The following is a 256,132-nucleotide window of genomic DNA, read 5'->3' as shown; positions in this document are numbered from 1 at the left end:
TCTAAGGATATATGCAAAGATAAACACCTACAATGGTGTTCATCATACTCTTCATATGTAACTGCAAAAAGCTAACAGCAGTAGGCTGAATCCAGTATTAAAAGTTACGTCTTTAAAACTGTCGTACACCCAGAAAATGAACTATTAACCTTTAACAACCGTTAATGTAGAATAATGGTTGTTTTGTTTTGTTTGGTTTGGTTTTGAGACAGAGTTTCTCTGTCGCCCAGGCTGGAATGCAGTGGTGTGATCTCGGCTCACTGCAATCTCCAACTCCCGGGTTCAAAGGATTCTCATGACTTAGCCTCCGTAGTAGCTGGAATTACAGGCGTGCACCACCATGCCCGGCTAATTTTTGTATTTTCAGTAGAGACAGGGTTTTGCTGTGTTGGTCAGGCTAGTCACAAACTCCTGGTCTCAAGTGACCTGCTCGCCTAGGCCTTCCAAAGTGCTGGGATTACAGGCGTGAGCCGCTGCACCCAGCCCCGAAGAATGTTAATTTGTAAAGTGTTAACTGAAAAATTTTTTTTAACAGTTCAGAAATGTAGGTACAAGTTGGAAGCATATTTACAAAAGTATTGAAAGTGATTGTTGCTGGTATTTCCTAATTATTTTTTGCTTGACTGCATGTTTTTCATTTGTATAAAATGAATTTGCCTTTTTTTTTTTTTTTTTTTTGACAGCAGCTTGCTCTGTCTCGTAGGCTGCAGTGCAGTGTCCCAATCATGAGTCACTGCAGCCTCAGCCTCCTGGTGTCCAGCAATTCTCCCACCTCAGCCTCCCAAGTAGCTGGGACTGCAGGTGCATGCCACCACACCCAGCGCATTTTTGTATTTATTGTGTGTAGACAGGGATCACCATGTTGCCTCTACTGGTCCTGAACAACAATTAGAGCTCAAGCCATCTACCTGCCTCAGTCTCTCAAAGTGATGGGATTACAGGTGACAGCCACTGTGACAGACTGCTGAATTTGCCTATTATTAAGAAAACTTTTTTTAAAAAATTTCAGCTTTGCTAAGGTATAATTGACAAAAATTGTGTATATTTAAGGCATGCAGTGTGATGTTTTGATATATAAACATGTTATGAAGTGATTACCACAATCAAGCTAATAAGCATATCCCTGCCAGCATGGTGAGAACATTTAAAATTTACTCTCATCAAATTTCAACTATGCAAACAGTATTATTAACAATAGTTACCATGCTGTACATTACATTTCCAGAAATTATTCATCCTGTATAACCAAAACTTTGTATCCTTTGACCAACATCTCCCCATTTTTAGAAAACTTATTTTTAATTTTAAAAAATGTTCTTTCACCGAAAAAAAAAAATATATGTGAAAGGGTAAGAAAGTAGCATCTAGGGTGGAACCTGACACATACTTAATAAATACTTGATGAATAATTTTTTGTATTTACATTAAATAGACTAAAACATTAATTTAGTATTCAAAATGTTTCTTCACTTTTTATAGTCTTAGGTAGAAATCTTGGGTCTTGGTCTGGAAACCCTGAAGTTATACGTAGGTATATAAATGGAAGGATCTTAAGTCTGATAACTATTTAAAGAAAGCAATGAATAGCAAGGAAAACAATGCACATAAATAAATAAAAATTGCATCCAAAATGGTGATTGTCTTTTAACATGTGCATTTATATGTGAGTTTCCCATATGATCATATGAAAGCTGTATTAGAATCATTTGGGGGGAAATTATAGAGAAAAGATGGAAACTAGAAAGGGGACACAGAATGTTCGGACTCAGTTATCTAGCATAAGTGATAGAGAAAAAGATTTTTGGCAGAGTTGAGAACCAGAAAGGAAAAGCAGAGAAGAGCTACGGAAAAGACAGGAAGCCTAGAAACAGCTACAGGGACATTAGCTGTGTTCCTCAGGCAGATAGCAGTACTAATATGGTGGCCAAATCACAAAATCCTGCTAAAAGGCTAAATCTAGCAGCTACTTGTTGAATTGATCACATAATATAGAATTCATGTGTTGGTAAAAGAGTGGGTTGGGGAGCAGGCAAGCCTAGTTTCCAGTGCAGGTTCTAAAACTTAGTAGCTGTGTGAATGCAGACAAGTTATCTAACCTCTTTGAAATCAGTTTTCTCATCTTTTTATTATTATATTATCCTAGCTTTATTTTGAGTTAATATTCTTATTATGATGTCATAAAAATGAAATGAGACAGTACAAGGTTCATGATACAGTGCCTGACATATAGTGAGCTCTCCGTTCAAGTGTCAGTCTTATCCTTGAGAATCATAAGCCTAAAGTTCAGAGTCTAATTGAAAGAAGAAGAACCAAAGAAGGAGGAGGGTAAGGGGTTTGGTAGCAAGAAAACACCAGAAAGGATTAGAGCTTTAGCTATGTTCCCAGCAACAGAATGCTACAGTGTAAAATAATGTTAGTGTTCTATCTTCAATATGTATATACACAGTTTACACCTAAAATTTCCTCTGTTAGATTTAATGTGCTAGAACAGCATGTACAGTACAGAAATACAATGGAACAAAGAGATGTTGCCAGAGGACAAAAATGTGCCAAAGAGCCAGGACGCTCTCAGCATTGTGTCCTTGAACGGTAACAGATAGGAGTTAATGTTTTCTCAAGGACAAAGAAGAAATGCAGCACCTCTCTTCTTTGCAACTCCTTTTGTCAAAGCCTAAGAAAAAAAGTCTGATTACTGCAAGACAATAAAACCATATTGAGTTTGTATCTAAGAATGGGTATTTCCAACACCGGATACCAATGATTACACCTTGGATGTATCTTTTTTAGAGTTCTCCCACGTAGGTCATTTGTCAGTGTACAGAGATTTCAGTTAAAGAGAAACAACAACTGTACTGTTAAATAGGTAAGGATATATTCCCTTAATTCCCCTCATATTTAGTCACCAACTAAATCGTGGGAGACTTTATAGCTGCTTGGTATGTACACATATGTTTATATAGTCAAAGTTTTTCAAGTTTTCTCTGCATTTCCTCCTGCTCATGAAAAAATAATTTCTTTTTTGTTGGACTGGTTATAGGTAAAGTATTCCTAGAAACTCAAATGTTATGATCCAAAGTTAAATTTTATCCACCATCTTTGAAACCTTTTTGAAAGAATAAACTACAAAACTTCAATTAAGAAATTAGAGATTTTTATTTAGTTCTTATCTCATTTATTAAAAGGAACTTCAGACAAAGGAAATTAGGCAGTCTTTTGCTCAAAATATTGAAAGTAAAATGATAGAAAAGATACATCATTAAAACATTAGTAAACGGAAAACAGGAGTGGCTATATCATCAGATAAAGTGGACTTCAAAGCAAAGAAAATTATGAGACAAAGAGGGACATTATATAATGATGAGAGTATCAAACCAGAAGACATAGCAATTTTAAATCTATATGTACCAAACAACAGCTGCAAAATATGTGAAGCAAAAACTGACAGAACTGAAATTAGAAATAACAAATCCACAATTATATGTGGAGACTGCAGCATCTCTCAACAACTGATACTACAACTAGGCAGAAAACCAGCAAGGGTATAGAAGAACTTAACAACAGCCAATAGGATCGAATTGACATTTATAGAACACTGCACACATTTTTTTTCTTCTACGAAAGTAGGACTATACACATTCTTTTCAAGAACCCACAGAAAATATAGCAAGATAGACCATAAACCTTAACAAATTTAAAAGATTTGAAATCATACAGAGTGTGTTTTTTAACCACATTGGAATCAAACCAGAAATCAATAACAAAATGTTACCAGGGATATATTCAAACTAAATGACATGCTTCTAAATAATCTATGGGTCAAAGGGAGGTCTCAAGAGAAATCAAAAAGTACATTGAACAGAAAAAAAACAATATATTAAAATTTGTGGAACACAGTTAAAAGAGTGCTTAGAGGGAAATTATACACTAAATGCTTACATTGAGAAAAAAGAGTAGTCTAAAATGCAAGCTTTCACCTCAAAAACCCAAAAAAAGCAGAGCAAGAATAAATCCGAAGTAAACAAAAGGAAGGAAACAATAAAGGTAAGAGCAGAAGTCAATGAAATTAAATATGGAAAATAAAAAGCAAAAACTGGTTCTTTGAAAAGATACATAAAATTGGCAAATCTCTAGGAAGTCTGACAAGAAAAGAAGAAAGGAAAAGAGAGTGGGAAAGAAGGAAGGAAGGAAGAAACAAGGCTCAAATCACTAATATCAGGAATAAAACAGGATCTATCATTGTAGACCCCGAAAACATCAAAAGAGTAGTTAGGGAATACGACACACATAAATTTGACAACTTAAACCACTTCCTTGAAAAATACAAGCCACTTTAACTCAAACAGTATAAAAATCATTTGAATAACACTATAACTATTTAGGACATTAAATTTAGAGATTAAAAACTCCCAAAAAAGAAATCTTCAGGCACAGATGGTTTCAATGAAAAATTCTACCAAATATTTAAAGATGAATTAATACCAATACTATGCCATCTCCTACAGATAATAGAAGAGGATGATACACTTTGTAATTAATTCTATGAAGGTACTATATCTCTAATAGCAAATCAGACAGACACTACAAAAAAAGAAAAGAAAATGACAGATAAGTATCACTGATGAATTCAGACAAATCCTTAACAAAATATTATCAGATACAATTAAACAATGTGTAAAAATAATTATGCAGCCTGACCAACTGTGATTTATTCCAGATATTCAACAATGATTCAATATTTCAGTATTAGTCAATGTTGTCTGCCATATTAACAGGCTAGAGAAGAAAACTCACGTGATTATATTGATTGATGAGGAAAAAGCATTTGACAAAATTCCAACACCCATTTATGACAAAACTCTCAGAAAAAAAAGAGAAAACAAATAGAGCAGAACTTCCTCCTCTTAATAAAGAGCATCTGCAAAATACCTACAGCAAACATTATGTTTAGTGAGATTGAATCCTCTCCCTCTAAGATCTGAAACAGGGAAGGTTTTCTGCTTATACCATTCAAATTCAACACAGTGCTGAAAAGGAAAAATAGAGATCACTGAAATTATCTTCAAACTGACAAAATAAGACTTTTGTTGAATATCAGAATAATGACTCAATTTGGCCAAATACAAATTTATATTTTTCATAATCTTTAACCATAAAGTGGAAGTAATGCTAGTTTATTTGATCAATAAACCAGTATTAATTTAGGAAAAACATTCCCAACTAAAATTAGTATAGGATTGCATTATACTTAACATCGATAAATTAGATAAGACATAGATGACTTTATTAAAACCAAAAAATTAGTATTGTTTGCCAAAGATTCACCTAAACTTTGTGAACATGGCCTCTCTACTTGTTAGTTTCAGTAAGAATCCTTTTCTTTTAGATTTTAGCACACTTAAATTGTTAGAAGTTTATTATTTTCTGGGAATTTTTGGATTACTCAATCTGTGTGTCTCTATTAGTCAATCAGAACAGGCCCCTTTAACAGTTTGTAATTGAACTTACTGATAACATCCTGAGATGGAAAACATTACACACTCACACAAGGAAAGTGAAATTCTTTCTGAATTATAGACACACAGACAGAGATAGATAGCACTTAGGGTTTTAATTCTAAAATTTCAGCCATTGGTCAAGAGTAAATACAATATCACAATAACTTTCCAGTTCAGATACTAAAGAGCTGTTCTTTCCTGATAGGAAATTCTTAGTTGATTTGAGCCCTAAATAGATAAATTGACAAACCAAAAGACTAACAAATCCAACACTTTGTTGTCTCGCACTCAGCAGAGAATAGATCTTTATTAGCCACAAATTCTTCTACAGAAATCAAATGGTCAGATCATAAAAACCGAATTGCCAGTTATTGCTGCCACTAATGGGAAATAACTTACCAGCTGCAAAAGAACAAAACACAAAACATAAAATTAGTAGAGAAGAAAACTAAAAATAGAAAAACATCATCAGCAAATTTCTGTTGCTGGTTTGGATTTACCTTTGGAAGCCAAGACATGCTGGGCTTAAACTACTTACGAGATGCACTTCTCTGGTGACAGTTTACCTGGTGATATGGTTTGGCTGTGTCTCCACCCAAATCTCTTGAATCGTAATCCCCATAATCCTCTCATGTCTAGTGAGAGACCTGGTGGGAGGTGACTGGAACATGGGGGCAGTTCCCCCATGCTGTTCTTGTGATAGCAAGTGAGTTCTCACAAGATCTGATGGTTTTTATAAGGGACTCTTCCCCCTTCGCTCCTTTCTCTCTCTCTCACCTGCTGCCATGTAAGATGTGCCTTTTCCCGTTCCACCATGATTGTAAGTTTCCTGAGGCCTCCCCAGCCATTCAGAACTGTGAGTCAATTAAACTTTTCCTTTATAAATTACCCAGTCTCCGATATTTCTTTATAGCAGTGTGAAACAGACTAATACACCTGGTCTTGTTAAGTGAGTCCACTGGACATGGTCTTGGAAAGCTCCCAAAACTGTTAAAAGAAATTTTTCAAAAAAGTAAAAGCATGATTCTCATACATATATAAAAAAGAACACTCATTAAAGATATTATTTAACCCACTAATAAGGAAGTTAGTGAGGTGTTACAACCAGTTTAAAGATTAAAAAAGGAAAATACAGATTTATATTGGGTAAAGAAAAGTTGAAATGAACGTGGAAGTGGAGGTAAAATTATCTTCTTCCACACGAGGGGAAGGAGGTCAATTTACTTTCTAATGCATAGGACAACACTCACATATGTACAGACAAGAATTATTTTGCACTTGTATAAATTATTTACAATTTACAGAGTTGTAAAATAGCTTCCTTAGAGTCAGAAAACCCAAAAGTTTGTCCTCTGGAGTCAAGACAATTCATGATTTTCTATTTAAGCAAATGTTTTCCCCTGTGTGCTGTTGTTTTAGTTTTATTGTAAATGATTCTCATTTGGACTCTTAAGTAACCCACTAGTTAATTTGCCTTTGTTTTACGTCAAGTGAAAGAACTGAAATTCCACCCATATGCAATCTTGTAACCACTGCAGCATGTATTTTTGTCATTCTGCATCTCTCCAGAATAGCTTTCTTTGTTTTCTCTTGGTTTCTCTGCTTCTAAGTAAGTGCATTGTGTTTAGTCTGTTCCAACTCCAATTGGCTGTGCATTATGGTACCTCATAGACAACAACCAGTGTTTCAATTACAAATCTCAAGGTCGGGAGACAGATTAGTTCAGTTTAGGTCGGGTGCCAATTCCAGATTCAACAGGTGTGAATAGAGATCAGGCCACTAGATATAAATATGGCTACCTAGGCCACCTCTTGAGCAGCAACCAAGAATGGTGGCTCTCTTAGAAGAGTAGATTAGTGTAAAGCATTGACTGGCATCTCTAGCATATGTTTATGATCTGTTTATGTTGCAGAAAAGTAAACTATCTGTGATAGAAAAATGTATTAATGTTCCCTTCCCATTCAAGTATTATGATCCTTTTAATTTTCATTTCATGGTTCAGTTTTCATCCAAGTTGCCAATTCTAAGCCCAGTTGCACTTGAAATTGAGGTACTCAGTTAAAATGTATTTGAAGTATGTTTTTGTGAGAGGTGGAGATTAATTTTGGCCTTTTGAAAATTTCATAACACTTGTAGGTATGTAATTATTATTCTATAATAACTCATCATGAAAGATAATATGGACTTAGTATCTTATAAGTTCAAAGAAACTTTTTTTAGTTTCTGATTCATCTCAAAGTACCTGTTCTTCACAACTGTTGAACTTAATCTTCTCTGAATGGTAAGTGCTCCAGAACGCATGTAAGGAGGAAGCCTTGTGACTCTGTTACTGGTCAGAAGACCCATTGAGTTGTGTTCTTAAAAAGAGTGCACTTTTGGTTTTGCCCTATCAAGACAGGCCACCTCAGGGTCTTAATTAGTGGAAAGAAGTGGAGATTTTGTAAGTCTTGCTTTCAGACACAAAAGAGAAGGATTTTGAGTCAATGGAATTTTCCACTTACTATTTTGTAAGAGAATCAGGAATTATAGAACAGAGACATTGACAGTAAGAACTGTGTAAGACTAACCTTTGCAGCTTGCTCTTGCTTGTCACTTTTGTTACAGCTTGTGCTGAACATTTCGAACCTAAATTCCTTATCATTGAATTTTATTTTATTACAGTTCTTTCAGAAATATGAGTTGATGAATAATGATATTTGGAAGTAGACTGAATTTTAATTCTAGATTTATAATTGAACTCAATGAAATATTTATGGAGCTGCAATTACCTTTATAAAATGAGTATATCTTATGCACTTTGATTCTAAACCAGAACCTATGGTATAGATTGCAATAGTATAATTTAGCTGTTTTGTGTTTTATTTACATATTGTGTTTGTGTCCCCACAGAAACAGACACCAAGACAGGGTCAAGCATGTGAGATATTTACTAGAGGGACTAACTGTTAAGAATAAAGGGGCTAGGAGTGGTGGCTCGGGCCTGAAATCCCAGCACTTTGGGAGGCGGAGGCGGGTGGATCATGAGGTCAGGAAATGGAGACCATCCTGGCTAACACGGTGAAACCCCATCTCTACTAAAAATACAAAAAATTAGCCGGGCGTTGTGGTAGGCACCTGTAGTCCCAGATACTCGGGAGGCTGAGGCAGGAGAATGGCATGAAGCCCTGAGGCGGAGCTTGCAGTGAGCTGAGATCGCACCACTGCACTCCAGTCTGGGCGACAGAGCGAGACTCCATCTCAAAAAAAAAAAAAAAGAAAAAAATACATGAATAAAAATAAAGGGAGGAAGCATGAGTAAGGAGGGAGCGACTTGAGACAGACAGGCAAAACTAACATTTGTAAAGACAAGGGAAGGATGGAGGATTGTGAAAGAAGAATTTCAGTTTGTAGCAGAGCTCTGAGAAAGTTTTGGCCAGGCAGATGGGGCATCTTTAAGCCAAAGTTGCTCATTACATGAGCAGTATGTTCCATGAGAATGTTCCTGCACTAGTACCACTGCCTGCTGGGTATAACCTGATAAAAGTGGGCCCTAAGCACAAACATGGAGTAAGTGGGGAGTAGGGATGAGAGGATGGAGGGATGAGAGGTGGATCCAGAGGGGCTACCGCTGGGACTGCCACAGTAGATCTGAGTGTCATAGTTTCATGGTCACCACAAGAATATATAGACATATTATAGAAAGAGACAGAAGTATACTTTCAACAAATTCATCATCTTTTAAATTTAATTAATTTCAGCTAATTTTACACACACACATACACACACTATACAATCTTCAGGGTGAAAACTAAAATGTGTATTTATAATTGAACCCTGATTTTGGACTCACAGAGATCCCAGGTACTCAAATACAATTTAGATGAAAGAAGATTTGTATTTTGATGATCACAGTGATGATAATGATAATGATACCTAAAGTTTATTTGCTGCATGTAGTGTTTGAAGTTTTTTATGTTTTGACTCATTGGCCCTCACATTAGCCCTTGTGAAGGGGATAATATTTGTCCCCATTTTGCAGACAGAGAAACAGACACAGAAGGTCGAGTGGCTTACATAGTATTATACAGCCAATGTATGATATGGCAGATTAATTAGACTAAATTGCATAAGAGTAAAAGATGAAACCTGTAGCTCAAGGATGGTAACTTACTGAGATCGTGGAAATAATTGAAGGTCACCCAGACAAGAACAAACAGATGCTATTTATTCAGAACTTGTTATATCAAGGGACTTAGCCACCATCACTTGCTCTCGGCAAAGTAGAACAGTGGTAGAGTGGGAACTGGAAAAGCTTTATAGTGTTGTGCTCTGAGTGGAGCTCATAGGCATGGAGGAACTGGAGGCAGGCTAAATACAAATAAGACATCTAGGATGACTGGTTTGGGAAGTATATTTGGCTTTCTCTAGTTGATCCTGAGTTGAAAGTTGTCCTGATGCAAAAAATAGGGAAGTAAGCAGTCATTGACCAAGTTGTGACCATACTGAGCTGTTGCTGCAGAGGTTGTGGTGTAACTCCTGCTGTGGTTTGAGTGTCTGTGTCTCCTCCAAATTCATATATTGAAATTCTCACTCTCAAGGTAATGGTTTTAGGAGGTAGGCCTTTTGGGAGGTGATTAGGTCATAACAACTCCACAGAATGGGATTAGTTTTCTAATAAAATAGGCCCAAGGGAGCTCGTTTTTCTACCATGTGAGGACATAGTGAGAAGGCTCCATTTGTGAACCAGGAAGCAGGCCCTCACCAGGCACTAAATCTGCCCGCACCTGGATCTTGGCCTTCCCAGTCTTCAACACTATGATAAATAAATTTCTAATTTTCTTTTTTTTTTCAGTCTACAGAGTTCATGGTATTTTGTTATAGCAGCCCAAAGGGACTAAGTTAGTTTCTCCAACTAGTTGCTACAGACGTTGTGTGTCACAATTTTGTGGTCGCATAGAGTCAGTTTGTATATTCAGTCCCTCAAGGGGAAAATCACCCAACTTATCTTAATAATTCTGCTAACAATAGTTTGCTTCTTTTTTTTTTTTTTTTTTTTTTTTGAGATGGAGTCTCGCTCTGTCGCCCGGGCTGGAGTGCAGTGGCCAGATCTCAGCTCACTGCAAGCTCCACTTCCTGGGTTTACGCCATTCTCCTGCCTCAGCCTCCCGAGTAGCTGGGACTACAGGCACCCGCCACCTTGCCCGGCTAGTTTTTTGTATTTTTTAGTAGAGACGGGGTTTCACCGTGTTAGCCAGGATGGTCTCGATCTCCTGACCTCGTGATCCGCCCGTCTCCGCCTCCCAAAGTGCTGGGATTACAGGCTTGAGCCACTGCGCCCGGCAGAATAGTTTGCTTCTATTTAATAGTAATATCAATAAAATGCTATTTAGGTTATCTTAAATGCCAATAAAATTTAACATATTAATGTTTAATTTTTAATAAAAAGTTTAATAAAATATTAAACATATAAATTATATACGTATATGTGTGTATGCTGTACCATTTGTACCTATGTATATATGTACTATATATACAATGTATAGACACACATATGTATACATACTATATATGTGTGTGTATGTATATATAGTGTATGTAAATACAACAGTGAAGAAACCTGATTCTATGAACACTCAAAAGGTTAGTGCCTCTGCTAGTTCCTATATTAAATTTTACCTGATAAAGTGTTTTACAATGTGTGGTTATGACCAACTGAGAGCTGTCCTTCAACACCCATTCTCCAGTACTCTCTCAGTTAACCAGGCATCTGTCTATCCTGAATAAAGTCTTCATTTCTCATCCTCCCGTGTTGCCAGAGGTGGTCATGTATATTAGTCTGTTCTCACACTGCTATAAAGAAATACCTGAGACTGGGTAATTTATAAAGGAAAGAGGTTTAATTGACTCACAGTTCCACATGGCTGGGGAGGCCACAGGAAACTTACAGTCATGGTGGAAGGTGAAGAGGAAGCAAGGACCTTCTTCACATGGTGGCAGGAGAGGGAAGTGTGAGTAGTGAAGAGGGAAGAGCCCCTTGTAAAACCATAGATCTTGTTAGAACTCACTCACTATCATGAGAACAGCATGAGAAAGCTACCCCCATGATCCAATCACCTCCTACCGGGTTCCTCCCTTGACACATGTGGATTATGGGGATTACAATTCCAGATGAGATTTGGGTGGGGACACAGAGCCAAACCATATTACCATGTGAGTGAAGGATGAGTGCAATTCCTCATGCAATTCCTCAGTAATACCATGTTTAATTTTTCTCCTTTGAATAATGCTAGCCTTTGAGACTATGATTTTCAAAACTAACTGAGAAAATACTATTTGGAAACAGAGACTAAAAAATGTTTTTGCACATACAGCAGGTGTCCTTTAATGGAAAACAAAAGGACATCATTGACACATAAAAGTCATACTTCTCAAGCATCCAACAATTTTATTTTTTAAAATAATGCTTTATAGATAAATGTGTCTATGTCACCTGTCCAGACACAACGGCAAATGTTTGTTTAAAATAAATTTAATGTATCATAATTAAAAGGTTCATCAATTCCAGAAGTGACCCACTGTTTTTATATATACTGAAATCAAACTGTATTGACACTATATCAAAATATTAGATAACTTGCTATTTCATATATAATTTTAAGTAAAGATTACTTTACCGGGCTGAGATAAGTAGGAGAAGCTAAGCACATGGCTGGAAATCACCAATTTTTTAAGTCTTGGAGGAAAAAAAAAACAGTATAATGGCTTATATTAGCTTGTGAGCTTGCCCTGTGTCTGTGGCTTCTGTGGACTTAGAGATGGGGAAAATGGAGTTGGGGATAGGTGGAATTTTGAGACTGTCCCTTCCTCTTCTTCAGTAAATGATGAAAAGGTGTTAAATGACCAGTATTATAGAGAGGAAAACAATTTTACCAGAAACCTGAAGGAGGAATGAGTCTCTGGAGCAAGCTTGTGCCTTCCTACTATGGGCTGGAGCTCCAAGCATGCTGTAGGGTTCCTTGCCCAGCTTCGTGCCACATAATTAGAAAGGACATGAATTAGAAGATGTGTTTCCAGGTTTTGGTGAGAGAAAAATTCAAGCACCAGAATGAGGAGGGTAAAAATACAGGCTCAGAAGAGAAATTGCTGAAAACAAGCACATTCACAAGGGCTTATCAACTGTGATCCAATGCAGAGTGAAGAGGGGACCCAGGAACCTGATCGCACCCTGGGAAATGTGAAGCTCTTTGTGAAATGACTATTAAAATGGCCTGAAAAGGTTGGGTGTAGTGGCTCAAACCTGTAATCCCAGGACTTTGAGAGGCTGAGGAGGGTGGATCCCTTGAGTCCAGGAGTTCTAGACTAGCCTGCACAACATAGGGAGATCTCCATCTCTACAACAACAACAAAAATTAAAAATTAACTGGGCATGGTGGCATGCACCTTTAGTCCCAGCTTTTTGGGAGGCTGAGGCGGGAGGATTGCTTGAGCCCAGGAGTTCAAGGTTGCAGTGAGCTATGATCCCTAGTGCACTCCAGCCTGCATGACAGAGCAAGACACTGTCTCAAGAAAGAAAGAAAGAAAAAGAAGGGAAGAGGAGGAGGAGGAGAAGAAAAGGAAAATTAATTGTAAGGGTATTGGGGCCTAACTAAATGTAGTGTAAATATTAAATTGCAACTGAAATATCCCATAATGAGTATGTATGGTTAACGTATCTTATGTTAATCCTTATGGAACCTAAGCAGTGTTCCAAAAACAGACCCACCACATTTGTTCTATTTAACTTTTTTAGATCAGGGTTTTTGAAAAGTCTTTGATGGCTCTTAATATCAATTAATACTTGATCTCAATTAGTTGTGTTTATGTATGCTAACTATTTAATTGACATTTAACAGTGGAGCCAGCAGAGTAATAAGATAATAGATATCTGGATTTAAAATAAAGGCCTTTTTAAAAACTTGGAATTCAACAACAATGCCACTAATAATAAAAGATAAACGAGAACATCAGTGTCCATTAAAGAGTTAAATAAGAACTTAAGGCAAAATTTCAAAGGCTTGTTGCCTTTTTGGCCATTTCATTTCTATTTTATGTTAGTTTTATGGATTTCTATGTAAAGTATTGCTATGGTCTGAATGTTTGTGCCCTCTGAAAATTCATATATTGAAACTTAATCACCAGTGTAGTGGTGTTGGGAGGTAGGGCATCTGTAAGGTGACTAGGTCACGAGGTCAGAGCTTTCATGAATGGAGTTAGTGCCCTTATAAAAGAGGCCAGAGAGATCTTGTTTGCCCCTTCCTTCATCTGAGGATAGACAGAAGGTGCCATCTATGAGGAATATGAAGATTCAGACACTGAATCTTCTGGCACCTTCATATTGAACTTCCCGGCCTCCCTAACTGTGAGAAATAAATTTCTGTTGTTTATAAATTACCCAGTCTAAGTTATTTCGTTATATTAGGTTGGTGGAAAAGGAATTGTGGTTTTGGCCATTGAAAGTAATGGCTTTGGCCGGGCGCGGTGGCTCAAGCCTGTAATCCCAGCACTTTGGGAGGCCGAGGCGGGCGGATCACAAGGTCAGGAGGTCGAGACCATCCTGGCTAACACAGTGAAATCCCGTCTCCACTTAAAAAAAAAAATACAAAAACTTAGCTGGGCGAGATGGCGGGCGCCTGTAGTCCCAGCTACTCGGGAGGCTGAGGCAGGAGAATGGCGTGGACCCGGGAGACGGAGCTTGCAGTGAGCTGAGATCCGGCCACTGCACTCCAGCCTGGGCGACAGAGCGAGACTCAGTCTCAAAAAAAAAAAAAAAAAAAAAAAATAAAGTAATGGCTTTACTTTACTTTACTTTCAATAGCCAAAACCATAATTACTTCTGCACCAACCTAATAGCAGCCTGAGTTGACTAAGACAAGTATTTTCTGTTTTTGAAATCTCCAGTGTGCTCTGTGGGGAGAGAAACACATTTTTCTATTTTAAAGTATGGGATGCTGTCTTTAGTTGCTAACAGAAAGCAAAACCTTGACCAATATGCTGAGAATCTGATTCCAGGATAATTGGGATTAAAAGATAAAAATGTAAAAAGCCTTGGCTGATTCAGGAACTAAGGCAGTAGCCTTTTTCTCCCTTCTCTCAACCTCCATTTCCTTGTTAAAAATAGTAACACAAAGAACAGGCAGTTGAAACATTAGCGAAATCCATATTAGTAAGGCCAAATCACATGCAATGTATGAGAATGACAGATGAATTGATCTTGTTGGTAACATTTTAAATAATACTCTTGATTACATTTATGTTTTATGCCGAGTAGCTCTTTCTTGCCACCACCTCTGCCTAAATACAGATGTCTTCAGCCAAGTGGTACTGCTCTGACTGCAAACAACCCTGGGTCCTTTTTTTTTTTTTTTTTTTTTTGAGATGGAGTCTGTTGCCCAGGCTGGAGTACAGTGGCACGACCTTGGCTCACTGCAACCTCCTGCCTCTCAGGTTCAAGCGATTCTCCCACCTCAACCTCTGGAGTGGCTGAGATTACAGACTCCTGCTACCACACCCAGCTAATTTGGGGGGTTTTGTTTTTTTGTTTTTGTTTTTTTTTTTAGTGGAGACGGGGTTTCACCATGTTAGCCAGGCTGTTCTCGCACTTTTGACCTTCAGTGATCCACCCGCCTCAGCCTCCCAAAGTGTGGGAATTTCAGTCATGAGCTACCACGCCCAGCCAACGCTGGGTCCTAAATATAGTGAAAAGGCCCTTGGCTTGGTCCAAAACTTGCCCCAAACAAGTGTTATTTCACACATCATATTTCCAGAGCTGAGTACTGGCTGGAATATTGCACTGCCCACTCTCTTGTTAAAAGCCTTATTCTCTTTTATTATTTTCTTCTTGAGTTAGTGCTCCAATACCTTACTAGGTGATTTTTTGTAAGTTAGGCAACTGAGTGTCCTGGCAACCACCTCTCATTGGGAAAATAATCTATTGCTTTGAATTAATAGGGTTTAATTTCACATTACAGACAATTTTTATTGGAAGAGTGAAAACTGTAAATAAAAAATACACTCAAAGATACAATTGCAACAAATCTTAAATTTCTATGAGTTTTCATGTTTTCCCTAACTCTGCTTTCAATTCAAGGGGAATAGGAAGACAACTTGTTTTATTTATTTTGTTTTATTTTAATCCTGACCTAGGCCACTATAACTTCATAAAACTAAATGAAATTCTGGATTTGTGCCCATGGTCTGGCTCATATGGATCAAGGCATGTTTCTTATCACTTCACTAGCCACATTCTAAGTCTGGGACCTAACTTCCTAGGTTTTCTAAGTATTTTGGTTTGTACTAAGCCACCCTTTTCTAAACAGTATGATATGACCTGTTATGAAGACTTTATTTTATAATTCAAGCCTCTAGATTTTCATCTCTAAATTAATTGTTTACATGTTAAATAGCATAATAGGAAAGACACTGTAGGAGTATTCCGCTTGCTTTTCAGCATGATTCCACAATGTTAGGACACTTAAGGTGACCTAGGTAGAGGCCCACTGGGTGAGGTACTGAAGCCTCCTGCCAACAGCCATGTGAAGGAGCCGTGCTAGAAGCAGATTCTCCAGCCCCAGTCAAGCCTTCAGATAACTAGAGCCTAGGCTGACATCTTGGCTACAATCTTAGGATTGTAGCCAAGAACTTGCCCTCTAAGAGACTTCCAACTGCTGATCCTGAGAATCTGTGTAAGATGCTAACCATGTTGTTGTTTAAGTTTGCTAAGTTGTCAGGTAGTTAAGGAACAATAGATGACTAATACAGATATCTTAATTATTTCAGATGATTTGTATAATTATAGTGATAATTTTCCAACAGGTGGTACTAATGTATCTTATTCTAACAAAATCAGTGTATTATAATTTTCTAACAGATGGAAGGGCCATTTTCTAATTTGATTGATATTTTGCTTGTAAAAGAGGAACAAATTTGATAAATGACAAATCTCACTGATTTAATATCTAAAATATCTAAAATAACCCATGCTTATAAACAAAGAGCTATTTTTCTGGCTGATGTAATGATTATCAAATGTCTTGGAAACTTAAAACAATCTCCTATTGGTACTGGTATACTGGCTAAATTTGACATTTTATATTGCAGCTCAGATTTTTTTCCATTTCTTTACTATACCAATATCCTATTGCTGGGTCCCAGCAGTAGTTTAAATCCATAAGTACTTCATGTAAAACAGATCATGTTATCATATTACTCAGGAGGCTGAGACAGGAGGTTCTCTCGAGCTTAGAAGTTCAAGGGCAAGCTTGGGCAACAAAAACCAGATCATCATAAATGAATCAAAATGTAACTATTATATCATTGATGGAACAGGTTAAGAATATATTTTCTGCTTTCATATCAACTGTAACAGAAGAATATAAAGAAAAACCTCATGGAGAAAAAAAGCCTCAGAGACTCTATTAATAATCTTTCTAGGTCATGGCCAATAATTTGAATGTTAAACAATGGTTCACTCTCTTTTTTTTTCTTTTTTTTTTTTGAAACAGAGTTTCGTTCTAGTTGCCCAGGCTGGAGTGCAGTGGCGCGATCTCGGCTCACCGCAACTTATGCCTCCTGGGTTCAAGCGATTCTTCTGCCTCGGCCTCCCAAGTAGCTGGGTTTACAGGCATGCACCACCATGCCCAGCTAATTTTGTATTTTTTAGTAGAGATGGGGTTTCTGCATGTTGGTCAGCCTGGTCTTGAACTCCCGACCTCAGGAGATTCATCCGCCTTGGCCTCCCAAAATGTGGGAATTGTAGGCATGAGCCACTGCGTCAGCCCTGGCCATTGCTGAAATGACACCAGCCCAGGCTCCATGTGGTTCATGACTCAAGATAGCCCCTGGAACATGGACACACAGACCTTGTATCTCACACCACTTACACATGCCTCCCATTCCACCTTCACCTTTTAAATCCCCTCTCCTCAGCCTAAAGTTTGGAATGGTCTTTTAAGGACATAAGCGTGGCCATTCCCCAAGCGCTGGCACTTGAATAAAGTTGCTCTTCTTTCACCAAAACTTGCTTCTCTTGTTTTTAGCCTCTGAGCAGCAAGTAGCCAGACTTGAGTCTGTTACAGTGTAAGCAATTTTAATTTTCAAAGGATAGCTCAGACTGGGATTTTTCAGAAACTTATTGTAGATAAATTCTTCCTATTGGTGAGGGGACCAAGCAAGGATAAAATCTTGTTCCAAACAGGTTGAGATATCATGGATATGACAATGCCAATGCCATGTGTATTTGTGGGAAACATAGATTTCTTTTTTCAAGTTTTAAAATGTACAATTAAGTTATTGACTATAGTCACCCTGTTGTGCTATCAAATAGTAGATATCCATTCTTTCTAAATTTTTTTGTACCTCTTAACCAGCCCCCACCTTCCCCAACCTCTCTCACTGCCCCAGTCTCCCACTACCCTTCCCAGCCTCTGGTAACCAATCTTCTACTCTCTATGTCCACCAGTTCAATTGTTTTGATTTTCAGATCCCACAAATATGTGATGTTTATCTTTCTGTGCCTGGCTTATTTCACTTAACAAAATAATCATCAGTTCCATCAGTGTTGTTGCAGATGACTGGATCTCATTCTTTACTTTTTTTTTCTTTTATTTGTTGAGACAGGGTCTCACTCTGTCACCCAGCCTGGAGTACGGTAACATGATCATGTCTGTCTGCAGCCTTGACTTCCTGGGCTCAGGTGATCCTCTCACATCAGCCTCCCAAGTAGCTCAGACTACAGGTGTGCACCACTTTGCATGGCTAATTTTTCCATTTTTTGTAGAAATGGGGTTTTGCTATGTTGCCCAGGCAGCCCTTGAACTCCTGGGCTTAAACAGTCTGCCCACCTCAGTCTCCCAAAGTGCTGGGATTACAGGCCTGAGTCTGTTCATACTTCTGAGCCGCACCCAGCCTCATTCTTTTTTATGCCTGAGTGGTAGTCCATTGTATCTTTGTACCACATTTTCTTTATCCATTCATCTGTTGATGGACACTTATGTTGCTTCTGGATCTTAGCTATTGTAAACAGTGCTGCACCCAACATAGAGTGCAGATGTCTCTTCGATATACTGATTTCCTTTCTTTTGGGCCTATAACCAACAGTGAGATTGCAGGATCAATATGGCAGCTCAAGTTTTAGTTTTTTAGGAACCTCCAACTGTTCTCTATCGTACTTGCACTAATTTGCATTCCTACCAACAATGTATAAGGAAGGGTTCTCTTTTCTCCACATCCTCGTCAATATTTGTTATTGTCTATCTTTTGGATATAAGTTATTTTAGCTGGGGTACGATGACATCTCTTTGTAGTTTTGATTTGCATTTCTTTGATGATCAGTGATATTGAGCACCTTTTCATATGACTGTTTGCTATTTGTATGTCTTCTTTTGAGAAAAGTCTATTCAAATCTTTTGCCCATTTTTTGATAGAATTATTAGTTTTTTTCCTATAGAGTTGTTTGAGCTCCTTGTATATTCTGGTTATTAATCCCTTTTTTAGATGAGTAGTATTTCCTCATTTTCCCATTCTGTGCATTATCTTTTCACTTTGTTGATTGTTTCCTTTGCTATGAAGAAGATTTTTAACTTGATGTGATCCCATTTGTCCATTTTTAATTTCGTTGTCTGTGCTTGTGGGGTATTGTTCAATAATTTTTTGCCCAGACCAATATCCTGAAGATTTTACCCAATGTTTTCTTGTAGTAGTTAAATGGTTTGAGGTCTTAGAGTTAAGTCTTTAATCCATTTTGATTTGATTTTTGTATATGGTGAGAGATAGGGGTCTAGTTTTGTTCTTCTCAATATGGATATTCAGTTTTCCCAGCACTCTTTATTGAAGAGACCATCTTTTCCCCAATGTAGGTTCTTGGCATCTTTGTCGAAAATGAGTTCACTGTAGGTCTGTGGATTTGATTCTGGATTCTCTATGCTGTTCCATTGGTCTATGTGTCTGTTTTTATGCAAGTACCATGCTGTTTTGGTTACTATACCTCTGTAGTATAATTTGAAGTAAGATAATGTGATTCCTCCAGTTTTGTTCTTTTTGCTGGGACAGCTTTGGCTATTTTGGGTCTTTTGTGGTTCCATATAAATTTTAGATTTTTTTTTATTTCTGTGAAGAGTGTCATTGGTGTTTAGATAGGGATTGCACTGAATCTGTAGATTACTTTGGGTAGTATAGACATTTAACAATATTTATTCTTCTAATCCGTGAACATGGAATATTTGTACATTTTTTGGTGTCCTCTTCAATTTCTTTCATCAGTGTTTTATAGTTTTCATTATAGGGATTTTTCACTTCTTTGGTTAATTTCTGGGTATTTAATTTTATGTGTGGCTATTGTAAATGGTATTACTTTTTTCACATTTTTTACTCTTGGCATATAGAACAGTACTATAATTGCTACTAATTTTTATATGTTGATTTCGTATTCTGCAACTTTACTGAATTTATCAGTTCTGTTTCTTATGGAGTCTTTAACTTTTTCTAAATGTAATATCATATCATCTGCAAACAAGGATAATTTGACTTCTTTCTTTCCAATTTGGTTGCCCTTTATATCTTTTTCTTGTCTGATTTACATCATTCTCTTGTCTTGTTCTCTTATACTATGTTGAATAAAAGTGATGGCAGTGGGCATCCTTGTCATGTTCCAGATTTTAGAGGAAAGATTTTCTTTCCTCTAAGCCTTCTAGCTGTGGGTCTGTTGTATATGGCTTTTGTTATGTTGAAGTATGTTCCTTCTATCCTCAGTTTTTTTAGGGTTTTCATCATAAAGGGATGTTGAATTTCATCAAATGCTTTTTCAGCACTAACTGAAATGATCATATGGCTTTTATCCCTCATTCTGTTGATACGATGTTTCACATTGATTGATTTGTATATGTTGTACCATCCTTGTGTTCCAGGGATAAATCCCAGTTGATCACAATGAGTGATTTTTCTATGTATTGTTGAATTAGCTTTGCTAGTGTTTTGTTGAGGATTTTTGCATCAGTATTCATCAGATATGTTGGCCTGCCATTTTCTTTTTTTTGATATGCCTTTGTCTGGTTTTGGTATTCGGTAACACTAGCCTTGTAGAATGAGTTTGTAGGTATTCCCTTCTCCTCTATTTTTCAGCATAGTTTGAGTAGGATTGATATTTGTTCTTCTTTAAATGTTGGATCAAAGTTAGCAGTGAAGCCGTGAGGTCCTGAGCTTTTTTTTACTGGGAGAGTTTTTATTACAGCCTCGATCTTGTTACTTGTTATTGGTCTGTTCAGGTTTAGGACTTTTTCCTATTTTGATTTTGGTAGATTGTATGTATCTAGGAATTTGTCATTTCTTCTAGATTTTCCAACTGGTTAACAGATAGTTGTTCATAGTAGCCACTAATGATATTTTTAATTTCTGCAGTATTCATGGTAGTGTCTCCTTTTTCATTTCTGATTTTATTTATTTGGATCCTCTCTCTTTTTTTCTTAGTTGGCTAGAGGTTTGTCAATTGTGATTTTGTCAAGTTGATTTTCAAAAAATCCATTTTTTTCATTGATCATTTGTATTTTTTTGTTTCAATTTCATTTATTTCTGCTGTGATTTTTATTATTTATTTTCTTCTACTGATTTTGGGTTTGATTTGCTCTTGCTTTTCTAGGTCTTTAAGATACATTGTTAGATTGTTTATTTGAAGTTTTCCCTCTTTTTTGATGTAGGCACTTATAGCTATAAAATTTGCTCTTAGTACTGCTTTTGCTGTACTCCATCAGTTTTGGTACATTGTGTTTTCGTTATCATTTGTTTCAAGAAATGTTTCAATTTTCTTCTTAATTTCTTCATTGACCCACTGGTTATTTAGGAGCACGTTGTTTAATTTCCATGTATTTGCATAGTTTCCAAAATTTCTCTTGTTATTAATTTCTAGTTTTTATTCCATTGTGGTAAGAGAAGGTGCCTGATATAATTTCAATTTTTTGAATGCTTTAGTGTGACCTAACATGTGGCATATTGTTGAGACTAATTCATGTGCTGAATAAAAGAATGTGTATTCTGCAGCTCTTGGATGTAATGTTCTGTGATTATCTATTTCATCCATTTGGTCTACAATGCAGATTAAGTCTGATGTTTCTTTGTTAATTTTCTGTCTGGAATATCTGTTCAATGCTGAAAGTAGGATGTTGAAGTCTCCAGCTATTTTTGTATTAGGGCCTATCTCTCTCTTTAGCTCTAATAATATTTCCTTTATATATCTGGATTCTCCAGTGTTGGGTGCATATATATATATATATATATATATATATATATACACACAATTATTATATCTTCTTGCTGAATTGACCCCTTTATCATTATATGGTGACCTTCTTTGTCTCTTCTTACAGTTTTTGTCTTGAAACCTATTTTGTCTGATATAAATATAGAGACTCCTGCTCTTTTTTGGTTTCCATTTACATGGAATATCTTTCTTCATCCCTTTATATTCAGTCTATGTGTCTTTATAGGTGAAACATGTTTCTTGTAGGCAGCAGATCAATGGGTCTTTTTTTTATTCATTCAGCCAGTCTGTGACTTTTCACTGAAGAGTTTAGTCCATTTATATTTAATGTTATTATTGATAATTATGGATGTATTCCTGCCATTTTATTATTTGTTTTCTGGTTGTTTTGTGGTCTTCTCTTCCTTCTTTCTTTTCTTCCTGTTTTCCTGTAGTGAAGGTAATTTTCTCTGGTGATATGATTTAGTTTCTTGCTTTTTATTTTTTGTGTACCCATTGTATGTGTTTTGGTTTGGGGTTACCATGAGTCTTGCAGATGTTATCTTATAACCTGTGATTCTAACCTGATAAGAACTTAACACTATTTGCATAAACAAACAAGCAAAAAGAAAACTAATAAAAACTCTATGCCTTAACTTTGTCCCCCTGCTTTTTAACTTTTTCTTGTTTCTATTTATATCTTATGGTATTGACTATGTCTTGAAAAGTTGTTTTAGTTATTATTTTTGATCAGTTCATTGTTTAGTCTTTCTACTTAGGTTAAGTGTAGTTTACACACTACAATTACAGTGTTGTAATAGTCTCTGTTTTCCTGTGTACTTAGGATTTTTTTTTTTTTTTTCTTGAGACAGAGTCTCACTCTATCACTCAAGCTTGAGCGCAGTAGCATGATGCCGGCTTACTTTGCCTCCTGGGTTCAAGCAATTCTCCTGCCTCAACCTCCTGAGTAGCTGGGACTACAGGTGCATGCCACCACTCCCAGCTAATTTTGCTATTTTTAGTAGAGATGAGATTTCACCATGTTGACCAGGAAGGTCTTGATCTCCTGACTTTGTGATCCTCTTGCATTGGCCTCCCGAAGTGCTAGGATTACAGGTGTAAGCCACCGTGCACAGCATAAAGTCAGTAACTGTTGGGGTCCGCATGTTTCCTAAACAAAGGAATGAACACACAAGACAACACAAGACAAGACAAACATGGCGGCCGCCCTGAATGGCGCACTCTGTTTTGTTTTATACAGTCGTTTGTGGAATGTTGCCAAGTCACAAGACACATTGTTGTTTTTCTGACCTTTCCCTGACTTTCTGGATTTTCAAGATGTTTACACATAAACAAGCCCCCAGGGTCTGCCGTTTGCAGCTGGCTCCTTTGTCCTCCCTGCAAACAGGGAAGGAACACCCTGCTTTGTTTGCAAGAGCAGGACTTGTCGGGAATGCCCTGCTTTGTTTGCAAGAGTGGGACTTATCCGGAACGTCTTGTTTGCGAGCACGTAGTCCTCTACGGTAACTCTTATGTTTGCCTTTTAGGGGCTATTTTCTAGATCCTGTAGGTGTGCTTCATTGTTTTTTTATTCTTTTTTCCTTTGTCTCTTCTGACCTGTATTTTCAAATACCCTGCCTTCAAGCTCACTTATTCTTTCTTCCCCTTGACCAAATTTGCCACTAAAAGACTCGATGCATTTATCTGCATGCCAATTGCAATTTTTAACCTCCAGAATTTCTGCTTGACTCTTTTATTTCAATCTGTTAAATTTATCTGATAGAATTCTGAATTCCCTCTCTGCATTATCTTGAATTTCTTTGAGTTTCCTTAACACAGCAATTTTGAGTTCTCTGTCTGAAAGGTCACATAGCTCTGTTTCTTCAGAATTGGTTACTGGTGACTTACTTAATTCATTTGGTGAGGTCATGTTTTCCTGGATGGCATTGATGTTATTAGATGTTCTTTGGTGTCTTGGCATTGAAGAGTTAGGTATATATTGTAATCTTCACTGTCTGGGCTTATTCATAGCCATCTTTCTTGGGAAGTCTTTCCAGATATTGAAAAGACTTGGTTGTTGTGATCTAAGCTATATCTGCTCTTTGGGTCATCCCAAGCCCAGTAACTCTGTGGTTCTTGCAGACTCATAATGGTACCGCCTTGATGGTCTTGGACAAGATCCAGCAGAATTTTCTGGATTACCAGGCAGTGACTCTTGTTCTCTTCCATTACTCTCTCCCAAGCATACAGAGTCAATCTCTCTCTGTTCTGAGCCACCTGAAGCTGGGGGTAGAGTAACACAAGCACCCATGTGACCAACCACTATGACTGTGTTGGGTCAGACCTGAAGGCATCATAGCACTGGATCTTGCACAAGGCCTGCTATAACTACTCCCTGGCCATGGCCCATGTTTGCTCAAGCCCTAGGGCTTTACAATCAGCAGGTGGCAAAGCCAACCAGGCTTCTGTTCTTTTCTTCAGGGCAGCGAGGTCCCCCAGGTGCTGGGTGGGTCCAGAACTGCTATCCAGGAGTCAGGGACTAGATTTAAAAACCTCAGAAGTCTACCAGGTGTTCTGTTATATTACAGCTGAGCAGGCACTCAAACCACAAGATGAAGTCCTTCCCACTCTTTCTTCCCCTTTCCAAAGACAGAGGAACCTCACCTCATAGCCACGGCTACCCTGGCCATGAGGAGTACTGCCAGACTACCACTGATGTTCCCTTAAGGCCCAAGGGCTCTTAAGCCAGCTTGTTGTGAATGCTGCCTGACCTGAGATGCATCCTTCAGGGCAGTGAGCTCTCCTGAAGCCCAGGGCAGGTCAGGAAATGCTGTCCAAGAGTTATGTCCTGGAACTAGGGACCCCAAGAGTCTGCTTGGTGCTCTACCCACCTATGGCCAAGCTGGTACCTAAAGTGCAAGACAAAGTCCCTTACATTTCCCTCTGCTTTTTGAAGGAGAAGTTCTGTCCCATAGCCACCAAGGCTGGGAATGTTCTGAATCTCACCTGAAACCAGGAAGTCTCAGAGGCTTACCCAAGGCCCTCAATGTAGTACCTGTTTATTGCTACTGATTATTCAGGGCCCAAGGTCTCTTCAGTTAGTGGGTGATGAATGCCGCCAGGACTGGATCCTTTTCTTCAAGGCAGCAGATTCCTTGTGGCCCAGGGTGTGTCTAGAAATGTTGTCTGAGAGCTAGGGCCTGGAACAGGGGCCTCAAGACTTTGCTTGGTACCCTTTCCTGCTGTGGTTGATTGAGCTGGTATCCAAGATGCAAGACAAAGTCTTCCCCACTTTTCCCACTCCTCTCCTCAAGTGAAAGGAAGAGGTCTCTTTTGAAGCCATGAGCTGTGCAGCCTGGAGTTAGGGGATGGGTGATGCCAGCACTCCCTTGGCTGCCCTAGCTGTTGTCTCAGTATGTCGTGTGCTCCCCTCACAGTCCACTGTTTCTGAACCTAGTTCAGCACTAGGACTTGCTCAGGGCTGCAGTCCTTATGGCCTAGACTGCCTTTCAAATGCACTTGGAGACACAGAGTGCCGTAGCCCTTGGCGTTGTAGTTTGCAGGAACTCAAGTTCAGACCACTGGGATGGGATTGGTGATTTCCCTCTGGCTAGGGCCTGGTTTAAATGCTCACTCCCTGTCAGCTGAGTTTGGTCTGGTTTTCCTTTCTGTTCTAACAGGACAGCACTGAGTTCAATGCCTCACAATTGCTGTATTCTCCCTCCTCCAGCACCCAGAGTTGCTGCTGCTGGGGGGTGGCGGAAGGGTGGTGTTGGCAACTCAGGACTGTTTTTTTCTGTCTCTTTGGTGCCTCTTTCTGTGATAGGAAATTGAAACCAGGTGCTACGAGTGCTCACCTGACTTTTGGTTCTTATGAAGGAGTTTTTTCTGTGTAGATGCTTGTTAGCTTGGAGTCCTTGTTGGGGGAATGATCTGTGGAGCTTTCTATTCTGCCATCTTGCTCTGCCTCCCTATCAAACACAACAGAGTTCAAAGCAGGATCCTCCAAAAAACATTCTAGAGATTCTATACTCTTTGTTCTATTCACTCTTTAAACTTGGTAATGGATGAAGCAGCAGAAGAATCTGTTTTGACACTAAATTTCTTTATTTTACCCAATAACTATGCAATTATTATAATAAATACATTTTTGTTTCAACATGTTGAAATATGTCAGAGAAAACATTTATTGAACATAAATTTGAAGCTATTGCCAATATCTATGGGAAAATTGAGATGATGCCATCAGGCCACTAAGAACTGAATTGTAGGTAGTATAAAAGCCTTTTGTGGAAAGTATTGATAATATTAATAAAGATGTAGAGTCTAGAAGTCAAGATATAGGCATAAATTGAAAATATCCACTTTAAACCTACTTTCTTAGGACTAATTTGGCATATTTTAAGTCAAAATACAGGTATAATGAACATGATGCAGGACTAAGTTCAATGTAAATAATGGCCTTGAAAGCATCAAAGAAACTAAGAAATTCTATAAAGATAAATAAAGTGATAAACTTACAAAAGCACACGTTATTGTGCTTGCTTTGGCAGCACATATACTAAAATAGGAGTGACAGAGATGTTGTTTAATGTGTATACAGTTGCAAGATGAAAAAGTTCTGGAGATCTGTTTCACAACAATGTGAATATACTTAATATTGAACTATACATTTTAAAATGGTTAAGATGGTTAATTTTATGTGTTTCTTACCACTTTAAAAAACATATGTTACAAATTCTAAATAAAGTCCCTTGATATTGATACTGCAAAGACAATCTAGAAGACTAAGAAGTCTCAATTTGACTCCAGATGTCAAAATCAAGCCCTCTTTGATCCAGCATCAAATAACATGCTCTTTTCTTTGTTTCTACATTAGCTAAAACAGTATTATATTTAAAAAGAAGATTGCAATGGTGATTTCCTAGACGTGTACATACATTGAAACTCATCAATTTATATGCTTTAAATACATGCAGTTTCATATTCATGAATTATATCTCAATAACATCATTTTATTTTTTCAAAATAAGAAAAAACAATACTGAGGCATCACGACTTTTCTATGTCAGTGCTTCTCAAACTTTAATGTACACATGAGTCATCGGGGGGGTCATGTTATAATAAGAAGTAGGTTCTGATTACATATATGTGATAGCTGTGGTTCATTGATGTATGAGTATCTGGAAACCTTATTTTCCAAAGACTAGTATTAATTCTATTTAATTATTGTGATACATTAATGGAGATAATTTACTGAACACATTCCAAAATACTTTGAAATTCTCAAAGATGTATTTTCATTTCTAGTATCATTTTGTGTGTGAAAATGTAGCCTCTCGAAATCAAAAATTTTTTAGAACCACTTAAAGTCTACAATATCACAAGAAAGACTGGCAAATCTGGTGATTATTTCTGAAGAAAACAAGATATTAGAGTAAGCACTGGAATGATCCTAAAGAACTTTACTTTTATAATTTTAACAAAGTTTTATTTTAAAAATTGATTCCTTCATAGTGACTTTGAGTTCCTGCTCATTATAATTCATTTTTATCAGTTTATGATGACTTTGAGTTCTCAATGATTTTGATAATTTTAAACTTCCTATAATTTCATGTTTACATCTGATACATATAATTTATTCAGATGCTATATTGACTTTACATATGACATTTTTTATCATTGTTATTGTTGAGAATTAAATAACATATTGACTTAAAATTTATTGTTACCCAGAGGTGCCTACCCAAAGGCACCCAGAGGTGCAGCTCTAAGTGTAGGGTTTGAGGAAAAAGTTAATGAATGAATTGGATTTTACTTTGAAGGCTGTGGGAGCCTCTGAAGGGTATTAGGCAAGTGAGTTATGAGATCAGATTTGTGATGGAGAAAGATTCATTTGGCAGTCATGAAGGTGAATAGAGATCGTGGATTCAGAAGGCACAGGAGACACTGGGTGGGGAAATAATTAGAGATGACAGCAGTCGGGAGGTTACCAGCAGTGATATATGTGATGAAAGAGGTAGGAGCAAACTAAGACAGTAACAGAAGAAAAGAGAGAAGAGAATGAGAATATTCATTATCTGAGGAGAAAGAAAAGACTGAGGGTCATAAACATTTATTAATAAGAAAACATGCACTGATAAGTATGAATGTGTCATTAATATATTTCTATTCTTGAATACTTTTCCATCTTCACCACCTCCCTGCCCATCAATCTTACCTCCCTCTGGGATCAGGCACCAGACTTGCTGTGTGCTGCCTAGCCTCCTTTCCAAGTTTTCTCCATCTTTTTGCTGGTGCAGCGTTTTTCAGCTACAAGAACAGAACGATCAGATCAGAAATGAATTGCACGTTCCTTAAAAGCTGTCGTGAAGATGAAGTAACACTATTCAACTAAAATGTCACAGGAAATTATCAAAAGCTATTAAATCTATTCCATCCAATGTGGAGTACAGTGGTAAGCTTTATTAATAGTAACAAATATTAAAGTATATTCTGCCAATTGTTCATTTCGTGAATTGGCCTGATTCCACAAGTTCTAGGGAAGAAACTTCACGGTGGCTGGCTGGCTGTAGTAGGTGGAGGAAAAGGTCATTGGAGTTCAAGGAACACGGAGAGGCTGGTGTGCTGTACACATTGCCCTGAAGGATGTTAAAGTTACCCAGAAAATTGCAAGAGATGTAGAAGAAGGGAAGGCATTGAGGCATGGGGAATGAGAGAGAGTGACCTCTGAATGAGAGGGAGTGAACAGACGTCACTAGAATATAGCGACAAGGATGGTGGTGTCTTAAGCTCCTCTAGTTACAGTTTGGGGATGAGGATTGAGAACTTGTTTGAAGTAGTGTTGGAAGAGCAGGAAGGGGACTCATGTCCTGCTCTTAGGGTCTAGGGTATGACAGGAAAATACTTGCACTTGAAGGAGATAGGAAGTGGTATCCTCAGGAGAGCTCACGTTTAGTGAAGTCAGTTTGGGAATAAAATTGAGATATAGCTCTTCCTTTAGAGAACCAGAGGAAAGGCTTAAGGCTTAGGAAGAGGTGGGAGACTGTGGCAAGTGATGGGATGGTCATTTTGGGGGTGAAGAATTAGAGATGATAGATGACAGGACTTAGGTGAATTGGAGATGTGGGGGATACCACTGTAGTTGGAGTGCTTTTGGTAATGGTGGTGGCGATGGGCAAAGTCGAGTCCTCTTTTTGTGAGCCTCTGATCATCTCAGCTCAGGAGAGTTCCATCTTTGCAGTTGAAAAAGGAGGACACGGTGGCTTACGTTTGTGATCCGAACACTTTGGGAGGCTAGGGTGGGAGGATCACCTGAGGCCAGGAGTTCGAGACTAGGCTAGTCAACGTGGTGAAACCCCATCTCCACTACAAATACAAAAATTAGCTGAGTGTGGTGGCTCGTGCCTGTAGTCCCAGCTACTTGGGAGGGTGGGGCAGGAAAATTACTTGAACCTGGAAGTGGAGGCTGCAGTGAGCCGAGATTGTGTCCCTCAACCCAGCCTGGGTGACAGAGCAAGGCTCTGTCTCAAAAAAAAAAAAAAAAAAAAAAAAAGGCCAGGCACAGTGGCTCACGCCTGTAATCTTGGGAGGCCGAGGCCGAGGCAGCTGCATCGCCTGAGGTCAGGAGTTTGTGACCAACCTGACCAACATGGTAAAACCCCATCTCTACTAAAAATACAAAATTAGCTGGGCGTGGTGGTGCATGCCTGTAATCCCAGCTACTCGGGAGGCTGAGGCAGGAGAATTGCTTGAACTTGGGAGATGGAGGTTGCAGTGAGCCGAGATCGTGCCATTGCACTCCAGCCTCGGTGACAGAGTGAGATGGAGTTCATATTTTAAATGTGCTATTTGTGCCTAAAATGTCTTAAAAAAATAAAATTAAAAGGGGGCCAAATATCTAGAGCAGCGTTTATTCATACTGCCTTGAAAGTGGAAACAATCCAAATGTCCATTAACTGATGAATGGATAATTAAAATGTAGCACAGCCATAAAATGGAATATTATTCAGCAATAAAAAGGAAAGCAGTACTGATACATGCTACAATATACATGAACCTTGTATACAGTATGCTAAAGAAAAGAAGCTAGTCGTAAACGGCTATGCCACATATTGTATGGGTTCTATTTTTATTAATTGTCCAGAAAAAGAAAATCTATAGAACCAGAAAATAGGTTCATGATTGCCTAGGGCTGGGGCAAGACTGGGGGAATTGGTAGTGATTGCTAATGGGTATGGAATTTCTTTTTGGACTGATGAAAATGCTCTAAATTAATTGTGGTGATGGTTGTACAAGGCTGCAAATACACTAAAAATCAGCTATATAGTTTAAATGGGTGAGTTGTGTGGTATGCGAATTATTTACATATCTCAGTGGAAAAGGGGGACAATAATTCAGGTTGTAATCAAACAAAATACTATGGATGTGAGAATGTTTTGGAGATCAAAAAACACAAAATATATGTGAAATTGGTAAGGCAAGTGTGGGGACACCTTCTTCTGAAGATTTAAAAGAAAATGACTAATACTTTAGGGCTGGCCATAACTGATTTATTGAAGGTAAGGGGGCAGACCATATGGCTTCAAGGAACTTTTTCAATTGTAATTCCGTGAGAGAATATTCATGTAATTTATTCTACTTTTTGTCAGAGTTCCCTTGAAAATTCAGTTCATGCACAAGAGGGTGCTGTCCACCAAATAACAACTTGTTCATGGCTGCTGGCAATGTGCATATATAATCTTAGGAGAAAAAACCAAAGAAAGGTCAAGAAGAACCTAAATTTAAAAGTCCCTTAATACATATGAACTAGTGTATATGAGTTTGCTTATGAGTGTACAGCATATCTCTGGAAGGACATATAACATAGGCATAGGAGAGAGGGGGACTTTTTTCTGTAAAATTTTTTATGCTTTTTATGTTTTGAACCCTATGATTGTATTATTTATTAAAAACATTGTAGAATAGAATGAAATATATACCTTATAAAAATTATTCTGTGATGTTATTTAGATTAACATGTGAAATTGAGAAAAAGGATGTGGAGAACATATGCAACATATGGAGATATTATTCGAATCAATTTTTTAAAATCATTGCCAATTCATATTAATGGCTTATTTTGTTTACTTATTCTTCTAATGAATCCAAGCATTTTCCCATGTATTATATGTGTATTCTTTCCTTCCTTTCTTCCTTCCTGATCGCCTGGCTTCTTGCCTGCCTTCCTCCCTTCCTTTTTTTTCTCTTCCTCTCATTTTTTTCCAGGTATAAAAAAGATAATTGAATTGTTCGACTACTTTTCAACTTTCTACTATAAAACTCTTCAATAGAAAATTTGAAAGAATAGTACAATAAACATTTACCACCTTGATGGAATAATTATTAATAATTTGATTTTAACTTATATCTTATTTTTTTAAAACACAGAGTCTCACTATGTTGCCCAGGCTGGTCTCAAAAACTTCTGGGCTCAAGCAATCCTTCTATCTCAGCCTCCCAAGTAGATGGGACTGCAGGCACATGCCAACTATTTTGCTTTATTTATCTCTGTACCTATATGTATATGTGTGTGCATTTTTTTCCAATATTATTTTCAGATGTTTTAACCCTACATAATTCAGCAGCCATCTATATAAGAAGGACATTCAATTACATTGCCATAATGTTATTACACCAGAAAAATTATAAGTAATTATTTAATGCCATTTATTATCTAGTTCATATTTTAAATGTGCTATTTGTGCCTAAAATGTCTTAAATCACTTTCTTCCCCCATGAAGTATTGTGGTTGCTATGCTTTTGTCTCTTTTGTTCTGGAGTGTTCCCTCACTTAAAAAAAAAAAAAAAAAAAAAAGACTTCATCTTTTTGTAGAGACCAGGCAAGTTGTCTTATATAGAATGTTCTATATTTTGTCTGTTTCCTGGTGGTGTCAATTAAATTGTCCCTCTGTCTTCTGGATGTTAGATTCAGGTCAAACATTTTTGGCAGTAGTTTATTTTTAATCTTTTCGTTATGAAATAAAACACACACAGAATTCACAAAACAAAAATACACAGCACAATGAATTATTACAAAGTGAACACACCTAGGCAACCACCACCCAAGTGAATAAATAAAACATTGCCCCCACTCCAAAAACCACACGCGCCCCTCCCAACCTTTTACCTGTCCTTCCCATCCAGTGTAATTACTATCCTCATTTTTAGGAAATTAACTCCTTACTTCCTTTATAGTTTTGCCATCTAAGCATGTGTTAAACACCATGGTTTAGTTTTTGCACTGTTTTTGAACTTTATTTGGGTAAAATCATGTGTTAAGTATTCTTTTTTATCTAGCATCTTTTAGTCAATCTTGTATTTGAGAAATTCATCTATATGCTTATGAGTGGCTGTAGTTTATCATTTAAATATCTGAATTATTAAAATAAAACAATTCACTTACCCTTTCTACAGTTGATGGGCATTTGGCTTATTTTGCTCATTTTGTTTTTATAAATAATACTACCATGAACATTCTTATGTCTGTCTCTTGGTACACAGGTTGCATGCATTTCAGTTGGGTCTAACTCGGTAGTACGATTTTTAGGCCATAAGGTATTCATGTCTAACTTTTGTAAATAATGAGTCTTTCAAAGTGATCGTATTTATTTGACCCCTACTAGCACTGCATGAGATTAACTCTCACATTCTTGGCAATGCTTGGTATTGACAGTCTTTTTAATCATTTGAGTGGATGTGCAGTAGTATAACGTGGGTTTTGTTTGCATTCTCTTGTCTCCTGCCCCTTTTTGAGTTACTGCATTTTTGTTACTGATCTATAGGAGTTCTAAATATAATTAGTTTATGAATCCTTTGTTAATTTTCCCACTGTGTGTTTTGCTTTTGGTTATTGTAACGGTATCTATTGATGAGTAGATGTTCTTAACTTTGATATAATTCAATTTGTCAATCTTTTATTTTTTGGTTAATTCCTTTTTTGTCCTCTTTAAGAAACCTTTTTTTTTTTTAATCATATGATTATCCTGTATAAGCTTTGTTATTGCTTTGCCTTTCACAGTTATATCTACGGTTCACTAGGAATTGATACTTGCTTATGATGTGAGTCACAGGTCAATTTTCTTCTTTTATTTATATGGATATCCATGTGGTCCACATTGCTTTTCCACTGCTCTGCAGCTACTATGTCATAAATCAGTGTCCATATATATGTAGTTCTGTTTCTGTGTTCCCTTTTGAGTTCCATTGGCGTACTTTTTCTTCCTGGTACCAATATTACTTGCTACATCTTTATAATAAGTTGTAAATCCTGTAGAATACTTCTTCCACATTGTTATTTTTCAAGAATATTTTGACTATACTTGGTCTTTTGCACTTCCGTGGACACTTAAGAATCAGCTTCTCAGGTTCATTTAAAACAAAAACAAAATAAAAACAAAAAACTAAAACCTTCTGGGGTTTTGAATGAGATTGCATTGAACTTAAAGATCAATTTTGGGGAAAACTGGTATCTTCACATCATTGAATTACCCCACCCATGCACATCATATACTCTTTTTTATTCCTCTGTTTTGACTTTATTCTTAATATTTTATAGCAGAGGTTTTGCATATACTATTTTAAATGTATTTCTGATCGATTCTTTGATGCTATCAAAATTTCATATTCAAATTGTTATGTACAAAAATTGATTTTTGTATGTTAACCTTATTTCTAACAACCTTTTACCTGTATATTTGTTTCAGCTTTCTACATACACAGTCATATTGTCTGTGGATAACAGCAGTTTTATTTTCTCCAATTCTTATAATTTTCCCTGCATAGGTCCTTCAGTACAATGCTGAATAGAAGTGGTGATAATGGACATATTTGTCTTGTTCCAGGTCTCAAAGAGAAAGGTGTCAATATTTCACTATTAAGTGTGAGGTTTGCTGATAAATGTTTAAATATTTTTTTCATAAATTTCCCTTTTATTTCATGTTGCTAAGAGTTGTTCTTTAAATCATGAATAGATGTTGAAGTTCATTAACAATTTTCTGCATCAATTGAGATCATGTGATTAATTCCCCTTTTTTTATTGATAAGAACCTTGCATTCTTGACTTATCAGGATTTATTTATTTCTTAAATATTTGGTAGAACTATTTGTTTTTTAAATGTTTGATAGAACCCATTGAGATGTTACCTAAGCTCAGAGTTTTCTTTGGAAAAAGGTTTTTAATTATAAAATTCATTTTAGCTGATACAGAACAATTCAATTTTTTTTTCAGTTTTAGTGAGTTGTCTTTTCTAGTGATTTGTTCATTTTATATAGTTTTCAAATACATTGGCCTAAGGTTGTCCATAATTTTTCTTGTTATCATTTTAATGTCTGCAGTATCTGTAGAGATATCCTGCTGTTTTAATCCTGTTAGTTATATGCAAAACCAGGATTATACTCAGGTTATATAGTCTTAATTTTTACACCAATAGTCTTGAAGAACCATTCATGACATCAAATATTCTTTTATTGCAAGAGTTAACATTTTTTTCAAGTAGTAAAACCTATTTTCCAAATAAAATCTTAAACTTATCTTCCAATGTACAAACAAAAATGTGAAGGTAGTGTAATTTAAACAAGGATAAGGTGGGACTGGATCTCTCAAATACTTGATCTACCTTTCCTTTTTGAGGTCTCCTCTGTTGGAAGGACATGCTTTTAAAAATTATTATTCTATATTATAAATTGCTATATACATGTGTATGTACAACGTAATTGCCTCTCCATTGTTGGATAAGCCCCTGATTCATTGGAGACAATTTTTTGTGATTAATTCTTTAATGCCAATTGCTTGAAATGTAATTGCTAAGTTAAAGGCTAACTACGGTTTCAAGACTAAAATCATGTGTATAAACTGCTCTTTGAAAAAGTTGAGGCTGGGCGTGGTGGCTCACGCTTGTAATCCCAGCACTTTAGGAGGCTGAGGTGGGTGGATCACCTGAGGTTAGGAGTTTGAGACCAGCCTGGCCAACATGGTGAAATCCCATCTCTACTCAAAATACAAAATTAGCCAGGTGTGGTGGTGCATGCCTGTAATCTCAGCTACTTGGGAGGCTGAGGCAGGAGAATGGCTTGAACTTGGGAGGTGGAGATTGCAATAAGCCAAGATCACACCACTGCACTCCAGCTTGGGCAACAGTTAAAGTTCCATCTCAAAAAAATAAAAATAAAAATAAAAAAATTAAAAAGTTTTACCAATTTATGCTCCTAGTGGTGTAGATGATAGTGTCCTATCACTCACATCTATATCAATATTGGATATTATCACTTAGTATTTCAAAATATTTGAAGGGATATTATGCAGTCTTTAAAAATAATTCAGATGCTTAACACCAGGAAAGCATTTATGATAATAGTTAATGCAAAAAGTAAAGTTCAACTGCACATTTAGGCAAAGGTAGGGAAGTAACACGGTTTGTGGGCATTTTTCTTGTTACTCTCCCAGATTGTCTTTAATTAGAGTTTTACAATGTGAAAGTAGAAAAAAAAATTCAGAATGCAACAAGCTTGGCTCAAGAGAATTAATCCACGCTAGTAATTTTTAAACAACAGATAATTTAATGCAGATTAAAATCACACCACTCACTGGTAGGTATGAAGGCTCTTTAGGAAAGAGTCTCAGAACAACGCTACAGAACTGCTAGACATGGGAACAATCAGGAATCTGGGTTTAGGAAACCACTGAACCAATGGTTGAAACCATAATACCTTCAGGGTACAGTAATCTACCATGGCAAGTATTGGCTTCAAGCATACACCACTGCAGGAATTCCTTAGCAGGAATCCATTACTTCACATCCTAAATGCAAACTGCGAGATTTAATATTGATGCCTCACAGACTTCTGTCTCTCCACTGAACTCAGTTTCTGAGTTTAAGCAAGTATCACTGGTGAAAAGTTAATTACAAGCAGTGCCCTAGTTGCAAGGAAGTCTGGGAAATGTAGTTTTTATCCTTACAGCTTAAGTACAGGAGGGTACTCCAGAGAGAGGTTGGATCAGCTGTTAAGCAACCCAATCTTCCACAGATGCTTTATTTCCATGAGGATGATCAATAGAAGATTAATTGACTTATTGGTTTGACATGATGACAGATATGAAGATTGTTAAGGATTTTCTCTGTTTGCTGTACCTGATGTGTCCTCCACCCTTCTCTGCCTTCCCATGTGCCCTGGGAGACAGACTTCTATGTATTACATATTCTGGGTTCCCAGGCTCTCTGGCTGCTGGTTGATTTTAGCCAATGGCAAGCTGTGAGAGAGGTACCCTGGTTTCTTCACTGCTGGTCAGCATTTGATAGTGTGTGTGTCCCTCTACCTAAGATTAAAGTGTCTGTTGGCAAACTGTCTCCACCTGCTACAGCTCTTGCTGGGTATAACAGCTTCCTCCACTTGCCTCCGTAGTTCTAGAAGTGGTAATGGCTTCTCACTGCTGCTAGTCACTTACCGTTGCTCAGGATTTTATTTTTTAAGAGCTGAGGTCATTTTTCTCTGTCACCAAGGCTAGAGTGCAGTGGTGTGATCATAGCTCACTGCAGCTTTGAACTCCTGGACTCTCACAATCCTTCTGCTTCAGCCTCCTGAGTAGCTGGGACTATAGGCATGCACCACCACATGCAGATTACTCAGGGTTTTTAACCACTCTTTGTTGGTTCCCTTAACCTTGCCAATGCAATAGTCCCTTCATTCAACTGTCCTCAATTACTCCTTTGAGTGTGCCATCTTTTCCTGCTGGGAAAAGTTAACATAGCCAGGTAGATGAGATATAAACATAGCCACAAGCTCAGAATGTGTCAGTTTTTTTGGAGATAGGGTCGTTAAAGAAGTAATTAAGGTAAAATTATTCATTTTACCTAATCTAGTATGACTGATGTCTTTATAATGAGAGCAGAACCAGGGGTGTCAACACAGAAAAAAAGACCATCTGAGGACACAGTGAGAAGATGGCTATCTACAAGTGAAGAGACCTCAGAAGAAATCAAATCAACCCAGCCTTGATGCTTGACCTCTAGCCACCTGACCTGTGATAAATTTGTAGTATGAGGACTACATATGTATTATATTGAACAGCAACTGTTCAATAGGTTAAAAGCACACACAGTGAAACTGCCTCCTGACTTCTTGTGGCCTACTCTTTCCATGCTTTGGGTTATTGTTCTGACATTTTCAAAGGCCTTCCATCCTTGGCCTCATCTCTCAACTCTTAATTCTGCCTTTGTGACAGCTAGCATCTTAAATGGCTCCCAGTGATCCTTGCTTCCTGGATTCATACCCTTGCAAGTCTCCTCCCACAGTGAATCAAGGAGTGAACTGTAAAACCCATTACTGCACAGCAGAGATGACAGTGTGTGACCTCTAAGGCTAGGTCATTTGTTTGGTCTCTGGGATCACTAGCTTTGGGGGAAGCCAGCCCCTGTGCTACAAGGATACTCAAGCAGCTCTGTGAAGCAGCCACATGAAGAGGAACAAAGCCTCCCAGCAACAGGCGGCACCAACTTGCCAGCCATGTGACTAAACCACCTGAGGCAGATCTTTCAGCCCTAGCTAACTCCAGTCACAGCTGACTTAACTGTAATTTCAGTAGAGACTCTGGACCAAAACTGTTTGGCCAAGACACTCCTAAATTTCTGACCATGGAAACTATGAGAATAGATGACTTTTTAAAGTCACTACATTCTGATTATACAGCGTAACTGATACAGTATTTCATAAGCCTCCACCCAATACATAGTTCTCCATATTCTGCTTTTGTCTTTTTACCTCTTCTCATGAAACAAACCAACAGCAAGCTAACCTTCTTGCAAATCCTCCAATGTCCAGCTCAATCTCCATCTTTATGAAGGTTTTCTTGACTATAGAACTTTTTCTTTGGTAGCTCATAGTTGGTACCTCAGAAATAATTACTTACTGTCGGGTATTATTTTTTCACACATATTTGTAAAGATAAAGATGAGGTAGATTTATTTCATGTTTCCCAAAGCACGTTGAATAATTCAACATGTGTAGCAGCTACCTTAGTGAAATGACTAAATTATTAATAAACCACCATCAAGTAGAAACAAAATTTGGGACAACAGTATTTTCTTCTTAGTGTGACTTCCAAAATTACTGTTTTGTCTAAGGACTGAAATAAGCAACTTTCAAATGCAGTGTTTTAACAAGGCTGACAAAAAAACAGCTTTAGAGGTACACAGGGTAATATATTTTACAAACAAAATGGAAATTTAAAGCAGGGAAAACTAAATGTGTAGGGTCATAGCATGTGACAAAGGTGAAGAGGTGAAGACTACATCCCAGTGTTACAAATGAAATTCTGTCCTTAATAGTATCCTGTACCCTATGTGACGAGAATCCAATAATCTGTGTTCTTCTTAGAATACTGTTTTCCATCATTGGAGGTGTTAATTTGATGGTTCCTAGAAGATAAAAAGTTATGGCCAGAAGTGGAAACAAGGTTCACTGTCGGTAAATGGCTTCAAAAGAAACTTTTGGAGCAGACTGCTAATACCTTGCAAATTAAACTTCAAAACCATTGCTTGGTATGAGAGGCACACAGATTAATGATTCAGTGTTTATCAGTCATGTTTCTCCAGAAAAACAGAACCAATAAGATACACTATCTGTAAGATATCTATATATTCTTACATACCTATATGTTTTATATGTGTGTTTGAAGATATATACATACACACAGACACACACACACACACACACACACACACACACGGGGGAGACAGAGACAGAGAGTGAATTAGTTTTAAGAAAGGCTCCAGGATTGTAGGAACTGGCAAGTCTGAAATTGGTAGGGTAGGCCAGCAGACTGGATCAGGTAAGAGGTGATGATGCAGTCTTCAGTTCAAAATGTACAAGGCAGGTAGGCCAGCAGGATGGAAACTCAGGCAGGATTAATTTGTTATGATCTTGAGGCTGAATTACTTCTTTTGGAAACCTTGGCTTTTGCTCTTAAGGCCTTTAGCTGATTGAATGAGGTTCAACAACATTATGGATGAGAATCTGCTTTACTTAAAATCAACTGATTGTAAATGTTAATCACATCTACAAAATATATTCACAGCAACATCTTGGCTAGTGTTTGACCAAACACATGGGTGCCATAGCCTCACCAAGTTGACACATAATATTAACCATCACAATACCATATCTGATAAAGTGGGATTTTTTGGGTATTATTTGAATTTTAAAATTTCCTATACCACTGTATGTCCCCCGCACAAAGTACTCCAAATGTTCCAAGCACCACATGGAACACAAAATCAGAGGAGATACGTTAAGTGTTAATCACCACCAATAACCGTAAGGAATAGTAATAAAATCTTTTCTAATGAAGTATAGAAACATCTTAGAAACTTAATTTTCTGTAGGTGTTCCTTTATTTTATCAAAAATAGTTATTTTGTGTAACTTTAAATCAGGAATCTAAAGGGACATGTTACCCAATCACAACAGTTAATAAAATGCCTCCCATTACAGACTCAGCTTTTTAAACATTCAATAATATTCACAGAATTGGCAAGTTAGTCTCCAAAAAATTCTAATAGAAACTGCAACTCAAAAAGTGTGTCTATATCAGAGATGGTGTTAACGTCCTCAAAGAAGTTACATGCAAATACCCAGAAGTCTCATGGTTTAGAAGGTGATAGACATATGAGAAAATAATCTTGAAGAAAGCCTCACCCTACCCCAACTTCCCAAATATGATTCAGTGACAGAGTTGCAAGTGGGCTGGGTGGGCTGAATGGACCAAAGTGCTGACTTACAGCAATTGTTGAGATTTTATAAAGTACTGGAGACGTTTGAAACTCTCACAGAAATGAAAAATCCCAGCCAGTATAAACAATCATTTCCCAAGTTATATTTTACATATAAAACCTAGTTTCTGAAGATAAAGGTTGCATGCAGGCCCTTATTTATTTGGCCTTTTACTCAATAACATGCTGGCAGCACTGGCTGGCTGGAGGAGTAACAGGGCATGTGCATGTGGCAACAGAGTTTTTCCAGGGAGCTTTTCCTATTTAGTTAGAGAGGATCATGACTTGTGTTTCAACATGATTTAGTGAGATCTTTGTTGCAGAAAATGAGTGACATATAGAGGTGGCACTGGGAAGCACAGTTAATGGCAGAATTGGGTTTTTGATGCAGACGAAGACTCTAAGGAAGGGTTGGAAATACAAATTTAAATGTCCTTATCAGTTCACAATCTTAGTATCCAAATTGTCTATTTAAGGTCTTGAAACCAAATTGTTTGAAAAGTTTTATTTGGTAGCAGAAAAGATCTACAATGGACCTTTACAAAAGATGATGAGCAAGAGGGGAGAAATATATTTATACATATGATTTTGTTGTCAAAATTTGGGATGATCATCAGTAATCAAGAACTTACATAAAACCACATCTTTTTAAGCAAAGGAAGTAGAAGTTATGTTAATACCTTGACCAATCAGTTTGCTGAAACTCTGTTAACAGAGATTACACTGAACCGGAATAAAATTAAGTCTATAGAAGACAAATTAAATTATTTTTAACTGTAGTAATGCATAAACTATTTAGACAGATTAAAAACAACTATCTGAACCTGACAATTGATTTCTATCATATCAAGTCCATGATGTCTACAATATTCATTTATACCATGGCTTCTCATAGTTCAGTTTTTAAAATTATATATATATAAATGTGCATGTAACATCAGATGTTATTGACAGTAGTTGTTACCACAGAATGTATGTATCTTTCTCACTGTGTGTATCCACTTAATTTGTTCCTATGTCCAATCCCTGTCACGGACCTGATTGCTTACCTGACAGTGGAGGAGAAGACCTACCAGAATGATCCGAAGACAGAAACAGGAAGGATCAGCCCACCTCAGCATTATTAGAGGGCCAAAGGCTCTGTAGTGAAAGTAGTAATACCAACACTTTCAACGGGCTAAAAAAGAGGCACTAGGAGTGTTTGTGAACACCCAAGAATTATGATCATTATCTACAGCATAGTGTGTAGGCATAAAGTAGTTAATATTTTAACAAAATATAAAAATACTGTTTTCTCTAAAGGGGGAAGCAGACAACGCCCCATAAGTAGAAAAAGAAAAACACTGGTGTTCAATTTCCGGTTTAAATGCATTTATGAAGGAAGACTATAATCCCCATTAATTAAATATAAAAGAGTCCAGCAGAAATTATGACCTTAATGTACAAGTAAAGTAATATTTCTATATCAAATTAAATTTAGTCTATGATTAAATACAATGCTATATATACACACACATACAGACACACTCATAGTACCTTTATGGAATTCTCTAAAATGCTCACAGTAACTTATATAGTATTGATAATGATAAAGATTAATGAAGTGTAGATTTAAAAAATCTTTTACATCTTACTAAATGATATCTTCCATGGGTTAAACAGCTTTTTCAAGTTTGAATTTTAATGTTTGAAAGCAGAACTGTGCTTTGGTATTCAAACCTTCATAAAATCTTACAATTTTTCAAAATAAGGAATTAAGGTAAAGAACTCGAATGTGGAAGAAAGTTTTCCAATCTCCAACATCATAACTGTCACATGGTGAACCAATGGTTTTTAGCCCATTCTTGGCCAAAGTGTAGCTTCTTGGAGGTGAGTTAAAAGGGTTTGATTCAAATTTAGTTTTTATACTTGCATATTTTAAAACTTAATAAAAATGCACATCCTGATGTGTTACATACCCTACTTTACCATACTGGAGACTGCTTATGTATTAACTTGCACTACCAGGATAATTTATCTTTGTATAGATCTTGAATAACTTTAGCTATCTCTAATTAAAAAGTTTCCTGAGATGTATGTTTAAAACCTATTATTTTTGCTTACATTTGTGTGAATCAAAATTTTCTTGATTAAGTATACATATAAAATAGGGCACAGCTATAAATTGGCTGCTGGTTTCATCAACTATGTATAACTCCACATTTGTGTTATTCAGAAATAATTCAGAATCTTATTATGCTTAGTAATGAGCCAAAATGAATAAGCATAATGTGAACCTAAAATACATTTATATTGATAAAATTGAGGTTTTCAGGCTTTATGTATTGGAGTTATACATAAAATTTCATCTAAAGAAGATTCTAGTGCTAAAAACTTTTGGAAAATACTGCTCTGTAAGAAACTTTTAATTTAATTCTTGAATACAATGTTCAATGCGATTTAGTTTTCTAAAGCAAACTGCCTTTCTAATACATCACCATTTAAAAATTATTCAGAATGAAAAATTTTCTGAAAATAGGAGTGCTACAGATCTTCAAATATGGTGACTTGTAAAAAGTCAATGATAAATTAGACTAAAAACATTCATAAGTGCTTTAGACCCTTCTGATAGGCAGCTGTAAAGATTTTTATTTTTGAATGAATCATGTACTTATTATTGTGTTTTAAGTCTTAAATATATTCATCCTCCAAGTAACAGAATTTAGTATCTTTACACATTAGCTGTATCGTGTGTTTTGATAGTTTAGGCACATTTCAGTGATTTTAGATTTTATTTTGTGGTTTCATTATAAAACAGCTTGCACACCAAACTCAATCAATCTTGTTTATTTAAAAATCCACCTGAAAATTCACTTCTGGGTTTTAGTTTTTGTTTAAAAAGAAGCAAATATTTAAAAAATTAATGTTAAAGCAAATATAACATTTGATGTTAAAACATCAAATGTTACTAGTCTACAATTCATCTTGTTATGAACATTTTTAGTTTGTGGATTGGGAAAATAAACCTATTACAGTGATTAGGCACAGTACTATGGCCAATGGGCCAGAAATCAGGGCACATCTGTGTACTCAGGCAACAGGGGTCTGAATGGAGGGAATCATGCCTTAACTGTGGGCACTCCTTTCTCTATGCCCCCTCCAAAAATTGTTGTAAGTCTCAAATCAGTACATGACATTGTATGTAACTTTGTTAAAAAACAACTATATGTGCTTTCTAAATTAGGTTGCAAAGCCAAGACACATGAATATAATTGTAGCCTCACTATAACTTGTGGTCTTAATATCTATGTCACAGGACCATGTTATAGGTGAGACAGAATTATACCATCCCTCTGGTGGTTTCAGAAATCTGGTTGGAAGGAGTCCATGGCTAATATTTCACATTGTAGCAAGGCTCCAATATTTCTTGAATTGGGGCAGTGAATATAAATCACAGTACAAAATCTGTAATTCTTTCAGTGGAAAAGCAACCGGTGCTACATATAAGAATCACTTATATAACATCTATTTTTTTTTTAAAAAAAAATGCAGATATAAAATATTAATTGCATAGGGATTTAAATATAAGGCCAAGAAGAATATTAAGTAAAAAAATCATAGAAAGGGCACTATGGTGTCAAGACAGAATTTCATAGAGTAATAAATCTGAATTACTATCTAATTAAAAATCACAGTATGTTGCTGTAACTAACAGTGAATGTCAACTGCTTTATTAATTCCAAACTGAAAACCAATATTAGGACTAACAAGAACACAACCAAAGCTCATTGTCTAAACCTGATCAGTGTATTAGCACATCACTGCCTGGTACGTACCTGATTAGTTACATAATCTACCTTTTGCAAATAACACTTAATACATGTTAACAAGTGTGAGAGCACATCATCACTGCATGCCATCAATGATTTGCAGGCTTCCTTGGTAGTGTAATTATTCAGTCTTTCAAAGGTGCAAGATCCCACCCGGCGGAATCTTCACTCAATGAACCAAAAACACTATAATTAACAAAATATAACAAAGTTCCACCATTAAAAACTAAACGTACATTAACCAGAGAACTAGGTCCTGACACCAGTACATACATTATCCTCAGCATTTTGGAAGGCAACAAATGATGAGTCCAAGTATAAGCTAAAGGTTATCACCTGAAGCTTCAGGTAGAAAACTAACTTGTGAGTCTACCTCTCATTTTAATGTTAGACTGTAGTTTAAACAGCAATTTCCAAATCTAAAAGTAGCTTAGTTGACTTAGTATTGTTATATAAAGTAGTGTGACAACAAACAAGAACTCCCAAAGGAATTATGGTAAGGTACATTGGGAATACCCGAAACAATGTTTTAGATGAAAAAGTGCATAAATACAGTAATACTACGAGTGTGTTAACTATGGAACAAACGTTTCTCTGGGAGCTAAACAATACTATTTTCCCACATTATTTACATGTTATGAATTGTTCAGATACCACAAAGCACCACTTAAGTCTAAATTGCTTGATTATGTCAGAAAGGTCCTTTGACTTCAACTCTACTCATTTGAGGATCTACCTACAGTAGAAGTGTCAAGTCATTCTTCAAAAGGGATTTATCTTTACAATTCAGTTTTCTTTTGTTCAGAAATGGCAAGCCAATATTTTCATTTCACACTCTTTGTTGGCGTTTCTGATTCTGTGGACTGTCTCCCGTCTGTCCAGGCTTCCCGGGTACTCTTTAGGGCCAAGGTCTTCTGTTGGTCAACAACAACATAATCCACTCTCTCATCTGCTACACTGCTGCCTGAGCCACTGCTCTTTTGCTAAAACACAAAGAAAAAACAAAAAGTCCAACATATAAAGGAGTGTTTCTGAGTACAACTCAGTCTTAAAACACAAACACACATGCACTGTGAATACTTTTTTTTTTGGAGAAGGAATTTTGATCTTATTGCCCAGGCTGGAGTGCAATGGCGCGATCTCAGCTCACTGCAACCTCCGCCTCCTGGGTTCAAGCAATTCTCCTGTGTCAGCCTCCTGAGTAGCTGGGATTACAAGCATGTGCCACCATGCCCGGCTAACTTTGCATTTTTAGTAGAGACAGGGTTTCACCATATTGGTCAGGCTGGTCTCGAACTCCTGACCTCATGATCCGCCTGCCTCAGCCTCCCAAAGTGCTGGGATTACAGGCGTGAGCCACCACGCCCAGCCATGAATACTCTTAAAATTCTTCTGGGTCATACACAAAAAAATAACATCAACTACCTCAACTTAAAAATGTCTCTCTCCTAACTATATACTATTTTTGCCTTAAATTTAAAATTATTGTATTTAAGAATTCAAACTAGGCCAGGTGCAGTGGCTCACGCCTGTAATCCCAGCACTTTGGGAAGGCAAGATGGTTGGATCACGAGGTCAGGAGTTTAAGACCAGCCTGGCCAAGATGCTGAAATCCCATCTCTACTAAAAATACAAAAATTAGCCTGGCACGGTGGCATGCGCCTGTAATCCCAGCTACTTGGGAGGCTGAGGCAGTAGAATCTCTTGAACCTGGGGCGGCAGAGGTTGCAGTGCGCTAAGATCGTGCCACTGCACTGCAGCCTGGGCAACAGAGCAAGACTCTGTCTCAAAAAAAAAAAAAAAAAAAAGAGGCCGGGCGCGGTGGCTCAAGCCTGTAATCCCAGCACTTTGGGAGGCCGAGACGGGCGGATCACGAGGTCAGGAGATCGAGACCATCCTGGCTAACACGGCGAAACCCCGTCTCTACTAAAAAATACAAAAATCTAGCTGGGCGAGGTGGTGGGCGCCTGTAGTCCCAGCTACTCGGGAGGCTGAGGCTGGAGAATGGCGTAAACCCGGGAGGCGGAGCTTGCAGTGAGCTGAGATGCGGCCACTGCACTCCAGCCTGGGCGACAGAGCAAGACTCTGTCTCAAAAAAAAAAAAAAAAAAAAATTCAAACTAATGCTTCCATGACAGATGAAATTCATATAAAATAGGGACAGCAAATGCCGTTTCATCTTAACATAGCTTGATTCTCCTGTCGACTTAAGCTTGACTTTCTCTCAAGCTCTGAGAACATGAATCAGTGTTTACTTTGAGAGCTAACAAGAAATGTTTTTTGAAAAGTTATACTTCAAGAATGACAAACTACATAAGCTGATGCCTTCTTATTCCTAAAATTCAACAAGATATAGATACTTAAATAAAATTATCAATGCACTGCTGCACTCACTAGAAAGTGAAATGTCTACAGTATAAGAGAAGGAGAAGGAGTGGTGAGCTTCTAAATGTAAACGTGGTGTTGGCTTTAGGATGAATGTCAGTCTCAAAAATGCAATCAGGATTGGAGGTGATGCTGAAACTGAGACTATCCCATCAAGCTAGGGACCCCTGAAGGGAAGTGATGTAGTCCTAGGGTGGTAGCACCTCCTGGTCCCTAGCAGAAGCAAATACAAATAGTTTATGGAGGAAATTTAGGTCCTCAGAAGATATGTTCAACAAAATGAGTTTGCAATAGAAATACATAAAACGCACAAAGAAACAAGCTGTAGAGAGTGTGAAGAGAAACAATATACGCAGACTCAGACCTCCAAGGCCTTCAGATATTAAAAGAGGAGCTATTAAATTGGCCAGACATATTTGAAAAAGACCCAAACCGAACTTCATTTTAGAAATGGAAAAGCAATATTTGATTAGTGACTGAGATTTTCCCAGAAATGATAAAAAATATGAATCCAAAAAGAAGGGAGCACTTCTAAGCAAGATAAATAAAAAGGAATCTATGTCTAGACATATTGTAGTGAACCTGTAGAATACCAAAGATATAGAAATGACCTTAAAATCATCCAGTCAGAAAAGACAATACCTACAAGGGAATTACAATTAGACTGACAACAATTTTTCCATAGGAATAGAAGCAAGACAGTAGTGGGACAGTATCTTCCATGGGCTGAGGGAAAATTATTGTTAAGAACTGTAAACTCAGGAAAACTGTGTTTCCAAGAGTGAAGGCAAAATAAAGACATTTAAGTTATACAAAAACTGAAAAAAATTATTACCAATAGACCTCCACTAAAGGCACTTCCAAAGGGAGGCTATGTGCTGCTCACCACGCTGCACTTGCCCACAGCACAGAGCTCTGTCACCCCAGTGCAAGAAGCACCTTTTAATAATTTGCAAAAAGGTTCCATACCAGCTATTAGCAGCCTTGCTACGAAATGAGGGAATAGTGTCAGTATTTCCCTAGAAGTGTCCTTTCACCTTCCTTTCAGGTGGAGGGAAAATTACTGCAGAAAGAAAGTCTGAGAAATAGGAAGGAATGATAAGCTGGTAAACGTAGGAAAATGTAAATAAACATTGTTATATAAGAGCAGTAATAATACTGTCTAATTTGTGGGTTTAACAAAAAAGATAACATTAAAATTTTGGACAAAAATAGCACATAATTTGAACATTTTAAGGAGAGTAAAGACACTATACCGGTTAACGTTAGAATTCATTAAATAATGGCTGGATGCAGTGGCTTCCGCCTGTAACCCAGCACTCTGGAGGGCTGAGGTGGGTGGATCACTTGAGGTCAGGAGTTCGAGACCATCCTGACCAACATGGTGAAACCGTGTCTCTACTGAAAATACAAAAATTAGCCAGGAGTGGTGGTGCACATCTGTAATCCCAGCTATTTGGGAGGCTGAGGCAGAAGAATCATTTGGACCTGCGAAGCAGAGGTTGCAGTGAGCCAAGATCACACTACTGCACTCCAGCCTAGGCAACAGAGCAAGACTCTGTCTCAGAAAAAAAAAAAAGAATTTGTTAAATAATTATTTCAATGGTAACCACTAAAAAAGAATAGAAAGTATAAAACTTCTAACCATCAAAAAGGAAAAAAAAAAAATCACTTTCCATAACTATGTTATTTGTGATTTATGAGACAGCATCAAGTAGCAGACCAGACTAAATTTATATTAAACATAACTTAATAAAATTATCCCAAAGGAGATAATTCTTCAGGTTTGAAGTGTGAACTGTGTACACAGAAGAGGCATGTCACATGTCACTCACCTTACGTGGTGGTGTGGATTTCCCAGAATCCAAGTCGAGATCTAGGTATTCCACCTGTTTGTCTCCTTTGGGCTTGATCATAGGGCTGCTTCCTCCATCAAGACTGTTACTGCCAAAGAGATTCTGAAAGTATTAGACAACAAAATCAACGGTCAGACATTCACCAGACATACCACTCATACTGTTGGACATCTATGGAAGCCTAAATCTTTGCTTTCAAGAGGACATAGCTTAAAAAGTTAAACAACCTTTTAGGATAGAAAGAAAATAAGTAATATTTAAAAAACTGATTAAAGCCTAGCTTAGAGCAAGCTAAACGTAGTTTCAAAAGTTAAACTTGGTTCACACTAAGATTGAGACATCAAGAGATAGTTCGCTATGATAACCCAACTTGAACATTATTAAAATTATATCTGTACTCAATTATGCGTTTACAGGATCTTTATATTCCTTGCTTTCAAATTAAATTTTTAAAAAACTTTCTGCATTTTATTTAAAGGCTTTCACACTAAAATTGTTTGACTCCATTGGCTAAGTCTATTGTGTTTCAATCATCTGGATTTTTTACCACTTAATTTCCTTAGCCTGATCTTTTCCTTCCTGAAAGGCATTCATTTTAAAGAACGTATTTAAGAGAGAAGGAAAATTATTACCTAAGGAAGGCCTGAGATACAAGAAGAAGTGATAAAGAAGCCACTAAACATGCAGAAAAACGTAAATAAGCATAGCTTATATAATAAGAGCACTAATAATACTAACTTGTGGGTTTAAAAAGAATTAAAATTTTGGACAAAAATAGTGCTAAGAGTTTAAAGAGAGTAGAGTGAAGACAACTCTGGAATTTGTAAATAACCATTTCAGATGATTTGTACAGTAGGACTACTCTCTAAAAAAAAAGGTAAAGAAGGTAGGAAGATAGATGACAGCAATAAACAACAAGAACAAAAAACTTGAGGCAGAAAAATGAAAAATAGGCACTTGAAGATCAATGCTAAATAGAAAGGAAAAGCTGGCATGAACCTAAGTCCCTATATATTCCCTCCACTCTAATTACAACAGGGTTCTATTATACATGTGCTCAAACAAGTGACTTGTTTCCATGCCTTACTCCTTTTAACCCAATCTAGAAATGTTCTTGGCTTCTCATATGCAAAACTGTATTTCTCATTAGGGATTTTCATCCTTGTGCACTGTTGGTATTAATGCTTATATATTATCTCATACTTTTGAAGAAAACCATAATGATTTAACAAAGTTAAAAATTTGTACATGTTATGATGAATAAAACAGTTTGAAAACTGCATACATCTGGTGGTTCTGTTGATTCTTTTTATGTTGCTACTTCATTTCCTTTTGCTTAGGTTAAGCAGAAAAAACTGTGCCTTAGGGAAAAGACACTTCTAGGGAAATATTGACACTATTCCCTCATTTTGTAGCAAGGCTGCTAATAGCTGGTATGGAACCTTTTTGCAAATTATTAAAAGGTGGTGTTTGCACTGGGGTGACACAGCTCTGTGCTGTGGGCGAGTGCAGCGTGGTGAGCAGCACATAGCCTGAATTTCATATAATCAGGTATGCAGTATGTTTATGCAGTAAACAACCTGCACAACTAAATGTAATGTTCTTATTTGAAGAAACAGATTTTTTAAACCAAATTTATCAATTACTGCAAATAAAACATTAAAAAAATATAGAAAACGGTTAAGTGCGGTGGCTCAGGCCTGTAATCCCAGTACTTTGGGAGGCTGAGGCGGGTGGACCACCTGAGGTCAGGAGTTCGAGACCAGCCTGGCCAACATGGTGAAACCCCATCTTTACTAAAAACTACAAAAATTAGCCAGGTGTGGTGGTGGGCGCCTGTAATCCCAGCTACTTGGGAGGTTGAGGCAGGATAATCACTTGAACCCAGGAGGCGGAGGTTGCAGTGAGCCAAGATCGCGCCACTGTACTCCAGCCTAGGCAACAGGGAAACTCTGTCTGAAAAAAATAAAAAATCAAAAATAACATGTAGAACACAAAAAATGTAAGCAAGTTTTGGTCCTCGATATAAATAGCAATCCCTCCCTTTTTTCTAATTCATGGAGAAACTGAAATCATCATGAAATTTTTTACCCAAATGACTCTATATATCATTGTCACATAAAATCAGCCATGAGTGTGTAAAAAATTCTATATTCAAATGTGATCAATGAAAGACCCATAACCTCCATTTCTCTGATTAGAAATATCTAGAAGTGTTCACAGTATTATAAGGCTACAAAAGAAATGCATAAATTCAAAAGACCTGCACGCATTATACCAGTAAGCTGCTCCTAAACAGAATTTCTCAGGGTGGCTAGTTAACCTATTTTATGTCTGCTATTACTAGAACTGAACATTTTTCCATCTTTAAGTATTGTTAACATTTGTGTGTCTACAAGGAAGTCTATTTGCTCTTGATTTAATCTCCAGTGGGAACAGCCTGTCACTTTCACCCAGTATTTTCCCAAAACAGTTTAGAGAAACTCTAAGATTCTATAAGGTATTATAAGTGCTCTTTGAATTAAATAACAAACCAGTAGTGCTAGATTTTTTTTTTTTTTTTTTTGAGGTGGAGTCTTTGTCGCCTGGGCTGGAGGGCAGTGGCTTGATCTTGGCTCACTGCAATCTCTGCCTCATGGGATCAAGCAATCCTCCTGCCTCAGCCTCCTGAGTAACTGGGATTACAGGCGTCTGCCACCACACCTGGCTAATTTTTGTATTTTTAGTAGAGACGGGGTTTCACCATGTTGGCCAGGCTGGTCTCACACTACTGACCTCAGGTGATCCGCCTCAGCCTCCTAAAGTGCTGGGATTACAGGTGTGAGCCACCACACCTGGCCTAGATTTTAAAAAAATTATATAAAATCATTTAACATATTTTTGTTGTTATTATCACATAACAATATGTATGCCTTTAGTTATGGTTTACCATCATTTGAATTTCAGGTGTCACATTCAGAATTTACTTGATAATGCATGAGTTTTGATGCAAAATTAAAGAAGTTTGTTAAATATTTGCTATAATTCTCATATTCTTTTCTAAGGGAGAGTTGAATGGACTATGATGAGTCCTTGTATTTGGCAGCATGAGGAAATGGAATTGGCACTGTTGACTTTTCTGTTGTACTTGGTAGATAGGTATGTCCTCCTGGGTCATTTGTGCTTTTTTCTAATACATAGGACCTACGTACTTCAGAAATTCATCACAGGCCAGGTGCAGTGGCTCACGCCTGTAATCCCAGCACTTTGGGAAGCCAAGGCAGGCAGATCATTTGAGGTCAGGAGTTTGAGACTATCCTGGGCAACATGATGAAACCCTATCTCTACCAAAAACACAAAAATTAGTCGCGAGTGGTGGCGCAAACCTGTAATCCCAGCTACTCAGGAGGCTGAGTCAGGAGAATTGTTTGAAACCCAGGAGGTGGAGGCTGCAGAGAGCTGAGATCACGCCACTGCATTCCAGCCTAGGTGACAGAACGAGAATCTGTCTCCAAAAAAAAAAAAAAAGAAAGAAATTCACTACATTGTGTTTATTTAGACACCTCTACTGGTGGCAAGTAAAAGTACCTTTGTGGCCGGTGGCTCAAGCCTGTAATCCCAGCACTTTAGGAGGCCGAGGCGGGCAGATCACGAGGTCATCCTGGCTAACCTGGTGAAACCCTGTCTCTACTAAAAAATACAAAAAACTAGCCGGGCGAGGTGGCAGGCGCCTGTAGTCCCAGCTACTCGGGAGGCTGAGGCAGGAGAGTGGCGTAAACCCGGGAAGCGGAGCTTGCAGTGAGCTGAGATCCGGCCACTGCACTCCAGCCTGGGCGACACAGCAAGACTCCATCTCAAAAAAAAAAAAAAAATTGTATTTTGATTTCCTTTGATTTCTGATTGTAATACTCTTCTTTTTCATCTTTTCCCTTCATCTAACACTTACCTATGACAAATCACATTTTTAAACTTTCCTATTATATGGGCCTTTCCAAATTTTTTATGGCTATTTACTATTTTGGGCAAAAAGAAACAGTCTTTAGTACCTCCGAAAATACTCTAACTACTTTACAATAAAAAACAGTTCACTTAACTACCCAAAGTTGGAAATAGGTGACAATATCTACTCTGACCGAGAATTTAGGATCTAGTTTTACTACAGTCAACTTACTATACTGAGGAAACTAATTAACTTAAATAATAAACTGAAAAGTAGTGAATACAAAAGCAAAAGTCAATAAAAATTACCTTGCCTTGAAAAATCAGTGAAAATATTATTGATATATTGATTATATTATTTTTGAATACTTTATAAATTTGATATTTAAAAAAGTTTTATAGACGAGGTCTCACTATGTTGCCCAGGCTAGGTGTGAACTCCTAGGCTCAACAGATCCTCCTGCTTCAGTCTCCTGGGTAGCTGGGACTACAGGCTCATGCCACTGTGCCTGGCTAAGATTTGGTAATATTTTAAAGTTAAGTAATTTAAGCACAAAATCAAGTTGTTCATATCACTTAATTATGTTTCCTGACAACATATAGTTGTAAGAAACCTGGTTCTGCCTAAAGTCTATAAAGGATGAAAAACCAATTCATTGATAGAATTGGGCTTTCTATTTTATACCTCTAAATAGGGCTATTTTAAATAATATAGGGCCACTAAAATGTTACTCATTCCAAATTCTGACATTAAGTATTTGCTTATCCTGGTAGATACGGCCTGACTGTCCCTCAATACCTGCTCTCCCTGCTCCCATATGCATGGGATTTTCAGGTGGGCTCACTGTTCCTCGGATCTAAGGCCATGTTTTCTAGCTCCTTTGTGTCTCAGTGTGGCCATACAGGCTAAGTTCTGGTTAATGGTTTGTATACAGCAGTTTTGAGGAACTGTCCTTATGAGGCAGTTGGGCTATACCCTTCTTTTTCTCCCTTTCCTCCACCTGGAGTTGGCATGTGACTCTGTTGGCTGGAGCGTCATCTTGTCCAATGAGCATATGTGCCACACCCAAGGAAAGCAGACCGGAGAGCTGGAAAAGGTCTGAATCCCTGAAGAGTCTATGGAACAGAGCTGCCACAACAGTCTTGGATTGACTATCTCAAGACTTTTCCATGAGAAAGAAAGAAAATTCTCTCTTGAGTCACGAATATTTATTTTCTTTTATTCAGAGGGGAATGTAATCCTAACAGATATACTTATCTACTAAAATACAAATAACAAAGCAAACATTAAATCTGACTTAAGGAAAAGCTAAAGCCTAATATTTTTTAAAATTAAAATTGGTTTGTATTCTTAAACATTTGAAGTATTTTCTGGCAACTACCTGATTTCTGAGGAACAAAATGCTCACTACCATTAGAAAATTCTCATGCTTTATGATAGTATAGCCAACCTGAAACATGTTACATTTGTAAGAGGTCTTCTTTAATCTTTACACCTATCTAAGGGTATATTACTTATTTATAAGACCATTTCACCATTAGAGTGCTGTCACATGGCCTTAGAGAACTGTATTATAAAATGCTGCCAGTGTATTTTCTTGAAGAGTATCAAAAATCAAGTATCTCTTAAATGACATATAACTGAAAACTTTATTTTTTTTCTAATTAGATATGGGCTGACATGTTGCCCAGGCTAGCCTCAAACCGCTGGATTCAAGGACTCAAGTGATCCTCCTACCTCAGCCTCCCAAATAGCTGAAACTACAGGGCTGTGCTGCTGTGCCAGGGAACTTTTTTTTTTTTTTAAACTCATTTACAGTTTACTTTCACCTTTTATTGTTTTTAGAGTTTATGACATTATTTTTAATAAGCTTTTAAAAAGTTGTCTTTTATTGCTTTTTCTTAAGTATATAAAGATATGAGGATAAAATTTATAGACAGAACAGTTCTAGCTTGAATTGACTGAAAAGGGCTGCTCAGAAAAGGAGAAGTTAAAACTTTACATACTGGGTCTTCACTGGACAGGTTTGGGTTCATGGGAACATAATTCTCTTCACTGTCATGTGAGTCACTGCTTGAAGTTGTGCTATGCACTGAATCTGGTCGGGGGGACATGGGAAACCTAGAAGAGCTAATTACAGAAACATGTTATCACAAACATAAGCCTTGACAACAACACCTAAAATTATTCCCCAAATAAAAATGATAGTCTGCATTCTTTCAGAAATATTCCCTTATGTTTACAATCATTCATTGTACAAATTTATAATGACATAATTTTTGTGCACAAACACATAACTAATATTTATAACTGTATTATAAAAGTGTATTTTGGACAGCAAAATATTTTGTGTAAAACAAGCCAAAAAAAAAAAAAAACCCACTACCAGTGACTTGGTGATAAGTAGAAAGTTACAGACATAAAACGGAAGACAAGAATTTCTATTTTTTAAAAAACTATATATATTTTAATATATATAATATAAATATATAATATATATTATATAATATATAATGTACATAATATATATACACACACACGTAAAACATGAACATATGTTCAACGTAGGTTTGTAACTTCATAAATTCCTCTCATTTCCCTATATACATTTAAATAAGTCTCGGTTAAATAATCTCCACAAGAGACGACCACATTTTCAAGATGAGTAATCCTCAGAAATGTTTGGTTTCACAAACCTTTACACTCTTAAAAATTATTGAGAATCCCAAGAAATTTTTGTTTACATGAGTTGTACCTATTCATTTTGCCGTATTAGAATACACACACAAGTGTACACACACACGTTTGTGTACTACTTGTGTTTTAAAACACAAGTAGTACACAAACACACACATTCTATTGGGTGTCACAATGATATCATCACTTATCATGTAACCTCTGGAAAACTCCACTGTACACTCAGTAGGAGAATAAATACAGCAAATAACATCTTAATATATTAATGAAAATGGTTTTGACTTCACAGAACCCCTAAAAAGGGGGCTCTTCAGATCATCCATTGAGAACCACTATTCTAGATGTTTTCCAGGATAATGAACAATTCTAGATAGTCACATTATTCATACAAACTACATATTTTAGACAAAGGACTTACTCTCGAGCAAAACTCCTAGTGATGGGAGATCTAACTGGGGCTTGTAATTCTTCCCATTCTGGCAAAGGTTTTATTTCTAAAGGTGCTGGCTTGACTGAAAAAAAAAAAAAGAGAGAAAAAGAGATTTTTAGTGTACAGAACTTTGGAAAACAAACAAGATTCTCTCTCTGTAACTCTATATTTGATAGAGCAAACCTAAGACCACCTCGTTTCATATATGAAATGAGGTTCATGAATGTTACATGATTTGCCCAAGGTTACATAGCTAAGTAATTAGTGGTAAAAGCTAAATCAAATGTTTCATGATTGTTACCTCAAAGCCTAAACCTCTATTACAACATGTTGCCTAAGTACATGTTTTATGAATATAAACTAAATGAGATGAAGAAAGAGTAATGTGACCCAGTTTCTCTATAGTTGCTTTATACATTTCATTTGATAAATTATTTCACCAATTTCATACTCAATAAGGAAATTTAATCATCTATGTAAAATCATTCCTATTCTTCAATACTGAAGTATATAACTATATATATATATATAAAATGATGCATAGAAACTATTAAAAACAAAACTTTGTTAAAACCCCAAACCAAAAAAATGTTCGAAATCTTTTAAAATAATTCATGCCCAGTCTGGAAACAAACAAAACGAAACAGTATTTATATCTTTAGATCCAAACTCTACTCTGAAAAAAGGCCACAATTATTTTACTTCAAATTGTTAGTGTAATTTAACCAACAAATCTCTTGCTAAATTATATACAATTAAGTAAATGCTAATAATAATTTTCATTTATAAGTGATCTTTATTTACCTCACATTGCAGTAGACAATTAAACCAGTATATACCAGAGTTCTTAGCCATTTTCGTAAAGTCAAAACTGAGATTTTTTCAGAAATTTGTGGAGTGAGCAAAAGAACTAAAACAATACTATTTAATACTAGATATTTTAGGAGACTACCTAAACATATTAGGTAAATATTTGTTATGTTTCATTCTGCCACTCTTAACAAAAAATTTCATCTTTCCAGATTTATTTATAGTCTTTGCCCATGTATGTTCAATTTTAATCAATTATGGCATAATTACCATTACACTATAAAATGAATGGTCATTTTAAAGGACCATACACATTGAGGCTCATAAGTATTTTGTCAACTCACATATAATGAAGACCAAATTAACTTATTAAATTTTAACTAAAACCATTTTGCTTGTCTATATTCTTAAAATAGACAGATACAGAATATTCCACTGACTGAAAGTATTTCTTTAACTGTTAATGTTTTACTTTTTGACACCCAAAGGCTAATAGCAGTTTAGCTGTCAGATTTTAAATAATGGCACAATTAATCCATGGAAATGATTCTTCTGTGTCAGAACAGAATACATATACATAAAGACAGAAGACAACAGAAAATCACAAACAGTTCACAAATTTAAAGGATAAAATGTTGTCTAAAAAGTTAAAAGAATAATGCAAAAGGACAAGTCTGAATATCACATATCAAATATTTAACATGCTGTTGTTAATGGCATACGTGGGAAGCATTCACTTTAGAAATAATGTGCTGGAAAGTTTCATTTACAACAGCAATAGTATTTAAAGTTCTTCTTTCTTTTAGAAAAAAAAAAGAACATTACAAAATAAATTCCCAGTGCCCCATACCACATGCGGTGCTAAAGTACATACCCTTTCTTCTTGTAGCAAAGTCACCTATGGTTTGTGAATCAGTTCGCTCTAAACCATGGGGTTTGAGTCTTAAAATTTTAGGACTTTGACCTAATTGGTAAAAAGAAGACTCTCTTAATATAATGTTATTTATTAATTGGAAAATGGATTCTGTATAAAAAGCAACAGAGCCCTGTGCAAAAATGTTACATCTAAAAGCATGAACAGAAGTTTGTTGTGGAGAATATTTCAGTCTTGCTACACATAAAATTCATGCTCATGCTCAGCACAATGGAAAAGAGGAATTTACATGCAATGATGTAAGCAGCAAGGAGGTATAAAAGATGGTAGGATTTTAGTGCGATAATCAGCCTGGTTAGTTGTTATCTTCATTTGGGGGAACAGAGGGAAAATATGTGCCATGTTAGTCTTTCTTCTAACATGTCTTAGAAAACTGGATCAAATAAAAAATTTGTAGAATACCCTAGTCAGATCTCAATTACATCTTTCTTTTCTTTGAAATCTGGTATCTCATATGAAAGCCTGAAGGCCTACGTCCTTGTAATATTACTTTTCTAATTTGGTAGAGATGTTTTTTTTTTTTTTTGAGACGGAGTCTCGCTCTGTCGCCCAGGCTGGAGTGCAGTGGCCGGATCTCAGCTCACTGCAAGCTCCGTCTCCCGGGGCCTACGCCATTCTCCTGCCTCAGCCTCCCAAGTAGCTGGGACTACAGGCACCCGCTACGTCGCCCGGCTAGTTTTTTGTATTTTTTAGTAGAGACGGGGTTTCACCGGGTTAGCCAGGATGGTCTCGATCTCCTGACCTTGTGATCCGCCCGTCTCGGCCTCCCAAAGTGCTGGGATTACAGGCTTGAGCCACCGCGCCCGGCCTAGATGTTTTTAAAACCTTAATCTTTTCCTGCACCTCCTAACCAAGACTCTTCTAGAGAAGCAAGTGGCCACTACTATATTTACTAATCTAAAACCAATACAAGACCAACATTTCTTTCCTCTGGATACTAACTCGTTGCCCAATGGCTTCATCTGCAAGAATTAGATGTTTAGATTCTGGTTATACTGATTGCCTAGATTCAGTTTAATTAAGTATATGAAAGCATAAATTCAGTTACCACTGTCTTCCTTTCATTTAATGTCTGCCACATAAAAGCACTGCTGAAAAGCCTATGAAAGGCATCTTTCCTATTAGAAGCCTGGATGCCAGAGTTGCAGTATCATTTGAATCAGTGATTTAAGCTACTCCATTATTAGTGGCACTAAATTTTCTTTTTTCTTGGAATTTACAAAGTTGAGTTGACATCTATTAGGTGGCAGAATCAGAATTTGCTGGTTAAATGCTGATATCTAGCACCTTACCTATCGAAATCTCAAAGCTTCTTAAAATATAATTCTGTAGAGGTTATAAAAAATAAAAATTTCCTAACCAATTTTCTAAGTGAGACAATACATTCAGTTTATTCAGAAATGAGGCAGCCTGATTTTAAAAGGTAAATACTAAAATTTTGGGCAAGATTCACTCCCTACCCCTAAAACTCCCTAACCCAGGGCCCACACTGGCAGGACCCTTTTCTAAAGCAAAGGAAGACGACAACTTTTTTTTTTTTTAGACAGAGTCTCGCTCTGTCTCCCGGGCTGGAGGGTAGTGGTGCGATCTCAGCTCACTGCAAGCTCTGCCTCCTGGGTTCACTCCATTCTCCTGCCTCAGCCTCCTGAGTAGCTGGGACTACAGGCGCCCGCCACCACGTCCGGCTAATTTTTTGTATTTTTAGTAGAGACGGGGTTTCACCGTGTCAGCCAGGATGGTCTCGATCTGCTGACCTCGTGATCTGCCTGCCTCAGCCTCCCAAAGTGCTGTGATTACAGGCGTGAGCCACTGCGTCCGGCTACGATGACTTTTTAAACTCCCCCAAATAGTGTGCTACCCTTCAAAAAAAAAAAAAAAAAAAAACAGAGGCAGAGGGTAAGTCTTAGTATTAAAATAATATGATTATTTTGGAGTGAAAGGCCCTTACAAATCTAGTTTCTTCATTTTATGAATGAGATTCACCCAAAGAAAGCGGTTAAGTGATTTGTTCAGGTTACGCTTTAACCGGAGGCAGAGTTAAGACTTCCTCTAGCCTGCCACTTGCTGGTGTGGCACTCCTGTTCTATACCACATTGTCTTACCTTTCCAGACCTTTAGGGATACAGAGAATTTTAGGAAATTCAGCTGGATACTATGTTGGAGCTGCTTGGAGTTCAGTTTTGAACTCTTCATTGTGGCTGGAGATCTTGCAGCACTCTGTGCTACACAGTCACAAACTAAGGAACCCAAGTAGAGGAAAGAAGAAATGTGCTCATTCCTACACTTATGTCTATAGTTGATACTACTCTGGATTTACAGATGTGGCTTGGGGGGATGTCAACGTGAATGCCATAGAGAGTTGACACATCAGTGATGTCAGGTTTAATTACAAAATGCTCTTAGAACTACTTTTGGTTTGCTGGTCTTGACCTAATGTGTGAGACACACTCCTCCTTTTCTGAAGGATCTGTTTTCATTAGCTCTGCAGCTCCCTCCTGATTTTTTTCACCAGTTATCTCCCAGTGGTCACTCTTTGCGTTTCTCAGCTTTGCACCCCCAGTATCTTATCTATGTTTGTGGTTAAATAATCAAGGTCACATGACTGCTACATCTTACCAAGTTATGGTTTCTCACCTTTTTCTCTAGTTCTACCTTCCAACTGCCTGACAGGTCATCTCCAATTATCCTTCTGAAGCTGAAACTAATTGTTTCTCCTCCAAACCAATGCCATTTTCCACCTCCAACGCCCTTAGTAATGACACCATTTCCTGGATCCTTAGGTACAAATTCTCAGTTATGTAGTCCATCCCCTTTGAGCATCTGCATTTGGTCTCAAAATGCTAATAATTTCCCAGTATGACAACAAAAAGAGCTTTTAAAATGGGAAGGACTGAAATGGAAGGAGCAGGGAGTCAAGGCCAATGAGAAAGTTACCCGAGCCTGTGTGAATGCTTGTGTGATGATATAATCCAGAATGCTCACGGCCTATGAAAAATTACATGGAGGGTCTTTTAAAAACCTATTCCTAGAGGAAGAGAAACAAGGCAAGAACAAACGTGTTTGGGAAGAAAAACTAATAATAGATTAAAAAAAAAAAGCAACAGAAACTCAACTCCTATCTTGCTTTAGTCTTCTCTAGCTAGGAGAATGATTTTCAAACTGAAAAGGACAGAAGAAAGATAGCAGCCATTAAAGGTCCATTATGTGAGAAAGGTGTGTGAAAGTTGATTATACAAATTGGGTCATTCTTGTTGTAGCCAACTAAATTAGGGTTGAGGGCCGGGGTGAAAAAGCACTCAGGGCACAGAGCAGCTGATCCAAGAATTAACATTTCCACAACCCCTGGTGCTGAAACGGCCTGCTGCAACCCTAAGACCGGTTTTATGTAGTCGCTGCTGAAATGACTTGCCATGACTCTAAAACTGGTTTCACCTACCACCATCATTCACCAGTCAGATCTTGCCAGTTCCCAAGAAATTCTCTAGTGCCAGTGAGCTTTCTTTTAAAATAATATGTAAGATTTCTCTTTCTAATAAAACTCCCAACCTCCTCCTTGTTCTTCAGACATAACAAAGACCACTTGGTCTGTGTATCTCAAATTGCAGTCTTGCTTCCCAAATAAAATGTTAAAGATTCATCTGTGTATTTCTATTCTGACTTCAACAAGTGCAACATAGTATCCAGCAACTTTCGAGTGTTCTATTCAATGAATTACATTTCAAGATAGCAATGATTTTACAGACAAGAACACAGAATACATATGACTTATTTGGAGAAGTCATGGAGATATGGAAATGCCACAAGAATAAACTACGGATGTGTTTACATCACATTCTTCCCTTGAATTGTGCTCTGCTCTGGCTAGACCATTCTCTATTTCTCATGTACATCTTTAAAATTTCAGCCCTTTTCTACATTCTTTTACTATTAATATCCATCACTGCTTTATCAATCAGTGACTTTAATTTCTACACAAAGCTCAAGTTAGAACACATTCTCTAAGACTGCCCAGAGAAATTCCATTACACTTAATTATCAATCATGAACATTTATTGAGAAGTTCTTAGGTATTAGACATGCTAACACCTCTCAACAACCATGTCAGGAAGGTACAATTTAAAAGAGATTTTAATAATTGTATCACCAAGCTGGTTGGGGTTTATAGAACTTAAGTAACTTGCCCAGAGTCACACAGATGATGACTGGTAGAGCCAGAATTTAAATCCTGTGCATCTAGAGAGAGGGTTCATGTTCTTCATCCCATATCCTTATTTCAAACCTACAGTCTTTACTATAGTTACTCTTAGAAGAGTATTTGTATTACTTTGCTTTTGTATATAGTAAGTTATCTCAACTAAATTTTAAGTACTTCCAACATCAGAGATGTAAAATCGTTACATTTCTCTGAAGGGTTTACCTTCATGACCAGTAATTTCCTCTTGGTAACAGTGAAAACATATATAAAATGTAAGTGATTGTAATGATGAAGATAATGTGGATTAAGTAATTTTTAAAGATGTCATATGTTCCAAGGAGACTCGTATGAACCAAAATCAGATGCATGAAATCAGTAAGCCTTTCACTCAAGTTCTTCCTCATCTCCATTACCTTTTTTTCTGGGGTGGGTACTAAAAGGATACTCCTTTTCTAGGGTATTCCTTGGTTTTCTTAATAGAACAATATGATATAATCATATTGAGATTTTTAAAAATGCATTTATAAAATTTACATGTATTTTCTACTCTGTGTAAAGCTTAAGGTTAATTTTAGGGCAGTAGCTACAATGTGGAAATGTTGCACTGAATTGTACTATGTCACTTAGGCATTTTGTTAGCTTGATTTCTCTATGCTTTCAAACTCAATTTGACATTTATGTTCCAGACAGACATGAAAATCATACCCAAAGAATAGCCCTATATTACTTGAGAGAAAGGAGAAAAAAAGTCCAAGGTGTAAGGAGGCCTGTCTTAGCCTTTTCTCCTCCTTTACTGCCTGTATAGGCCAATGTTTTACTGATTGCTGAAGAAAAGTATGAAAATAGATAATAAGAAATAAGAATATTAAAGCAAAGGCAAAAATAAAACAACTTTGGTGATTCTCAAATTCTGAGAGTAAACAGAGAACTCATGTGAACCTGAACCTTTAAGTCCAAGGCAGTTACAACTTGGCTTTTGCTAGACTTGGTTTGAACAAAGAGTGCAACATAATTTAGTGAAGAGCACTGACAACTGGGGAAATTTCTATCTGTGCTTTAATTCTTAGGAGGGTTGTTAATGTCAATCTCTTGATCATGTGATCTGCTCCCTAATTGGGAGTACGATTAGAGATGATCTAATTTTACATTTTAAAATAAGAAAATTTATGTGAAGAAAAGTCAATGGATTTGTCCAATGTCATTTAATGGGAAGGAGTGGTTGTTAATAGTATTACCAGAAATGAATTCTGGCTTTTTGTATTCTTGGTCTAACATTTTTCTAATATACTGCTATACACTGTAACCTCATCACTGTAAATTATTTTAATGGTTTTTAAAAGAAAAAACTGAAAACACGCTAACTAGAAAATATATGCCATCTAGAAGAGCATGCAGCATATGATTCATACCCTCCCTTTGCTCTGCTCTCTTGTATCACGTGAATTCTCATAGAGGAGGACACTTTTAAACCCTTAAAAGCTAAAGCCTTTCAAAAAAAAAAGAGACAATTTTGATTCTAAGGAATTGTCCCCAAGTATGCCAAAGAAAACAGCACTGCAGGCCAGGCACCGTGGCTCAAGCCTGTAATCCCAACACTGTGGGAGGCTGAGGCAGGAGGATCACTTCAGCCCAGGAGTTTGAGACCAGCCTGGGCAACATAGTGAGAACCCGTCTCTAAAAGAGAAAGAAAGAAAATAGCCTTGCAAACTGCATAAAATCTTTCTGTGCAAACACTGATGTCAAGGCCAAATGTAAAGCTAGTCTTAATGTAGCACCAACATTTCATACAACCCTAAGAAACAGAGCAGCAAAGAGCAGGGTGCTCTTTTAAAATGAAGGCCCTGACATGCATCAGACATTCACACCAGAAAATAAAAAATTGTTTGTCTGATATCTTTTTTAAAAAATGAGCACTTCATTTACCTGTTTTGTTTCTCTGAAAGTGATGAACTCGCACTGCATGGCTATATGAGTTCCGCTTATGCTCCAAGTGCCTCAAAACTTCCAAAAATCACTGTAAGTTCCCCAAGTTGAGGGAGCCAGACAGGGGGACTTTTGCTATGCCTTTCCTGTTTGATCCTGTCTTAACAAAGGCTTCAAGAACCCTGGATTTTGGAAAACTGGGCAAAGCACTCTCTGAGAAAGAAAAGTGATTTTTATAACATCTTACATTAAAGAATACAATTATTTTCTCTATTGTATTCTTAAATCAGAATGAGCTTTCTAGGGCCAACCTGATTATGTTATGTGCCTGCATAAAATACTTTAATGGTGCACTCAGAATAAAGTCCAAACTCATTACCATAAATTATAACTCCTTCAGGATCAGGCAACTACAAGGCATCTGGCATTCGTCCCTCCTTTGGTACTTTCCTCCCTCCTTTTTGCCCGCCCACCTACCTCCCCACGACTCTGGGCCTGTCTCATCTCCCCTCTTTTTAAAGGGCCTGGGCATGTTGTTTATTCTAAGGAGAAGATACTTTGCCAGGCTGCCCTCCCCTAGCATCATTTAATTGCCACTCACACTCTCAGAATTTCCTCAGGGGAGCTTCCCTAATAGTGCCAAGAGTTTACTTCAACCACAGCCCCTTCCATGGTAATTATGATAATGTGTTTACTTCTCCAAGTCCTCTCCTAGAGGGTGAGCTTCTTCAGGGGAGCAACCTTTTCCTTGTTTGGAGAATTTATATCCTGTAACCGATAGGTGCTTAAATCTGTGTTGTATGAATGTTAATGAACTGGCTCTCTCTTAAAGCTAGTGGTGTTTAATCTGATCAATCTCACACACACAAAAAAGACATTTTTGCTTGTCTTTTTTTTTTTTGAGATGGAGTCTTGCTCTGTTGCCCAGGCTGGAGTGCAGTAGCACGATCTCAGCTTACTGCAACCTCCAACTCCTAGGTTCAAACAATTCTCATGCCTTAGCCTCCCGAGTAGCTGGGATTACAGGCACGTGCCACCATGCCTGGATTTTTTTTTTTTTGTATTTTTACTAGAGACAGGTCTCGCCAGTGTTGGTCAGGCTGGTCTCAAACTCCTGACCTCAGGTGATCTGCCCACCTTGGTCTCCCCAAAGGCTGGGATTACAGGCTGAGCCACTGTGCCCAGTCATTTTTGCTTGTCATTTAAATGGAAAAAGGGAAGAACTAAATTCTAAGGGTATTTCAAGTCGGTCATCTCAAATACAGTCAAGGCAGTCATGCGAGGTCATATTTCAAATAAACAGATGTGATCTATTAATGCATTATTCTAATAGGTAACTACTTACATAAATCCCACACAAAGTAGACATTCTATTTTCTGTATTATTACAGGCTTTACAAAGACTAAACTTTTTTTAAGCCTAAATTTTTTACTCTTCCAAAAGTTTTGCAGATTATTCTACTACTTCCAGTAAGCATCTCCAAAATCAAGAAAGAGTAAAAGTAATTCACATTATCATTTGTTAATTCCAGAAAGTAATCAAGGCAGAGAAGTGAAAAATTGTTATACATTTTAATGGTCTCATGGTATAAAGAGAAATGTAATAATGATAATTATACTTTGAAGCCAAGAGAATATTGAGAGGAAGAAACCCCATGTTAAGGCTATCCTGTAAAAATGCACTCCATACTTATTTCCTTTAAATGGTAACAAATCTAACCCAAAGCTTGACTTAAGAGTTAAACTTTAATACTTGCTTATCAAAATTTAGTTACATGTACTGGTATTACTCATACATTCTCCAAACACTGATTATTGTATACATGTAGTTTTTAAAAAGCATGTTAATGATCAAGTAGGCTTTACTCCTAAGGTGCAAAGTGGTTCAACATATACAAATCAATAAATGTGATTCACCATGTAAACAATTAAAAACAAAAAATATATGATCATCTCGATATACACAGTAAAATCTTTCGATAAAATCCAACATCTCTTTCTGATAAAAACCCTCAAGAAACTAGACATTATGACCAAGTCTTCAAAAGCAATTGCAACAAACCAGAAATTGACAAGTGGGACCTAATTAAACTAAAGAGCTTTTGCACAGCAAAAGAGACTATCAACAGAGTAACCAGACAACCTACAGAATGGGAGAAAATATGCACAAACTATGCATCTGACTAAGGGGTAATATCCAGAATCTGCAAGAAACTCAACAAGCAAAAAACAAGTAACCCCATTAAAAAATGGATGAAAGACATGAACTGACACATCTAGAAATGAGACATACAAGTGGCCAACAAATATATTAAAAAAATACTCCATCACTAATCATCAGAGAAATGCAAATCAAAACTACAATGAGATACCATCTCACACTAGTCAAAACGGCTATTACTAGTCAAAACAACAGATGCTTGGGAGGCTGTGGAGAAAAGGGAATGCTTATATACTGTTGGTGGGAATGTAAATTAGTTCAGCCACTGTGGAAGGCAGTTTGGAGGCTTCTCAAAGAACTAAAACAGAACTACCATAAAACCCAGCAATCCCATTACTGGGTATACATCCAAAAGAAAAAAATCTTTCTACCAAAAAGACACATGCACTTGCATGTTCACTGCAGCAGTGTTTATAATAGCAAAGACATGGAATCAACCTAGGTGCCCATCAACAGTTGACTGGATAAAGAAAATGTGGTACATATACGCCATGGAATACTACACAGCCATAAAAAGAATGAAATCATGTCCTTTGCAGCAACACGGATGCAGGTGGAGGCCATTATCCTAAGCAAATAAACGGAGGACCAGAAAACCAAATATCACATGTTCTCACTTGTAAGTGAGAGCTAAACATGGACATAAAGATGGCAACAACAGACACTGGGTACCACCAGAGAGGGGAAGGAGGCAGGGGGAAAGGGTTGAAAAACTAACAATTGGGTGCTATGTTCGGTTCCTGAGTGACAGGATCACTCATACCCTAAATCTCAGCATCACATAATATACACAGGTTAACAAACCTGCACATGCACCCCCCTGAAACTAAAATAAAAATTACAATACAAAAGAATAAAAATGTTAAAAAGTGCATGTTAATTTTTAATCACATTCAGAAACTTTAAAGGATCTCTTTAAAAAACGTTTAGAGCAAATCCATCACTGTGCCAAAAGAGCCACCCAGGGAAGCTCTCAGGATTAGTCAGTCTTCTGTATGCTCCCCACACAGTATTAAGGATCTAAGCCTGAAGGTACTTTAACCAAACTGGTGTATAAAAACACCATACAAAACCTTGCACTGGCTTAAAAGTCAGTACAGAAATTAATGTTCAGACTGTTGCAGAAAGGAATGAATGGACAAGGCCAAACATAACAACACAAGACACCACGTGGGGCTCACACAGCTGCTGCATCATGCTGGACAGGGACTAGACAGAGATAGGGGGCCTTAGATAAGTTTAGCGATTAACTATAGTAGATTTATGTCATGACATAAAGAGAAGTTACAACAGATAGATAAATTTCCCAAACTTTACAAAATCCCCTTTCCATCAGAAATACAAACTTTTCAATTCAAGAGGTCAAAATATAATTTGTCCTGTATTTCCAGTGACTCATCTGCTTTCCCAATATTTAATACAGTATGCATAAAATACGCTTCTATTAATACAGACAACATGTAGCTCAAAACAAACACTACAGTGACAGAAACAGTATGATGAAAATATCACTATCATGAATTGGGTGATAGGCAAAGGGTCTAAGATAATTATGTTTAAGTGTTCAGAACATCTATGTATTTCTGCAGCTTCAATTACTCAGAAGTATTTGAAAAGTTCATCTGTACGCAAACTACAGCAGCTGACATCTATAATTGGGGATATAAAGAAGACCAGAATGTTACCGGTTTCTTATAGATCCTTCCAAAGACAATCTCAAAAACCAGACATACAGGGCAATGAACTAGTTATATGGAGCTCTGAAACTAATCAAGCCATATTTGATAGAATTAGATTTGCTTATTATGAGTTTTACATAAGAAATACTGAAATAATAGATTAAGTCATTTATCTGATGTCATGAAATTTGAAATGAAAATAGATTCACCTGATGCTATGAATACTGAGAAAAATTATAGGACCAAATGAGACATTATTTTCGTTTAAGTGTTTGTGGGTAAACTGCTTTGAGATCTGAATTTGGATTTTAAAATGTGTTTTTCTTGAAGTTATAGCTTTGTAAAGTGAGTTTATGAAGTCATAACTTTGTAAAGTGAGTTTACAAAGTTTGCCTTGTAATGTTAAATACATTCTCAAGCCTCCTCTCCTGTATCATAACTATTTAAAAAGTAGAATAGTACTAAAGAAAAGCAAATTTTTTTGAATACTATGACTTTAGGAACCTCTTTACTGTTTTGCTGAGTCTATTCTTGATTCTAGCAAAAATTATATGGGTATTTCAATCTGGGTGCTCTTTTTTAGTTCATTTTGTATCTAAGCAAACATGCCAAATAAATAATGTGGCCAATGAACTCACGATAGTCTCTGATCAGTTCAGTTAAATTTTAAAAGAATGAACACAATCTCTAGAAATAACTAAGAAGCTACTTTGTTCTGTTCTATTAAGTTCCTTTACATTAAAGAACTAGTGCGGTTAGTCTCTAGTGTACTAGAATAATAGTACTTTCACTAAATACACAGGGATGTATAATTATAAAATATGCAGTATACATGATATGTAGTATATATTGCGATATATACATAAAACGTATATCATAATAATGTGGGACACATGAGTGATATCAGACTTAGAGGATACTAAAAGCTAATCACTATGATCTCAGGTCTTTTCTAACTTATAAACAAGGATGTTTCCTGATTTCATATTATGCTTACCGCATGGAATCACAACTGTGAAATATACTGGAGTTTTCAAACTGTGTTCTACAGAGCTCAAGGGGAGAAAAGAGCAGCAGAGGAGCAAGGGAGGTAGGATTTAAGAGCTTTGCACCCTCACCCAAATCTTACTCCCTCCACATTTATGCGAGACCTCAAAATATAAAACTGTTAGGTTTGGAGTTGAAAAGTAGAGATCTGCCACTAACATGCACTCGTTACTGGAAAACAAGGAAAGCACCAGTTTAACATTAAAAAAGATATTCAATATTTCAAAGAGTTCATGACACTTGTATCTCAATCCTTCAGTGATCTGTGTGAACCAATTATAAAGCTATACATGTCCAAACATATTTTTGCAAATTATATGCAAAGAAAATGACCAGTAGTGTCTAAAATAGATTTAGAGACAAAGAAAAAGAAAAACAAAAGGAAGCATTATCCAATAGAGAGTTTCTGATGCTCACATCCTTTCTGAGATCCACATCACAATCACAGCCCTGCTGCCTGGGGCAGACTGGGTTGTCGTGGGTGTGACACACATAGACCAATCACATAATCTCTAAGCAATCTAAAGTGAGTAAATAATAAGTAAGGCAATGAGAAGCTGATGCAGAAGCTGCAAGGGCACCTAAAAAGGAGCTAGGAGGCAGAATTGAGGCCACAGAAGGGGAGCATTGGAGGCCAAAGCTCTTGGAAAGCAGAATCCATTTAAGTAGGGGATACAGAGTAAGAAACAGAAAAGAATCAGAAAAGAAAACAGAAAAGAAGGTAAGAATGCAAAAGAGAACAAACCAGATGCAAAGATTTCCTGTAAAACAGAAATGCACAGAGAGAGAAGGACATAGCAACAGTCCCCTGGAATTGCCTCAGTTCCTGATAATCTCCTTGTTGAAGGAGGTTAACCTCCTATTGAAACAAGGAGGTTATCTTTACTTACAAACAAAACCAAATCCTTTTTCTTAAGATACTCTGAGCCTCAGTCTCTTTTCCTCACAACCAGGACTTAATTAGAACTACTATTAATTATCTAAGCCCAGGTTAAGGAGAAACTGACACAAACATTATGCGGTCTTAAAAAGCTACATATAGCAGGAGAGTTTTCAAATGCGCTGAAACACCCTTAGGTAAGCCAGATATTGTATCATTCATCACGTTTACATTTACACGAATTTACTTGGTTGTCAGGATTAAGCCACACTAACAGCATAGTGCAACAAATCAAATTGTCTGTGTTTTAACCACTTAAACCCCAATTTTAAAAACCTGGGTAGATATTACCCAATTTGGCTGAACAGTTTCCTTTACAGACTTCTTAACAAACTATGTTACCTCAGAACTTAATGTTACTTATGCAGGCCAGCATGAAAAAAAAAAGATAGACTAGAAGCATTTATTACCCCAGCAAAGGCAAAGTAATTCTTAAGAAGTTGTTATAGGAACAGAATGGAAAGATTATACAGTCTCACTATTCTTAAATAATTATGACAAATACATTAATAATCTTAAGTCTGATTTGATATTATATACTCTAGAGAAGAGGTTACTCAATAGCGGCTGAAGGCCATTATCTAGCTTGCAGAAGTGTTTGGGTTGGCCTGCAATATTTGCTTAAAAATAATTAAATTAGTTGATAGAACTTTAAAAATCGAGAGATAATACATATAAAATCTGAAATCTCTGGCTTCTCCTGAAATACCAGAAGATTTGCCTGAATGGGTGCATCACTTCACAAGTCAACAAAGGATTGTAGCTGAGTAGGTTAGTTAATCCCATTAGATGGGGCCAGGGCAGTCCAGTTTCTTCTGATTCTCCCCAGTTGTCCGCTCACTCTATGAGTATTTTAGCTGTAACCTCTGCTCTAGAGATAGGAGACTTATAAATATCACCTCACATCAACATGTGATATAGTAACTATTAATTTATAAAAGGCAGTACTGCTTTGCTTAAATAAGTTGATGGCTATGGAACTATGAAATATTTCAGAATTTCTAGTCCAAATTCTGTTTTGGATTTAATGGCAGTTAAAAATAGATCTAACTTGGCACTCCCCAAGCCTTTTACTTTGCCATGCTCTCCTTACCTTTTCTGTCTGGCTTGAGGTTCCTATCCACGGGGGGTGGTTCACAGTCTGCAACAGGAACTGGCCTTCTGGGAGGGGTTTTTGGGCTGGATCTGAAGCCCATATGAGCAGGAGGAGGAACTTGCATTCCAAATGAGGAAAAATCAAATGTTCCTGGAGTCATTGGCACATAATTGGCTTCTTGAATTGGTTCTGTAAAACTGCTGGAATGTTGTCGTGGTGGTGAATTGGGATTCATTGGGACGTAATTTTCATCCAGTTCTTCACTTGAAACACTTCCCACTGTCAACACATTTTTGACTTTCTAAAACACATATATATTTAGTTTAATAAAAACTCTTGTTACACATGAAAACACAATTGTAAGTCAAACCCATTCATATGGATCTCAGCATACTTTTATTTCATGATATCACTTAGTCCCATGGCACTAATTATGAAGATTTAGACAATGAAATACACTTGATGATGCCAAGGTCAATTATACTTACAAAGTGGTTATGGAAGCCTTCAAGTGAACTAGATCTATCACTTGGAAATGTTCGTGGAATATCATAGCAGTCTTGAGAACTAGCATCTAAAATAAAGAACAAACTATCAACATTTCTTCCCATCTTTGCCAGCTGTCAGGGTCACTGGGATGACCTATTCTCTTTCTCTCATCATACATATGCAGACACACATGCACACACATAGATTTTAAAAAGGATGCTCATAGAATTGTATCTTGAATCGGCATATTAAACCACTAGAAAATGCAGACACTCACTCCTATGCTAACCAACACCAATATCTAATTTTGAGTGTGAGTGAATGTCTAAGTCTGGGATAAGATAGGTTATCTAAAGATGAAGAGAAACACCTCTATTTTCTCATTGTTTGCACCACCTTGGGCCTAACTTACATCTCACTAACTAGGTTATACAGTCACTTCAAGAAAGGAGTTAGAAATTGTTATTGAATGGTGAAATAAGTACTGATTTAAGTAGTAATCACAAATACATTAAATATTTATCTTCTTGGAGATAGCTGGGGAAAACTCTACCACAAAATATAGAAATTTTAGCACATAGTATTTAGAATATGTGCATTAAAAACTTTAGCTTTCTATTTTTAGGACTTTGAGAATCTCAGAGAATCACCCAGACTCATTTTCTCTTCTCCTCTCAAGGTCTGTAACTTTTGGTTCAGACTCTAGGAGACAGTATAGGAAAGTATACTCACTAACAGTGAAGTAGTAGTGATAAGGGGAAAGAAGATTCAGCTCTTTAAACACAAGTAAAAATCAAAGAGAAAGCAGAATGGCTTGACTAGAACAGAATATCACCTGTCAGACACAACACAAAAACTGCTTATATAGGAAGGAAGGAAATAGAGCCCAACAGATGTGACTTAGAAGCGGCCATAATGGCACACAAATACAGGAAAGGGTATGACTCGGAGAGGCTTTGTGGCTGGTCCATTTCCTGCGCTTCTGTCCCAACAGAGGGCCTATCCACCCAGGATTATAGAAAGTGGGAGAGAGGGCCGGGCGCGGTGGCTCAAGCCTGTAATCCCAGCACTTTGGGAGGCCGAGACGGGTGGATCACGAGGTCAGGAGATCGAGACCATCCTGGCTAACACGGTGAAACCCCGTCTCTACTAAAAAAAAAAAAAAATACAAAAAACTAGCCGGGCGAGGTGGCGGGCGCCTGTAGTCCCAGCTACTCGGGAGGCTGAGGCAGGAGAATGGCATGAACCCGGGAGGCGGAGCTTGCAGTGAGCTGAGATCCGGCCACTGCACTCCAGCCTGGGCGACAGAGCGAGACTCCGTCTCAAAAAAAAAAAAAAAAAAAAAAAAAAAAAAAAAAAAAAAAAAGAAAGTGGGAGAGAGAAGGGCACACTTCCTGAGGCAGGAAGGCATTACTAAGGCCATACTTCTTCAGGGGTGAGAAACTCCAACTATCTTTCCCTTCTAGCAGAGCATGAATGCACATATACCCTTCCAGGTAACTGTAGAGCTGGAAAAAAATGGACTGTATTTTGTAGCATAATATATTTAACTACATTTAAAAGAACAAATATTCAGAAAAATCGATTTTCTATCATTAACCTCTAATAGAGAAGAAGTCAACTAGAGCTGACCTTTTCGCAATTTGTTTAAATCCACAGTGGAAATGGTATTACTACGTGATGGCGGCATCCCTGCTGTAGGGATACAGTAACTACTGTCAGTGTCTGAGGCGGTGCGTGGGATACTACACGTTTCCACAGGAGATCGGTCATGAGCTGGATGTGGTTTCGGTGGCCGAGGTGGAGGAATATCTGGAATAGTGTCTAGCTTTGATGTCTGTCCCAAGGTTCCTTCTGGAAATGTTCGTGGAATCTGATAAGTATTACCAGGTGTTGGAGGAATGTCATAACTAATAGATACATGCCTCATTTGAGTCTCTACACTCGATGTCCCAGAAGGGGTATTAAAAACATAGAGTTCTCCATCTGCTTCAGTACTTGACGGAGACACCTTTGGTAACACATCATGGGAATAACTCCTGGGCAGGTTATAAAGGCTGGAGTCAGCTGAAGCACATGTGGCACGTGAAGGTGGAGAGTCGTATATCATTTGCTGCTGAAAAAAGCCATTCATTCCATGTTTGCTCTGGGAGGAAGCAGGATTTTTATGAGAAGGGACGTTATCATTGCAGTCTGTTTCAGAAGAGGTGAATTTTGCAGAATCAGCATGTGTTCTAAATAAAAATTGTTAATGACAGAATAAACAAGGTGAAGACTAAGAATACATTTTTTATAAACATAGCTTAGCAATCAAAAGATAGGGCTTTTCTCATTAGATTTTTTGTGTGATCCATAGGATTTAAAGCACAAATGTTCTTTAGCTTTTATGATTATACACCAGACAACAAAACCACCACCACAAAACCAACAGAAGCATTCTCTCTAATTCTGTCCTATATCTGCCCACACCCCCAACTCCACCTATTAAATTTGCACATAAAAACACAACCCCTGAAGCACTGGAATTAAACATTACAAAACTCTGGGAAAGGTAAACGATTAATGCATAGACACAAGGAAAAGCATTTCCTCTGAAGAGCATGCAAAAACCTAGTGCTAGTACAGTTTATATAGTTGATCCATTGGTCTTAAACCTCCCCGTGGCAAATTTGCTGTTCTGTAAAATTAAAAGTCTAATGATTACTTGGTATTGAATAAGGTCAATGTGACTTACAAGAAGGTGACATCTAATTGTTTTTCACATATCTTCCTTTCCACTACTTTTCTTTAACAAACATTTAGCCAACATTAAAGAGGATGGAAATACATGATACAGAGTTAACCAACTCCAAACAATAACTCACTTTGAGAAATCTCATTAAAGTACATTTATGTACATTTTCAGTCTCTGCATTTTGAGGTATCACAAAATTTGGGTATATGACAAGATGAAGCTAACAACACAAGCACACTCTCACTTCCTTAATGCTAAACAAGATACCTGAACTACTTCTGCATGTTATCCAAAGTCCTGTAGGAATTTAAACAATATTTCTTTAAATAACTATGATTTTTTTTTAAGGGCTTACCTTTCCTGACTTCTTAGTAACATCTGGCACTATGCATAGTAAAGTCTCCCCCTTTACTATGAGAAAACCCACACTGTGCCATATTGTGCTTTTGTTTTCTCCATCTTAAAAACATCTTAAAACCCTCCATTTTAAACCCTTCTCCCTCGCTGATTACTTTCTTGTTTCACTTACTGGCCCCTTCCTGTCTCTCTCCCAGCATATGGCCAACAGAGATTAGTCCTAACCTTTTACCACACATGCTATTAGAGATCATCCTCCTTTTTCAGAACTTCATTTTCTTCTCTGAATGCTGACAACTTCCATCATCTTATCAAATTCCATGTCCCATGTTCTCAAACTAATATTTCTACTTGGTTACTCCAGTATTACCTTGCTTGTGTGCCTCAAACTGAAATCCATTTACTTAAGTTGACTGCTTTTCTGGCTTGCACTGAAAAAAATGACTTTATCCAGATTCCCTAGGCTCAAAACACAATCAGCTTGATTCCTTCTCTTTGATCTCCAGTCATGTAGGCATCGAGCCCTTCTTCTTAGCTGCGTACTTATTCCCTTGCTCTATTCCCATTGCCACAATCCCAAGTTCAGGTCCCTGTCCCTGCTGAGATCTATATGACTGAACCCTCCTTAGTGGAATTTCCTCTACTCTCTGCCTCTTTCAATCTATTCATGGGGCCAGACTTCCATAAGATCAATATTTTCAAAACATAGTTGTTATACCACTCACGTATTCAAGAGAAAAACCTAGTAAGGGCCCCTACAGGGTGTGGGAACTATAAGGCCTCACACGAATCCACGCGACACTGAGGCTACTAATAACCTGGCTCCACCTTCTCCATCCTATCCTCTAAGACGCTCTCCTCCTCATTATCTTCCTCCCACCATGCTCACTCACATCTTTCCTTTCCCTCAAGCTATTTTTGCACAAATTACTAATGATTTTCTTCTCTTCTCTCACCAACTAGGTGTAGTTCACATCCTATTCTTCCTATGAAGCTTTTGTTTTCTCCATCTTAAAAACACTTGCACTGTCCCTTTGTGGAATTTCTAATGCGCCTATGCATATTCTAAAATTTGTACTTCATTTAATTCAAATGCAGAGTTAAGAGAAGCTAGAGGAATTATGAGTAATAAGTAAAGCTCCTTGCTCTGACTAGCTTACAGTTAGTGAAGAATAAGTAAAAACATCAAGCCATTTCTAACACTGTGATAAAACAAGATATGAAGGCGTAACTGGGATACTATAAAAACCCAGAAAGATATTTAAGCTAACTTGGGAGTTTGAGAGGAATGCTTCCTAGAGGAGCACATTCTAGCCAAAGTCTTGCAGAACAAACAAGAGTTTGCAAGGCAACTCTCGTATATTATCTTCATCTCTAAATATTTAATGCTTGCATGTTTTCACTTAACTCTTACTTGTAAACTCCAAAGGTGACTATATCTGAGTAGACTCTATTTTATATAGTTTGTACCTTCATAGCACCTAGCATAATATTGGGCACATAGTGGTTACCTCATAAATATTTGCTATTTATCTGTCACTTTTGTAAAATATAGATAGCAAAATACATCTGGGTGATGATTTTGAGCATAAGTTGTACTGCAAGAGGAAAGCTGTGATACCAGTGAAATTATGAAATACACTATATAAAAATAAAATATAGAACTGTCACTCGGCTGTTGGCTTCTAAAAAGTTGCTACTGAAAAATAATTGTGAACTTTTATAAAATAAAATATTAGTTAGTAGCATAGGTAACAAAGTTGCCAGTGTATAATTTTTAAATACTCACAGCAAACAAGCAAAATCAAGTTAGAATTTGATATTAACAAATGTTGATTTATAAATTTTTTTCTGCTCTTACAGGTAAAATCCCATTACAACAAATACATAGAAATCCAGCTTTGGAATGAATGTGAGCTGTTTCCATCATCTCAGGGCATGGTTCAGAGAAACTATTTTGTGAATCTTAACATATTCTACATCAGAATTTTTGAACAAGTACTTTGTCTGATCCCAGTCCAGCAATAATTACTTTCTGCATTTAAAAAAATCTTTTTGTCATAAAATAATGCTTACAAAATATAATAATCTTGTTTAAAAAAACATTTTTCATGTCTATCAAGAAATATACTCTCTATCCAGACCCCAGCTGATTAATACATAAATAAAATATACTTAATTGACTGGTATCACTAATTGTCACATAGCTATTAATGGCAGAGACTGGCCTCTCAATCATTTTTCTGCTCCTTTTAAAAACAGTAAAACAATTGCTTCTTGACTCTTTACTGCTTTCAACATCAAGGAACAAGGAGGATCCAATTAAAATGCCTTATAGCTTAGAAGAGGAAAGGGACGTGGGGGCAGGGAAGGAGATGGTAGAGAAACTAAGAATTTGGGACAGGTTTGATGATTCCTTCAGTCAAGCGCTGTACTCCATATACTTCTTTCTACTTAAAAATTTGTAAAGGGAGGCCAAGTGCAGTGGCTCACACCTGCAATCCCATTGCTTTAGGAGGCTGAGGTGGGAGGAATACTTGAGCCCAGGAGTTTGGGGTTACAGTGAACTATGAGTGTGCCACTGCACTCCAGCCTGGGCAACAGAGCAAGACCTTGTCTCTTAAAAAAAAAAAAAAAAAACAGAAAAAAAGAAAAAAAGGTTAAAAAAAAAAGGGTAAGCTCTGCTTCATTGCTAGATATGAAGACTAAAAGTTTCATAATTTTTTAGGAATATATTTGATCAAATTTCACTAACATCCAATTTGTATATTCCATGGAATTTGCTATATCGGGATTTTACCTGTATGATTAATTTCTCACACAGATCCAAAACCACCACAACACACTCACTGCAACGGAATCGTTTTGCTTTCAAAATCTTCTAGTAGAAGGTATTCCTCTCCTTCTTCAGAAACAAAAGATGACCCTTGGCTGGTTTATAATCACATAAGAAATGGAGCAAGATCACCATTTATAAATCAGTGAAATCTGTTAAGCAAGTAATACTGTGAGTCTGTAACAAAGACTACAAAATAGTAGACAGACTTCCAAAAGAGCCTTGTAGGGAAAACTGCTCTTTGTCAAAGATGGCAGAGATTGTGTCTCTTCGATACAATCTCCTGAATATCAGATATCAATAGGGGAATGTAAACCTGAAATATAAAGCCTAAACATATGCCTATACAGATGGTTTCTTTCAAGCCTGCAAGTCAAAATTTAAAAAGTTTAAAAGGTAAGAATCTTAATGTGTACACACATACATACGCCTCTATGTCTCTCTCACACGGGCATGTATAATTTACCTGGTGGGTTCGGGTTTCTTGCTTTGACAGTTGATGAGCAACAGGTAGTCTTGAGGATCCTCCTGAATGCCAAGAGTTTCCAGGTGTGGTGGAACATTGATTAGCTGATATGGAGGAGGTAGAGTAGCAGAGGATGAATCCGCCTGGGTGGATGGTGGTGCTGTATTTATAGCTAAAGGTAAATCAGCTGGTGCTTGTAAGGAGCTGCCAGGTGGCTTTACAGGATCTGCAACACAAAGTTTAACTATCACGTCTACCACAGTTAAAGAATTTTTGGAAAAACAAAGCTACTTTGGAGACAAATTGTTTCAACACACAAAAACAGAATAAATCATGGCAATGTCAGCTAAAACAACACTACCTAAATGGCGACCTTTATACAGCAAGTATTTTTTATTCTTGTCAAAGAGATCTAAAGAGTAGGACTCCCTATATATTCCCGCTCCTCTAAAAAAGCCACGGCTAACCTTGCCTTGAACAGTCTTCAGTTTTGAGGCTACGAGAAGGAAGCTGTTCTACAACCTTAGTTGAAGAGAAAGATACCTTAAAACTCCATAATAAAGTGCTTCCCGAGCCAACCCAACCTTCCAAGGAGACCCATTTAATTACACAGTTTCTTTTTCTTTTTTTTTTTTTGAGATGGAGTCTCGCTCTGTCGCCCAGGCTGGAGTGCAGTGGCGCGATCTGGACTCACTGCAAGCTCCGCCTCCCGGGTTCACGCCATTCTCCTGCCTCAGCCTCCCGAGTAGCTGGGACTACAGGCGCCCGCCACCACGCCTGGCTAATTTTTGTATTTTTAGTAGAGACGGGGTTTCACCGTGTTAGCCAGGATGGTCTCGATCTCCTGACCTCGTGATCCACCCGCCTCGGTCTCCCAACGTGCTGGGATTACGGGCCTGAGCCACCAGGCCCGTGGTCCTGTGAGTAGCAGGGTCAGCTCTTTACCCTGTGTTTATTTCGATGATCATTCTTTTCTACCTCTTAGCAGACTAGAGAGAATTACTTCTAATTCTGGGATGGTGAAAATAAAGTCTATTCACGTTCAAGGAAAGAGCTTCTTTAAGGCATCACCTCTTCCCTCAGCTCATAACTTTATTTGCCATGTAGTGGATTTTTGTAGTATTTTCATGAAAAGAGGCCCAGCAAGTAAAGTAGTAATTTATTATTCCCTTAACTATGTTTTGAGAGAAATACGAAAAGAGCTAAATTGTACAGAATGAAGCAATTGAAAACCAGGTGAAATTCTAGAATAAAATCCCGCTGTAGTCACTGCCATAACCAAGTATATTAAAGGCCCAAAAAAAAATGCTCTGTTAGTCTGGTTAGCCATAGAAGGCCATAAATAATCCAGAAAAAGGCAAATGTTCATACATGAATAAATCTGTTCAAATTTATATTGTTATTTATATTATTACAGAACAGAAAAGGCTGGGTTGAAACTGAAGCCTCTTCAGTTCCCGTGTGGTGGCCTCGTATTCAATCCGTGAGGTTGGGGGGCCTGTTAGAAGGACCCCATCTCGCTTTGCTGGAAGTTTATTTTTCTTCTTTTCCTTTTTTGCCCAATAAATTCCGTTCCCCTCAAAGTGTCCTTGAATGTGTTCCTAATCCTTCCAGGTCATGTGACAAAAACCCAGTTTTAGTTGAACTAAGAACAAAATTCTGCATCATTTTTGGTGCCCAAATGTGGGGCATGAGAAAGGGTAAGATGCAAACCAAAAAATCTTTTTACCTTTCATTTCTAAGCCTTTTTGTCCTCAGACTTCTGAGGGTAGAGTAAATTACGCCTCCCCACTCCTGTCACTCCCAGGGATCGAGAATGTCGGCCTTTTCCTCCTTTTTTTGAGATACACAGTGGTGGCTAAGGCCAAAAGGCCTTTGCGCAGCGGACTGGCCAGCATTCCCCACCATGTCTCTCTCTTAGTAGACACTGAGAGACCTATTTGCATAAGAATGAGAGGTTCTTCATCAGGCATCTTTTTCTTTTTTCCACCCTGTTAGCAATTAACACAGCCTTGCATTTAAGCTGTCTTCCTCTTCTCCACCAGGTCTGGAGTTAACTTTAAAGCGAGGCCCTTTTTTTTTTTTTGCAGATGTTCTACTAGACTAGGAATAAGGATAACTGTTTCTTTCTCTGTAAAGTTTTAATTATGAAAAAGGATTTGTGAGGTTTGTCTTAAGCTTTAGCCAATCTGCTGTGCTTTGCATGTCTTTCTGTATGGTCAGTAGCAAACTTTGCTGCAGGCCTCCATCTTGTTTTACGTCCTTGGAAGTGTGACCTATAAACATGTAGCAATGCTTTCTTTAGCCTCTGCCATTTTACAGTGGCGGCCCAGGCTCAATCCTGGCTTAGGCAGAGTCCTTTCTGGTTTGATATATATGTGACTTTTGCTATTTGTTTATTCTCTTCCTCTCCACGAACTGCCTTGATTTTCCTTTTCTGAGCCTTTAGTAAAGTTTGAAAGCCAGAAATACTGACCACTTGGTGCAGTTAAAGTTGGACAAGGAATTTAAAAGAATTTTCTTAAACAGCACTCAGCTTAATTAAAAATGGATATCCAAATTATAGGTATATTTAAAAGGCCTTTATGTTTTTCTCTTCCTGGATCTTGCTTTGCTGGAAAAGGGTTTTTTCTAGTCACCTGAATTATTTTTCTCCATTTTGCCTTGCCACCCTTAATGCTTGCATGAGAAGGGACAGACCTCTGTTTTCCTCATGAAACCAAGAATTAAAAGTGAATAGATCTCTCTCAAAATCTGTTTTTGCCTCCCAGTTATGCCTGCTTATTAGGCCTTAGAAGCTGCATGTTTTCCTAACCCTGTCTCTTTATGGGCTCAACCCGGAGGCAAATCATCCAATTAGGAAGTTGGCAAACGAAAAACTTGTGGTTACTGGGTTTTCTTCTGCCTGTCTGTGTAGTTATATATGTGTTGTTATATGTGATGTCTATAAAAAGAGCTCTAATTAATTATAGAGAAGGATAGGTGCTTGGATCAAATATTGAAAGGGAAAATAAAAGCTGTGGTACTTTTTAGTTCACGTGACTTTAATCTTTGAGACATAGAAACAGCCTAAAGATCATTGGTAAAATGCAGATGTCAAAATGTAAATTTTTGCCTGGGGTTAAAGGATTATTTTGAATTTGATAAGATAAAGCTAAAAGTTCAAACAAGTTGTGAAAGGATTGTAAAAATTAATCTTGCAAAATAAATTCCAAGTGTGAACATATAACTAAATTTAAAAGGGTATAATATGGTTTTTCTGTAAATTGAGCACTGAAATAAAAGCACAATAAGGTACTCTTAAGGCACTAATCTCTTTGGCAAAAGTTTTAAGGGGTTATAAAAGGTTTCTGCTTTTCCAAAACTTTCTGAGTCATCATTTTGGCAAAATAAATAACTTAAGGTAATCTGGAATTCTATTTCATAATATCAAGTGCTTTAACCCTCTAACATAATTAACAGACTTCCCAAAATCAAACTTCAGTTTCAAAATTGTCTTTGCTGACACCTGGCTTTTTGGATGCTACAGAGGGCCCCTGGAGCACCCAGAAGAGAGATAAACAGAACTATTTGACATGTTTAGGTACATGGGATTGCCAAAATGATGTTTAATCTTCTTCAGGTTATATCTTAGGGAATATTATTATATGTTCCAAAATTGTATGGGATTTCTAAAATTCTAATACCTGAGTATATGCTATCAATCACAATTAAGGTTGTTATGTTATTGTAAACCAGAGATAACCAAATTTCTTTTTCAATTGTGTTTCTGACTGTAACTACCCTGACATTTCATTACTCACAGACAATTGTCTTGTTTTGATCCTCTTCAAAAGATGGCTTATAATCAGCTACAGAACTTTGACACGTGCTTTCAAACGTAGGTTTCTGATAACTTGGGAGATTGTGACATTGGAATACAGGAAAAATGTACACAACTCATGGAGAGCTGAAATGTTCACAAATATCAAGCAAAACAAGTGTTAACTAAATGGACTGAACTAACAGAAAACTGAGGTAACCTTTTTGACTTTTGCCTGGAACACTGCTGATCCTTGTTTATCAGACTCCAAGGACACTTATTTTGAGCTATTCACAGCCTTTAATAATTGAGTAAGGTATAATCCTGTGAACAAAGTTTGGAGCATATTTGTCTCTCTGCCTCTCTTCTCCAGAATTTGGGAACTAGTTGTGAGTATTCTTAACTTATGGCAATATGATTGTTTGCATCAGTGCAATAAGAATCCGTTTTCTTTTGCAACAGGATGCAATTGGAGAAACTGGTTGTTTTACCAAGGCTTTGACTGGAAGGGTATGCTTCCCTTTAAGGAGTCAAGCTCTACTTGCAGAGCCGAATAAAGCCCCTTGGGAAAATTGGCCTCATAGCTCATCTACACAGTCCTGTACAGGGTTCCTAACCTGTGGTGAGTAGAGAATGTCACTTTCCAACAGGCCCGGGAACCACATGTTCTTGGGATCTCAAGAAGAGTGGAGTTTACCCAACTTACAGGTATTTGAGGGTACAAACTCATGGGTGGACTTGGCTTTAGAAAGTCCTATCTGAGATTCCTTGTGGAACCGAGTTCCATCAAAGTCAATCTAAAAGGCCTATGTTAAATTAATTATTCGGGCTGGGCACAATGGCTCACACCTGTAATCCCAGCACTTTGGGAGGCCGAAGTGGGCAGGTCACTTGTGGTCAGGAGTTCAAGACCAACCTGGCCAACATGGTTGAAACCCCATCTCTACTAAAAATACAAAAATTAGCCAGGTGTGGTGGTGCGTGCCTGTAGTACCAGCTACTCAGGAGGCTGAGGTGGGAGAAGCACTTGAACCTAGGAGGCGGAGGTTACAGTGAGCCGAGATTGTGCTACTGCACTCCCACCTGGACAACAGAGTAAGACTCCATCTCAAAAAAAAAAGAAAAATGTGTGTGTATGTATATATGTGTGTGTGTATGTATATATGTGTGTGTATATATATATATATATATATATTTTTTTTTTTTTTTGGTGCACTTTATGCAAATGGGGCCAAGTATAAGACTAAAGTCTATCTTGCAAACAACTCAGTACTATCATGATTTGTTTTTAACAAAAACGAGAACTGGAGAGAGAAAATGTTTCAAAACTTGTCATACACTTGTCATTATATTCTAGACTCACTAGTTGTTTTTAAGTTCTTGTCTACATTTTGAACTAACCCTGCTTATTCCTGTGAACCAACCAGCAATCTCTGGCTGCAGCTCAGAAGGAGCTAAGGGGATGGATAATGTAAAAATCTGGAGCAATATTCTAGTTCTCAGTAATTATCCTGCAATTCCTGTCAAGTGATGGGAATAAACAGGATGCCCATCACCTGGAGGTTTCCTTTTTGGGAGAGTAAGACCAGGGGAGCTAACCAAAGCCAGGTCCCATGCACCCAGATCTTAGCAAGCATAACTATAGCCACCAGTTATCTGGGTGTGTCACAAGACATCCTTTTCTCTATCTTGTTGGAGGAGGACTAAATTCCACAGCTTCACCTTAGCATTCGGCTTATGATAAGGAGTCCACACAACCCCCAAGACGCATTTTTGTCTCAAACTCAATTCTAAGCTTTGAATAAAGGCCCTAGGAAATAAAACTAGACCTGAGAGGTCCACAAGCAGACAATAATGGAAGTTAAAAAAAAAAAAAAGGCACAGAGCAGGTGAGCATGACTTATTCCTACCAATTAAGCCAGGCTTCTCCTTTTATGCATAAAGGCTATGCCAATATCCATGGCATAAATGCAGTCTAGGGAATTCAAAGGCTACTGACAGCAGGGAGGATAGGGCATGTGTGGGTAAGAGCAGATATTCCCACCCTCCTAGGCCCCCTGTTAACATAGGTGAAGGCCACTTTGACACCCATGGGTGGCACCCTGTAGAGGTTGCGGGGACTTGGGGATATAATGATGGAAGAAAGAGATGCCTCACTTTCTCTCCCTCACACACCCTGGGTATTCACTAGGAAGAGAAGGGAACCTGCGATGCCTGCTCCCCTTTCTAGATGAGTAGCCATTCATCTTCAGTCTGTGCCCCTTTCAAATGCATTCTGAACCCCCAGGACTCCTTTGAAAAAAAATCTTCTTTTTCCTCCTCTGTCCTCCCTTCACTGATAGGTAATTATGTCTCTGTACTACGGGACCCTCCCCTCTGATGCATCCTCCAAACTGGGAAAAGTTAATTTCCCAAACCTTAAACTAGTTGACTTAGGATTGTGCTTGGGGGAAGGGAACACAGAAGCCTGACATGCAGGAAAAAGGGTAAAAGTTGTTTTTTTTTTTTTTTTTTAACCAGTCAGGCTTTGGCCTCCCACTCCCTGTGCAAACCAATAAAAGGCCTTGGGATTTTTGAGCCGTCCTTATCCGCTACCCCGTTCTGTTTTGATACATGTTTTCTAATAACCCGGTTTGTTTGTTCTCACCTTCAGATCATCAAACTCCAAACAGTCATGCAACCGGAGCCTTGAATGATGGCCCCCTTTGCCAGGGACCCTAGATGGCCGCTGAGGGGGATCTGACTGCTGTTTTCCCAAAACAGGTACCCTTGTCAGCAGGAAGAAGTTAAGATTGGTCTTCGTCCTTATCCTTACTCCAAAGGCAGTTAGATGTACTTCTTTAGAGCGGAGAGTGATAGATACGGGGAGGAGCCTGGCCTTTTCAGTTCCTGGGTGGTGGCCTGGAATTCAGTCTGTGAGGTGGGGAGCCTATTGGGAGGACCCCCTCTCACATTACTGAAGGTACTTTTTTTCTTCTTTTCCTCTTTGGCCCAATAAATTCCGTTCCCCTCACCCTTCAATGTGTCTGTCTTCCTAATCGTTCCTGGTCTTGTGACAAGAGCCCAGTTTAGCTGAACTAGGGAACAAAGTTCTGCATCAGTAATGCATGTCATTTGGCTTGTTAATTTACCATAGAGAGGTTAAATATCTGCTCTATTTTCTCTAGATAATAAATTATAAGAATAAATCCACATGCTTTTGATAATGCCTTTATGTATTTAACTGTAATATTCATAAATGTACCACAATCATGTTTATTTAGCTCATTTTACAATCTCTTGGACCTAAGAAGTCATATCCTAATTATGAAGCCTGAATAATCACACATTAATATGGCTAAATATGACAGTGTATATCTAATCCCAATAACAAACAAGAAAGGATCAGAACTCCTATGCATTGTGTTACATGTTGCAGATGCTGAAAAAATGTTTCATTCACAGGGCAGACACTCACTGATCGCTCTATTTGTTTTATTATTTATTATTATTATTATTATTATTTTTGAGACAGGGTCTCCCTCTGTGCCCAGGCTGGAGTGCAGTGGCACCATTTTAGCTCACTGCAGCCTGGAACTCCAGGGCTCAAACGATCCTCCCCTCGTATGTAGCTGGGGCTACAGGCACACACCACCACACCTGGTTAATTTTTTAAAATTTCTGTTGAGACAGTATCTCACATGTTGCCCAGGCTGGTCTCAAACTCCTGGGTTTAAGAGATTCTCCTGCCTCAGTCTCCCAAAGTGCTGGGATTACAGACTTTGTGTCAAGTCAGAAGAAATTACGGCAAGCAGCACTTACAAATCTGTTAAGACCCATTCATCTGCATGTGCAGTTTTGGGATTTGCTCCTCAAAAATTCTGAGCACTCCGAGATGAATCAAGTTCAAAAATTTTCTGTTAGAGGATCTGGCCTGAGTAAAGAGAAGTTGAGCCAACTTCTAACTTTATCTTTACTATGCTCATGTAATGTCAAGTCTTCATAGCTCATCTAACAAAATCTAACACCTTATGCCAGGAGTTAATTTTTTGTTTTTTTAAATTTTTTTTATTTAGATACTGATGTTTATTTTCCATGTTGCTTAAGAGCCCGTGCAAGAACAGCGTAAGACCATTCAGTGGTTGTTCCTACCCATTCAGTCGCCTGAGCAGTGAGAGCTGCAGGCCAGTCTTCTATGGCAGGCTGAGTGCTCCAGTCTTTAGTAGGGAACTGCTGAAGAGGCACAGAAGGCACCTGCATGCCTTCAGACCATTGTGCAACCTCAGGCTGAGTAGCAGTGAACTCAAGAGCTGGAGCAGTCCATTCACACTGAAATTCCTCCTTGGTCACTGCCTTTTCAGCAGCAGCCTGCTCTTCTTTTTCAATCGCTTCAGGATCTCTGTAGAAGTAGAGCTCAGGCATGACGTCCAATGGGTGTTCACGGGAAATGGTGCCACGCATGCGCAGAACTTCCTGAGACAGCATCCACATCAAACCCACGGAGTGAGCTCCCTTGTTGTTGCATGGGATGGCAATGTCCACATGGCACAGAGGAGAATCTGTGTTACACAGAGCAATGGTAGGTAGGTTAACATAAGATGCCTCCATGAAAGGCTGGTGGTCAGCTCTGGGGTCAGTAACCACAAGAAGCCACGGCTCCCAGAAGGCTGCTTGCATCTGGTTACTGAAGGTTCCAGGAGTGAAGCAGCCAGCAATTGGATCGGCTCCAATGGCAACAGCAAACTTCAGCATGGCCCTCTGGTCGGTATTCCTGGAGGATATAACACTGACATCTGCAGGGTTTTCAACGGGAACAATGGTACGAGCTGCCAGCAGAAGCTTCTCCCAGGTCCTCTTCAGATGTATGATGTAGATGCCATCACTTTTCCTTTTATAGATGTACTGTCCCATCTGGAAGTCAAGATTGGTGCCACCTAAGTGGGTTCCTGCTGCAAGGAACTTAAGGATATCCTCCTCCTTCATCCACAGGCCATCAAGGGCTCTGGACATTGTGAAAGTTTCCCTTTAAGTTATGACAGGAATCCAGAACAATGCCGTATGGACCCCTCTGTGGGTAGCACAGAAAGGCCTTTTTTTTTTTTTTTTTTTAATTATACTTTAAGTTCTAGGGTACATGTGCATAACGTGCAGGTTTGTTACATATGTATACTTATGCCATGTTGGTGTGCTGCACCCATCAACTCGTCAGCACCCATCAATTGATCATTTATATCATGTATAACTCCCCAATGCAATCCCTCCCTCCTCCCCCCTCCCCCCTCCCCATGATAGGCCCCAGTGCGCGATGTTCCCCTTCCCGAGTCCAAGTGATCTCATTGTTCAGTTCCCACCTATGAGTGAGAACATGCGGTGTTTGGTTTTCTGTTCTTGTGATAGTTTGCTAAGAATGATGGTTTCCAGCTGCATCCATGTCCCTACAAAGGACGCAAACTCATCCTTTTTTATGGCTGCATAGTGTTCCATGGTGTATATGTGCCACATTTTCTTAATCCAGTCTGTCACAGATGGACATTTGGGTTGATTCCAAGTCTTTGCTATTGTGAATAGTGCCACAATAAACATACGTGTACATGTGTCTTTGTAGTAGAATAATTTATAATCCTTTGGGTATATACCCAGTAGTGGGATGGCTGGGTCATATGGTACATCTAGTTCTAGATCCTTGAGGAATTGCCATACTGTTTTCCATAATGGTTGAACTAGTTTACAATCCCACCAACAGTGTAAAAGTGTTCCTATTTCTCCACATCCTCTCCAACACCTGTTGTTTCCTGACTTCTTAATGATTGCCATTCTAACTGGTGTGAGATGGTATCTCATTGTGGTTTTGATTTGCATTTCTCTGATGGCGAGTGACGATGAGCATTTTTTCATGTGTCTGTTGGCTGTATGAATATCTTCTTTTGAGAAATGTCTGTTTATATCCTTTCCCCACTTTTTGATGGGGTTGTTTGTTTTTTTCTCGTATATTTGTTTGAGTTCTTTGTAGATTCTGGATATTAGCCCTTTGTCAGATGAGTAGGTTGCAAAAATTTTCTCCCATTCTGTAGGTTGCCTGTTCACTCTGATGGTAGTTTCTTTTGCTGTGCAAAAGCTCTTTAGTTTAATTAGATCCCATTTGTCAATTTTGGCTTTTGCTGCCGTTGCTTTTGGTGTTTTAGACATGAAGTCCTTGCCCATGCCTATGTCCTGAATGGTACTACCTAGATTTTCTTCTAGGGTTTTTATGGTATTAGGTCTAACATTTAAGTCTCTAATCCATCTTGAATTAATTTTCGTATAAGGGGTAAGGAAAGGATCCAGTTTCAGCTTTCTACTTATGGCTAGCCAATTTTCCCAGCACCATTTATTAAATAGGGAATCCTTTCCCCATTTCTTGTTTCTCTCAGGTTTGTCAAAGATCAGATGGCTGTAGATGTGCGGTATTATTTCTGAGGACTCTGTTCTGTTCCATTGGTCTGTATCTCTGTTTTGGTACCAGTACCATGCTGTTTTGGTTACTGTAGCCTTGTAGTATAGTTTGAAGTCAGGTAGCGTGACGCCTCCAGCTTTGTCCTTTTGACTTACGATTGTCGTGGCAATGCGGGCTCTTTTTTGGTTCCATATGAACTTTAAAGCAGTTTTTTCCAATTCTGTGAAGAAACTCATTGGTAGCTTGATGGGGATGGCATTGAATCTATAAATAACCTTGGGCAGTATGGCCATTTTCATGATATTGATTCTTCCTATCCATGAGCATGGTATGTTCTTCCATTTGTTTGTGTCCTCTTTGATTTCACTGAGCAGTGGTTTGTAGCTCTCCTTGAAGAGGTCCTTTACATCCCTTGTAAGCTGGATTCCTAGGTATTTTATTCTCTTTGAAGCAATTGTGAATGGAAGTTCATTCCTGATTTGGCTCTCTGCTTGTCTGTTACTGGTGTATAAGAATGCTTGTGATTTTTGCACATTAATTTTGTATCCTGAGACTTTGCTGAAGTTGCTTATCAGCTTAAGGAGATTTTGGGCTGAGACGATGGGGTTTTCTAAATATACAATCATGTCATCTGCAAACAGGGACAATTTGACTTCTTCTTTTCCTAACTGGATACCCTTGATTTCTTTCTCTTGCCTGATTGCCCTAGCCAGAACTTCCAACACTATGTTGAATAGGAGTGGTGAGAGAGAGCATCCCTGTCTTGTGCCAGTTTTCAAAGGGAATTTTTCCAGTTTTTGCCCATTCAGTATGATATTAGCTGTGGGTTTGTCATAAATAGCTCTTATTATTTTGAGGTACGTTCCATCAATACCGAATTTATTGAGCGTTTTTAGCATGAAGGGCTGTTGAATTTTGTCAAAAGCCTTTTCTGCATCTATTGAGACAATCATGTGGTTCTTGTCTTTGGTTCTGTTTATATGCTGGATTACATTTATTGATTTGCGAATGTTGAACCAGCCTTGCATCCCAGGGATGAAGCCCACTTGATCATGGTGGATAACCTTTTGGATGTGCTGGCTGAATCCAGTTTGCCAGTATTTTATTGAGAATTTTTGCATCAATGTTCATCAGGGATATTGGTCTAAAATTCTCTTTTTTTGTTGTGTCTCTGCCAGGCTTTGGTATCAGGATGATGTTGGCCTCATAAAATGAGTTAGGGAGGATTCCCTCTTTTTCTATTGATTGGAATAGTTTCAGAAGGAATGGTACAAGCTCCTCCTTGTACCTCTGGTAGAATTCAGCTGTGAATCCATCTGGTCCTGGACTTTTTTTGGTGGGTAGGCTATTAATTGTTGCCTCAATTTCAGAGCCTGCTATTGGTCTATTCAGGGATTCAACTTCTTCCTGGTTTAGCCTTGGGAGAGTGTAAGTGTCCAGGAAATTATCCATTTCTTCTAGATTTTCTAGTTGATTTGCGTAGAGGCGTTTATAGTATTCTCTGATGGTAGTTTGTATTTCTGTGGGGTCAGTGGTGATATCCCCTTTATCATTTTTTATTGCATCTATTTGATTCCTCTCTCTTTTCTTCTTTATTAGCCTTGCTAGCGGTCTGTCAATTTTGTTGATCTTTTCAAAAAACCAACTCCTGGATTCATTGATTTTTTGGAGGGTTTTTTGTGTCTCTATCTCCTTCAGTTCTGCTCTGATCTTAGTTATTTCTTGCCTTCTGCTAGCTTTTGAATGTGTTTGCTCTTGCCTCTCTAATTCTTTTAATTGTGATGTTAGAGTGTCAATTTTAGATCTTTCCTGCTTTCTCTTGTGGGCATTTAGTGCTATAAATTTCCCTCTACACACCGCTTTAAATGTGTCCCAGAGATTCTGGTATGTTGTATCTTTGTTCTCATTGGTTTCAAAGAACATCTTTATTTCCGCTTTCATTTCGTTATGTACCCAGTAGTCATTCAGGAGCAGGTTGTTCAGTTTCCATGTAGTTGAGCGGTTTTGATTGAGTTTCTTAGTCCTGAGTTCTAGTTTGATTGCACTGTGGTCTGAGAGACAGTTTGTTATAATTTCTGTTCTTTTACATTTGCTGAGGAGTGCTTTACTTCCAATTATGTGGTCAATTTTGGAATAAGTGCGATGTGGTGCTGAGAAGAATGTATATTCTGTTGACTTGGGGTGGAGAGTTCTATAGATGTCTATTAGGTCCGCTTGGTGCAGAGATGAGTTCAATTCCTGGATATCCTTGTCAACTTTCTGTCTCGTTGATCTGTCTAATGTTGACAGCGGAGTGTTGAAGTCTCCCATTATTATTGTATGGGAGTCTAAGTCTCTTTGTAAGTCTCTAAGGACTTGCTTTATGAATCTGGGTGCTCCTGTATTGGGTGCATATATATTTAGGAGAGTTAGCTCTTCCTGTTGAATTGATCCCTTTACCATTATGTAATGGCCTTCTTTGTCTCTTTTGATCTTTGATGGTTTAAAGTCTGTTTTATCAGAGACAAGGATTGCAACCCCTGCTTTTTTTTGTTCTCCATTTGCTTGGTAGATCTTCCTCCATCCCTTTATTTTGAGCCTATGTATGTCTCTGCATGTGAGATGGGTCTCCTGAATACAGCAGACTGATGGGTCTCGACTCTTTATCCGGTTTGCCAGTCTGTGTCTTTTAATTGGAGCATTTAGTCCATTAACATTTAAGGTTAATATTGTTATGTGTGAACTTGATCCTGCCATTATGATATTAACTGGTTATTTTGCTCGTTAGTTGATGCAGTTTCTTCCTAGCCTCGATGGTCTTTACATTTTGGCATGTTTTTGCGATGGCTGGTACCGGTTGTTCCTTTCCATGTTTAGGGCTTCCTTCAGGGTCTCTTGTAAGGCAGGCCTGGTGGTGACAAAATCTCTAAGCATTTGCTTATCTGTAAAGGATTTTATTTCTCCTTCACTTATGAAACTTAGTTTGGCTGGATATGAAATTCTGGGTTTAAAATTATTTTCTTTAAGAATGTTGAATATTGGCCCCCACTCTCTTCTGGCTTGTAGAGTTTCTGCCGAGAGATCTGCTGTTAGTCTGATGGGCTTCCCTTTGTGGGTAACCCGACCTTTCTCTCTGGCTGCCCTTAAGATTTTTTCCTTCATTTCAACTTTGGTGAATCTGGCAATTATGTGTCTTGGAGTTGCTCTTCTGGAGGAGTATCTTTGTGGCGTTCTCTGTATTTCCTGAATATGAATGTTGGCCTGCCCTACTAGGTTGGGGAAGTTCTCCTGGATGATTTCCTGAAGAGTGTTTTCCAACTTGGTTCCATTTTCCCCCTCACTTTCAGGCACCCCAATCAGACGTAGATTTGGTCTTTTTACGTAATCCCATACTTCTTGCAGGCTTTGCTCATTTCTTTTTCTTCTTTTTTCTTTTGGTTTCTCTTCTCGCTTCATTTCATTCATTTGATCTTCAATCGCTGATACTCTTTCTTCCAGTTGATCGAGTCGGTTACTGAAGCTTGTGCATTTGTCACGTATTTCTCGTGTCATGGTTTTCATCTCTGTCATTTCGTTTATGATCTTCTCTGCATTAATTAGTCTAGCTGTCAATTCTTCCACTCTTTTTTCAAGATTTTTAGTTTCTTTGCGCTGGGTACGTAATTCCTCCTTTAGCTCTGATAAGTTTGATGGACTGAAGCCTTCTTCTCTCCTCTCGTCCAAGTCATTCTCTGACCAGCTTTGATCCGCTGCTGGCGATGGGCTGCCCTCCTTTGCAGGGGGAGATGCACTCTTATTTTTTGAATTTCCAGCTTTTCTGCCCTGCTTCTTCCCTATCTTTGTGGTTTTATCTGTCTCTGGTCTTTGATGGTGGTGACGTACTGATGGGGTTTTGGTATAGGTGTCCTTCCTGTTTGATAATTTTCCTTCTGACAGTCAGAAGGACTATCTTTTGGTCTGTTGGAGATTGCTTGAGGTCCACTCCAGACCCTGTTTGCCTGGGTATCAGCAGCAGAGGTTGCCGAAGATAGAATATTCCTGAACAGCGAGTGTACCTGTCTGATTCTTCCTTTGGAAGTTTCCTCTCAGGGGTGTACTCCACCCTGTGAGGTGTGGGGTGTCAGACTGCCCCTAGTGGGGGATTTCTCCCAGCTAGGCTACTCAGGGGTCAGGGACACACCTGAGCAGGCAGTCTGTCCGTTCTCAGATCTCAACCTCCACGTTGGGAGATCCACGGCTCTCCCCAAAGCTGTCAGACAGAGTCGTTCGCGTCTGCACCGGCTCCTGCTACTTCCCCTGTTGGTCTTCAGCTGTGCGCTGTCCCCAGAGGTGGAGACTACAGAGACAGCAGGCTTCCTTGAGCTGCTGTGAGCTCCACCCAGTTTGAGCTTCCCAGCAGCTTTGTTTAGCTACTTAAGCCTCAGCAATGGCGGGCGCCCCTCCCCCAGCCTCGCTGCTGCCTTGCGGATAGATCGCGGCAGACTGCTGTGTTAGCAGTGAGGGAGGCTTCGTGGGCGTGGGACCCTCCCGGCCAGGTGTGGGATATATTCTCCTGGTGTGCCTGTATGCTTACAGCGCAGTATTGGGGTGGGAGTTACCCGATTTTCCAGGTGTTGTGTGTCTCAGTTCCCCTGGCTAGGAAAACGGATCCCCTTCCCCCTTGCGCTTCCAGGTGAGGCGATGCCTCGCCCTGCTTCAGCTCTCGCTGGTCAGGCTGCAGCAGCTGACCAGCACCGATTGTCCGGCACTCCCTAGTGAGATGACCCCAGTACCTCAGTTGAAAATGCAGAAATCACCGGTCTTCTGTGTCGCTCACGCTGGGAGTTGGAGACTGGAGCTGTTCCTATTCGGCCATCTTGCTCCCGAGCTTTTTTTTTTTTTTTAAAGTCAGAGTCTTGCTCTGCCACCAGGCTGGAGTGCAGTGGCACAATCTCGGTTCACTGCAACCTCCAACTCCCTGGTTCAAGCAATTCTCCTGCCTCAGCCTCCGAGTAGCTGGGACTACAGGCATGCACCACCACGCCCAGCTAATTTTTGTATTTTTAGTAGAGACAGGGTTTCACCATGTTGGCCAGGATGGTCTCAATCTTCTGACTTCGTGATCTATCTGCCTCGGCCTCTCAAAGTGCTGGGATTACAGGGAGCCACCATGCCCGGCATTTTCTTTCTTATGTATAAACACAAGAATAGAAAAATGAATTTTTGCATATTTATATGACATAATGCCGTAATTTCAGTGGATGCTCATAAATACCTGTTGTGGTGTCTAAAAATGTTGATTATAAAATGGTCATCAGACCCTACCCTGTGAAATGTTTTACTGTTTTGATTCAGTTGCAAATATACAGATTTATTTAAAAAGATTTAAAATACCACAAATTGTGACTAAGAGTTAATCCTTGAGGATTTAACAGAAGTATGAAAAATATTTATCTTTTAAAGAAGAGCTTAAAAATATATATATACAATATTGAGGAAAAACGAGCAGCCCACTCAGAAAACTGTTAATGTATCCTACAAACTGTATTCACAAGTGTATTCCATATACTTCCCCTTTCCTCTACAGTACAGGCATGGTAAAATGGAATAAACCAGCTCAATTTTTAGTTCTGACCAAAAAACACTACTCACTGGAAATACTTCCCTATATGAAACAGTATGAATTCTAGCTTTTCACTGTAACTACTAAAATAACTTTTTCAGGTGGTTGTTTTTACAGATACACTTTTAACACTTTTTATAAACTTCATGGCTATACACCAAATGCACTGAGTAGAAAAGAAAATCACCTAGCCAGGCAATTACGTTTGTCTGACTTTGTTTTATTAAATGGGACCATCTCATTTTTAACCTTCCACTTCTCCCACCTGTAAATGACAGAAGTATCTTACCCTCTTTATACCTGCAAGATCCTCTCAATTTTCTGAAAAGAGGACAGAGATTCAAAGGTTCCTTTTTTGAAAAAAAAAAAAACAAAAAAACTTTTTCATAGCACATGAAGACATATATATATATATATATATATATATATAAATTTTTTTTTTTTTTTTTTTTTAAAGACAGAGTCTCACTCTGTCACCCAGGCTGGAGTGCAATGGCATGATCTCCACTCACTGCAAGCTCCCTGTCCCGGGTTCACACCATTCTCCTGCCTCAGCCTCCTGAGTAGCTGGGACTACAGGCACCCGCCACCACGCCCGGCTGATTTTTTGTATTTTTAGTAGAGACCACTCCAAACCACATTAACATACAGAGGACTTTAAAAGGGAAGAGGGAACCACTCCACTACTTTGGCTCAGACAATGCACTGTCTTCAAAGTTGTAGTCTTTGGGATTATTTTACTCATGTTAATTTGACTATGTACTCAGCTCTGCATATTTTAATACAAGCATTTCACTGTGTGTAAATATTCTCTAACATTATATTTCTGACCAAAGCTAAGCAACTGGTCTGAAAAAATAAAGTTCTATTCTATTTTATAAAGACATGTGATTTGCCTCTATTCTATACTACCATACCTGTAATGGAAAAGGCCATTTTGCTTTCTGCCTTGAGTTTCTGACTTACTGCTCTTTCTAAGTAATGCTGGTATCAAGCTTCTAAGAACCAAACATTAGTTTAGGGTTTGCTTATGTGTTATTTCCCATTTCTTAAAACAGAAGGCATGAAGAGTATAATTAACATCCATTAAAGGCCAATAAGCTGCGGGAGCAAACTCCTAATCGAAATTTACCTAGGAAGTTATTAAGTACTGCTAGGGAAAGCCTTTCAGTGAACAAGCTTCCAGTAAAGAGTAGATTATCATGTGATGAAATCCACAAATAATAAACTGGCCCACATGACCCCTAACCTCATGCCCGGTTTATTCTATTTGAAACCATAATGCCCTCGTGTTAGTATCCCTCACAAAAGTTGGGGTGCCAAGACAATGACTCTAAACATTCAAAATAATTACTTAAAGAAACCCCAAATGGCAGAAGAGTTGAAGCCCGAGGAAACAATTCTACTCTTTCTTATTCGTAAGGTAGAAGGTTTCAAACTTGACGTGACAGGCTCTTTGATTTTGTAACCACTAACTTACTGTATCTGAACATACCATAATAAAACTGTGGTGAGCCCCATGTTCTTTTCAGGAGACCAGATAGGATTCTTTTCCCTGAAGATGGGCTATATCTACTGATAGAATAATTTTTTTGGTTTCTAGTGTAAAAGTTTACCTTCGTGTTCACAATTAAATGTAAACAGGTCAAGGTTACTCTGCTTCTATTGATTAATGATTTATCTGGTGTGCTTAAGAATTTTTCTTTCTGTAAAGAGAAGAATTTCGAATAAAACTGTCTAACTTAGCAAATAAGGGTCTACAAAGAGCACGCATTATCATTAATGCTAACATACCATTTTCTCACTTCTAAATACACCATTTTTTATGGAAGAACATTTGAAAAAGGCAAATCTAACAAGTGGATACAAATAAGACATGGCAGTAGTTGCAATTTTCTGGGAAGCAGCCTGCATTGCAGTTTCTTCAATTTATTCACTCAACTACTGAAGATCCTTAAATACAGCATGATCTGTTTAATCTGTTTCAAGTAGAAAAACTTTTTATTTGTCATGACTGTCTCTTTAGTAGATTGTGAAATATTCTTGGAGACTTTAAAATAAACCTTTAAGAAATGCTGACAAATGCCGTAATTCTTATCCAGAGGTTTGAAGGCCTAAGAATCACTTGTGCGGAATTGTAGATATCTAATTGACTGGGCCCCACCATAGGAGACTCAATAAATCAAGATCTCAGGAGCAGTGGCTTGGAAATGTGCAAAAAAAGAAAAAAAAGAAAAGAAAAAGAAAAAAGAACTAAAAACTCTCTAGATGAATTGGTTCTCAGGAAAATGCAAATTAACACCACAAGATACCACTAACATCCAATAGAATAGCTAAAATTAAAGACTGACAACATCAAACATTGATGAGAATGTAAACTCTCACACGCTGCTGGTAGGTAGGCAACTGGTACACTAACTCTGGAAAACTAAACCTGTTCAACCTATTAAAGCTAAATATACGTCTGTACTGTAACACAGCAGTCATACTCATGGGTGTATACCCAAAAGAACTAAGTGTTTATGTTCATCAAAGACATATAAAGAAATGTTCACTACAGCTTTGTGTTAACTAAAAATTGAAATCAACCCAAACATCAATCAACATTCAAACAGATCCATAATTTGTGATATATTCACACAATGAAATGCTACAAGGAATGAAGAACTGTTGTTACATGCTACAATATGGATGAATCTCACAGGCTTAATACTGGAGAAAATAATGGTTCCACTTATATAAAGTTCAAGAATAGGCCAAACTAATCCATAGTAATAAAAGCAATTTTTAAAAAAGTTAATTTGGGTGGAGGCTTTACTGGAAAGAGGCACGAGAAAATTTTCTAGGGGAGGAGGGAAGTGTTCCATTTCTTAATCTGAGGGGCAGTTATACACAGACATCTGTATCTACATGTAGATACAGATCAATATATAAAACTACATTGAACTGTATGCTTAAGATTTGTGCCCCTCACAGTAAGTTATACCTCAATTAAAAAAAAAGTAAATAAAAAGAAATTTTAAAAAGCCCCCAATTGAGAAAGACTGCTTTATAGGAAAGAAAGTGTATGTATATTCTTACATGTTAGTTTACACCTACTTGACTCAAGGGGAGAATATCAAACAGATAATTTTACTTATTTTTTATTAAGCCACCATGATCTGTGCATTTTGAGAAAAGCAACTCGGAGGCAACTTTCTAATCCTGCATCTAATTAGACTAGAGGCCTTTATATGAAGTTAGTGAGCTGCTTCCCAATACTTGTTTAGCAGATCTAACAGCTTCTACCTTGTGTTGTAGAAACAAAAATAAATCTGTACATTTCCAAGAAAAACAAAGAAATTAGTTTCTACCCTCAAAACTACTAAAGAAAAGCATTCATAGGAATCACACACAGTTTAATGAGCTAGGACTTAAAAACAGATACAGCCTGCCAGCACTTTGAGTATTCAATAATAGCAGTGGTCACCTGGGGCAGCGGAAATAACATGGTAACGATATTTTGAGAGGTTCCTGGAATCAAAACACAGGTCAGATTTTTCCCTTTTCCTTTTGTTTTCAGGGGAAAATTAGTTATTCTCACAGGGACTGGGGACAGTTATTTTCTTAGACTGTGATAACCAGGCATGATCTATTTCTTCTCACATCTAGTCTGAAATTAGCATAGTAAAAAAATTATCTTGTGCTGTTAGCTAATTTTCAAGCCAAGAGTAGGAGGACAGTCAGCTCTCTGAAATAGGAAGAACAGAGGGCTTGGGACAGATCTAGATAAAAACAAAAACATCTATTATTTAGTGATTGGTGGTGATAATCTATTTGGACACAAGAGAATATAAAGCAGGTAGTCAAGCCAGTGGAAGAACAAAGGCATTTTGATGTTTACCCTGTCCTATTAAACTGTATGAATATGATTACAAAGGATAATAGCAGTATTCTGCTGTTTAGAACTTAAATGTGTGAAATACTTTCAAAGTCTTTTTGCAGTTTTGCCATTATGGATCAAAAACCAAAATTACAGAATAAATATGATTTTGGCTGTTTAATACTACATAATGAACTGTTCATGCTTTACAGATTTATTCCAAGAAACGCAACAAATACTTCAACACAGTATATTAAGACACTTCTAAATGTGGCTATTTGGGGAAATAACCAGGATGAAGTTGTGAAAAATCTCAATCATAGAATTTAAAAAATAAATGCAGTTGCATTTTGATATAGCTCATGACCTCAATGTAGAACGTATTGGCAGATTAAAGTCCTTAGATACTTGTTTTCTCTGTTAATGAACACATAAACTGACTTGTGATTAACACAACTGTACTTGGTAGCCAACTCACAGACTATATATAAGAAATCTGATTAATCATACTATGAATTTTCTTACAACCCTCCCCCAACCATGGGGGAACTTTTCATTGTAAAGATGAAAAGTTCACAAATTGAGAGTTGCATTCAACCTAAATATACCTCTCATCTATTTTGTAAGGAACTGAGAGTTTTGCCACTGAAAAGATCACTGCAGCTTCTAAGTTTTGAAACTTCACCTCTATTTGGTAGAAATTTTATAACATGAAAATAGACATTGGGACAGACTGATTCTGACTTCTAAAATTGATGAAAATGTTCTGCTAAGTACAAAAATAAAGCTCTCAGTACATTATCAGTTATAATCACAGAGCCACTGAAAACTACTTAGGCTTTTCCTGACCCTCTTAAGATTAAATCAGATGTTGCTGCTAACTATGCTTATCTAGTTCTTCTTTAGCAGAGCGCTTATGAATCAGTGGTATAATTCCTGGATTATTTGTCTCTCCTACTAGACTGACTGTAAGCTCTATGAGCACAAGAACTATATTCATAAACTTCCACATAATTATACTTTTACATATATATATACACTGTATATATATTTTAATGCATAATTTATATATACATGTGTATATATAAACTTGCACTCGTCAATTATTATTATGAATTATTTTGGATATTTCTCTTAATGACTCCTCTCCCATTAGATGTTCAGTCTGTGATGTTTACCTGTTGGCTCCTTAACTAATCACCTAATGTGTATCTGTTGAATGAATTCCCACAGCCTAGTAGAGTGTCAGCAAACTCAAATAATTTGTTGACCTAATCAATCAATTTTCTAAAAGCACACCAAGCTTTCCTTCTCAGAGCTGAGTGGGTGTCTGTCAGGCTCCCAAACGATAAGAATCATCCTAAGGTGGCCAAATAGACAAGACGCTGTGCCTTAAAACTTGCAAAGTTAATCTCAGACACTTGAGAATTAGAAATTCTTATTCTGGGTTCTCAACTCTACCCACCCTTGAATGGGCTTCAAAAAATCAGACTCACATTCCTTGACTGAAGAATGCACATTCTCTATAAGAACATCCCATTTCCTTTGTAAATATATTTAGGAGCATTGTAAAAAGAAGTAAGAGCGGTGGAAGAACATCTACGATTTAGCTTTTTGGATCAGCTCAATCTATACAGACAACCAACAGAGACAAAAGTCTGCCCTTATGTCACCCCAAACAAATTCTACATTGAAAAGGCAATAGGCAAACAACAAGAAGATAATAAAATGACAAATTATTTTAACTGAAAATCCATCACATAATAAAACTAATGTGCTGTCTAAATCCAATAATTATCATTACTGACTAGATGTTAACCATTAAAAAGAGCTATCTCATTTGTAATTTTAACTCTGAAACCCTCTGATGCACTCAAATACAAACTATAAATGCAAACAGGAAAGGACAGGGTTTTAACTGAAGTTAGAAGTAGCACCCCCATGCCCACTTACACTGTGATCACATTTAGTAACTTCACAAAAACAACTGAAGCCTTAATTCCTCCTGTGAAACAATTTCTTGAGGTTTTTATTCACTAGGGCTCTGCTGAAGATCTCTATTTCATCAGCCCCTCCTAGCGAAGCTGGATCCTTCCTTCCCTCTTAGAGTGCTGTTCCCGTGAGATTCTGAACTCCCTCATCAAGGGGTTTCCCCAACCCCACTGGGCAAACCCCAGCCCTGGCAGGCTCCTTTCCCCAGGGCTGCTGACTGGCCAGAGAGGAAGCAGCATGCTGGCCTGAGCTCATTAGAGATGATTAGTTCTACTTCAATCCGAATCTTGGTGTTGATTATTAACACAATTTTCCACTTCTTATGGTATCTACAGCACTCCTAAATATAGGTGTTCGGAAATGCACACTTCTAAATGTGAGTATAACCACAAAGACAAGAAGGTCAAAGACCTCAGTTCACCTTTATTTCTGATTCTTGGCTCTACAAAGCTACTTTGTACTGGAGTCCCCTACCTACGTGTTTAGCGTTTGTTTAAAAAGGAAGAGCAGAGAGAAGAAGTGGTCAGCCAGCTATAAAAAAGTGCCTAGGGTCAGGTGCAGTGGCTCACACCTGTAATCCCAGCACTTTGGGAGGCTGAGGCGGGCGGATCACTTGAGGCCAGGAGTTGAGACCAGCCTGGCCAACATGGTGAAACCCCATCTCTATTAAAAATACTAACAATTAGCCAAGCATGGTGGTGCACACCTGTAATCCCAGCTACTCAGAAGGCTGAGGCACGAGAATCGCTTGAACCTGGGAGACAGAGGTTGCAGTGAGCAGAGATCACGCCACTGTACTCCAGCCTAGGTGACAAAGTGAGACCCTACCTCAAAAATAATAATAATAATAATAAAGTACCCGAGGTAGAATTCCACTTGTAAAATTCTTCTTGAGCCCTCTAGTCACTCAGCTCTTTCTAGGATAGGCACCCCAAATCTCAGTCCCTCATTCAATATCTGTAAGCAACTGTCCCTGGGCCTTTTCCATTCAGAGCCCTCCTGCCCCAGTCAAATAAAATTCAATTCCTTCTTTGGGTCTGTTCTTTCCCAAGTCCCCAAGCCTGGAGGGTTCTGCATCCCTCCTTTCATTTATGCAGAAATACTATTTCTTTCAAAAGCCTACATTTTGCAATTTATTTTCCTTTCAGAAGCTTTCCTTCACTACCTCTTACCCAAACCTTGAACCCCTCTTCCTTCCTCCATGCTCCTTGTAGGACCTGTGCTAAGTAATTCATTTGTTTGGTACTTGTTCGTTGTGTTTTGTGACTGATTCTCACTTGCATTTCACAGGTAATGATAATCTCCTTGGCTATTTCCCAACTTCCTAACCCATTTATGCTTGAGGTTGCAATTTTTTGAATGTTTACAATCAGACCTTGGCGATAACCTTGAGCAGTGGGATATAAATAACTCCCACATGCTTGGCGTTCCAATAATGGAACACTACACATAAATGGGATAATCTAATACAGTTTTTTGAGACGGTGTCTTGCTCTGTCACCCAGATTGGAGTGCAGTGGTGCAGTCTTGGCTCACTGTAGCCTCCACCTCCTGGGTTCAAGCAATTCTCCTGCCTCAGCCTCCTGAGTAGCTAGAACTACAGGCATGTGCCACCACGCCAGGATAATTTTTGTATTTTTAGTAGAGATGGCGTTTCACCATGTTGGCCAGGCTGGTCTTGAAGAACTCCTGACCTCAAGTGATGCACCTGCCTCAGTCTCCCAAAGTGCAGTGACTACACGCATGAGCCACTGCGCCCGGCCATAATCTAATATAGTTTTAAATACATTTTTAAATAGCACCTAAAGAATTGGGTTGAGTTTCATAAAAGTGCTTTTTTTCTTTTTTTTGAGACAGAGTCTCGCTCTGTCGTCCAGGCTGAAGTGCAGTGGCGCCATCTCGGCTCTCTGCAAGCTCCGTCTCTTGGGTTCATGCCATTCTCCTGCCTCAGCCTCCTAAGTAGCTGGGATCACAGGTGCCTGCCACGAAGCCTGGCTTTTTTTTTTAGTTTCCTTTTTTGTATTTTTAGTAGAGACGGGGTTTCACTGTGTTAGCCAGAATGGTCTTGATCTCCTGACCTCGTGATCCGCCCGCCTCGGCCTCCCAGAGTGCTGGGATTGCAGGCATGAGCCACCGCGCCCGGCCAAATGTGCTATTTTTAATAGGTGAAAAATAGTAAAATATCCACAGTGTTATATGGTTAAACTGAATATTTATATTGGAACTCAGTAAAAGTTCTTAAAATGTCTTCTTGTCACCTTCTACCTCAGGATATTTAAAAACTGCCCCAATATGTCTAAGTCTGTCTCTCTAAAACTTGTAAACAGTTTCTCCCCAAACTAATTAAGGGATTCAGTGCTTTTTCCAAATGTCAAGTTCCTATTATAAAAATAAAACATCATATTGTGTAACTAAAATAACAAAGAATTGTATGACATTTCTAGAAATGTAGCAGAAAAGAAGAATTCAGGTTGAATAATATCTTGAACTCACCTTCTTCTGTTGGATTAAACCCACAGATGTCACAAATACAACGAACCCACTTATTCATCTCCTCCTCGCTGTCTGCTACCAAGTAGAAAATCCGGTCAATAGTGTTGATATCAAAAATGTAGCTGTTTTCAAACTCTTTTTTGTTAAATGTCAATCCAGCATCTACTTGTTGACATAAATTTAAATCAATAATACGAATAGGCTTCTTGGCATGATCATTTTTGTAATATTCCAAAACATCTGGATCTCCAGTTAAACGGCCACTGCGTAACACGAACCATCTCCTCTTCCATGCCTAGAAACAAAACAAAAATATCCATTCAGTATTAACTTGAGATAATATTTTCAAGAAGATGCACATTTATCAAACTGATTTTACAAATGCATTGTTTAGAGAAAGTCACAATATGTGTGTGTGTGTTTGTGTGTGTGTTTTTACCACAGGATATCTGCCACTCTGCAAAGCAATGTTTACTAATAACTCAATTAACTTAATAATGTATATATATTCAGTATCTACTATTAAATCTCCTGCTATATAATATCAAGGCAATAAATCAAGGAAGATTCAGTTTTTACTAAATATGAAAAAGTCATAGTTTCAACAAATGGTGTTAGGAAAACTAGAAATCCATGTGCAAAAGAATGAAGCTGGACATTATGTTAAGTAAAACAAGCCAGTCATAAAAAGACAAATATTGTATGATTCCACTTATATGAGGTAGTTCAAGTAGTCAAATTCATACAGACAGAAAGCAGAATGGTGTTTGTCAGCCCCTGTGGGGAGTTGGGGAATGGAGAGTTATTCTAGCATCTAATGGGCCTAGAGTTTTAGTTGAAGATAAAGTTCTGGAGATGATGGTGGCCATGGTTGCAGTGGTGCTGTGATTGTATTAATACTTAATGCTAGTGAACTGTATATTAAAAATAGTTAAAATGATCAATTTTGTTATGTACATTTTGCCACAATTTTTTAAAAAGCAACGAATTTTCATGCGTTAGTATCATTCCATAAAGAATACACATAAAGCTGCTTCTTCGTAAGACTCCTACAGATTTTAAACATTTAAAAGGCTTCTCGTTTTTTTAGGTATAGTGGTAAGGAGTAGGGAGGGGAAAAAGGGTTTTGAAGCTTTTCTGGCTTCTTGCCTGGGAAGCAATCGATTGTGTCTCTCTTTTAGCCACACAGCCTGTTGTTCAAAGACTACACGAATAAGACCTATATTCTTGAGTATGGGATTTAACTCTTTTTAATATTTCCCCTCCTCTTCCCAACAAACACACATGGGCAATCTGTACTACACTCATCATACACCCCCCCCCCCCACAGGTTCTGGTAAATTTTGAGTTTAATACTACACCTAGAGAAGAAGCCTAAAAATTATTTTACTATCACCCTCCCTAAATCTATGTTCACCAAATAATAAAAGCAGAACCAAATGACAAACAGTCTTCCTCATCAGCTTTTAACCCCAACATGTGTGCCTGGAAACAAACTTACACCTTACTCCTCTTTGAAATTCCTCCTCAGGGAGGCAGCTAGACAGAAAGAGGCCTATTTTAGCAAGTCTCAGTCATTTACTGAAAGACATTCTGTGCTCCAGATTCAACATTCTAGGTAAGATTGCCTCAAGAGGACACTCTGGGGCTGGGCACAGTGGCTCATGCCTGTAATTCCAGCACGTTGGGAGGCTGACGTGGGCAGATCACTTGAGGTCAGGAGTTTGAAACCAGCCTGGTCAACATGGTGAAACCCGTCTCTACTAAAAAATACAAAAATTAGCTGGATGTGGTGGCAGGTTCCTGCAATCCTAGCTACTCAGGAGGCTGAGGCAGGAGAATGGCTTGAACCCGGAGTGGGAGGTTGCAGTGAGCTGAGATCACTGTGCTCCAGCCTGGACAGAACAAGACTCCTCCTCCTCAAAAAAAAAAAAAAAAAAAAAAAAAAAAGAAGAAGAAAGCAGGGCAGGGGGTAGTGGGGACACTCTGGGAAGTGGAAGGACTCAGAAACAAGACATCTTATGAACCCCAGTGGAATAAAACATTCCCTTTGCTACTTGTGGGAAGGAAAACAAGTATATAATTCATTATTCCTACCTTCAAAGAATTGACTAATTGTGAAAAAGAAGTTTAACATACATGAAAATACTTGAGACTATAGCAACCCAGGCAAAATGTCTGCAGAGGTATTGCTAAATGAACAGGTATTCCTCTATAGAAAAATTTAGGCAATCCTTTAACAAGAGGATTACTAGAGAGATCACAAAGACCTAAACACATTATATAGGTCTTTAATATCATCAATATTTTAAATTAACTTCTCATTCTTCGCCGAGCTCAAAGGAATATGTAAATAATTCGTGTCCGGGGGAAGGCAGGGTAGAATCCTATGGATGTTTTAGATAATATTGAAAGTCATAAAGTGTTGGATTCACATGATTTTAACACTGTGTTCTGGAGTATAAAAATCCATTCATTGAATATGGATCTACTCACTGCAAAATAAATAAATATTCCCTCTTAGTAAAATTATGCCTCTATGGATACTTCCCTATCAAGCAGTAAGCTTTAAAAAGTAATGCAGAAATAAAGCAAAAGAATATAGAATATGATGTTATTTATGCAAGGCCCTCAAGAAATCGTATCTTTCAGTAAGTGATTTTTCCAGACAGTGAATCTTCATTTAAAGATGATGTATTTAAAGATACAGAAATGACTTTTTAAAACTTTATTGTCTTGCATGCAAATCTTTCTAAAATGCTTTACTACATTCTTCACCAAACATAATCCATTCCCCAATGATTCAGACTAAGTGTTCTAAGCATCCATTTCTTACTGTACTTTAAGAAGCTGTCAGAGGCTATTGCACTGTATGGAGTGTCATTTGCCCCTATAGTATTAAATAGTACCATATTGCTGTGCTTGTATAGCTCATCTTTTTAAATACAGTTTCCTGTCTTTTTTCTCTCAATTTTTATCAACTGTCACTTTTCCCCTCCAATAATAGGGTTTATAGGAGGCTAAACTCTTACCTGTCTCAGGGACTTTGCACGTTTTCTCCTAAATACATTTTATTCCTTCCCTCACTTTTTGCCTGGCCAACTCCAACCTTCAGGGCTTCTCTTTCCTGACTACCCTCAACGCAACCAACTCCAGGGTAAAGTAAAGTAATAGCATAGTTTTAGAGATCCTATTACTTACCTACGTAGTGATTGTGTAATTTTGCAATTCAATTTTTCCTTGTATTTATTTGTGTAGTATCTAACTCCCCAAACAGACTGAACAGTTTAGTAAGATAGCGACCATGTCTGCTTTATTTGCCATAGCAAAGGGCCTGGTACATAGAATATCTGTACAATAAATAAATAGAATTCTCCTGAGAGAGTAGACTTGTAAAATTTTTGAGATTACATTTGATACATGGGCCACAATGAAGAGAGTGCTTTCAAAGCATCTTCCATTTGAGAAAAAGAACTCCAATACTGAACATATACATAATAAAATAAACATAAATAAGATAACTTTACCAAAACACATGCACAAAACATCTTGGGAAAATGGCAAAAACAGAAAAGCATGTAACATGTCCTTTTGCAAAAGCTTATGTGTCACTCTTTGTTTTCCAGCTAACTCTGGCTCCCCCCATTCATTCCTTGGTTTCCCTATTGAAATCACATTGTTAAAAATCAAAAAGCCCTTAGGAACTAAAACAAATAATCAAGAAATGAGTAGCAATGAATTGAGGTGCACTAGATATATTGGGCTAGCGATTAGAGGCTGAGTAGACATTATACAAGACGTGAACCCTTACGGCAGGAAATTACAGCACTAAAACACAGAACTTAGCCAAGCAGCACCTGCCATTTATTTATTTATTTTTAACATGGTCCAAATGTGACTGTTTGTCTCAGTCACAAAATGAGTCACCCTCATTGAATCTGGCACAGATTAAACTGGAAAACAAAAGCAATTACATAAACTACACACTTTAATAAGGCAGATACAAAGGTTCTCTGGATTATGGTACAAAGCACAATTTAGCCACAGAATAAAGCTTGAGGCTCGACAAGAGAACTGACATCAGCACCCTTGCTAATCTCAGCACAAAAGCGTCTCTATGTTTTGTCAGAGCACAAAACGGGCCCACATAAATCAGTCTTTGTTATCTGAAAATATCTGAGATTCTTAAAGTTTGTCCTATTTTTATCCTTGCTGCCTTGGTAGCTCGAGAGAAAGCCGTACACTGCCTTGCCAATCCTGCAGAGCAGTAGCAGACAAAAAGGACAGACTTTCTAGAAACCTTCAAAACCAAATACTCAAAGTAATTTTAAAAGAAATTCAAACAAAAAATCATTTTAACGATTAGACTTCCATTACGAGCAGGTAATGAAGAAGCTGAAATTTGCAAGATGTCTGCATAGTTGAGAAGGACTATGTAAACACTTATTTTGTAGCCATTTCTTATATGTAATAGTCACTCCAATTTTGAGTTGAACAAATAATGTTGTTAACAAGAAATAAACAGTTAAGTCTGGATTTGGGGGTAACTTAAAAGTACCAATATCTGAAGCCAATTCCCTATGCTCCTGTGACTGCCTCCTGTGCCTACAGGTTAAAAGCCAAACTCTGGCAGGGTACACAGGGCCCTCCAATCAACTCGTGCCCCATCTCCACCCCTAAATCTTTCCAGCCTCACTTCTTGCCTCTCTGCCTTCCAACCACATTGGAAATATTTGTAGTTTCCCAAACACTCTGCTCTGTCCTGCCTCTGACCTCTTGGCACAAAATCTACTCCCTAGATTTTAGCTCAGCCCTCTGAGGCACCATCCCTGAGCTGGCTCTGAGCTCTCCATTTCCACCTTGTTCCTACATCATTTGACATCTCTACATTTGAATTGTTACTGAGGGCTGAAGGCATTTTAACCTTTCTTCTTTCCTTTCCCATTGCCTAGCGCTAAGGAGGTGCTCGGTCAATGTCTGCTAAATACGCAATCAAAAATATTTGAGGCAAGGATTAAAAATACAGAAGTTCTCATTACTATTTATGCATTACAGGGATAGTGATATAACTGTGATCTGCCCAGCACATTCAAGAATTGGTCAGGCAAGCATAGAGGTGTGTATTTTAAAACTCTACAGACATAAAAGAGATGTTTTCAAACATCATTTTAAAAGAACTATTCTTTTAAACATTTTCTGTATTTAGCAAATTGGATATGCTAACCTGTAGAACTGTCACACTGAAGCTGGGTCTTAAGACAGGCTTTTCACACACCTTAGAGTATGGGTAAAAAAGTACTTACTGGCAAGAAAGTACAGATAGAGTCCCACTATTTGGTGGGAAGGAAATATATTTTAACCTGGATTAACCCCAAGCCATTAATGGCTGTAACATTACTAACAAATTCACAAATTTTGCCTAATTAACCTAACTAGCAAATTGCTTCAGCTTTAAAGAAAAACATTGTAACTGCTGTACACCCCATTTTGTGAGTTCTCTGTGGTATAAATGACAGCTCACATGCCTGGTGTGATGCTTGCCAAAATTCCCTAATCTTTTCCCTGTACCTTTACTGGAAGAGCTAATTATTGAGGAAGTAGCCAATATATGGGCAGGCAAGAGAGAAGATCAGAGAAGAGGTCGGGGTAGTCCATGGGTTCTCTAACCTGAACGCACATTAGAAATATCCGGAGAGCTCTGCTTCAAAAAAAAAAAAAAAGCTTGGGGCTTCACTTCAGGCCAACTAGATTATAATGTAGAGGGGTGGGGATGAAGGGAATAGGCTGCTTTAAACACTCAACAGATGATTCTAATGTGCCACCAAGATTGAGAACCACAGATCCAATCAATAGGATTATATTGGTCATTAAAGTAAAATTTCCAAAAAAAAACACAGGTCCTATCAAGCCTACGTCTCATTCTTCATCTTCTTATATTAATACCTTCTGCCCATGTCAGTGCTGTCTCTATCTTTGTATTTTTGTTCACAATATTTACCCCACTAGCAAATATCTTTCAAACCCAATTCATTCTTCAAGGTTCTTTTTTCCCAACCTTCCCCTTTCCTCCCCACACCCTCCCTTTCCACCACTGACAATCAGTTACTGCTCTGTAATATCTCATGCATTGCTGTAGAATAGATTGGAACAGTCTATTATTTAACATTTTCAAACTCTCCAAACACTTATGAATTATTTTCCCAACTGGACATTAAGCTCCTTGAAAGCTAATTCTTTTTTTTTTTTTTTTTGGATCTGCAACAGCACTTCACACATTGTAAGTGCTCAAAGCCTTGGTGAGATGTTGTCCATCAGAATAATCATCACAGAGAGCCACTGAGATTAAATAAAAAGACTTCAGATGGGAAAAAAAAAATTCAAAGTTGCTATTGAAGTCCACACTCCTTCAGTAAGATGGCATACATGGTTCTTCCAAACCATACTTACCTGTCTCATCTCTCCAATCTCTTACCTCCACAGATGGCCTCAGAGAGCACCCACGTGGCCCCTGTTGCTTTTTCAGTCTGAAATACCTTATCTCCCTCACCACGAGCTCCTACTCATCCTTCAAGAACTAGCTCAAGACCTGTTCTTTAAAGCTTTCCTCACCTCCCCGAGATAAGGCATCTGCTCCTGTTGCTCTGAGCTCTCAGCAATATCACACAAGTAGTCCATTAACAAGCCCATTCCCTTAAGCACTTGAAAAAGAACTCTGCTGACTGCATCTTGGGGTCTCTTGGTAGTTGTTAAGCCCTAACAAAGTATACCTTGTCCAGATAGCTGAAGAGTAACACTTTCTACATTCCTGAGCCAACTTCCCTTCTACCAGGAAGCCTCACCACTATAATTTTACTAACCCTTTCTTTTCCTGAGAAAGTGTGGGGGAAAAAGTACAGCAGAATTTTTTATTTTGAAATCTCTTGCCGGGCGCGGTGGCTCAAGCCTGTAATCCCAGCACTTTGGGAGGCCAAGATGGGCGGATCACGAGGTCAGGAGAACGAGACCATCCTGGCTAACATGGTGAAACCCCGTCTCTACTAAAAATACAAAAAAAAAAAAAAAAAAAAAAAAAATTAGCCAGGCAAGGTGGCGGGCGCCTGTAATCCCAGCTACTTGCGAGGCTGAGGAAGAAGAATGGCGTGAACCCCGGAGGCAGAGCTTGCAGTGAGCTGAGATCCGGCCATTGCACTCCAGCCTGGGTGACAGAGCCAGACTCCGTCTCAAAAAAAAAAAAAAAAAAAAAAAAAGAAGTATCTTAAAAGGTATTTCACAACGGATATTTAAGGAAAGACCATTACCGTGACTTCTTTAGTAGAATTCAAAATTTCAATATACTCTCAGAAATCTGTAAAACGTTGGGGTTGAAGATGTGTGTTTCACAAGATGAAAATGCTATTTTTCATAAGATAGGTTGTAATCTAAATTTTATCAGCAGAATAATGGTCAAATAAATTATGGAACAGCTATACAATAAAGCTAGGCAAGTCATTCAAAAAGTGACACAGATCTATACACATGAGCAATGCCCACAAGATAGCTGTTAAATTAAAAAAACAAAGTGCGGAATTGTACATGCAGTATATAATTCCATTTGTGTGAAATAACTGTGTGTTTGTACAAACACACACTATGTTTAGAGAACAGGTCTGGAAGGACACACACTAAGTTGTTAACTGTGATGACTAGGAATGGGCCAGATGAAAGGGCCAGATGAGTCTCATATTTTTATTTTATATACTTTGTTTTTCAAAATGTTTCCATTTATTGCTTTTATAGTTTTAAAAAATTATATGTTTAAAATAATCTAGGAATGATGTGCACAGAACAAAAAGTTTGTGTGTATATGGAAATGCTATTTTATTGTTACTCTGCAATTAGTGAATGGATATTTAACTTTTCTTTTAAATATAGAATGCCAGGATACATGTGGAAGGAGTCTTAGCCAGGAAATAGCCTAGACAGATAAAGGGTAACGACTTTAAAGACTGGCACTTAGGGGGTTAAACAAATAAACAAGGAAAGTTGGGAACACTTAAAATAGAGGAATTAATTTATTTTTCTTTCCTTAAAGTCATTATAATATATTGCTTTAATTTTCTTTAAAAACCATGCAGTTAATGGTAATACATTTAGATATTTAAATATCTAAAAAAAGTACTTTGGGAATTACTTTGCCTATTAAAAATATTTCCATAATACTATTACTAGGGTAAATAAAATAAAGAAAACAAATTAACCATGAAGCAGGGACAAAGGAAAACCATTTGCTTTAAAATACTTGAGTTGTTTTCCAGGAAGCACCATCTTTTCTCATAGAGCAAAATAAGGAAAAAACAGGCCCAGTGGAAGTTTCCACTCCACTGGCTCTATCATTATGATCATCTGTTCCAAACACACAGAAGCCTAAAATTTCCTGTTTTCAAACTATTGTCACCATTTTCTAGCCTTGTGCTATCTGAGCTAACTTTAGCTTAGTAATATAAACAAAAGAATACACCGAAAATAATGCAGAACAATGCCTAGATCTAAGCTTTCAACCATTCCATAAACTTAAGATATTAGAGTTTACATACATTGCCTGGATACAACAAATTAGTTGGAAATAAAACAATTTCATAAGAGGAAAAAAATCAAATTTGACTCAGAAATACTACACTAGCTAGGGAAAGACTTCAGGAATTTTGACTTCTCAATAATAGTGCATATAATTTACTTGTTGAAACTACTGCTAAATTAATGTCTACCTCAAAGCCTAGGCATAAGCACTACATAAAATAAACAAAAAGCCAAAAAAAAAAAAAAAAGCAATGACAAAAACCCCTTAGTATTTAATATACACAGGTGGTTCTTAAACCTTTTCTGGGTCATAGACTGCTTTGAGTATCTGATTAATGAAAACTTTTCTTAGAAAAAAGGCATATAGGTAATATTGTACAGTTTTAAGGGTTCACAGGACCCCTGTTAACACGTTAAGAACCCTGAAAATAGGACTTGACTTTAATACATCTTACTACCGAGAACAATTTGGTATGAGGCTGGTATGCCTTGGACCCCAATTAGGAACATTTATTTATTAAGTTCCACAGGAAAGTATGTCACCTCATGGCTGTATTAATTCTCATTACAGCATTGTGGGGCAAGCTGAGTATATTTTTACTTGAAAGTACCATTTCATTTCTCTCCTCATATTCCCAATTGTTGGGGCTGTGCCCACACTCTAACTCTGGTGGTTTTGCAAGCTTCCTTACCCTAACCAAGATGAGGCTGAAAAAGTGAGAAACTGGCTGGGAGCCAAACAAAGTTAAACATGCAATGTTCCATGTGAGTAGGATGGTGGCCTGGGGTGACTCACAGCTCAGTGTGTACTGGGAAGAAAGGCCACTGGCCTTGGGTCCACTGGAGCTCACCCTTTTCTTACCACCATGTGCAGTCAGTCAGTGAGCTCAGGTCAGGATGTGGGCAGAGGAAAATGGGGACACAGAGTTCACTTCATCTTTTGAGACTGGCTTTTGGCCTGCTTCTGGCCAAGACAAGAGTTAGTTGGAGTTTACATGCAATCTGGCCAGCTAGAGATTTGGAACATGAGTTGCAGCTAGTGAAGAACAAGTCTTCTGCTCATCTCCCTAAGAACTTGTGGAGGCAGAAGTGGTGCAAATGTCCAGGCAGATTCCTACCAATCTAGCTGAATACAGCAAAAAATGCAATAAAAAACCCTGAGCACTGCCATGAGCTCCAAAACATGTCCACAGTCATTGAGCTATTCCATTTCTAGGACTCTCACCTAAGGAAATAATGAAAAAAAAAATGTGGCTAAATACCTAGGCACCAAAATATTCAGCATAGTATTGTTTCTATAAGTAAATATTTGAAATGATCTAAATAGTCAACAGAAGGTAGGATGATCAACTATCCCAGTTTTCCTGAGACTATTGTCGTTTTAGCTCTGCAAGTGCCACATCCTAGAAAATGGCTCAGTCCGGAGCAAACCCAGATAGTTGGTCACAGTAGGAAACTGAGTAAATAAACGATGATATACCACCATACAGGAGTCTTACACAGCCATCAAAGTGATGCTTAGGAATGTCTTTTTTTTTTTTAAGAGTTTTTTTTCTCCCCATGGTTTGCAAAATTCCCAAAATACTGAGAGATCATGGTAAGAAACTCGTATTTTCCATTTGGAGTAGATGGAATTTGGTGTAAAGGAATACTGACAACACCTTTCTTTCTGCAAATTCTGGCTCCCCTGTCACCTCGGCCAGGTCCAGCTGACTACTCCAAAATGTCCACAGTACCTTGTGCAAACCTCCATCATAGCACTCTCCCCTGGCATTTCAATCAACCCTTTGTACAGCTGCTTTCCTCCCCCAAGACTCTGTCTTACTCCTCTTTAAGTGTTCAGCATAGTGTACAGCATGCAAGGACTTGGTGGTTAAAAGGCATGGGTAGTAATTGTTGCCTGAATAAATGAACGAATGAATGCATGTCTTAATTCATTTGGTAATGATGCTGTCTCTGTTCTTCACTAACTTGGCCTTCAGGTATAATGGATGATGTAACAAAGCAATAGTGGGTTTTCTTATTGTTGTAAGAATTCAGCCATAAACTCTCAAATCTCCAGCCCACAAGGCTCAGTGAACAAAAAGTGAAACTAACTTAATCAGGGAATAAGTCAATATGAACCCTGGGAGACTGAAACCGTGCCAATATGTTAATATTAGGTGCCTACAACTTCACAGTGCCTACAGTACTATGAGAAGGCCCACACATTTTAGTCATTGAATATTATCTGATAGCATTTTTATGTATATATACATATACAGTCTCTCTCTCTCTGCATATCCATACATTTGAGTGTGTGTGTGTGTGTAGTATGTGTGCGTGTGTGTGTGTAATGACTTCCCAGTCTCTCAGAGGGCAGAATGTAACATCGTCACAGAGAATAAGGATAAAATGGCATATGCTATGAAGTATAATGTCAATGTCCATTTGACGTTTAATAACGTCTTGTTTAAATAAAGAACAAGACCATGAGAAAATAAATGTTTTTTATGCAGCAGAAAATTCATGTCATCTCTCAAATTAAAGACATAATCTTCCTGCACAGAGGCAAATTCTAACTGGAGTTTTAGAGCAGTGCTGTCCAACAGAACTTTCTGTGATAATGAAAATGGCTGTGCTGACCATCACAGGATCCATTAGCCACATGTGACTACAAAACTTGAAAAGTGGCTGATGCAACTGAGGAACTGATTTTCTAACTTATTTAATTTAAATTTAGTCACATGTGGCTAGCAGCTATCATATGGACAATGCAGTTTGGTTTTGGTTTTGAAACAGGGTCTCGCTCTGTTGCCCAGGCTGTGTGCAATGGTGCAGTCACAGCTCACAGCAGCATCAACCTCCTGGGCTCAAGCAATCCTCCCGCCTCAGCCTTTCCGGTAGCTGGGACCACACGTGCATGCCACCACGCCTGGCTAACTTTTCAATTTTTTGGTAGAGATTAGGTCTCAGTGAGTCGCCCAGGTTGGACAGTGCAGTTTTAAAGGATATTTCTTCAACTTAAGAGACAAGCAAGATCAATTGCTGAAGAAGGTACAGCTCTAATAATAAAATCCACAACAAATATTTAAATTGTGTAATGCTATTGTAAGCAGTTGTGCCTGAGATCCTAACAAGTATGTGGGTCTATTTCCTAATTTCACCGTGTTCCACAAACTTACTCTTTCCTAAAACTATGTCTCATATGTTGTTGTTATTATGATTAGGAAAGGATATGCTTGCTTAAATAAAATTGATTATTAATAAAACACCAATGACAATCTAGAATTTCTCAATGAAAATTTATCTTCAAAAAATGAACTGATTCTAAATTATATTTCTTGTTCAGCTATCCAATCCAAAATAATTATTTCTGGGTTAGAACTACTGTTTTGAGTCTCCAGCAAAACAAAACATTCCCATTTTCTTTTCTGAGTTTCTTATTGAACATTCACCACAATTTACAACAAAATAAAACGCTGCTATATTAAGATTTGGATCACTGTTTAAAAACAACACTTTCACATTAAGAACTAGAGGGAAAACACTGAAGTATTACAAATCAAATTTCAAATTTCCATAATTACATTTATATGTAAAAAGCCAAAATAATGCTTAAATATCATTTTCTTCTGAACATAAAACTCAGTCTAAAGCTCCCAGAACAAGATATATGGCAATGAAAAGTTTCTTTAGAAAGACATCCTTCCAAGGAGATAAATTATGCATTCTGGAGCCACTGACTATAAACTACATTAAGTCCAATAAGCAAGAATGAATAACTTCATCTAAAGAGAAGGACTAAGTACAAGGTTGAATGCAAGAAAAAAATTATGGCACAGATAATAAAATCAAGATGTCTGATGCAAATGTGGAAGGCTCAGCCCAAGTGCCAATAATGACGTCTCCCTCTTTCCCCATGTGGGCTAGGGGTGTCACCCTTTCATAAAACATGATTCTTGGAGGAAAACGATTCTTCATGCATGCACCATGCAGAAAATCATCTCACCATACAAGAAAAATGATTGCCTATTTATTTCTTTTTGTTTTCAATAAATCCAAGTGCCATCTTGCCTATTTTATGGTGTTTTGCTCCTAAAATGAGCCCAGCTTTCTTTTTTCTGTCAACTTTTCATCTCCCTCTACACTACCCAAGCCTCATAACCTTTGGTCAACAGGAAATAGATACAATGGACTGAAAAGAACAGTGGTTGTAAGGATTTGTATTGTATATGCATGATTTAATGCTTGAGGACAAGGAGAGAAGTGTTGAAGGAAAAGAGAAAATGACTTGCTACTTCTGCCAGAGAAATAACAGTGCCATCTGGCAGAACCCAACTCATCTTGTGCTCCAAGCAAAATTGTTACCAGTTCACAAAAGCTTAAAAAAAAAAAAAAAAGAAGAAGAAAAAAGAAAACAAGTACACATACAATCACCCATTTAGATAGGTTAGATTAGATTAGATTAGATAGACCATGTGCAGTTGACACAAGATAACTTACACACTCATCTGCTTTCAACATGTTAGAAACCCAGTGAGACAACCCAAGTCATTCAGAAAGTGCTGGCATCTGAGGTAACAGACAACAACCAACTGTGTCTGACTTGCCAACTTGGAAGTTCACTAAAGTCTGTAAAAGCTAAAAATAACCACATAAACATGTTTACGGCATTTTAAAAATACACGATCTGCACTGTCTTCTAAATATAAACCCTGAGTTTGGAGCACAGGGATTGGCTTTGGGTTTAAGTAGATGTCATCTGGACATCCCACATTTCACCACAGAATTTCACATTTCAGTATTTTACTTTAAATATACAATTGTTAGTATTTAACTAGAATGAAGAAGGGTAGGACAGGGGAAGGTGAACAAGAAAGGAAAAGATGGTACCTATTCCCCCATTTAATTAGAGGGCTTCAAAATACCACAAATCTCCAACTCTTTGTGGTGGAACCTGACCTTCATGAAATTCTGAAGGAAGTTATCTGGCCTGTATTTTTCCACTCAACACATCCCCTCTCCAATCCAGTGATCTCTTCCCCATTCCTCATTCCTAAGATTGTAGATGCTGGTGAAATAGAGAAAAGTAGGCCAGAAGTCAAGTGGAACACAGATACATATGCTATGAACACAGACAAAAGTCCTTATATCCCAAATGGTACATAAGGGTAGGCATGTTAAAGACAACAATTCTATTTGTTGTTCTGTTCCTGGAAAAGCTAGATAATTCTAAATCAAACACAGGGAAAATTTTCCAACTAAAATCCGTAATGCTTGGATCAACCTGGATTGCCTAGGGCAGTTATTCTAAGATTATGAAGGATTCAAAGGAATATTTTATTAGTGTAGACAAAAGTCTATTTGGTCTCTATAATTTATGTGAAATCACTCTTAGCACTGGATAGCATTGGTTTAAATTTTATCTCATCTTTAATTCTAAGAAATCTTAAAATTGTAGCAGCTGTTAAAAAGAAGAGAAAAAAAAAAAACCCCTGCAAACATAAGCTTAGCTTATACTTATATATCATAAATCTTAAATGTCTTTGCCTCTTAAAGTACTATGGTGGAGTCTATTATTTCTGAAGGTTGTCCGATATCCAAGCAAAGTCTTCTCCAGAAAAAAAAATCATGTAAGCTATATGGGCATTTACTTTAACAAATTTATTTTTAATAAAAAGCTAGCAACAACGTCAACTGAAAAGTGAGGGGGAAAAATATACATAATCCTGCCACCATTAGAAAATCTATTTCTCCATATTTTCATCTAATCTTTATTCATATCATACATACTTTTAAGTAGCTAGTTTTTAAAATAAGGATGAATATATCTTTGGTTTCATGAGCCACACAACCTTCTGAAGCAGGTTTAAAATTTTAATTCCTTAATTTTCCACCTATTGTGACTTTTCCCAAGTCTTGCTTACCATGCTAGAATTATGGAGGAAAAGATGAAGCCCTCACTGAAATGCTTCCTGAAACCCATAAAGAAAATGCATTTCATGATTATAAAAACACTAGATATTTATTTACTTTCTAACTCAACAAAGCATCCCAAAAACATTCTAGCATTTAAGACATTTAATTATAACTCAATGAATGTTCTGTTAGGCCTTGCCCAGTCTGGTACAGAATGCAGTTGATGCTTTAAGCAAATAATGACTAAAACAAATCTGTATAATCCTCTCAACAGAAATGTTATCCCCTTGTTTACCAACAATTGCAATCTCATAGTGTGTGGAATGATTTATTAAATCTAATAGATGAATAATTTATTCCAAAAAAAATCTCTTGATACTTCAATTTATGTTAAGCATTGTAACCTAAAGACAGTCTCAGAAAAAAAAATCAGCTTCACTCCTAGACAATTTAAGTGTTTATACTTTAAAACTTTACTAGACAACCTATTTATAGTTATCTACAAAGATAACTGTTCCAAACTAGAGAGAAAGTTGAGAAAACAAAACACATCTGTAGTGATATAAAAAAGAAATAAAAACAAAAACACCCTTCTGTATTTTGCTGAATGACCACAAAGAGGCAAAGCAATGATTTTTTTTTTTTTTTTTTTTTTTGAGATGGAGTCTTGCTCCGTTGCCCAGGCTGGAGTACAGTGGTGTGATCTCGGCTCACTGCAACCTCTGCCTCCCAGGTTCAAGTGATTCTCCTGCCTCAGCCTCCCAAGTAGCTGGGATTACAGGTGTGTGCTGCCACACCCAGATAATTTTCTGTATTTTTAGTAGAGATGGGGTTTCACTGTGTTGGCCAGGCTGGTCTTGAACTCCCAACCTCAGGTGATCTGCTTGCCTCAGCCTCCCAAAGTTCTGGGATTACAGACGTGAGCCATTGCGCCCAGCCATTGCTTGACTTTCATTTAAAGAGTCTGTAACCCCAGGTTGGCTAAAGTAAATACATTTTTGGTAACTGGAATTGATTCTTGCTGGAGCAAAGATAAAGGAAGAATTAAAAATAAAAAATAAAAAGTCTTCAGCTAGCCTCCCAAGACATGGCATAGATTAAGAAGGGGAACGTATTCTCTCATAACTGAAGCCCCAACTCCAGCTCCATATGGCATTCTAATCATTATGAGCTGTTATAAAGGAATCATTAGAAATAAAAACCACCCAGCATTAGCCATCAAGAATCTCTTCTGTTTCCTTTCACAGCCTAGTCTTTTCACCAAATGGCTTAGGAGGCAGCCATAACTACCCCCTTTCTATACTCAATCATCCAGGCTCTTTCTCTTCGCTGCTGTATTTTCAAAACTTAACACATGGACACGTGCCTGACAAAAAGTAGAGACTCAGGCCAGGCATAGTGGCTCACGCATGTAGTCCCAGCACTTTGGGAGGCCAAGGAGGGTGGATCATTTGAGATCAGGAGATCAAGACCAGCCTGGTCAACATGGTGAAACCCTGTCTCTACTAAAAATACAAAACAATGAGCCGGGCGTGGTGGCACACACCTGTAATCTGAGCTACTGGGGAGACTGAGGCATGAGAATCACTTGAACCCAGGAGGCGGAGGATGCAGTGAGCCGAGATTACACCACTGCACTCCAGCCTGGGTGATAGAGTGAAATCCTATCTCAAACAAACAAACAAACAAAAAAAGTAGAGACTGAATTTAGTGTGGATGGGTAAACAAAATAGGGATCGTCATTACAGTCATAAATACACAACTAAGTGTTCGTTATTAAGTGGTTCACTGGTAGATATACCAGAAAAAAATAAAAAATTACTATGACAATGAATTTTAAAATTACCATTAAACTTGTGGAAACATTTATATTTTACATGTAAAAATAAGTGTGCTAAAAATCACTTTGAGTGCCCTTATAAGAACGACAAATGAAGGGAAAGACTTTCCCCCACAGTATGGAGAAGGAGCAGCAAACATGTCACATAAATGTATACTGGATGCAGTGTATTGATACGGGTTTCTTTTCTTCTCTATTATTTTGTCTGCCCCCTAGTGGAGTGCTTATGAGCAGGGAAAATTTCAAAAAAGGCAAAATGTGGGAAAACAAACAAAAACACAACAACAATATAAAACACAAAGCACAAAGAGGTTACCTGTACTTTGAACTGCAAATCAGTCACTCAAAAACAGAAAGATTATTTATGAATTCCTATTAAACACTTTTGTCCTAGAAACAGAACTTTTGTTTCAACTTGGGTAGGTCAACTATTTCCTTGTGCACCTTTGGACTTTTGATCATTGCCTTTTAAGGAAAAGCTGACATCTTTGATTGCATCTAGGTGGTATATTGCTTTCTTAATATTTAAGAAGACAATTTACTGGCTGCTAGTTTCTAGATTGACATGGTCTGGCCACTTTTGGTTTTCAGATGTCCTAGACATGAATAACAAACAAAATCATTTCCATAAAGATAACTCTGAAAAATCTAAGATTTCACTTCCACAGTATTTCAAAATCAAAGAACAGGTAAAGTAAAAGACACATGGTTCAGTGATGGCAGACTGTGTGACTCCTACCAGAAAGCACACTCATCTAGACGGGGATCTTTCTGTCTAGAAAGGGTGTGGGTTTTGTCTGTCTCTCCTCTAAACCAGCTGCCCATTTTACTTAATTTTTTTTTCTTATAAAGATGAGATTTCCTCATGTTGCTTAGGTTGGTCTTGAACTCCTGAGCTCAAGCGATCCTCCTGCCTCAGCTTCCCAAAGTGCTGGGATTACAGATGTGAGTCACTGCACCCGGCCAGCTGCCCATTTTATACTAGAGTTTTGTACTAACATACACAGTTATTTAAATATAAAGATAACAGACACTACAACTAATTTATGTAAACAACCAATCAGATGGCCCCCCCACCCACCTACCCCCTACCATGATTAGTGACATAAATGTTCAAGACAGACAGCCAGGGTTACACAAATGACACACACTGAACAAAACATCAGAAAATCATCCCGAAAGGGAGATACAAGTAGTGGATATAGTTTCTGGCCTTAAATGATTCAGTGTTCTATTTCTTGATTTCTAGAGCAAACAGAATGCATAAGTCATGATTATTATAAACAAAATGATTTGTAGAGGCAATTCTACATTTTCTCTCATATTTAAGTACTTGAACATATAAAACTTACCCCTGCAACAGCAGAAATTCTGCTTCTAAAAACTGTGTAAAAATCAAATGAGAGAGCCACACAAAAAAATACTCTGAAATGAATAAAGGTACTAAAATAAGCAGAGTTTATTTTCTTAATTACCATTTTAACAGCCTTCACAAAAGTGCATTAGTATGGTAATTTTGGCAGGTTCTAAAAGCAGTGAGCTTCCAATGATTCATGACTACATCTTACATGTATATAGTATCAGCTTCAAACACCCTCACCAGCTTTTTCATGGAGGAAAGAGAGTAGCCTGAATCAGAGTAGATGAAGTATTCAAAGGTTTATTTTAATAAGCAAATGCTCAGGATAGAGGAACCCAGGACTTGAATGTGTCTGTTCTCAGACTGTTGTGAATGCTACGGAAGGTGGGAGGGATGAGGAATGAGCCTACATCCATCTTCCTCTGTTCATTTATCTTTTCCCTTTGGACAAAACCCTTCAGCCACAGAAAGCATCAAGGAAGACAGAATAACTCTTCTGCTTCTAAGTCCTTTTTCCTGTCTCTGCCATTGCTCGTATCTCTATTAGAAAGGCTCATCATCACTCGCCATCAGAGAAATGCAAATCAAAACCACAATGAGATACCATCTCACACCAGTTAGAATGGCAATCATTAAAAAGTCAGGAAACAATAGGTGTTGGAGAGGATGTGGAGAAATAGGAACACTTTTACACTGTTGGTGGGATTGTAAACTAGTTCAACCATTATGGAAAACAGTATGGCAATTCCTCAAGGATCTAGAACTAGATGTACCATATGACCCAGCCATCTCACTACTGGGTATATACCCAAAGGATTATAAATCATGCTGCTATAAAGACACATGCACACGTATGTTTATTGCGGCACTATTCACAATAGCAAAGACTTGGAATCAACCCAAATGTCCATCTGTGACAGACTGGATTAAGAAAATGTGGCACATAGACACCATGGAATACTATGCAGCCATAAAAAAGGATGAGTTTGCATCCTTTGTAGGGACATGGATGCAGCTGGAAACCATCATTCTTAGCAAACTATCACAAGAAGAGAAAACCAAACACCGCATGTTCTCACTCATAGGTGGGAAATGAACAATGAGATCACTTGGACTCGGGAAGGGGAACATCATACACTGGGGCCTATCATGGGGGGGGGGATTGCATTGGGAGTTATATATGATATAAATGATGAATTGATGGGTGCTGACGAGTTGATGGGTGCAGCACACCAACATGGCACAAGTATACATATGTAACAAACCTGCACGTTATGCACATGTACCCTACAACTTAAAGTATAAAAAAAAAAAAAAAAAAGAACTCCAAAAAAAGTTAAAAATTAAAAATAAAAATATATTTAAAAAGTGGAACTAAAAAAAAAAAAAAAAGAAAGGCAAGAAAAGTCAAATTTCATGCAGGGACCTCAGAAAGATATATTTTAATTATCAAGGTTCATATGTCAGGAGGAAGAAGGTGGGGGAATTTCACAGCTCTCTACACTTGGATATGGATGCTTGGGTTGATTTTTAGCCCTTGTCTGTTTTACTGCCAAAGTATAGAGGATAAAATAGCTCAAATAATTTGTTTTCTTAAAATTCCCTATTTTTAGATAATGACATCACCACTAAGTTTTAAATACACCAACATTATGATATAATTCTTAAAGTATGTTTATACATCTAATTTAATGTTTTGGAGTCTGTTCAAATTATTCATTAAAATGAGTAACAGGAAAAAAACAATGAAGCAGCAGCTGTTTCATCTGTACATCTGATTTGTAGCATGTAGTGTATTTATAGTTAAATAGAGCAAAATGGGCTACTCAAAAGAATTTTTCCCACTCCCAAATAATTAATTATATTGTAAAAATCACTGCAGTATCATTATTATAGAATTAAGTTTATACAAGCAGGACTAACCTTTTTGTGTGCTCTGAAATTAAATTACAGCATAAATCACAATGTGTAATCATATTTTTTGTTTGTTTTTTTGCTAGTTTTGGTAGCATTTTGTCTTTCCAATCAGACTATAAGCTACTTGAGGGCAGAGATCTTGTTTAAGTCACTACTAGTCCACCAAGCTCCTGTCACATTAGATGAAACAGTAGGTGCTAAAAGCAAATATTTACATTAAAATATTCCATCTCCTTGCAAGAGATTATCAAACTGTATAGAAGAGTTTATCAGGCAACATAATAACCCCACCCCAAGTTCTACCTACCTTCCCTGCTGGTTATTCTTGTCTTACCCCTCCCCACTTTACCTAACCCCCACTCAATCTCTGCCTTTCTCTGTGTTTGGGCAGAGGTGGGAGCATTTATTCCCTGTGCTTCCAGCAGTGCCTCCTTACATCCCTGACCACTGCACCCCTGGGTGGCCACTCTTCCACTGTCTCAGGGCTCAATGAGCCTGTGGACACAGTTTTTAAAATTAGTATTTATTATTTCTTCCTCTGTCCCTCAACCCCAAGAATGTAAACCACCCATAACACCATAAGTAGCCCATTCATTATAGTATGCATTTGAACTATCTGGGTTGAATCCAGTCTCTTATCAGGACACTGAAAGAGAAACCCCGCATTTCCAAATAATATGCTTATATATGACTTATCTCTTTTAGATATTATTTACTGAAGTCCTGTCTTGACAGCTTACCCACCTCCTTTACCCCAATGTAGTGGCACCACACATTCCAGTCCCTCAACCAGAAGGACATTAAGCCACACGATCGAGCTGCTGTTTTTAATCAGTCTTAGAGTACATCTTCTAGCTCCTTGGAACAGTTTTCATCCTTTCCCCCCATCTTTCCTCATGCCCTTCCACTCCTAATTTCCATCTGCTATATCTATAGTTTACATTTTCAAGGTTCATAACATTTACAGTCTGTTCTGTAACCAGCTCAACTTTCTATTGTTTTTCACTCCAAGGGGTGAGTTAAAGAGCTTAAAACCAATAAACAGCATTTACAGTATCATGACCATGGATGAGTCTTTCCTTAAGGTCCCAAGTAGGACTAGGAGTACATTTGCTTCTCTCCTTGTCCAGGGTCAGTATCACTACCCCATGCCATTTGGCAGAGAATGCTCCTAGGGTCAAGTTTTAGTGGAGTCTCCTTTCTTCACCTCACCAACTACCTTTATCAGATCTTCAACTTCCCCAAGCTTCCCATTACACTTCCTGTTGTCACCATCCTCTCCTTTCCTGGGTCCCCTCTGCTGGAATCCTCCCCCCTCATCCACATGCCCTTCTCCTTCAACAGGAATGGGTGCTGCCAAGACTGGCACACAGATTTCATCCTGCAATTTCCTATGCTGCTCTCCCGGGGGTGGGGGGCAGTCCATCAATCTCGGCAAGCTGTGCCTTCTCCTTTCTTGACTTACTCCTCATTTTGTTACCCGCAAGTCTTTAGAAAGGGTATGTGGAGGGCATGCTTTAAAAGAGGGAGCACAGTATAATGGGTAATAACAGAGTTCTATAATTCACCTCATTTAAAAGAACGTGGTTTCAAAACTTCATATGTATTATAATGCCCTTTTATAATAGAATAAAGGGAACAACATTTTATGAGCTCTCACAAACATTTTAGGGAGAGTTACAATTAAAGGTCTTTAACTTCCAGTGTTATTTGCATCTAACAATCTTATCATTCACCATTTAAGCTGCAAAAATACGAATCCACGAAAACATGGATTTCATGTTCAAAGTCCCTTTTATGTACTCATCTGTGTATTTGTTAAATAGAATTCATTCAAATTTTAAAATATTCTTTTTACAAAAAGAAATCGAAAATGCCATCCAACTTGTATGTCTCTGGAAAGGATAGTTCATTAAAAAATAATGATTATATTCAACCTGTTCATTCATTCACTTATTCAAAAATATTTATTGAACACCTACATGTTCCACTGTTCTAGCCGCTGGAGGGATAGTGGTTCAAGAAACAAAATTCTGCCTACCTCGGCAAACTTAAATTTTAGTGGAGGAAGACAAAAACAAACAGGATTAATTTTAGAATTCTACAAATGCTAAAAATTAAAACTCAAGTTGATCTGAAAGTCCTAACCTTATCTAAACAATTCAAAAGACATGGGGAATTGTTCTAACACTCTCATAAGATGTGTTTAAGTAGACTAAGCCATGACTGTTCTTAACACGGTCCCTATGGGCAATGACAATGATCAAGCTCTTAGGATCAAATCCTGGGAGCTGTATAGGCTGGAAAGCCCAGCAATCCTGTCCTCTCAAACATCTCCATCAGCTAATAAGATGAGGTGATCAATGTGCAGCTTTACTGTGTAATCTTCAGGCAAAGCCATTACTTGAGTCCCCTGACATCATGAAATACCTATCCTAGAACACTCATCACTCCAGTCCAATATCCATCAACAGAATAAACAACCTGAGTACAAAAGAAGGAAAAAGAAAGAATGAATTGCACTTCATTAAAAATTTTCCTGTTTTTTAACCATTGTCTACATTTTGGAAATAATTAAGTTTGTCCTTTCCCTACTTGAAAGAACAAGTAGAATAAAGAAGCATTAAACATGAAGAAACGTATTTAGGAACCCAACAAATGTTTGATGCTGACAATGATGATGATTAAACTAAGTGGCTAAGGGGGACAGAATTGCTTGACCTAAAAATAAAGATACAAAATATGATGCTTTTGTATACACATGATCAGTTTTCTGAGGGAACACAAGTTACATATAATGTATATTCAGTTAATACTACTTGATGATAAAAATTTATTTCTGCAATAGAAAATAAACAATTCAGGCTTTTCTTCAAATGGAAGCATTTAAATTGGACACACAGATTAACTGAGGTGGGTTCCCAAGGGAAGGAGGGATGTCAACACTGGACTTCCTTGAAAAACCTCCAGCTTCCCTTTTGATCTGAATCTTTCTCCTCTTCTGCTGACTACCTTTGTTTTTTTGTTTTGAGACGGAGTCTCACTCTGTCGCCCAGGCTGGATGGAGTGCAGTAGCATGATCTCGGCTCACTGCAACCTCCACCTCCTGGGAGGAGTGTTTCTCCTGCCTCAGCCTCCCGAGTAGCTGGGACTACAGGCGTGTACAATCACGCCCAGCTAATTTTTTTGTATTTTTAGTAGAGACAGGGTTTCACCGTGTTAGCCAGGATGGTCTCGATCTCCTGACCTCCTGATTCGCCTGCCTTGGCCTCCCAAAGTGCTGGGATTACAGGCGTGAGACACAGCGCCCAGCTGCTGACTACCTTTCTTATTCCTGTTTCCCCTTCCTTCTAACATTATCTTCCACATCTTTTATTTCCACTTTATTTCTTCTTCTGCTTGTCCTAAGTATATAAAAGGATTTTTGTGCTTGCCTTTTTTTAAGTGTCATTTAATTTAAAGAGCTTTGATTGTCCTTTTCTTAACTTAAAAAGCAGCTGTGGTTAAACTTTTTTATGTTTTCAAGCATTTTTTACATTTGACTATGGGCCTGTCTTTTCTTTTTTTGGTAAAGCAGGCAGCATTAAAAAGAAAATGACCCTCCACTCTTGATGCAGAAATCAGAAAAATGGTCTTTAATAATTTGGACATTCACCACTGGAAAGCAAACATTAGTTCAGATGATCTTTCAAGATTTTTTCCAATGCAATAACAATTATTAACATTTACTGAATACTCATTAAGTACCAGACATTGTTCTATGCACTTTATACATTAACTTAATCCTCATCACAGACCTATGAGGTAGGCTGTAATTTATTCTCATTTATAGATGAGAAAATGAGTCACAAAGACATTAAGTAACTTAACCAAGGTCATACTGCAAACAGTAAAGCCAGGATCTGAACCTAGTAGTCTGGCCTCTCCCAGAGCCAGTGCCCTTAACCACTTAACACTATACTATTTATCTATGACAGGGGACAGCAAATCTTTTTGTGAAGGGCCAGGGCATAAATATTTTAGTCTTTGTAGGCTACACATGCTTTCTGTCTCGTACTCTTCTTCTTCTGCTTTTTTTTTTTTTTTTTAAAAAAAACCCTTTGTAAATGTGAAGAACCTTCTTAAACAGTATCAGGCCCACAGTCCATAGTTTGCTACCCGTGGACTACGATTTTATCATTTCATATGAGCCAGTCTGGTATTTTTCATGTAGACAAATTCGGACAGAAGCAAAACTGAAAGATTCCATGTAAGCAGGCTTACAGCCCACAGTCCACAAATGCCCAAGAACTACCAGTTGTGCGTAGTCACTGAAATAGTAAAGAAAATGCAAAATTCAAAATCAAAGAACTGCAAGTACTTTGTGGACATACACATGGAAATATAGCCCATAGATATGAAAAAGGTACAGCTATCACTAATGGAAAGTAAAAATCTCAGTAAGCTTTAACAACCTAGCATTTCAGAAGTAAAAAACTTCACCTATTCATCTTCTTTACAGATGGAGAGCGATATACAATAGGAGTTGGGCCCAGGCTACTACTATAATCTGCTCAAACTGAGGTATAGTAACAGCATCTGTATACCACACAAATGCATTCTTCTTCAGAGTCCCTCATAAATACAAATTCGTTGTTGCATTGTCAAAATATTCATTATCTTCAGTGTCAGAAACTAGAGAGTAGGTTATCAACTATTAACTTAGGACTCCTGAGGAATTCAGAAATCATAAAAATATTAATGTCATCAACCCATATTCTTTCTGATCATCTGGCAAGATCCTACTCTTAACATGTCACCACCACCACTTACCACCGTCTTAAGATTTCCAAACTTCTGAAGTAAGTTTTGGTGAGTTTCATATATCTTACCACAATCTAATTGCCTTTTAAAAATCAAAAGCTCTGTTCCAACAATGCAGCAATCATTTTGATGAACGCTATCAGAAAGTAGAAATTTAAGCGTTATATTGGCCTTTAACTCTACCACATCAAATACTTCAATTTACAAATCCCCTCTCTCAGAAAGAGTACCTTAGAAAAAAGCATTTTGACAGAATTTGGTTCAAATTATATACTGTTAATTATTTTTACCATTTTTGTGGGGTAAAAATAAAAACTGGGGAAATAGACTCACTTCTACTTTCTTCCCTATTAAACTTGGGACCATCTGTTTAAAATAACTGCAGCTATTTTCGGTAGTTAGGCAATGAACTACTTATAAAAACAAAAACAGATGCCTCCTCTTTAAGATCACTCCGTTATCAAACATCTGAGCATTACTTGCACACAAAAGCATGTAGTGTATGTTACTTGTCAAGAATAAAATTGCAGATTTTAAAAAATATCATGTGGCAGCTCAGGACATTATTTCATTTCTTATAACTGTTTTTGGCAGTTGCTAAAAACACAAGAATAAAGTAATGTAAGGAGGTAATTCATATATGTATTTAAAAATATCTGTTTTAACACTAGCTCTCTGACTCACAACTTGGCTGTCCTTAAGAATTTGGGCATTTCTTCTGTTGAGAAAAGTTGCTTAATAGTTAATTTTTACCTGAAGTGCTTTCTTCTGAATGCAGAAATTCATGTATTTTACCTTTGTTTTTTTCTTTGGCAACAGTGACAAATTAGATAATCTCCATGAATATCTATGTCGTTTTCCTCTTTACATGAGACAAAGTTTATCTTTTAAAAAGAAAAGCCAAGATGAATGTTTTACCTGTGCAACTGCCCCCACCCGCAGCACCTTCTCTGTGCTTCTCTGTGCCCCTTTGCCTTTTTCTGCACTTTGAAATAACTACCTTGCTCCCAAGAAAAAGTTTCTTCAGAAGCCAGTGTACTTTGTCCTTGCCAGGTCAGATAAGGGGTTAAATTTATTTAACTTTAGCAAGCCTTTCTTGTTGCCCAGATGGCTGGCTGAGAGGAAGGAAGAGCATACAGCTAATTAGCATTCACTCCTTTTAACACTCCTTTCCCATCCCTTCTACTGCTTATTATCCACTCTTTCTTTTCTTCCTCAAGGTTTACCTTGATTTGTAGTTCAATACTTAAAGGGCTCCCTTCCAAAAAATAATAACACTTATGAGAGATATGTGGTATGTAGCACAGACTGTGTTACAGAAGCTCTCCGAGTCCTCTTCCCCTAGAACAAAGACATTTAGACCATTACTTGAAATGTTATTCTGAATAAATAAATAAATAATGGTTGCATTTATTAAACACCATGGGGCAGACCATTACCTGCTCACCCAAATCTGTTCTTCTGTTCTTCCACAATGAATGAATTGTAACTGAGCACATGGTCATCCAGGTAGAAATTACACTACTCAGTCTCTCTGGCAGCCAGATGTGGGCGGCCATGTGACTTAATTCTCCCCAATGCAAAGTACATGGCAAGGATGCATGGCTTTTCTAGGTCTGAGCATAAAGACAATGGGAATGCTACCTCCACACTTCTTCTTGTCCCCTCAAGCTGGGACACAGACCTACCGACCATCTATCTTTGACTATGTAGATGAACCCTGAGATGTAGGAAGCAGGGAGCAACAAGATGGAAGAAATCTGGGTCCCTGAATTTCTGCAAAGAACATGATTCTTTGCAAGCCTGGAATACTTACCCTTTTATATGAGCAATATTAAAAAAGATGAATGCTTCTTAATTCACTGTATTTTGGGGGCTCTTTGGCCCAGCAGCATAGGCTTAATCATAACTGGCATAAACACTATTATGTAGCACTGTTCTGGGTGTTTTACATGAATTATCTAATCAATGAGTCTTTGAGGAAAGTACTGTTACTATTCCCAGTTTCCAGGTGAAGAAATAAAGATTTGGAGGGTTGAGAGAAAAGAGTAGTGAGGTTGGTAAAATAATCAACTGCAGGTCTCTATGATGCAAAGTCAAAAACCTAAACACTACACTAGTGTGCTTCCTTAGAAAAAAAAAAACCTACTTATTACTTCACAAATTATCTCACTCTAATTGAGATTTTTCTTCTGTGATATCTCTTATACACCCAGAGCAGAAATATTATGAGCTCAAAATTAAGATATAAATTATATTTGGTTTGCCCACAAACACCCTTAATCTTATTATTAGCTGAACACCTAAGTTCGTGTTAAACTCCAAAACTTTGAAAGAAATCAGACTGCAGGCCAATGAGAAACAGCTTAGTGGATGAAACTTTTTACTCTACTTCTAAAATTCTATTCTGTTGCACACAAGGCCTAGATCTGTACCTCAAACCAGCACTGTGAAATATTAGATTATTAATTCCAAATGAACTTACTTTGGCTGTGTCTAATATTATGTTTATTATGAAAGAGCCCGTAAAACACTGTTACACAACACTGGGGTTTTTCTTTTAGTAATATGAGGACACACACCTTCACTCCTCCCGAACTTTTAAAGCTAAATCCAGGAGAGGTGCCAGTAAGGCAAGTATTGAAGGGGGCTGGCAGAGTCAAGGGAGGAAGGGGACTGGAAGACAAGCTTCTTTTATCTTTACATCTTTAAAAAATCATTTTGCTTAAGAATCTTTTCATCTTCCAAAAAACTCTTATAATTAAGTGCCAGATTCCACTTATTTATTCATTCAACAAATATGTACTGAGCACTTACTGTTTGATGAGTACGCTGCTAGACACTGGATATGGAATATTAAATAAAAGTAGAGTTAGGAGAGGGAGGTGAAGCAGTAATGTTCACACAAAGGTCATAGTTTTTATCTTAAGCTTGAGTAAAAATTGCAGAATAAATTGTCTTATGCTTTAATAACTTCAAAATGCATAAACCACAAGAAAAGAGACCCCTGCACTTTCCCTCCTCATCTCTTAGACATCCCTAGGTCAGAGGGGGCTGGAAGCACTACTATATTTTATGCTACAAGCGCCTGCTATTGAACTCACAGGTTCAACCCCCGACCACGTTGCCTGCTTAATATCTTTCCTAACAATCCTTTCAATTTTTCTAAATACACATTTGAAATTTATGCTCATCCATCTGCTTCCCAACATTGCCACCAATCTCACTAGGTTTTAATGAAAAGGAGATGAGTGAATGACATAAATCCTTTTCCAGCGTAAGCAAGTATTAGATCATATATACTGGTCTCCTCATTCTATGCTTGGGTAAAAAGACAGAGGAAGGAAAAGGATTAGATTGGTACTCCATAAGCTAAATCATTCCTATAAAAATAAAAGCTCTTCTTACATTTGATTACCAACTGAGGAAAGATGAAGCTGTGAAAATACCACCTTCTGTGAGTAGAATGTGAGTGATTTTAGATGGATCTTTGTGCAGTCAGGTGTGTCCCTGGCAGGCTGGTGTAGAAAATGCTCCAATCCTTCTCTGCAGAGTGGACTGGGCAGTTTTCCTGCAGGTGGCCCAGCTCTTGCACTCACAGGGGGTTCTGCCCACATGTTCCTCCTTATGCCTCGCAAAAGCTCTGATTTCTGGCTCAGCCTTGGCTTTTCAAGGAACTGTTTAAAACTTCTAAATATGAATGTATTTAAATACTGCTTCAGGTCTGAAGAAAACAGTTAAATATATATATACATATACTTTTTTTTTTGCTAACAGCTACCTAAAAATTGGTGTTTTTAAGATCTTAAGTGGTACTTATTTTCAACACAGTTATTAGAACCCTAGGCCGGGCACAGTGGCTCATGTCCGTAATCCTAGAACTTTGGGAGGCGGAGGTGGGTGGATCACCTGAGATCGGGAGTTCGAGACCAGCCTGGCCAACATGGTGAAGCCCCATCTCTATTAAAAATATAAAAATTGGCTGGGGGTGGTGAGGCACGTCTGTAATCCCAGCTACTTGGGAAGCTGAGGCAGGAGAATTGCTTGAACCCGAGAGGTGGAGGTTACAGTGAGGAGAGAGTGCTCCACTGCTCTCTGGCCTGGGCGACAGAGCGAGACTCTGTCTCACACACACACAAAAAAATCTATTTGCATTTGCACTTGAATTCCTCCAGGTTTTAAGTTACATTTTTAGTGAAACACACTAAATTGTAGGTAGCACTGTTTGTAGACAGCATCATTGCAACACTGATCAACAAAATAGCCACTAGGTACCTATTAGATGAAACTGATCAGTCAGAACTGGACCTGGCCTCAGATTCTGTCTCTGCAAGATTAGAAACATATATGGAATAACTATAATCCCACACAGAAAGCAGTAAGCACCTCGGGAGTTATATATAGTGCTTGGTATAATTTAAAATGGGGGCATTCAAAAAGGGAGCACTTATCCTTAGGTTGTAAGGGTAGGGGGTAGGGGCTGGGGAGGGAAATACAGATGTTGAGAGGTGCCAAAATGAAGTCAGAAACCCCCTGTGCCCAGCAATGAACGTTCCACCATGTGCTAAGCCACAGTCCCAAATCCCCAAAGCCTTTGGACAGAAGCAAGGAGACAACAGCAAATACATGGTGATGGCAAAGTACAGCGCAGGCACAAGGTGTTTCTGTTGGGCTGGAATCTATAGCGTGTGTAAGATTGTGAAGGAAGACAGGATAGGATCAAGATCAGGATCAAGGAGTGGGAGGACCTTAGGGGCTTGGCTTTATTGAGTAGGTAATGGGGACTCCTTGGAAGTTCTTTAGATGGGACTAATGTAAGAGCCACACTTAGAGGAGGTGACTGTGGAGAAGGATGAATGTCCAGGCAGGGAGACCAGTAAGAAGTCAATGGGAGGAAAGAGTCTGACCTACCAGAGTGGCACTGCTGATAAGCAAGAATCGAATGCAAGACACAGCAGTGAGCTGCAGGAAGAGGGAAAAGTCCAGGAGTTAGGATGCTCCACTTTAAAGATGGAAGCTCACGTCAGTAAGCAGCCTTCTGTGCCTTCTTCCCTTCACCTCCACCAGGCTACTTCATGCCTGGCTCCTCAAATCTGTCCCTGAACCTTACTTCTTCAACAATCACTTGCCAGGCATGGTGGCTCATGCCTATTATCCCAGCGCTTTGGGAGGCCAAGGCAGGTGGATCACCTGAAGCTGGGAGTTCGAGACCAGCCTGACCAACATGGAGAAACCCCGTTTCTACTAAAAATACAAAATTAGCCAGCCATGGTGGTGCATGCCTGTAATCCCAGCAACTCGGGAGGCTGAGGCAGGAGAACTGCTTGAACCCAGGAGGCAGAGGTTGTTGTGAGCCAAGATAGCATCATTGCACTCCAGTCTGGGCAAAAAGAGTGAAACTCTGTCTTAAACAAACAACAACAACAACAAAAACAAAACCACCTGCATACCAAGTCACTGCCCCATGGGCCACTAGTATGCCTAAGTACAAAGTTCTAACTACGTTTCCAAGGTAGTGATTCACTCTTCTTACTATTCCCTTTACTGTGGCAGAGACTACCAGTTGCTCCTCGCATATTCATTTCCCCATTGTCTATAGTAGACGTCAACAGAAAAATATTCTGTAAAGGGCAATATAATAAATACTTTAGGTTTTGCAGGCCATATGATCTCTGTAGCAACTACATGTTGTGTATTACTAATCTGAAAACCCAAAGTCTTCTAAAATGTGACACTTTTTGGGCACTGACACAACACTACAAGTGAGAATTCATATACCTGACCACGCATGACAGGTTGCAGTCAAAACACAATCAAAATTTGTTTCATGTACAAAATTTTGTAATTTAAAATATTGTATAAAATTGGGCCAGGAGCAGTGACTAATGCCTGTAAACCCAGCATTTTGGGAAGTTGAGGTGGATGGATTGCTTGAGCCCAGAAGTTTGAAACTAGCCTGGGCAACATAGCAAGACCTCATCCCTATAAAAAATCAAAAAATTAGCTGGGCATGGTGGTGCATGCCTTTAGTCCTAGCTACTGGGAGGCTGAAGTGGGAGAATCGCTTGAGCTCAAGAGGTCAAAGCTGCAGTAAACCATGATCACACTACTATCACTCCAGCCTAGGTGACAGAATAAGACTCTGTCTCAAAAATAAAAAATATTATTTATACAAAATTGCTTCAGGCTATGCATATGGTGTACTTAAAACATAAATTTCATATTAGACTTCACTCTCATCCCCAAGATATCACATTATGTATTCACAAATCTTCCAAAAGTCCAAAAAAATCTGAAATCAGAAATACTTCTGGTCCCATGCATTTTGGATACTCAACTCTTCCATTGTCATGTGAAAGCAGGTAATTTATACACAAATGGGCACACCTGTGTTCCAATACACTTTTATTTTTATTTATTTATCACTCTGTTACCCAGGCTGGAGTACAGTGGTGCGATCATGGCTCACTGCAGCCTTGACCTCCTGGGCTAAATTGATCCTCCCACCTCAGTCTCCCAAGTAGCCAGGATGACAGGTGCACACAGCCACGCCTGGCTAATTTTTTTTTTTAATTTTTTGTATAAACAGGGTTTCACCATGTTGCTCTGGCTTGTCTTGAACTCCTGGGCTCAAGCTATTCTCCTGCCTTGACCTCCCAAAGTGCTGGGATTACAGGCATGAGCTACCATAACCGGCCAATACACTTTTATTTACAAACTATAGTTAATTTGTAAATAATTTGTGGCTGGCTGACTTGGCACTCAGACCACTGTTTGCTGATCTTGTTCTATAGTAACAGAAGCTCTAGCAGGGTGTCTTCTAGCTAATAATTGTATTTCCCAGCCTCCCTTGGAGCTCGCTGTGGTCATGTTCTGGCCAATAGGATGTAAATGAAAATGATCTGTACAACTTGTAGATCATCTCCTTTCCCTCGGGCTGAAATAAGAACATGATGAGGCATCTTTGACTATGAAGATGAGGGCAACTCTCTCAAGATGGCGGAGAAACAAGAGGAAGGAATTTTTCTATTGAGGTACCATGCTAGTCCTGAATCAGTATGGATCCCTTGAGCTCTTCTGAGAGGAGGAAAGCACCAACAACCTCTTAACTTGTTTAAGTCACTGTATTTTGGGCATCTTTTCACAATGATTTGCATATTGGAGTTAAGGTCAGTACATGAGGCTGTCATTAATTCAGAAAAGAAAACACTGTTCCAGGGCTGCAGAACCCCAGTGATCAATCACAAGCCTACACAGCAAGGTCAGATGACTTGGTACCGATCTACTATTTTCACAGGAACTAATTAATATCTAGTGAGGAACTAATAACTGTGCCACATACTTATATAAAATACAAGCTCTCACTTATGTTTAAAGAATTGTGATTATTTTTACAGAGGAGATTCAGAGAGATTAGGAAGTACGTCCAAAGTGATAATATACTACTCCTAAGTAGCTATGCTGATATATAAACTCAGGACACAGGACTCTCAAACATGTTCATTTCCCCAAATCAAACCCCTTGGGTCAAGGACAAGCCACTGGTGTTATTACGAGTCAATGGCTCTGTGACTGCAGGTTTCCATTTTTAAACTGCAAACTGCCACTAAGAGCTACTGACTAATGGCTCCCATTGGTTTAATTACTACTCCCCCTTAAAAGCCAAGTAAACCAAAATGACACAAAGTTAAGTGACTTAGCCAGATTCCTTTGAAAGACTTCAAGGATGCCAAAATGTGGATTTCATCAGACAGCCCCACTAGCTGCCAACTCAGTCCCAGCTACTGCCATCACCTCCTCCATCACTGCCCATTAGAAGTTAACTGCCTGGATACTTGGTACACCACACTGAACAGAGCCTGCAAAAACTAGCTGCAAAATACACCAGCAGAAGGGAAGAGTTCTCCCCTCTCCAGGAAAGGGTGAGCAATCACCCTAACATGTGCTGCTGCCCTAGTCTGTCGGGTGTAGCATTTGTCTCTGTTGGGAGCTTGGCATCCATCATGAGGACCATCTGGTTCCATTTCCCTGACAGCCACAGCCTTTCCTGTCCTATCAAGGAAAGTCAAGTTCACCCCGAAATTACAGCACAGCCAATAGCACCAACTTACCATGGCAAACGAACCCAAAATTTAGTTACAAAAAACTTGAATCTTACTTCAAATTTAAAGGAAAGAAATGTTTCAAAATTATTTCACTTATTTTTAGTGGGATAAAAGTTGATGTTTTGAAAACTTCACAAACAACTAATTAAAAATTAATTATTATAACTAGTTATTGCTATGCCAAGGATTACACAGTTGAAGAAAATGTTTTGTTATAGAAATGCAGTAAAGAATAAACAAGCCTATCTTGAATAAAGCACAAAGTTAGCATGTTCTCAATTTCCCTTTTAAGCCAATTATTTCTATAATTTAGAAGGAAGACCTTATCACCAAAGTGGACTTTAGAATTTCACATATATTTATATATATATATATGTTTTGTTGTTGTTGTTGTTGTTGTTGGAGACAAGGTCTTGCTCTGTCACCCAGGTTGGAGTGCAGTGGTACGATCATAACTCACTGCACCCTCAAACTCCTGGGCTCAACTTCTACCTCAGCCTCCGAAGTAGCTAGGACTATGACAGTGTTACCATGCCTGGGTAGTTTTTTCACTTTTTTGTAAAACAAGTCATACAAGGTTGACCAAGCTGGTCTCGAACTTCTGGCCTCAAGTGATCCTCCTACCTTGGCCCCCAAAAGTATCAGAATTACAGGTGTGAGCTATTGTGCCAGGGCTATTTAGCATACCTTGAACTTTTTCCAGAGCCAAATTATAATGGGTACAAAACTATGCAGACATTTAAAAGATATTTTTCAAAAATATTTTGGGATGTGGAAAATGTGCTCACATATATTGTTATGTTAAAAAAGCAGGTTTCAAAACAGTTTATAGTCATTCTTACAAATGAATAACTATATATAGCTATATAAATATGTATAGAAAAATGAGTCTGGAAGTAAATACCTCAACATTTTAACAGCAGTTTTTCTCTGAGCAGTAGAGTTACAAGTAATTTTTCTTTTCTTACACTTCTCAGAATTTTCAAAATCTTCTATAACAAATGATAAAAGTATACATTTTTTAAGGACCTAAGTATAAAGAACATGACATTTAAGGCACAGCTTCCTCCTTTCATTGGGTTCTATAAGAGGACGAAGAATGTGGTTTTGGAAACAGTGCAAGTTATTCTGTGTCCAAATCATATATATAAATCTCAGAAACACACATTTTAAACTGCACATTAAGTCTCAGTGATCTGATGGTGGCCATTTCAGAAAGATCAGAGGGGTCCCATAACATATTGAAATACAGAGCCTCTGGGGAGTGGGCCCAAACTCATTAAAACACACAGCTATTATCTACATTTTATCTCCCCTAAATTGACTTAAAAATGGAGAGGACAGTGTGTGTAGCACTCAAATATCTGTGACATATCATTAGGGAAGAAGAATATTTCTAGGAATTCTTATTCATAATTAGTACTTTCAAACTGAGAAAGCAGCAGAAAACAACTGTTAAATTAAAAAGAAGTGCACGCATGTCACAATTTAGCAATAGCCAAAGTCAACTAGCAATCAGTTTCTATTTCACAATAGCAGTTACAAAAACCATAAAAATCCTCACGATTAGGGAACAGAGTCAGAATAAAGTTTAAACCTGGAGAATGTTACTTTCTCTGCACTCTCACCCATCATAAACCATAACAGGGTCTGAGGCCACATACTTACTTGCAGACATTGAAAAAGAAAAAAAAACTTAACTGCTCAAGCTAAAAAATCAGTGTCCCAAGTTTCACACTATTGGTCATATGATCCTCCAACTGTTATTTCTCAGACTATCTTCCTCTGACAGTCTCTTCTTTCTTTAAAGACAACAGATCAACAAAATAACCTAAACTAACCAAGCTCTTTCATTTTTTGAATGATGGAACCTCCTAACAGAGCAAACAGGACTTTGAAGGTAGTATTTCAGGAAAAAGAGAAGGTAGGGAGTTTCAGGAAAATGTCTGATAAAATTCCATTCCTTTTCCAAAATAACAAAAGCATAGTTTCCCCAAGTCCCAAATACAAAAGCAAAGCAGAAAATAAAAGCATGTTCTTTTTACACTATTCCTGGGGGAAACACATTTTCACTTGCTATTTCAATGAATACTTTCTCCACAGTATTATTTCATTTCCACAGGAAAAAAATACGTAAACTGAGTAATTCCTAAATGTTTCAGAATATATCTGTAATACCTAAAGAAATATACAGCTTCACTGAGGAATTCTCCCTGTCTTAAATAAATATTTAGTTAACTGAAGAAGAGATGTTTCAACAATGAAATAACAATGAAGAAAGTGCATAACAAAACAGCATTCGTCTGTCTAACCAAAGAATAAGCAAAATGACAGCCCAGCAGCATAAAGGTTGTAGAGTAAAAGAAAAAATGCTACCAAGATACTGAATAAGATTCTGATCTATTAGAATAAAAATGATGAAGAAAGCAAACACACCTTTCATGTGAGCGGCCTAAAAAAGGCAGCTTCTCTGTACCTTTGACTTCCAACATCCTGTTCATGACTAGAGTCTAGGAAAGTAATATATGACCTCAGTAATGCTGGCCTGGCCTGCACCCAACTCAGTGACTTCAACTGCTCCACATCAATAACAAAAGCCATACAGAGCTGACGTGCAGGGAGGGTGGAAGAGATGGAAGACTCCAGGGCAGGCTTCTAAAAGCAAAGCCATCTTCTGTTAAAGAAACTGGCCAAGTACTATTCAGAAACAAGAGCTTCCTCAAGTGGACATATCGGTTGTCTTTATAATGCCTATAGCTATTCCACTCAGTTTTAAAAAACAATCTTCACCAAACTCTAAGAACAAAATGCTCCCCCTATAACAGACTGGAGCAAAACACCACCTCCCAGGGACTTTATATCAATTAAGGTACTTGATCTCCAACAACCCAATTAGGTAAATGCCATTAGTCTCAGTTTACAGATAAGGAAACTGACCTAAAAGTAGCAGACATTTCAAGAGCACAGTTAGCAGACCCGAACACAGGCTCTTGGGCTACAGAGGCCAAGGGCTGAACCACTATACCCAGTGATACGGTGCTGAATCTTTCTAGTGCTTACATCCTGTCTGCCTAACACCTTAAAGAGGCTGCAGACACAGCAACTCCCAGGGCTACAGTCTTGTTGCTGTCACATGTTCCCTGGATTTGAAGGGAAGGGCAAAAGCTAACTTGCACTGAGTACCTACTGTGTGCTAGCCCTTTCAGGAAAGACAAATTCCCTAGTGATAAAAGCATTATCATCATTATTCCTATATTACAGATGAAAACTAGATTCTGAAGGTTTCAGTAACTTGCTTAATGCAAGGGAGAGGTAGCGCTGGCATTTGAACTAAATCTGTTCGTACGTGGCTTATGTTCCTCCCACTACAGAAAGTGTCCTACCTCCTCAGTTACAGGCTGATCCCCTAAATGGGTGACTTCTCCCACAGCCAGAGATGATCTCCCATATTTTAACCAGTCATTTTACATGTGAATGCTATTTGAACTACTGGGAAGAACGTGGAGAGGGAGGAAAGACAGGTCAGTAAAATTCCAATACAACAGCAAAAAATCTTTCAACCTACAGAAAATCCCCACAATTAGTTAACGAAAAGCATATCTGGCATACACTCAGCACTGCTGCAGAGAACCATCAACTGTAAATACACGTAACTATTTCTTTCTGGTGTATATAAACTAAACATCTGCAAATCATATTACATTTTCAATGCACTAGAGGAATTCACTACTGAAAAGAATTCTGTCGGCTGGGAGTGGTGGCTCAAGCCTGTAATCCCAACACTTTGGGAGGGCAAGGAAAGAGGATCACTTGAGGCCAGGAGTTGACCAGCCTGGGCAACACAGTGAGACTCTGTCTATTAACAAAGAAAAGAAAACTGTGGTTAAATTCCTTTGTAGGGTCCAAAGTTCTTTTATAATAAACAATCCTCTAATTTACTTTCTAAGTCTCTGAATTTTCCAAAGCAATTATATTTTATTTTAGGCAGAACTATGGGAATATGTAATAATCCAAATTATTTTACATAAGCTTGGGATGTAGGTCTGCCTTAAAATTGAAGAAATGAATCATTATATATGTCCAAACTTTCTCTAGCCTGTGGTTACATGAATTGCTAAGTTGCCTGTCATAACAGCATATAAAGTAATTTGATTTTATAGCTTGGCTAAGAGTATCTTGAAATAAAAAGAGCACTAGAGATTCAAAATCTGATAAGTAAAACAAAGATAGTACCATGAGTCTTTTGTACACAGAATGTAAAAATAAGAGGGTTTCAAGATTCAATATTTTCATTTTATGAATAAAAAAACCGAGGCCCAAGATTTAAATGATCTCTTAGACTCAACTAGGGTCCATGTTAGAAATTCAATGGAAAAAACAAAATTAGAATCTAGGATGCTAACACCTAATTCAAGGTATGGTCCAGAATGGACCCCCTCTGATGATCTAATACTGTATTGTAAGCCCCAAAAGAGCAGAAACTGTTGTCATATTGCTGGTTCTCTCCAAGCTCCTACAAATTACCTTGCTTAATACATATTCCTGGCCAGGCACAGTGGCTCACATCTGTAATCCTAGCACTTTGAGAGGCCAAGGCAGGATAGCTTGAGCCCAGGAGTTCAAGGCCAGCCTGGGCAACATGGCAAAATCCTGTCTCTAAAAGACAAAAAATTAGCCGGGCACTGTGGTGTGCACATGTAGTGCCAGCTACTCAGGAGGCTGAGGTGGGAAGATCACTTGAGCCCAGGAGGTCGAGGCTGCAGTGAGTGGAAATCACTGCAGTCTAGCCTGGGTGACAGAGCAAGACCCTGTCTCAATCAGTCACATCGATCAGCCAGTCAATCTAATTCTCCCTGTGGTGGGAGAAGGGAATCAGAGGTGGCTGATATTGTAGGCTACCTCCTATTTCATTTCTAGGCTTTATAGTTTGTTAGATCCTAGGGTCTCAGCACATAGTTATGCAAAATCAGTGTTAACAGTACCCAGGGAACAGAGCATGGCAAAACCCAGATGCATCATCTTAAGGATATCCTTAAGGACTCAGGATTGGAAGGCAGGAGACACCTGCAAATCAGTTAACCTATCCAGCTTAAGATTTCTCTGCTCCAGAATGAATAAACTGTATTTTTTGTATCTCTAAGTCCTCTTCCAACATTAAATGTTATTGCTGTGCCTGTTTCCTGAATTTTATACATTTGACACAAACATTAATGCTTTAATAAACCCTTTTCAACTTGCCTCTTTGTTTACTGAATTATATGCACAGCTCTGTTACATACATAACTCTGAATTGTGGTCCCCAGCAATCCCTACCCCAACCTCAATGAATGAGGCTTTGGTCTGCAATGGCCACTGAGTCCCCTTTTTTTTATAACACAATTTTTACCAGAAAAGTTCCTCGGGTTTGGGGGATTTGGCCCCTATCACTTCTAGTTCCTGGCATCAGGGCCTAAGGCTAGACCAGTGACATCAAAAATACTGTTGGGAGGCCATGGTCTCTCCAGAGAGGCTGCCTCTGTTTGGTCTCTAGTGAGGCCTTGAGCAAATGAAAGCTGCTCAGACTACTGGGAGATACAAAGGGTCAGCTGCAGGGTCTGGCAGTGGGGAGCTGGTCCCAGGCCAGAGGTACAAGGTCAGAGAGAGGCCAGGGCTTGGAGTATTAGCTCTGTTGTATAACCTGAAACTTGAGAAGGTGGTTAAGAAAGAGATACTCAGACAAGGAAAAAACAAGAGAGGTTTAGAGACTAGAAAAACGAGAGAGAGAGAGAGAGAGAGAGAGAGAGAGAGAGAGACTGACTTTGGAAGTTCCAATAGGCTGTATCAAAAAAGCAAATGTTTGTATTATCCATGTGAGTCAAAATAACATGCATTTATTATATTTGTGAGCGAAAAAGGACCTGACTAATTGTTGTTAAGCATAAAGATTTTTATTACTAATGTACAAGTGTCAAGAAAAAGAAAGGCCAGGACACAGGATTTTCATAATTAAGAAAAGAACCAGAACATATATTGTATATTTGCATAGGACTTTACAGTTTGCAAACCACCTTCACACAAATTCTGCTCTGATCCACACAACTACCCCCATGACATTAAAAGAAACAGGCTTGTGAGCATGATTTACTTGTCCAAGATGTCCAAACTGCTACACATCTACACATCTACAAGATGCCCAAACTGCTACACACCTGCTACATCTTTAGGTCTGCTGGGAGTTCTTCTACCACACCACTAAGTCTCTTTAAAACTACTTTTCCTCAGAAGCAACCCTTTCAGAGAAACAAAATTTATCCTTATTCATTTTTACAATTTTTCAATTTTATTTCATTCCTAGTATTGAAAGTTGCTGTAGGTTTAGTATCATTAAATAGTGTTTTTATATGCTATATATCATTGCCCCCTGTACGGCAAAGCGTGTGAGTATACGATGAGTTAAATAATCTTTGAGGGCTAATCTGGAAACTTTGCCACCACATGTACTATACTATTGTTTCTATGGGACGTTCTGTACCAAGTTCCATTCAACAGACCTAAAAGAGGTTATTTAAAACACACGAACGTGGCTAAAAATAATCACCACTGCAAACCAGAAATTTCTTGGATTTCACTTCTCTTTTTTATTTCATTTAAACATATACAGGCACACACAGCCTGTTTTCACTGAGCAGCACATATGGCATAAAAAGCTAAGTATTTCAGTATAACAGAAGAAATTTCATAAAACTCCCACATTATGATGGTGGATTACATAAAGAAGTGGGAAAGTCCCCTCTTTCCCCAAACTGTGCCAAGACATCTGACATGCTCTTATCTGCCAGGACTATACAGTTATTCAACTTAATATCCATTTTTTAAGATAAATTAGCATAATATCATAATGATCCAAAAAAGTTCAAAAAAACTTCTTGCCAGAATAATTAACTTCCTGAAGTCCTCCAAAATATCTGTTTTAAGAAAAACGTCTCCCTGCCAAGGGATTTCAAATACTAAAAGCAGAGTGGCAGGTTTTCAGTTATAAATTTCAACAAATCACCAACCATACATGGTTGAAAGTTTTTTCAATGAGAATCAAGGTGTCAAATTTAAGTTTAAACCCTCTCCCCCCCACCCCCAACAAAAGTCAGCTTCCAAAAAGGAACTAATCAAAGGATTGTTGCAACCACTACGTCTATTAAAAGAAACAGGTGACTAGAACAACATTAGGATCAGTTCAATTAACAAGTTCTTCTGATGCTTTTTATAGTACTTGGCTTATTAAAAATGGATTCATCCACAACTTTTCGGAAACATTTTTGTTGTGTAAATTCAGATGTGACTGTATTGAGCTTAAACCAAAGCAAACAAAACAAGAAGAAGAAAATAAAAACAAAAAACACCAGACTAAATCTAAATATTATTCTGGAAAAAATGCATCAGTTAGCTTCTACTCTACCTCAAAGAGCAGGTATGGTGAGGCCTGGTGGCTCGAGATCCTGCCATTTTCTCCTGTGCCCTCAACTCACAAGTCTTTCCAGTAGAATATTTGAAAAGACAGGCTAAGAATGATAGGGATCACAATAAAAGCAGCTTACATGCATGAGAAACTCTGAATTGCCTAATTTCAGTCCCAATGCGTCTCAGTCTGCAGATCCTCTATAATTTTTGATGAAGTACAACATAAACCTGTTTAAAGCTGTTTACAATCAAAAGGTACAAAGTGTGAGAACCAAATTCTCTTGGTTATTGAGATGAGTCTTAAAATAACCACGAGAGCTAATATTTAATTTGGTGTTCTTACCTTTATGTGAGAATTCTTAGTAAGACACAAAATGCCCTTATAAAACATAATAAGCTATAGAGGAAATATTAATATCTCGGCTATTTCTCCAGTACCATGATGGCTATTTTTCAGGTTTAGAAAACAAGTCATTTTTTTGGAAAAGACAAATTATCATTACTTTAAATACTCTTCTCTATATCTCTTTTTTGATGCATGTACTTAAAAATAGCCTCAGCTGAAGCCCAGAGAGCTACACAGGGCTGTACCAGCAATCCAGCCACATTCCAGTGAGTTCTTTTTAATCTGAAAAATGTTCAACATACACCTTGAATTATTTTTTAGTGGTGCTGAACATTAGTTTTTCTGTGTTTTTCTCCCTGACCTATTTCTGTAAGCTTATGCTTTCTTATTCTGAGTAACTTGAAAGTAGACACATGTTCATGATCTGTAAGCAAACTTAAAACAAATAACCCTACAGGCCCCAAACAGTATTAGCTCATATACTTGTATTTTTTTTTTTAATATTCACTCCTTCCCTTAGGTTATAGTTCTGCAGGTATAAAGCATAGGTATAAAGGGGGGGTTGGGGGCTGGGGGTGTAGGGGGTTGGGGAGTGGTGCTGGCGCTGGTGTGGGGCAAGGAGTTCTCCAGGATACAACATTCCAGATGATTTCTAAGTTCCCTTCCAAAGCCACATTTCTATTACTTGCTGGTTTCTCTGGTCTGCATTTGTCCCAGACAGGAGCTCCTACACAGCAGCGGTTCTCAATCTCAATTAGGGGACGGCTATTTTGCCTCCAGGGTACATTTGGCAATGCCTGGAGACATTTTTGTTGTCACAGCTGGGGATGGGGTGCACTACTGGCATCTAGTGGGCAGAGACCAAGGATGCTGCTGCTAACTAAACACACTGCAATGCACAGGGCAGGCCACACAACAAAGAATCATCCAGGCCACGATATCAACAGTGCAGAGGTTGAGAAGTCCCACTACAGAGTAACAAGCTTAGGAAACTAAATGATTCGGAAAACTGCAGAGGCCATTTCCTAAAATACTTGCTTTCATTCTCCTAAACAGGTAGCTGAAGAGACTTCAACTCCTACAAATGAAGCAGAAAGCAATGGCTTATTCACAGCTCCCTTTCTTCCCTTATCTCCCTCTTTCTCAGCTACACCTACTGCATGATCAATGTTGGGAGGCAAGATAAGTCAGCAATGATCCCTGACTTCCAGGGGCTACCATTTAGTGAAGGAGATGGAATGGTCTCCTTACCACCAGGTGGCAAGTGCTCAGATATAGCAAGAAGCAATGGTGTTTGCAAGGCCACACGTTCTTTAAAAGGTCCGTTGGGTATAAAAACTGCATTTAATTAGCAGATACTACTAATGAGCTTTCATTGGCAAGTTTTAAAATAGATCCATTCAGCTAGAAAAGTTTAGTCACATTAAGAAAATGTGTTTTCAGGCCGGGTGTAGTGGCTCATGCCTGTAATCCCAGCACATTGGGAGGCCGAGGCAGACACATCGCCTGAGCTCAGGCATTCGAGACCACCCTGGGCAACATGGTGAAACCTTGTCTCTAGTAAAATATAAAAAATCAGCCAGGCATGGTGGCAGGCACCTGTAGTCCCAGTTACTCGAGAGGCTGAAGCATGAGTATCCCTTGAGCCCAGGGGGCGGAGGTTGCAGTGAGCCAGGATCACAACACAGCACTCCAGCTTGGGCTACAGAGTGAGACTCCAAGAGCATTCCTGGAGGAGCATTCTCGAAAAAGTATTCCAAGAATCACTGGGTTTACCAGCCTTACAAGTCATTCTGGATTCTTTTTGTAGCAAAGGTAAGTAAGGAAGGCCAGATGTCAAAGCAATAACTGCACAATGGGAATGACTTGCTTTCTAGAATACTTTGGGACATATCCATAGGAGCTATACAATTTTTCCTCCAAACCCAGACACTCATGAAAGTAATTCTTCCAGGACAATGGTAAAACATAGGACAAGTGTTCATGAGTCCCATGACTGTATGGCAGCACTTCAGAAGCAACTTTGGTTGGACAATGATGCCCATGTGAACCCTGTGATAGCCACAGATAGTAAACCTAACTGTGACCTACTACTTTTTTAGTCAACTAAAAGTCAGCTATTGTCAAAAGGAAAGAAATTTGACAGTATAAAATACACACCGAACATACTCAAGCAAATGCCAAATATAGCAAATCTGAACATACTGTGTTTATGAATCTAAAGTATAAGATTCCCACAATAGTGTGTACCAGATGGGATTTAGCCTTTTCTCTGCAGCACATGAAAAGCAAGAAAAATTGTTGAACAGGTTTTCCTTTCCTTTGACTAAAAGCCTGATTCCCCAATCGGCACAGGCACATTTCTGGTACTTGCAACCAATACAAACCCTCAGTGACAAGTCACCTGACTTGATGTGTTTAATCACATTCTGATCCATGGACACTTTTGTACTAAGCAAGAGAAGCAAACCTTCTTGAAAGTCATGCTGCCACCAAAATGTAAGGGTTCTTGGGCATCTGAGTGGAGTCAAGATGTCATACATATAATCTAGAAAATCCTGTAAAATACGACACTAAACTCCTTGGAAAACAAGAAGATCTCCAGGAAGAATGAGGTCAATACTCCCCCTGTCTTCACTCCAACTCATAAATAAGAAGGCATCTGACACAAAACCCACTGTAGTCTTACATGGAGCTTGCAAATTAAAAACTAAACCAAAAACATATACCAATGCTTTGGACACATAACTAAGACTGAACAAAAAAGAAAGGTCACTCCCTGCAAGGTTAGAGAGGTAAATATATATATATCTATATACATAGATATATATATAGATATAGATATATTTATTTATTTATTTATTTATTTATTTACAGAGAAAGAAAGAGACAGGTTTTCACTCCCGTCACCCAGGCTGGATGGAGTACAATGGTGCAATCTCGGCTCACTGCAACCTCCGCCTTCCTGGCACAAGCAATTCTTGTGTCTCAGCCTCCCAAGCAGCTGGGACTACAGGCGCATGCCACCATGGCCGGCTAATTTTTGTATTTTTTGTAGAGCTGCATTTTTGCCACGTTGCTCAGGCTGGTCTCAAACTCCTGAGCTCAAGTGATCTGCCCGCCTTGGCCTCCCAAATGCCGGGGTTACAGGCATGAGCCACCAATCCCAGCCTCTAGTAAGTTTTTTGTTAAGCCTAGTACCAGATGGAAATGCCATCATGAAATGAAGACTGTATCTTCATTTTTCAAAATGTTTGGATAAAATGCAGAAATGTAAAATGGATGACATATTAAGGCTGTTCACAGTTATTTGAAATGTCATACTAAAACAGGATTAATTATTGAGCTGCTATAATCTGAAGGAAAGGTCTGGTGCTATTACTCTTTTTTAATTAAACAATTATATTAAACACCTAGATGAAGTTGGAGAATATGCTTGTTAATTCCGTAGATGACACAAGTTAGATGAAAGACAACATTCCAAAGGATCTTAATGTAGAATATTGCATAGACAGCGATGAGATGACATTTTAGTAGAGATGTTGGCTAATATATTTATGTATATAAATTGTACGACCGGAAGTGCTGGAGACCTGGCTTTACAGCCTAGCTCAACACTAAGAGTCAAGTAACACAGCTGTTTTTTTTTTTTTTTTTTCTTTTTTAAAGGAAATTCAATCCTCAGATGCATTAGTAAAATTAAATAACTAGATCAAGGGAAGAAATAGTCTAATAAGCATTACCCAAGTTGAAACCACATCTGGAAAGATGAGTTGAATTCTGGGAGTATCATTTTAAGAGGAAATTAATTATCTGGAGAAAGACCAGGACAGTTAAGAGTACAGAAATCATACCATGTGAGAAAACTGCTGGCAAAACCAGAAAGGTTTGGACTAGGGAACACTCCATGCAAATATGATGGCTTTCTTCAACTGTTTACAAGGCTATCATGGGGATGCCCCTGAACAAGTTTCCACTTGCCAGTGTCTCTCCAAAATGTAAACGCTATACACCAGGCTCAGCTTGACAATAAGAAAGCAAACACAACCTCCCTAACGTGGTCATTTGATTCAAACAGTCTAAGATGGATTTAGGCTTTTTGGCCACTGCATTACACAGTTGACTCAGAACGACTTCAGAACCAATTTAAGCCACAGTTTTCTCTTGTGACCATGGTTAACTGCTGTTAATCTCAGTAGTTATCACCTACAGAGATCATATTATGTATTCGCTCAATGTCTGTCTCTATCTACTACTATGTAATTTTCATGAAAGCAGAAGCTTTGTGTTGTTCACAACTGAATTCCCAGCAGCAAGAACAAGTCCTGGCCCATAGCAAGCATTCAATAAATAGATGTTGATTAAGTGAGTGCCTGTGAAACAAATACCAAAAATGTCATAAAGGGGTCAAAAGACACAACGCAAGAGAATAGCGAACGAAAGAACTAGCAAGCAACAGAAGGTACAGGAAGGCACATTTCAATGCAAGAATAACCTTCCTAATAATTACAGTTGTTCAACAACAGAACAAGATGCATTTTCTTTTTCTTTTTTAATTAGAGATGGGGTTTCACCATGTTGGCCAGGCTGGTCTTGAACTCCTGACCTCAAGTGATCCACCCCACCTGAGGCTCCGAAAGTGCTCAGATTAGAGGCATTAGCCACCGTGCCCAGACAAGATGTTTCATAATGTAAAACTGTGTTCTCCATAATTGAATAAACTAGATGCTGAATGAACAGGAAGTCTGTATTTTTTGATGCTTGAACTGGGTAATCTCAAGTATTTTTGAAAGTCAATGATTCTTTATAAAAATGAGTTCTGTAAAGAGCCCTCAGAAAAAACACCACACATCTACAACCATCTGAAATTTGACAAACCTGACAAAAACAAGATGTGGGGAAAAGATTCCCTATTTAATAAATGAAGCTGGGAAAACTGGCTAGCCGTATGCAGAAAGTTGAAACTGGAGCCCTTCCTTACACCTTATACAAAAATTAATTCAAGATGGATTAAAGATTGAAATGTTAGACCTAAAACCATAAAAACCCTAGAAGAAAACCTAGGCAATACCATTCAGGACATTAAGCATGGGCAAGGACTTCATGTCTAAAACACCAAAAGCAACGGCAGCAAAAGCCAAAATTGACAAATGGGATCTAATTAAACTAAAGAGCTTCTGCACAGCAAAAGAAACTACCATCAGAGTGAACAGGCAACCTAGAGAACAGGAGAAAATTTTTACAGTCTACCCATCTGACAAAGGGCTAATATCCAGAATCTACAAAGAACTTAAACAAATTTACAAGAAAAAATCAACAACCCCATCAAAAAGTGAGTGAAGAATATGAACAGACACTTCTCAAAAGAAGACATTTATGCAGCCAACAGATGCATGAAAAAATGCTCATCATCACTGGCCATCAGAGAAATGCAAATCAAAACCACAATGAGATACCATCTCATACCAGTTAGAATGGCAATCATGAAAAAGTCAGGCAACAACAGGTGCTGGAGAGGATGTGGAGAAATAGGAACACTTTTATACTGTTGGTGGGACTGTAAACTAGTTCAACCATTGTGGAAGACAGTATGGCAATTCCTCAAGGATCTAGAACTAGAAATACCATTTGACCCAGCCAACCCATTACTGGGTATATACCCAAAGGATTATAAATCATGCTACCATAAAGACACATGCACACATATGTTTACTGCAGCACTATTCACAATAGCAAAGACTTGGAACCAACCCAAATGTCCACCAATGATAGACTGGATTAAGAAAATGTGGCACATATACATCATGGAATACTATGCAGCCATAAAAAAGGCCCAGTTCATGTCCTTTGTAGGGGCATGGATGAAGCTGGAAACCACCATTCTGAGCTAATTATCACAAGGACAGAAAACCAAACATTGTTCATAGGTGGGAGCTGAACAATGAGAACACTTGGACACAGGATGGGGAACGTCACACACCCGGGCCTGTCGTGGGATGGGGGCTTGGGAGAGGGATAGCATTAGGAGATATACCTAATGTAAATGACGAGTTAATGGGTGCAGCACACCAACATGGCACATGTACACATATGTAACAAACCTGCATGTTGTGCACATGTACCCTAGAACTTAAAGTATAATAATAAAAAAAAATGAGTTCTGTAGTATCAATGAGGACAGCAAGGTTGTCCCATTCACTGTAACATCTGCACTGGACTGTTTCAACTTAACTCCAATCTACTCCCCACCTATTTGTATTCTTTGAGCCTGAAGAGTCTGATCTGTCAAGGACGGCATCAATTCTTGTCCTCCACTGGTTAGGTTTGGTCAAAAGGGACAATGGCTGGAGATAGAGGAGCCCAGGGTCAGGGAACAGAACTGCTGGCTATGTCCCCGTATGTTCTCAGTAGACAGTCTCCCTTGACTGGAGACCTCAGCTTCTATAAGGCAGCCATTTGTACACAGCCAGTGGTTTGATAACATTCCCTCCACTTTCTTCTTCACGTACAGATACTAGCCCCTGCCCCATACCCTCTTACTTGCCCTTGCATATTCTTACTATTCCCTACATTTTTATTTTTTAATGAAATGTTCCCCAAATTATCCAACTTGTGTGTGCCATCTGCCTCCCACCAGGTCCCTGACCAATGCAACACCTAAGTGAGTGCTTATGCCATTTTTGTTTGACCACTTACAAGGACCAAGAGGGAGCACACTAGGTTTTGGAGAACTGTAATTGTTAGACATATCTCCTTTATATTCAGTCAACTCTGTTAACTCTTATTCATTAATTTTAGTGCTGCTATGGAAATAACACTAAGCCTTTTGCTTATTTGAAGCCAGTTTTCAAAACAGTTATGATGATGGGGAGACATGCAGAAAGCACAGGTCACAACACATGAGTCTCAAGTCTCAGCGCAACTACACAGGCAGCTTGACTTCCTGTGCATTCTGTAATAGCAGCTTCCCAGTTTAGTAAGCACGTTAGCTTCAAATTCAATCATTCCTTCAGAAGCAGGAAGCAATGTCAGGTTACCATGCAACAATATCAGATTTGGGGCACCAACAGCAGTTATGAGGAAATCATATATATATTGTGTTCCTTCTCCAAATATGAGTTTATAAAAGAGCAAACACCACAAAACTTCTTTTTTCATCTTCTATTATTGAGGCTGACGTTCTGTGGGAATTACTAGAGCAACAGGATATTTTCATCCTACATTGATTTTTATCTTATAAAAAGCATATCAAGTGTAAAAATATTGCCTTTTCTCACTATAGCCAGAGTGGTATAAAATGAATTAAAGCGCTTGTAAGAGTTGCTATTTCTTGGCCAGTTGAGGTTGTTCACATCTGTAATCCCAGCACTTTGGGAGGCTGAGACGGGAGAATTACTTGAGGTTAGGAGTTCGAGACCAACCTGGCCAACATGGTGAAACCTCGTCTCTACTAAAAATACAAAAAAAATGGCCGGGTGCAGTGGCTCACACCTGTAATCCCAGCACTCTGGGAGGCCAAGGTGGGTGGATCACCTGAGGTTAGGAGTTTGAGACCAGCCCGGCCAACATGGCAAAACCCCATCTCTACTAAAAAATAAAACAATTAGGCCGGGCGCGGTGGCTCAAGCCTGTAATCCCAGCACTTTGGGAGGCCGAGACGGGCGGATCACGAGGTCAGGAGATCGAGACCATCCTGGCTAACACGGTGAAACCCCGTCTCTACTAAAAAAAAATACAAAAAAACTAGCCAGGTGAGGTGGCGGGCGCCTGTAGTCCCAGCTACTCAGGGGGCTGAGGCATGAATGGCGTGAACCCAGGAGGCGGAGCTTGCAGTGAGCTGAGATCCAACCACTGCACTCCAGCCTGGGCGACAGAGCGAGACTCTGTCTCAAAAAATAACATAACATAACATAACATAACATAACATAACATAACATAACATAACATAAAATAAATAAAACAATTAGCCGAGCGTGGTGGTGTGCACCTGTAATCCCAGCTACTTGAGAGGCTGAGGGTGGAGAATCGCTTGAACCCAGAAGGTGGAGATTGCAGTGAGCAGAGATCACGCCACTGCACTCCAGCCTGGACAACAGAGCAAGACTCCATCTCAAAACACAAACAAAAAAAAAAGATTAGCTGGGTGTGGTGATGGGCACCTGTAATCCCAGTTAGTCGGGAGGCTGAGGCAGGAGAATTGCTTGAACCTGGGAGGCAGAGGTTGCAGTAAGCCAAGATTGCGCCATTACACTCCAGCCACTGTCTGAAAAAAAAAAAAAGAGCTCATATTTCTTTATATGGCCTGCTGTCACAGAAAGCACCAAGTATTTCTTTATACAGCCTTATATCGCAGTAAACAAACAAAAGAGCAGGTGAGAAAAATACACATAAAATTGAATGAGTTTAGACAAAAGAAAATAAATATAGCTTTATAAGTATTATAAGCAAGAGGAAAATATCTGATGAACTCTATAAAATATGAAGAAAAATCTCCATAGGAATCTACTGCAAAGAACTACTTGTGTATTACAATTGAAATATTTTAAGTTGCATATATTTATAAAAATTAGGCATATTTGTAGTAACTTGGAAGAGTGGGAATGGAGAAGATAATGAAAACTATAAAGCTTTTATAATTCCTACTCCAACAAGTTTTCAAACTGTTTAAATATCTAAGTTTTAGACAATCACCACCAGTGTCATCCACTCCAAATATAGCACAGTCTAAGAAACTGACAACTGTTATGAAGAAAACAAAATTAAGTGATTCCCAAGAGCATGGTAACAACACTGGGCTGCTGTCCTGCCTATGGCTCCCTTTCTCTGATCTTTAACCACATAAAATAATTATCATTAGAATAGAATAATTATTTGCCAGGTAGATAGGAATGCTTGTTTGTTTTTTTCCTGAAAAAACAGAACATATCAATAATATCTTTTTTCCCTTTCAAAGACCTGTAGATGTGACTAAAAATACTAGTCCAGAATCAAAGTCCTTTCCACCCTGCACCTGAGAAGAGTGCTCTGTGGACCGCTCCATGATTAGAACTCAAGGACCCTGGCTGAGCAGTGGTGGCTCACACCTGGAATCCCAGCACTTTGGGAAGCTGAGGCGGATGGACTGATTGAGGTCAGGAGTTTGAGACCAGCCTGGGTGAAACCCCGTCTCTACTAAAATACAAAAAATTAATCAGGCATGGTGGTGGGCACCTGTAGTCCCAGCTACTTGGGAGGCTGAGGCATGAGAACTGTTTGAACTCGGGAAGCAGAGGTTACAGTGAGCCAAGACTGTGCCACTGTACTTCAGCCTGGGCAGCACAGCAAGACTCTGTCTCAAAAAAGACCCTCATCTGATTTGCACTTCTATGTCTGACTGAAGGTTGATCCAAATAGGGCATCAAAAAACATGGAAGATATACCCTCAGCCTTTGCACTTACAGGAGAATTTATTACAGACTGTTTCATTAAGGTACTGGAACTTACAGCTCTGTAAAGAAAAAAAAAAAAAGCAAACATTTACTGACCATATCCAAATATGGCATGTCCAATATAAAAGTTAAAAGCGATGGCTCTGGGGCTTTCCTGCAAAGAGGTACTTTATATACATTTTCCTCATTTGACCAATGTATATTCTCACTCTCTCCCTTTTAAACTTAGGACTTCTAAGTGTGTGGTATAAATAAATATCGATTTTCCTTTCCAGGGACATTGAAAATGCCCCCAGTCCTACTACCAGATACTGAGTCCATTTCAATAAGCATTTATTGAGTTCCAACTATGGGTGCAACATTAGGTCACCATACCAACGATGGGAAGACAGGTTTTCTCCCAAAATGTAGTTACCCTCCTTAATTCCTGAGACAAAGTTTTGTAGCTTCCCAATTAGAAATAATAACTACCAATTACCCTACGTTACAGCCTTTGCAAGGCTATTTCTGATACCAACAGAAATGTCCCTGTCTCATAGTTAGAATCTGAAATGAGAGATAATTATACAAATTACAAAAAGCACAAGCTAAAACTGTGGCCTGGACAAAATACAGTAAACACTGTTATTCAATGAATCAAGGGAAAAAATTTTGGGAAAAAAGTACCATTTGAGATTGTCCTTAAAGAAGGAATGGCACCCAGCCAGGCGCGGTGGCTCACGCTTATAATCCCAGCACTTTGGAAGCCCGAGGTGGGCGGATCACGAGGTCAGGAGATCAAGACCATCTTGGCCAACACAGTGAAACCCCATCTCTACTAAACAAAATACAAAAAATTAGCCGGGCATGGTGGAGGGCGCCTGTGGTTCCAGCTATTCGGGAGGCTGAAGCAGGAGAATGGTGTGAACCCAGGAGGCGGAGCTTGCAGTGAGCCGAGATCGCGCCACTGCACTCCAGCCTGGGCGACACAGCGAGACTCCATCTCAAAAAAAAAAAAAAAAGGAAGGAAGGAATGGCACCCAACCATTAAAGGCATGAGATGTGGACAGAGACAGGGAAGAGAAATGAGTCTGGGAAATTAAGGAGGGCCTTGAGGACCATGCGATTTTCAATTCAAAAATTAGTGTAATTCATGCAGGCCGGTGCTTCACACCTGTAATCCCAGCACTTTGGGAGGCTGAGGCAGGTGAATGGCTCGAGTCCAGGAGTTTAAGGCTATCCTGGACAACATGGCGAAACCCCGTCTCTACAAAAAACACACCCACAAAAAAATTAGCTGAGCATGGCGGTGCATGCCTATAGTCCCAGCTACTTGGGAGGCTGAGGTGGGAGGATGCCTTAAGCCTGGGAATCAGACGTTGCAATGAGCCGAGATCATGCCACTGCACGCTAGCCTGGATGATAGAGGCAGACCATGTCTCAAAATAATAATAATAATAATAATAATAATAATAATAATAATAATAATTAGTGTCGTCCATTTTGGATAAAGTGTGATATATCCATACAATGAGATATTACTCAGCAATAACAAGGAATGAATGTGCCTGCATATGTGTGTATGTATATGAGGTGATAGCGAGGGAATAACACATACCTATCACATAAACTTTGAAAACCACAGAAACGCATTTAGAAAAAAACACAAAAATATTTGCAATCCCAACACCCATATATATTATCCTTATAGAATACTTAAACTTTTAAAGTCAAGTCTCTGTCATTCTATTTTTACGTCAATTTCATAATGTATGTGGCTCTACTCTTTTTATAATAAAAAGCTAGAATTAAACGGTTTGTTCCTGGGTTTTTCATTTTTATAAATAACAAATTTAGAATTACTTAAAAGCTATAATGGTGGGGTTACTTAATTGTTATTAATGTAAATATGCTTTCTCTATTATTACCTAAAAATAAATTTGATAATAGAATCACATACAACAAGGAAAATATGCAAATGAATAGAGCATAAAAATCACAGAATTACTGAATTTCAGAGCTGGAAGTGACCTTGTGGACTATGAGTCCAATTTCAATTTAAACGGAAATCTGACTATGACCTCACCAGGATAGGGTCCCTATTTTATTTACATATGATTCCTCTGTACAACGCCCTACATGTGCCAGGCACTCTATAAATACATTTGAAATAAACTACCAACGTTTGTTGGATGAATGAAATTCATTTTAATGTAATGATTTATAATCTCAGAAGGAAAGACTTCTGGCTCTGGTCTTTCTCCAAAGAAATGGCTTATTGTTCATTTATATACTAGTAATGAATAAAAGCCTGACAGGAGAACATGTAATGGTAGTCCCCAACTAATGGAAAAGTTTTAATCCAAAAGTTTGCATGTAAGTAGATTCATTTGAACTCAATGCATTTTCCCATAAAAACCATATTGTACGTTACGGGTACTATATCCAGCCAAGAAAGCTCCCTTAAGTATACAGTATAGTTCCAACAGACACTAACCACCATGCAGAAAAATGCTCTATGGGAAAATGTGTTCAGCACCCACTGTGGGATCCATCTTCTTGCTGCTGGCCAGGAGGCAGGCCCCTTCAAGATCAGAGATTGGGGGATACACAGGTGAAAAATCACAACTGGGTAAAGTTGTCAAGAGGGGTATAGAGAAAAACAGTGTACTCCCCCAATCCCCCTTTCATGCCTCACTCATTCACCAAGCAAGCATATCTTGGTGTCTTCTCTATGTCAGGTCCTGTACTAGACATTGGTGGGGCACATCAGAGACCAACATTGACATGGCTTTTACCCTTCTGGATCTTACAGTCTAATAGGGAAGAAAGATACTGAAAAATTAGAAAAGGGAATGGGGATGAGGGTAAATGGGGAGGGAGTAGGGGTATGATGAACAGAAAATGTTAGTAATGTTAGGTATCATTTCCCCCTGCTTCTTCCTCTACCTGCATCTGCTTCACCATTGGGGTAGAGAGGATGAGGAACAATTTACTAAAAAGGAGATGCAGGGAGAGCTTTAATTTTTGTCTCCCCTGCTTCCACTCCTTTTCACAGATCTCAATGCCAACTAGTGCAGGGCAGAGTTGATTGACATTGATGTGGGATGCGGGGAGTGAACAAGCAAACACTGGGTCTGTAGCAGTGAAGAGAAAGGAAAGAAAGTAAGGAAATCCCCATCCCCCAGAACAAAGGAGAAACATGCTGTTGTGATAAGCATGCACAAGACGAGGCTGCACCTATGTGAGGAAAAAGCTATTCTGTTGAAGGCCCATCCAAGACAGACTCTACTCTGGACACCTAGTCCCACAAACACTGTCTGTTTCAACACATATCCAGTCTTCCCCACAATTTTATGTAAACTACTCAGGTATACTCTCATTCTTACTTGCAACTAAATTTGTATGTCTATGTACTCTAGAAGTTCTCTAAAGAGGGAGGAATTAAATAACGAACCGCAAATAAGCTAAACTGTAATCACTCATCCTTTCTTACCATGATGCTTCAAGGTGACATTAGGCTCTTTTGATTTGCAAAAAGACAAACAAATAGCATAAATGGTCAGGAGATTTCACAAGCCCAGGCAAGTAGGAAGGAGAGTGGCAGATTAGCAGCAATGTGGGCAGATACAAAATAACAGACTGAGAGGGAATCAATCTAAGTCATTCTTTTCTCTTTTTTTGGAGACAAAGTTTCCCTCTTGTAGCCCAGGCTGGAGTGCAATAGTATGGTCTCGGCTCACCGCAACCTCTCCTTCCTGGGTTCAAGGGATTCTCCTGCCTCAGCCTCCCAAGTAGCTGGGATTACAGGCGGCTGCCACCATGTCCAGCTAATTTTTGTATTTTTAGTAGAGATGGGGTTTCACCATGTTGACCACACCGGTCTTGAACTCCTGACTTCAGGTAGTCTGCCCACCTCAGCCTCCCAAAGTGCTGGGATTCCAGGCCTGAGCCACCATGGCCAGGATGAATTTAAGTCATTCTCAAGGGATGACAGCCTCTAACGCAACAGATGTGACTCTAGGGTGGGACCTAGATGTGACTCTAGGGAACATCCTAGTCCATCTAGGCTGCTCACTGCCTGGGTGAGGCCCCAAAGACCACCAGAGCCAAGGCAGCATTAAAAAACAAGAAACTAAAAATTCAAACACAAAATTGCATGTGTCCACCGAGTATCTGAACCTAAACTAGTGCAGGGGTTCTATCACTGCACCTCATGGCACACTTACAGAGAAGGTAAAGATTCTGCAAATTTGATTTCTAACTACAAAGGCGAGCATAACTTCCCACTTGGTCATCCACTCCAATGGCCTATTTTCCACCTTATCCTATTTTGGTTCCTGGCTCCCAACCACACTTTCCTTCTTCAGCTATGCTCTTGGGCTCCCCTAACAGGTTCCTGTTCAGGTTTTCCTTCTACCAGGTAAAAACCACTCTGTCTCTTTCTAACTCACCTCCAGCTCATGTTTTGTCAGGTCCTATAGCACTGCTTCTCTTACTCTGCAAGTTCTTCCCAGGACCATCTCACCATTGCCCACAGCACCCAGGAGCTCGTAAGGTCTTATGACTCCTGAGTCTGTAGCTCTGGTCCCAGTCACTCTCCTGAACCTAGCAGGATCTCACAGCTCATGATAAATGATAAGTAGTGGATTATTAAGGCAAACAATTCAGGACTCTCAAAAATTTCTAGTTTAAATCAAGGAGGTTATCTGTGCTTTTTCACAAAATTTCTATGAGGAGGAATGCTGGTATGATAGCAAGAAGAGAGGTGTTGAAACAGATACATGTGGGTTTGAATTTCAGCACTGCCATATGTGCTGTGTGATTTTGGGAAGTTACTCTGAGCATCAGCTCCTTTACCTTACAAAATGGGGACAATGTCTACTTTTCAAGGCTGTTGTATGAATCAGATAACATTATAAAACAAAGAACTATCAAGCACACAGCAACTGTTCAACAGAGTATTATGCCTATGTGTCAGAGGCATTTGAACCAGAGTGACTCCATCTTGAATGGGGCTGGGTAAAATAAGGCTGAGACCTACTGAGTTGCCTTGCCAGGAGGTTAGACATTCTTAGTCACAGGATGAGACAGGAGGTGAGCACAATATACAGGTCACAAAGACCTTGCTGACGAAACAGAAGTCAGTAGAAAAGGCTGGCCAAAACCCACCAAAACCAAGATGGTTATGAAAGTGAGCTCTGGTCATCCTCACTGCTCATTATACACTAATTATAATGCATTTGCATGCTAAGAGACACTCCCATCAGCGCCATGACAGTTTACAAATGCCATGGCAACATCAGGAGTTACCCCATAGAGTCTAAAAGGGGGAGAAACTCTCAGTTCTGAGAATTGCCCATCCCTTTCCTGGAAAACTCATGAATAATCCACCCCTTGTTTAGCATATAATAAGCATAAAAATAGCCAAACAGCAGCCCTCAGGGCTGCTCTGTCTATGGAGTAGTCATTCTTTACTCCTTTACTTTCTTAATAAACTTGCTTTTCTCTCCACAAGATTTGTCTCAAATTATTTCTTAGAGGATATCTAAGAGCCCCTCTCTTGGGGTCTGGCTCAGGACCCCTTTCTGGTAACATATGGATGCTGCTATTACGAAAATACTGAGAAACTATGGGTTTTGTTATAACATTTTTCTCATAACTATTATTAGCATTTTAAGTACTGAAGGAAGGTAACTGTTGTCCTTATTTTTCTATCCTTCCCCCTCCACCTCCAGTATGCCATGTATAGTGGACTTATGTGATTCTTTTCGGTTACCCAGCATCTGAACTTTCCTTCCTATGTTTGGAAAATCATTAACAACACTACAGGCTAGGCGTGGTGGCTCACACCTGTAATCCCAGCACCTTGGGAGGCCAAGGTGGGAGGACTGCTTGAGCCCAGCAGTTCAAGACTAGCCTGAGCAACATAACAAGACCATGTTTCTTAAAAACAAACAAACAAAAAAAACCAAACACACACACACACACACACACACACACACACACACCACTTCAAAACCTGAAAACTCCAAGTCACCGCTTTTTCAACCACCCTTGCAACCAGAGTGCAGTCACATTACCAGGTACACTGGCTCCACCAAATAATCCATCCCACATTTAGAATCTCAAGCAGCTACAAATAGTAAGAACCGTACAGAAACCAGGGCCAGAGGCAGGGGCAGTGAGGCAGTTCCCAAAGGCAGCGGTGGTGGCATTTGGGGTCTCGCGTGACTGGTGCTGGTGGTGCAAGATGCAGGGCCTATGATCATGTGCCAGAAGGCAGCGGCAATATATTCCCTAGATCAGTTCAGCATCATTGATCCTAGCTGATAAGCTGCCAAGGTGGGTTCTCAGCTTTCACAGAGAAACTGTGGCTACCTAACATCCTTAATAAACTCCTTTTATGATTAAATTAGTCAGAGATGTCTATTGCTTGCAACTGAGAATCCTGACTGATATGCCAAGTCAATAACATTTCATTGCCTTTGGTCAAAGGCCACTGTAAGATTTGCAGAGCAAACAAGTACAGTGAGATCTCCCTAGTAAGTCAGGGTGTCAGAGTGAGCTGCTGAGCAAGATGTTACTAGCATTTCTGAAATATATTTCTTAAAAGGAAGGACAAGATGAATACATCAGCATGCTATTTTAATAGTAATCTAAAATATGATTTATTTTTACCTATCAGACTGAAAGATGCACTACGACACTGGCTACACCCTAAAATGCACAGTTACTTTCTGGCATGTCTGAAGGTTGTGTATTGCAAAAGAAGTCCCTCCAAAAAAAACTCCTTCCCAAAAATTTGAATTTTTTAACTCCCTGCTTAACTATTCTGACAGAAACAGTGATGTCATTCCATCAGGTTGGCTCAGTCAGTAGCAGCACTTTATGTTAACTTGATATCAAAAATATGCCTCAATGGGGAAAGGATGAGGTAGAAATTGAAAAATGTAAGTTTTGAAACTGGAAATAAGCACTCACAGTTTATGTTTAATTAGAATTGATATTTCTCCTACAATAATCTAACTTCAGTTACCTTGGACAATGCATTTGATTTCCCCTAGTCAGTAAAACTAAATTGTATAGAAGTTCACCTTAAATTTTCCTTTTGGCGGCCGGGCACGGTGGCTCAAGCCTGTAATCCCAGCACTTTGGGAGGCCGAGACGGGCGGATCACGAGGTCAGGAGATCGAGACCATCCTGGCTAACACGGTGAAACCCCGTCTCTACTAAAAATACAAAAACTAGCCGGGCGAGGTGGCGGGCGCCTGTAGTCCCAGCTACTCAGGAGGCTGAGGCAGGAGAATGGCGTAAACCCGGGAGGCAGAGCTTGCAGTGAGCTGAGATCTGGCCACTGCACTCCAGTCCGGGCGACAGAGCGAGACTCCGCCTCAAAAAAAAAAAAATATTTTCCTTTTGGCTTATTACCAATAACTTTTACCCCATACTTGAAAAAATATTTTCAGTAAAACCAAAATTGCCGCAGAAGTCATATGAGAAACAAAACTTTGGCACATGAAAAAAATTTTTATTAACAACAAGCATCAAGATTCTGAGAAAAATCAACCCATGAGACAACTTTTTTTAGCATGATGGCAAGAATTTGGGAAAAGGGAACTTACAGGAAAAAGAGTTTGTTTTGCCAATTATTCATTCACCTTTTTTTTCTTCTATTTTTGTAGTGTCCAAGTAGGATTCCTTATCCCAAACCTAATTTTATTTTCCATTTTGTCCTTTAAAGATCTCAATCTTCTGATTATAAAATCTAACAGTTAACCACTGAAAAGGCAGTAATTCCATGAATGCAGGGTTTTTAGCCTTTAGTTCAAAAAACAAAACTTAGAATGGAAACAAAGTATTTTTTATCTCAAATAATAAAAGCAAATTTAAAATAGAAAAAGAATGTAAGAAACAAAATCAGAATCAGGAGAATGTAAACTGAAAAATTTCCCAGTTCTTGAATTCTGATTTTTTAAAATTGATGTGCTATATATGGGATTATTCTCCCCCTCATTATTTCAGAGTAGGACACAGAGTGGTGAATCTACTTATACAAAAGAAACTTCTGTCTTCAAGCCAGGATTCATATAAAGTTAGATCATTTGCACAAGGCCATATAGTTTTATGCAACATTCAACGAAGAGCCATTTCCTCTTCTACTCTGTAAAATCATTATAAACCAAAGACTAAAAAATCAAGCAGGCTGCAACTTGCCCAACCTACAGAAATGAAAATGTCTTTTTGGGTATTTTGAACTAAGAGTGACTCACGGAAAAAGGCAGGTTGCTGTTAAATTGAGATCTTCAAAGTTAGGGTTCCCCAGCATCTTTGAACCAAGGAACCCTGAAATTGGAGCAAATGAGAGTGAGAGTCTGCACAGTGTAACACGATAGGGAGAAATCATCACCATCATGTTAGGGGTTAACAAACACCCTTTGGCACTGGGAACCCCAGAAAATCTCAGCGAGACCAAGTAGGGAAGGACGAAGTATTCTAAGAAAGACTTCGACGTCTACCATTAGATTCCAATCTTTGGCTGGCCTGATTATAAATGAATATGAAAAGGACATACTCAACAATGACCAGGGCACACAGCCTTACAGAGAGCTTACAGCACTCACACAGGAGATAAGGCACAAGTTTCATAATGTTAAACACTGAAGAGCAGTGGATGTTTTGGGAAACCCAATAATCCTACAACTGGACACAGTATGATGCAGCCATTAGAAATGGTCATCACAAAGCACATGGAAATGTTCTCTCATTATACACCAAAGGAGGAGGAGAACAGGACTTGTCTAGCCTTTACTGTTTTCATACTAGGTAAAGACAGAAAAAAATGCTTCCATGGGTTTTTTGTTGATTTGTTCCGCCTATATACAAAACTCATTAATGGAAACAGTTAATAATCTACTTTTAGTATCAAACATTTTCAGTATCAGATCCGGCATGCTGCATGTCATCTGGATGAGGGGGTCATCATCTGACCAGACTTTGCTATAGTTTCACATTTATTTCCTGTTACTCAGAGAAAACGGAAATGGCCCCAAAGGAGGCCAACCCTGGGGCACCTGACAGCTGGGGTTCTTTACGACATCACTCCTTAAGTACTGTTTAACTTCTCATACCATTTAAAATGTTATCACACATTTACTTAGCTCTGCAGTTTATAACCAACCTACCAAACGGGACAAGCCAGTCTGGATTATACAACATGTAAATAAGCCAGGGAGCTAAGGAGCAAGCTGAGAGTAGGACAAGTTGGAACAGGGATACAAGTTAAACCTTACTACACCTGAAGGCAGCCTCTTCATTCACTTTCTCCTCATAGTGCTTTATAACTAAAACACGGAGAATACAAAAACCAATTCAAAAAATTCTACATATCCCCACAAATACCAACTAGTAAGTCACCAAAATTAATTAAAAGAAACATACAAGTCAGTACTTAAATTTCATTTAGCTTTTTTAATCTGATGAACCTACTGAATACTCATATTTGGGCCTGAAAATATTAATGCATTCTAAAGAGATTATCAGTAATCTGTATCTTCTTCCCACACACACATGCTATCAGCTTAAATGTAGGCCCAGTGGCAGAACTGAAGTTTCACTAATGTTGTTTTAGGACTTGAATAAATTGTTTTAGTTTCATGTATGCACTTGTTTGAAAAACAGATTTTGTATTCACCACCTTCAGAGATGTTGAATGCATATCGTGAAACTGGTAACAAACACTACATGAGTACTCCTATTGTGTCAAATACAACAAACCGACACGAGAGAAGCTCCACAAATGACATATTTAACATTTTATAATAAAAAAGAAAAATACTGAAACGACATTCAAAGGTATTCATCAACTCACATTGCTTCATGAAGATTACAATTGCCTATAAATTTGTCTTTTAAACAGGCTATAACAAATCAACTGGAAAAAAAGTTATGAAATTTAAAATTGTGTCTATACAATTAATTATGAGTAGATGGTGATCATATAATGTAAGAATCACTGACAAAATTACGAGTAAATAATTTAAGTTCAACAAAAGAGAGCTGAAATTTAGTAACTTCAATCTAAAAACTTAAAGCATACACACACATGTACACACAATCAACGTATAAAATATATACTCATTAAAATGTCTGTTGAAAATTTAGGGCTTGGTTTAATGTACTAGAGTTCTTTCCCAGGTTCTTAATTTTTAAAAGTGTTTGTTTTAAAAATAGCAATTTACATAATAGACACCTTTCTCAGCATAGTTGCATCCTCTTTCCCTTCCACTAAAGGAGAGATTTACAAAACATGTATAAAAACATAGGAATGCTCAAATTTATTCTTCCCTGTTTCTGATAATTCATATATATATGTGTGTGTATATATATATATGATTTCAAAATAAGTCTTAAGAATCATCTCTGAAGAGATAAAGAAAAGGAAAAAGTCCTCAGATAGAAGGAATCATTTCCTGGAAATGCTACTAAATACACACTTAAGGAGGGGTAAGAGTTGGCATCATGAGACTGTATCTTTCCATTCCAAAGGGTAAGTACAAGACAGGTTGCAAACTGGCCCAAACTACCACACTGTGGTAAGCACCCACAGCTTCCGCAGATTCTAGATGCAAAACGCCACCTCATCACACAGTCATCCCTACCCACCCTTCACCACAACAGGTAAACAGGAAAAAAATAATCAAGGTGAATGATTTTCAAAGAGTTCCCTGGTGATTTTGATACTCCCCTCACCTGTTCCCCAGAATGAAAACTAGAGAGCTAAGTATATGCTGCCTCATGTTCTCACCCCTAAAACCCTGTATATTAAAATATCTGAGAACCCCTGGTTCCAACGGACTCCTCCCTTGCCCAGTTTTAGAGCCCAAGGTTGTGGTTTCAGCCAGACAGGTGTCAAAGTCAAAAAAGTATTTCTGAACAGATACAGATGTCAGGCCACAAAACTGGAGGCTTGCAAAAACAATTTCTATACTATATAGAGTTGAACCAGGCTGGCATCTTTATGATCTGAGCATCCACTAGGTAGGAGTTTACAGGCACCCTAGTTTATCCTATCTGTCCTGTTCCAACCACTGGCATTCACACAGTAAGTTTGCAGAAGAGGTTCTCCAGCTAGACTCACAGAAAGAGCTTCAGGACTAAATTCTGCAAAGACAAAAAACAGGCTGAGTAGAACCTCAAACCCACTCAGGATAGATTACCTAAAGGTATTTCTGAGACATGCCTTATGGTACCTCTTTTAAAGATATATAAAAGGGTGATAGAAAGTCCAAAATTTCTGCAGAATTAAAAAAAAAAGGGGGGGTGCTCTTTTGAAAGGGTATGGAAAGTATTTTAAATAGCATCTTGCCTCTCAAGAAGAAAAGTAGAAAGTTTACAGGCTCAAATCTCTACACTCCGCTCAGAAACTCCCAATCCGTTCGGAAGGCCTTCAGATGGCCTAGCTTAGCTGGCAAATATTCAAATACAGTTATTCAAAATATGTTAATGAGGCTAACATGGTATTTGCATCACATAACCCAATCCTCCCTTTCTTTGTGTGAAATGAACCTGTGCAGGTTAAAAAACAGGCGTGCCAAACACTTGCTAACTGAGATTACTGACTGCTGGCTGAGCAACTGCCAATTTAAAATAAGCATTTAGGGAGAAAGGCTTTGCTCAAATGCATACTGTATTTAAAAATGGATACAGAGTTTCATTTTGATATTCAAGTCAGTCCCACTCCCATATTCCTCTATGGGCATGAAAGCAAGTATTAACCATTTACATTATTTACGCACCATGTTCAAAGTATCCTAAAGATTCCAATGTACTTTAAAGTACTTTTTTAAAAATAATTTTCCAGTGAAATGTTTTTCATTCCACAAATGAAGAAACGGAAATAGCATTTACGCATTGTATAGATAAGGATAACTGGAATCAAAAGTAGAACTCAGTTATTTTATCTGAGTTAATATACCTATTCAACATCATCTTCGGCACAGTATCAAGTATTTCTTTTGTGGGTAAAATAAAATCACAAACCAACTAACTGCTCGTCTTTGGTTTGCACATATTTTCAAAATCTGAATGTTTCCCCCACAAAATCAGACTATCTTAACATTTTCACTCATCGTTCTCCCAGCCTCCCCCCGGCCCCGACCCAAAAAAAGGCATTGGCTTGTTTCTTCATCCACACAGACATTCCACACATAGCCTGAATTTCAGAAGTTAGGCCATGCAGCTTCATGTTCAGCAGAACAGAAAGCACTGGTTCCAAAAAAAAATCTCAACACCTCGCAGTCCCAAAATTAGTTTCCAAATCACCAGCCCTTATGTAGGAAAGCAGGATCCAGTAACATAAATTTAAAAAATTAAAGGGGGGTTGGAATAAAGGTATAAATGAGATTACACACTTACCCATGGTGACTCATTCTCATATGCTCAAGATTAAACAGAGCACTGAATCTAGGATCAGGAAAGAATTTTTTCCTCAGGGGAAGAAAGGGGTGTGGGATTTCCAAATGTGCACTACAGTAGGATCATCTGTGTGGATCAGGTGAGCAAATCCCACATAATTAACTTCCTATTACTGTGAAGGAGCAAACACAGGTGAGGCACACGCCTTCCTGAAAGGTGTTTGCATAAAGCCCCTTCTGTTGTTTCCAATGCTGCTGAGATTGAACGGAGAAGCAGGAGAGATTGGGCTGGCACAACAATCTGAATACTTAACCTACTGTGCCATACACTTAAAAATGATTAAGATGGTCAAGTTTATGTTATGTGTTGTTTTGTTTTAATTACAATTGAAAATAAAAATTAAAAAGGCAGCAATTGGGATGAACTGCTGCATGAGACAGCTAAAAGGCTCTGGAAATGTGCAAGGGTTTGAATGCTGGAAATCACAGCAACCCACTAAAGATGGAGGTGGATATAGAAATGGTAATGAGAACAGCTCTGGCCTGGGCATCAGGAAGCATGTTCTAGTCTTATCTCTGCATGCTGAAACCAGCTGGCCTTGGACTCAGGGTATTTCCCAGGCCTAAATTAAGACTAGAAAGAGTAAAAAATGTTTTTCTTCTTTCATTAAGAAAAATTAGCCTTTATCCTCTTTTGAGTCATGTTCTTCTCCTTGAGGTATTTCAGTAGAAATCTGGAAGAAAATCTATTCTGCTTTGGAAGTATATGGTTTAGAAAAACAACAGATCCTGTTTGAAAACAAACAGATGTTTTCAAGGCTAGAACTTAGTTGAAGGATGAAAAATATTTCAATATCTCTGTTTCAATTTCACTTAGTAAAAGCATGGGTTTCTCAACATATAACTAATTCTCCAACTTGGAGCAAAGTACATTTGCTAAAAAATTTAGTGTGCATAAAAGCTACTATAAGAGTATCTTTTAGATATTTAAGAATCACTGGCATAAATAGGTAGATATTAAAGATTTGGAAATCTCTGGGTATTAAAAATTATAACCTAAAGAAATAATGAATAACAATATACTAGACATTTTAAGTAAATCTATGCACATTTTCTACTCCAATATAAGTAAACAAAAATATTACAAGGTCAAATATATATTATAGTTTAATGATAAATCTTCTACACCAAGTTTTTTTAAAAGAAACACTTCCCTTTAGTAACTTAGGCAAAGGGCAATAAATCTGCTTACCCAATATTTTATAAACCTTTTTTTCTCTATACGTTAAACTCAAAATGAAAACTTTAAGTTAAAATACTTCCACTGGGCCGGGCGCGGTGGCTCAAGCCTGTAATCCCAGCACTTTGGGAGGCCGAGACGGGCGGATCACAAGGTCAGGAGATCCAGACCATCCTGGCGAACACAGTGAAACCCCGTCTCTACTAAAAATACAAAAAACTAGCCGGGCGAGGTGGCAGGCGCCTGTAGTCCCAGCTACTTGGGAGGCTGAGGCAGGAGAATGGCGGGAACCCGGGAGGCGGAGCTTGCAGTGAGCTGAGATCCGGCCACTGCACTCCAGCCTTGGCGACAGAGCAAGACTCCGCCTCAAAAAAAAAAAAAAAAAAAAAAATACTTCCACTGAAAATTTATGTGATTTCTTAATGTTGCATTTTGATAGCTATTTAATGTTATGCTTCTAAGAGCATTTACACTTGTTTTCAGAAAATATAAATATTCACTGGAAACACCCATCACTATGTTAAACAGTATATGAGTTAGAATAAATCACAAGGAAGAAAAAAAATCTGAAAAGTTAGGAATACTAAGAGGCTCATAAAAAGGAGATACACCAAGATATACCAAATATATGATTTTAAAAACAAAAGAAAGCAAGAAAATAAGGTCACCTGAAATGAAGACAGCAAGTCCCAAGCCCAGTCTTCAAAGTGCAGGGTAGAAGACACAGGAGTCTAGCCTTTCTTGATTGCCAGAGTAAATGGAAGAAGCTGGTTTTGGGTCTCCACCAGCATACAGCAACAACCCTTCTATTCGCTTCAGAGCAAAGTGATCTACTAACTACACTTACTTGGACTCTTAGTGCAATGAGAGGGTGTGGTAGACACTTCATACAATAACAATAATGATCCTCAACACTTACAATGCAGGTATGAAGATTCTATAAAATCTTGTGAGCAGATGGCAGGGAGAGAACATGAAAGATGGTAAAAAGGATTAGCAAGCTAGTTAATACACTATAGTGGTGAAAGTTCTAAAGTACAATCTGGGTTTCTAGAGCATGTATATGGAAAAGTGAACACTTTAATACAGAGATAATTAGAATAAAGAAAGAATGATTTAACAAATGCTGGTGATACTCATCACTTTATAATTATCTTCCAAAATTCTTTTTTTTTTTTTTTCGGTCAGGATCTCTCTCCAAGGTTACTGAATCAAACTATAAAGTTCCCCTATGGAAATAATATGTCAAAAAAAAAAAAAAAAAAAAGGAATAGCTGTCCAGAAGCAGAGCACATTCAATAGGTAGCTGGAAATCAAGTACTTTATTCCTCTGCTAGGATTAAGTAACCATTCCCACCTGGTCCACTTCTTGACCAATTTTCTAAAGTGGAGTCTGTCTCTCTTGCTCTTTCTCTAACGTGGGCTTTAAAATCAAAGTTTAGGTTAAAAGAGATAGATTAGAAAATATACATTTAACACGCACATACACAAACACAGAGCTGGAAGGCAAGAGCTTCCTCAGTCAAGTAGACCCACTTTTGTTGTTCTTTTACACATCAACCACATCTCAACTAACCAAAAATTAGGGCAAAACAGACATGTATTATAAAAACAAGGGGAAAGAATATTAGAAATGTGAACTAGTCCAGGAAATCCAGACTATACTTTAATAATATGCTTTCAGATCCAATAACCAGAATAACCAGAACTTCTGGTGAACAGCTAATCCTCCTTCATCTCTCTTCATCTTTAAGCCATTCATAAACTCTTGATTCAGGAATGCACATTCTTCTCTAAACAGACACCTACAAAATACTTTCTTTGATTTAATCATGTCTTTTGAGTTTCTCGGCAACAGGTACTTTCTCATATTCTAACCTTTCTAAAAATTCCTTTTCACTTTTGTCATCCTCTAAATATGTCCTCTTTGAAGGACAGTTTGATCTCGTTCACTGCCAGAAAAAACTAAACACTTATCTTTTTAAGCAGCACAGCATACTCACTCCCTTCATCTCACAGAAGAGAGATTAAAGTTACTCCCTTAGTTTTGGTTCTTGCTTTCCTATTCCACTCTTTATAAGTATTTACTTCTATTGGATTTTCTTTCTTGTCTCTTTTTCCCTCTGTGCCCAACTCAGGATTTCTCCAAGAGTAACCTAAGGACCATCTACATCAGAATCAGCAGGGGTTCAAGTTAGAAACTGCAGTTTTCTGGACCTCTACCCAGACTTAATAAAAATATTAGAAGGGGGGTAGAGCCCAAGAATCTTCACTTTAGAAGTTACCCAGTGATTGTTATGCACACTGAAGTTTAAGGACCACTGACTGCTCTAGACCCTTGTTTTTTCCCAACCAAATGACACAAGGACTCTGCCAAGCTATAAGTATCTTAGGATCATCTGAAAAGAGAGAACACCTTAACAGTTCTCTCTTTGCATTCCTTCTATTTGCCTTCCTTCTAAAATACACATGGAAGAGGAAAGAAAGCTTGCAGAGTGGGCTGAATATGAGACATCAGCATAAATGCAGACTTGTCAGCCCTGCTCTGTGGCTGCTGCCAATTACAGTAGCCAGACCTGAAAGAGGACTTGATTACATGTAATTTATAAAAAGTAAACAAGCTGGGTGGCTTGTGAACAATGAATGGTGATATTGCAGCCAAGAGGTAAGAAAATGCATGAAAAAATGACTCAGCATCCCCCTACCAGACAACAATTGGCTGTACTCTAAGCTAGGAGAGCAAAGGAAAAAATGAGTGTTTTGGTAATGATTTAAATGACAACAGATCCTTGGAGAGAGAATTTGCTTATCACCTAAACCCTCTAGTGATCAAAGGCTCAGCCATCTCAATGACTGTTTTTCTCAAACATTATTTTGGTCAGAAATATAAATGCTTGCTTCCGGTGCTATGACACAATCCAACTGGAAACACAGGGAAATATACTAAATGAATATTTAATGATGTCTCTTAATAAAGAGACAAGAAAGAAAATCCAATAGAAGTAAACACTTACAAAGAGTGGAATAGGAAAGCAAGAACCAAAACTGAGAGAGTAACTTTCACCTCTTTTCCGTGAGATGAAGGGAGTATGCTGTGCTGCTTAAAAATTGCATAATACTAAAAGAACCAAGCTTCATGAACCCCTCTACATGAGGATTTCTCAACTTCAGCACAGATATTTTGAGCCAGATAAATCTGTGCAACACAGCGTGTTTAGTAGCATCCCTGCTTCTTCCCACTAGATACCAGAAGCATTCCTCCCCCTAGCTGTAGCAACCAAACTGTCTCCAGAAATTGTTAAATTGATATGGAAGTGCTGGGAAGGAAAGAGCGTGGTCCCTTTAAATGATATGGACGGGAGGAAGGCGTGGTCCCTGACTAGGGATCCACCCCTACGATCCTAGGTGAGGCCTGGCACTCCAGCCTTGGCGCCCGAAGGTCGCCTTTCCCAAGACCACCCTGGCCGGCCACGCCCCCATCTGTGTCTATAAAAACCTCCCCCTCCAGAGACCCTAGGAACAGGCGGCTGGAGGTCCTGACGAAGGCGTTCGCGGGAGAAGACACAAGCGGCTGGTCGTCCAGCGAGCACACCGTGGAAGAGCACCGGCAGGCAAGCTGACCATGGACTGGCCGAACAACTCAGAGTATGGCCGGAGACGCTGGAGAAGAGTCAGGCGGCTGAGTGGCCCCACTCCAGGAGAAAACCATCTCCCTTCTGGCTCCCCCATCTGCTGAGAGCTACTTCTACTCAATAAAACCTTGCACTCATTCTCCAGCTCCACGTGTGATCCAATTCTTCTGGTACACCAAGGCAAGAAACCCTGGGATACAGAAATCCCTCTGTCCTTGTGATAAGGAAGGGGGTCTAACTGAGCTGGTTAACACACGTTGTCTATAGAGGGCAAACTAAAAGAGCACCCCCGTAACACACGCCCACTGGGGCTTCAGTTGTAAACTTTCACCCCTAGACACTGCGGTGGGGTCAGAGCCCCTCAGCCTGCTTGTCTGTATGCTCCCCTAGAGGTTTCAGCAGTGGGGCCCTGAAGAAGTGAGCACATCCCCATTGCATGCCCTGAGAGGGGGACAAGGGAACCTTTCCTGTTTCAAAATGTCCCGTGGAGGGGGTCAAAATCACCTACCCATGTCTACTAAAAACTGCCGTACACAGAAACATCGTGAAGAAATGTGCATATTAAACAGCTCATAGAACACATTTTTTACATAATCAAATTTTGCTCCTAAATACATATTTTTAAATATATTTTATATAAATCTATATATACACATATATTTTTCCATTACCAGGGACTAAAATACAAAGGCTTTTTTTTTTTTTTTTTTTTTGAGACAGGGTTTCACTCTTGTTGCCCTGGCTGGGGTGCAATGGCACGATCTCGGCTCACCGCAACCTCCGCCTCCCGGGTTCAAGAGATTCTCCTGCCTCAGCCTCCCGAATAGCTAGAATTACAGGCATGCACCACCACACCTGACTAATTTCTGTATTATTAATAGAGACAGGGTTTCACCATGTTGACCAGGCTGGTCTCTATCTCCCCACCTCAGATAATACAGCCACCCCACCTCCCAAAGTGCTGGGATTACAGGGGTGAGCCACCATGCCCAGCCTAAAACACAAAGTGTTAAGAGTGTTTTAGTGAGCTATCTAAGCCATGATAACAGTGCCACATGACAAAATAACTGAGTAACTCCTCCCTTTTCTTAGTCCCAATCAGTTAACATATGCTGTCAACTTTTATCTTAGAAGTATTTCTGTTCATTTAACAGGGCCAACATATCCATCAGACAGAAGGCACAGTGCTTGGGGCCCATGATACTTTTAGGAGCACACAAAAAGTGTCTTAAGATTTCCTTTTAAAAATCAAAATAGGCCGGGCGCGGTGGCTCAAGCCTGTAATCCCAGCACTTTGGGAGGCCGAGACGGGTGGATCACGAGGTCAGGAGATCAAGACCATCCTGGCTAACATGGTGAAACCCCGTCTCTACTAAAAATACAAAAAACTAGCCGGGCGACCTGGCGGGCGCCTGTAGTCCCAGCTACCCGGGAGGCTGAGGCAGGAGAATGGCGTGAACCCGGGAGGCGGAGCTTGCAGTGAGCTGAGATCTGGCCACTGCACTCCAGCCTGGGCGACAGAGCAAGACTCCGTCTCAAAAAAAAAAAAAAAAAAAAAAAAAAAAAAAAAAAAAAAATCAAAATAAAAAACGAAAAATAACTACTCCAGGTTAGAATATATTCATCTTTATACTGACATAGTTGCAAAATACAATTTTTAATTTTTTTAACCTAGGGAGGGGGGGACCTATGAAGGCACATGTACCTGGGGCTCACAAAAGTCACAACATGGCCCCACCATGGGAGGGGAAATAAGCAAGTAAACAAGCAAATATCAAGTGTGGCAAGTGCTATGCTATGAGAATAACAGAGCGTGACAGGAGGACAAAACAGATGCTCCCAGCACAATATGTCTGTGTGTACATGTGGCAGTGGTGGTGGAGTTCAGAAAAGGCTCCCAAAGTTAGCCTGGTTGTAAGACAGAAAAGAGAGGGTCAAGGACTCCTGGAGGAGAGGAGAGCATGTGCAAAGGCCCGGAGAGAGAGCGATCTCAGAGCTGATCTGGACCATGAAAGTTCAGTACAGCTGAAGGGGAGAGACTGAGTGGAGAAGGGAGCAACAAACACTACTGGATGGACGTGCTGCTGCCACATAAAGGGCCATGCAAGCCAAAGGAAGAGGCAGAGGCACTCCGAAGAGCAAAAGAACGCCGCAGAACAGCTTCGAGCTATGGAATGGCATTATAAGATGGGTATTTCAGAAAAGTCATTCTGGCTGCCTTGACAAGACAGTTAAGAGGGGACCCAGAGGAGGCAGAGAGCAGCAACTGCAACTGGCTATTGCAGCAATCCAGAAGAAAGGCAAAGATCGCTTAGGCAAGAGTGGCCAATAAATCGAGATACTTGGGAGGTAAAACTGACAGGGTTTGGTCATTGGGTGTGGAGAATGAGAGAGAGAGAAAAGTAAAAGAAAATCTGGCTGAGCCACTGTACGAGGAACAGCCAAGAAGACCAGGTTTAAGGGAAAGGATGATAAGATCTGCTGTGGGCATTCTGACTCTGAGTTGCTGTGGGCTATATAAGCAGTTTTGGATTTAAACCGTTAGATCCATAGATCTAGGGAATGAGAATTGGGCTGAGAAAGAGTACTGAAATTATCAACATATAATTCAGGACATTTAACTAGGTGTTAAGAGCCATAGATGAGATTTAAAGGTCAGAAAACATCCAAGATTATAATAATGTTTGTGTCTAAGTTGGTAAGAATTCTTATGGTAACTGAGAGCCTCACATTTTCAAAGGAGTTCACGATCTCACAACAGATGAAGAACCAACTAAGATGAAAAGAGGAGGAGACCAATCAGGGCTAGCACTGGAACCCTCAAGAACTCCAACACTTAGGAACATCAGAGACTGGTGTTTAAATCAGGGTGATTGAAAAAGGACCCAGCTGTATTCCATTATGAAATGAACAGCAGGTGAAAAAAAGGGATAACCAAATGTAAACAGCAATGCAAGAGTCTGGCTGGGAAAAGGAGAAACAGAAATCAGATCTTATTCCAGCCTCATCTTTGAAAATTGAATCCATTTTTTAAGGTCCTGGTGAAACGGCTCTTGCCACTTTCATTAAGCCTTCACAGAGTACCTGAATTAACCTATCTTTGCTGGATTCTTCTACCAGAATGTCTCACACATTACTGATCATTATGTAATTTGTAGAATAAATGCAACCTGTGTCCCCTAGCAGCACACAACTCTCAAAGGTGAAAACAGTGTTCACTTGGTCCTCTTCTTGTGCATTCTTCACAGTGCCCTGTTCATGTGAGCATTCACTCTGACAGAAAGGATTTTATCTGGGAGGTGAGAGATGGGCCCTGACAGAACAATTGGTTGAGTAGTATGACTTTGGACTAATCAATTCATCTCCCTTAGGCTTATTTTCATTCCCCATAAAAGGAGTGGGTTGGGTTCTTTTGGGTGCAGAAGGAGATATGTGTAATTAGCAAAAAGTTTCAATATAGCTATTGTTTTTGTAATGCAAATCATAGAAAATAAAACTGGATTAAAAGCCAAAGGACACTCAAACAATACACGAGAGAGGAGTGGGTTAGAAAAGGTTAAGAAACATTGGACAAGAGAATTTACAATTTTAGGCTCAAAATTCTACATTTGATCATGCTGTTTAACAGTATGTGCAAGGCACTGCACTATATATCTGAGACAGAGAACAAATGCCATCTCTGTCCTCTGGAAATTAATATCCTATTACAAACACCAAAGAATGATAAGTGAAGCCATAATTCTCACAAATTCCCGTATATACACCTTGTTCTCTGTATACTGTGGGTCACTATGAAAATCAACTAGAAAAATATATTAGGCTTGCTTTTCCCATTTGAAACATTCAGCATTTATAAATTTGTCTCTCAACTATCTGACTGCTTAAAGGAATAGAAAGAAAAATAATACCGTTCAATAGCGCCAGTTTAATTGCGTGCCTTTTTCTTTGGAGGTAAATGACCTACATACCCAGCAAAGATTACTCAGAAGGCTTTGGTTTTATGTAACAGCATCACTAGGAACAAAGTACCTTCCCAAATATTTTACATTCTTAGGAGTTCAATATTTCCTTTTACCTTTTCTCAACACTTCAAACATGTAAACCTGAAACTGTCAAGAACATGTAAAGTAAATACTCCTACATAACTGTGGGGTCAATTATAACTTTGCCAGAGGGTAGAGGGTTCAAAAAATGTCCCCCTAGCTGAATGAGGTAATCGCTCCTCATCAAGCTCTACACAACAGCACTGGAATTCAAAACGCCGAAGGTAGCTTTTACCTAGTATCTCTCTTACAAAAGTCAAAGATTAAAGCACTTCTCTCTCGATAATCAAAGAGTCATCGTCCCTCCACCAGCACCTTAGTCTTGGCAACTCCAACTCTGGCCACAGCAGTGATGGGAATGTGCTAAGGACTGGAGCTGGGAAGGCACACAGGCAGGTAATTCTTTCATCAGGTAGTCATCTCAGGGAGGAGTTCTGCCAGTCAGAAAGTGGCCTAACCACATTTTCCAATACAGCAGTAACTAAAAGCTGCATTTCAGGAGAGAAAAACAATCTATATGCTGGGTGGAACATTATTATTTCTCTTCTTGATTACTACATAAGAGTGACACAAATTAACACTCTCTTTTTAGAGAAAAGGTGAAAGAATGTGTGTGTAAAGATTGGGACACAAATATTTTGTGATCTTGATATCTAGGCTTATATCACAGAGAAGTAGAAATGAATAGGAAAAGAGAGGGTAGGGAATTACGGCACAGAGTGCTTTTACCTTCCTCTCATTTAAAGAAAGTTAGCAAATAAAATGTTATAGCAACTGGCTGGCTAATGCATTAAATACAACAATAAAAACTACAACAATGAGGCAGAAGATCACTTGGGGCCAGGAGTTCGAGACCAGCCTGGGGAATGTAGAGAGACCCTGTCTCTATTTCCTATTGAAAACAAACACTACAACAAAATGAGTTGAGTTCTTCCCATGCTTATGTCCAGGACTTCATTTCACAAAAGCAAATATGAAACTTGCTTAACTTAAATTGCATTTACCTGCTTATTTCACATTTAAATAGCTAAATATCTCTAGTCAATAATGGTAAATAACTTAACCAAGCAACATAAAAGTAAGTTATAAAACCTTGGTATTATTTGACATTTTGCCCCTCTTCTGACAGGAGGATGGCCTCCTCTCACGTTTCTCTTGAAATGTGAAATGGAATTTTGATGCTTTCCCCTACGTGCAGTAGTCTTAAGTACGTATAAAACTGTTTTCGAAATAAATTTAAGCTACATGAGTCAAACCAAAAGAAAATAAATAAAAAAGGAAAAGGAAAAACAATCAACAGGATAGTTAAAGCAAAGTTTAATATTTGTCTTCCTAAAAAAAGAAAGGCTTAATATTTTTTACATTGAAATGTTTGGACTCTTGGTATATTGTTTTTCATTCACGGGACAATGTGGCCATTTGTTTTTTTCCTCCTAGAACATTGTTTTTTGAACACATAACTTAAGAGAACTGCCTAGGCCAAGTATGAATTCAAAGTAAAAAGCTGGGAGAAAAGAAAACCACCATCAGAAAAACACTTGGTAAATGTGGCATTCTTTTGAGTATATAAAAATAAAAGAAAACTCAGTTTAGAAAGATGATAAACATTACTGAAACACACACTAAGAGGTGAGGAAAGAACGATTAAATGGTAGAAAAAAGTTAACTCACATTTCTCCTTCTAGAAGTTCTATTCCTTTATAACTTATATCCTCCACGTGCAGTTTGCATATAGTAGCTCTGCTAAAAACAACCACATGGAAAATTTTTGTTCCAGATAATACTGCAGGACAGGGCTTGGCAGCTACAAGTTGTAATCAGAATGCTTCAAGAGCTAATGTAACAGAGATAACAACCAAACATGCATTACAGTGCATAGTCTTAATTCTTTTTAAAAACGGGCTGGGAGAAGGTCAAAAGCTCTTAGGTTATAGTGTACTTTATTCAGCAATGAGAACTTTTAAACTAGGGAGAACTTTGCTCCATGAATAAGTGAATTGCTTAAAAGAGAAATGATTCTTTTTTCCAGTTAGGGCATTCTTCTATTATTTAAGATGCTCAAACATACAAGCCTAGAATGAGCAAAAATTTCCAGTTGCTAAAAGTGACTTTCCCCAGCAATTCTACTGGCCTAAATTGTCATCTACAATTGACTGAGGCTCCTACAGCCATCCCACTGGCAACGGAAGAGCCTAGTTATTTAATAAAGATGGAAATCCACAGTACAATGGGCCACTTTTTGCCAGGGGTAATATAAAAAAGAAAGAATGCTAATTTTATGGGTGTTATACCCCAAGAGGGGAGAATAAAGAGACCTGTGACCTGATAAGTGTTCTGTATTAGTTGGCAGACTGAGATAAAAGGAGTCACAGAAAGATCGTGACTTCAATCCAAGTTCAAATGGCAAATTCAGATGGAGCTCTAACTTGGTGGAAATTAAGCACCATGTTGATGCGAGGAATGTGAAATGAGAGAAACCCCTCCATCCACAGTGAGAGGGGGTTTCATGTGATCCGTTGGTGTTATTCTCTCCCCCCTCAATACAAGCTGGCACTCACACAGCTGGGCTAAGATGGCTTCCAAAGTCCAAAATAAGACGCTAGCCCAAGGCAGCCCTGGCCCTGCTGCTGGAACTCAGAAGCAAATGAATCAAAGGCTCTTTTATTCTCCCTCCCACCAGAACATGCTCCCTCTCTGTTGTAAACTAACTGCTTGCCAGAATGAATTACTTAGCTTAAAACAGACATAAAGAAATCTTAAACAACTCATGTCCCTTGGAATTTTAATAAGTTCAGGTGACCAAACAAGTTGTTTTGTTCGTTTCTAGTTTGATGCAGAAAATTCAGTTGTGCTCAGGAGCCCATGAGGAACAATAGATCTTAGCAGAAACAAAATCTTCTCAAACTAGAAGATACAACTGACAGCCACACTCCACACATGAAACTGGGGTGTTGGGAAGCAGTTTTTTTCATGAGGACATCTAAACTCAACACAAATGTTTGTTCTTCCTTCAAAACCAGCCCTCCCTTAAGATTTTGCTGTTGCTGCCGGCAGTACACCAGCTCTTACAAGAGCAAAGTGTAAAATTCATTTGCAGAGTCTTCCCTGGCATCTCCCACCCCTCCATCCCCTGTTCTCACTCTAAACTCTTAGGTAATAGTACTTCATCTGGCAACTAATCATATATGGCCGTATAACATATCTCCTATAAAATGATTGACAGCTTGTCTTCACAAACAGATTAGAAACTCCTTAAGGGCAGGGAGTGGGCCTTTCCTTCCTTGCATTCCACACATGGCACATAACAAAAGCTCCTGCGATACTTGTTTATTATTCAGTCAACAGGCATCTGTTGAGCTCCGACTCTGAGCCAGGCATTGCAACAGGGGCTCAAGACACAGAACCCAGCCCAGGAGCACAGCAGCCAAAGGCCCTGCACACAGGTCTGCCTTTAGTTAAAAACCAAGAGTCCCCAAAGAATACTGCTTAAGCAGTCACTAAACTATTTAAGATAAATAATAAAGATTTCCCCAAAAGGATGATGTCCCCCAAAAATTTATGTTGTAGCTTATTGAAGAGCTCCCCATTTGTCCCTTCCACCCAAGAAAATGTCTAAGAGGAATGCTAAACTGCAACAGAGTTTCTGCTGAAGATCTATAGCTCTTCCCTCACCCATTTTACAGATAAGGAAACTGAGGATCAGAATGGTCAAATGCTCCTGTGGGTGAGTAGTGGCAAAGCCAAGTAGAATTGGGGTCCTGACACTCAGTTTGAGTTTCCTTCCACTATAGCAAAACATCCCCAGTAAAAGCATCAGTGGTTGCATCAAATTACATTTTAAAACAAAATTCTTCAGAAGTAAAGTAGTAGCCCACCTACTACAATGCTCCTCTGGCTGTCAGTATCTGTAAGAAAATTAGGAGTGCTGAGTACCTAATACATGTTTTCAATCTATCACCTCTGGCCAGGCACGGTGGCTCACGCCTGTAATCCCAGCACTATGGGAGGCCAAGGCGGGCGGATCACCTGAGGTCAGGAGTTCGAGACCAGTCTGGCCAACATGGTGAAACCCCATCTCTACTGAAAATACAAAAAGAAAATTAGCCGGGCGTGGTGGTGGGAGCCTGTAATCCCAGCTACTTGGGAGATTGAGGCAGGAGAATCAGTTGAATCCGGGAGACAGAGGTTGCAGTAAGCCATGAGCCAAGATCATGCCATTGCACTCCAGCCTGGACAAAAGCGAAACTCCGTCTCAAAAAAAAAAAAAAAAAAAAAAAAAAGAATCTGTCACCTCTGAAACTTTCTCAGTCTGCAAATTATCAATAGCTTATCTGCATATTTTTATGTTAAGTCCAAAATATGTAATTTTACTTACTCTCAAAAAATGCTGTGTTTTACTCCTTACATTTTTAAGCAGATTATAGCAAAATACACTGAAATAACCAGTCACTTGTCAAACAGATTATCCAACTATAACTCTTGCCATCTTGTTCCAAGATGATCTCTTAAAAAAAATTTTTAAAGAGCCAGCAAAATTCTCTACCCTCCAAACTAATGCACCTTCCTAACAGCAATTTGGAATCTCAAAAGGTAGCAGTCAGATTTAGAGATTCAGCAAGTTTCACATGGAGAGTTTTGCACTTACCAGGCACAACAAATGAACTATCACTAACTATCGTAAAGGCTTAATGTAATTGCAAGTTGATGATGTCTGTTAATAGAAAAAATGTTCTTGCTACACTTTAAAAGGTAAAAACACCGGGAATCTGAATTATGTTTACTAACATGAGGATGGCAAGAACAAATTTCCTTCAATAGAATAATTATGCTTATTCAGTCACTGTAAGCCGAAACATCAGAATCCATTGATTGCTAGTGGTAATTGCCAAAAAGGTGTAGGAAGAGCTTCTAGACATGACAGTCCTCTTTGTTGTAGTGACACTACAGAGCAGGGCTTTCATGCTTAGCACAGGTCCTGGGTTGTCCTTGAACCAAGGAGATGCTGACACTTGGCCTGCCCATGCCCCCCTCCTCCATGTCAGATGTCAGGTGCCCACCCAGTAGGAGAGGCTATTTCTGTTTCTAGGCCCATTTCCAGAACCAGGGGTGTGTTTTCGAAGTCCAGACAAGAGTTGTCCTGTTAATTGACAGCTGCAGAGCAGACGGAGAGCCCACGCTGGGTACAGATTACCCACCTAAGAACTGGCTGGGGCCTTGCTCCCAGGCTGACTGTGAGCTAACAGGCCACCTTGCTCTGGCCTCAGAAGCAGGTTCTCCTGCTGAGATTGTGCACCTGCCCAATGCTGACAGCTGGGCTATGGAGGAGCCCAAACTTAGCGTTCAGGCTTCAGGCAAGGAAGCTCCTCCTGTAGAGCTAGCTGCGGTAGCCAGCTGTCTTGAAACAATACTTTGTTTACAGACTTGCATCTTGTTTCAGCTAAAATTTCAGGTTCTGATGAAAATTCCACCATTATTTCTTTAAATAATTCTTTAAAAATCTGAGCACCATTGTTGAGTGCATACTACCAAGACTTTACTTGTTTTCTGTAACCCTAGTGACAGTAATCTGTTTATGATTCCATCAGATCCTTAACAAAGTAAAAAAGCAGCTGTTTAATATATAACACAGGATGAAAACTGCAACACCACAGTAGCAACCCTGAAAATAAGCATTAAAAATTTTCACCTACATTTTAAGTAGATTTTAAAAACTTCCAGGAGAATGAAACACATAGAAGAAGAAAGAACCCTTTTGTGAATATAGAAAAAATTAAAAAGAGAAGGAAAAGCTGGGGAATCTGCTGACTACTCCTGACTTTCATTTTCTTTTGTGTCACTCTTTAGAAAATTCAAGAAAAGCTTACACATCAGACTAACACACTAGTGTGTAAAAAACCAATCCTGCTTGAGTTGACTATGAAACAGTAAACATAAAACGGAGTTGTAAATGGAATACATTGGGGGCCATATATGAGATGGCTTTAAATATAAAATTAAAACAATTTAAGGCCAGGTGTGGTGGTTCATGCCTGTACTCACAGCACTTTGGGAGGCTGAGGCGGGTGGATCACCTGAGGTCAGGAGTTTGAGACCAGCCTGGCTAGCATGGCGAAATCCCATCTCTACTAAACATACAAACATTAGGTGGGCGTGGTGGTACATGCCTGTAATCCCAGCTGCTGGGGAGGCTGAGGCAGGAGAACTGTTTGAATCTGGGAGGTGGAGGTTGCAGTGAGCCAAGATCGTGTCACTGCACTCCAGCCTGGGTGACAGAGCAAGACTCCATCTCAAAAAAAAAAAATTAATTAAAAAAAAAAATTTTTTTGTCACTTAAAAGCCCTTATGAATCATCTTAATCAGTGTTCAGACTACCATAAATGCTGTAAACAGTGAGATAATTGTCAAAGTCCCATGGGCCAAATATTCCAAACAGAATCATGATGCTCAAACTCCCTGAAGTCTCATTTAATAATTATAGTACCAAGAATTCAAGATACCTTTTCATAGCGAATCCATTCATTACAAATCATTATCCAGAAACATTTTGCCTACTGGGTGGCCAACAATGTTTACTTTATCCAGAAAAATAAACATTCTACATGAAAAAAATAAGCATAGGAAATGCATGTATACATGCCTATATCTTTGATGGTCAAAGCTACTTTAGCAAAAACCACCTACACTGGACACCAATGCCAAAAGATCAATAATCTGGGAATGTCAAAATCTTCTGGGCCACCAAACTGACAGCTAAAATAAAAGCCTTATTTAACCTAACAGTTAAATAAGCCTTATTTAACTCATTATACTCCATGCTGGTTTCCTCTATTCTGACAGCCACCCTGTCCACTGTCTTCCCAGACTATCTCCATCTACTTTATTCATGGGTAAAGAAAACACCAGTGCTACACTAGGCAAAGAAAATCCTAGTTTATCCCAAGCTGTTAGGCATATTCATCCTCCTGTGGAAAACACAATGTAGGCAGCCCACTGTCTCTCTCAAATGTTCCCATAGTTTCAGTCTACATTGAACTTGTTCCTCAGAACAGCCAGAAAATATCCATACCACTCAACTTAGACACACAGTCATATACCACTTTGCATTGTTGCCTTTTTCACATATGCTTGTCTCATGGTCCTAAAGACTCAAAGAGCTACTTAAAGGAAAAGACCAGGTCTTAACGTTTCCTTAGCATTGTGCACCTGATCCATAGCCCACCTTATTCTTGTATTCTCAACTAATACTCAGAGTCAGGAAAAGTTAAAATCTGAAAGGAACTTTATTTTGTTGTTGCTGTTTTTGAGACGGAGTCTCACCCTGTCATCCAGGCTGCAGTGCAGTGGCACAAACTCTGCTCACTGCAACCTCCACCTCCCGGATTCAAGCATTTCTCCTGCCTCAGTCTCCTCAGTAGCTGGGATTACAGGCGCACACCACCACGCCTGGCTATTTTTTGTATTTTTAGTAGAGACAGGGTTTCGCCATGTTGGCCAGGCTGGTCTTCTTACCTCAGGTGATCCACCGGCCTCGGCCTCCCAAAGTGCTGGGATTACAGGTGTGAGCCTGAAGGACCTTTAGAGATAACCTAGTCTAAGCTCCACATTTGAAATGAACGAGGTGAGAGTCATTAACCTTTTACAGTCGAATCAATCAGGCAGATCTGGGATCAAATGCAGGACTGTTTTCTGTAAAATAGAGATGACATCTACCTCAGAAAACATTTGTAATGATCAAATTATACTTTCCTTTTTGTTTGTTTTTCTTGTTAAGACATAATCTTTTTGGCTGATTTTTTTCCTGGTTAATAGTTCAACTGAATTCTAAGCCCAAGAGGCAGGGCTTTTTTCCTACTGTATTTTCTGACCTTATGGTTGGTGTCTAATACAGTGCCTGGCGTCTTTTGAGTTAGTCATGAATGAACCATGTGAAAGAATGAATTAAACCTATATTATCACTTTCTCGTTCAGCAAATGTCCTATTCTTTAGTTCCTCCAAGAATCTGTCTTTCCTAAATTGGGCCTTCTCAAAACAAATATATATATCTCCCTACCCCTTCCTCCCTTCCTTCTGTCTCACACACACACACACACACACACACACACACACACACACACCCCTTTCCCTTTAGAACAGCTGGAAAAAAAAACACTGCCTCCCTCATATTTTTGGAATAAAGTTAGCATTTTTACTAGGATATTCAGGAAAACTGATAGATGGATTTGGAGGTATTACACATCTCTGGAGAGCTTTCTTATGATTTGTGGCATCGAGTCCTTCAATAAAATTACTTGTCTATAATAAATTCTGGCAGAAAATAAATCAGAAATTCACTGGTGAGTTGTCAGTGAAGTTAAATACTTCACTCTGTTCTATACAAGCAAACAGTGACTAATAGGATTAACCTGAGCTCTAATACTGGGTGTAGATATTCTTCAACGACAAACGGGTTCCATTAGTACAGGCATTAAATTTATATATTTAAACGGGCATAAAATTTGTTTTTGGAAACACATTTTACTAGAAAAATATTTCGTCCAGGTGTCAGGACAAAAGTGTGATTTCTTTCCTTTGCAAGGAGGCAGTAACAAAACCACCAATGGTGAGGAAGAATAAGATCCCAGACCTCTGAAGAGGACACAGGTTTCCACTAAAGCAAGGTTGATACTTTCAAGGAATATTTTTCGTAACAGCTAAAACGGTTTAACACATAGCATCTTGTATCAATTACACAAACACCATTAAAGTCACTCTGGTTCCCTGGGAAAGGACCGCAACTGAAATCCCTTCTGGCTTCAGCTGTCCCCTCCTGCCGAGTTTGACAGCACATCCAAGGCGCCCAAACACCAGCCACTAGGCTCCCCCCAGCGCCCTCCTCTCGCAGCAAACCGCCAAGGCTCCCGGGCCAAACTCCAAAGTCCCTCAATTCAAAACCGCGAAAATGTGAACCCTGCTAAGCAAACGGCAGGGCGCGTAATAACTTTTCTTTCTTTCCCCTTTGCGCGCATTCGATATGCTTGTCTCTACTACCAACTCCTCAGGTCCACAGCCCGCTTCCCGCAACCCATCTCGAGGGGCGGAGGAGAGGAGCGCCCACCAAAAAGAAAGGGCTAGTGAGCCCTAAAACCTCGGCGGTTTTCCCGATGCGGGAACTTTAGCACCCATCAGCCCAACAATCAGATGCAGGGATAAAGCAGGAAGAAGGCTCCTCTCTCCATCGCACCCCATCCTTCCTAAGGAAGAAGAAAAGCACGCAGCAGTTTAGCTGGAAGTCTAGGCCCTTTTATGGGGCGAGCAGGTCCGCAAAGCAGGCTGTCTGGAACCTGGAGGAAGAAAGTTGTCTGGCCAAGTGGATGCCTGGGGGTGAGGGAGTGCAAGGCACCCGGTCCCGAGCCCGCCAGGGGTAGGGGCCAAGGGGAAAGAGACCGGCATTCGTTTAAGAACCAACCCCGCGCTCGGCCAGCTGCGGCCGCCGGCGAGCCGACTGGGGAGGGGTGTGGACGCCGAGGCCCGCGGAGTGGTGCCCACAGCTGTACTTACATAACGCTTCAACTTTTTCTCCGGGGGGGACTTGCGGAGCCATCCGGAGCAGACCACTTCACCACCGCTCATGGTGCGCGCGTCTAGGGCTCCGGGCCGGGCAGCTGAGGGGCGGCGGGCGCGCTCCCGACACAGCCGACGCCTGTCCAGCGCGCAGCGGCAAAAACCTAGCTCTCCTTGTCGCGCACCCCGGACGGACTGGGCGGACAGGCTCCACGGTGCGTGGGTTCCACGAGTTCGAGTCTCTCCTCTGCAGGCCCACGAACCTGAACAGAACGCGAGCCGGGGCAGCGGGCTCGCCGGCCTCCTTTCAGTGCGCCCGCCTCGCTTCCAGACGTGCTGTCTCGCCAGCTGCCTCAGCAGCGCTCGGACTCAGCGGGACTCTGCCCCGACTCGGAGCCGGAGCCTCGGTCCCTGGCGCTCCGCCCCCTAGGGACAAGACCTCCCCAGAGCGCTTTCCGAAGGAGACACAGTGCTGCTCACGCACACACACGCACACATACACACACACACAATGCCCCGCGCGGTGCCCACTCTCTCTCGCCCGCCCGCCTTCGGTTTCGGTGCGCCCGGAGCGATCCTCCTTCCCTCTCCTCGGGGGAGGGTGGGTCACTTCGCGGCACTCGGGGAACGCCGAGGAAAGGGGAAGCCGCGAGCCGCCTACGGGCAGCGGGCGCGGGGCTGGTCCCGGGTCACAGAGGGAGCCGCAGGGTTGGCGGCGAAGCGAGGGGCGTCTCTGAGCGGCGGGCGCAGGGAGGTCGCAGGTCAAGCTGGAGGGTGGGTCCGCTCTGGTTGCCGCCGAAGAGGGCGGGGAGCGGCGGAGGAACGAGGCGCTTGGCGACTTGGCTCCTGGGAGGGATCTCGCTGTCCCGTCCTCTCGCGCTCCTCCCCCGCCGCCTCCCCCACCGCGGGGCGCGCGGCAGGTTCTGAGCGGCTCGGCTCCAGATCCCGATCCCTCCCTCTCCCGGCCTCCGGGATCCCTCTTCCTCCCTTTCCTCCTCCCCTTCCCACGTTCAGGCCCGGCTCCGGTTTCTGCCCAGACTTTCTCTGAAACTCAGCCGGAGCGCTTCCAGCCAAAACAACAAGGGCTGGGGGAGGAGACGGACGAAGGGAGGGAGCAAGGGAGGGAGGGAGCGCGAGTCCGAGAGGCACCCTGGGATCTGTAGTTCGGAAAGCAGGAGCAGGGTCCTCCGCCGTCCGGCGGCCCCCAGTCCGCTCCTCGCCCGGGAAGACCGCAGAGGCCTCGGCTAGGGCGGAGGCACCGGGGCTCGGGCGCGGGGAGTACCGAGGGACGTTGAATGTTCAGTCCGGGGCTTGCCATCTTGACTCAGCCCGGTGTCAGTTCGGAGCTTGTGCTGTGCCCGAGATCAGGAGTTTCGGGGGTTTTCTTTACTTGAGAGCCTGAAAAACAAAACCGCCGGGAGACCACCATCCTGCCGGTCCCCGCCACGCGAGATTAAAGGACAGAACAAGAGGGCGCGGGCGCTACCAGCTTGGAGGGGAGGACAGATGGGAACCCTGGGCTGGTCTGGGCTGGTCTCTGGAGCTGTTCTGCCAGAGTGATGGGGGCGCTTGGCGGGGCCAAGGATTTGATTGGGTCCTATCTCTGGGACATTTTGAAGTCTCACACTCCTTCCATTTGTTGTCTATTCCACTTAACTTTGTATTTGTTTGAAATCTACTGTTGGGATGCTGGACTAAAAGAGGGAAACTCGGTCGGGCGCGGTGGCTCACGCTGTAATCCCAGCACTTTGGGAGGCCGAGGCGGGCGGATCAACTGAGGTCGGGAGTTCAAGACCAGCCTGACCAACATGGAGAAACACCGTCTCTACTGAAAATACAAAAATTAGCCTGGCGTGGTGGCGCGCGCCCATAATCCCAGCTACTCGGGATGCTGAGGCAGGAAAATCGCTTGTACCCAGGAGGCGGAAATTGCGGTGAGCCGGGATCGCGCCTCTGCGCTCCAGTCTGGGTAACAAGAGCAAAACTCCGTTTAAAAATAGAGAGGGAGAAAGAAATTTACTGGGTCCCCTAGTTCTATTTGCCTACTTGTGTGTTACACAATTATTATACCTGGTCCTGAGTTTTAACATGATTCTGTAATAGAAACATCTCCAATTTATTTGTGAAAAAGCCCCAAAGCAAATTTCAGCAGATAATATAATCAGATAAAAGTGCTAAAAGTATGAGGAGATAAATGAGCATTCTGGAAAGACATAACTTCAGTCATTTTCTTATTAACACAACATTCATATTCTGAAGCTCCTCTGAGTTTGAAAATGTTAGATGATTGCAATAAGAAATGAGGTGCCGGAGTAGTGACAAGACAAAGGTCCCTGCATATATGGAGGTGGTGGCATAGGGTAGTAAGCAAATAAAGCGTCAACAAAACTACAGATTGAGACTCAGTCTCAAAAAAAAAATCTGAGAAAGGCTGATTCCCATTGGGATTTAGAGACCTTCATCTTTTGGCACGTACTTAACAGTATCACAAGGGCTGAACTTCTTGCAGATCTGGATGCACTTTTCAGGTCATCAAGTGAGTAGTCGTGACCTTGGGTAAGCTACACAATGTCTCTGAGTCTCAGTTTCCTGATATGTGAAATGGGAATTGTAACACCGATTTTGCAGAAGTTTAATGAATAGAAATGGTAGTGTTGGCCGGCGGTGGCTCACGTCTGTAATCCTAACACTTTGGGAAGCCTAGGTGGGTGGATTGCCTGAGCTCAGGAGTTTGAGACCAGCCTGGGCAACTCGGTGAAAACCTATCTCTACTAAAATACAAAAAATTAGCCATGGCGGCGTGCGCCTGTAGTCCCAGCTACTCGGGAGGCTGAAGCAGCAGAATCGCTTGACCAGGGAGGCGGAGGTTGCAGTGAGCCGAGATCGCGCCACTGCACTTCAGCTTGGGCGACAGGGCGAGACTCCATCTCTAAAAAAAAAAAGAAAGAAAGAAAGAAAGAAATGGTAGTGTTGCTCGGTTGGTCCGGTGCGATGGTTCGCGCTTGTATTCCCAGCACTTTGGGAGGTCTAAGTGAGCAGGTCACTAGAGTTCAGGAGTTCGAGACCCATCTTGGCCAACGTGGTGAAACCCAGTCTCTACTAAAAACACAAAAATTAGCTGGGTGTGATGGCACGTGCCTGTAGTCCCAGCTACTCGGGAGGCTGAGGCAGGAGGATCGCTTGAACCCAGGACAGGGAGGTTGCAGAGAGCCGACATAGGGCCACTGCACTCCAGCCTGGGTGACTGAGTAAGAGTCTGTCTCGAAAAAAAGAAAAAAAAAAAAGAAAAGAAAAAAGAAGTGGTAGTTTTAAATATCAGGCACATATTAGATATTGTAGGATTTTTGCTGTTTGTTGCTGTGTTTCTTAATATTCTTTCTGAAACATAAGCAAGTGTAATTTTTATGGCAGCTAATAAACCAAAGCACTTCTTTTTAAGTATGTGAACATAAATCGTGCCACAAATTTTCCAAATGAAAATAAACCATCAAATTTGTTTTCCACTTCTCCCATAGGCAGCGTGTATCTACATTAAGCCAAAAGTATTTATAATTAGCATTAGTAAGACTAGTATTGTTGAATAGCTAACTATTGGCTTTAGCGAACTGACCACTTCCTACACTCGTGTTATAAAGTCCTTTGTAAATGGAAAATTGTAATATATCTTGTATTATTTAGCTTTGGGAATTTCCAATAACTTTTTCTTTATTTCAAATAAGGCATTCAGTTACCTCATTCCTATGTAAGAAATCTTTAAGTGTTTTTCCTATCTTCTACTGAGTTGTTTTAGGCTTGTATTTCTGGAAATTAAATCTGGGTTGAAGAGAGGTTGAAGATAGATATGTCTCCATGTATATATTTTAGAAATGAAATTTGCTGTATTTTTATATGTCATGTTTAGATTATTTGTTAAATCATGTTTGACATCTTTATAACTTAAAAGGCATGCTGGAAAAAGTTATTATATGTATCTTAAATTTTATTCCTACAACAAATATTTATGGGATGCCTATTATATGCCAGTCCCTGAGGACCCAGGATACAGTAGGGAGAAAAGCCAGACCTGTCCCTACACTCCTCTTTCCTAGAGAAAAGCTTTTGTGGATAATTAACCCCATCATTTCTGCAATACAGGTGCTAAATTCTATGGAAGAAAATATAGTATTGTTTGGGCATATAATAGTGGATGTATCCGCCAGGAGTAGGGTGGTAGGTTGGGAAGGACTTTCCTGAGGAAAAGACTTTTTTTTTTTTTTTTTTTTTTTTTTTTTTTTTGAGACACATTCTCACTCTGTCTCTCAGCCTGGAGTGCAGTGGCACAATCTTGGCTCACTGCAACCTCCACCTCCTGGGTTCAAGCTATTCTCCTGTCTCAGTCTCCCAAGTAGCTGGGATTACAGGCGAATGCCACCACGCCCGGCTAATTTTTGTATTTTTAGTAGAGGTGGGGTTTCACCATATTGGCCAGGCTGGTCTTGAACTTCGGACCTCAGGTGATCCACCCGCCTTGGCCTCCCAAAGTGCTGGGATTACAGGCAAGAGCCACAGCGCCTGCCAGGAAAAGACTTTAAGTTGAGATCCTCAGGATAAGAAGAAGTTGGCCTGGTGGACATAGTAAGGGAGAGTATTCCAGACAAAAGAGAAGGTGCTAGGTGTGCAGGTCTTCAGGCTGGAAGGAGCAGTTAATAAACTGAATGAAGGCAGCAGTGAGGTGAATGACAGAGATATTGGCACTGGCTGAGGTACAGAGGCAGGCAAGGGACAGATTATGCAGGTCCTTGGAGATCATCTTCAGATTTAGACATTTTTTTAAAGCAAATGACCATTTCATCTCCTGTGACATTCAAATCTATCCAAATCAGGCAGGGCGAGGTGGCTCACACCTGTAATCCCAGCACTTTGGGAGGCCGAGGAGGGGAGATCACGTCGGGTTGGGAGTTCGAGACCAGCCTGACCAACATGGAGAAACCCAGTATCTACTGAAAATACAAAATTAGCTGGGCATGGTAGCACATGTCTGTAATCCCAGCTACTCCAGAGGCCGAAGCTGGAGAATCGCTCAAACCCAGGAGACGGAGGTTGCGGTGCGGAGCCGATATCGCACACCATTGCACTCCAACCCAAACAAGGTGAAACTCTGTCTCAAAAAAAAAAAAAAAGAAAGAAAAAGAAAAAGAAAAATCTATCCAAATTACCTCAAGCAATCACTTGTGTGCATTTTGTTATTCCCTTCCAGCATCCCACACTTTAGCTATACATCTTTCAACTTGATTTGTCAATATCTCCCTATGTAATCATTCCTTCTTCTCAACAGCTTTTCTAGTCTATTAAGACTTGTGCTTTCCCGTGATCTATCAGACGTCTCCTTTCTTCACTCCCTTCCCCTTATCCAGCTTAAATTCTGTGGTCCACATTTTCCGTAAACATTCCTATCTCACAAAACCCCAACTCTGGACAAACCTGACTGTCCTTTCTTTTTTTTTTTTTTTTTTTTTTCCTTTTTAGAGGTGGGGTCTCACGCTGTCACCTAGGCTGGAGTGCAGTGGTGCTATCTCAGCTCGCTGCAACCTCTGCTTCCCAGGTTCAAGTGATTCTCCCACCTCAGCCCACCCAGTAGCTGGGACTGCAGTTGCACACCACCATGCTCAACTAATTTTTGTATTTTTTTTTTGACAGAGACAGGATTTTGCCATGTTGGCTAGTCTGGTCTCAAACTCCTGGCCTCAGGTGATTCACTCGCCTTGGCCTCCCAAAGTGCTGGGATTACAGACATAAGCCACCATGCCCAGCTTGACTGTACTTTCTTCTGCACCCAACCAGCCAAGTGCTGTTGGAACAAGTCACAGAACAGGATGAGTGGCATCACTGTAAATTCATGTTCAGTGACCTCAGATAGATACACAATTATTCTGCAGGGGCAAATCTTCATGTCCTGGGACCAGAAGTTTATATAGTTTGGGAGTCTTTTTAAAGAAAAAAAATGCAATTACAAATACGAAATTATGATAAATATGTATTTAGAATGAGGAAATAAATCACCAACAAATTCCTGAAGCCGTGGAGATGCAGATGTCCTTCTTCTAAGATTTATAGGTAATTTACCAGAATATTTACATACATATGCTTCCTGAGTACAGCTTGACATCCTCTCCCCACTAGGACACTCCACTTCTCCCAGAAGCTCCCCACTCTCATGAGAGGCCTGTGCAATGACAGGGCCCTGAGCTGAAGCTTCACTAGCTTTATGGATGTCTCTGCCACCGAGTGACCTAGACTGTTCAAGCTGCTGTAACAAAATACCTTAGACTGGGTAATAGATAAACAATAAACATTTATTGCTTATAATTCTGGATGCTGGTAAGTCCACCATCAAGGTACCAGCAGATTCAGTGTTTAGTAAGGGCCTGTTCCTCACAGATCGTGCCTTCTTGCTGTGTCCTCATACGGCAAGAGACACAAACAGGCTGCCCTAGGCCTTTTGTATAAGGGCACCAGTCCCATTTATAAGGGCAGAGCTCTTATAACCTATTTGGTTGGTGCAAAAATAATTAGGGTTTTGGACTGCGAATTTTAAATCATCATAACTAGTCTCCAACACATCTTCATTAATCAAAATAGGAATCATAACGACACATTTTTGTCAACAAGAAATGAGTTTGTTTATTCCTGTAGCATAAAAATTCGTGCTTCAGGATTTGACGAACTCTTGGAAAGCATTTTCTGTCTCCTGCTGGTGTGGAAGCATTTTACCTGCAAGAAGTTGTCGAGATACTTGAAGACACTCGCCAGTAGTCAGTTGGCAAGAGGTCAGGTAAATATGGTGGATAAGGCAAAACTTCGTAGCCCAATTCGTTCAACTTTTGAAGCGTTGGCTGTTTGACGTAGGGTCAGGCATTGTTGTGGAGAAGAAATGGGTCCTTTCTGTTGACCAATGCCGACTGCAGTCATTGCAGTTTTCAGTTCATCTCATCCATTTGCTGAGCATACTTCTCAGATGTAATTGTTTTGCCGGGATTCAGAAAGCTGTAGTGGACTGGCAGCAGACCACCAAACAGTATCCATGGCATTTTTTTGGTGCAGGTGTGGCTTTGGGAAGTGCTTTGGAGCTTCTCAGTCCAACCACTGAGCTGCTTGTCAAATGGTTGTCGTATTCAATCCACTTTTTGTCACACATCACAATCCAATTGAGAAATGCTTCGTTGTTGCATAGGATAAGAGAGGATGACACTTCAAAATGATGATATTTTTTCATTTTCAGTCAGCTTATGAGGCAACCACTTATTGAGCTTTTTCACCTTTTCAATTTGCTTCAAATGCTGAACGACCATAGAAGGCTCAATGTTGAGCTCTTCGGCAACTTCTTATGTAGTTGTAAGAGGATCAGCTTCAATGATTGCTCTCAATTGGTCATTGTCTACTTCCGATGGCCAGCCACTACACTCTCCACCTTCAAGGCTCTCATCTCCTTTGCAAAACTTCTTGAACCCCCACTGCACTGTACCTTCGTTAGCAGCTCCTGGGCCAAATGCTTTGATGGTGCAAGTTGTCTCCACTGCTTTATGACCCATTTTGAACTCAAATAAGAAAATCACTTAAATTTGCTTTTTGTCTGACATTTTCATAGTCTAAAACAAACATAAAATAAACAGCAAGTAATAAGTAATTAGCAAAAAATAAATAAATAAATGAAGTGAGAAGTGCCCGTTAAAATGATGTATAACATAACCACATTTATTTAAGAATGTATTTCAATATCAAATGGCAAATTCCAACAGTGCAAAAACCACAATTACTTTTGCACTCACCTAATAATTATCTCTCAAAGGTCCCACCTACACTTTAGAATTTGAAATATTTACACATTTAATCATTTATAAGGAAGTTGTGTTTGAGTCTCAAAATGAAAATATCCTTGCAATAAGATTTATATTGGTATAATGTGAAAATGGTCCTTTGCAAAGGAACAAAATATTGCTTATTTTTAAGATATTTTTGAGGACTAAGCTCTGATTTTTTATCTTGCCCAAATTCCTACCTAAGGAGTCTAGGGAGTTATGCCCTACAAACCATCAAATCGCATCAGGCAGGTTTTATTTGACCCTATATATTGTGACTTACTTTTCAGTCTGACTCTGGGATAACATTATGAGACAAGGAAAAAAATATTTAACCTCCAAAATATATTTCCTTGCCATTCCTCAAAATTGCCTTGCAAAGTCTCTAGTCGGCAACATCCACATTCTATAGAGAATTCCTTTCCCCCTTTGTTTTCCTTCCTTTCTTTCCAGATCTACGAGATAATCAACTAAGAGCCAGGCACCCTTTTAGGTCCCATGAGAAACATTTTACTGCCGGGCACGGTGGCTCACGCCTGTAATCCCAGCACTTTGGGAGGCTGAGGAGGGTGGATCACGAGGTCAAGTGTTCAAGACCAGCCTGGCCAACATAGTGAAACCCCGTCTCTACTAAAAATAAAAATAATTAGCTGATCGTGGTGGCAGGCGCCTGCAATCCCAGCTCTTTGGGAGGCTGAGGCAGGAGAATCACTTGAACCTGGGAGGTGGAGGTTGCAGTGAACCGAGATTGTGCCACTTCACTCCAGCCCGGGGTACAGTGTGAGACTCTGTCTCAAAAAAAAAAAAAAAAAAAGAAAAGAAAAAAGAAACATTTTACAACCTGATATCTCTCTCTGAAATCTGCTATCTGAGAGATTCCTCTGCACAATAAAACTTGGCCCCCACAGTCCTTTATCTTAACCTGAACATTCCTTTCCATTAATCCCAGGTCTTCAGGTAAACTCAACCAATTGTCAACCAGAACATGCTTAAATTTACCTATAGCCTGCAAGCACCCCTTCTTACCTGCCCCCAGCTTTGAGTTGTCCCACCTTTCTGAACAAAACCAATGTATTTCTTAAACATATTTGATTGATGTCTCATGCCTCCCTAAAATATATAAAACCAAGCTGTACCCTGACCCCCTTGGGCACATGTTCTCAGGACTCCTGTGGGCTGTGTCACGGACCATGGTCACTCATACTTGGCTCAGAATAAGTCTCTTCAAACATTTTACAGAATTTGACTCTTTTCGTCAACATTTTATTTACCATCATTACAGGGTAGATTATGATAAATGTAAACACATTATGGAATCACTGCCTAAGCTACATAATTTTGTCTCTAAACTTAATTTTCCAAATTTAGGTTATGAAATGGGCTAAAAGAGAGTTTTTATTTAAAAACATAAACTAATCCCTTTGTAATTGTGACATGAAAACACTATATGTAAAATAGAAATAGAGCTATTTTATTTGGTTATTGCCTTTTCACACTTCTTGAATTTATTCTTTTTCTCTTTTGCATCAGCAAAAATATTCCATTAAATTAAAACTTATATTTACTTAACTCAATTTTCTTTTAAACTCAAAATTATGAGCCAGACATGGTAGCTCATGCCTTTAATTCCAGCACTTTGGGAGGCCGAGGCAGACAGATCACTTGAGGTCAGGAGTTTGAGATCACCCTGGCCAACGTGGTATAACCCTGTCTCTACTAAAAATACAAAAATTAGCTGGGCGTGATGGCACATGCCTATAATCCCAGATACTTGGGAGGCTGAGGCCTGAGAATCGCTTGAACTCAGGAGGCAGAGGTTGCAGTGAGCCAAGACCATGTCACTGCACTCTGGGCGACAAGAGTGCAATGACACGGTCTGGGCGACAAGAACGAGACTCTGTCTCCAAAAAAAAAAAAAAGAAAGAAAGAAATTTAATTTGGGTCTTCATAATATCTTCCGTGTCTCTACTTACCATGCTAAGTCATTCCTCTAGCTTTCTGAACATATGGGATATAGCTATAATAACTGTTCTAATGTTTTTGACCACTAATGTCATCATCTGTAATTTCTAAATTGGCTTCTAATTTCTAAATTGGCTTCAACTGATTGATTTTTTTTCCCCACTCATTTTGGGCCATATTTACCTAACTCTTGCTAATCTCTGATCGGATATCACACATTCTACATTTTATCTTGTTGGGTGTTGGATATTTTTGTTTTTCTATAAATGTATTGAGCTTTGTTCTGGGACGTAGTTACTTGAAAACAATATGATTTTACAGGGTGTTGCTATTACGTTTTCACGTTTTCTTAGGCAGGACCACAGCATCATTTAATCTAGGGCTAACTTTACCACTACTGAGACAAAATCCTTCAATGAACTCATGAATGCTCTGTGCATTATGGTGTTTTCTGCTCTGGCTAGGGAGAAGAGGAGCTATTTCAACACTGTGTGATCCTTAGTGAGGATTTTTTTGTACTAAAACTACAAAAATATATAAAGAACTATACAAATTCAGGCCGGGCGCAGTGGCTCATGCCTGTAATCCCAGCACTTTTGGGAGGCCAAAGAGGGTGGATCACTTGAAATCAGGAGTTCGAGGCCAGCTTGACTAACATGGAGAAACCCCGTCTCTACTAAAAATACAAAATTAGCCAGACATGGTGGCGCATGCCTGTAATCCCAGCTACTCAGGAGGCTGAGGCAGGAGAATTGCTTGAACCTGGGAGGTGGAGATTGCAGTGAGCCGAGATCACGCCATTACACTCCAGCCTGGGCAACAAGAGCAAAACTCCATCTCAAAAAAAAAAAAAAAAAAAGAACTATAAAACTCAAAAACGTAGCAACAAACAATCCAACTTAAAAATGAGTAGAAGATTTGTACAAGCAACAACAACAACAAATACAAACTGGGTGTGTTGGCTTACATCTGTAATCCCAGCACTTTGAGAGGCTGGGGTGGGAGGATTGCTTGAGTCCAAGAGTGTGAGTCCAGCCTGAGCAACATAGTAAGACCTTGCCTCTACAAAAAAAAGTTTTTAAATTAAACAGGTGTGGTGGCATGTGACTATAGTCCCAGCTACTCGGGAGGCTGAGGTGGGAGGATTGCTTAAGCCCAGGAGTTAGAAGCTGTAGTGAACTATGATCATACCACTGCACTGTAGCCTGGGTGACAGAGCAACACCCTGTCTCAAACAAACAAAAAAAAAAAGCAGATGGCAAGCATATCAAAAGATGTGCTCAAAATCACCAGTCAATAAGAATATGCAAATTAAAATCACAATCAGATATAATTTGACATGTGTACACATATTAGAATGACTAAAATTTTAAAAGATTGATCATATCAAGTGTTACTGAGAAGACTGAGCAAGTAAAACTCACTGTTTTTGAGAATGTGAAATAGAAGACATTTTGACAGTTTCTTTTTTTTTTTTTTTTTTTTTGAGACAGAGTTTCGCTCTTGTTGCCCAGGCTGGAGTGCAATGGCACGATCTAGGCTCACCACAACCTCCGCCTGCCACGTTCAAGTGATTCTCCTGCCTCAGCCTCCCGAGTAGCTGGGATTACAGGCGCACACCTCCGTGCCCGGCTAATTTTTGTATTTTTAGTAGAAACGGGGTTTCATCATGTTGGTCAGGCTGGTCTCGAACTCCCGACCTCAGGTATCTGCCCGCCTCAGCCTCCCAAAGTGCTGGGATTACAGGCGTGAGCCACCATGCCCGGCTGACAGTCTCTTATAAAGTTAAACACACACCTACCATATGACCTAGACATTCCACTCCCAAATATTTACCCAAGGTAAATTAAAGCATATGTCAATACAAAGACTTGTGCACAATGTTCATAACAGCTTTATTTTAAATAGCACCAAATTGGAGATAACCCAAATGCCCATCAGCAAGTTAGTGGATAAAAATAAAGTGTGGTATATAATGGGATGCTACTCAATAATAAAAAGGAATGAACTTGTGCTACATGTAACAACATGAATGAATTTCAAAATCATGATGCTGAATGAAAGAAGCCAGACAAAAATAAGGACATATTGTAGGATCCCAGTTATACAAAATTTTAGAAAATACAGACTAATCTGTAATGACAGAAGATAGATCAGTGGTTGCCTGAGGTTGGGAGGGATAGATATATTTGCTATATTGATTGTGGTGATGGTTTCACGGTAGGTATCTATGCCAAAACTTATCAAATTATATGCTTTAAATACTTGCACTTTATTGAATGTCAACTATTCCTCAATAAAATTGCTTTAAAAAATAAAAAGATAGTCAACCCAACTAGGGGAAAAAAAGTAAAAGATTTAAACAGGAATTTTAGGCAATGCTACTCTCTGGAAATCTGGAGAATGTTTACTTTGGGTGTGTGGATGGGCTGGGGAGTTGCTTCTAATAGGATGGTAATGTTGATATCTTGATCTGGGTGCTGGTTACATGGGTTTGTTCACTTTTGGAAAAATCAGCCAGTTGAACACTTACGATTTGTGCAGATTTCTATATGTTACACCTCAATGAAAAGTTTGTTCATAATAAAAATTCAGTTATATTTACGTCTGTGATCATGGTGGAGAATTTTGCAAATGTTGTCAGCTCTATTTCAGGGTAAATTCTCTGCCACTCCTATTCTGGGAGATGAATCCTCTTACTGTGCTTTTCCAGGTGGTAGGAAAATTTCCTTAGAAGTTTCTCAGAAAGCTGTTTATTATTTTTATAAGTGAAGGATGTGCCTATTTTAGCTTCAAAGAAATCAGCAACCTCTTCCAGACAGGAAATTGCTTTGGAAGTGCAATTAGATTGTTCAGAATGTTAATGCAGTTAGATTCCAGTGGGATGGTGCCTTGGTGTGCTAGCCAATTTGCCTGTTCAGCCCGTGTGCGTCCTCCCTCAGAGCTACCTCCCTTCACGAGCCCAGCAGGGTGGACCCTTTGGTCATGGTTTCACTCTCTGATGCTGTTGTCTCTGGTGACAGCATCACTTGAAGTATGGGAAAGCAATTGATAAGCCGTGCCAAGCCAATCAGTGAACCTTGAATGTAACCATTGATCCCAGAATAAGAAACTCTGAAACTTGAAGAATTTGGAATTGAGACAGAGAGTCTAGTTTGTTAGTGATGGGTCCAGGAGCTGGGAGGTCCTGTGGCTCTCCAGTAAGGAGAAATGAGATGTCTGCTGACAGGAAGAAATGAATGCTCACGAAGCACCAGGACTGAGAGGCCCTCCTGGTTTCAGCCCTGCCAGGGAACACACTGGAGTTTCTACCCCTGAGTCCATGAAATTTCACATGTTAAGTTAAAACCTCTCTTTGTATTTAATGTGACCTGAGTCAGTTATCTTCCTTTCATGTAAGACATGTGGCAAGCAATAAATCTAAGTAAAAATCTGAGTTATGATAGAGAAATGAAGAGTCCTATCATTATAGAATCTTAGATTTGCAGTAAAACTTTGAAGTTATCCAAGCCATACTTCTCCCCATTTTAGGAATTCCTTCTCTGTGAAAGCATTTCCTTTTCTGCTCAACCACTTGCAGTCTTCTTTCCCTTCCTCTTTACTTTGCTCTATTTTTCTGGCTTACTCCACTTTTCTTCCTACCTCCCTCCAACACAGGTCTATTCAGTGTTTACTATCAGTCAGACACTATTCTAGGTGATTAGCATTCAGCAAATCAGACAACAAATTCAATGGAGCTTACATTCAGGTTAGAAGAAACAGGTAATAAGCAAGACATCAGAAAGTAATTTACATTAGTATGTTAGAAGGTGATAAGTCCCGTGGGAAAAAGGAAGTGAGTAGAGTAAGTTGCGTGGAGAGTAACAGTGGTGATTGGGGAGGGGGATTGCAATTTAAAATAGGGTGAGCCTCACTGAGAACATGCCATTTGCAAAGACATAAGGAAGTGATGGAATTTAAGGAACAGAGAGGAATCAAAACGAGCTGGAGGGAGAGTTACAGGAGATGAGGTAAGAGGCATAACAGAAACAAGTTCATATGAAGGCTTGTAGGCAAATGCAATTTGGCTCTTACCTTGAGTAAGCTGGACAGCCTTGGCAGGGTTCTGAGTAGAGAGACTTACTCTGACTTATGTTTTAACACAACTGACTTTTGAGAACAGATTATAGTAGGGCAAGGATAGATACAAGGACAATGTGATTATTCCGGAGACAACCTGTACCATTGAGTCACAATCTGTGTTCTTGTTAACTCCACCCACTGTTCTAAACTCCATCTAGGACAGTTAAAAACTTAGTGTCTTCTATTTAAAAAATGCTTTATCTCATTTTAAAAGTAGCCAGATATGTTCTCAGGAGTATAATTGGAAACTAAGGAAAAAAAAAAAAAAAGGAGTCATTCATTATACCACTTCCAGAGAGAACCACGTTTTCATTTTTACATAGCATTCCAGTTTTTTTTTTTTTTACTATGCATACATTTCCAAATTGTCATCACCTTTCCCAATAATTCTTTAGCTATTTGATTGCAGATAATCATATTTTCTCCCTTAAGTATTTCATTCTATCGGTCAGGGTTTCTTATTCTGGGATCAATGAATACATTTCAAGGTTCTAGGAACCTGTTATAAAAGCACGGACCAAATTGTGTGTTTGTGTGTGTGTGTTTTGTGTGGAGGAAAAGATAAGTTTCTCCAACTTCTTTTTTTTTGTTTTTTTTGAGATGGAATCTGGTTCTGTCTTCCAGGCTGGAGTGCAGTGGCACGATCTGTGCTCGCTGCAACCTCTGACTCCCTGGTTCAAGTAATTCTCCTGCCTCAGCTTCCCGAGTAGCTGGGACTACAGGCACCCGCACCATGCCCAGCTAATTTTTGTATTTTTAGTAGAGACGGGGTTTTACTATATTGGCCAGGCTGGTCTTGAACTCCTGACCTTGTGATCCACCTGCCTCAGCCTCCCAAAGTGTTGAAATTACAGGCATGAGCCACTGCACTTGGCCTTTTTTTTTTTTTTTTTTTTTTTTTTTTGAGATGGAGTCTTGCACTGTCACCCAGGCTGGAGTGCAGTGGTGCAACCTCAGTTTGCTGCAACCTCCGCCTCCCAGGTTCAAGTGATTCTCCTGCTTCGGCCTCTCCAGCAGCTGGGATTACAGGCGCCCGCCACCACGCCCAGCTAATTTTTGTATTTTTAGTAGAGATAGGGTTTCGCCATGTTAGCCAGGCTGGTCTTGAACTACTGAGCTTAGATGATCTGCCCACCTTGGCCTCCCAAAATTCTGGGATTACAGTCGTGAGCCACCACGCCCGGCAAAGTTTCTCCAACTTCTTAAAGGGGCCTGTGACATCAAAGAAAATTAAGAAACTTATATAAAAAGTTTTGGGGTATTTAGCTGCCATGGAATGACTGTGTTAATCATCCCCATCTCAATCCACAGGAGTGGGTTTCTAGCAGCCATATTTACCTAAGGTACTCTACCCACTTGGCCACTGTTGATAGGGGAAGACACTTGACCCATACTCTGCCAGAAAAATTTCTTCTATTGGGAATTTGGAACCAGGATCGAGTGAAAGCCAGGTTCTGACAAGCGGAGTAGGGTCTGGAGAAAGCTGTCTCATACAAACAAAGAAGAATAAAACAGAAGGGAGAAACCAAGAGCCAATATTGCCAGCCTTCCCAATGACATTCCGTTTCCTGGCTGTCACCTTTACTAAAGCTCAGCAATATTCCTAACTTGGATTGTACGAGACATTCCTGTTTCCAGGGGTGATAGTCAAAATATTTAAAGCCAGCACTCTATGGGAACCAAAGAACCGGAGCAGATGCCAGAGATAAACAACGAGCTCAGCAATACCTGTGCATTTCATCTGAATGGCAGCTCTTTCTATATCATTAGGATCCACGCCCCATTTTTGCCTAAACCAACTGAACTATTTATTGAACCAAAAGAGTTTTAATTTTGATATAGAGTCATTGCTCTGGCTAAACAGTTATCCCAACAATTCCCTGTACAATGGAAAGCCCAGACTTCTCCTTCCCCTGTGTTGTCTGTGGTTGTTAATGACCCTCTTGTAGAAAGGAGGTCACAACAGAATAGTCAGCTGCTGCCTGACTAGTTGAAGGTGAGTATATTGAGATTATTGCCTTACGTGATTTGGACACAATCCTATTAATGCAGCCTACAGGAGGATTAGCTTTTAGAGCAACTACGTCACTTTATACTGAACTTATGATCAACAAAAACACCCAAGCCTCTTCACATAAAATAGTCAAGCCATTTTTCCATCATCTGTATTTATGAGATGGTATTTGGAACCCAAACTCAGGGCTGTTAAATTTCATTCTGTTGCTCTTGAGCCAGGCTTTTAAGCTCTCAAAAGACTTTAAAAGTCTCCATCATATTAGCCATCTCTTTTAGCTTTCTTTCATTCACGTATTTGAAAATTTTGCTCTATTGATTAGGCTTATTTGAAACCTAGTCTGGAGTTATACTCACTCAGTGACCAGAGTTCTAGTTGGGTATCAGATCTTGCCCAATATCTGGAAGGCTGTATTGTGGTGAGGCAGCTGAACTGGCAACATCTATTCTTATGAAAGGCTGTTTATAAATCTATTTCTATTTTCTCGGAATTCCTTTTAAAAAATGTACTAACATCATTTAAACTGAAATAGATTTTAGGAGGTATCAGAAATCTGTAGCCAGGAGCAAAGCTAAATTGCAAACCAAATGGAATAATTGAGATTGGGGTAATTGATGATATAAATTTCAGTGACCCAGGAGGTAAGAATGGGGAACCCAGTTATACAGATAGAGGGCTCAACCCAGAACTGCTCTTGTCTACTTGAGCAGGTGACCTCCACTGCCTCTGGCCTCACTGACCTGGCCATCATGGCATAGCCCTCTCTTGGATCATGGTGTGGACCTTTCTTAGCCTTCCTCCAGGTTGTTTAAAACAAATGCTGATCAGAATAGACCTGGATATTTGTGGACCTATAAATCTACAAAAAGCTCAGGTCAGGAAGCATGAGAGAAAATGAGATGATAATTCTAAATAGGAATGAGAATCCAAGGTGCAGAATGAGAATCCAGAAGTGCCTGCAGAAGATCCAGCAATATTTTGTTGCAATGGGGACACTTCTTTTATTTTTATTTTTTATTTTTTTCTTGAGACGGAGTCTTGCTCTGTCGCCCAGGCTGGAGTGCAGTGGCCGAATCTCAGCTCACTGCAAGCTCCACCTCCCGGTTTTACGCCATTCTCCTGCCTCAGCCTCCCCAGTAGCTGGGACTACAGGCGCCTGCCACCTCGCCCGGCTAGTTTTTTGCATTTTTTTTTTTAGTAGAGACGGGGGTTTCACTGTGTTAGCCAGGATGGTCTCGATCTCCTGACCTCGTGATCCGCCCGTCTCGGCCTCCCAAAGTGCTGGGATTACAGGCTTGAACCACCGCGCCTGGCCTGCAATGGGGACACTTCTGAGTGGCAGCTCTTTCATCCCAGACTTCCAAACCCTCCTGCTTTAAAAAGTATAATTTCCTAAACCCAGTGCCTAACCGTCTTCACTGCAAAAGTTATTTTGCACTAATTATAGCTAATGGCCGGTTGAGGTGGCTCACGCCTATAATCCCAGCACTTTGAGAGGCCCAGGCAGGTGGATCACCTGAGCTCAGGAGTTTGAGACCAGCCTGGGCAACATGGCGAAACCCTGTCTCTACTAAAACTACAAAAAAATTAGCCGGGTGTTGGGGCTCAAGCCTGTAATCCCAGCTATTTGGGAGGCTGAGGCATGAGAATCGCTTGAACCTGGAAGGTGGAGGTTTCAGTGAGCTGAGATTGTGCCACTGCACTCCAGTCTGGGCAAAGAGCGAGACCCTATCTAAAAAGATAACAAAACAAAAAAAATTGTAATTTATTTATATTTTGTCAGGATTTCTTTTTGGAATTTTACTAAGGTCATTTAAACTTAAGCAGTAACATATTCCACCAAATATCATTCTTTTTTTTCTTTTCTTTTATTCCTGCACTTAGATACCTAAATAAAAATGTCCAGGCATGGTTGCTCATGCCTGTAATCCCAGCACTTTGGGAAGATGAGGCAGGCCGATCCCTTGAGGCCAGGAGTTCAAGACCAGCCTAGGTGACATAGTGAAACCCTGTCTCTACTAAAAATACAAAAATTAGCTAGGCATGGTGGTGCATGCCTATAGTCCTAGCTACTTGGAAGGGTGAGGTGGGAGGATGACTTAAACCCGGAGGTGGAGGTTGCAGTGAGCCAAGATTGCACCACTGCACTCCAGCCTGGGCAACAGAGCAAGACCCTGTCTCAAGTAATTAAGTAAATAAACAAATAAATAAATAATTAAAATGTCTAGTAAGTTGATAGAAACACCTACAATACCAACAGTATACAAAGTCAAAGGAGATTCAATGAAGAGACTTGGTCCATCTCCTTTTGGTGCCTGGGAGAAAAGTAGGAACTCCTTTTGGAGTCTCCAAATCGAGATCAGGAATTTCCTTCTGGAGAACACAATTTATTCAGTTATTAATTTACTTTCTTGTACAAGACACCACCCTAGGCACTATGTGAAAAGATACCACAAGGAAATTTTATGAAATATTTTCCATCAAGAAGCTTATAGTCTAGTAGGGTTAACCTCCAGGTTGTCTAAATTCTAGGGAATGTAAAGAGTGCCAAGATATTGGAAAAGGGGCCCATCTCTTCCTTGACTGATTTGTCCATGAGGCATCCACTGCACCAATTGTTTTTGCATACAGATTGCCACTAAGATGTCCTTCATTCCCAAAGGCTCTGCATGGCCCCTTCAGGCCCTACAAACCTCTGGAATACTCCTGTGCTATATTTGGAAGGCCCAGGAATTATTCGGCTTCCTTCTTGCCAAACCAAGGTTAAGAGTATTTGTGATGTTCATATCCTTATCTGCTCAGACACATATTGCAGACAAGTTCTCTGGGACCTGACTGTCTCCCTGGAGCTCTGTCCAGTAAGCATCATACAGACACCTGTTTCTTTCCATCCCCACACCTCTCAGAGGTCCTGGCCCCTCTGTAGAGATCTGCCCTGAAACAGGTTGAGAAACTGTCAGCGGGATGCATTGGTTTCTCTTGGCTCCATATCTCTCTTTCCTTACTTCTCTCTTCTCCACCCAGTCTGGGGGAAACTTCTGTTAGTCTCTTCCTCCCTTTGATCTAATTTTAAAAATTGCTCTGGCAATTCAGGCTTTTGGGACACAAAACACAGATTTTTTTTTTTCTTGCTTCCTTCTTTGTGGCCAGAACTTGGCCCTGACTGCGTTGCAAGGGAAGGAAAGAAGCAAGAAAATCTAAGGAGAAAACAGTAGTTAATTATTATACAATAATGTTCTCCACAACTGTGAAACAAGACGACCATGAATGCCAGGTGTGTTATCACTGGCATACACTTCTGGTGGTTTACAAGGTATTCAGAGAAGGGAGAAATTAGTGTTTACTGTAGGGGTAGGGCAGGCTCCTTGGAGGAGGTTGAATCTGAGCTAGGCTTTGATGGGTGGTTCTGTTTTGGGCTGATAAGAGGCCAGAATCTTACATTCTAGATGGAGAAAATAACATCCCTGAGGCCCAGATGCAAAAAGATGAGACTAGGGATCATTGATTAGGAAGGCTGGGAAGATTCTGAAGAGCCTTGAAGCCAGATAAGGAGATTGGGCTTAATATGTGAAACTGTATATGTACATATACTTTTTTGTTTTGTTTTGAGACAGAGTCTTGCTCTGTCACCCAGGCTGGAGTGCATTAGCATGATCTCGGCTCACGGCAACCTCTACCTCCTAGGTTCAAGCGATTCCCCTGCCTCAGCCCCCTGAGTAGCTGGGATTACAGGCATAGATCTCTTATGTACTTTGAAGTCCCACTTTCAACAAGAAAGAACCCTGCATACCCTAGGACCTTAAGAAATATTCGTAGGAATTTGTGAATTCTTTGAATTAATTTGACCATATAAGTAATTACTTATTTATTTCTTTATTTATATTACCCTAACCTGTATTTAAAAATATTGTTTTGGCAGGGCATGGTGGCTCACACCTGTAATCCCAGCAGTTTGGGTGGCCGAGGTGGGTGGATCACCTGAGGTCAGGAGTTTGAGACCAGCCTTGCCAACATGGCGAAACCCCGTCTCTACTAAAAAATACAAAAATTAGCTGGGTGTGGTGGAGCTTGCCCGTAATCCCAGCTACTCAGGAGGCTGAGGCAGGAGAATCACTTGCACCTGAGAGGTGTAGTGTGCAGTGAGCCAAGATCGTTACACTGCACTCCAGCCTGGGTGACAGAGTGAGACTCCATCTCAAAAACAAAAAACAAAAAAATTCGTTTCCAGGGATGAATGTGATGACAGGAGACGTGCAAGGGCATCTGTGGGAATCTATAGCCAGGAGATGTAATCTGACCTCCAGGTCATGGTTGAGGGAAGGAGATTTTCAACTGAGACCTGAAGGATAAGTTGGAGTTGGCCAGATAAAGGAGTTTAGGAAGAGTGGGCCAAGTGGAGTGAATGGTATACAGAAAGATGGGGAGGAGAGATGGAGCAGAACATTGGAAAATGTGAAAAGATTCCTATGTGACGCATGTGGCATATCAAGGGTTTTAGGCCAGAGAAAGGGTCTGGGCCAACTTAGGGATTCTGGACTTTGTCTTAAAGGTTTACATAGTGAAGTGATTTACATATTTAAGATCATCCTTGATATAGTATGGGGAATAGATTAGAGGAGGGAAAAGACTGGAAGCAGGTGAATCCAATGAGTTTGCTGCTGCAGAAGGGCTATAGTGACAGAAGCCAGGTGACAGGCAGTGAGTATGTAGAGATGGGCAGAAATATAGCATGTGTGTGGCAGGGAGAGGAGAGGCTGGGCGGTGTGTCTGAAAGTTTCTGATATGGGTAATTGGATGGAAGATAAGATAATACCATTTACTAAAACAGGGAATATTTTTTAAACATGCTTTTAAACTAAATTAAACCAAATTATTTGCTGAAGGCTTTTTGTGCACTGAGAGTATCAAGGAAGGGAGTATAACATGCTGTATTTTCTAAAGGCAATTGACCATTAAACCTTTTTTTTTTCTCTAGAGAATGAACAATGTGACACAAAGCACCACCATCGTATCATGATTTTCCTTATCAACAGATACTAAAATCGTGCCTGACGCAATAGTTCTATAAGAAAATAGAAGCAAGGATGCTGAGCAAAACTGGTGGAGAATTTCTGGGTCTTGGCCAAGTCAGGTGGCCTTTTTGAATCTCAGTTTATCCACCTCCCAATGGGTCAGGCTCATTTTTGCTTCACCCAGAATCCAAGGGAAGGGCATGGAAGCTGGTCCATGGTTATAGGGAAGAGCTGAGGCCACAGAAGGAGCCTGACCTCAGCTTCAATCTTGGCTCTGCCACTTCCTAGCTGAGTGTCCCTGAGCAAGTTATCTAACTTCTCCGATCCTCGGTTTCTTAATCTATACCTTGAGGGTTAAGAATATCCACCTCACTGTTGTGAGGATAGCATGATATAAAGAATATAAAGCTGCAAACACCTTCTTCCTTTAAAATAGGCAGTCAGTGTTATTTTCTTTTCCTCCTCCTTTCAGGAAGAAAGAGGCTGTTCAAAGCCCTTTGAGGGAGTGGTAGAGCCAGTTCAGACCCAGAATTCTTTGTCCAGGGTTTATTTGACAGTAACTGCCTTACAGGTGTTAAAAAAGTACCAGCTCAGAGTGGACAGTGATACTGAGACATGTTCAAATTCTACTCTCTAAAATTGGGAGAACTTTGTCAAATCAAGGCCTTCGTTTCCTGCCAATACCCTTTTTCCTCTGACTCTAAAAATCATATTGTATTTTCATACCAAGGAGATTTGACAGGTCTCCTAGATTCAGCTCTCTTCTGGCCTTTCTGGGTGACCCTTCCTTCTCTCAGGACCTCAGAACTCAGGTCCTTTAGAGCTCCAAGTCTTTGCAAAGATTATGTTGGGGAAGGAGAACGGCTCTTGTTCTAGAGGCCAGAGCTGCCTATCAAAACCTATTCTTCTTGTCTTCCTCAGTCAGATAACTTTTTTTTTCCTTCAGACAGGGTCTCAGGGTCTCCCTCTGTTGCCCAGGCTGGGGTGCAGTGGCGTGATCACTGCTCACTGCAGCTTTGACTTCCTGGGCTCAATTGACCCTCCCACCTCAGCGCCCCCAAGTAGCTGGGACTGCAGGCACACACCACCATACCTGGCTAATTTCTGTATTTTTTTTGTTGTTGTTTGTTAGAGACAGGGTCTCACTATATTTCCCAGGCTCATCTTGAACTACTAGGCTCATGGGATCTGCCTACCTTGGCCTCCCAAGGCTTTTGGATTACAGGTGTGAGCCACTGCACCCTTCCAAGAGAACTCTTAAAAGACTGTGTTTCCAGCCTACTTTGCTGCTAGGTGTGGTTGTGGTCATTTGACTGTGTTCTGGCTAATGACACGTAAACAGAAGGGTTTTAGCTGAGACTCTAGGAAGGTTCACTGAAAGAAATAGAGCCTGTCTATGATCTGTGATTCAGACGTAGTGGTTGGAGCTCCATCTTGCATTATGAAGTAACCTTAAGGAAGGAAGCCACATGAAAGGAAGCATGAGCAAAGAGTGGCAAGGCTCTGGGATCCTGATGATTGTGAGACACCATACCTACCCTGGGCTGCCCACCGCTACTCTTATTTTTAAAGCCGGGACTGACTATGTTGCCCAGGTTGGCCTTGAACTCCTGGGTTTAAGCAATCTTCTGCTTCCTGAGTAGTTGAAATTACAGATGTATGCCACCATGGCCAGCTCACTCTTCCTTAGAGAAAGAGAGGGAGAGAATATGTCTTCTGTTTTGTTTAAACCACTGTCATTTTGAGTCTGTGTTATCAGCAACAAAACACAATTCCTGATGCCAGCTAGCAGCCACACCCGTGTTCCCACCTAGAGAGATGGTGTTTTCAAAGGAATAACAGATAAAACCTATAGAAGGATTAGGCTAAGCACTTGACATGCATTATTAGCTCATGTAATTGTTGTAACTTATAATAATAATGAGTTAAGCATTATTATCTTCATTTTACAGGATTAAAAAACAGAGATTATGGAACTTTCCTGAGGTTATATAGGCATTAAGTAGTAAAGTTGTGGTTAAAACTCAAGTTCTATTGGACTATAGAACTCATGCTTTTAATCACCGTAACCAGAGTATACTACCTGCCTGCAATTATACTGATTTGATATTTATAGATCATCCAGATCATAACATCTTTCTCTTTGTGTACTTTATTTAGAGGAAAAAAAACACAACACTTTATCAAGAGATGATCTGGGTATTTTTATTTTTTATTTTTATTCATTTTTTTTTAGGCTAGTCAAGTGAAGCAGGGGGAGTGGAGAAGGAACAAAGAAATCTGTACTTGGTGTGGTCAATTACTTGCAAACACCACTGCACTCAGACCAGATAATCTGAGTATTTCAACATGCTTGGCAATCGTATTTTATATTGCAAATTAAGTAGGGCTCTTGGGTTTGTAAACGAAAAATAAAATTCTAAGCCCCTGAACCAACTGAATGGACCCCCCTCTAGGCCAACAGCATTATAAAGTTAACCCAAAGAATTAGTTCAGGCCATGATGGGAATGGGGAGTCAGACATGACTCATTATACCTTCCTCCCTATAGAATTCAGGCACAACTGACCCACATTAACCCTAAAACAGTCCGAGCGAGGTGGCTCACACCTGTAATCCCAGCACTTTGGGACGCTGAGGCAGGAGGATCACCTGAGGATAGGAGTTCGAGACCAGCCTAGCCAAATAGTGAAACCCCGTCACTACTAAACATACAAAAATAAGCCAGGCATGGTAGCGTGTGCGCCTGTAATCCCAGCTACTCGGGAGGCTGAGACAGGAAAATTGCTTGAACCAAGGAGGCGGAGATTACAGTGAGCCGAGATCGCGCCACTACACTCCAGCCTGGGCGACAGACAGACTCTTTGTAGCAATAAGATACTAACATGACCAATAGTAGGTCCTGAAATAAATGGAAGTATTTTACCCCAAAATAAATTTATTTCACACGTTTTGAAATAGCCCTGCAAAGCTGTCTCTTGTGGGGAAAATCTATTTTCTGTAGAGCATCCCCTTCCCATTCTAGGTCTTTTCCCTGGTCCAGGAGGGAATTAACTAAGAGTCTGGCACCTTTTTAAGTCTGATAAGAAATTTACAATCTATTCTCTTTGAAGCCTGGCTTTATCTGCATACCAACCTTGGTCTCCATAAACCTTTATCTTTACCCAGACACTCTTCTGTTTATTCCAGGTCTTTAGGTAATAACTGAACTTTTTCAACTAATTGCCAATCAGAAAATCTTTGAATCCATTAGTGACCTGGAAGTCCTGCCCACCTTTGAGTTGTCCTGCCTTTCTGGACCAAAACAATGTACACCTTACATGTGTTGATTGATGTCTTATGTCTCCCTACAACGTATAAAACCAAGCTGCAGCACAACCACCTTGGGCATGTGTCCTTAGGTCCTCTTGAGACTGTGCCTCAGTCCATGGTCAGTCATATTTGGCTCAGAATAAATCTCTTCACATTTTTGCAAAATTAGACTCTTTCTGTCAACAGATTAGCCATTTGGTTTCAAGATTATGCTTCTCTGATCATGTGGAGTGTTGACTGTACAGATAACTGAGGTCTAGTCCCTGGATCTGTTGCTGTCAAGTCAATGCACTGTGTCTCAGAAGTCCTAAGTTAAAGAAAAGGCCCCACACTTTCTTCTCTTTCCACCTCTGAACTGTAATACCTAGATCTTTTTGCTATTCTTTTGTATTATCTGTGGACAAAGTAGTAGGTGCAAATCTAAGTAGCAACAGAAACCCCAGGATTAAACATCATGATAGAAAAATGAAATAGAGAAGACGATTTTCTCAGAACTCTGAGAGCTTTCAAAAAGGCAGACAGGCTTGGCCAGGGATCCAGCCCTCACCTCCCAGGAAGCTTCCTCTTGTGCGAGATGTCCCTGAGGTGGAGTGTGAGGGAGAGGCTGTGGGAAGGCAGAAGGATCCAGGGTGGAGGCTGTGCAGTCACTGCTCTTGGTAATTACTGAGTGAACTCAGGAAAGGTGTGGCATGAGCAGATTTGTTGGTGCCCCATGAGCAAGGGGTGGAGCTTTGAGCCCAGGCCAGTAGAGTATACATGCATTCATTTACCAGGGCTGCTGTAACAAAGTACAGAAGCTACACGGCCTAGGACAAGAGAAATGCCTTTTCTCACAGTTCTGAAGGCTAGAATTCTGAAATCACGGCATTGGCAGGGCCATTCTTTCTCTGAAGACTCTAGGAAATGACCTCTCTTAGTTTCTGGTAGCCTTAGGCATTCCTTGGTTTATAGGTGACTGTCTTTTCCCTTTGTCTCTTCACTTCATCTTTCCTCTATGTGTACCTGTCTCTGTGTCCAAATTTTGTCTTTTCATAAGGACCGCAGTCATATTGGATTCGAACTCACCTTAATGACCTCATCTTAGCTTGACTGCCTCCAAATAAGGTCACATTCTGAGGTGGTGGGGGTTAGAACTTCAACACATCTTTCTTCAGGCACACAATTAAACCCATAACAGGATGAAACCCAGTTTACAGAAGCATGTGTAGGAGCAAAGCAGAGGAAACCATAGAGTTAAAAGGTCAGGAATTCTTGGAAGTGTGTTTAGGGGCATTGGACTCACACAAGCTGCTACTCTAGAAGTTCAGGCCAAGTTTACCTAAATCTCTAAGGGTCAGGGAGGCTTTCATATGAAATCTGGACTGCAGAAGAACAGGAAGAGGCAAGGACACTGCCCCCGGAAGGGAACACCCTCTTTGATGGAGCTGTGAGAATCCTCCACCGTGAGGTGGATTCACTGTCCACAGGAAGGCCTCACAATGCAATTTCCAAGTATTTTTAATACAGATATTAAGGTGCCTTTCCAGCTGCCACCAGGAAACGCGAACCTAAAATATAATCTTGCATCATGTTACAACAACATTAGAGTGAAGAGGGGAGATGTAGACGGTATTTTGTACTTACACAAATAGAAGAAAATCTTGAAAAAAGACAGTCAGAATATGATTTTTTGTTGTTTATTTTTTGAGATGGAGTTTTGCTCTTGTTGACCAGGCTAGAGTGCAATGGCATGATCTCAGCTCAGTACAACTTCCGCCTCCTGGGTTCAAGCGATTCTCCTGCCTCAGCCTCCTGAGTAGCTGGGATTAAGGTGCATGCCACCACGCCCGGCTAATTTTTGTGTTTTTAGTAGAAACCGGGTTTCATCGTGTCAACCAGGCTGGTCTCAAACTCCTGACCTCAGGTGATCCACCCACCTTGGCCTCCCAAAGTGCTGGGATTATAGGCGTGAGCCACTACGCCCGGTCTGGTTTTTCTTTAGTGCTATCAAAGGTAGGGAGTGATGATTCTAGATCAATAGTCTCAATTACCCCAAATTGAAATGGTTAAGTTCATGCAGCACCCTAGTGTTCATTTTCTTCCTCTACTGATCCTAGTGATTTTCAGATGTGCTGCTGATCTTGCCACACATGGCTCAGCTCCCCTCACTTGCCAAAACAATTTACTTGAGGCAGGAATCATTTCAGTCACTTTAGGTTGCTCTCAAACCAGTGAAACACTATTATTTAACTCTCTTGCAGGTTTATCCCAAACGTAATATACAAAATAGGGCTCTGTGCTATAAATCTGTGTTGACCACTAAGTTTCCCTTATTTCTAGCGTGCTCATATTTGGTGTTCTCACCCTAATTATGGAGTCCCTGCCTTCAGTGTTTGAATTACACACAGATGAACACACACACACACACACTCAGACACACTCACACTCGCACACTCACTCACCCTTGCCTTGTTTAGATGCTTATTTGGAAGAATCATGCATCTACCTTGGCTTTCATTGTGACATCTCATCCAAGTCACCTGTTTAATCCTCTAATCCTGCTGTGAACTCTGAATTACAGCCCTACCCTTGTGATTTCCTTTCTCCTAGTGGCCATGACCCTATAACTTTGCAGATGCCTATGACCTTGTGCCTAGATTCTAGGGCACATTTTTTTTTTTATCACCTTGCTTTGGTGGTTGGGACCAGCATAGGGATCAGCAAGTTTTTCCAGGATGGGCTCGACTGCAAACATTTAGGTTTTGCAAGCCATATGGTCTCTGTTGCAATTAATCAATTCTGCTGGTAGCACACAAGCAACCATAAACAATGCATAAACCAAAAAGCATCACTGTGTTCCAATAAATCTTTATTTATAAAAATAGGCAGCAGACTGGATTTGACCTAAAGTCTATAGTTTGCTGACCTCCTTGTCTAGTCTATAACTTATCTCTGTATTGCCTCTTTTTTTTTTTTTTTTTTTTTTTAAAGACAGAGTCTCACTCTGTTGCCCAGGCTGGAGTGCAGTGGTGTGATCTCGGCTCACTGCAGCCTCTGCCTTCTGGGTTCAAGCAATTCTCCTGCCTCAGCCTACCAAGTAGCTGGGACTACAGATGTGTGCCACCATGCCCAGCTAATTTTTGTATTTTTAGTAGAGATGGTGTTTCATCATGTTGACCAGGCTGGTCTTGAACTCCTGGCCTCAAGTGATCTGCCTGTCTCTTCCTCCCAAAGTGCTGGGATTACCGGTATGAGCCACTGCACCCACCCTATTGCCTCATTTTCTAGTTTATTTTTCTTTTTTTTTTCTTTTCTTTCTTTTTCTTTTCTTTTCTTTCTTTTTTTTTCTTTTTTTTTGAGATGGAGTTTTGCTCTTGTTGCCCAAGCTGGAGTGCAATGTCGTGATCTTGGCTCACTGCAGCCTCCACCTCCCGGGTTCAAGTGATTCTCCTGCCTCAGCCTCCCAAGTAGCTGGGATTACAGGCGCGTGTCATCACTCCTGGCTAATTTTTTTGTATTTTTAGTAGAAACGGGGTTTCACCATGTTAGCCAGGCTAGTCTCAAACTCCTGACCTCAGGTGGTCCACCTGCCTCGGTCTCCCAAAGTGCTGGGATTACAGGTGTGAGCCACTTTGCCTGGTCTCATTTTCTATTTTCTTACTCCCACCTCCTCCAGCTTCGTTCCTTTCCCTTAGATTGCTGAGAGTAAAGCATCACGACTTCCATGTAAAATCCCAAGATAAGATACAAATCACCACTGGATAAACCAATAAAAATTAGTCCATGTACCTGAGTAACAAGTCTGCTTCGGTGCCCATGGGGGCTTCTTAGAAGAGGCAGCACGCAGATTATGGTCTCAAGTGGCTAATGCTTTAATCAGATGCTATTTCGGCAATTTATGCTATTTCCTTCCTAAGAATTAGAACCTTGTCTTGGCTTTTTGCTACACTCTGGTGTTAGTCTCCGTTTGTTTCTTTATCCAGTACTGTTTTGTCCTTATTCCTTGCATAAGAACTCTGGATTTTCTTCAGCTATAACAACAGTGTGTGCAGGGAAGACATATCTCTCACAAGTTCAGGGAATGCATTTTTGTCTGGAATTTGTATTGGATATATCTGGGACACAGTTCTAGGCAATAGTATCTGAGGGAAGTCTCCTTGGGGCTTCTAGGAATGAATTTTTCTCCATGATAGGAAAGAGAAACATGACATGAAACCCCAGAACCTTTCTCCTGGCTGTTGATTATCACTGAATGAAAACAATATTCTTCTATCTGCTGTACCCATCGCCATCTTGGACCATGACAGGGGACATGATCAACACTTTAACATTGGCAGAAGAAAATAATGAAAATAATTTGTTTAGTAATAGGATGTTTCCCCATCCTCTCTCTTAGTTATAGAGTATATATACCCTATATTAATATTTTAAATGCTAATGATCATCTGAGCCTTCAGCAAGTCTTTTTTTTTTTTTTTTTTTTTTTTTTTGAGACAGGGTTTCACTCTGTCGCTCAGGCTGGAGTGCAGTGGCACGATCTTGGCTCACTGCACTTCAGCCTCCTGGGCTCAGGTGATCCTCCCACCTCAGTCTCCCGAGTAGCTGGGATTACATGTGTGCACCACCACACCTGGCTAATTTTTCATATTTTTTTATGGAGTCAGGGTTTTGCCACATTGCCTAGGCTAGTCTCTAACTCCGGGACTCAAGTGATCCTCCTGTCTTGGCCTCCCAAAGTGCTAGGATTACAGGCATGAGCCACTGCTCCAGCCGTAACTTCTAAGAATTGGAAAGATTCTATTTTATTTTAACATTTTTAGAGATGGGGTCTTGCTCTGTTGCCCAGGCTGGAGTGCAGTGGTATAATCATAGCTCACTGTAACTTCAGACTCTCGCGTTCAAGCAATCCTCCTGCCTCAGCTCTTGAGTAGCTGGGACTATGGGCATGAGACAATGTTCTTGGCCTTAAGAAATGAAAGATTTCAAATTCTGAAACACATCTTGCCCCAAGGGCTTTAACTAATGGATCCTGGACCTGCACTATAATTTGTATCCTGTGTTGTGTAATAAAATCCTATTCTAGGGGACTAGTACCCCATGCTCCAAGAAAAGCGTATTTTCCGAAGGACAAGATTTCCTCTATCCAGCACCTCCCTGGAGTCTCTGCCTCACTGAGGTCAAGTCTACAACAACAACAACAAAAAATCACTGGCTTCTACCCATGAGAATTTAGTGGTAGCTTCTCTCTCAGTGCACATTTGTTTTTATGTAGAATATGCCATACAAAGGTACAACAATCCTAAAGTCTTCTTCCTTCTTCAAGATACTGGGGTGAAATGTGGTGAAGCCATGTGGAGACACAGAGATCAATGTTCCTCTCTCTGCTGTGACCCTATGTGCAAATGCTCACCAGAATATGCCATGACACTGTGCAATTTATCATTTCTCACCAAAGCTGCTCATTTCATCAGATTTCCCCCATTTGCTAATAAAAAACACTATATCTGATTGGCTGATAAAAGCTGCTTTAATAAGGCCCATGTACTTTGAGTGGCCCACACAAACCTCTAAGGACAGTAAATTATATCTTGGAAATGCAGGCTTTTTGGAAATGTGTCTGCATCAGGACTCTGGGGGATTTAAATGCAGAGGGATTTGCAAGGTTTGCATTTTTCATTCATTAAGGCAGTGTTGCTGCCAAACTTCTCTTCCTATTGGTCATACAGGGGGGTGGGCTCAACACAGCAGGCTGGTTGTAAATTACCCTGTGGCTTGGAGCAGCCCAAATGTAATACCAAGGGAATCATAGATTTTGGCACAAGTTTTGTGAACAATTTCTGAGAAATCCAAATGTATTGAAAAATCACATGTTTACAGAGGAATGAAACACTGAGCTTATCTTAAGTTCAGCAGGCCAAGAATTAAGTTTGTCCTTTACCTAAACCAGTGTGAGAACCCCAGAATTAGATGACCGTGAGTCCTCTACTTTTGTAGCATTCCGTAGAAAAATTACTATAATTCAATGGTTATTTAGTCTTGATCTGTGATTCTTCATCTGTTCTTTTTCCTTCTTCTTCTTTTTTTCTCTTTTAAATCCTTTTGAGAATCTGAAGAAAGCTCTGGACATTCTGAGTAGAAATTGCCCACAAATACACACACAATTGTGTACACAATTTCTGGAGGCTGGCGGGTCCTTCAAGGCTTGTCCATAATTCTCAGGTTAAGAATCCCTGCTCTTTATACCAGAAGCCTTTTTTTTTTTTTTTTTGAGCTGGATTTTCGCTCTTGTCTAGGCTGTAGTGAAATGGCACAATCTTGGCTCACTGCAACCTCTGTCTCCTGGGTTCAAGCGGTTCTCCTGTCTCAGCCTCCCAAAGTAGCTGGGATTACAGGCATGCACCACCATGCCCAGCTAAATTTTGTATTTTTAGTAGAGACAGGGTTTCACCATGTTGGCCAGACTGGTCTTGAACTCCTGATCCCAGGGGATCCTCTTGCCTTGGCCTCCCAAATTGCTGAGATTACAGGCATGAACCACCATGCCCGGCCAGAAGCTCCTCAATGGCAACAATTATGTATAATCGCTGTTTCTAATTATGTCCAATTGGCACAGCATCTCTCCTGTTTGTACCTAATATCCCATTACATACTCAGAAATTCTAGTTAGTGTTTCACATGAACTTACAATAATAAAGTTATTCTTTATTTTTATAGTGCTCTTAAAAAAATTGAGGTGTTTATTTGGTTACAAATGCAAGTCTGTACTTTAAATAAGTTCTGCAATGTATCACTCCCTTGATGCAGGAAAAAAATATTTTTTAAAGTTTTTGGCTGGGTGTGGTGGCTCATATCTGTAATCTCAGCACTTTGAGGGGCCGAGGCGGGATGATCACTTGAACCCAGGAATTCAAAACAAGCCTGAACAACAAAGTGAGACCCCTTTCTCTAAGAAACAAAAAATAAAAAAAAATAAAATAGCTGGGCATGGTCATGTGTGCCTGTCATCCCAGCTACTAGGGAGACTGAGCTGGGAGGATTGTTTAAGCACGGAGGCCGAGGCTGTGGTGACCTGTGATCCCATCACTTCTTTCCAGCTTGGGCAACAGAGCAAGACCCTGTCTCCAAAAAAGAAAAATAATATTTTCTTCTCTTTATCTCCAGAATTTCCCTGAACCAACTGTATGCTTGGTGTCACTGCTAGGAATTGCCCACTCTCTGTCTAACTTCTGCTTCATGTAAACTTTTAAAGGTCCTCATCTTTACTTACATCTTCCCAGAACTATGGGGTAAAAGGTTCCTGCAGTCATTGCACTGAGCAATTCCAGGGAGCACCATTAACACATATGACCATGTAGACCTTAGCCTTCACCCAGTATGGGTAATATCTGCCATCGTTGAATACTTACTGTGCTAAGGACATGTAGAAACATGTATTATCGTCACAGTACCGGGCAAGTTAGCTATTATCTCCTTTATTACTTGAGGAAATGAAGGCCAAGAAACCCAAAGTGATATGCTTACAGACATAAAACTATATGTTACAGAGTCACAGTTTGAACCCAGACTTTTCTGACTTTAGAACCCTGCACTTAACCTACTATACTAACCTTCTTCACCCTGGATTTGCAATTTTGTAAAACGAAATCAGATTAGAGAAATGGATAAAGAAGAGATCTATTATTCTTTCTTTTGTGCCAAGGAAAATCTCCCAGGAGATGTGTCTGAGGAGCTTCAGGAAATTGGCATGCATGCATATGAACCAGTGTCCCCACTGAAGTGTGGAGGGGCACCTGGGTGCATAGCTTTTTTTTCTTTGTTATGAACTGTTATATTTTATTTTATTGTTATTATACTTTAAGTTCTAGGGTACCTGTGCACAACATGCAGGTTTGATACAAAGGCATACATGTGCCATGTTGGTTTGCTGCACCCATCAACTCATCATTTGCATTAGTTATTTCTCCTAATGCTATCCCTCCCCCAGGCCTCCACCCTCCTACAGGCCCCGGTGTGTGATGTTCCCAGCCCTGTGTCCAAATGTTCTCATTGTTCAATTCCCACCTATGAGTGAGAACATGTGGTGTTTGGTTTTCTATCCTTGTGATAGTTTACTGAGAATGATGGTTTCCAGCTTCATCCATGTCCCTACAAAGGACATGAACTCATCCTTTTTTATGGCTGCATAGTATTCTATGGTGTACATGTTCCACATTTTCTTAATCCAGTCTATCATTGATGGACATTTGGGTTGGTTCCAAGTCTTTGCTATTGTGAATAGTGCCACAATAAACATATGTGTGCATGTGTCTTTATAGTAGCATGATTTCTAATTCTTTGGGTATATACCCAGTAATGGCATTGCTGGGTCAAATGGTATTTCTAGTCCTAGATCCTTGAGGAATTGCCACACTGTCTTCCACAATGGTTGAACCAATTTACACTCCCACCAACAGGGGTGCACAGCTTTTATCATTAGAGAAGGGTTGAAGATAAACTGGTGAGGGGTACATAGCATGGCCTCAGGAAAAACTGTGTCACAGGTGAGAATTTTCTTGGGTCCCCCAGTTTCTCTTTCATCCTTCTCACACCTGGGTAGCCCCACTCTTTTCATAGGTGAAAGTAGGCGGATATGAGAATTTCAGGTGTTTTCTCGCCAACCGGTAAGAAAGTGGCAGCAGCTTGCTATTCTGGCTCTCATTGACAGGTAACAAAGGGAGGGACATGTGCAGAAGGATATTGAAGCTGAGAAGTTCAGAAGCTAATTCAGGGTAACACGGAGACGGGGATGCAGGAGTGGCACATGCAAGCTAGCTAAAAGGAATCACTTTCTCTTTTTTCAGGTCTGATTCACCCAGGAGGTGTCCCTGGGGACTCCTCATTGGAGACATATTCCTTCTCTCAGGCTGAAATATCATCTAGGTCTCCCAACTATGCTCCTTGAGCCTCTAACTGGACTGTTCCCTAGGATAAGTAAGAAGTCATAGGCAGTGACTCAGTCTAGACAAGTGAGTGAAGAAGCTGAAGAAGAAACAGGTTCTATTCAGTTTTATACTTCCTAAGTCAACCTTAGATAATAACAATATACTACTGAGATTGCCCTGGAATTTACAATCTAACAAAGGGGTAGTATAAGAGAGTTACCTGGCAGAGCCAAGGTGGGCAGGGCACACAGGACAGTAGGAAAGGAAGAGGAGAGAGGATGTCTTGGAATACACTTACTGACAATGTCCAGGCCAGTGCCATGGCACCCAGGGCAAGTCTTTCCTTTTTTTTTTTTTTTTTAATTCCCCAGGCTGGAGTGCAGTGGCGCCATCTCGGCTCACCGCAACCTCTGCCTCCTGGGTTCAAGTGATTCTCCTGCCTCAGCCTCCCGAGTAGCTGGGATTACAGGCATATGCCACCATGCCCAGCTAATTCTGTATTTTTAGTAGAGACAGTGTTTCTGCATGTTGGTCAGGCTGGTCTCGAACTCCTGACCTCGGGTGATCCACCCACCTCGGCCTCCCAAAGTGCTGGGATTACAGTCGTGAGCCACTATACCCGGCCCACCTTTCTTTAACCTCACAGCACACCTGGAGAGGCACCAAAGTCTCCAGAAAACTGCCATACCTTTGTGCAAACTGCCCAATGGACGGTCTTCATTGGCAGTTAAGGCCATTTGTGAACACTTCCCTCTCTGCCCAGAAGGCTGGGACCATGTCCTCTGATGGGCAGTAGTGGCACAGAAAGAAAAAAACCTAAGCAGCAGTACTTGGGTGAGGTTGGCTGGTGGGAAAAATTCCCTTGCTGTAGAACAAACTCTCAAGTGACTTAGTAAAATGAAAATGCCTCTAGAGTATTTAGGCAAAATTTAAAAACTTAGCATGGGCTGGGCATGGTGGCTTACACCTGTAAGCCCAGCATTTTGGGAGGCCGAGGTGGGTGGATCACCTGAGGTCAGGAGTTCGAGACCAGCCTAGCCAATATGGTGAAACCCTGTCTCTACTAAAAATACAAAAATTAGCCAGGTGTGGTGGTGCATGCCTGTAATCCCAGCTACTCGGGAGGTTGGGGCAGGAGAATCACTTGAACCTGGGAGGTGGAGTTTGCAGTGAGCCGAGATCACGCCACTGCACTCCAGCCTGGGCAACAGAGTAAGACTGCATCTCAAAAAAACAAAAACAAAAAACAAAACACACCTTAGCATGGAGAAACTTCCAGATTGCTACCTAAACCTGCTTTTTGATTGAGGCTTAAAAAAATATGCTGTTCTATACCATTGCCCAGAGGGGACTATGAAACCACAGGACACTAGACCCTATCTATTGTTGATGGTCTCTCCAGATGTTAAAAAAGTCATAACCTTTATTTTTTTTGCATTAGATATAAGACCTTAATATAGAAAGTGACCTACAAAGCCACCAAGCAGGTCAGCATGGGAGACGAACAAACAAGCCTGCTTGGCCGGGCTTCTGGTCTCCTATTACTTCTTTTTCCTCATGGTGGGCTATAGCCTGTGCCCACTCTTATCCCTCTAGATGAGGGTTGTCATCTCCTGGCAGGATCACAGCTAACTGAAGGCAAAGTGTGAGAACACAAAACTTAACCTTGTATTCAAAGCAAAGCAGGGGAAGCGTCCAGGCAGATGGGAAGTTAAAAAACTCAAGAAGGAAATATTTAGGGTTATTTATTTTCATTGCCTGTCTGAAATTTTCATCTTATTTTCATCTTATTTCCATTGGAAAACACATTTATTGAACACCTCCTCTGCTCTAGACACGGTAGCAGCCCTTTCTAAAAGTACAAGCATAAACAAACTGTTTCCTTTTCTGGTAGAAGTTCTAGTAGGGGGAATCTGTTATGGAACACAAATAACTATCACACAAGGCCCACTCAGTAACACAAAGCTAATACCTGAGACGTTCCAACAGGGAGAAATGTGCCACCCTTGGGAAGCCACAAGAAAGGGACCTTGAAAAAAGGAGCATTTCAAATGGGCCTTGAGAAAAGCATAAAATTTAATTAAAGATTAATCTACTATTAGTTTAATTAGGAGGGAGATTGAGGATTGGGTGAGTATGTGTTTGGAAGAGACAAATGGCTTGAGCAAAGGCCCATGGACAGAAGGGCCAGGGTTAAGGCGGAGAAATAGTGGGGTGGCCTTTGGACCTGAAGTGATGGCATGTATAGATGTGGACCTGGGAGGAAGAATCTGTAACTACGTCATCACTGACATAAACTGTAGAGATGTGGGCCTGGGAGGAACAGTCTGTAACTATGTCATCACTGACATAAACTATCCCCTATAGTAGATGCCCGAAGAGTGGTGATTGGGAAAAATACAGATCTATATTAGGTGATAAAGAACAGATGGCAGGGTTCTGAAGGCCTCACCTACTTTTTTCTTCTTTCCACTATTCATATTTCCTCCTCCTTCTATTTTCAAACATTGTAGAAAAGGCGAATTTTTAAGCAAGGAGTGTTTGTCTAAGACCATTAAGGCAAGCTTGACCTTCCGCACCAGTAAGGGAGTCTCCATCCATCCTGCTTTGGAAAACATAGCATTGAATTTTTAAATATACAGGCACTTTTTTCTTAATAACAGTCAAAGATACTTTATGTAACTTTGGCTTTGAAAGCAAATATATAGTTTAATATTTTAGTTTCTTAAAATTGCTATGGCTATATGTATTTTGATGCTAAACAAGACAGGACTTACCAGCTATTCCACAATCCTAGGCAAGTGGCACGTCTGAACAAAGAATATTTTGACTACTATACATCAAAAAAATTAATTTCTTTTCTTTCTTTCTTTTTCTTTTTCTTTTTTTTTTTTGAGACAGGCACTTGCTCCAGCAGACTCACTGCTGCTGGAGTGCAGTGGTGTGATCATAGATCATTGCAGCCTCGAACTCCTGGGCTCAAGTGATCCTCCCACTTCAGCCTAAGTAGCTAGGACTACAGGTACATAGCACCACATCCAGCTAATTAAAAACAATTTTTTTTTTTTTGTAGACATGGGTGTGTTGCTATCTTGCCCAGGCTTGTCTTGAATTCCTGTGCTCAAGAGACCTTCCTGTCTTCTTGGCCTTGCAAAGTGCTGAGATTACAGGTGTGAGCCACCACACTTGGTTTAAGTTTTCTGATATATAATACTTAATGACATATTTTCGGGAAAATTACACATTTCAATTCTTCTAAAATTTGGGCAAGTCACATAGGTCTTTGAACTCTGATAGGTTTTCTTGGTGCTATTTTAGTCCTAGGTAGAAGATTATGGAAATATTAATTTTTTTTCTTTTATTTAGAAGAAACTGCAGCAGCAAAAAGGCTAATCAAATCAAAACCTGGTAATGTTAGATCACACTTTGGCAAACTTTCACTTTTTTTTTTTTTTTGAAGACAGAGTCTCACTCTGTCGCCCAGGCTGGAGTACAGGAGCATGATCTCGGCTCACTGCAATCTCTGCCTCCTGGGTTCAAGCGATTCTTCTGTCTCAGCCTTCCGAGGAGCTGGGACTACAGGTGTGTACCACCATGCCCGGCTAATTTTTTGTATTTTAGTAGAGATGGGGTTTCACCATGTTGCCCAGGCTGGTCTCGAACTTCTGAGCTCAGGCAATCTGCCCGGCTTGGCCTCCCAAAGTGCTAGGATTTTAGGTGTGAGCCACCGCACCTGGCCTTGGCAAACTTTCATATGGGGGACACTAAGTCCATGACTGTTCCCTGATTGATTGAGAGATAAGAGTGAACCATGATAGAATCAGAAAGAAATACATCCAGAAAAACTTTCCAGCTCAGGAAAATTTTCAGTGTTCAAAATTCATCAAGAACTCTCCCTTTAAAATACAGATACCTCTGAATAGTTGAACCCATTTGTCATTCAAGTGGTGCAAATTATTTTACTCAGATAGCATTTTACTCTTATTTCACAAATTGAGCCCAGGTATATGGAAGCATTGGAAGTACCGAAAAGAGGTTGCTGGTAAGAGGGGAAAGGTTAATTTTTAAGCAAGGGTGTTTGTCTAAGACTAGTATGAGATGGGTTTCTTCTTGTACAAAGGACCTCTCCTCTGTACACTGGTACAATTACATGGTCTTTATGACATTGGATGGGAGACCACATCAGGATTCTGGAAAACTCCAGGAGTGAGAGGAGAGCTCTGATGAGGGGCTAATGTAGGCCCTGGATGGTAGAGGAGCAGTAGAAGTACAAGAGAGGGAGGCTGGGATATAGAAAGGTTGTAAACCAACATCACCTTTTTCACAATGTTGCAATGTTGCCCAAGAACCTGGTGGTGGGAATCACTCCTTGATACTGAGAAAAACCTGCAAACTACTTATTTCCCACGCCGTGTCTGAATGGCTTAAAATAACATAATAGTGTTGAGCTGTTTTGAACTTTCCCCTTTTCTATAGTTAATTGGAGGAATCCAGTGGAGAAGATGGTTACTTTGGTATAAAACAGGCTCTTGTCCCTATCCCAGTTCTGTCACTAATGTGTTATGTGATGCGGGGCAGATGACTTAGCCTTCCTGCTCACCCTTTTCTCCCCTGGTATTATAGAAAAGGCAATAATATCTGTCTTGCAGTGTTAATGCAAGAACTAAATAACATATGTTTTAAAAGCTCAGCAGGATACTTTCAGTAAATATTGTATTTCTTTCTCATAATGCTAAATTCCATTCATTCCATTTTGAAATTCTGGAAGGACAAGCTCACAGTGCAGAGCAGGGCATCGAGGCCATTCTTCAATTTTTTTTTTTTTTTTTTTTGGTAGAGACAGGGTCTTACTATGTTGCCTAGGATGGTCCCAAACTCCCAGCCTCAAGCAATCCTCCTGAAGTGCTGGGATTATAGGTATGAGCCACTGTACCTGACTGAGGTCATTCTTAACAGGGTCCTCCAGGTCTCCTCAGCTGTATCCCATTTCTCCAGGGCTCTGAAGCCAATTCATTATCTCAGGGGACCTGGGAGCAAAAGAAGAAATGGACTTTGGTTTACTGCCAACTAGAGCAGAGTCTTTCCAGAGCTCTCGCAAGCCCAAGGCGTTTCCCTGGAACTAGACCAGCCATGGATGGAAGAGGCCTGGTTTCCCTGTGCTTGGCTTGCCTTGGAATTTCCAAAGAACCGTGCCAGGATCCTGCCAGACTTGAGATGCTGTTCTCTTTTTCCTCAAAACTGTTTATGTTAATTAATCAAGACATTTTTGAGCAGAAATCCTTCATGTAGAGGACATTTCCCACAAACATTCCACCCTGCAACACATCTTCCAAGCTAAAAATATTTTATGTGTTCTAGCCTCTAAAATTTTATAAATGACGATTCAAGCTGGAAGGAGTGAATATTTGTACATATTCCTTAATTGAATGCCATTTGAAGTGAAAAAAATCAATAGCTATCCCAGTAACTATCTAATGCATTATAAAATTAACTCTAGCCTCTCTAATTTGCATGGTTAAAAGTGCTTTAAGTGGCCGGGCGCGGTGGCTCATGCCTGTAATCACAGCACTTTGGGGGACCGAGGCGGGCAGGTCACTTGAGGTCAGGAGTTTGAGACCATCCTGACCAACATGGCGAAACTCTGTCTCTACTAAAAATATAAAAATTAACCAGGCATGGTGATGCACGCCTGTAATCCCAGCTACTCAGGAGGCTGAGATAGGAGAACCAGGGAGGCAAAACTTGCAGTGAGCTGAGATTGTGTCACTGTACTCCAGCATGGGCAACAGAGTAAGACTCTGTCTCAAAAAAAAAAAAAGCACTTTAAGAAACCATAAGTCTTAAAGAGAAAAATAATTGGGAGGTTATTATGTGTTGATCACTTCTGTGGCTGTTTCTCTAGGATGGCCAAATAAAATGTCTGCAATATTTTTATTGGATGTGCCAATTTCTTTATTTTATGGTAAATATTTTTGCAAAGTGTAGTTCAGCTGGCAAAGCATGTGACTATAAGCCTTGTTAATTGCACATCTAAGCTTAACCTCATTTTTCCACAAAAGCGATGATCAATAATTTGGTCATCATGATAGGGAGTGGAGTTTCTGGGGGAGGAGCAAGGGGGTTAACATGTTTTTATTACTGCTTAGAATACCCTTTGGAGGGAAGTGGGACTTACTTTGCTTTTCAGACTGTCTTTTCAATTTTGTTTTTCTTTTTTTCCCTATATATCTGGTGCAATGAGAGATGGGCCTGAGGTAGCCTGTCAATTGAAAGGTGGCCCTGGGCCTTTGGAAGTCCCAGGAGGATTCAGGTAGGACTCTGGGGAAAGGAGGGGTTGGCCAGCTGTTTTTGCTGTTCTGTAGAAGTGCATTTTCTTGGAACTCGCCTTGCCTCCTCCTGCTTCTGTAGCTGTAGGACCCTGGGGACAAGCCTTGAGTGTAGGTCTATAATAGTCATTTTCAATGTGTGATCCACAGACCAGTGGCATCAACATCGTCAGAGAACTTATGAGAAATGTAAACAATTCTCAGGTCCCACCCTAGAAAAATTGAATCAAAATCTCAGTGGGTGGGGCCCAGCAGTCCAACTTTTAACAAGTCCTCAAGGTGACTAATCCAAAGCCACTGGCCTACAAAAGTTCACCTGCTTCTAGGCTAAGTCTTAACTAGGCTAGTGGTGGGGTTGTGTTTATGCAGCTCAACAGAGGAGGAAAGATTTGGGGTCAGAACCTCCACTGATAATAAAGTATGTGGGCATGGGATGACTCTATGTATATGCCTTTTTGGGACCTGTAGCAAACGTGTCTGGCTGAGGAATCAGGATTTTGACTCCAATTGTTTCTTGAAGACACAATTTAGATACTAGCCCTGTCTTCTGAACAGATTTTTATATTAGCAGCTGGGCCCTCTGAGTTCTAATACTACATTAACCATTGCCTTGCTAAAAAATCTTATACAAGTCATTTTCCATGCATCAGATGGGGAGTGCTTCTAGCAAGGGCAAGCCGTGGTGCTACAGTTGGTTTTGTTGTTGAGGCTGAGGCCATTTTCTACTTCTCCTGGGTGTCCAATGTCCTCCTTTTTTCACCAGTAAACTGAAATCTCTCTTGAGTGTTTCCCAGGACTTTGTCACCAACTTAGTTGGTTGTTATGCTATTCATTCTACCTTGCTCTTGCATTTGACTGGGTTTTCTCATTGGCTGACTGAAAGTGTGAATTTTTAGGCACTAAATCCAGTGGTGACAGTTTCTGGGCGTTGGCTCTATTCAGATTTCTCAGTCTTGTGACTTTCCATCATCTAAGAATTATGAGGGACTGAGAAGTAATTATGTGATGAGCTACACATACAAACAGTTCTTAGTTATAAACGTTAGTGGAGTTAGGAAGGGTGCAGGCTTACAAGTGAGAAACACCTAGGTTGAATCTAGGTTTTAGCACTTATTAGGACAATGGCCTTGTGCAAGTTGCTTAGTTTTAGTTTTCTCAACTTGATATAGAAATGTTAACTTCTACTTTCTAAATTAGAGCTAACATAATCAATGTTTAGTGGCAACTTTCACTGTTGGTATTAATGAGGTGATAGATCCAAGCTTATCTGAAGATGAGAAGTCTTTTTTATCTGACTTGGAATTAATCATATGTCTTTTTATTGTTATCACTTTTAGTGACAGAGTCTCACTATATTGCTCAGACTAGAAATCCTGGGCTCGAGTCATCCTCCTGTCTCAGATTCCCGAGTAGCTGGGACTACGGATGTGCACCACTGTGCTTAGCTCTTGAATCATATATCTTGATATTGTTCTCCCTGTTTGATTTTGTCTTTGCAATGCAATGTTGTTTGGGCTAATGTTAATATTATTCTTTAGCCATTGAGCACTTACATACATTGAGCAGATACATTGAGCACATTGATAGGGGCCTGAAAGTTACTGGGTATATGGAAAAGGCCAGGACAAGATACAACATTCACTATAGGTAGCTGACAAAGTGTAAGCCTGGATATTTGAGCCCCAAATTTTTAACTGTTCTTAATCATGCTTTTAAAGAGAAGGAGTGTCTTCCCTTCATTTCACTCTGCTGTTTGCTTTATTGGGAGGGGAGTGCCTTACCAAAGGTAAGTGAGGTTGAAGAGCCTCTATTCCAACACCTACTAGCTGTAAGGCCTGAGGCAAGTTGCTTAACCTCTGACACTCATTTTCATCAGCTATAAAAATAGATTAATACCTAGCTTTCAGCAGTGTTGTAAGGTTAGAGATTCAGGTAACCCCAATTATCTGCCTTAATGGAGGAGAGCAAGAGATAATCCACAATGAATGGATTTTTCTTTGACATTGGAGGCTCTATAATTCCTTTTTCCCTGCAGATTTATCTTCCTACTACTTTGTGTAGGCCAAGATGAAAATTCCTTTAAATTGTGGAATGATTCTCTTATGTTGTTGAAATAACACTTACGTGCCAGAACTTTGCCAAGGAGATGTGCAAGTCTTTTGCAGATACTCAGGAGTTGACTGTGGAAGGTTGATCCACTCAGAGGTCATAGGCTACTGGAAATACCTCCAGTGCTGGTTTATGTACCAGCTGGTGTTCCTTCTTTGTGCCAGATGGACAGTGTGCAGAGAGATGTAGAGCAGACTGAGTGGGAAGTGTTTGTGTTGAGGGAACAGGCAGACCTAGGCGGGGCCAGATAGGACATCTTCCCATGTTGAAGGTGGCCACTTCTTACAAAGCAACACAATGACTGCTCCACAGACACCTTGAGAAAAATAAAAGGATCATTGCACTTAGATGTTTTCATTTGCAAAATAGTCATAGAGCATATGCTGTACGTGGTTGTCCTGAGGATTACATGAGAGAGCTGTATGGACCCAGTCTTTGTAGATTATTTTATTGGTGGGGGATTCTCCTTAAATCCTGATTGGTCTTAGATATTTATCCTGACTCTATATCTCCATGTTCTCTCTCAGAAGAGCAACATTTTCAATTTGTAAAGTATTAGGTGCAAGTATTAGTATTTTGCCATTAAAGTGGCAAAAACTGTGATTACTTTTGCACCAACCTAATATGAAAATAGGCTATTTCCACCTGACATGTTGCACTACAGCTTGCCAAAAAGAAAATATCTTCATTTCTTGAGGACAGATAGCTAATTCTTTCTTTTTCTTCGCACCCTGTAGTACAGCTGTTGCCTGATCTTTTCTTTCTTCCTATGGTAAGAGAGTTGCTGCTGGGTTCTCTGCTCAAGTGTTGAAACTTGCCAGTTCTAGGAATGGGTAGGACTTCTGTAAACTTCCTCACACATTTTTTTTTTATCTCAAATTCTAGGTCATTTGGTCTCATTTTCTTAAGAATCCTGTTGGAGGTAACTTGTATTTGTTCTATTTTTCCATTCTTGAAATATGATATATCAATACTATTTTTCTTGATGGTTATTTTATCAATCTCATATGTCAATGGGTGCTATGTTAACTTGTTTATTTGTAATTTTCTTGCTTTATTATACAAAATAGAGACTATGGTGAAGTGGCAGCATGGTGATATGAAAATTATGCATGCTTTTGAGTTGGGTGGGCTTTGGGTTCAATAGATTCAATAGAGTCTGTGGAATACTAGCTGTGTACTTTAGACTAATCACTTAGTCACTTTTGGCTTCGACTTCCTTATCTATAAAAGTGGACTAATGATGCCTATTTTATAGGATTATTGTGTAGGTTAAAGATAATATATTAAAAGACTTTGCACAAGGCAAGCATCCAACAAAGTATAGCTATGCTTGACCCTAACATTGGAAACTGCAACATTTGTCTGAATGTTTAATGAAAGTCATGCTGTTCCTAGTTACCCTCTGAGGCACTATTGTTGTCTTTCTGTTATGAGGAAATGGAGGCTCGGAGAAGTTATATAACATGCTGAAAGACATGCAACTAGAAAGTGGAAAAACTAGGTTTCAGCCCAGATTTTTTGACCCTAAATTTAGAGCATTTTCTGCTATATACCACCTGCCCTATCTTGTGATGAGAACCTAACTCTTTGTGGTATCGTGGGGCCAAAAATTATGAATGCCAAAAACACACACTTCCCCTGTTCCCCTTTACAGCACTGATTACCTTCTGCCTTGCAGTATAATTACTTCTGCATATGTAACAGTTTTTCCCTAGCCTATGACCAAAAAAAAAAAAAAAAAAAAAAAAAAAAAAAAAAAAAAAAAAAAATTCAATGCAGAACATGACTCTGGGGCATTTTTTTTTTTTTTTTTTTTTTTTTTAAAGATGAAGCCTCACTCTTTTGCCCAGGCTGGAGTACAGTGGCCTGATCTTGGCTCACTGCAACCTCCAGCTTCTAGGTTCAAGTGATTCTCCTGCCTCAGCCTCCCAAGTAGCTGGGATTACAGGAATCTGCCACCAGTCCTGGCTAATTTTGCATTTTTAGTGGAGACAGGGTTTCATTATGCTAGCCAGGCTGGTCTCGAACTCCTGGCCTCAAGTGATCTGTCTGCCTGGGCCTCCCAAAGTGCTGGAATTACAGGTGTGAGCCACCAGGCCCGTCCGACTCTGGGCATTCTTGCATTTTCTGTAGCGTCAGCACAGGGCCTCAGATTCAGTAGGTACACAGCGTATGTTCATTGACTATAGAGCTAAATGGTACAGCTTTACACCCAGCTTTCTGCAACAGTCACACAAGCATGGCATTCCACTCTTCTTTTGCGTCTCTGAGTTCAAGTTTTAAAAATAAATTATTACACCTGTTTCTATTCCCAAAATGCTTGAAGTGACTCATTGCCCAAGTTAATCTGTACCTGCCTTCACTGATTCATCTGGAGGGATCAGCAAGTTCACAAGCTGATGTGAACAAAAAGGAGGGAGGAGACAGGCTTTTTTTTTTTTTTTTTTTTTTTTGAGACAGAGTCTTGCTCTGTCGCCCAGCTGGAGTGCAGTGGTGCAATCTCAGCTCACTGCAAGCTCTGCCTCCCGGGTTCACGCCATTCTCCTGCCTCAGCCTCCCTAGTAGCTGGGACTACAGGCGCCTGCCACCAAGCCCAGCTAATTTTTGTATTTTTAGTAGAGACGGGGTTTCACCATGTTAGCCAGGATGGTCTCGATCTCCTGACCTCATGATCTGCCTGCCTCGGTCCCCCAAAGTGCTGGGATTACAGGTGTGAGCCACTGTGCACGGCCGGGGACAGACATTTTATAATTTATCAAGAGACAAGCACCAACATATCAAAAAATTTGTATGCAAATAAAGTGTTCTGTTTAAATAAGTCAGTTAAGAAAAAGTACACATAGCAACAATTTCCAAGAAATGCTCTGCAAAAATTTATGTGGTTGAGGGACTTACCAGATAAAATCTAAAATGTTCATCTGCTCAGCTAAGTCATCCTGTGAACTCCTTGTCCTATCCCATTCCGCTCCATCAGTGGCTCTGCATTTAGTAAAGGCTTTAGCTATAAATGATTCTGCATGTACAATAACAGGGTTGCTTCTGATCCGTTTCATGCTATATAGACTTACCTGCTTTCAGAAAGAAGTTAGTCTCAGAATTCGCTTAGTGATCCCCAGGAGAATAACACCAATCAGTTATACACAACACAGCCAACCATTCAGTGCAGCATGAGGGAAAATTTATACTGACAACTAAGTCCTAGTGGATGTGTTTCCAGAACTAACCAAATTCAGGAATACATTAGTGACTCAGGGGTGGTCTGAGAGATGAGTTTCTACTAAAGTAGGGAGCACTGGTGGTATGGGTTACATGTTTGGGACTTGGGAATTATCATTTTCTTCTAGTTTTGAGACTGCCTTTTTGGCTGAGTGCTATCATATAAGTCAATTTTTTTTTGAGAAGGAGCATTGCTCTCGTTGTCCAGGCTGGAGTGCAATGGTGTGATCTTGGCTCACTGCAACCTCTGCCTCCCGGGTTCAAGCAATTCTCCTGTCTCAGCTTCCTGAGTAGCTGGAATTACAGGCATGTGCCACCACATTCAGCTAATTTCGTATTTTTAGTAGAGACGGGGTTTCTCCATGTTGGTTGATCTGGTCTCAAACTCCCGACCTCAGGTGATCCGCCTGTCTCGACATCCCAAAGTGCTGGGATTACAGGCATGAGCCACCATGCCTGGCCCATATAAGTCTATTGACTGCTCTGTGCCTTGGTGGGTTCATTTAGAAAAGTGTTTCTCAACTGGGAGCTATTTTGTCCCCCGGAGGTTACTTGGCAAAGTCTAGAGACATTTTTGGTTGTCACAACAAGGGAGGAAGGACACTGGGGGAAGGTGAGGCTGCTGGCATCTAGTGCGTAGAGTTCAGGGTTGCTGCTCAACATCCCACATTACACAGGACAGGTTCCACAATAAAGAATAACTCAACTCAAAATGTCAATTGTGCAGAGGTTGAGAAACCCTGATTTAGAGAGATAGTGGTAATATCCTGAACCTATCCCGTCCAATGGGATGTTAGATAATTTTCCTTTTATAGAATACACCGAGATCTTTGGCTAAAAGTTGCTGTGTAAGTTCAAAAAAAAAAAAAAAAAAAAAAAAAATCATGTTGGTACAAGTCCCCAGACCTCAGTGAAGCTTGCTGACAGAGTCTGACTCAGCTTCTTCCCACATTTTTAAAGGGTTTTCTTTGCTCTCATTGGGGTTTGTCATTTTTAAAAGCTTGTTTTTCTTTCTAAAGTATTTTGAATATTAAAGATTTCATCCGAACCACCTAGTTATCTAAGTCATTTCTGGCGTATTATTAAGATTCTTAAAGAGAACTTTTCAACCTGGTTTTGATCCTGGACTAAATGATACTTATTTTCCTAAGGTCAAGGAATCAGAGGAGTCTTTAACAATGATTCCATTGCTGGCTGATGAGACAGCTCATCAACATGTGAAAAAGAGTTGTTATTAAGAGCAAATTGAGTTTTTCACTGGCTTTTTCCTTCCTTTTGCTCCCGGAAAATTCTCTCCAGTAGCCCCTTGGGATCACACAGAGAATGACAAAGAAGGGAAAAAACAATTTCCAAAGTAGACACTCTCAAGAATCGTATTTATTTTTTCTGGAACCATCTAGGAAAAAAATAACAACCACACAGACAAGACAATTTTAAACCAAGCCTGCTTCTGATTTAAGTCATTTCCTTTCTGCTAGCCTGTCAAAATTCAACTGCATCATATCAAGTTGGTCTGAAAAGCAGATTGGCGCATGATGTATTTTATGAACTCCTTTGACTTTGGCAGACTCTAGAAAAGATTAAATGTGTTAGAAATCTGGGAGGCTAGGAGAATGGAGAAGTGGAGTTTATTTTCATGGAAAGTCAGTTGTGTCCTTTAGGTTGCTAGGAATATTTTCCCTATGAAAAGATGGTTTGACTAAGGCTGAAGATTAGGAAACGAAAAATTAAACCACTAGTGATCAGACTGAGAAATAGAATTTGTAACTATGAAAATTTATTTTGGCAGAGAAACCTCTACCTCATTATCCACGGAAGAGCATTCTGCCAGCCTTGTTAATAATATTTCACATTAGTTCAATGAATTCCTTTAGCGGATGGCAAAAAGTCATAAGAAAAAACATTACAAGCTGGAGGGTAGCACTGGAAAGCCCTAGAGAAATAGCCAAAGAGGCTGCTCTGAGAGTCAGAAAGCAAGAGCTACAGAAACAGGCAACTGCAACATTGCTCTCAGCCTTACCTTTGACATCCCAGGGATAGATATTTCTGGGGAGTTTTCTTTCTTCTACTTTTGGAAGGGAATTATGGGAATACAATTGGCTCATGGTGCTGACATTAGCATTATAAATAATGCTTGGAGGCTAGACCTAAGATGCTGAGAACTGACTGTTGGATTCCCAGAACATTTTACATAATGATGTCTTGGATGCCAGGTCAGCAGACTGGCTGTCAAAGGAAATGCAGGCAGCAGAAATCCATTGGAAGTAGATGTTAGAAACTAGATACTTAGCCACAGTTTTACAATAGTTTCTTTATTTTGTTTGCAGTGTGGTGTGGTGGTGTTTGCCATAATTTTGTTATTCTCTATACATGGAATTATATAGCTTGAAAAAGTATTCTTTTGCTGGTACTTAAATGTGATCTCCTTGGCTTCTTATGGCTCCTATAATCAGTCATGGCAGAAATCCATGACTTGTCAAGAAACCAGCACTTACGTCTGTGTTCCTGTTTAGATTTTTCTCTTCCATGTAGGTTAAATGGAGAACTGCAATTAAGTTAAAGAAAAATGTAACGATCTGATTGGTAGAACGTTGAGGTAGGAATGAGATTTTTCTTGCAGATTGGGGGTGCAAGCAGGGAGATTTAGCTTTTGCAAGAGCAGCACAAAGAGATGTTCTGTCGTGGGGTGGGGGGAGCGGGAAGAGATAGCATTAGGAGATATACCTAACGTAAATGATGAGTTAATGGGTGCAGCACACCAACATGGCACATGTATACATATGTAACAAACCTGCATGTTGTGCACATGTGCCCTAGAACTTAAAGTATAATAAAAAATAAAAAAATAAAAATAATAAAAAAAGAGATGTGCTTTAGGAGTGTCAGCTATATCTAATATATATCTAATACTAAGTAAGGCATAGTAAAACCGGGATTATTATTTTTTTAAAATGATACTTTTAAAATTTCCACTACCAAATTAAGAGACAAGGTAGTTCAAAACAGAGGTTGGCAAGCTTTAGCTTAAAAAGGCTAAACAGTAAATATTTTAGGGTTGTGGAACAGATGGTCTCTGTAGCAATTACTCAACTGCCATTGTAGTATGAAACAACCATAGATAGTATTTGGGTGTGGCTGTGCTCCAATGAAACTTCATTTAGGGACACTGAAATTTGAATTTCATGTAATTTTCACATGTCACAAAGTAATATCCTTCTTTTGACTTTTTTTCAACCATTTGAAAATGTAAAAGACATTCTCAGCTTGCAGACTGTGAGGTCGCATGGTGGGCTTGGCATGTGGACTGTAGTTTGTCAACCGATGGTATAGAGAAAAGCATAGATTTTGGAATCAAACAGACTCAGGTTAAAAATCTTGCCCCACCCGCTGTTAACAAGCTGCTAGATTGGCTGGGGGCAAATCTCTTTTGTAAGCTTCAATTCCTTCATGTGGAAAATGAGGACAGTAGAATCTCCCATTTATGGTTATTTTGGGAATTAAGAAAAATAATAATAGTAAAATGCCTATTACTCTGTCTGTCCTCTCTTAACAAATGAAAACAAAATAATAAAAACAATTTTTATTAATTACATGTACCAAATTTCTGAGTCACCTACATTTGCAGTGGGAACATGATATTATATATTCCTCTGTTTTTATGTTTTGTTGTTGTTGTTGTTGTTTTTGTTTTTTGAGACGGAGTCTCACTCTGTCACCCAGGCTGGAGTGCAGTGGTGCCATCTCAGGTCATTTTAACCTCTGCCTTCTGGGTTCAAGCGATTCTCCTGTCTCAGCCTCCTGAGTATTGCTGGGAGTACAGGCATGCACCACCATGCCCAGCTAAGTTTTGTATTTTTAGATGGTTGGACAGGCAGGTCTCGAACTCCTGACCTCAGATGATCCACCTGCCTTGGCATCCCAAAGTGCTGGGATTACAGGTGTGAGCCACCACACCTGGCCATATATTCCTTTGAGAGGTAATGTAAAAACAGATTTTCTCAGGTCTGTCACTTTAGTTTTATTTCATGAGGGTTTAAACAATTTTTTAAATAAATACATATATATATATTTTTGTAGAGACAGGGTCTCACTATTTTGCACAGGCTGGTCTCGAGCTCCTGGGCTCAAGTGATCCTCCTTCCTCAGCTTCCCCAAAGTGCTGGGATTACAGGTGTGAGCCACAGCGCCTGGCCACAACGGTTTGTTTCTATCCAAATGTATTTCTGTAGTCTTCTGCTACAGTCCACATATACAGACTTAATATGAATCCAGGTGTATGTATCCTTTTCCACAGGAACAGATGAATTAACATTCAAAACATGTTTTTTCTGAACTTTCTTACATCGCTCGAGGGAGAACCTTGTCAGGTTCACATTGTAATTTGTAATTTATACCTGGGAGTTGCTGTGTTCCCAGTTTGGTTTTTTTTTTTTTTTTTTTTGAGATGGAGTCTCTCTCTGTTGCCCAGGCTAGAGTGCAGTGGCATGATCTTGGCTCACTGCAACCTCCGCCTCTCGGGTTCAAGCAATTCTTCTGCCTCAGTCTCCTGAGTAGCTGGGATTACAGGTGCCCACCGTCACGGCCCGCTAATTTTTGTACTTTTAGTAGAGACAGGGTTTCGCCATGTTGGCCAGGCTGGTCTTGAACTCTGACCTCAGGTGATCCACCCGCCTTGGCCTCCCAAAGTGCTGGGATTACAGGCATGAGCCACCAAACCTGGCCAGTTTGCTGTTTTCATCAGAGCTGGTGGGACAAGAGTCTTTGGTTTTATTTCACGGCCTGATATCTGTAACAGATCAAGATGTAATCATAATAATGTTTATGTGGCTTTGGTTAGATCACATAAATGAGCACCCAGGAAAAACTTTATTCAGAATAAATCTTCACATATAATTCTTCAAGGCATAATTTGTGAAAATAGCCTCCCAAGAGGTCTTCTAGTCTTAAAATCTTTATTTACCTTAACCCAGATGATTAGCTGGTCTTTCCATTTGAAAGAAATGCCTCTATATCTCCATTACTTATTCTGATGATATCAAACTAAATTTTGAAGAAAAGTGTGATTGATTCATGGGGCCAAAACAATGGTAAGTGAGGCACTCACCTTAGGTGCAAAATTTAAGGGGCACCAAAAACTCCATAATCAAGGTACATAATATTTTAATGGAATATTTTTAAAAATAAAATTATGCAAGAAAATCCACAATGAACAAAATTTCTAAATTTTACATAAAGACTGTCAGTAGCAGTGCTGGCCAAGCCACAATGGAGTCTAAGGCAAGAGGAAAAATCAGTAATCCTGGTCCAATAGATCTTAGACTCCATCATAACTATTTTTCCCTCAGAGGCTGGGCTTAAAATTATTACCATAATTAAGAATTTTGAGTTAGAAACTGATTTTGTTCTATTGCACTACTTCCTTCTATTCACTATTTATTTCTTTTCCACATTCTCTTCTTTGACTATTCTGTTTTCTCCTCTTTTTTCTGTTATCACTCACATTTCTTTTTGCCACTTTCTTTCTGCACATCAGCTTTGACCAATGTACTCTTCCTCAGGTTTTATGAGGAAAACAATCAAAGAGCTTTTTTATTTATAATAACTGAGTGGTTTCCTATAAGTCTATACTAATTCTAAGGCTAGAATGCCTTTCGTTGATGTTGGTTTATGTCCTCTTGGCTTGAAGCCGATATGCTGACCTCTTTAACAATTCTCATGATTCCCTGAGCTATGGAAGTCTCCAATCTGGGAAACATTGCTCCGTGTGAAAGCTGATAAACCACAATAAGGTCTCGGGATTTCCTTTTAATCTGTCAGTGGCAAGTGCTCATGAACGTAGTGGGCCACTCCTCTGTGACTCCTGACAGTTACCAGCACATTCTTTAGAGAGGAGAGTTGGAAAATCAAATGTTTGAAGTAAGCACCATTGGGATCTGTAGGGCTATTAATGTGGTAGCATCTGGCATTTATAATCTGATCAAAAGCTCCCCTCCTCTTTCTTAATCTTTATCCCAGATGGGAGAATGGCTCAGTACCAAGAAAGTTTTCAGCTTTTCTTCCCAGGGAAAGCCAAGCCAGAAGCACAGAAAATCACAGGGAAGTGACCATGGGAAGAGGGGTCAGAGCCTGCATATATTCCAGGCAATATCTGGAGCATCGTGGGGACATAACCGCTGAAGAACAATTTTTACATGCAAGCAATTATTTTTCACATCGATTAAATCCAACCCTGTGATTCTATAGCAGATACTCAGGCAGAACCATGCTTTGAGAATTTCTGCTATTATTCGATATTTAAAAATGTGTTTGGCTCCCACATTGCCGAAGAGTGCATATATGGTATAGTTCCTTTAGTCCAGAAGTTGAAGCTCTAAACAGTAAAATAAACATGTCACATGTTTATTCACATACTGTTCAAACATACACCAACTGCACTTTGTGGTTGGTTTGAAGTTTTGATTTCAGTTTCTGTGTTTATTTATTTTTCTCTTAAGAAACAATGTGAATATCCTGTACTGGGAGAGGGTTGGAGCTAGGGGAGGTGGCTCTTTCCAGATGATGGGAGAAACTGAAGTTAGTTTCTCCAGGCTTGGAAAGTTTCCTGCATTAAGTAGAATTAGCAATGAGCTTGAACAAGACAAAAAAGAATTTTCTAAGGAGATGAGAGGAAGCCGTTTTCAGACAAATGAAAACTGTGTCTTTTTGACAGAGTTTTACTCTGTCATCCAGGCTGGAGTGCAGTGGTGTGATCTCAGCTCACTGCAACCTCTGCCTCCCGGTTCAAACAATGCTCTGCCTCAGCCTCCCAAGTAGCTGGGACTACAGGCATCTGCCACCACACCAGGTTAATTTTTGTACTTCTTGTAGAGATGGGGTTTCGCCATGTTGGCCAGGCTGGTCTCAAACTCCTGACCTCAAGGGAATGGTCCACCTTGGCCTCCCAAAGTGCTGGGATTACAGGTGTGCACCACCATGCCCAGCTGTGTGGTTCTCTGAGCTAAATCTAAGGTAAGTATAGAGTGGTGATTCTCAAATTAGAGTGTGAATTGCAATCACCTGCAGGGCTTCTTAAACCACACGTGGCAGGGTCTACAATGAAGGAAAGCTGCAGCACTCATAAGGTACATTAAATACACACATTTTAAGTGTTGGATGTAAGTTTCAAGAAGCAGTTATTTGTTAAGGAAGGGGGCAAATCTCCAGCAGGTAAGTAAACAAAGAAAAGTGAATTCTCTCTGAATTTTGTTAATCACAGACTATGGTGTAAAGCAAGATGCACAGTAAACTGCAAAAGCTGTGGGTTTTGGTCAGAAGACTTAATCTTGAATTCAGACATTGACATTTACTAGCTGTGTAATCCTGGAAAAGCTATTGCTGTCTGGAAACTCAGTTTCCTTTTTTGAAACATTAGGATGTTATAGATCTGACAAGTCATTGTGAAATTAAGATTTGTTACTTGCCTGGCATATAGAAGCCACTTTTCTGTGGCATAACTTTTCCCAGGGTTCAATACTGTTTCCTTTTCTTGTTTTCTCCTCTTTTATGTATTCAGTAGTGTTTTTAAAAATATTCGGAATTTGAATTTTGTGTCTGTTGTGTCTTTTGTGTCTTTATGCATTGAAATACTTCTTCACATTTTATGTCTTGCCTTTTACTTTTTCATGATAGCTTTTGAGGAATTCTTAATTTTAATGTAACTGAATTTGTCAACTTTTTCTTTAAAATTGTCAATTAAAAATCTTTTGGCTGGGTGCAGTGGCTCAGATCCATACTCCCACTATCATGAGAGGCCAAAGCAAGAGGATCGCTTCAGCTCAAGAGTTCCAGACCAGCCTGGGCAACATAGAAAAACCTTGCCTCTACTAAAACTTTAAAAATTAGTCAGGTGTGGTGGCTCGTGCCTGTAGTTCCAGCTACTCGGGAGGCTGAAGTGGGTGAGCTGCTTGAGCCCAGGAGTTTGTGACTGCAGTGAGCTATGATTGTGCCTGCAAAGAGCTATGATTGAGCCACTGCACTCCAGCCTGGGCTACAGAGTGAGACCCTGTCTCAAAAACAACAACAACAAAAATATATAAAAATCTTTCTAAAAGCTTTAATTACCCTTAAGGTCATGGAGATATTCTCTTTTGTTATATTTTTAAAGCTTTATTTTTTGCCTTTCACATTTAGATCTTTCCTCCACTTGGAACTGGTTCAGTGGTACATTGAAGTACACAATTACTTTGCACTGAACTGCAACACCGACTCTATGATTTACCAAATGGCTATATGCACATAGGGTTCCATTCTCTTCCATAACTCATTTGTCTATTCCTGTGCCAAAACCACATTGTGTTAGTTACAATCACTTTACTATAAACTTGATAACTGGTAGTACAAGTTCCTACCTTCTTCTTTCTCAAGAGTGTCTCAAGGCCGGGCACAGTGGCTCACGCCTGTAATCCCAGCACTTTGGGAGGCGGAGGTGGTTGGATCGTGAGGTCAGGAGTTCAAGACCAGCCTGGCCAAGATGGTAAAACCCTGTCTCTACTAAAAATACAAAAAATTAGCCAGGCATGGTGGTGGGTGCCTGTAATCCCAGCTTCTCGGGAGGCTGAGGCAGAGAATTGCTTGAGCCTGGGAGGTGGAGGTTGCAGTGAGCCGAGATCATGCTACTGCATTCCAGCCTGGATGACAGAGCAAGACTCTATCCAAAAAAAAAAAAAAAAAAAAAAGAGTGTCTTGGCTCTTATTGACCTCTTTTACTTTCATTACATCTTAGAAATGGATTGTCAAATTCCACAAAAACATTTTAGAATTGTTTGCATTGTATTAAATCTTTAGATCATTTTGAGGAGAACTGACACTTTTTTGAATTTGTTATTCTAATTTTCACAACTCTGATCACTTTAAAAATGTTATCTGACTTTGGTCTTTTGCAATTTTACTATGAAATAGATAGTTGTGGATTTTTAAAAAATGTATCCTGCTTGAAGTTCGTAAGTCGTCTTGAATCTGTGAGTTGCTATATTTTAAGAATTTGAGAAAATCTTAACCATTCACCAATGGTTAAGATTTGCTGAAAATATACATCAAATCTTTTGTCTGCTAAATTCTCTCCTGTGTCTTCTTTTGGGACTGTAATTAGATATATGTTAGTCTTTCTCATTCTAGTCTTCTTATTTCATAACTTCTTTTCACAATTATCCCTGTTTCCTTTCTTTTTCTTTAAAGAGTCTCACTCTGCTGCCAAGGCTGGAGCGCAGTAATGTGATCTTAGCTCTCTGCAGCCTCTGCCTCCCAGGTTCAAGAGATTCTCCTGCCTCAGCCCCCCTGAATAGCTGGGACTACAGGCTCCTGCCACCACACCTGGCTAATTTTTGTAGTTTTAGTAGAGATGGGGTTTTGCCATATTATTGGCCAGGCTGGTCTCGAACTCCTGACCTCAGGTGATCTGCCTGCCTTGGTCTCCCAAAGTGCTGGGATTACAGGCGTGAGCCATTGCATCTGGCCTCCTCTGTTTCTTTTTTAAATTGTAATTTATTTAAAGACTTTTAAAAAAAGTTTTAGGTTCAAGCAAATTTGAGGGGAAGGTCATCCCACATACCTCTATCCTCACACATGCCTAGCCTCTCCTGTTGTCAACATTCCCCTGCCAGAGTGGCACATTTATTAGAATGTTTGTTGTGTCCTTCTTCAACCACATTCATTCTACTAATCAGCTTGTCAAAGGAAGCTACCTCTATTACTGAAAAAAAGAAATTCTAGCATTTTCATTGGACTCTTTTTAAAAGTTTTCATTTCTCTGCTGAAATACCAATGTGTTCAAGGAGGTCATCCATCTTTTCCTGTATATCCTTTAACATATTATTTGTAGTTATTTCGAAGTCCCTGACTGATACTTCCCATATCTGGGTCATTTCTTTCTTTTTCTTTTTTTTTTTTTTTTGAGACGGAGTCTCGCTCTGTCACCCTTGCTGGAATGCAATGATGCAATCTCAGCTTTGCAATCTCAGCTCACTGCAACATCCACCTCCCAGGTTCAAGCAATTCTCCTGCCTCAGCCTCCTGTTTAGCTGGGATTACAGGAAACTGCCACCACGTCCCTCTAATTTTTGTATTTTTAGTAGAGATGGGGTTTCACCATGTTGGCCAGACTGGTCTCAAACTCCTGACTTTAGGTGATCCACCCGCCTTGGCTTCCCAAAATGCTGGGATTACAGGTGTGAGCCACTGTGCCCAGCCTCTGGGTCATTTCTGAGTCTCCTTTTAGTAATTCATTTATCTCTTAACAATTGGTGGTGTTTTTTTCTCCTTGCCTTTTGTATGACTGAAATATTTAGTGAAATGTCAGACATTGTACATTGAAGAATAGTAGAGACTGAGGCAAATAATATTTATGCCTAGAAATAAGAATTTTTCTTCTATCAGGCCATTAGTGTGGGATATTGAGTCAATCCAGTCATAGCTTGCACTAGATTAAGGTTTTTGTTGTTGTTGTTACTTTCAGTGCACTGCTCTGCATTGTATTTATAGTAATCTTGTCCCTCTTCCAGTGTCAGCAGACACATTGGGGCAGGAATCTGAGCCCAAGGGATATTCCTGTGCTTTTCCCAAGAGCAGACGGTTTTTGTTTCTGTCCTTCCTTCAAGCAGTGGACCTTTGCACAAGGGTTTGCTGCTCCTTTCCAAGTGGTACAAAGCTTTTGCTTTCTACGAGAGAACTGGATCTAGGAAAGCAGGCGGTGTTTTTTTTGCCTTTTCTCCCAACATCAGTAAGTTATCATCTGCATAACTGTTCCAGCAAAATGGACTTTCTTCAGTCTTCTGCCTCACATTTAGTTTTCCTGTGAACACCTACTGAAAGACTGCAGAAAATAATTTTCAAGTGAGTGTCAATTATCTTTGTGTTGGAGGCTTCCAATTATTCTAAACTGATACCTTAGTAGGTACTCTGCCTTTAAATATATAGTAAATAATCTTAGCTGATTTCTTCATAGCTGGCGTTAAGGGACCAACCTTTTCTACTCATGCTTTCTCAGAGGCAAAATAGTTCACGGGTTCCACCTCTCTGTGGAGGGCATTGTCACTCCTTAGAATTCAGTTTACTTGGTTGTCTTGTAACCTCAGCTCTCTGATGAATTACAAAAGTTAAAATTTTATCATCTATTTTTTTCCTGTTGAAATGAGAGCAACCTTTTCTAGCAGCTTTTTATATCCTAAGCACAAACAGAACCCCCTCATGATTCATTACTAATGTATTCTTTATTAGCATATTCATGATCTTTTTTTTTTTTTTTTTTTTTTTTGGAGACGGAGTCTCGCTCTGTAGCCCAGGCTGGAGTGCAGTGGCCGGATCTCAGCTCACTGCAAGCTCCGCCTCCCGGGTTTACGCCATTCTCCTGCCTCAGCCTCCCGAGTAGCTGGGACTACAGGCGCCCGCCATCTCGCCCGGCTAGTTTTTTTGAATTTTTTTTAGTAGAGACGGGGTTTCACCGTGTAGACCAGGATGGTCTCGATCTCCTGACCTCGTGATCCACCCGTCTCGGCCTTCCAAAGTGCTGGGATTACAGGCTTGAGCCACTGCGCCCGGCCTCATGATCTTTTATTAACATATTAAACATGGTCATTTTATAGTCTGTGTCTGATAATGTATTAGTCAGGTTTCAAATAAACAACAAATGTAAATCCCCTACTGGGAAACACACACACACACACGCAGAGATTTGTTATAAGCTTATGCAACTGGGGGAGCTGGTTAAGAATTTTCTCTAAGGCTGGACCCACACATGTGTCAAATCTTGTTGCCTCTGCTCTTAGTGGCAAGGGTATCCTGCAGGAGCTGGGACCCTTTGTCCCAGAGCTCTGTATGTAAACCTCACCCAATAGTTGGAAAAGCTAAAGAAGGATAGAGGGGGAGGTAGAGCAATTGTAGCCCCAGATGGTACTTCACATCAATGAGGCGAGTCAGCAGAGCAACAATAACACAACTTGTGTGCAGTTTAATATGGCTACTATTTCTCTCCTGCCTTCCAACTAATAAGGCTCTCCCTTGTAGCATACCATAGCCAACCAAAAATGACTTCAGCCTAGCCAAGCTGACACATTACAAAGCCACATTACAAAGCCACCAGGTTATAACCACTACTGGTGGTTATAACCAATAACCACTAGCTGAATTGGTTATATGATTGCTTTTTGGACCATATTGTTCCACTAATTCTCACTCTTTGTGCCATTTTTCTTATGTATTTTGCTATTTCTCACTGTTCATTTTTCTTAGAATTTTGTTTGTGGGAATACTTATAGGCTTGGTTGGAAGTTGGAGTTCTGCAGAGTGTTCTACCAGATTCTTAGAAGGGATTACTCTAGGTTGAATTACTGCTTCGATATTTTTGGACTACATGAGTTATGTAATTATGGGTACAAACCCATGATGAACACTCAGTTGTGGATCCAAATTTTCGGCATCACTTTTTCTGTCACGTTTTTTCAGTGCCATTTTTAAGAGAATTGATTTTTCTTACAATGCTTTGAGGTTGGGAACAGATTTACTTCCAGTTCACCTTCACACTCAGACCATAGCCCTTTAGGTCCTAGGGCTATGGAAGGAGGGGAATTGTATTTTGTTAGATTCCTACATTAGCTTGTCCCTGGGTTTCATTTCAGTTTCTTATTTTGGAAGAAAGGGAAGTTTCAAAGGAAATATTTGTAAAGGCATCATTGAGAGTAAAAATGTACACTACCTTAGCTATGCAGATCTCAGGAAATGAACAATTTGATAAAATCTTTGCTCTGAATATTTAAAGATTAACTTGTAATTTTAATATTAAAATTTGAACTATTTCTTTTTTTTTTTTTTGAGACGGAGTCTTGCTCTGTTGCCCAGGCTGGAGTGCAGTGGTGTGATCTCAGTTCACTGCAAGCTCCGCCTCCCAGGTTCACACCATTCTCCTGCCTCAGCCTCCTGAGTAGCTGGGACAACAGGCGCCCGCCACCACGCCCGGCTAATTTTTTTGTATATTTAGTAGAGACGGGGTTTCACCGTGTTAACCAGGATGGTCTCGATCTCCTGACCTCATGATCCGCCTGCCTCAGCCTCCCAAAGTGCTGGGATTACAGGCATGAGCCACCGTACCCGGCAAAATTTGAACTATGTCAAAGGAAAATATTTCCAAAACATTGTGCTGTGATCTTTAACATAGGATATCAAGCATAATTAAAGTTTTTTCTTACTCAAAATAACCATTGTGAGTGTTCTTAAAATTAAAATCATAACAATAATTCTACAAGACAGGCATTTTAAAAATTATCCATTGAAAAACCCAGGCTGGGTCCAGTGACTCATGCCTGTAATCCCAGCACTTTGGGTGGCCAAGAAGGTCAGGAGTTCAAGACCAGCCTGGCCAATATGGTGAAACACTGTCTCTACTAAGAATACAAAAATTAGCTGGGCATGGTGGCACGTGCCTGTAATTCAAACTACTTGAGAGACTGAGGCAGGAGATTATCTAGAACCCTGGAGGCGGAGGTCACAGTGAGCCGAGATTGCGGCACTGCAATATAGCTTGGGTGACAGAGCGAGACTCAGTCTCAAAAAAAAAAAAAAAAAAAAGAAAAGAAAAGAAAAGAAAGAAAAAACCCACAAAACACTAAATTGAAGTTCTAAGAGTAACAAGTAGTAATAAATAATAAAAATATTACCAGTTGATAATTTTGATTATGGATGGATCTACAATCACTACATTTTAGATGAGCTATTCTGTCAGTAGTGTCTTTTGAGGATATACAGTCTTACCTTTAATAACCACTGAAGTGAAATACTAACAGCTTACATTTATTGAGTGCTTATTGTTTGCCAGAAAAACATTTTGTGGTTGGCACTGTTTTTATTCTCATTTTGTAGCTGGTAAATAGAAGTACAGGGAAATAAAATAACTTGTTCAAAGCCATACAGTTAATATATGAAAAAATCGAAAGATGAACCCAGGAGGTTTGGCTCTAGAGCCTGTGGTTTTTTTTTTTTTTTCTTTCTTTCTTTTTTTTTTTTTTGAGATGGAGTCTCGCCCTGTCGCCCAGTCTGGAGTGCAATGGTATGATCTCGGCTCACTGCAACCTCCGCCTCTCGGGTTCAAGCAGTTCTCCTACCTCAGTCTCCATCTCCTGACCTCGTGATCCGCCCCCCCTTGGCCTCCCAAAGTGCTGGGATTACAGGTGTGAGCCACTGCGCCTGGCTGAACCCGTGGTTTTAATACCACACTGCGCTCTTTCACAGTATTTTTCTGTACGAGTAGATGAACAGAACTGTAGTCCACGTCTAACAGCAGAACACTTGTACTGTTTTCTTTTTTACTATCTTTCTCTTTGGAAAGATTCAAACCTACAGAAAATTTTCAAGATGAGGATGATGAGCACTGTATCGACTTTTCATCTAGACTTTTAAATTCTTTGCTTCTCTATTTCTTTCTTTATGAGCGATTTGCAGATGTAATACTCACTCGAATCTAAATATTTCCTCTTGTCTCTCCTAAGAACAAAAGTATTCACTTATTTTGTACATGGCCCACTATCAAATTTCTGCAATTATCTGAATATTGCCGTTTATAGATTATTTAATCCAGATTCCAATGAAGATGACTCATTACCTTCAGTATTCATATTAATGTTGTCTTTACTTTAGAATAGTCTCCTCTTCCCCTTTTTTTCTTTCATGATATTGACGTTATTTATTAGTTTTTTTCTAGGCTAATTATTTTTGTACAATGTCTCTCAATTTTGATTTGTTTGTTTCCTCATGAGTAGATTCAGGAGTACTATGCAGGTGATGTGGGTTATTTTTAGTGATTCACACCATGAGAATGCTGTGTCAGTTTGTCCCATTATTGGTAATGTTAAATTTGATCAGTTTCTGTCAGATTTCTCAAATGGTAAAAGAACTTTCCCTTTCAAATTAATAATTAATATATGCGATAAGATTTTGTATCTATGTAAATATTTTTTTCCAAATAATCTTTCACCTAATAGCTTTGGCACCCACTATGGTTTTGCTGAATCAGTCGTTGCTATTAGTGATTTCAAAATGGGGATTTTCTGTTTTCACTGTGCATTTGCATTTAGTGCTTGGCATTTTTTTTCTGTAAAGAATCATGCCTCTCCACCTTGACTTTCTAAAAGATTTTTATTAGTGTCAACGTGAACTCCATGGGTACTTTTTCTTCAATGTGTTATATCCATTCCACACAATATTAATTCCGATGAATGCGCTGTCTAAAATATTGCCAGTGGTTGCTCCTTCATGTTGACTTGTACAATCTCTTGACATATCCTGGTGAGTTCTGAGTGCTATATTACTTTCTGGCACTAACTTTTCTATAACAAGAGGTTCCAGCCTCATGGAAGTCTTGTTTTGAGTCTTCTATCTCTGCTCTCCCAATTTCTTCCCTCATCTTCTCTTTTTGTTTTTTTCTAGTTTACCTTGCTGCTCCCATTTACTTTAGCCATTGTACTGAGAGAAGAATCTTTTCTATCGGTTCCATTGGTCTCACAACTGGAGTAAATAGCCTTTGTGTCATGTACAGCACAAGCCAAGGCCCTCTTGTATCATTGCATCTCCTATTTGCTGTCTCCATCAAAGCACATGGCCTGACGAGAGTAAGCTCTCACCAGATGCTTTTAAAGTGAGCGTTCGTCGTGGTTACAGTCTCCACACATCCAGCCTCCACATATGTAGAATGACTTCCATCTCCAGAAACAGTAAAACTGCAGCTATTAAAATACAGCCTTCCAAACTTCATACATAATCAAAATGCAACATTCATGTCATAAAATTTGGTCCAAGCTGTACTATGAAATACGTTTCTAACTTGTCCCTTGCTTCTGTCTTGTCTCTTACAGTCCATTCCTCCAAAAGCAGCCAGAACAATCTTTTAAAAACACAAATAAGAATTAGTTATATTTCTATTTAAAACACACCAGTGGCATCACACTGCACATGGAATAAAAGCAAAAAACTTATTCCTAAGGCTACTGTGTACTTCTCCAACCTTACCTCCTATCACTTTCTTGTTTCCATGCTTTAACCTTCATCCATCAACTCACTAAACCTGTTGTTATCTGAGAGCCCTTGCTCCTCGACTTTTCTCTACCTCTGATTCTCATCCTTGGATCTTTGCATGGCAGGCTTATAATTATTCCAGCCCTTCCCTTGAAGCCCTTCCCTGTTCACCTATCCAAATAAACGCACTCACCTTCCATATCTTTCTGTCTTAGTTTTCTTTGTAGCATCATCATTTGCCTTCTCCATCTGCCCTGGAACATAAGACTCCATAAGGGCAGAGGTCTTCTCCGTCTTAATTCACTGCCATCCCCTCACCCCTTTGAACAGAACCCATGGTACGTGGTAAATAAACAGTTGTTGAATGAATCAACAAATGAATGCATAAGTAAGCCACACAATTATAGCACATCAGAACCTCCTCGGGTGTGATACATATATATTGAGGTGGTTTTGGGGGGGTTGTTTTCACTAGATGCTCAGGTACTATCACTACTATTGTTTTGTTATTGTTTTTTTTGTGTGTGTATCTGTGTATGAGAATAAAGAGGTCAATGTTAATTCCAGATTCAAATCCGTTTTGAAAAATCTTGGGGTTCTGGAAGCTTGTCTTTTAATAGCTGCAGTTTTACTGCTTCTGGAGATGAAAGTCATTCCAAATATGTGCAGGCTAGACATGTGGAGGCTGTAACCATGATGCGCACGTACTCTAGAAGGTTCTGGTGAAAATTCACTCTCATGTCAGGCCATGTGCTTTGAAGGAGATAGGAGATAGCGGATGGGAGATGCAATGGCAGAAGAGGGCCGAGGGCTGTGCCTGCCTTGCCCTGTTCATGACACAAAGGCTATGTGTTCCACTTATGAGACTAGTTTGGAAGAGAGAATTATTAATTAATGATACCACTCATATCTCTAAAAAGTTTAGATAGTAAGCAAAAATCTGTTTTAGTATTTACCTCTTCCATTTTCTGAGAAACACAGGCTTATAGCAGAGAGTTCTTCAAACATAACACAAGTCCTGAGAACAATATTCTGTGTGTTATTGATGTGAATTAAATTCACATAAATAAAATGAAATAGAATGAAGAATCCTGCATCTTTCAGGTGAAAAAATAACATGTAATAAAATCTAGTATCTATATGATGGTGGAAACAGGACAGCTGATGAAATGAGATTCAGTCATTCGTTTGCCATTGCCCACATATTTGGTTCTTTTCTACCATGTGGACAAATATTATCTTGAGTTTGTTGTTTTAGATGTTTAGATTTCCCCTGGAGCACTTTGTTTGACAAGTCATTTTTCTTTTTAGCCCTCCACATTATTACCTATAGCTACATCTAGAAATAATGCTGAAATTTTTTATTACTTATTCAAAATGCTGTGAAGGTTAAGGAAAAAAAGATAATTTTAAAGATTTTTTGAATTCTTAAAAAAATAGCTGTTATGCAGAATATCAATACTAACCACTTCCAAATATTTCTGACTCTTCTCATTACTGATACGACTTTTTTTTTTTTGAATGGAGTCTCACTCTGTTGTCTAGACTGAAGTGCAGTGGTGCAATCTCAGCTCACCGCAACCTCTGTCTCCTGGGTTCAAGCAATTCTCTTGCCTCAGCCTTCTGAGTAACTGGGGATTACACATATGCACCACCACATCCGGCTAATTTTTGTATTTTCAGTAGAGACGGGGTTTCACCATGTTGGGCAGGCGGGTCTTGAACTCCTAACCTCAAATGATTTGCTCGCCTCAGCCTCCCAAAGTGCTGGGATTACAGGCATGAGCCGTCGGACCTACCTCTTCTCACTACTGAGCTAATTAAGAAAGAACCGGGCCGGGCGCGGTGGCTCAAGCCTGTAATCCCAGCACTTTGGGAGGCCGAGGCAGGCGGATCACAAAAGGTCAGGAGATCGAGACCATCCTGGCTAACATGGTAAAACCCCGTCTCTACTAAAAAATACAAAAAACTAGCCGGGCGAGGTGGCGGGCGCCTGTAGTCCCAGCTACTTGGGAGGCTGAGGCAGGAGAATGGTGTGAACCTGGGAGACTGAGCTTGCAGTGAGCTGAGATCTGGCCAGTGCACTCCAGCTTGGGTGACAGAGCGAGACTCCGTCTCAAAAAAAAAAAAAAAAAAAAAAAGAAAAAAGAACCGATTACCTAAAAATAAGTAAGTAGGCCAGGTTTGGTGGCTCACACTTGTAATCCCAACACTTTAGGAGGCCAAGGTGGGAGGACAGCTTGAGGTCACGAGTTTGAGACCAGCCTGGGCACCATAGTAAGACCTGTCTCTACAAAAAATTGTAAAAATTAAAAATTAAAATAAAGAACAAACCAATAAAAACAGCCAGCAGATAAAGGCTAGCAAAAGTGAAATATAATACAGATATGTAGATACCACATATACAAATGCATAATATACATATATAATATATACACATGATTATTGTATGTATCATATGTTATCAGTAGCATATGTCATATATGTTTCCATATATATGTATATTTCCTTTTCTCCAAATCCTGTGTTTGTGATAGAATGCTATTATTTTTGTAGCAAATTACTCATGGGTACCACCTTTCCACTCTATTTTCCTAAGTAAGTAAGTATATGAAAAGCCACAAAGGCTGACTCAGCTAGCGTTAGATGTACCCATCATCAACTCATCAAATTTACTAATAAATGGGTATTTCAAATAATTTGAACAAGTTAAGTTCTTTTGGCTTAAGTAGTAATGGGCTAGATGATCCTCTGCCCACACCAATCTCTGGTATTCAGTTGGACATTTATAGCAGTGTTAGAAGTTGCAATGCGCTGCCCTTTGTGATGACAGCCCTAGTGGCTCATTCTTGGCAAGGCATGAGCTTTGGCTGTGTCTTTCTAGCACTGAAGAGTTTCTCCTAAGTTCCAAACATTCTCAGCTCTATCCCCTTTGGGATAAATGCCATGTATTCATGAGGCAGAGTTAGCGATCAGGGAGAAGTTTTTTCTTTGCAAATCTTACTGGCCTAATATTTAGTACACAGAAATTATAATTTAAGAAAAAATCTCTCTTCTCCAACTTTCTAGTTTGGAAATTTTCCACCCTACGGAAAAACTGAAACAATAGTACAATGAACACTTATATACATTCTATCTACATTCAAAAATAGGTAAATTTTGCAACATTTTAGACATTATGAATACTCATTCCTAAATGCTTCAACATGCACCTTCTGAGAATTAAGCAAACTCTTTCATCATACCATTATCATGCCTAAGACAATTAACAGTAGCTTCACATTGATGGTTAATCTTAGGTCTTTTTTTTCTTTTTTCAGACTGAGTCTTACTGTATTGCCCAGGCTGGAATGCAGTGGTGCTGTTTCTGCTCACTGCAACCTCTGCCTCCCAGGTTCAAGTGATTCTCCTGCCTCAGCCTCCTGTGTAGCTGGGACTACAGGCACACATCATCACGCCCAGCTAATTTTTGTATTTTTAATAGAGATGAGGTTTCACCATGTTGGCCAGGATGGTCTTGATATCTTGACCTCGTGATCCGCCTGCCTTGGCCTCCCAAAGTGCTGGGCTTATAGGCGTGAGCCACGGTGCCCGGCCCAGTCTTTTAAAATCTACAACAGTACTTTCCCCCATTGCTCTTTTTTAGGTCAGTTTCTTTTTGGAGTAAGGAAAGGAATGGCTCCCGGCAATGGAATGAAAGGAACAGGAAGGAACCCAATAGCAGGGAGGGAGGGAGGGAGGCTGGAGGAGGTAGGGAGGGGGGATGTTTGATGGGTAGTGCGTGGTATGGGGGTTTAGTGAGGTGCGGGTGCGTTGTTTTGTCTGTGTCTGGGTGGGCTTGTCGGGATTTGTGTATGGTTTGTTTTCGTTCTTTATGACTTTCATGCCCGTACTTCTTCCTTCTTCCTTACTTCCTTCCTTCCTTCCTTTCCTTCCTTTCTTTCTTTCTTTCTTTCTTTCTTTCTTTCTCACTCTCTCACTCTGTCACAAAGGCTCGAGTGCAGTGGCACCTTCATGGCTCACTGCAGCCTCAACTTCCTGGCCTCAAGTGATCCTCCTGCCTCAGTCTCCTGAGTAGCTAGGACTATAGGCACCCACCACCATGTTTGACTAATTTTTATTTTTAGTAGAGATGAGGCTTGCTATGTTGCCCAGGTTGTTGTCAAACTCTTTACCTCAAGTGATCCTTCTGCCTTTGTCTCCCAAAGTGCTAGTATTATAGGTATGAGCCACGGTACCCAGCCTTTATTTTTAATAGTTGCCAAAAAATGTATCTTGCTGGCAAAAAGATCTATAGCACCAATGCTTTTAAAAGAAATTCATATTTACTCAAATGCATATTTACTATAGTCTTCAAGCTTATGGGATTAATCTTTGTTTATGCTACATTAATTTGCATTTTTCATAAGTAGCTGTATGATAGCCTCCAGTTGCTTATGCTTATGTATTTTCTTCCAAAATTGATTATGAATGCTATGTAGGGAGTTGGTTTTTAGCATCTTTTTGTGGAAAAACAATTTTATGACCCCGTTGTTGGTACTATATATTGATTTCATCATTTTGGAGGGCAATTTTGAAAGTATCTATTAACATTTAAAAATATATATCTTTTAGCTAACACTTCTATGCCTAGAAATAGATCCAGCAGAAATATTTATACAAATTAGTAAGGACATGCTGTATGTATAAGGATAGTGTTTGAAACATTATTAGCTGAAAATTATCAACAATCTAAAGATACATTGATAGGTCGCTGATTAAATCATGATAAATCCACAAAATGGAAGACTACAGTTGAGAAAAATCAGATCGGTCTCGAAATACACATGATAAAAAATATTCATGAAATATTAAGTGCCATGTGGCCAAATCCAATTTTTCTTTAAAGCATTGTATATGCAGACATATTTTATTTGAGTGCACAAACATGAGTTTATATACATTATATACATTTGTATATGCATGGGGAAATGTGTGGAAGGTGAAAGGTATAGTAAGAGTAATGGTATGTACCTAAGATTAAGTTTTTGAGACAAGGTCTCGCTGTGTTGCCCAGACTAGAGTGCAGTGATGCAATCAAAGGTCACTGCAACCTCAATTGCCTGGGCTCAAGCGATCCTTCTGTCTTAGCCTCCTGAATAGCTGGTACTACAGCATGCACCACCATGCCCATGCTAATTTTTAAATATTTTTGTAGAGATGGGGTCTCACTATGTTGCCCAGGCTGGTGTCAAACTCCTGGGTTCAAAGAATCCTCCTCTCTTAGCTTCTAAAAGTGTTGGAATTACAGGTATAAGCTACCACTCCTGGCCAAGATTAAGTCTTCTTAAGAAACTTGAAATTTGTTTTTTCCAGCTGTGGGTTTTGGGAGACAAAGGAAAGGAGGACCCTGTTTTTTTAGTTTGCAAATTTTTATATATTTTATATTTTGCAATGTGAGTACATTGCTTTTATAACTAAATATCTAACAGGTTTTAAACCTTTGTCATATCAAAATAAATCATATAGTTAATATCAAACTTATTTCCAGAGAGTTTAAAAAGATAAATATAAAAGTCTAATCTCTTAAAGAAAATAGAAATTAATATTCAGCAATTAAAATTAAAGGAAATATTAAGAGACTCTTACAAATTTTGTATTTCTACATTAAACCAAAAGCCTTCCTAATTAAAAGCTATGTGCTTATTTAAAGATAGTTTTTAATGTTTGATTCAATAGTTTTGTTAAGGCAACCTAAACCAATTGTTAGTTTTCAAAAGAACCTCAAAACAAAATGAAAAACTACTTTTGACCTGTGGTATCATAAGAATGTCTTTGCTTTTTAAAAGCAAAGTTTTAAAAGTCAGAAAGAAGGGAAGGGGGCCAGTGGTGGACTGTTCTCCAACTGGAACACAGTGAGACAGGAAAGGTTAATAGGGTGACTGTCAGGGAGACTGGGGCTCAAGAGGAAATGGCAGAGGAAATGTCTGGGACACATGTTCCCATGCTACCTACCAAGTAGTCTCTTCTTTATTCTCTCTGGTCAAAGGCAAGAGCCCCAGAAAAGAAAGGAGTAAAGCAATTGTTTGAAAAGGAATGTCTGGTGGGCCAACCACCTTCTCAGGTGGAGCCACCTCCATCACAGGGTAAAGGAAGGAGGCGGTGGTAAGGAGAGCAGTGCTCTGGATTTTGACACCAATCTGGCACAAAAATCTAAGGGAGGACCTAATATTGAAAGAAGATTCAGGATGGGCCGAGGAGAAACAAGCCTGGAAAAGAAGTTGATTAGATTTCAACCAAGCATTCATTATTAACAGGGAAAGAAATGGAGGCAATATTATTATTATTATTATTATTATTTTAACATAAACAGTGTCTTGCTATGTTGCCCAGGCTGTTCTTGAACTCCTAGGCTCAAGTGATCCTCCCACCCTGGCCTCCCAAATTTCTTGGATTATAGGTGTGAGCCACTGTGCCTGGCCATGACAAGAACTTAATTGCTCATATTTCCTTAAATGTTATGCGAATTTTACAATTTAAACTTAGCATTTAGAAATCCCAGTTAACCTTTATGCTAAGATTTCTTTTTCCCCAAATGAAGAGCTCTATTTTGCTTTGAGGACAGTTTTTAGGGACATAGTTGAATGGAATAATATGGTAACATCTTCATCCCAGTAAACTACCCCTGTGAATGGCCTCATCTTAAAGGCCACGACATCACAATCTAACCATAACCCCTGTTACAGATGGCCTGGTGCATTAGTCAGTTTTCACGCTGCTGATAAAGACATACTTGAAACTGGGCAATTTACAAAAGAAAGAGGTTTATTGGACTTAAGAGTTCCACATGGCTGGGGAGGCCTCACAATCATGGTGAAAGGTGAAAGGAACATCTCACATGGTGGCAGACAAGAGAAGGGAGCTTGTACAGGGAAACTCCCTTTTTTAAAACCACCAGATTTCCTGAGACTCACTACCATGAGAACAGTGCAGGAAAGACCTACTCCTATAATTCAGTCATCTCCCATCAGGTTCCTCCCATGAAACTTGAGGTCAGGAGTTTCAGATCACCCTGACCAACTGTGGGAGTTACAATTTGAGATGAGATTTGGATAGGGACAAGGCCAAACCATATAATTCTGTCCCTGGCCCCTCTCAAATCTCATGTCATCACATTTCAAAACCAATCATGCTTTCCCAATAGTCCCCCCAAATCTTAACTTATTTCAGCATTAACTCAAAAGCCCACAGTCCAATGTCTCATCTGAGACAAGGCAAGTCCCTTCTGCCTATGAGCCTGTAAAATCAAAAGCAAGTTAGTTACTTCCTAGATACAATGGGGGTACAGGCGTTGGGTAAATACAGCTGTCCCAAATAGGAGAAATTGGGCAAAACAAGGAGGCTACAAGTCCCATGTAAGTCTGAAATCCAGCAGGGCAGTCATATCTTAAAGCTCCAAAATGATCTTTGACTGCATGTCTCACATCCAGGTCATGCTGATATAAGAGGTAGGTTTCCATGGTCTTGGTCAGCTCCGCCCCTATGGTTTTGCAGGGTACAGCCTCCCTCCTGGCTGCTTTCACAGGATGGCATTGAGTGTCTGAGGCTTTTCCAGGTTTATGGTGCAAACTGTCAGTGTATCTACCATTCTGGTGATGGCCTTCTTCTCACAGCTCCACTAGGTGGTGCCCCAGTAGGACTCTGTGTGGGGGTTCCAACCACATTTCTCTTCCCCACTGCCCTAGTAGAGGTTCTCCATGAGGGCCCAACCCCTGCAGCAAACTTCTGCCTGGACATCTAGGCATTTCCATACATCTTCTGAAATTCGGGCACAGGTTCTGAAACCTCAATTCTTGACTTCTGTGTACTCACAGGCTCAACACCAAGTGGAAGCTGCCAAGGACTGGGGCTTGCACCCTCTGAAGCCATGGCCTGAGCTCTACGTTGGCCCCTTTCAGCCATAGCTGGAGCAGTTGGGACACAGGATACCAAATCCCTAGGCTGCACACAGTATGGAGACTCTGGACCTGTCTCACAAAACTATTTTTCCCTAGGCCTCTGGGTCTGTGATTGGAGAGGCTGCTGTGAAGACCTCTGACATGCCCTGGAGACATTTTCCCCATTGTCTTGGGGACTAACATTCAGCTCCTCATTACTTATGCAAATTTCTTCAGTTGGCTTGAATTTCTTCCCAGAAAATGGAATTTTCTTTTCTATTGCATTGTCAAGCTGCAAATTTTTCAAACTTTTATGCCTTGCTTCCCTTACAAAACTGAATGCCTTTGACAGAAGCCAAGTCACTCTTGAATACTTTGTTGCTTAGAAATTTCATCCACCAGATACCCTAAATTATCTCTCTCGATTTCAAAGTTCCATAAATCTCTAGTGCAGGGGCAAAATGCTGCCAGGATCCTTGCTAAAAAATAACAAGAGCCACCTTTGCTCCAGTTCTCAATAAGTTCCTCATTTCCATTTGAGACCACCTCAGTTTGGACCTTACTGTTCACATCACTATCAGAATTTTGGGCAAAGCCATTCAAAAAGTCTCTAGGAAGTTCCAAACTTTCCCACATTTTCCTGTCTTCTTCTGAGCCCTTCAAACTGTTACTACCTCCTACCTGTTACCCATTTCCAAAGTTGCTTCTAAATGATTGGGTATCTTTTCAGCAATGCCCCACTCCCAGTACCAATCTACTGCATTAGTCTGTTTTCATGCTGCTGATAAAGACATACCTGAGGCTGGGCAATTTACAAAGGAAAGAGGTTTATTGGACTTACAGTTCCATGTGGCTAGGAAGGCCTCACAATCATGGTGGAAGGTGAAAGGCATGTCTGACATGGCAGCAGACAAAAGAAGAGAGCTTGAGCAGGAAAACTCCTGTTTTTAAAACCATCAGATCTCCTGAGACTCACTATCAGGAGAACAGCACAGGAAAGACCTACCCCCATGATTCAATTACCTCCCATCAGTTGCCTCCCATTGAGAGATGAAGCCGACTAGACTTCTGGGTCGGGTAGGGACCTGGAGAACTTTTCTGTCTAGCTAAAGGATTGTAAATGCACCAATCAGTGCTCAGTGTGTAGCTAAAGGTTTGTAAACACACCAATCAGCGCTCTGTAAAAACGGACCAATCAGCACTCTGTAAATTGGACCAATCAGCAGGATGTGGGTGGGGCCAAATAAGGGACTAAAAGTTGGCCTCAGGGACCGGCAGCACTAACCTGCTAGGTTCCGTTTCCAGGCTGTGGAAGCTTTGTGCTTTCACCCTTCACAATACGTCCTGCTGCTGATCACTCTTTGGGTCCACACTATCTTTATCAGCTGTAGCACTCACTGCGAAGGTCTGCGGCTTCACTCCTGAAGTCAGCAAGACCACAAACCCACCAGAAGGAAGAAGCAACTCCAGACATACCACTTTTAAGAGCTGTAACACTCACTGTGAAGGTCTGCAGCTTCACTCCTGAAGTCAAGCGAGACCAAGAACCCACGGGAAGGAAGTAATTCCGGACACACCATGACTCATAGGAATTGTGGGAGTTACAATTCAAGATGAGATTTGGATGGGGACACAGTCAAACCATATCACCTGGCTTAGGAGGAGTCAAAGACATTTCCTTGGATTTATAATTTCCTCTTCAAACTGTACCAGGTTGGTCAAATACCCAAACTATTCTAATCATACTTCTATATTAGGCACATTAATAAAAAGAAGTGTGGATTGGCCTCTTACCCTATTTATTCCTGTTCTGCTGGACTCCACGTGGGTTGCAGACATAATCAGGAGTCCTGCAGTGAGGTGATGGTTAAGGAATTCTCCAAATCAGTTTCCAACTTGACTTCTGACCCAAGCTATACAGTCTGTTCCCAAGGTTATGTGTCCAGTCCCTTCTGCCTGAGAGTACGGTTCTAAGTCTTAGGTTGTGTTAGATTTTAAAAAGTTCAGAATTCAAGTGCTGTATTCTGGACGCTTTTTTGGGTCTGTTTTTGTTTTAAGGTATTTCCTGCACACGAGTAGCTTTTGTACTTGCAGTGCAACTTAGTTAAGGAAAGATGGAGTTCCTTAACTTTATTATCCCCTTTTCTGGCTCACAGGAACAGTAGAAAATTAATTGTTGCTTTCTCCTGTCAGTTTTTCTTTTTTTTTTTTTTTTCCTCTGTGGCTGAGGCTCCTTATTAGCTTATTAACAATACTCCCTAAATTTACATAATATGTGAGTGATCCAGTTTCTTTGTATCCTTTCCAGCATTTGGTATTGTCACTATTTTTTAGCTAATCTGATAGATATGTAGTGATACCTCATTGTGGTTTTAATTTGCATTTCCCTAATAGCTAATGACATTGAGCACTTTTTTTTGGTACTTATTTGCCATCTGTATATCCTCTTCTCTGAAATGCCTGTTCATGTCTTTTGCCTATTTTCTAGTTAGATATTTGATAGTTTTTCTCCTGTTTAGTTTTGAAAATTCTTTATATATCATAGATACTAGGCCTTTATTAGGTATGTGGTTTTCAAATATTCTTCCTCCTCTGTAACTTGTCTTTTTATTCTCTTCATGTGGGCTTTCACAGAGCAAAAGTTTTTAAGTTTTATGTAGTCAATTTGTCAAGTTTTCCTTTTATGAGTTGTGCTTTTGGTGTTAAGTCTAAGAACTCAGCCTAGCCCTACACCTTGAAGATTGTATTTTATGGGTAGACTTGTGTCTTTCACAAAATTAAAACAATTTTCAGTTATTATTTCTTCTGACACTTTTTCAGCTGATCCTTACTTGACTACAGTGGTGTGAAAGTTGTACCTTTCAGTCCTGGAGTGTTGACTCATGCCTATAATCCCAGTACTTTGGGAGGCCAAGGCAGGAGGCTCACTTAAGCCCAGGAGTGTGAGATGCAACATTGTGAGACTCTGTTCTTTTTAAAAAAGGAAAGAAAGTTGGATCTTTCTTTATTGTCCCACAGGGAGTTGCTTTATGTTCACTGCCTCTCTCCTCTGTCATCTCTACTATTGAGCCCATCCACTGAGTTTAAAAATAATTATTCTGTTACTGAATTTTTCAGTTTTATAATTTCTAGTTGGTTTGTTTTAAAAAGCAACTTCTGTTTCTTTGCTGAGAGTTTCTGTTAATTTTTTTGTTTCAAGAGAATTTCTTATTGATGGTTGAAGCATTTGTATTATGTATCCTTTAAAATCCTTGTCAGATAATTCCTACCTCATATTTTTTCTTGGTGTTGGCAGCAGTTGATTGTCTTTTTCGTATTCAAATTGTGATTCTCTTGGTTTTTGCGTATGACAGTGATGTTTAACTGTGTCCTGAATATTATGGCAATTATGTTAGGAGACTCCAGGTCTCATTTAAGTCTTTTGCTTAAGCTGGAATTCACTCTGTTCAGGTTGATCATGCAGGTCCTGGCCTAGTTTTGTGAGCAGTGGTTCCAATGGCAGTTTACTTTCCAGAGCCTTTGCACTATTATTTTGCTCTGCTGCATTTATCAGATGTTCCTGATATCAGGCTCCCATTACTTCCTGCTGGTGCTGGCTGAGGGAATGGAAGGGTTGTCCCCAGATCTGGATGCTGAGTGACTGACTCTTGGTGAGGAAGGATGGGGTACATGCCCCTGTCAGTACCTCCTGGCTGCTTCTGTGTCTCTGGGTAAAGGAGTCCTGGCCCATGGGAATAAAGAGGCCTCCTGAATTGGGTTGTTTGCGGTCACTAGGTCTTTCTGTTTCTGCCACTTACCTCAGTCTTTCTTGGCAGAAAAGCCAGGTCACAGACCCTGCAGGGAAGGAAAGTGCCTCCCCTAGCCACATGGCTTCCAATTGATGGTTTCCTTTGTGGAGTTGGGTTTGCCTCATGCTGTTAAAGGGGAGGAACAGGCCTAAGGTGCTGCCTTCCACTGCTAGGCAGGGAGTTCGGAAATGATAGGCCTGGATGGCCTTCCGTTGGGTAGCAGAGATAACAGATGCCCTGCCACCATGTTGTTGCTGGTCCCAGACCAGCTTGCCTTCCAACCATGTTTCCGAGTTGTCCTTTGGTTGTCTCTCATACCTTTCCTAGAGTTTATAGTTGAGAAGAAAGAAATGACAGCATGCCGTCTTATCCAGGTTGGAAATCTCTGTATGTGTTTATGTCTTCTGTTGTATCCCTTTGAGAAGTTGGGCTGGGAGATGAGGACTGAAAGCTGCTTTGAAGCAGTAGGCATATGTTAGTTGAAATAATGTAAGAGTTACTTCACACTGGCTTACGATTTTTTTTTTTTTTTTTTTTTTTTGAGATGGAGTCTTGCTCTGTCGCCCAGGCTGGAGTATAGTGGTGTGATCAGCTCACTGCAACCTTTGCTTCCTGGGTTCAAGCAATTCTCCTGCCTCAGTCTCCTGAGTAGCTGGGATTACAGGCTCCCACCACCATGCCTGGCTAATTTTGGTATTTTGTAGAGATGGGATTTTGCCATGTTTCCCAGGCTGATCTCAAACTCCTGACCTCAAGTGATCTGTGCGCCTCGGCCTCCCAAAGTGCTGGGATTACAGGCATGAGCCACTATGCCTGGCCTGGCTTAGAATTTGATAATTTACTTCTCGTCAGTTTATTCCTTGAAGATTTCTAGTACATTTGTCTCAAAACATTACTTTTCTTAACAACCTCTCTGGCTCTTGCACTGGTTTGTACAACTGGAAGAGTATTCTTTCTGTTCACAATATGTGAGAAGACCACAGGCTGATTAAACCTGAGAATTAGCCTTTCTATCTTCTCCTACTTCACCTTCATCTACAGCTTATCCATGGTACAGGTAAAGTTTCTAGGAAGCAACAGCAGTCTCAGTATTTACCAGATTTACCAATCCCCAAACTAAAAAATAGCTGCAGATATCATAACTGTAAAATGATACATGTAAAGAGTCATCAATAACTATCAGCTGAATGAATGAATCAATTGCTATTTACATTTTCATTTTCTTTGTGTATCTGTATCCCCCTTTTTTCAAATTCAGATACATTTTTATTTACAATTGAGTTGAATGGGTGTTGAAACTAGGTTGTGTGTTCTGGCTTTGTGTTTCCATAGTTTCCCGGATTTCCTTTCATGCAAGGCACATCCACAGGAGTTCATTGAACTCCTCAGGAATGATGAAGCTCACATACATGTTAGGGTAAGTAATTATCTTTAGGAATATGTAGAAAGACATTCATTAAAAGCATTAGTCAGCAAATCTGGGGAGTTGGAGGAAACCAGAGTTTCCTACCCCCTGCTCCAAATCCTCAAGATACCTTGAGGGGCCCTTTTCAGTTTAATGCCTCTACAGCCTGCATGTGAAGCTCACATGATTCTTACCAAAGACTAGTAATTGACATCTTAACTTCTTCAGCTTCCCAGGAATTCATATTTACCCTCAAAGAGAATGCTACCCTACAAACATATCACATTTCATGTTAGCTGTGGAATACTGCCTTTGAGGCACTCAGTACAGGCATGCCACTGACACAAACCCTCACTGAACACATGGACTCCTATCAAGGATGAAGGGCATGTTGTTGTTGCTTATTTACTCATATCTCTTATCCATTTTAGACTGTAAGCAAAACACACAAAGAACTGTGCTAATTTTTCTTTCCTTCCCTCCCTCCCTCCCTCCCTCCCTTACTTCCCTCCTTCTCTCCCTCCCTCCCTCTTTTCTCTTCTTTTCTTTTTCTTCCTTTCTTTCTTTCTCCCTTTCTTCTCTTTTTGAGATGGAGTCTCGCTCTGTTGCCCAGGCTGGAGTGCAGTGGTGCGATCTCGGCTCACTGCAACCTCCACCTCTCAGGTTCATGCAATTGTCCTGCCTCAGCCCCCTGAGTAGCTGGGACTAGAGGTGTGTGCCACCACGCCTGGCTAATTTCTTGCATTTTTAACAGAGACGGGGTTTCACAGTGTTAGCCAAGATAGTCATGATCTGACCTTGTGATCCGCCCACTCCGGCCTCCCAAAGTGCTGGGATTACAGGCACAAGCCACCACGCCCGGCCGGAACTGTGATGATTTTCCTATCCATCTTCTCTCCAGCCCCTACCACAATACCTGACACACAGTAGGAGACACTGGTGGGGGTGGGAAGGAGTAAAAAATGTGAAAGAACTTGTTGTTTCCCAAGTAACTTATAACTTTGATGAGGAAGATTAATGGATAAATAACTATCAATAATATAAGTCATTCAAATAAATACTAGAAAGAGAGTGAAAATTTTAGCCTTGGTAGTCTCCAACACAGAGAATTTAATCGCTAATTTATGGGATCAAG

General features: G+C 39.5%; 2 protein-coding genes, 1 long non-coding RNA gene and 1 pseudogene across 4 annotated transcripts; 1 reads left to right on the top strand and 3 right to left on the bottom strand.

Annotated features, from left to right (window-relative positions):
- Window positions 1-39,150: 39,150 nt before the first annotated feature.
- GAB1 (GRB2 associated binding protein 1) lies at window positions 39,151-181,555 on the bottom strand. Of its 2 annotated transcripts, XM_010356727.2 has the most exons (11): window positions 181,044-181,555; window positions 100,506-100,800; window positions 76,364-76,589; window positions 71,603-72,204; window positions 69,970-70,055; window positions 69,479-69,782; window positions 56,321-56,410; window positions 54,625-54,718; window positions 53,516-53,639; window positions 47,570-47,692; window positions 39,151-44,333 (listed from the first exon to the last, which is right to left on the bottom strand). In XM_010356727.2, exons 1-11 carry the CDS (start codon window positions 181,113-181,115, stop codon window positions 44,175-44,177), a joined length of 2,175 nt encoding a protein of 724 aa, XP_010355029.2. In that variant the 5' UTR covers window positions 181,116-181,555; the 3' UTR covers window positions 39,151-44,174. The 2 variants fall into 2 exon arrangements, with proteins under 2 accessions (XP_010355029.2, XP_010355030.2); XM_010356728.2 differs by lacking the exon at window positions 56,321-56,410.
- On the bottom strand, window positions 84,231-85,231 carry LOC104657020 (40S ribosomal protein SA-like). Its single transcript, XM_010356732.2, has one exon. It carries the CDS (start codon window positions 85,152-85,154, stop codon window positions 84,231-84,233), a length of 924 nt encoding a protein of 307 aa, XP_010355034.2. The 5' UTR covers window positions 85,155-85,231.
- Window positions 121,664-135,507, bottom strand: LOC104657015. Its single transcript, XR_747218.1, has 3 exons — window positions 135,424-135,507; window positions 125,801-125,997; window positions 121,664-122,563 (listed from the first exon to the last, which is right to left on the bottom strand). It is a non-coding gene; the product is annotated as an uncharacterized LOC104657015 (long non-coding RNA).
- On the top strand, window positions 181,114-182,099 carry LOC115894191 (annotated as a pseudogene).
- Window positions 182,100-256,132: the final 74,033 nt, after the last annotated feature.

The sequence above is a fragment of the Rhinopithecus roxellana genome, chromosome 2 (genome assembly GCF_007565055.1).
Source record: "Rhinopithecus roxellana isolate Shanxi Qingling chromosome 2, ASM756505v1, whole genome shotgun sequence".
Classification (NCBI taxonomy): domain Eukaryota; kingdom Metazoa; phylum Chordata; class Mammalia; order Primates; family Cercopithecidae; genus Rhinopithecus; species Rhinopithecus roxellana.
The sequence above is the reverse complement of the archived record's forward strand: the minus strand, read 5'-3'. Positions and strand labels throughout refer to the sequence as shown.

What these genes read in the sequence shown, in the direction of transcription:
- LOC104657020 (XM_010356732.2), bottom strand. Translation starts at nt 85,154, where the DNA reads ATGTCCAGAGCCCTTGATGGCCTGTGGATGAAGGAGGAGGATATCCTT.
- GAB1 (XM_010356727.2), bottom strand. Translation starts at nt 181,115, where the DNA reads ATGAGCGGTGGTGAAGTGGTCTGCTCCGGATGGCTCCGCAAGTCCCCC. An exon ending in AGAAAAAGTTGAAGCGTTAT is followed by an intron (nt 100,801 to 181,043) that starts GTAAGTACAGCT and finishes TTTTGTTTCTAG; the next exon opens with GCATGGAAGAGGAGATGGTT. An exon ending in AATCCACACCACCACGTAAG is followed by an intron (nt 44,334 to 47,569) that starts GTGAGTGACATG and finishes TTTGTGTTTTAG; the next exon opens with CAAAAGAGCAGTGGCTCAGG.